Source organism: Sturnira hondurensis, unplaced genomic scaffold, assembly GCF_014824575.4.
Source record: "Sturnira hondurensis isolate 20B ecotype Veracruz unplaced genomic scaffold, ASM1482457v3 Scaffold0014854, whole genome shotgun sequence".
Lineage (NCBI taxonomy): Eukaryota > Metazoa > Chordata > Mammalia > Chiroptera > Phyllostomidae > Sturnira > Sturnira hondurensis.
In genome coordinates this window covers 10006001-10252003 of record NW_028087485.1, presented here as the reverse complement: position 1 = coordinate 10252003, position 246003 = coordinate 10006001, and the positions used below count along the sequence as shown (strand labels likewise).

Sequence of the window (246003 nt, the reverse complement as noted above, 5' to 3'; positions counted from 1 at the left end):
CAAAGAAGTTGGACCCAAGAAGGAACACACCAAGGCACATCATAATTACGTTAGCCAAGACTAAAATGAAGGAGAGAATCCTAGAAGCAGCAAGAGATAAGGGGACAGTCACCTACAAAGGAGTACCCATCAGACTGTCAGCTGATTTCTCAAAAGAGACCTTACAGGCAAGAAGGGGCTGGAAAGAAGTATACCAAGTCATGAAATCCAAAGACCTACAGCCAAGATTGCTCTATCCAGCAAAACTTTCATTTAGAATGGAAGGGCAGATAAAGTGCTTCTCAGATAAGGTCAAGTTCAAGGAGTTCATCATCACCAAGCCCTTATTATATGAAATGCTAAAGGGACTTATATAAGAAAAAGAAGATGAAAAATATTAACAGTGAAAGGACAGCAAACTCACAGTTATCAACAACCACACCTAAAATAAAAGCAAACCTAGAGGACAGCTAGATCAGGAGTGGAACTATAGAAATGAAGAACACATGGAGGGTTAGCAACAGGGGAGTGGGAGGAGGAGAAGGGGGGAGAAGGTACAGAAAATAGCATAGACAGTAGGTAGAAAATAGATAAGGGGCAGGGCAAGAATAGTGGGAAAATATAGAATCTAAAGAACTTGAGACAAAAAGTGGTTATAAACTAAGGGGGGGGAAGAATGGTGGGGGAGGGAGTGTGCGGTGGAGGGGAATGAAGGGGGGGAATAGAACAATTGTAATGGTATAATCAATAAAATATATATAAAAAAGAAAACAAGCAAATAGGGATCTCAGAGGAAATAAAAATAAAATTTCCTCCACCGAGGACTCACATATTACTGGTCTATACAAGGAGAGTTTGAATTTTTACTGGCATAGAACTGCTTCAGAGGAAGTGGGAAAAAAGACCACGGGAACGAAGTCAGCTGGCATAAGGAAGATGGCACTTCATGAGGCGAGTCCTAATCATATAGGAAAGCTCTGGTATCCAGCCCATCCGTGTCTGAATCTTATGGGAGGGCTCAGAACCGGACATTCCGGGTCTGTTCGTTCCCCTGGGGTCCCCTTTGTAGTTACCGCCCTCCTGTCAGAGTCTCCCTTACCTGCGCATTCTTCCTAACTCCCCCATGTGGCTGTGCAGTTTAGGTTTTTGAATGGCAATATTCACATGGGTCAACACTGAAGACTGTAAGCGAAACGCTTCCCTAAACTCACATCCTGAGTTGAGTGCGTCAGTCATAATGACAAGGATAATCGGGCTCCAGACCTTTCTTACACCTCTGTCCAAGGCTGAGCTGGAGGCTGGAACTGGGATGGAACTACAGTCAGAAAGCCCATCCTAAAACATTCTAGCAAATCCCGCAGTTGCAGGGCATCGCAGTCAGGGGATAGGTATCCTAGAGCAGGGCGAACAGTGCATCGTAGCAGCAGCAATTTCTCCCTGGGTATCCCGGAAGGTCAAGGGGGCAGTGAGGAAGGAAGTGGGTGACAGTGCTCTGTGCACGGTACAGGAGACCTCCTGGGGCTGCCCAGTGGGAGGTTCAAGAGGGGCAGGCTCCTTGGGAGAAGGGCAGTGGGGACCTGGGGTGCTGTCCAGTGCCCTGGGAAGGTAGCAGGCGGTGGCAGAGTGGGAGATGGCAAGGGGCCACCCACCATCGGCAGGGTGGTCCCTCACACCCACCTGAGACCCCAGACTCCCTAATCTCGAGGAGCTTGGGCCTGTCTCAGGAGAGGGAGCATTTCTTGTTCCTCTGTCAAAAAGCCACAGTTTTCTATATCTTTATACCCCAAGATATTTGCTATTTCTTTATAGCAAATATCTAGAAAGGGAGGGAAACAGAAAAGCCCAAAACAAAAAGGTACATAACATTGTTATTTTACTTTTGTTACTCTCATTGGAGCTACAAGAATTCTGTGTATGTCAACAAATGGTGGTGTTGCTTCAGGGAGAACAACAGGATTTGAGCCCAGGGAAAGCCTGGGCGTCTCCAGCGCTTGCCCAGTTCCTATTTCCTCAGAAGACCTTGTGCTTTGGTGCCATTACAGTGCCACTGTTGAAGCAATAACTTTGAATATTGCTTCAATAAAGCAATGACTTTGAATACAACTAGGTGATTTGCGGGGTGGGGGGTGGGGAGAAAGCTTCTTCGTAAAATTAGATCTTTATGTTGAGAAATAAAATATGTAGTGAGCTATTCGGTGTTTTATTTGCAGTCGTTAAAATCACACTCTAAAAGACTTTCCGGTCTGGATACAGGTCCTTCCCAGATCCCTGAACCCGTGGACGAGGAAACCTATTCCTTGCAGGTGAGGAAATGGAACGGTCACTTTTCCCTTAGTATCTGGTGAAGGGTTCTGGTAACAGGGAGTCAGGGGGGAGAGAATTAGAGAGAATGTCAGGGGAGGTGTTTGCTAGGAGGTTTTGGCTTTACCTACAGGACTTGCTTTTGGTCAACATCATAACCTACCTAGCATTAGGATCCATTTAGCAATCTTGGGCCTTTTGTAGGACTTTTGGAAGTAAAATATGCTCAGAAGTCAGGTTTTTGTTGTATTTTTTTTCTTTTAGATTTAAAAAATGATCCCTAGAAGCAAATGCTGTCTTTGTCTTCCATTCACCCAGATGGACAGATCGGGAGCCCCCGGAGGCCATGAGAAGCCTGCACAAGCAGGCACACACTAAACGAGACGCAACTTCTTCGGCTGAAAAGCCTCCACACTCAAAGGAGGGTCCCTTTTGCTAAGGAAAAATTACTTACATAGAGTGTTCTGCGACAAAAACGACCCCTACCCTGTATAAACATCATTCAGCAATGCCTTGTATGAATTTGAACTTGGTTTATTTTATATCATCATAAATTGCATTGTAAAATGTCCTTTCTGACATTTTTGCTACGAAGTCCTGAATTTCTAGCTTGCTTCTAAACTGCTGAATGCCACTCTTTCCTGACTATTCTAGGGCTTTCTGAAATGCACAGGAAGTGTCTGTAGGTTTGACAAGCTCTCCCCCACCCTGTTCTCCACACTCTTATTCCAAAAGTGTGCATTCAGCATTTGAGAGCTTTTAATGATCTTCCCTCTTAGCTCCCTTAAACACATACTCATACTCTTGATGAAGTTAAAACAGTTTCATTTTCAATCAGCTGACTTAGAAGGACCTTATCTATCCTTAACCTTTGTCAGATACTCCTAAAAAGCTTGACTTTTTTTCTCCTAACCTCAATAATGCTATTTTGAGAGATGCCTGCCAAGTCTGTGAATCCGTATTTTTCATCTGAACTTATTTTTCAGTATAGCAGTTTATGAATTGGGGGTGGGGAAGCAGTACCAGAAACCAAAAACCTGGAAGCTAGACTTGGGAACATTATTTGAAATAATCGGAATAAAAATTCTTTCATTTCTTAAACATTCTACAAGTACTGTTGTGGACATCTACCATTGTCCTAGGCCCTGATAATATGGCAATGAACAAAAGACAAAATCCTCCCCCTCAGGAAGCTCAAGTTCTAGTGGAAAGAGACAGACAATAAACTAAATTATGGGAAATAAAGCAGAGATGGAGTACAGGGAGTACTTGTTTACAAGCTCGAAGAAGGTGGCCCTTGAGTAGTCAGTCCTGAAGGAGATGAACTAGGGGGCTGTGCTCACATCTGAGGGAAGAGTCGCAGGCACAGGAAACCACAGCAGGCGCCCGGGCTCCCAGGGGAGCATCCTGGAGAGAATGAGAAGCAGGAGGATCTGGCTGGAGCAGCAGATGAGGATGTCGGAGAAGTCAAAGGAGGCAGCAGACCCCTCAGAGCCTTGTCCAGTAACGTAGGTACTGTGGCTTTTACTGTGATGAGATGGGAGTCCAGAGGAGAATGTCAAACAGGGATTGAGAGCATCTGATTTAAAAGACCGCTGGCTTCTGGGTTGAGAAAGGAAGGGGACAGTGTAGAACTAGAGGTGAGACCAGTTAGGAAGCCACTGCGATCATTCCTACCAGAAATTAATCAGAAGAATTTGACTGGGTTCCAAAAAGGGAAGAAAATGGGCTTGCAGAATTTAAAAAAAAAACACTGCCCCCCCAAAAAAACCAGGAAGCAATTATTTTTGGATGTTAAAGTTTCAAGATAAAGATCAATTTGTCAGTTATTCTGCTACCTTATCTCCTTCAGACAGCAGCGGGCTTGGGAATTCTGCCCAGCTAGGACTTCAGGATTTTTTTTTTCTACTTGGCTGAATCTAGTAGGGTTTGGTCAGTGTGGTTAAGAATGAGCCTCATGAAATTCTACAATATGCCACACATGGATAGACTTTGAGAGCATTATGTTAAAAGAAGCCAGACACACAAAAAAGCCAGTACTGCATATTCTACTTATATGCATTATCTGAAATAGTCCAATTCATAAAATCAAAGACTGGATGGTGACCACCAGAAGGTGGGGGAGGGGGAAATGGGAATTAGGATGAATAAGCTTTAGAGATCTGATGTATGACATTGGACCCATAGTCAACAATAATATATTGCACACTTAAAATTGTGAAGATGGTTAATATCATGTTAAGTGTGTTTACCATAGTAAGAAAACTTGAAAAGAGAATGAGGCCGTCATATTGAGTAGAATATGAAGTTACAACGAAAGCACTCTAGATGAGGATTCTTAAGTGTGCATAAGCGTGTGCATGTGAATGCACATACTTGTTTTTTTAATTTTTGCTAAAAACTAATATTAAAGAAAATTTGGAAACTAATATTAAACAATAACAAAATTGTAATACAACTGTTCTGGGAGGGGGCGTGGGGAAAGGCCCTGACTGGTGTCACTCAGTGGGGTCGTTCCACGGACCAAAAGGTCGCCGGCACCATTGCAGGAGGCGGCATGTGCCTGGGTTGAAGGGCCAAGCCGGTTCAGGGCTATCCGGGTTGCGGGTCGTTCGAGAGGCAACCCGATCAATGATTCTCTCACACATCGCGGTTCCTCTCCCTCTCTTTCTCCCTACCTTCCCCTATCTCTAAAAATAAATTAAAAAATAAAATCTTAAAAAAAAAAAGAAAAAAAGAATGAGCCTTCCTGTGTCTGCTTAGAATCTCCCCTCCCCTCCCATTTCCCAAAGTTGCCTGGGAGCCTGTTAGAAATAGACTCTAATAGACTCCTGTTAGACTCCTGGTTCCTACCTTTTCAGTAAGCATGAAATGGGGTCCATGGGATGTACACTTCCAGCAAGAATATGAGTAGATTCTTATAATTTGGAAGATGGGGAAATTGCTTAACTCTAACCCCAAATTCCACACACCCTTCGGGGCTTGGGGAACACCTGGAAAGTGTTGCAGAGTGCCCAGGCAGCCAGCAGGTGGCGGCACCTAACCGCAAGCTGCAAAGCGCGCGTGTCCCTTAGGGAGAAGCAGGATGCTAGGAGAGCGGGTCAGTGCAGTGCTGTGGCCGAGACTACGAAGGGGGGTGCGGTCAGTGTCCCGGCTTCATTTTAGGCTAATGTGCATCTTAAGCCGTGCCCAGTGCGCTTCTCGGGCTTCTGGGACAGGAAGGCTCAGCCCCTCTTTACCCGCACCAAGCACTAGGGAGCTGTAAACGCGGTGCAGCGAGAAACCGGCAGCCTCGCACTTACAAAACGATAGTCCAATCTTGCCAAACAAAGTGTTGGGTTCCACTATCAGGCTCTTCGGGGAACCGTGACCCCGCGGACCGCCCCTTTTCATTGGCCACCAGACGGGGAGCCCCGCCCCTTTCGTACAGCTCTCCTCTGTGACTGGCTCTCGGACTCCCACTGGCCACACCTCCTTCCCTCGCACATACACAAGAGTCACGCGCCTTTCAGTTGGAAACTTGGCATGGAGGAGGATCGTAGCCCTCATATCCCCACCCACTTACCTTACCATTGGCCCGTGGCTCCGTTCACGGCCACGCCCCCATTCCAGCCCCCCGGCTGGGAGGGCGGCCGCCCGCTCTTGACTGGCTGGTACGCCTGCCTCTCGCGGTAGCGGCTGGTCCTTTCCCCTCCCTCTCCCCCCAACCGCGAACCTTCAGGTTCCTTAGCTGGTCCAGGACGCGTCAGTGTCAGTCAGGGAGGCGGACTGCTGAGCACTGGGTGCGGACGCTCCATTGCAATCTCGCTCCGGGGCCGGTGCTTGCACTTGCGCCGCCGGCTGGGAAGGATGAAGCCGCAGCTGGAGCAGCCACCCTATGATTGGCTGTGGCGCTTGTGAACCCAAAGTAAAGATGGCGGGCGGGCAGGCATCTGCCGCACTGCCCACTTGGAAGATGGCGGCGCACCGCAGCCTCAGCGCCCGCGGCCGGGGGGTCCTGCAGGCGGCGGCGAAAAGGCTGCTCCCGCTGCTACTGCTGAGCTGCTGCTGCGGCGCGGGACGCTGCGCCGCGGCGGGCGAGAGTGAGGAGACGGTGATCATCGGGTTGCGGCTGGAGGACACGAACGACGTGTCGTTTATGGAAGGGGGGGCGCTGCGGGTGAGCGAGCGGACTCGGGTCAAGCTGCGGGTGTACGGGCAGAACATCAACAACGAGACGTGGACCCGCATCGCCTTCACTGAGCACGAGCGGCGGCGTCACAGCCCCGGAGAACGCGGGCTGGGGGGCCCCGTGCCACCAGAGCCGGACAGCGGCCCCCAGCTCTGCGGTATGCGCACATCAGATATCATCATCTTGCCCCATATCATTCTCAACCGCCGTACATCGGGCATCATTGAGATTGAGATCAAACCGCTGCGCAAGATGGAGAAGAGCAAGTCCTATTACCTGTGCACATCGCTGTCCACGCCAGCCCTGGGCGCCGGCGGCCCGGGGTCCGGGGGTGGCACTGTCGGGGGCAAGGGTGGCTCCGGGGTGGCCGGGCTCCCGCCGGCCCCATGGGCTGAGACCACCTGGATTTACCACGACGGCGAGGACACCAAAATGATCGTGGGCGAGGAGAAGAAGTTCCTGCTGCCCTTTTGGCTGCAGGTGATCTTTATTTCGCTGCTCTTGTGCCTGTCGGGCATGTTTAGCGGCCTCAACCTGGGGCTCATGGCCCTGGACCCGATGGAGCTGCGCATCGTGCAGAACTGCGGCACCGAGAAGGAGAAGAATTATGCCAAGCGCATCGAGCCCGTGCGCAGGCAGGGCAACTACCTGCTGTGTTCGTTGCTGCTGGGTAACGTGCTGGTCAACACCACGCTCACCATCCTGCTAGACGACATCGCCGGCTCAGGCCTTGTGGCCGTGGTGGTCTCCACCATCGGCATCGTCATCTTCGGGGAGATCGTGCCCCAGGCCATCTGCTCCCGGCACGGCCTGGCGGTAGGGGCCAACACCATCTTCCTCACCAAGTTTTTCATGATGATGACCTTCCCCGCTTCTTACCCAGTCAGCAAGCTGCTGGACTGCGTCCTGGGCCAGGAGATAGGGACAGTCTATAACAGGGAAAAACTGCTGGAGATGCTCCGGGTCACAGACCCGTACAACGACCTCGTTAAGGAGGAGCTGAACATTATCCAAGGGGCGCTGGAGCTCCGCACCAAGACGGTGGAGGACGTGATGACTCCCCTCCGGGACTGCTTCATGATCACCGGCGAAGCCATTCTGGACTTCAACACAATGTCGGAGATCATGGAGAGCGGTTACACTCGCATTCCAGTGTTCGAGGGGGAGCGCTCCAACATCGTGGACCTCCTGTTTGTCAAAGACTTGGCATTCGTGGATCCAGATGACTGTACTCCCTTGAAAACCATCACTAAATTTTATAACCACCCCTTACACTTTGTTTTCAATGACACCAAGTTGGACGCTATGCTGGAAGAATTTAAGAAAGGTGGGAAATTTTGGTATCCTTCATTGGCTTGCTCTTTCTCTCTATCTTCCCTGCTTGACTCCTCAGCCCCCCAAGGCTAGTTGACCGGAATTTCTCCTCTCTTTTAATTGCAAAGTTGAAAGGGTGGCTTGGATTTGGGGATGGGTTGAACGAGAAAGCGCTTGTAGGTTCTTTAAAAGCACAAGACTGCCATCACTTGCTTTTCCCCCCCGTATCAAAAATGCAGGCTTCCTATTTTCTCTGCACGATACTTTCCTAGCCCTTTGGTCTGGAGTGCTCTGCTGCATGCATTGCCCGGGTTGTGAGTGGGTGTATGAAAGGAGGGGGCAGCTAATGCCATGCTATGCCATTTGGTTGACATGTACTAATCGAAGGCATTTGGAAAACATTTAAATAGCTTTGCCAAACCCAATACAATCCCTTTCCTCCTCCTTAAACATTCACTGACGTTTCAGAGACTAGGAGTGCATTTTGAATAGCTTCTGTTCCTGGTTGTCAGGTGACCTATGGAGGAAGACTGAGGTCTTCCAAAGTATGGCCAAAAAAAATTTACTCGCTTGGATGTGACTTGTCTTAGCTAGAAAAGAGGTTTTTGGTTTTTTTTTTTAAACACTCCAGTTCTTTATTAATACATGACTTGAAAAGACTAGAGGTAAATTAACCCTTTATGAGGCTATATCTTGTTTAAAGTTCTTCACTATTTGTTTGTATTTACCCACCAACAAATAAAATTTCCCAAACCAAGTGTGGTTTTGGCAGAACACTTGAACCTTTAACAGTGGGGCGGATCCCTCTATTATGGTTTATTTATTCCTAAAGTTTTCCTGGTGTAAAAGTGTTCTTTTTAACCTTGATCCCCTGGAACATGAAATTGCAGTTCGCCTCCACGTCAGCATTCGCTGTTCCAGGGAATTTTAACAAGGAAGAGAATGGCAGAGTCTGAGGTGCTCACCTTTTTTGCATCGGGGTATATTTTTTGTTTGTTTTACCATGTAATGTACAGCTAAGTAGCAACTCCTACTGTTATTACTGAAATTCTGCCTTAAAAAAAGTTTGCAGTAAATAGCTTGTGTTATTTGTTTATATAAAGTTTAAAGACCTGATAGTCCTCAGGTCTTTTCATTCTTCAGAAGGAATTTTGATCACAGAGATAGTGGTTCAAGACCGTGTGTGAGGGTGACAGAGCACTGGATGCGGTGTCTCAACATACTCACAGTGTGTGGTTGTCCTAATTTCGCCTTCCTGCCTGGAACAAATTCACATTGCAGTCATTTTCAGATAAAGAAGTAGAGTAGAATGTGCTTCTGAGATTGGCGATTTGCATTTAAAAGCAGAAGGTGATTCTTCTGGGTTCTTTTCAAAAAACAATTATTGATTGATTTGAGAGAGAGAGGAAGGGAAAGAGAGAGAGAGAGAGAGAGTGGGAGGGAGAGAGAGAGGGAGACATCATTGGTTGTTCCAATTATTTATGCATTCATTGGCTGATTGTTGTATGTGCCCTAACCAGGCATTGAACTTGCAACCTTGGTATATCCAGGAGACACTCTTGACTAACTGAGCTGCTCCACCAGGGCCTCTTTTGGGTTCTTAAACAGTAAAAAGAAAATGTCCATTATCTCTAGGCGACAGCTTCTTTTGACCTGTCATTATTCTTTCACTGCTAAGTCATTAATTAGACCTTCTAAGCAGTCTGTTCTTTGTTTTTTCAGTAATATCTGTAATACAGAACAATATCTTTAAATGCTTGGAAATGCCTGTGGAATACTTTATTGTCTTTCTGTTGCTAAATTTCCCCATATTGATACGGATGATTTATTCTCTATTTTTTATTGTTCAGAGTTTTTGTACGTCTACTGCTGGATCGATGGCAATGTGTGCGCTCCCTGCAGAAGCCTTTCGTTCACTTTTTCCTTTGAGAATTTTGTCCTGTGCCTCACAACCCATTAATCCTGCGCCTAACTCAAAATTTCAGAATCGGCATTTTTGCATTTTGTTTCTGGTTATCCTTAAATAGTTTTTCTATGACCGATTTATTTTCAGGAGGAACTTTCTCCCCCAAAAATTACCTCTTCAAGTGTTTTTTGGACTGTCTCCCTTAAATAATTGAATTAGGAAATTTTCTCATGAATTTAAAAAAAATAATGCACAGGATTTTGTTTTTGTCTTTGACCAGAGTAATGTACTTGGTTAGGAAGATAGTACAAGTTAAAGGCACATTCGAGCTAGTGGCATATTTGAAAGGGTGGGCAAATGGGGAATTTGAGCCCCGTTCTTAGAAGAATAGAGTGTGGGGTGTTACTTAAACTATGAGAATAACTGGCTTTTCTCCTTCCTCTTCTTGAACTTGTTTTGATGAGTTTGGCCACTTTAACCTTACTAATAACTGTTAGTTTTTTCTTCTGCGTGAGTTAAAATATTTCACCTGATTGTTTTCTCCTTCATTTTCTCACTCAATTATGAAACAATGTGAACAGTCAACTCTTGTTTTTCTCTAGTGAACAGTGGTGTGTGGGCTGGTGTGAAGGCTTTTTATTGCTCTCTTTCCCTCTTTCTCCTAACAGTACCAACTGTTAACCCCTCAAATCCAGATCTCATTGAACATCACCCTTCCTAACTGAGAAGGCCTGCACCGAAGCCTTTCCTGGGTATTGTTGTATTAAGGAGGGGTAAAGTTCCTGTAATGGGTAAAGAAATGAAAAACTGCCTTTATGTAAGTGTATGTGAATGTCTTTTTTTCTGGTGGTGAGAACTTTTGTCTGGCTGCCAGGCAACTCCTGGTTTTACTTGAGGTTGGAAGACAGTAATCATGCTAATTTTACAGTTAGCTCGTTATTATTGTTTACTTAGCTCTGTGCCAGGCACAAAGCTGAATACTTTACATGAAATCACCTTGCTTAATTTCATAAGAGCTGAGTGAAGCATTATCTCCATTTTACAAGTGAGGAAATCAAGGCTTAGGTTAAATGACTTGCTCAAGGTCACATAGTGATTTGTTGATTTGGGATTTTAATTCAGGTCTGTGTGACGCCAACCTTGTGCTCTCGAACACATTGTTACGCTGGCCCCCTGGGCCCTAATTTTACATTTCTATTTTAATTGAGTGTGAGTTTTGGTCAAAACATTGCCTCAGAGCTTGTTGGGCAACAGACCCATAAACATATATTAGCATAGGTATGACTTTCAACTCAGTGCTTCTGGGATGTCGTATATAACAGTTGGTGTCCCCACTGTTGCCATTAAAGCAAATCACTTTTTGGCCTGAGTGATCCTCAACCTAATGAATTATATTTCCAGTGTTTCCATGTCCAAACATCGAGATGCAGTTTGAACACGGTTTATACTAACCTAGTGGTCCTAGTGCGTGCTGCTTTAGTGGCTTACTCTGCACTGTTTTCCCAACAGCTAAAGTGTGTTGTCATGTTTTACCCTTAGTTTCTAAAGTTTGTGTTGCAAGGGTGACTCAAACTGAGTTTTGTGTTTTAATCTGGATTTTTTTTGGAGCCACTTATATGGTAATTGGTCACTGGTGAGCATCCTTCGCAGCTTTGCCCCTTTGCGCTCCATGCAGTCAGGCTTTCTCTTTTTCCTTTGTTACTTATAAATGTAAATAAGAGAATAAAAGTAAATCCTACTGGAAGATTATGAGGACTTTAGAAAAATGGTCTATAGCAAAAATAGTGCAGCGAAAGAAAAGGCTGGAGTAAAGGCTGCTGCCTTTGTGTGCAGAAAGCCTTCTAGAGGCTTTCATTCATCTGATAAGACCTTCCCAACAAAAGATTGGGGACCTCAGCCACCTGTTTGTCTACAAGGTTGAATCTGAAGCAGTAGTAACCAGCCATTGTTCTTTTGTTTTGTGTTGTTTGCTTTTTAGCTTTGTAACAGTTGCATTCCAATGCTAGGGACTTAGCCAGACTGTTTTCTAGCTTTCTTTTAGCTAGGAACAGGTAGAATCACCAGATAATATTGTTGTGGTTTGTTTTTCCTGGCTGAAGGAGCATTTTTATTACTTTTTTGTACAGAAAACTCAGCAGTGTACACTCAGCCCAGCTTGGTGGCCAGTTCCTTAGCCTTGGCCTTTTCCAGCTCAGCAGTGTGAGCCACCAACTTTGGACCCAGGATGTTGCCTCCTCATTGGCAGGGGATCTCATCATATCTGCCATTGTAATCGGTCCAGAGAGCTTCCACCAGCCTAGCCAGAGCCCCTTTGTCTTCCGAGTTAACCTGCGTGAAGGAGACGGTGGTGCAGGTCTCCGTGTGGACTAGACGCCCCAGCCTGGCCTTCCCCTGGGTGATGCAGTAGGGAACCCCGTTTTCCTGTGCGGGCAGGAAGACAACCGGCTCGATGGGATCCACACTGTGCGCAGTCACCCCCAGCTGGGCCTTCTTGTTCTCCACCAGGTGGTGACCCCTTCAACCCCTGCTTGAAAGACAGGTGGCTTCTTGGTGGGGACATGCTCTTTGCCGGCAGCCTTTTTCTCGGCCTAGACCAGCAATCTCTGCTCCTTCTCTTGCTTTGTCTCTGGCCGGTCCATGTGGGCCAGCTGTGCAGCCATTTGGCAGTCCGAGGCCTGGGGGAACCAGGCAGGAGGCACCTTCAGACATTTATAGAGAATAGCCCTTAGCTGCTGTGGCTGAGTATAGCAGGGTCATTTGACAAAGCAGGCGAGGTCCCTTTTGGGCTGGATGTCCTGTCCCATGCCAAAATTCTTGGCCCTTTTCTCAAACAGGGGGTTCACCACCTTCTTGGCCTCCTGCTTCTTCACTACAGCACGGGCTGGCGCTACCTTCTTCCCCTTAGCCTTCTTTCCTTCCGCATCTTGGGCAGCTAGAGGAGAGAGCCAGATGAAGCTGTTCTGTAAGGGAGGTACTCAGTGTATACTTTTCACTTAAAATATTAGGTATATAATTCTCTCTTCCCATAACACAAGTCTTCCCATATTAATATTCTGAGAGTTTAATATTAAAAACTTTTTTCCCACCAAATGAAGTGTTCCTCTTGCCCTACTATCTCGGAGGTTGTTTAAAGGTGTGGATGGTGTTGGAGGATGGGTGTATTTGTTGCTATGATCTTGTCTGTTTATTAATTGTCCAATAACACATGTTAATGATTGTAATGGTGCATATTTTTTAGAACGTGTTTATGAAATAGCCAGATGATATAGAATCAAATCTGAAAGGAGAGGCAGCTTGAGGATCACCTAGTCCAGTGTTTGCTAAATTTACCAGATGATAAGAATTACTTGGATCACTTTCTTTTTCTTACTGTAAGTTGTTTATTGTAAGGTAATTGACAAATACCTTGCTGTCCTTAGTAGTTTAAACAACTGACCAAGACTCTCTTCTGAACAGGACAGCAGTAAACCAAAAACAAAATCAGCTGGTTGAATATTCCTTCTTTTTGTCTTGTCTGAGGATGAAACTTGATTGTTGTCAATCCAAACCTTCAGTGCGGGAGATGTTTCAGTCAACTCTTTGTGAAGACAACTGGGAGGGTGTGGTTCAGAATCAAAGTCGATTTGCTGATTGTGTCAGATGCATTCTGGCGCCCGTTGTCCGTGGCTGTCACCTGCGCACTTTGCTCACTCATAGTGGATTCCTCCACAGAACGGTAGACGGTGCTGGCCAGACTGCGTTCCTGGTGTCTCTGCGGCACGTCAGTGTCACTGTCATCCCAGGTACTCATGCTCTCAGCAGTCGAAATGAATGGCATTGAGGGAAGAGGTGGGCTTTTCTTCTGTTTTAGGAGATGAGAGACCTGAATCAATTAAAGATGATAGATCCTTCGTCAAATTCATATCCAGAATTTAATAATTCCAGGGCAGTGACTGATGCATCTACAGAAGTAGGGGGTTTTCTTCCCACTTCTTTGAATGTCACCGGAAATTGGTCAGAATGAGCCCTATGAAATATACGCCTAATTTTATCACCAGTTCCAACAATCTGAAACTTCTTTCCAGGCTGCTCTGAGGATGGCCACCTCACTTTTTGTCCGTCTGGCAGCCAAGGAACGGGTAGCACCACAAAGCCCTCTATCTGAGGACACATCGATAAGCAGTGCCTCTTGTTGTCTTTGGGCACCTCAACATCAGCCTTTGCACACGCAGCCACAAATCCTGTTCCACACGCTGGAACTGGTTTAGCTTCCTCTCGTTTGGGTGTGTTTTGGTGCTGCTACCATTTTCATAGATGTGGTGATTTTCTGGATCCCTCCGCCCCCCAGTCCTTGCTGGAGGATACGTTTATTGATTGGGGGGGGGTATGGGGAGAGAGAGAAAAAGAGAACGAGAAAGGGAAAGAGAAAGAGAAAGAAAAACATCCATTGGTTGCCTCCAGTACATGCCCCGACTGGATCTGGGATTGAACCCGCGATTTAGGTATGTGCCCTGACTGGGGATTGAACCTGTGACTGTTTGGAGTACTGGATGGTGCCCCCACCAACTGAGCCACACTGGCCAGGGCAATTTTCTGGATGTTTTTGATTGACTTTAGTCAGTTGGTAATATCTTTTCAAGTTGCCATATTTCAAACTTGGATCCATTGCAACTGCACAGCCCAGGCAGAGACCCCAGTGATGCTTGCCCAGGAAAACAGGGTGGGACCGGCCACCTCACTTGGATCACATACTAAGTATAAGGTCCTAGGCCTCCTCAGGGACCTTCTGGGGAAGAGGGCTTGTAATCCAGATTGTTAACAGTTACCCTGAAGTAATTCTGATGATTAGGTGAGCTCAGGAAACAGAGGTCTTAGTCAACCTCTTAAATAAGTAAAGAAACCTCTAGGAAGGAGAGAATGTTAAGTGACTTGCTTAGGGCCATTCGCCCAGCTGTGAGCATCCACAGCACTGGAAGGCGTGTCCCTGATTACTCTAAACCAGAGTCCATTCCACTCCAACAAGCAGGCCTTCTGGCCCTAAGTTGAAGGTGCCTGCCTCACTGAAATGATCTGTGCCATTGAAAATACAAATATTCGGGTTTGCCATCGGTTATCTTGTGGTTTTTGATGTCAGTATTTTTGATGTCCTGGATTTAGGACATCTTCGACAGGCATTTTGTTATGGAGAAACTAAGTCTGAATGTGTGAGCGCGTTTTATTTTGGCTTAACGTTAATTGAGTTTTTTACTCTGCCAAGATCAGACTAGAAGGGTATGTTGGGAAATATTTAGATTTCTTGAAACCTTAGGTAGCTAAATGTCGGATATTTCTTTTGAGTTAATGTGGTTTGGGTATCCTTGAATCGTTTTTTTATTTTTGGTTGTTTCTTCTGTGAGTAATGAAGATTGGATTTGGGACTATGGGGTATAGGATCTTTGGCTCTTGTAATTTATTTTTTGCATGGAAGTCTGAAATTGCCTTTGAAAAATTCATCAAAACACTTGCAGCGTGTATCTCATTCATGCATCTGTGTGCCGTTTTTCCAGGTTTTTTGGTAATGTAACCTAAATTCTTTCAGAGAGTCCTGTCTGACTTGCGGAAGTTATTTGTGTTAATAGGATCGCAGAAGCCGAGCATGGCCTCCTGGGTCCGGAGGCGCCATAGTTGCGTACCAGCTCTGACTCAGTAAGATCTGGACGGGACAGGAAAGTACCTTGTTCTGCTTTTTCTCTTGGTTTTTATGGGGATTACATGCCACCTGCTCCCTTCCATACAGGGCGTCAAAGTTATTTAGATTCTGAAACATTCAAAACTACTATGAGGGACTGGTTAATTTTAATTAGTATTAGCAAATCTAAATACAATTTGAAATATTATTAACCAGGAAAACCCACAAATAGACTGAGCGGACATAATATGTCATGGTTTTATTTGCTGTTGAACTACTTGAACTTTTAAGAACAAACCTCTGGATTCTAGATGTTGAGTTACATGTAAAGTAGCATATTTCTGCAGGGCCCTTTAAATACATATTTTTTTCTAATTAAATATTTTATTGTTATTCTGTTATAGTTGTCCCAGTATTTTCCCCTTTTGCCCACCTCCACCCAGCCCACCCCCCGCCCCTACTCCCATAGTCATTCCCCACTCTGCCATCCATGTCCATGGGTCATTCATACATATTCCTTGCCTAGTCCCTTCTCCTTCCTCCCCTTATCCTCCTCTCCTCTCCCCTCCCCTCCCCTTTGTCAGTCTGTTCCTTGTTTCCATGCCTCTGGTTCTATTTTGCTTGCTAGTTTATTTTGTTCATTAGATTCCTCTTATAGGTGAGATCATATGGTATTTGTCTTTCAAAAATACATATCTTCTATTGGTAGTAAACTTCAATTTCTGTAAGATTTGCTTGGCATATGAGGAATATTTGATAAACTAAATACATGGAAATGGACCACTAGGCCTGAATACAGTTTAATTTAGTATTGTCTTTTCATGTTCTTTTTCTCACAATGGGCAAACAAGAACCCCCAGTCCTACCAACACAGAAAAAGAGAAATAGTAGAAGCATTCTTTTTCAATCATCACATACACCAGCAACTCCAGAATGGCTGTTTAGAGGCATTATAGGGGCGGCAGGCTTTGGAAGGCAAGGCTAAGGGACTAATCACAAGCCCTCTGTAGATGATACGTTTATTAGGCTGGCTTAGGGGTTGGCTGATGGAGATAATGGGAGAGCTAATCGTCCCCCTGTTTGCGTAAGTGCAGTCCTTGGTCACAAATGCTGCGGTAATGATAGTGAGGCCCTCCTTTCTTCCCGCTTTATAGCCCCCTTGCTGTCAGACCCAGGTGGGGGTCTTTTTCTTTTTGAATTCACGTCTTGCGTGGAGGAGACCACCTCCTAATGCAAAGATTAAGCAAAATGTGCCTTTTCTGGGTCTACTTTGGACAAGTAACTTATGCTCTGCAAGCCTCGGTTTTTTTCCATAGTAAAATGGGATATTTTCTAACTTACAGAATATTGTTTGAGTTAATGTGATAATGGATGTAAAAATGCTTCTAATAGTACCTGGTGCCCAGTGCTCAGGTAGCTGTCACTTCTCTCATGATAATTCTGTAGGCTCTTCATTGTCCTTGGTCTTTCTTTCGATCGCTCGTCCAGAGAGACTCGGGCTGCATGTGCTCGTGGCTGTTACAGACTTGAAATCTGGAAGGTGACGAACGAGTGTAGGTTTTTTCTTTTATTGTGATCGAAATCTAGGCTCTGTTACTTCTCTAGCAGCTGCTGTTACTTGACAAGATGGCCATAATCATACAGATTTTTATGGAAAACAGAACAATCAACTATACGTTCTACCCATCTTAGAGTAAGAATGCTGAGTTATAAAAAATTCTTCATTCTTCTTAACTGTAAGTGACTGAAAATGACAACAAAGTTTAAGAGAAATAGAGCAACCTCATGCCCTTGAATGACAACCAAAGTTGAAGACTAAAGGAAGATCTCACATTATCCTGATAAAATCTTTTAACATTGAGCCCTGGCTGGTGTAGCTCAGTGGATTGAGCGCGGGCCTGCGAATCAGAGGATTGCGGTTCGATTCCCAGTCAGGGCACATGCCTGGGTTGCAGGCCAGTTCCCTGCAGGCCAACTCCCAGCAGGGGACGCACGAAAGGCAACCATACATTGATGTTTCTCTCCCTCTCTCCTTCCCTTCCCCTGTAAAGATAAATAAATAAAATCTTTAAAAAAAAAAATCTTTTAACATTGATTACATCAGAAGCATAAAAAATGGTCATGTCTAATAGAGCACATTTTTTGTTGCATATAGCAGTGTAGATTTGCAATACTTTTGGAAGGCAACTAGGAGCTATACAAATGTCTTTTGGTTTACTAATTTTTTCCCCTGAATTTCTTAATTCAGGGATATAATTAAAGGAAGAAAAGAGCTGTGTTGGGTTTTCATGTTGCTTGTATATTGCAGTATTTATACAGTGAGAAATTGGGAAGAAACATCTAACACTTGAAGGAGGGGCATTGAGAGGGAAGAGTTAAGAAAATTACAGATGTCAAGTAACTACAACCATTTAATGGTGATTTTGAAGGCCATGTAGCAATATGGGACAATTATACAGATTATTTTTCTTTTTTTAAAATATATTTTATTGATTATGCCATTACAGTTGTCCCATTTCCCCCCCTTCACATTCCCCTCCACCCTGCACACCCCTTCCCCACCATTCCCCCACTTTAGTTCATGTCCATGTGTCACAAGTTCTTTAGCTTCTACATTTCCCACACTATTCTTGCCCTCCCCCTGTCTATTTTCTACCTACTGTCTATGCTACTTATTCTCTATACTGATTATTTTGCATGAATTAGAGATAGGGAAAAATGTAAAGTGAAAATAGTTGATGTGTTAGGATAGGGCAATCATAGCCAATCTTTGCAAAAATCACTTTGTTAACTTTCTACAATAACATCCCTGGAAAAAATGCAAATCTGCTGAGAACATTATGAGTCTTGATCCTGGGGAAACTAACCTTTACTCATATTTAGGGAACACATATTATTTCATTTCTCCTTAGGAACATTTTATTACGGAAACAACTGTTTTTAAAAAAAAATACTTTATTTATTTATCTTTAGAGGGGAAGGGAAGGAGCGAGGGAGAGAAATATCAGTGTATGATTGCCTCTCATGCGTCCCCTGCTGGGAACTGGCGTGCAACCCAGGCATGTGCCCTGACTGGGAATTGAACCACAATCCTTTGGTTCACAGGCTCGTGCTCAATCCACTGAGCTACACCAGCCAGGGCCCAGAACACTTTTATTGCTCCAAAAAGAAACCCTGTATCACTCTCCATTCCCCAATCTGCATGGTGCCTCGAATACATTGATTTACTTTCTCTCTCTATGGGTTTGCCTATTTAGGGCATTTCATGTAAGTGAAATCATACACACTGTTGCCTTTTTGTGTCTGGGTTCTTTAATGTAATGTGTTTTAGGTTCATTCATGTTGTAGCATGGATTAGTATTTCATTTCTTTGTATGGTCAAATGATACTTCGTTTTATGGTGTACCACATTTTGTTTATTCACTCATTGGTTGACGGACATTTAGGCTGTTTCTACTGTTTGGTCATTATACATAATACTATAAATAATATTGGTGCACATATTTTTGTGTGGAATGTGTTTTCAGTTCTCTTGGGTATATACCAAGGAGTAGAATTGCTGGGTCATATGATAACTCTATTTTTTAACTCTTTGAGAAACTGCCAAATTCTTTTCCAAAGTGGCTGAACCATTTTACATTCCCACCAACAAGATGGTTCCAGTTTCTCCATATCTTCCTCAACTTTTGTTACTATTCTTTTTTTTAAAGATTTATTTATTTATTTTTAGAGAGACAGGAAGGGAGGAAGAGAGGGAGAGAAACATCAGTGTGTGGTTGTCTCTTGCCTGCCGCCCCCTGCAACCAGGGACTAGCCTGCAATCCAGCATGTACCCAAGACTGGGAATCAAACCGGCAACCCCTTGATTCGCAGGCTAGCACTCAATCCACTGAACCACACCAGTCAGAGCTTCTTTTTTCTTTTTAATTATAGCTGCCCTAGTAGGTGTGAAGTTGTATCTCACTGTGGTTTTGATTTACATTTCCCTAATGAGTCACAATGTTAAGCATCTCTTCATGTACTATTGGCTATTTGTATATCTTTTGAGAAAACCCTGTTTAGATCCTTGCCCATTTTTAAAATTGTGCTACTTGTCTTATTATTATTATTGAATTATAAGAGTTCTTTGTGCATTCTGGATACTAGTCCCTTATCAAATACATGAATTGCATTATTTTTTCCTGTTCTATTAGTTGTCTTTTTACTTTCTTGGTAGTAATCTTTGAAGCAGAAAAGTTTTAAATTTTGATGAAGTTTGGTTTATTTCTTTTTTTCCTGTTGTTGCTTTGATTTTATTGCCATATCTAAGAAACTGTTTCCTAACCCAAGGTCACAAAGATTTATGCTTAAGTTTTCTTCTAAGATTTTAATAGTTTTAGCTCTTACATCCAGGCTTTAATCCATTTTGAGCTAATTTTTACATATGGTGTGAGGTAGGGGTCCATCTTCCTTTTTTTGCACGTGGACATCAAATTGTTCGGCGTCATTTGTTGAAAAGACTATATTTTCCTCATTGAATTGTCTTAGCACCTTGTCATAGTCAGTTGACCATAAATGTGAAGGTTTGTTTCTGGACTGTAAATTCTGATCTCCTGATCTACAGGTCTTTCTTATGCCAGTTACTACATTGTTTTGGTTCTTGTAGCTTTGTAGTAAGTTTTGAATTGGAAAGTATGAATTCTCCTCTTTTGTTCCTTTTAGTGCTAGTTTTGGTTGTCAGGGTCCCTTGTATTTACATATGAATTTTTCATGGCTCTTCTTGTCTGTTTCTACAAAAAAAGAGTGTGGGCCTGCCAACCAAAGGGTCACTGGTTCGAATCACAGTCAGGGCATGTGCCTGGCCTGGGGCAAGGTCCCCAGTAGGGAGCACATGAGAGGCAACCATACATTGATGTTTCTCTCCCTTTCCTCCTCGATTCCTATCTCTCTCTAAGGATAAATAAATAAAATCTTTTTTTTAAAAGGCATTTGAAATTTTGATAGAGATTGCATTGAATCTGTAAATCAATGTGGGGAGCATTGCAGTGTTAACAATATAGAATCTTTCATTCATGAATATGGGATGTCTTTCCATTTATTTAGGTCTTCTTTAATTTACTTCAACAGTGATTTTTTTAGTGTTCAGTGTATTTACAGTTTTTTTGTTAAACAAAATACTTAGAAATAAATTTCTTTTGGATGCTATTATAAATGGAATTATTCATTTCATTTTTAGATTGTTCATTGCTAGTATATAAAAATATAATTGATTTTTGTATATTGATCTTATTTCCTACAACCTTGCTAACCACATTTATTAGGTAACAAAAGGCTTTTCAAATAGGAAAGTGTTTTTTAAAAACATGAGGGTTTTTTTTTCACTTTTTTTTGCTCTTTTTATTTTTTTTATTTTTTAAGTATATTTTATTGATTATACCATTACAGTTGTTCTATTCCCCTCCTTCATACTCCCCTCCACCCGCACACTCCCTCCCCCACCATTCTCCCCCCCCTTAGTTTATAACCACGTCCCTCAAGTTCTTTAGATTCTATATTTCCCCCAGTATTCTCACCCTCCCCCCTATCTATTTTCTACCTACCATCTATGCTATTTTCTGTGCCTTCTCCCCCCTTCTCCTCCCACCCCCCTGTTTCTAACCCTCCATGTGTTCTTCATTTCTATGGTTCCACTCCTGATCTAGCTGTCCTCTTGGTTTGCTTTTGTTTTAAGTGTGGTTGTTAATAACTGTGTGTTTGCTGTCCTTTCACTGTTAACATTTTTCATCTTCTTTTTCTTATATAAGTCCCTTTAGCATTTCATATAACAAGGGCTTGGTGATGATGAACTCCTTGAACTTGACCTTATCTGAGAAGCACTTTATCTGTCCTTCCATTCTAAATGAAAGTTTTGCCGGATAAAGCAATTTTGGCTGTAGGTCCTTGGATTTCATGACTTGGAATACTTCTTTCCAGCCCCTTCTTGCCTGTAAGGTCTCTTTTGAGAAATCCGCTGACAGTCTGATGGGTACTCCTTTGTAGGTGACTGTCCCCTTATCCCTTGCTGCTTCTAGGATTCTCTCCTTCATTTTGGTCTTGGCTAATGTAATTATGATGTGCCTTGGTGTGTTCCTTCTTGGGTCCAACTTCTTTGGCACTCTCTGAGCTTCCTGGATTTCCTGGAAGTCTATTTCCTTTGCCAGACTGGGGAAGTTCTCCTTTATTATTTGTTCAAATACGTTTTCCACTCGTGGCTGTTTCTTTCCCCCTTCTGGTACCCCTATAATCCGGATGTTGGAACGTTTAAAGATGTCCTGGAGGTTCCTAAGCCTCTCCTCATTTTTTTGAATTCTCATTTCTTCATTCCTTTCTGGTGGGATGTTTTGTTCTTCCTTCTGGTCCATTCCATTGATTTGAGTCCCAGTTTCCTTTCCATCACTATTGGTTTCCTGTGCATCTCCCTTCATTTCAATTAGTTTAGCCTTCATATGTTCCTCTAATTTGTGACTATGTTCCTCTAATTTGTGACTATAATCTACCAGTTCTGTGAGCATCCTGATAAATAGTGTCTTGAATTGTGCTTCTGAGAGGCTGGCAATTTCTCGGTCGCTTAGAGTTATTGGCTCTGGGACTTTGAGTTCTTCTTGCACCATCTTTCGGGCTGTTCGTGCCTGTTCCGTAGCAGGATCGGAGCCCTAAGGTGTTCACTAGAGCAGGGCAACTCAGTTGCTGGGTTGTGATGTTGTATGTGGGGGTGGGGTCAATGAGGAACTATGGCTTCCCGTCTGCCGCCTGCCGCCATGGCCCCCACTGGTGCCGAAGCCACCACTGTCACCGGGCCCATGCGTTTTGTTCCACTGCACGCGAGTGTGCCACCGCCATCAGCCCTCCACCACTGGGTTCGCCCCCTGGGGCCTGTGCGATCTGTCTCACTGTGCGCGAATGTGCGACTGTGGTCGGTCTGCCCCACACCCCGACTGGTTCCGGGCTACCTTCGCGCCTAGGTCGGGGGATCTGTCCTGCCTGACCCTGCTCCACTGCCGGCTCCGTCCCTCTTACCGTCCCCATTGAACGGTTCATAGTTGTCGGACTTCCGTATAATTCAACTTTCTGGTCTTTGGGTGTGTCTTTGTTCTCCAAACCTTTGTTGTATTCAAACTTGGCTGTGGGAGAAGGCACAGTGTTTCCACCTATGCCTCCATCTTGGCGGAAGTCCAAAACATGAGTTTTTTTGAAGGGTATTTTATATTTGCTTCATTTCTTTTAGTGGTTTTTATTTTTCTTTTAGATGATATAGCTATTTTTGCTCTGGCTGGTGTGGCTCATTTGGTTGGGCATGGGTCTGCAAAGCACAAGGTCCCTGGTTGAGTCCCCACCAGGGCACATGCCTGGGTTCCGAATTTGTCCCCACTGGGGGCATGTACTAGAGGCACCTGATTGATGTTCCTCTCTCACACTGATGTTTCTTTCTCCCTCTCTTTCTCCCTCCCTCTTCTCTCTCTAGAAATAAATAAATAAATAAAATCTTTAGAAAACTGTAGGCATTTTTACTTGCTACTTTCATATGGAGTGAAGCACTCACTATTGGTTATTGACTGTGTCATCCTTGGGGAAGTTTGATGGGAAAGAGTAAATTCTATCTCAGATTAGATATCTGGAAAAAGAAACAGGCTGTGCGACACGTGTCAGAGACCAAAAGTACAGCTGGCTGCCGTTTGGGGATTTAAAAGCTAATGGTCGGTTTCTATCTAATGTTTAGAATGTCTTTGCATCAGATTTAGGACGTGGACTAGGAGATGAGCACAGAAAAGACTGTGTTTGCTTAGTATCTACATGGTTTTGTGGTGCCTTTCTTTTCTAGGTCACTTTACCAAGGGTTTTCTTTGGGTTGTTTTTACAGAGACTGGAAACATACCTTGACTTTTAGTCACTGTGCATTTCATCAGTACACTCCTTGAGGTTTTGGGGCACCAGGTAACCAGAAGAGGTGAAATGAAACATTTGTGTGTGTGCAGGTGTGTGCAGTGCGCTTGCGCAGGGAAGTGTGGAGGGCTGGTAACCTGAGAGGGAGAATGTTTTCCCAAACTAGCAAAGACAAACTGCGGGCATCACCTGATTTTTATGGGATTGTGCAGAACCTCAGTTTTTCCAGTGAACCATCTGCAATAATAAAATGTGCTGACTCAGCCTGCAGCCTCTAGAATAGCATCTAGGGCCCAGGGAGTCCTGAAAACGTGCAAGGGATGGAAATATTTGAGCAGGTTTTAAGAGGTAACGTTAAAAACAGTTAGAACAAGACAACATGCTCACTCATTTCCTTTGAGATGTATCATTTAGTTACTAGTGTGCCTCCTTGATTTAGGGTGTGGCAGGGAATAATTCAGTCTTCATAGAGTGATTGCTGAGCATAGGTATTTTCTTGCTTCAATAGTTATACTTTAGGGGCATGAGATTGGTTAGGGTGGGGGAGTAAGATTCTGCTGGAAGCAAGTCAGTTAGGTAGATACTATGATTATATTGCGTGGGCCATCTGCTTAGGTTTTTTTCTTTAAACTTTTTACTTCCTTGTTCCTGGATATATACATTTACCTGAAAAAACTAGAACATTTTAAAAAATATTTATTTATCTTTAGAGGGGAAGGGAAGGAGAGAGGAAGGAAACATCAATGTATGGTTGCTTCTTGTGCATCCCCTGCAGGGAACTGGCCCCTGCCGGAAACGGGCCTGCAACCCAAGCATGTGCCCTGACTGGGAATCAAACCGTGATCGTCTGGTTCGCAGGCCCGTGCTCAATCCACTGAGCTGCACCAGCCAGGGCTAAGAACTAGAACATTTACCAAAATGTTAACTAATAATGACCACCAGTTGATGGTGAATTTTAGGGGAGGAAGAATGTTTTTCTGTATTGCTTTGAGTTTTTTTTAAACTATGTATTTTGTAATGTTTTTTGGGGGATTGATTAAAATGATACTAAAAGTGTAAATTTTGTAACCACTGATTTAGGTATTTAAGTAAAATTCAGGTATATGTAGGTGAACTTCATCCTTTTTGCTTAGGAAATGTGGAATTATTTTGCCATAATGCATCCATGCTGTTATTTGTGACGTTTTATTCCCATAATCAGAAAGAATCCTTACTGATTGGGGTAAACTATGAATAGCATTTTAAAGCCCATAACGTGTGTGTGTGTGAACATGTGTGTGTACAACAGCTTAATAAAATTAATTTTGTATCTGAAAAAAGGAATTTAGGATTTTGAGTTGCATTTATTTTCTTTTTTTTTTTTAAATATTTTATTTATTTATCTTTAGAGGGGAAGGGAAGGAAAGAGGGAGAGAAATATCAATGTATGGTTGCCTCTGCCGAGGACACACAATGTATCGTGTGTCCCCTGCCGGGAACTGGCCTGCAACCCAGGCATATGCCCTGACTGGGAATCAAACCGAGATCATCTGGTTCGCAGGCCCGGGCTCAATCCACTGAGCTACACCAGCCAGGGCTAGTTGCATTTATTTTCAAAACATGTTATTAGCTGACAAAATCCAGTTTGTGTAGGTTTGTGTCTGGACTGCCTGGAGTGAAGCTGTTTGATACTCACTTGATTGCCCTTACCAAATGAGAGATTGGCGAAGCAGTTGAGTTTCAACTAGGTTTGTGCTTTCACCGTAAAGCTGTAATCCCAGAACACCTCTTATTTGGTTGCAGACATTGACATTCTAGAACTGATGCTTTCTTTTATCTATGGAAACCTTCACTATAAATTTAGGGATGATTATTAAAAGGAGACCAAAGAATGTTCTGGAACCACCCATGCTTGAAGCTTGGTAGTTTCTAGACAGTCTGATATATTTTGCTTGAAAACCACAACAACAAAAAAAGTTTAACTTTGATGAGGATCAGGTATTTGTTTTGATTACATTCCTGTAAAACTATACATCTATTATACATCATTTATCTCAGATAAAAAGATGGGATTTTCTTTTTTCCTGAATGTATGCAGAAATTTTATATTTATTTATAGGATGAGTTAGCTGTCATTTAGGCATCTTTCCTAAAGTCTGTTTTTAAAGGACATAAAGTAACAAAACTGGATTTTGCCTCTACTTCTTTATCTAATTTCCCGAGAAAAGTAAGCACTTTAGGAAGAGAAATTGATGTTTGCTTTAATTACAAACAGTATAACTCTTAAATTGTTCCATGCATATTAATCAAATGAATTTGCTATTTACTCACTTCCTTGGTATTGAAAGCAGCGTACAAATTTCGGGGTGGTTACTCCCCAGTGAAACTCATCACTCAACTCAGAACTTCCAGCTAGCATTTCCACATAAGCCTCTTAAGTATGAATGGGTAGCCAGACATCGCTGGGTGTTTGAAGACAGGCTCTAAGTTTCATAGTGAGACTAAAATAGGAAAAAAGAACCTAATTCATTTAAGCTGGTTTATCGAATATCAGCTACAATAAAATCTGGCAGTTACTGCAATAGTTATTACTTTCTCCATGGCTTCTTTAAGGCTACTGACCAAACCACCTATTAGTAGCAAATGTGTACATTTGCCGCCTGTTCATATGTGGGTTAGTTGGAATCTTTCCTGTACTGCTTCTGCCTACGTGGTTGGTTGAGGTTCCCAACTAGTTTGAATGTTGTAAGTATTAATACTTCCTTAAGGCTTGCTTCGCCTCACTTCCCGTTCAGAGGCTAACTTAGGCATTTCTGGTAGAGTTCTATGTCTCAGAGAATCTCTACTTGTCCTTTCACCATTTACTGCAAGATTTCTTAAGGAATAGGTTGTTACGTACTTCCTTTTTCTTGTTCCTGGCTTCCTCTGGGGTGCTCCAAACCTGGCTTCAAACTTGTCACAACCAGTGACTTCCATTACTGCCTGATCCGAGTCTGGGCTGCCCTCCTTCCCAGCTTCTTTGATTCTTTTGCTGCTTTTGGTCCCAAGGCAAGAACCCTTCTTTGCAGCTTGGCTCTTGCCCCATGGTATAGCACAGTTATGATTTTCTTCTGTTTTCTGACTCCTTCCTTTTTAAGTTTAGGTTTCCCATTTCTTTTTCCCATTTCTCATTGAGCACTCCCCAGCATTTTGTCTTTGTTTCTCCCTTCCATGGTCTTTCTCCATCTTTAGAAAACTACTCATCTTGTATTCTGTAAGCATTCATTGAGCATCATGGTAAACTGTGTGGAATGCAAAGATGAATTAGATATATTTCCTGCTCTCAAGTAACTTGCAGTACATATAAATTAATTTTTTCCATGTTGCATCTTACCGTCAAATTTAATTGACACATTTTGAAAATGCCTCTTACACATTCTTGTTTTCTCTCCATTTCCGCTGCTACTATTCCAGCTACCAGTCCCTTTTATTTGTGCCTTGTTCAGTGCCTACTGTGTTTTAGGTGCTCTGTAAATGTATTTCCAACAAATGAATCCATCTGCCTATCTTCATTATTATAAAACGTCCAAGGTGGATTCTCTTATTTTGTCTGTTTATCATGGTACCTCTGCCGAGTGGATCTTCCTTAAAAATAACTTTCATCTTGCCCTGAACAGCGCGGATCAGGTGGTTGGTTGAGTGTCGATGGCAAAGTGAAAGGTTGCCAGTTCAATTCCAGGTCTGGGCACGTGCCTAGGTTGCGGCTTGGTCCAGTTGGGGTGTGTGTGCGAGGCATCTGATCGATGTTGCTCTCATACATCGATGTTTCTTTCCCTCTCTTTCTCCCTCATTTCCTCTCTCTCTAAAAATAAACAAAGTCTTTTTAAAAAACACCATTAAAAATAACTTTTATGTTAGCAGTTTACCAAAAGCTTTCTGTAATTAAAATGTTATCTGCTATGTACTGAACTGTGTCACTCACCAAATTCATATGTTGAGCTGTAACCCTCAATGTGATGGCCTTTGGGAGACAATTAAGGTCAAATGAGGTCCTGAGGGTGGGGCCCTTATGCTGGGGATTAGTGGCTTTACCAGAAGAAGAAGAGAGAGGTCACCTCTCTCTGCCATGTGATAAAGCAGTGAGAAAGCAGCTATCTTCAAGCCAGGAAGAGGGGGCCCCCACCAGGAACTGAAATGGTTAGCACTTTGATCTTGGACTTCCCAGCATCTAGAACTGTGAGAAATAAATGCCTATTGTTCACACCATACCGTCTATGATATTTTGTTACGGCATTGTAGCAGCCCAAGCCCACTAATACATTGTCTTTTTTCAAACTGTCAAAGTAGCCAGGGTAGAAAATAATGATAAAAGCAATATGAATAACTCCTGGATGTCTGCTGTACAACATTGCACCTCTGGTTAACATCATACACTTAACAGTTTGAGAGGGCACATCTCATGTTATTCTTACCATCATGAAATCCAGTGAAAAAAGAGGAGAAACCGTGATAATGTCCGATTATCGAGGCCCCAGGAGATGTGGGCTCCTCAGACGGCCTCTCCTGCTTTTCCCTGACTCCCCTTGCTTCAGCCCACCGGGTTCCTGGCTGTTTCCTGAACACGGCGGGTACGCTGCACCCATCCCTGCATCAGGGCACTTGGAGTTGCTGCTCCTTCTCTTTGCAGTGTCCTTTGCCCAGATAGTTTAATGACTCTCTCCCTTCCTTCCTGTCTTCACTCGGATTTCACCAGGTTAGTGAGTCTGTCCATGGCTTTCCCAACGAAAATTTCAGCCCTTCCTCTATAACACTCACTTGCTTTCCTTTTTTCATTTTTTTCTTCCTTCGTTGTACACACTACATCTTTTGTTTACTTCAATTTTTGTTTTAAAAAATTTTGGCCTGCCTCTCCCACCGGAACATACGCTCCATGAAGGCGGGGACTTCCGTCTGTCCAGTTCCCGTTTGTATTCCCAGGGCCGCGAGAGGGCCTGCCACAGAGGTGCTCGCTAAACACTGTCGAACAGTTGAAAGCATGGTGTGAGACAAGTACTGCTTCGTAACGGTGGTGGTTGTGTTCGCTGGTGTAACCGTCCCAGGAAGTAACTTGGCGGTGTGCTGAGGTACTTTGTGTTTTTTGCATATCTTTTTACCTATTAGCTCCACTTCCAGAAAGCTGATACCAGGAATTAATGAGAAATGCAGGTAAAACTGTAAGCACAGAGATGATCATCTCAATAGATTAAAAAGATTAACTTGGCCCTGGCTGGCATAGCTCAGTGGATTGAGCGCGGGCCTGCGAACCAGACGATCGCGGTTCGATTCCCAGTCGGCACATGCCTGGGTTGCAGGCCGGTTCCTTGCAGGCTAACTACCAGCAGGGGATGCACAAAAGGCAACCATACATTGATGTTTCTCTCCCTCTCTCCTTCCCCTCTAAAGATAAATAAATAAATAAAATCTTTAAAAAAAAAGATTAACTTGTATTTTTAAAAACTTGTGAAAAATCCATGTAACATAAAATTTGTCATCTTGACCATGTTAAGTGAGCAGCTCAGTAGTGTTAAGTACGTTCACATGGTTCTGCAGAGTGACCTCCAGAACGCCTTTCAGCTCACACAGCTGCAGCTCTGTACCAGTTTAAGCAGCTACCCATTCCGTCCCCCTCCCAGGCTCTGGCAACCACCATGCTACTTCCTCTGAGTTTGACTATACGAGGTACCTCGTGTGAGTGGAAACATACAGCATTTATTTGTCTTTTATTTGGCACACTTCTTTTAACATAATGTCCTCAAGGTTCATCCATGTTATAATGTGTTAGAATTTTCTTCCTTTTTAGGGCTGAATAGTACTCCATTGTATGGGTACAGCATTTCTTTTTCATCCATTCACTCATCGATGAACAGGGATTACTTCCCACGGTTTGACTCCTGTGAATACTGCAGCTGTAAACACAGGTGTACAGGTACTTGTCCAAGGCCCTGCACTCAGTTCTTTGGGGTGGCTGTCCAGAAGTGGAATTGCTGGATCTTGTGGTTGGTTATTCTGTTTCTAATTTTTTGAGGAACTAAATATTTTTTTAAAGAGCAAAAAATTATAAACTAGAAATCCAGTATTGAGGAAGGGTTAAGCAAATCTGGGCTTGTACATATAATACAATCATTTAGAGGAACATTTATAAAGTTTTTAATAACATGTGGAAATGATTATTTTAACTGAAAAGGGCAACATGATCTCAACAGTGTTTTTAAAACTATAAAAAAGTCTGATAGTAAATATCACAAAGTGATAAAGATGGGATGGTTTTTATATTTATCTATACTTTTCTATATTTTCTAAAGTAAGCAGACAGTACTTAATTTAATCAAGGTTAAATTTTGTAAAAAAAATCAAGACTGCTACATTGTAAATTATCTTTCTCCTTTAATAATGAGTTATCAACCATGAGTAAAGATTGTGTGTGTGTGTGTGTGTGTGTGTGTGTGTATGTCCTGGGCCCCCACAAACTTTTATTTAAAGGTTTTGCCATCTCCTTTTAAAAAGCATCATCCTACAAAGTCTCCTTTGCCCATCTCTGTCTATAGTAATCTGCTCCTTTTTCCATTTCATGTGAAAAAAGCAGAGATAGGAAGAGAGAATAGAGAAAATAATTAAAACGTCTTATTTTCTAGATGAGCGTTAAATGTTTTGCCTAAGAGCAGTTGTGTAGTGGGTGACACAGTACTAGAACCTGGGTCTCCTGGTTCTTAATCCAGCACTATTTCCAACTGCCTGTTCCTGACCCTGAACCAATAATACAAAACACAAGGCAAATATGTATTACCTCAAATAAAGTACACATTTCTTGCCAGTAGAAAGAAAGCATATATTAGTTTTTGTTTTGCGTGCATTCCTTTATTCATTTATCCAAGAGGCAAATCGGCCTCTTTTCTGCGCCTGCCCCTCTCGTATCCTTCAAGCTCTAGTCATACTAATACACAGCGCTTTGCTCCCTACCTCTCAGTCTTGCTGTGTGCTTTGGCTTGCTGCACTCTTCCTTCCCTTTTTAATTTGTTGTTAAATTAAATTATTATTATTTGACAAATAAAATTGTATATTTAAGGTATACGTGATGATTTGATATATGTTTATCTTGTGACATGATTACCACAATCAGATTAACATATTCATTACCTCCCATAGTTTCGTTGTGCATGGTGAGGACACTTGTGATCTACCCTCATAGTAGATTTCAGTATATAGTACATTATTGTGAACTACACCAAAGTCAGCATGCTGTACACTAGGTCTTCAGAACTTACTTATAACTGAGAGTTTGTACACGTTGGTTAACATCTTCCCCTTTCTCCCATCCCCAGCCTCTGGTGACCACCGTTTTACATTCTGTTACTATGAGTTCTACTTTTTTTTTTTTTAAGATTTTTATTTATTTATTTATCTTTAGAGGGGAAGGAGAGAGGGAGAGAAACATCAATGTTTGGTTGCCTTTCATGCATCCTCTGCTGGGAATTGGCCTGCAGGGAACTGGCCTGCAACCCAGGCATGTGCCCTGACTGGGAATCAAACCGCGATCCTCTGGTTCACAGGCCTGTGCTCAATCCACTGAGCTACACCAGCCAGAGCTACTTTTTTTTTTTTTTTAAGATACACAAATAAGATCATGCAATCTTTGTCGTCTTCTGGCTGGCTTATTTCACTTACATGGATCTCTGGGTTCATCCACATTGTTGCAAATGGCAAGATTTCCTTATTTTTTTAAGACTGAATAATAATATTCCATGTGTGTGGGCATGTATATATTCTCTTTATCTGTTGATATGTACTTAGTTTGTTTCCATATTTTGGCTATTGTAAATCATGGCACAATAAATATGGAGTGCAGATATCTCTTCAAGATGGTGATTTTATTTCCTTTGGAATAAATGAGATGGCTAGGTCTTATAGTAGTTCTATTTTTAATTTTTGAAGTATTCCCTACCATTTTCCATAGCAGCTGTACCAGTTTACATTCTCGCTAGCAGGGCAGAGGGTTCTCTTTTCTCTACATCCTCACCAATACTTGTCATCTTTTGGCTTAAAAAAAAAACCCTTTTATTTATTTATTTATTTATTTATTTATTTATGTATTTGAAGGCGGGAAGAGAGAGAAAGGTCCATTTGTTGTTCCATTTGTTTATGCATTCCCTGGTTGGTCTTTGTACGGGCCCTGGCTGGGTCCCAGCCCTGCAGCCCTGGACTGTCAGGATGACCCTCTCACCGACTGAGACACTGGCCAGGGCCTTGACTTTTTGATAATAGCCATCCTACCAGACGTGAGGTGATATCTCATTATGGTTTTTAACTTGCATTTCCATGATGATTAATGATACGGAGCATCTTTTCATATACCTGTTTGCCATTTGTATGCCCTTGGGAAAATGTCTATTCAGGTCCTTTGCCCATTTTTAAAATCAAGTTATCTTTTTTTGTTGTTATTGGGTTGTATGAATTATTTACATAGTTTGGATATTAATCCCTTATCAGATGTATGACTTGCAAATATATATTTTTTATTCTGTAGGTTGCCTTTCATTTTGTTGATTGTTGTGTGGAAACTTTTTAGTTTGATGTAGTTCTTCTATTTCTTTTTTCTTTTGCTTTTGTCGCCTGTGCTTTTTGTGTTGATTCCAAAAAATAATTTCCAAAACTGATGCCATGGAGCCTTTTCCCTACTTCCCTTCTCTTGACTGTTGTGCTAGCTGAGCCGCAGGGGCATAGGAGGTCTTTACCTGCCTACCTTCAAGCAGAGTTGGGCGCCCTCTTCTGTTATTATAGTGCCCTGTTCATACATCATACCACTGTGGGGGATAATTTTCCTTTTGGTTGTTTACAGTTATATTCTCCTGTATGGACTGAGAGCTCATTGAGGTCAGGAGTTTTGTTTGGTTCACCTCTGGGCTTGCTACTTAGAATACTCACTCAATCAGCGTTTGCTTTATCACTGAAGCCATTTCAACTCTGTGGTCACTGAGTGCTTTATTGTAAAGAACAAAGATGGCTGCGACTCACTCAGACCTCTACGTCCCTCTCGTTCTGACAGTGTCCATAAATATTTGTATAATGTGCAAGGCGCTGTAGAAAATAGAAAGCTATTTCATAGGTCATGCAGGTCCTTAGCAGCACAGGGGAAAAGCCTGACTGTAGTTATAAAAAAGAAGAGTTAATTGGTGCAATAGGGAACATTATAAAGTGCTTTAGTAGTGAGAGGATGGATTTGCTCTCGGTAGGTGTCGAAGGAGGCCAGAGGCTGGGGCAAGGGTCCGAGCATTTCATTAGTTGGGGGAACAACCTTGGGGAAGGCGTAGATCAGAAGAGTCGACCTCTTGCTTTGACTGTCTTGCAGGGTCTCAGCCTTGTTTGTAGCGTCCATGCAGGTGGTTCTCTGTGCAGACTGATTGCTGTCCCGAGTCTTTTCCATCTTCCCTTTGGGGACTCCTGGGATACCTTTACTGATACGGATTGAAATCTGTATTATCATCGGGAAAGTCTCTTACTGGGAACTTTCTGCCGCAGAAGACTTTTTAAAGCACCTGTGGTAACTGCTGTTTCAAGCAAAGTATTTTTCCGTGAAGGTCAGTCCGCCACTGCCTGTGCAGCCCTCTGGGCCCAAACTCTTCACTCTCAGATGGGGTGGGTTAGCCTACGGGGAAGTACATTAATAATTGAAAACTGATGACGCAGAATTGCCTCAATTCTGAACTTTATTGTTTTTTTTTGTAGCCTGAAAGAGCTACTTAACTGCTTTGACTTACATCCGGGATAGGACTTGAAGAGCATTGAGAAAAGGGTGGGGACTTTAATAGGGTACTTACTTTCCAGCTATTTACCTTTCAAATAGGGAGAAAATTCTGCAACGGATTAACACAAGGTACCAAATTGGAAAAAGCAATATTGCGTTCTGAGAAAGAACTAAATATATGCATTTTAATATATCAATTTTCATTTCTCCCTTTAAAATACATTTCTGCTTATATTTTGAATAACTATTCCCCAAATGCCAGGACTTTTGGAAAGGTAGGAAGTGTGAACCATTAAACAACTGATTGTTTTTTTTATAAATACTGGCTTGCTCTGAACAAGTTTATAGTTACTAACCTCATTGCCATAAATTCTCCAGTCATATGTTTTTGTAATCCCCTCTTTGGCGTACGTTTTAATCGCTTTCTTACTGCTTCATAGGTGCTGTAATCCTTTTACAATTTCCAGGGTTTTAAAATAAACCTGTAAAAGGTTTGGCTTTATATTTAAGAGCCGCGTTTCACAGTGTTCCAAAGCTGTGAATAAGTTCGGGCAGGCAAACCCTTTTGAAGTGGAATGGCTGTGTTTCTGTGCCGTAGAAAAATGTATCAGTCTTTCAGTGTTTCACATGGTGATGGTTTTAGACACTGGCTAGGATTTTTAAAATATTTGGAAGTACTTACAAAGAAGAAATGTAGGCAAACACTAGAGAAACACAGGTAAACATACCTGTCTCGTAATTTCCTGTTACCAGGTTTCAGAAGACCATCTCTTGTGTGAGACACACCACACTTCTTTTTCTGAGTAAGATCGTCACCTATCCTCTTGGAGCTGACAGTTGGGTGACATCTGCGATAGACATGAATCAAATAATCACACAGATAATCTCGCCATCGTGGGATGTGCTCTGGAGCAAATGCACTTAGCACTGGGAGAGGATATTGGCAGGTGGGAGGCGAGGGAAGGAAGAGACCTTTGAGTGACTTCAGATTTGACAGATATGTAGGTGCCAACTAGGGTAAATTTGGGTGTGGAAAAGAGAATATTACAGGGAGTCATGATAACGTGTGCGGTAACATTATATACTCAGGGAACTCAAGAAGGTTAGTGTGGCTGGGACAGAGAGAATTCATGTCTGCTGGCGGGTAGGGCATGGCACCGAGTGCAGCTGGAGAAGTGAGCAGGCACTAAACCAGCCCACCTGTTGCGGGGGCAGTGATGTAGGTTTGAAGTGCTGGGATTGTAAGAGTCAGACATGATTAGAGATGCATTTTGAAAAACACCCCTGTCTTCTGTATGGAAGTCTCCTGGAGAGAGATGAGAAAGGATGAGGAGAGGCTGGCATTTGGGGGCTATGGAAGCAGAAGGCTGGGGAGAGATGGCTGCTGGGCCTACAGGGATGTTGGTTGGGATGGCGAGAGGTGGACGGATCTGACCGTGCTGAACGCGACAGGACTTTACCGAACTCCTTCTCAGGGATTCTCAGAGAGAGCCAAGTTATGGGTATTGAAATTGAGGCCCAAAGAGTCAAAGATCCTGTGATTAGTAAGCAGAAATAGACCTGGGACTTGGAGTTAGGTGTTTGACCTTGATGCTGTGGTCATTTTATGCCACTCCATCTTTTTCGGGGCAGAACCTTCGGTTTGGAGAATTTAGGTATCCTCTGACACCATGCCAACTAAGGTATTCAGCTCCTGTGCACTAAATCTAAATTTAGGCAACAAATGCTTATCTGATGACAAGTGTCGCTTTGTCAGGCTCACTAGATGCCGTTTCAATCGCTGCTACCACGGATGAGGGAACACACTCCATCCCAATTATTTGATTGAGAACAAGCTTGCTGCTACCACGGATGAGGGAACACACTCCATCCCAATTATTTGATTGAGAACAAGCTTGTTGTGTAAAATTTTCTGGAGCGGAGAGACAGCAGGAAGAGGCTGACAACTCTATCATTATATCAAGTTTATTAAGGGAACTTACATACCAGCCTCATCTTGGGCAGTTGGGAGGTGCCACGGATGTCCTCCATGCTGTGTGGCAGTTGCTCAGGGGTTATACAGGACAAGGCAGCATGGGTAGGGGTGCTGAGGCTCACCCACTCCAGATAAGGGGGCAAGGCCTTACATGCTTGCCCAGGGCTGGGCAATGGGCCGTTCCAGGAATCAGCATAAACCAGCACGCTGTGGGGTACAGGGGAGAGGTTGATCATACTGTCTCTGAGGGGATTTTCAGGAAGCAGTCTCTGTACTGGCCAAGATTTGGCTGGAAAACCTGGCAGGGGTCAGGCTGTGGAATAGTCTTTCCTCCATACTCCACCTCTCGGGACCAGCTCTTACAATCTCACGACCTCCCCCACCCCTTCTGCAAGGTGCCCTGAGTGGTCAGCGAGGATCTTCACTGGTAGGGAGGTAGCTCGTTTGGCAGCCAGACAGCCCGCAGCACCAATATAGAACATGCAAGAAGAAACGACGAAAGAGGCAACCCAAGTCTTAGTAACAGTCCCCCNCGCCCCCCCCCCCCCCCCCCCCGTGTGCTCTCCAGGGCCCGAACGAGTATGCTGACGGGTAGCCTAGACTTGGGGTTGGGTCACTTAGGGTGTTTATTTTAGCTTTCATGTGCGCTAACAAGAGGAAATACCAGCAGATTCATCTGGTGTAAACCCCCCGCCCCCACGACATGCAGTTTGGAAGGTGGTATAGTTACCCCTGTAACTGAACAACGGAAGTCTAAGGTCAGAAAGAAGTATTTAGTCAGGACTGGAATTGGGAGTTGCTTTTTTGAGTGTGATTCTCATAGCCTGGTTTTTGGTTGATATAGCCCTGGCTTTGGAAATCTGATCAGGTTGTGCAAACCATACATGTTGGCCCCAGAGGTGGTGCTTTTTGGCCTGAGAAGGTGACTAGGGGAGGATTATGCCAGACTGGGACCCCTACATTCACCCTTCTTCCAATGGAGTGTGCCAGTCCACATAATAGTACATCTCCATGGGCCCCAGCTGCACTGGGATGACTGCACTGGAGACCCAGCGCTTCCTCCCCACCCAGGGCCGTGGAGTAACTGACCCATTCTGGTGCATTGTGCCATTGCCGATTCCAGTAAGTGATCCTCGCCCCAGTGGCAGTAGGGCTCCGCGCCCGCAGTATCGCAGCTCGTTGGTCCATGGCAAGGGCTGGACTGTTGCTGTGTTTTGTGTTCCACACCTTCGCCGCACTGAGTGCCTCAGCCTGAGTTCCTGCTCTGGCATGTGGGGTAATAGGCCCTGCAGGTTGGTAACTTACCGTATTAACGCTCGGAAAAGCACCTTTGTTTACTCAACTGAGGTAGGTTTTCCAGTTAGCCGTTCTATCTGTTGCTTAAGGACATTGTGTGTTATTTTATTTTTATTTATTTGTATATATATTTATCAGTCCAGCTGCTTGTGGGTTTTAGGGGAGGTGGAACTTCCATTTAATATTGAGTTCTTTCCCCCATTTTTGTACAATACATCATGTTCTTTAAAATGTGACCCCCCAAGCTACTATCTATTCTGTGGGGGTACCCATATATAGGGTGGAGAAGAAGTAGGTTGGTATGAGAAATAATACACTCATGAGTAAATAATAAATAACACAAGCTGAAACTGTGTTTTGCATACTCACAACTGCATGCCTACTTTTACCCCATCCTGTAGAGTACTTAATTTGTTTAGTCCCCTTAGGGTGGCAGCTTACTTGGCCCGCCAACTTGGGCAGGCTTAAGTTAAACCAGAGGTGGTGTTGACACACAGCAGAGTGTATTTGGAGCCCTCGCTCAAGAGAAGGGGGTTCGCCTGCGTGGTCAGTTTGCCCATCCCTTGCTGTTGGGGGCTGTCATCAATAGAGGGACTCGAATTTGCTGACTCGAGCCACCGCCCTTAAATTCAGGCCCAGCACCTCCTCGTTGGCTATGTGCTGTCCTGCCTGGGTAGTATGGTGCTCACTTTTTTAATGTAACTTACCTGCAGTGTCTACTGACGGGTCAGTTATTAAAGCACCTATTTTTGCCAAAGCATCTGCTTTGTGATTACCTGCGGGTGTAGATACCATATGGGCAGGGTCGGGGAATACGGTGAGATCTGCTCCAGGGTCTTGTAGGTGAGCCCACATGCCTTTCCGCGTCTCTTGCTGCTGTAAAGGCGTGTTCATAACCATTCGACCTTCCACTGTCCAAGCACAGAGTCAGTCCTTTTAGAATGGCCCAGCTGTCAGTGGCCAAGGGTCATGTGTGTGTAACCATCTGACTGCTCTTAACTCAGCCCCTGGCTACTGTGGTTTGTTCTTGTTTCCATTTAACTAGTATCAGCAGACGGTCGAATGGCACCTGCTGCCCATGCAGACGGATTCTCCCCGCTAGAGCCATCAGTACACCAGGCCCAGCCAGAATTTCCCCTGTTCCTTCTGTGCGGGTGGCGGAGGCTGACACAAGGTAAAGACAGGAGCATTTGGAGGTCCGTATATTCGACAGGGCCTGATAGTTGCTGCATCTGTACAGACATAGGACCTTTTGACAGGGCCCTCCTCTGGTACAAATAGGCATGCCAGTCAGTCGGTGCAGGAGTCTGGTTGGTGGAACGCGTTGTCCATCCGCCCCTTTAGGGGAAGGGAGATTCTCATTGTAACTGGCGGCTCTTTAGTGGGAGGTCCTACCTGCAGAAGCGCTGTATTCACTGCCAGTAATTGCTGTCTTCTCAGAGTGTATCTGGTCTCTGCCACCTTCCATAGTTGGGACCAAAATCCAAGGGTCACTCACTCTTTTTGCTGTTTCTGTGTGATCCCCAGCTCACGCCTTCCAGGGTTACTAAAACATGTAATTCAAATGGCGGCCTGCCCTACCTACCACTTTGTGTGAGAGTCTAAGGATTTAATCCGTTTGACCAGTATTTTTGCTTGGTCAAAGGCAGCCTGTTGTTTGGCCCCTCACGTCCACATATGTCTCTTCTTCACTAGGTAACATAATGGGCAAAAGTATTTTGCTAAATGGGGCATAGAAGTTCACCAATATTCCAGAATTCCTACGAAAGCCTGTACCTCGTTTACATTTCTTAGTATGGGGTAGACTTGTACTATTCACGTATATAAAATTGTTTCTTAACAGTTGTGTTTTTGTGAGTTCATAAATCGGTAATATTTATAGGACAGTGAGGGACCTCATACGGATCAAATTTTAAAGTCTCCTATCACACCCACTAAAAAAGTATTTATTGAGCTGACTGTAATGTGCAAAGGTGCCAGGCTCACGGGGACATCGCAAGGGTGAGGATGTCTTGGCCCTGGCTTTGGTGCAGGATTTTGCAGCCATTTCTCAGCCCAGGAGAGACAGCACCAGTAGTCGTGGGGTAAGCTGGTGCTTTGAGAGAGATGAAAGAAGGCTATGAAGACCCACTTGGAGGGGGGCACTGCAAGGAGAACTCGGCTGCTGAGGAGGACCTTGAGAGACTGGGCAGGCTTTCTGCCGGCAGAGATTTGCCGGGTTGAAAGGCAGTTCCATTTTCAGTTTACTGAGGAAAACTAAATTCCATACTGTTTTCCCTAGTGGTTGTACCAGTCTGCAATCCCACCAACAGTGCCCTAGGGTCCCCTTTTCTCCACATCCTCTCCAACACTTGTTGTTTGTTGCTTTGTTTATGATGGCCGTTCTCAGTGGTGTGAGGCGGTACCTCACTGTGGTTTTAATTTGCATCTCTCTGGTATTACACCAATTTTGTAATTAATATATTTGCCCAGGGACTTTTTTTAAATACTAGAGAGAAACAAAAGAAAATCAAAGTTTCCCAAATGTTTTTCATGAGCTTTTATTCTATAATCAGAAAGAAGTGATATAAACATTAATATAAAATAATGATTTTGAACAAGTGGTCATAAGTGGTTTACTTCAGATGGCCGGGGTTTTTATCAAATGGATCACAACACACTTTACTTAATGGAAAAATTATTTGGTAGCATATAGTAACTAATGTTTACCTTCATCTTGGAGCCATTTAAAAAAAAAAGATACAGGGGCCGGCAGAAGTAATGGCTGCATGAGTGTTGTTGGTGGGGTAATGATATGGGTGTAATAATTTATAGTTTTAATTTGAACATTTTGCCTAAAATGTCATATGGTGTGCTTGGGTGTGGCATTGCTGTGTTACACAATTACATGCTTATGATTTTGTAATAAAAGGGGGGCATTATTTGTGCCAGATCTTGTACATCACGTAGGGAAATCTCCACATTGAGAGGGGCAAGAACAAAGTTCTGGGAGTTTGCACCGCAGTCAAACAGCAGATCAGTTGAAGTGAACTCGAACTCTCTCTGATGAGAACGTTGACACAATTTCATCATTCCTATGAAAATACTTCTACATCGCTTAGTAAGTGGTATGAGCAAGTAAAATGGGAAGAGGACTAACTAAGGAGTTCCAAAAGGGGGCGCCTTTTCAGTATTTAAAAAAACCTCCCTGTCTTTAATATTTCCCCCATTACCGTCACCCCCTTTCCTAGGCCTAGCAGGAAGGCACGGTAACGTGAAGTGATCCCTGCCCCTTGGGCTGACTCTCGTGGTTCAAGTTCAGATAGCCATCTAGTGGAAAGAAGACTCTTTAAGAATGACTTTCCCTTAGACATCCAATATCATGTTTGTTCAGTTGGCTTGTCCAAACAATTTTTCTGTTTCCACCAGCGCAGGATCAACTTAGCATGAAGAGTAAAGCTGTTCTCCATCTGCTTTATCTGCCGTTCTTAATTAGAACCTGATGACAGAAATCAACTTTGATTCAGGCCTGATTGTTCCCGGAGAATTTCATTATTATTGTAGATTTTTTTCTTTTTTATTAACTACATTGATTCTGAGCATCTATCTACATGACAGAATTGTAGGAAAAAGGAGAAGTAATTTTTTTCATTTAAACATTCACCATCTGCTCTGCTAGATGTTGTGGGTATATTAAAGTTGCTTATAGTCTGGTAGGGAAGATAAAGCGTACTCAGAAATAATTTTAATACACATATAATATGGTAAGTGCTCAAAGAGACAGATACAAATATGTGAACATTCAAAGAAGGCAGTTATTATTTCCGGTCATTGAATCATATTTTTTTAGTTCTCTTTTAGCTGAACAAGTGGACCATCGTTTGTGTGCTTTATTTGACTTTATTTAGGATAAGTGAAGGAAAGAGGCAGATATTTGGATCCCAATCCTTTAGGCAAGTGATGAACCTCAGAGTGGCCTAGTGGTTTTTAAAAACTATTCCACAAACAGTTAATGAGCTTGTCCTCAAGGAGTTTGCCTTCTACCAACTGTGATGACATGTAATTTTATGTATAAAATAAAGTAATATTAAAAGCCACTTACTGAAACACTTAATTGGGCTAATTAGATGTTCCTAATGCAGAAATGGAGAGAGTAGTATTGGTGTCAGGTGTCCTGTAATGAATTAGCTGGCAGGGAGACCTAGTTACCTCGACAAACTGCATCACCTAGGAAGATGGTGGGACACAGCAGGAAAACTAAATTTGGCTCTACTCTTTGCTAGCTCCAGGCCTTTTTAAGTTTTACTTTGCCTTTTTGTTCCTTAGCCTTCTCATCTTTAAAATTCCTCAGAGGGATTAAATGAGATATTATACATAATAAGGCACCTCACACATAACTCTCAATAGAGGAGGTTTGTCTCCACCCAGTCTGGCCTTGTTTGAGGACCAGCCATTAAAGGATACAAATTAAAAATGCTCTCAATGTTCTCCCCTGCCCCCTGCCTTTTGCAAATGAACCTCTTAGTCTCAAATTGGGATGGTGTATATTTATTTACTAAAATCACAGATGTTTAATGTAGTTGTCTAATTATTTGCAGGTCTGTGTCAAAAGACCAGTAGCCAATTATCTGACTCTTTCCCAGGGGTGTGGAATCACTTCCTCCAGTTTTAACAATAATACTTGCTGTTTCACTCAAAATTGAACTGATTAACATCTCATGATTTCTTCGTTGAAAATTGCCAGCAGATTTCTTTTAATCCTCCGTAGTGTCTGCTTCACTGTTTAAAAGCTTGTTTATTCTAAAGTTTTGAGTCAGCTTTTTTATTCTTGTCAGTGTTTGGCTTCTAGGTTCTCTAGCTCAGAGATTCATTTGGGGGAGAGTTAAATTCCATGTGATGCAAACTGTAATTTCAAAAAGAAATTGCATTGTCTTACCTTCTCTGAAAATAAGAGCAAAATATTTTTAGAAGTTATGAAATGAAAATCCTGGAGTCTAGAATTTGAGAAGTTGTAGAGTTGCTAGAACGTCTCCAAGCTTCAAGGTCTCTCTGTTGCCTGTGTTCCGTTCTAGCAAGAGTGACTTAGATAAAAGGTAGCCGCTACCACAGCTGAAGTTCTCCATCTTAAGTAGGATTTTGCCAGAAAGGCTTTTAGAGATGATATTATTTCTAGTTTGGGAATTTTGTGCCGGTTGAAATTTGTCATTGTTTAAGGTATATGGAGCGTATTTTCTTGGGACTCATTAAATTCCACTGTCTTTTTAACTTGCAGGTTTCATACTCAGTTGTCAAAAGTTTGCTTGTGCTCAGCGTTGAAATGTGGTTTTTGTGATGTCTGTGTTTGCTCCGTTAAATTGGAGAAACCTGGAATGAATAATCTACAGATGCTTTCTGAAAAATTGCAAGGGACTTCAATAAGGGTTTGTCGAAGGAGGTATGAGTTCTAAGGTTTAGATTTTTGCCACTATTCATGCCAAGGTGGAATAGGCTTCTGTTTAGACAGTGGGACTTTTGTCACTCGACATTATAAATATGCATTGAGTGCCTGGTATGTGTAGGCTGTGTGAAGAATAGATAGATGAATGACACAGTGTTTTCCTCAAGGAATTTGTCACAGAATTAGGAGGTTAGAAGTTAAGGAGACTAAGATAAAAAGTGCTGGGCACAATGTGGTGGGAAGGTGGAAAGGAAGAAGCAATCTTGGGAATGGGGTGGGATGGAGACGTTTCCAGGAGGAGGTCCTTGCTTCAGGAGGCTTCTAGGAGCACCTAGCAAAGGCATTGAGTGGAAGTGCCTGGGGGCATGTAGAGAGCTGTGAGCTGCTTGGTGGTCCACTGGGCTATTTGCAGTCTTCCTCCTCCTTTTAAAACAGCTTATTCTATGGAGCAGAGAGAAAGAAGGAGCTTCTACCCTTTGTGACAGCATGGATGGGACTGGAGAGCATTATGCTAAGTGAAACAAGCCAGGCAGTGAGGGACAAATACCATATGATCTCACCTTTAACTGGAACATAATCAACAAAAGAAAAAAGCAAACAAAATATAACCAGAGACATTTAAATTAAGAATGATCCAACAATAGCCAGAGGGGAGGAAGCAGGGGACGGTGGGGAGAAGGATTTTCAGGAATTACTATAAAGGACACATAGACAACACCAAGGGGGAGGGTGGAAGCAAAAGCAAGGCAGGGAGGTGGGTTTGGCTGGGGTGAGGGGTGAGGGGAGAAAATGCAGACAACTGTGACTGAACAACAACAAAGTAATTTAAAAAAATAAAGCAGCTTCAACTAAAAAAATTGCACAATGACTATTACATTAAAAACAGTTTATTTAGATATAATTTACATACCATAAATCCCACCTGTTGTAAGTGCACAAGTCAATGATTTTTAAGGTAAATGAATGGAGTTGTGCAGCTGCCGCTGTGATCCAATTTTAGAACATTTGTTTTTCCCCCGCAGAGTTGCCTCCAGCCCCATGCAACTACTGATTTGCTTTCTGTCTCCATAGATTTCCCTTTTCTAGAAACTTCATATAAATGGAATCATATAATGATATATAATATGAAATATACATTTGGTCTTTACCTACATCTCTGGCCCTGAGTTTATAAAACTCGTATTTTCTAAGTTATAAGAGTGATAAAGGTGGCTTGATATTTATAACAAACCCTTTCAGCCACTTCTCAAAAGCACTTAAGGATGGGGGCTGGCTCAGGGGGACCAAAGGTATGATTGGAGGGTTGGTATTTTAGTCCCCACCCCCACACTCTGGGGAGGGGACAGGGGTTGGAGATTGAGTTCTGTGCCCAGCTGCCAATGATTGAATCACTTGTGCTCTGGTGATGAAGCTTCTATAAAACCCAAAAGGAGGGTTTCGGAGACCTCCCACATTAGTGAACCAGAATGGGTCTCTGTGCCACTGTGCCGGGCCCCAAACTCTGCAGGGACAGAAGCTCCTTTGTTTGGGACCTCGCATTGTGCGTCTCTTCATTCACATCCTTTGTGATACACTGGTCATCTAGTAAGTAAACTGCTTGCCTGAGTTCTGTGAGCTGCTAAGGAAAATTCATGGAACCCAAGGAGGCGGTGGTGGGAACCTCTGGTCTATGGTCAGTTGGTCAGAAGCACGGGCAACAACCTGGGCTTGCCACTGGGACCTGAAGTGCGGAGGCAGGCGTGTGGGACGGACCCCTCACTTTGTCGAGCTCTCTCTGGGTAGATAGAGTTAGAATTGAATGGAATTGTAGGAACCCCCAGTTCTTGGTGTTTTCTGTGCAAAATGAGTTCCTGCGACTTCCGGCCAAGATGGAGGCGTAGGTAGACACACTGTGCCTCCTTGCACAACCAAAATTAAGGACAACAAAAGTTTAGAAATAAAAGAAACAACCAGAACTGACAGAAAATTGAACTGTACAGAAGTCCAACAACCATTCATCCAGATAGGTAAGAGGGGTGGAATCAGCGGCTGGGGGAGAGGGGTCACAGCAGGAAAAAGCGGTGGCTGGTGGACCTGGGTGTGGGGTGGCAATGAGCAGACCCAGTGAGGCACGCAAGGCAGCTGGCTGAACATGGTCACACATTCGTGCGCAGATAAACCAGGTGAAAGAAAAAAGGCAGTGAGACAGACCGTACAGCCCAGGGCCCAGTGCAGGGAAATAAAACCTAAAAGCACTGATTGAAACCACTTGTGGGGGTTGAGGTGCTGGGAGAGACTCCCAGCCTCATAGTTTGTTGGAGAGACCCACAGGGTCCTAGAAAATACACAAACCCACCCACACGGGAACCAGCACCAGAAGGGACCAATTTGCTTGTGGGAAGCAGTGAAAGGGACTGAAACCCAAGAGAGCAGAGCAAGCACCATTGTTCCCTCTCGGACCCCGCCCCCACATACAGCCCAGGGACTGGGTTGCCTTGCCCTGGTGAACACCTAAGGCTCCGCCCCTCACTAAGTAACAGGTGCTACAAGACTATTAAAAAAAAAAGGCTCAAATGGAAGAACAGATCAAAGCCCCAGAGCCAATACATTTAAGAGACCAAGAGATAGCCAACCGATCAGATGCACAGTTCAAAGCACTGGTGATCAGGATGCTCACAGAATTAATTGATTTCAGTCACAAATTAGTTGAAAAACTGAAGGCTGCACTAAGTGAAATGAAGGAAAATAGTGAACCATTAGTGATGGGAAGAAAACTGGGACTCAAATCAATGGAATGGATCAGAAGGAAGAAAGAAACAACCAAACAGAAAAGAATGAAAAAACAAGAATTCAAAAAAATGAGGAGAGAGGCTTAGGAGCCTCTAGGACATCTTTAAACGTTCCAGCATCCAAATTATAGGGGTACCAGAAGGGGAAGAAGAACAACCATGAGTGGAAAACCGATTTGAACAAATAATAAAGGAGAACTTCTCCAATCTGGCAAAGGAAATAGACTTCCAGGAAGTCCAGGACGCTCAGAGAGTCCCAAAGAAGGTGGACCCAAGGAGAAACACACCAAGGCACATCATAATTACATTAGCCAAGATTAAAATGAAGGAGAGAATCCTAGAAGTAGCAAGAGATAAGGGGACAGTCACCTACAAAGGAGTTCCCATCAGACTGTCAGCAGATTTCTCAAAAGAGACCTTACAGGCAAGAAGGGGCTGGAAAGAAGTATTTCAAGTCATGAAATCCAAAGACCTACAGCCAAGATTGCTTTATCCTGCAAAGCTTTCATTTAGAATGGAAGGGCAGATAAAGTGCTTCTCAGATAAGGTCAAGTTCAAGGAGTTCATCATCACCAAGCCCTTACTATATGACATGTTAAAGGGACTTATCTAAGAAAAAGAAGATAAAAAATATGAACAGTAAAAGGACAGCAAACACAGTTACTAACAACCACACCTAAAACAAGCAAACCAAGCAAACAACTAGAACAGGAGCGGAACCACAGAAATGGAGACCACGTGGAGGGTTACCAACAGGGTAGTGGGAAGAGGAGAGAGGGGGAAAAGGTACAGAGAATAACTAGCATAAATTGTAGGTAGAAAATAGGGAGAGGGCAAGAATAGTATGGGCAATGTAGAAGCTAAAGGACTTGTGACACATGGACATGAACTAAAGGGGGGAATGTGGGGGGAGGGAATGTGCAGGGTGGAGGGGAATGAAGGGGGGTAACGGGACAACTGTAATAGCATAATCAATAAAATATATTTAAAGCAAAACGAATTTTTGCGGCATCACGAGGAAAATAATTTCCTGAGGCCTGTATGGGGAGAGGTGGCTTTGTGGAATGGCCTGTTGATGATGGAAAATGAAGGAAATTCCCCTCCTGATTTCTCAAGTGTTCCATCTCCCTTAGTCTCACCATGGAAGAAGTCTGATCTTGTCTTCAATGGGACCAACACAAAAGCCAGTGTCCAGAGTTTCTGTTCCATATTCAGGTTCAAGCCAGTCCAGCATCCAGCCAGCTCAGCCTGCCTTTCCAGCTGCAGTCCACTGCTGGCTGCTGTACTCAGCCTCTCTCCCGGAGCCTGTGTGGGAGTGCTCATGGCAGCAGGCCACGTGACTATGGAGAGAGGACACATCCATGCACGGGGCCATCATTGGTCACCCAGGGCAAGGCAGAGAGCCCAGTCCTTTTGGAGCCCACGCCATCAGCTCCAGGCTGTGGTAGCTACTAGACCAGCATGGTCACATGCTTCTGGGTGAGGGAGTGGGTGAAGTGGGGGAGGCACTCGAGCTCAGCACTGGGGGGACGAGGGGGAGACGTCTCCGTGTCTAGTCCTCACTCCCCTTGTCAGTATCTACCTGAATGTGGGTGGTAGCATCGTCAGAGAGTTGCTGGCTGTGGGGGAGGGAACCCATGCATCCGAGTTGGATAAGAATATTATATAATATATAGTCTTCTACATTTGGCTTCCTTCACTTGGCGTATTTTTTAGGTTCAGCGTGTTACTGCATGTGCCAGTAGTTCCTTTTACTGAGCAGTGCAGTCTGTCGTATGGATAAACCACAGCATGTATTTATTAACTAGATGATGGGCATTTTATTGTTTCCAGGTTTGGGGCTCTTTTGAATAACACTCCTGAGCTCGTTTGCATAAACGTCTGTGTGTGAATATACATTTTCATTTTTCTTGGATAGATACCTAGGAGGGAAATTGCTATATCATATGGTAAGCATATGTTTAACTTTTAAAAAAACTACAAGGTGTTCTCCTAAGTGGTTGTACCATTTTAAAAACCACAGTGTTTGAGGGTTCTGGTTTTTCCACATTTCCAACCCTTGGTATCACCAGTCTTCCACATCAGAACCACTGTAGTGGGCTGTAGTGATTTCACTGTAGTTCTAATTTGCATTTCTATATTCTGTAATGACGAGGGATCCCTTTTAAAGAATTTTTGTATGTAAAGAATCCATACAGTATTTTACTAGGGACTCCTTGTTTCTTTGCTTATTTTTGCTCTTAGAGATTTGTAAAATGATCCTCGAATGCAAACTGCCTGTGGCCTCCCACCCGCTTTTGTATGCCTGCAGAGTAAAGATTTCGTTTTCATTTTTAAAGGGTTGAAAAGCAATACTATTTTGTGATATGCGAAGATTATATGAAATTCAAATTTTAGTTTCAAATATTGGTTGGAACATACCAGGCTTATCCGGTTACATATTGTCTGCGGCTGCTTTGGTGCTGCCGTGGCAAGAGCCGAACGGTGACGGCAGCGTGTGGCCTGAAAAGCCCAATGTGTTCACTGTTAGCTCTTTACGGAAAATGCCGACTTGTGTCCTAAATCCTCTCACCTGTGGCATGTTGCCCAGCCTCAGAGAAGACTTTACTGCTGGCCTGACTGTTTTGGTTCATCTCCAGTGTGGGTTCTCCAGTTTGTTACTGAAAAACCCAAGTCCACTTGCCGACTGTGGCCCTGGAGAGGAAGAGACTGAGATATTGACAGACTTGTTTGCTAACGGGCTGTTTCCTGGCTGGTGGCTCTAGTTAGAAGGAAGGACTCCCAGAAAACCAAGGGGGAAGGGAATGAAGGTTTTGTAGATGAAGGTCTCATGTTAATTATTTGTATTAAGTTTCAAAAGTGATGATGGACCAACAATATTTTTTAATTGAGAAGAAAGAAATTGACTATTGCAAAAATTAGAACAGTGGAGAAGTGCATGAAGAGTTAAGCCTCTCCTTCATCCCCCACCCTCGCCATACTTTTATTGGTTATCACAGTTAAAAGTTTGGTCTGTTTACTTTCAGAACTATTTTCTGTACAGATATAAACGTACCCAGTTGGGTTTCATGGTTTTTATAAAAGTAAAATTATACATATTGTTCTAAAATTAAAGTGTTTTTTTTAACTTGGCACAGTATGTGGTGCACATTGTTCCATGTGCATATATATGGGTTGACCTTAAATTATTTAGCAGCTGCATAGCATTCATTATTTACTTCACTGTTGATGAATTTTTTAAAAAATTTATTTTATTTTTTTTATTTTTTAATTTTTTAAAAATATATTTTATTGATTATACCATTACAGTTGTTCTATTCCCCCCTTCATTCCCCTCCACCCTGCACACCCCTCCCCCACCATTCTCCCTTTTAGTTTATGACCACGTGTCTCAAGTTCTTTAGGTTCTGTATTTCCCCTACTATTCTTGCTCTCCCCCCTATCTATTTTTTACCTACCGTCTATGCTACTTATTTTCTGTATCTTCTCCCCCCTTCTCCTCCTCCCACTCCCCTGTTTCTAACCCTCCATGCGTTCTTCATTTCTGTGGTTCCGCTCCTGATCTAGCTGTCCTCTTGGTTTGCTTTTGTTTTAGGTGTGGTTGTTAATAATTGTCAGTTTGCTGTCATTTTACTATACATGTTTTTTATCTTTTTCTTAGATAAGTCCCTTTAACATGTCATATAGTAAGGGCTTGGTGATGATGAACTCCTTGAACTTGACCTTATCTGAGAAGCACTTTATCTGCCCTTCCATTCTAAATGAAAGCTTTGCAGGATAGAGCAATCTTGGCTGTAGGCCCTTGCCTTTCATGACTTGGAATACTTCTTTCCAGCCCCTTCTTGCCTGTAAGGTCTCTTTTGAGAAATCTGCTGACAGTCTGCTGGGCATTCCTTTGTAGGTGACTGTCCCCTTATCTCTTGCTGCTTCTAGGATTCTCTCCTTCATTTTAATCTTGGCTAATGTAATTATGATGTACCTTGGTGTGTTCCTTCTTGGGTCCACCTTCTTTGGGACTCTCTGAGCTTCCTGGATTTCCTGGAAGTCTGTTTCCTTTGCCAGACTGGGGAAGTTCTCCTCTATTATTTGTTCAAATAAGTTTTCCACTCATGGTTGTTTCTTTTCCCCTTCTGGTACCCCTATAATTTGGATGTTGGAACATTTAAAAATGTCCTGGAGGTTCCTAAGCCTCTCCTCATTTTTTTGAGTTCTTGTTTCTTCATTCTTTTCTGGTTGGATGTTTCGTTCCTGCTTCTGATCCATTCCATTGATTTGAGTCCCAGTTTCCTTTTCATCACTATTGGTTTCCTGTGCATTTCCCTTCATTTCAATTAGTTTAGCCTTCATATGTTCCTCTAATTTGTGACTATAGTCAACCAGTTCTGTGAGCATCCTGATCACCAGTGTCTTGAATTGTGCATCTGAGAGGTTCGCTATTTCTTTTTAGCTTAGAGTTATCGGCTCTGGGGCTTTGAGTTCTTCTTGAGCCGTAATTTGGACTATTTGTGCCTGTTACATATGAGGAGCAGAGCCCTAGGTGTTCACCAGGGTCAGTTGCTGAGTTGTGACACTGTATGTGGGGGCAGGGTCAAAGGAAAGCAATGGTGGCCGCGTGGTTCATCCCTCTTCGCGCAAATGTGCGACTGTGGTCAGCCCACTGCCTTGCACACTCACTGGGTTTGCCTGCTGGGGCCTGCGTGGTCTGTCTCACTGCTCACTCCTCTGCTGGTATCTGCCAGTGAATGTGTGACTGCCGGTCAGCCTGCTCCGCACCCTCACTGGGTCCATGCTGCTACCCTGGCTGCCTGCGTGCCTGGGTTGGGGGATCTTTCCTGCCCAACCCTGCTCCGCTGCTGGCTCTGCCCCTCTTACTGGTCCGTTTGAATGGTTAATTGTTGTTGGACTTCATTATAGTTCAATTTTCTGTTCTTTGGCTGCATCTTTGTTCACTAAACCAATGTTGTATTCAAACTTGGTTGTGGGAGAAGGCACAGTGTTTCCACCTATGCCTCCATCTTGGTGGAAGTCCGGCAATTTTAAATTTTTCTTACAATATTATTTATGGTGGAATTTTTTTCTTACAGAAGTTTTATATTTTTCTGGTGTCAGATCTTCCAAGCATTTATTTATAGCTTTAGGGTTTGGACTTATGCTTAGAAAGGGTTTCTAAACTTTAATAGTTTTAGCTTAACTCTAGTGATTCCTAATTAGAGATGCATGAAAATAACTTAGGGAAAGTTTTGAGTGCATATGCAGTGGTTTCCACCTAAGATACTCCTACCTACTAGATCAGGTATGGGGTTCAGTTCCATTTTATTTGTTTTGAAGGGAGAGGAGGAAGCTCTCCTCATGCTTCTGTTGTGACACCTGGTTAAAGACACTGGTGTGCAAAGCAGCCTTCTTTTGTTCTTTGGGAGACTGAAGAGAGAGGAGTGTGTTGACTTACATTCATTGACTTCCTATGACGGGTCTGGAGAATGAGTAGGGAGGGATTCCATATACTAGAGAAGGAGAAAAACTGCTATGTTATATCCTGAAAGTAACCAAGTTTTTTGATCTTGAGCTAACTGTTTAAAATAAACAAACCAAAAACTATAGGCTAGATTTCACTGATTGTAAAATGCCTATTTTTTTTCACATTTTAACATCTGTGAATTGGGATCATACCATGTCATAATTTTTTGGCAACATTTTAAAATTTCTTAGTTGTACATAAAGATGTGTTGCATCTAGCCCTGACTGGTGTGGCTCAGTGAACTGAGTGCTGGCCTGCGAACCAGAAGGTTGCTGGTTAGATTCCCAGTCAGGGCACATGCCTAGGTTACAACCCAGGTCCCCAGTAGAGGGCATGTGAGAGGCAGCCACACATTGATGTTCCTCTCCCTTTCTCCTTCCTTTCCCCTCTCTCTAAAAATAAATAAATACAGTCTTAAAAATGTTGCATATTAAAAACATCTTAGATTTAATGAATTATGGATAATTTTCTATGTTTTCACTTTTGTATCTATAGTACATCAGTACAGTTTTTTCTATATTGGTTTTCACGCTTTCGAATTGTCTCTTCTCTAGTGTTTCTCCACTTCTAGTTAATTTTATACACTAATATAAGATTAATTTTCTTAAACTGTGATTCTGATTAAAACACGACTTTATTTAATACATTTTAACAGCAAACACTTGTAACAGAAAGTCTAGACTTTATAGCATGGTATATTAGACCTTTTAAATCAAATACTAGTTTACTTCCCTAACCTTGTTTTACTCTTCTTCACATTCCCCAATTTTTAGTCACTAAGCTAACAGTATCTTTCATATATGCAGTCCGTCTGGAAAAAGTGCAGCTATTGTTAATATAATGAGAATGGTTGTGGGACATCAGTGTAACCTGGCAGTGAAGGAGAGTGGGCTGGAACACACATGTGTGAGCAGTGTACTTCCCTGTACTACTCAGTGGGGGCAGTAGATGCTGTTGGGTGAGCATATGTACTGTGTGGCTGTCATGTTCAGAATGACTGAGCCAGTAGAGTGATGAATCTGCATTCGATTTTGTGGTAGTCTTGAAAATTCCTTTGCAGAAACTATTCGGATTGTTCAGAAGGCCACAGCTATGGGCAACTGGTGATTGGCAGCTTCATCATGTCAACACGCCCACTCATGCTCCATGTCTCCTGTAGAGTTTTCTGGCAAAACATCAAATCACCCAGGTGACTCAGCCCCCCTACAGCCCAGATTTGGCGCCCTGTGACTTGTGAATTTTCCCCAAACTAAAATCACCTTTGAAAGGGAAGAGATTTCAGATTGTTGATGAGATTCAGGAAAATACAATGGGGCAGCTGATGGTGATTGGGAGAACTGTGTGAGGCCCCAGGGTGCCTGCTTTGAAGGGGACTGAGACATCATCGTCCTATGTACCATGTTTCCTGTATCCTCAATAAATGTCTCTATTTTTCATATTACATGGCTAGATACCTTCTGGACAGACCTGTATACCATTTGTTTTCACCCTGTATTTGTTTATTGAATCTTTACCTGGAATTCCTCTCTACCATCTCCTTCTGCCTGCTTAACTCCTGCCTATTCTTTATAGCTCAGCTTTGTCACCCAGGAAATCCGTGCAGTTGCTGCTGATTATTACTGGAGATGAAAGATGACTATTGAAAAGAGAACAGGAACATTTTTTAGGAATTCTTCAATTTTAAGAAAGACATTGAAGGAACCAGGTGATATTGTTTCCTTGCCTTTTCCTATCACTGGTTTTGAGAAGCACTGAATTACAGGTAAAGGTGTTCACAGTGCATTTTTTTCTTTTTTTGGCTCGAGATGGAGAGGTTTAAGGATGTGTGGCTTAGACTGTGTGAACCTATAACTATATAATCTGATCGGGGTTTTACTTTGATGGGGTAGGCAGAGGAAAAAAACATGAAATATAGTAGATCTAAGCTCATAGAAGATTGGGTACATGCCCAAATTGGAATTCAGTCATGTTTTTGTCAAACTAAGATGATGGAGTGGTTATAAGAAGATGAAGTTTAACTATTTTGGTCTGTAAAACCAATGGGTAAGTAAGTGTAGGCCGACGCTGAGGGATACGTGGCTTAGAGCAGCACTTTCAGGCTGCGTGGACGCGGAGTGTAGGTCAGTAGAGAGATGTGCCAACAAACAAGTCCAGTCCCACACGTTATCGAGAAAACGACCACCTAGACTTGGATGAGATGAGAGTTCATTTTATTCTGTGCTGGGGGGATACAACCACAGAACACAGGTTAGTTCTGGGACAGCTCCTGAAACGACGTGTTCTGAGGTGTGGTACATACAGGCTGGTGAAGGAACTTGAAGTCATAGATGAAAGAATGATTAAAAGAATATTTGGTTTTGAGATTGGAGAACTTGCGGGGGGGGAGGCCACAATTAAGTATTTACAAAGGAAGAGGATTTATATCTTGTGGCGCCAAAGAATAGAACCAAGGCCACAGGAAGAAAGCTCAACTGAAGGAATCATTTACAGTGAAAGTTGTCTAGCGATTGAGTGGAAGTGAACTTCCTGTTGTGCGAGGAATGCAGGCGTTGGTTGACCAGTTATTTCACAGCCATGTTGAGGGGATTTAAGGTACCAACAGCCGATCACTTTGTCTCATTATAAATTGAAAAGGCAATAACCATCCAGAGTTTAATTTGGCACTTAAGTTTTAATTATCATGACATAACACATTATCAAGTTCATTATTGCAACAGACAGTAATGCCTTTAGACAGTGTGGCTTGCGTATGGCAACTTCCTTGACAAGAGACTGAGTGGAGTGGGGACAGCGAACCTACTTGAGCAGGTTTACCTGAGTGGATTGTGTGGGCTGGAAATAAATAAATAGGTAGGTAGGTAGGTAGGTAGATAAATAGGTAGATAGCCCTCCACAGAATTACAGCCTCTTCTCATCACTGATGTGATTATAAGAACCTGCAAGTACACATGCCCTGAGAAGGCGGGAGGGGCTTTATGCCAAGGTCTGTATAAACCGACTTAATGAATTCTTTAGTGTGTTAGTATTTGAGCGTGGCTGTGGCAGGGCCTGTGAAGGACTTCTGGAATAGTCTACAAATCATGACACTAAATGCTTTATCTCTAAGGGACTCTTGATTGTGAAATTCTTTGGTATATGGCCTTGTAATAAATGCTAAGCAGTAGTTTAGGGTAATGGAGTAATAGGAGTGTAGCCAAATTAAATTATGAGAGAACTTAGGTGAATTATAATTGGCCTCTCTGGAATTTGGCCAGAGCTTTGGGGAATCATAATTACAATGAAATCGGCCATTCAGAATATGTTCTCACCGCAGGAGAGACAAGTCTCCTGTGGAAAAGCCCTCCGGTGACCGTCTGAGCCACTGCAGCCTGTAGTGGGGTTCTGCTCCCTTCTCTGGAAGGAACCTCAGTGGTTCCTTTCAATTGAGAAGCCTCAACATTCTTAGGAGGAAAGGAGAGAAATTTGGGGGAGGAGGATTAATGAATACATTCCATGACTATAAGGTCATCAAGTAGATTGAAGGGTTTGGAAGCTGAAAGATCCTGAAGCCGTCTGAGTACCAAATAGAGTAAAATGTGCATGCTTGTGCTCATTTTCTTTCATGTTTGCAAAAGTCCTTAGTGGGACAACATGCTTAAAAAGAGAAAAGCACGTGGATTAGTGAAAGGAGAATGTGGTAAGGAGTAACGCAGAACTGCAGCTCTTGGCAAATCCCTCCTGCTCACTGTTTGGACAGCGCAGCTCTCGAGGTCCGGGGCTCTTAGTTGCTCCTTTTGTTTTCTGACCCTGTCCATGATACTTCTGACTGGCTACGCTTGATTACCTTGGCTCTAGTACTTGGCTCTAGAACATCTTTAAACAATGTCTGAGCCAAATTTTACTTTGTTTTGGTTCCTGTCTTTTGACATCTACGTATTATACCTGGAAGAGGACAGAGCCTCCTGGTCCCAGAGCTCTCCCTCACTAATTGGCCTGTAACTCAGCCCTCACTGGTCACTGATAGAGATTGATTCCTGTGAATTTAAGGAGACCTTCTCAGATGTGAATATATGGTTTTTTTTTTTACAAGAAAACAGTCCCAGTGTTAACTGTAAAATCAAGATATTAAGATTGTTACATATTAAATGTAAAACATACTAATACTCAAATTAATGAGACCAACTTAGTGAGATAGGAAATGTCATCCTGCTGAAACTAAACCGCTGTCCCAGTGGGAACATGGCACCAACTCGTGCAGCCCATGTGCCCGCCACTTTTCCCAACTAAACCGCGTGGAAGGAAGTCTTCCTTTGTGCAGTGTGTCTTTCCGGTCGTCGGGACCTTTCCTCCTGGGCACACAGCAGTTAGGCGATATAGGCCAGTACTGACCCCCAAACGAACCCTGGGCTCAGTAATCCATGTGGTCATCCAGGGGATCCAGGGTATGTTTTGTATACATTTCATTTCATTTTTTAAAAGATTTTATTTATTTTTAGAGAGAGGGGGAAGGGAGAGAGAAACATCAATGTGTGGTTGCCTCTCACATGGCCCCCACTGGGGACCTGGCCCACAACCCAGGCATGTGCCCTGACTGGGAATCGAACTGCGATCGTGTGGTTCGCGGGCCCGTGCTCAATCCACTGAGCTATGCCAGCCAGGGCTAAAATTAATATTTTTGAGAGAACTCAAGGACTCTGAGAGTAAGTTCCCAAGCCATCAGAGAACTCCAGTTTGAGAAAAAAACTATTCCCAGTTGAAATACAAACATCACGAGAGAATAACTAGTAAGAACTTGTCAAAGTTAGCTATCAGGTGCTTTCTGCCCTGCAGTCAGATAAGAATAGCGCTTCATAAAAGAGGTTAATATCTTTCTTTAAAAAAATCTTTTTATTAGGGGGGGAATAATATGGTACATATTATTACGGTACAGCCTTCCTGTACCCAAAACCCAACTTGACCCGTTATTGGCCTGCAGAGGTTATGTTTTAAGAGCCGATACAAGTTGTACAATGAGGTTTCCAGCAACATCTCAGAAGAGCCAAGACAAGGAAGTAGTGCAGTGAGAGGAAAGGGGGGCTCCTAGTTTTTCAGCCAGCTGACATTAATTAACCCTTACCACACACCCCACCAATGAGGGTCCAAGCACACAAACATGGTCCCTGTCTCCTGGAAGCTTACAATCTAGCAGGGGTGTCCAAACTTTTGGCGTCTCTGGGCCACACTGGAAGAAGAGTTGTCTTGGGCCACACATGAAATACATTGTGGCACGTAATCACACACACACAAATCTAATAATATTGTAAGTAAATGTACAATTTTGTGCTGGGCTGCATTCACAGCCATCCTGGGCCGCATGTGGCCAGTGGGCCACAAGGTGGACACCCCTGGTAGGAGCTTGGAAAACAACCAGCCAATTACAAAGCAGTGCAATACATGTTATGACAGGCAAAGTCAAGTACCAGGTGGGCACATGACACAGACTTGAAGTGCTTTTCTTGTATTTTAAATATACCAGCTGTGTATTAAAAAACATCCTGTTTTGGAACTATAACTTATTTAGTGACTAACAAAGATTATCTGCAAATGTTCAGAAAAAATTTGTTATTGAATGTCCTTCAGATGTCTCTTTAGATGTCAGTTTCTCAGGCAGGTACCCTTTGCCTTCTTAGGGTAGATCCTCCTCGAAGTCTCTCTATTAACCTCTTATTATTCTTTCCCAGTGTTTATCCCCCCAGTTGTAATTTATTTGATATTGGCCTATTTCATTAGAGCTTAACCTTCATTGCGAAGTCAGGGACCACTACTATTGGACTATTGGAGTGTTAGTTAGCCTGGGGCCTACACAGTGAATGTCAGATAAATGAATATGATTAAATTTCAGGAGTATGAAGTATTTTTAGTGTTCTTTTTATTGATTCTCTGTATGTAAAGTATGTTTCTTCTTCAAGGATTTGGCAGCAAGGAGGGGAAAAATATTACCAGTTTGTAGGACAGAGAAGCTGACTCCCCTGTGGTCTATTTGCCCGCCCAGCTGCATTCCCCTGTGCATTCAAGACTAAAGCTTTGATTAGCAGTTAGTTCTTTGTAGCTTTAGGGCTTTGAGATGTAAGTAATTGATTTTATCAGTGTATTAATTGGGGCTCTGGACCTTGTAAGCAGCTGAAAACGAGTGTTCCTCCCTGTATTTATGAGTGTTTTCCCTTGATTTCTGAATTAGATGTCAGTACCTGCGAGTTGTTTCAGACGGGTGTTTGAGGATCAGTTCCGAGCTCATCAGCTGGCTGAGCGGCAGGCAGTGAAGCTTCGTGATTCCTACAGTGTTCAGCAGCCGTGTCCCACAACAGTGCGGACTTTCGAATGCACGGAAAAGCAACATTAAATTATTCTAAGTTATGAAAGCCTTCTACAAATGAACTCAAGAACTATTAAAAACTATTACTCAAACATGAGTTTATTTAGGTCTAAATAGCTATCCAACCCATGATGTTTAGTTCTATTCAGTCATTTTGTCCTTTTCATAATTTGGAAAGAGATTCTTATTTTTGGGACCCATTGTTTGTTCAGCACAGATACAGACTTTAATCATTAGGGCAGGGGCTGTAATAGAGCTAGAAATTTGCTCCCAGGATTGGAATAGATGTTACTCAGGTATGGGCTAAATATTTCTATTTCTCATTAATGACAAGTGTGTTTTTGATGTCCCAATGATAATAAATATACATACTATGTCAATATAATTGTGGAATTTTAGTTCTTAAAAGGACAATAGCGATTTTTTATAAAATAAAGATTCTATTTATTTTCAGAGAGGGAAAGGGAGGAGGAAGGAGAGGGAGAGAAATATCAATGTGTGGTTGCCTCTTGAGCGCCCCCTACTGGGGAATATGTCCTACAAGCTAGGGCAGAGCAGTAACATCTTAGGTCTAGCTTTTTCATTTTATACAGAACTTGGATTGTACATTTTGTGAGGCTACCATTGGCTAGCAGTAGTTGCTCAGTAACTATTTGTTGAGTGAGCCCTGGCTTAGTGGATTGAGCGCCTGCCTGCAAACCAAAGGGTTGCTGGTTTGATTCCCAGTCATGGCATATGCCAGGGTTGTGGGTCAGCCACACATTGATGTTTCTCTCCCTCTCTTTCTCTCTTCCTTCCCCTCTGTCTATAAATCAATCAATCCTTTAAAAAACTTTGTTGAATGAGTGAATAAATGAATGCATGTTACAGATAAATAGTGAAGGCCAGAGAGATTAAAAACTTTTTTGGTTTAAAGAGTTAGTAGAATAGCCAAGGCTAAATTGGCCAATTTAAGAAAGTTGAAGAATGGGATGGCTTCAGAAAGCATAACATATTAACAGAAGCGGAGGGACACCAATAACAATAATTTCCATGATTGTAGTTCCCAGTAGCTGTTAAGGGAATTCCAATCTTTTAAGCTGTAGCAACGGCTCCAAGTCTCTGTCTCTTTTGTATACAAGGTTTTCTCAGGAAAAAAAATTCGGTGTGATTTTTAAAAAATATCTCTGTAAAAGCTTAGGGAAATACTCTCTCTAGAACAAGATATTTCTTTGACAGTCCAACCCAGAATATAACAAGATTATCACACAGTTATATTTATCATTCTTTTCTGAATTATAATTCATGTTAAGAACAGAAAAAGGCTGTTATTACTGATATTTTCTAACATAAAAGGGAAAATCTTTTCTTTCTGTGTCAATTGGACAAAATCTCCGCTTAGTGTTGGAAACTGTGGTACACATTGAGAATTCCAAATTACTCTGGATTGTTTTGTCGTTTTTTTTTTAAAATTTGAAATAGTTTGATTTTCTTTCTGTCTGAGATGTTTTTCCTTGCCTCACCCTCATGTTTAACTTAATTAGTAATCTTCTGTATCTTAGTATTTTGTCTGATACAGCCAAAATATCATTGAAAACTCTGAGCTTTTTTTTACCCACTAAATTCATCATTATCAGGAAGTCTGTGTTGTCCCTTGCTTCTGAGGGAATGGCCCTAAACAAGCCAAAAGACCAGTCTTGTTTGAGTTCTGTGGTATTCTCTGGGTACACTCGTGTTCTTGGCTGGCCCATCACCCTGCGCTACTTCAGTTTCTTCCTTGGGTTGTTACTGGCTGTTCTTAGTCGTATTCCTTCTAGCAATCCACTCCAACATCATGACCCCGAAGCTCCTAGAGTTTAGGTAAGCATTTTGTGACATACTGTACAATAGAATATGCTTTTGTTTTGTATTTATATTACCAGATTAGGCTGATAGGATGAGTAGCTCTTTTAGTTACAATGTAATTAGTTAAGAATAGCTCATCAAGAAACAGTAGTAAAAGCAGGACTGGGAGCAGGGAGGGATTCCTTAGTTCTCCAAGCAGAACAAACCTGTCCAGCCGCTGGACCAGATTGCCTCCCACACGATGATGGTGGCACACTCAGGCTTTGGCGTCTTATACATCAGCCTGGAGACCTGTATTTTTAAGTGTCTGTGGTGCCATCTCTGTATTGAAACTGCGCCTTATCCCTGGGTATCGTCCGGTGCTGCCCCGATTCACCTGCAGTGTCCAGTGCCTGTGTGGGTTTGTGGGGTGAGAGCTAGTGCTGATGTTTACCCACCGTTTTACCTTTGGAAAGTCATCATGCCTTGCTTCTGAATCTCAAAGACTACAAAGATGGTGCGTTTCATTTAGATTTGAGTGTGGGTGGGGATGGGACATTCTTTGAGATCTCAGAAGTGAAAAACTAGAACCGACATGGAAATCACAGGAAGTCAGTGCCAGCTTAATGTAAATAGAGTTCCCAGCAAGGAGAGCTGTTTGAAATGGTCCATATTGTCCCCAGATGTGTAGAATTACATCAGGGATAATTTAGGGGAAACTAGGTAAGCAATTTTGGGGATTTTGTGTGAGCATTGAAGTATGGACAAGAAGGGTGGATCGGATGATTTATTGGTGAGATTTTTGATTCAGGTGGGTGGAAACTAGCACACAGGAAGAGAAGCCTGGTCATGTTGGTATGTCCGTGAGCAAGATGAGATTGCCCGGGGAGGGTTTACCCAAAAGAGCAGAAGGTCAAATACAGAAGCCATATTTCAAAGTTGGAAGCAGGAAAGGGAATTGCTGGAGGAAAACCTTTGGAGGAAGAACACCAGGATAGTTGGGGTGCCAAGGCCAAGAGGAGAGCGTTTGTTTGAAGGAGCTAGAGAAGGACACAGGGAGCTGCACGCTTCAGTCCCTGAGATGTGGGCACAGTCGCTGGGGCGCAGTGGGGCTCAATGTGTATTCAGACGTAAATGTTTGTTTATGTAAATATACACTTATATATCCTTAATTTATTTTTGTAGTCAAGATCTATACAATATATTAATTTAGTAATATTTGTATATAACTTAAAAGTAAGTACAAATATATTGGGAAGTGTGCTTGACATTTAACTGATAGAATGCACAGTCAAGAATGGTTTGCGTCCTCTGCTCTAAAAAACAGAATATTCTAGGTCTTCCATGATGAGAAATTTCCCAGTTAGGTATTTAGTTGCTGAAAAAAACTATGTTAAACTATAGACAACATAAAATTTAGCATTGTAAGCATCCTTAAGTGCGCAGTTCCGTGGCATTAAATGCATCCACATTGTTGTGCAGCCATGACCACTGTTGCCTCCATGACTCTTCCTCTTGTAAAACCGAAACTACTCGTACCATGCAGCAGCCCCCTCTGCCTCTCCCTCCCACCCCCCAGTCCTGGGAACCACCATTTAACTTTGTCTTTTGATTTTTAACTACTCTCAGTACCTCACAAGTGGAATTACACAGTATTTGTCTTTTGGTGCCTGACTGATTTAACGTAGCATAATGTCCTCAAGAGTCATCTGTATAGCAGCATTTTGCAGAATTTCCTGCCTTTGCATGGTAGAAGAATATGCCATTGTATGTGTGTACCGCAATCCATTTATCAGTCTGTGGACACTAGGGTTGCTTCCATGTCTCCACTATTGTGAACAATGCTGTTATAAAACTGGCTATACAACTCTGAGACCGTGCTTTCAGTTCTTTGGGTATATACCCAGAAGTGGAATTGCTGAATCATATGGTGATTCTGTTTTTCAATTTTGGAGAATTACCACTGTTTTCCACAGTGGCTATACCATTTTTTAAAAAATATATTTTATTGATTATACCATTACAGTTGTTCTATTCCCCCCTTCATTCCCCTCCACCTGCACACTCCCTCTCCCACCATTCTCCCCCCCTTAGTTTATAACCACGTGTCTTAAGTTCTTTAGATTCTATATTTCCCCCACTATTCTCACCCTCCCCCCTATCTATTTTCTACCTACCATCTATGCTATTTTCTGTGCCTTCTCCCCCCTTCTCCCCCTCCCACTCCCCTGTTTCTAACCCTCCATGTGTTCTTCATTTCTATGGTTCCACTCCTGATCTAGCTGTCCTCTTGGTTTGCTTTTGTTTTAGGTGTGGTTGTTAATAACTGTGAGTTTGCTGTCCTTTCACTGTTCATATTTTTCATCTTCTTTTTCTTATATAAGTCCCTTTAGCATTTCATATAATAAGGGCTTGGTGATGATGAACTCCTTGAACTTGACCTTATCTGAGAAGCACTTTATCTGTCCTTCCATTCTAAATGAAAGTTTTGCTGGATAAAGCAATCTTGGCTGTAGGTCTTTGGATTTCATGACTTGGAATACTTCTTTCCAGCCCCTTCTTGCCTGTAAGGTCTCTTTTGAGAAATCCGCTGACAGTCTGATGGGTACTCCTTTGTAGGTGACTGTCCCCTTATCCCTTGCTGCTTCTAGGATTCTCTCCTTCATTTTAGTCTTGGCTAATGTAATTATGATGTGCCTTGGTGTGTTCCTTCTTGGGTCCAACTTCTTTGGGACTCTCTGAGCTTCCTGGATTTCCTGGAAGTCTATTTCCTTTGCCAGACTGGGGAAGTTCTCCTTTATTATTTGTTCAAATAAGTTTTCCACTCGTGGCTGTTTCTTTCCCCCTTCTGGTACCCCTATAATCCGGATGTTGGAACGTTTAAAGATGTCCTGGAGGTTCCTAAGCCTCTCCTCATTTTTTTGAATTCTCATTTCTTCATTCCTTTCTGGTGGGATGTTTTGTTCTTCCTTCTGGTCCATTCCATTGATTTGAGTCCCAGTTTCCTTTCCATCACTATTGGTTTCCTGTGCATCTCCCTTCATTTCAATTAGTTTAGCCTTCATATGTTCCTCTAATTTGTGACTATAATCTACCAGTTCTGTGAGCATCCTGATAAACAGTGTCTTGAACTGTGCTTCTGAAGGCTGGCAATTTCTCGGTTGCTGAGAGTTATTGGCTCTGGGACTTTGAATTCTTCTTGCGCCATCTTTCGGGCTGTTCGTGCCTGTTCCGTAGCAGGATCAGAGCCCTAAAGTGTTCACTAGAGCAGGGCAACTCAGTCGCTGGGTTGTGATGTTGTATGTGGGGGCGGGGTCAACGAGGAACTATGGCTTCCCGTCTGCCGCCTGCCGCCACGGCCCCCACCGGCGCCGCAGCCACCACTGTCACCGGGCCCACGTGTTTCGTTCCACTGCACTCGAGTGTGCCACCGCCATCAGCCCTCCACCACTGGGTTCGCCCCCTGGGGCCTGTGTGGTCCGTCTCACTGTGTGCGAATGTGCGAATATGCGACCGAGGTCAGTCTGCCCCACACCCCGACTGGTTCCGGGCTGCCTTCGCGCCTAGGTCGGGGGATCTGTCCTGCCCGACCCTGCTCTGCTGCTGGCTCCGCCTCTCTTACCGTCCCCGTTGAACGGTTCATAGTTGTCGGACTTCCGTATAATTCAACTTTCTGGTCTTTGGGTGTGTCTTTGTTCTCCAAACCTTTGTTGTATTCAAACTTCGCTGTGGGAGAAGGCACAGTGTTTCCACCTATGCCTCCATCTTGGCGGAAGTCGTGGCTATACCATTTTACATTCTCATCAGCCGTGGCCAGAGTTTCCAATTTCTCCACATACTCGTCAATACTCACTGTTCTGTTTTTGGTGGTCACTATCCTGATGGGTATGAGGTGCTATCTCATTGTAGTTTTGAGTTTCATTTCTCTAATGATTAGTGATATTGGGCATCTTTTCATGGGCTGATTGGCCATCTGTGTATCTTTTGGAGAAATGTCTATGTAACTGCTTTGTCACTTTTAGATCATGTTGTTTGTTTGCATTTTAGAAATCTTTTATATATCCTGGATATTAATCCCTGATTAGATATGATTTGCAAATATTTTCTCCCATTCTGTGGGTCACCTTTTCACTCTGTTGATGGTGTCTTTAGATGCACAAAATCTTTAATTTTCATGAAGTCCTATGTATCTGTTTTTTTCCTTGTTTCTTGTATTTTTATTGTCACTTCTAAGAAATCATTGCCAAATCCAATGTTGTGAAGCCTTTGTCTAAATTTTCTTTTAATAGTTTTATTCTTTTAGGGTTTATTTAGGCTTTTGTTCTATTTTGAATTAATTTTTGTACATGATGTTAGGTGAGGGTTCAGTTTCACTCTTTTATATGTGCATGTCCAGTTTCCCCAGCATCATTTGTTCAAAAGAATGTCCCTTTTCCCATTGAATGCTCTTGGAACTGTTGTCAAAAATCATTTGGCCATACATGCTGGGCTTTAGTTCTGGGCTCCCTACTATATTCCATTGGTCTGTGTGTCTGCCTGTGTGCCATTATCACACTGTTTTGATTACTGTAGCTTTAGAGAGTAAGTTTTGGAATCAGAAAGTGTGAGTCCTCAAGTTTTGTTTTTGTTTTTCAAAATTATTTTGACTAGCTTTGACCAATGTGGCTCAGTTGGTTGGGCGCTGTCCTAAAAAGCAAAAGGTCACCGGTTTTGTTTCCTGGTCAGGGCACATGCTTGGGTTGGTGGCTGGTCCCGGGTTGGGGGCACGTATGAGAGGCAACCAAGTGATGTTTCTCTTACATATTGGTGTTTCTCTCCCTCTCTACCTACCTTCCCCTCTCTTTAAAAATAAGTAAACCTTAAAAAATAGAATGGCTAAAAAATTGCTTTGGCTATTTGGAGTCCTTTGAAGTTCTGTATGAATTTTTTCAATGGACTTTTCTATTTCTGCAAAAGTCATCATTGGGATTGCATTGGCTCTGTAGATTGCTTTGGACAGTATGGACATCTTAATGACATTGTCTTCTAATTCATGAATATGAGATGTGTTTCTGTTTATGTCTTCTTTAATTTCTTTCAGCAGTGTTTTGTAATTTTCATTGCACAAGTCTTTCTCCTGCTGGGTTAATTCTAAGTCTTTTATCCTTTTGATGTAATGGAGAATGGAATTGTTTTTGAAGTTTTTTTTCAGATTATTTATTGTTTGTGTATAGAAATGCAACTGATTTTTGAATGTTGGCTTTGTGTCCTGCTACTTTACTGAATTGTTAGTTCTAAAAGTGTTTCTGTGGCATCTTTGGGGTTTTCTACATATAAAATCATATCACCTGTAAACAGATCATTCTGCTTCTCCCTTTCCAGTCTTATTTCTTTGTCTAGCCTCACCGCTCTGGGTAGAACTTCCAGGACCGCGTTGACTCGAAGTACTGAGAGTAGACACCCTCGCCGTGTTCCTGACTTGGGGGAATCCTTTTGGTCCTGCACCACTGAGTGTGATATTTGCCGTGGGTTTTTCTCATGTGGCTTTTATTATGTGGTGGTATTTTTTCTGTTCCTGGTTTGTTGAGTGCCCTTTTTATGAAAGGGTGTTGAATTTTGTCAAATGCTTTTTCTGTATCGGTTGAGGTTGTTGTGTGGTTTTCTCTCCCCTTCGTTTTGTTGACGTGTGGTGTGTTACATTGTTCGGCTTTATGTGTCGAACCATCCTTACATTTCAGAAATAAATATACTTGGTCATGGTGCATAGTTCTTTTAATATATTGTTGTCTGCTGCCATTTTGTTGAGTATTTTTGCATCAGTGTTCATAAGGAATATTGATCTGCAGTGTTCTTTTCTTGTAATGTCTTTAGCTTTTCTTGTAGTGTCTTGTGCAGTTACCTGCCAAAGGGCTGGTGTGGGGGACTGGTCACCGCACCTGTGCTGAAAGCTGAACTTGACTGAAAGTAATCACACTTCCAAGTCTTGCCTCTGAAGCTGTAGGCCTTCAGCGGACTTCAGAGTTCCAAAATAGTTAAATTGACAGATGCTGCTGGTGCCATTGTTGTCTGGGTGGGAGACAGATTCCAGGTGCTGCCCACTCTTCCTTCTTCCCAGAATCCTCCCCCCATTTAGTTTTATAAATATTCGCTCATCAGATACTGACTGGATGTTTACTTTTTGCCTAACCATAATGGACACGATGAGGGTTATGAAAATGTAGAAGACACCATCTCTGACTGGGGTGAGGGGCACAGTCTCATTGAGGTAGTGTCTCAGTTATCCAGTGCTGCCTAACAAGTCACCCCAACATTTCGTGGCTTAGGACAACCACCATGTTAGTGGTCATAACCGGTAGTTAAGGACGTTACCAAGGGTGACTGTCTCTGCTCCAGGTGTGTTTGTTGGGCTCACTCCTATGTTCGCCGGGTGGCTGGGCAGGACTGGCCGGTCTAAGGTGGCCTCATTTGCATGTCCGAGGCCTTCATGTTGGCTGTCAGCTAGAGTGCCATCATTCTCCCTGTGTCCTCTCTTGTCACATGGTCACTTGTTCTCAGGGCCTTTCTGTCCACGTACGTGGCCTTCCGTTTAGCAGGACAGCTTGGGCTTCTTTACCTGGCACTCGGTTTCTCAGAGAGGAGAAGCTGCCGGGCTGCTGAGCGCCTAGGCCCAGAACTGGCACAGCAGTTGCTTCTGCAGATTTTATTGGTCAAAACGAGTCGAAGGGCCAACTCAGGGTCAGACGGACAGGGAGCAGACTGCCTCATGATGGGAGGGACAGTCATGTGCGTACAGTGGTAGGAGGACTCGCTGATAGCTATCTTTGCAGATAACCTACCGTGGGCAATTAGTGACTTGAATCAAAGCACGTGAATGAACATGAAGTTCAAATGAAGTTGCATAGAAGACGTCCAGTGCACCCTACCTCTATTAGAATGTACGCTCCATGAGGGCAGGGATTTTTTATCTGTTTAGTTCATTGCTTTATTCTGAGGTCCAAGAGCAGTGTCTGGCCTGTGATGGAGGCTCAGTGAATGTCTGTTGAAGGAAGGAGCACCGAGGTGGTGAGCTAGGGGAGCAGTATGGAATAGGTTAATCCGTGAAGGCTTCAGAGACCATTCGAATCTGGATCCCAGGCTTGGGAAGAATGATGAGTATGAATCAGGGTCTCAGAGGCAGCTAGACGTTCGTTTACTAGGCAACGATCACTGAGTGCAGGCCTGTGCCAGATGCTAGAGACTCAAAGTTAAGTAAGAGCCCTTCCCTTGAGGGAGGCAAGCAGCCCCACCATCTCAGTGTGGAACACCTGCTGGCGCACAGGACAGAGATTCCTCTTAGGATGACAGTGGAAGTCTTCAACGTGAGCACACCCAGACGGAACTGAGTAAGGCAACTGTGACTGAAGGGGAGTGGCCGAGCTGACGATACCACTAGGAATGGAGGGTGTGTGTGTGTGTGTGTGTGAGAGAGAGAGAGAAAGAGTGAGTGAGTGAGTGAGGGGGAGGCTGGAGAGCCTTGAAAATAGTAAACTACAGGGTTTATTATCAGATAAATGATAGGGATCTCCTAAGTCCTTAAACATGTGAGTAATGTGATGAAAACTTGATTTGAGTTTATTTGGTGCAAAATTTTTTATGAGAGTAATAAGGAACATTTCAACAGCAGGCAGGACATTCATTATTAGGATTCATAAATTAATTGATAGTGATAATTCATCTTACTATATAATGCTTTAGAAGTTTACAAAGGTCATTGCCATATACATGTGACAAGGTGAAAAGCAAAAAATACAAAATTATTCATATGTAGTAGTATCTTCCTCTTCTCTCATCTTCTGCCTAGGGAAGTGACACTGGCCCTAGTTTGTGGTGAATGAACCAGAGAGGAGGGTGGGGAAAGTAGTGAGATGAACTGTTTATTCTAGGGGAAAAGGCTGATGGGGAGGCTGAGGCCTTTTGGTGGGGGTGGTAGTGGGGGAAGAAATCCATGGCTGTTTCCTTGAGAGGTGGGATTTTGTGGGACGTGCTGTTTAAAGAGCATTTCCAGGTTCTAGTGCCCTGGGTCGTGTTATGTTTCCATACAGGACTCCTGTAAGGAGTGCTGGGTTGTTTCCATTTCTTTTAAAGTTTTTTTTGTGGGACAAGTTGACAGTGCTACTGTATCACTGTGCTGAAACCGGCGTGGAGATTACCCAGTATGTTGTCAACATTAGCTTCTTTGTCACTGCCAACACCTGTATGAAGTGTTCAGGGCCAGAATTGTCATTATTGTTTTCCTTAGATTAGGGGATATTGAGGCCCTTGAGAGAGTAAGAGGTCAGAGCCCCCTGGCTTCTCTAGGAGGCCTCAGTGTGGAGGCCTGAGCTACGGCAGTAGATGACTTGGGAGACCCTTTGTTAGGAACCCATGTGCACGCCAGATTCTTCATTGATTTGGAAAATCAATTAAGGGATAGTGAGGCTTTTAGCCTGAAACTTGTGACTGTTCACAGGCCAGGGGGATGCTAATGGCACACGTCCTATGCAGGTGCTTTCATTCGACCACGAAGGAATCCTCTAGGAATAGAGTTCTTTAAAAAGTCTTATTTATGTATCTTTCTGAGAATTCCATAGAAGTATGGACCTCCCCCCAAGAAGAATGCACACAATTTGCATACAGTTTTAGGGAATGTTTAGGTTATGTTTAGGTTTTGCAGCTGACCTAGAACATCCAGTGAATTCAGCTCGTTATTTGCTAACTTCACCAAGGTTGGTTGAATGAGTTGAAATTCTCTTCCATCATAAAATTCTCATATTTTCAGCAGTTCTTATCTATACCTAAAAAGAGCACTAGGAAAAGCAGTCATTCCATTCATAACTACAGACGAGACTCTTGGATCCAGCATTGAAACCCTGGTGGCGGTTGGAGCAATGAGACCACTGTCCAGGGAGTGAGGCTTGAATGACGTTCATGATCAACTTTTTTCTCTGTAGTCATTCTGGGGGGTCAATGAGAATGAGTCCTTTCAAAGGAGGTGATTTGGACTCCTAAAAATGTATGCAGATCTTGGGTACAGGATTCAGAATGAGATATACCCTGCAGTAGTAACCCTGGTTGTGAAACTACATTGGGGTTTTATGATAAAGACGCTGTTCATTTTGTGTAGTTCAAGTTTTTTTTCTCATTCTCTTGGCTTTTGTACATGCCACCCAAGTCTAATTTTAATTTTGAATATTGAGTTTGATTAGTATCCAGTACTTTGAGCAGCTCCCCCCTCACCGAGTAACATCTGACTCCGTAGATAAGCAAACCGCCGGAGCTGAAGGCCTGGCAAAGGGTCGGGACGAGCGTGGGGACCTTCCATCGGCTTCCCAGACGCCTTGAACAGATCCTGCAGAGAATTACTCACTGTTCAGGGTGTAACTTTTGTCTTTTCTAAGAACTTAGCTGTGGTCTTTTTCTTTTCATGCTTGTTTGTTTGTTTGTTTATTTGTTTATGGCTACTTCAGCCAGTAAGTTTTATTTTATTTATTTAGGCCTGCCTTGTATGTTGGGGAGGAAAAAATATTTGCTTTATGTGGATTCTTAATTGAAGTGAGTCAAGATCAACTGCACTAAGAAATGAAACCCTTAAAGATACTTTGGGTTTTTTTAAATGTCCTCTTTACTCATTTGTTACACTGAAGGGTTCCTGGTTCATTCAAGATAATTCGGGATTGTGTGAGTAGTATCATGTGATTAACAGTTGAACAGCCCCTAACATCTCAGGTCCATTAAAGTTTCAAGTCGACAGGCACGATGCCAGCTGGAGAGGTGAGGACAAAACAATCCCAATTCCTAATCTAGGATGCATGGACCTCACTGGCCCATTATGCCTGTGTTGGGAGTGCATTCTGTAGTGTGATTTTGATACTTTCCCACTCCCTGCCTCCTTTTTAATCCTTACCTGAGTATATGCTTGTTAATTTTAGAGAGGGGGAAGGGAGTGAGAGGAAGAGGCAGAGAAACATTGATGTGAGAGAGAGAGACAGAGAGACAGAGAGAGACAGAGAGACAGAGACATCCATCAGGTGCCTCTTGCACGTGCCCCAAATGGGAACTGAACCCAGAACCCAGACATGCGCCCTGACCAGGAATCGAACCTGTGACCTTTCAGTTTGTGAAATGACCTTCCAACCAACCGAGCCACATCAGCCAGGGCTCCCTTCCTGCTTTTTGATTTGTGGGGTGTGAGGGGAAGAGTGTTTGTCCCTCCTTAATGTATAATGCCTTGAATGGTTATTTAGGGTAAAGAACTTTAAAGATTTGGGGGAAATTTACCTTCTTATTTTTTTATCCAGTCTTCTAACTAAATGGAGAACTTTCATTATTATTGGAGAGTAAGAAATGTCTCCAAAATTGAGACCCAACTTTTGTATTTTACATTGGTTCTAGGTAATTTTTAATTTTGAAAGGGCATGTTGCCTTTTCTTTACTTTGTTCCCCTCATGAAATCTTTCCTACTAAAATCTTTCCTAACTGTGGAGATAGTTAAGGGAAGATGTTGATTAAAATGGATCTGTATTTTCATTATTTTTTTGGGAGATGGCACTTCCTCACTTTCTCTTTAAATTGTGCTGTGTGATTTCAGAATTTGGCCTCTGCTGTCTGTTTCCCTCTACTCTGCTGTTTTTCCACTTTTTTGTATTTGGTTGCTTAACTCTTAGAATTTTAATTATTTATTAAATTCCCTCATGCCTAATAAAGCCATATAAACTTGAAATATTTGAGGGAGTAAAGGGCATGCCAGTCTAAACTAACTTAAAATCTTAAATGCAGAGTATTTTTCAAGGAATGTTATATTTCCATTTGCATATATATATACATTAAAAACTTGACCCACAATTACCTAGAAGGTAATATATTACCTAGTAGGATCCTTAAGGAATTTGTAATTACATGAGCTCTGAGCTCATGCATGTGAATGGGCACTTCTAAGTGCTTGAGGCTACTTTAAAAAGAGTTCTTAGTAGTTTAACTATTGACCCTTAAAGTCTTGGCTGTTACCTCTTATTCAGTGAATAAGAAAAAAATCTTTTTTTTTTTAAAAGACAATTGCATGCTTTCTACAAGAAACTCATTCCATTTTTAAAATATTTTATTTAGTTATTTTTAGACAGAGGGGAAGAGAGGGAGAGAAACATCAGTGTGTGGTTGCCTTTCATGTACCCCCTACTGGGGACCTGGCCCGTAATCCAGGCATGTGCCCTGACTGGGAATCGAACTGGCGACACTTTGGTTCACATGCCCATGCTCAATCCACTAAGCTACATCAACCAGGGCTTATTCAGTAAATCTTTTTTGTTTTTCTTCATAGATAGGGTAAAGGTACACTTAGTTTACCTATATGAACTATTTTATTATTAATAAGTAGAGTGGAACTACTAGGAGTTATTTTTTTTTGAGAGAGAGAATGGACAGCTTTTCACTCCCTGTGTATTGCATTTACACAACTGTTATGTCTGTCACTGACACTCGGTGTATTTGTGTCTGTGGGTCCCAGTCCCTGAGCACACCACATATTTGTGGACATTTGAGTGAATAATCTTTGGGTATAAACTAGTAAGCTTTCTGAGGATGGCAATCAGATACCTTGGCATTCTTCTTGCCCCAGAAGTAAAGATATTCGCCAGACTTGGCTCAAGCAAGTACCCCCCTTAGAGGGGGCAGCCTTGCATGAGGAACAGGCTCCAATTCCCTTCTCTTTGGAATGCTAATGAATGGGAGGGGCGTGTGTGTCTGGGGCGGGGCTGGGTGCCTGTGCCGGGCCCTGTCTATCTACTTGGGTGCAGGCCTGTGATTCCTTGCCTGTTCCTGCCACATCGTTACCACAGTAGTTAAAAGCAAGGGCTTTGGATTTGAACCTCAGCACTATCGTTATTCAGCTATGGCATCTGTCTTGAGCAAATCAAGTTAATCTCTCCAAGCTTCACTTTCCTGATCTAGAAAATGGGGGTCACCATTACAGCCTCACCAGGTATATGTGCTCCAGGGGGGATTTTTGGATACTGGCAAATGAGTGATTCCCGCTAGTATCAAAAGGTAGTTCATCATTTGCCTTGCACAATCTGTCTTTCTGGGAAAGGTCTTTTTAACTGACAGTATATCCTGTGAATCTGTATCTTCTGTCTAGGTTCTTCTAGGCCATGGTCCTCACCTTACTGGTTTTCGTAACTGGCTTATAGGACTCGATGTTCAGGAAGTGTTGACTGAATGAGTGGATGGTGCATAGCCCCTCTTCGAGCCTACCATAGTATTTGGATTTCTGTTAGTAATGTTTACTCTTATGCATTGAGAAACTTGTGCAGTATAAAGTTTGCTGTGAGGATGGTATGTCTTACACATTTGCAATGGACAGAATGGATTATTGATCTGGTTTGGCTGGGTATTTGTTAAAATTTTGTTGAGGAATTTTGCATATGGTTTATAAGGGACACTGGTTTGCAGTCTTCTTACAGCGTTTTTGTCTGGCTTTGGTATCAGTTTAATGCTGGTCTCACAGTATGAGTTGGGAGTGCACCTTTCTTCTTTTCTGTAGTGATTGTATTTAACTACTAAAAAAAGTTTAGTATAACAGAATTCACTAGCGAAATCATCAGAGCCTGGAGATGTTTTTCCCCAGAAGGTTTTTATTTATAGTGAAATTTTGTTAAGTGTTCAGTTATCTACTCATCTCGGATGAGTTTTGATAGTTTGGAGTGTTAAGGGAGTGGTCCGTTTCACGTGTGTAGAATTGTTTGGAGTGTTCTCTTACCCTTTTCATGTCTTCACTATCCTTTAAGGTCCATAGTGAAATCCCCTCTTTTCATTTCTGATATTATAATTTGTGTTAAGGGTGTTTTTGTTGTTGTTAGTCTTGCCAGAGATTTATCAATTTTATTGACCTTTTCAAAGAACCAAATTGGTTTTATTGATTTTTAATCCTGTCGTTTTTCTGTCTTTAGTAGATAGAGCAGTGCTGCTCACACCTGTTTCCATCTCCCCTTCGGTCCCAGATTCTGCCACCCTCCTTTTCATTGTAAAAAGTAGAGGGACTTTATAGTATCAAAGCTGGTCAGATTTCATTCTGCAGTGTGATGGCAGTTAGGACTCCTTTGATTTGAGTGTAAGTTGAATCGAAAAGTGAAAATCATTTACATCATGACAGTATCAGGATCCACTTCACATTGGAGTACTGTGCCTTGGTTACGTTTTTGTTCTTGCACAGCACTTTTTTCTAATTGGTTTTCTTTTCCTTTGAGATGCTTGCCTTTATTATATCCCCACTTACCTTCTGAGTCTCAGTTACGTAATGCACTCTGAGTTCCATTCTCCTTCCACTCCGTGGAGCCTGTTGCTGCTCCAGGCTGGACCCGTAACTCTCTGGGCCTTTTTCGCAGCTATCGTCCTGCCGATTCCCACTGCTGCTTTCCCAGATCAGGCTGTGTTTTGAATGCCGTGCCCTTTCCTCTCTTGACGTCCTGATCTTCATGGAACACAGCCTTTAGAACCAGCCTGTGGAAGGATGTGAAGAAAATATATTCTGAGTCCTTTTATTCAGCCTGTACATGGGATGGTTAGTTGAGTTAGACGTGGAATTCTAGGTTGAAAAGAATCTTCCCTCAGAATTTTTTTTTTAGGATTTTATTTATTTATTTTTAGAGAGGGGAAGGAAAGGAGAAAGAAAGGGAGTGAAACATCAATGTGTGGTTGCCTCTCACGTGCCCCCTACTGGGGGCCTGGCCCCTGTCCTGTGCCCTGACTGGGAATGAACCAGCGACCCTTTGGTTCACAGGCTAGTACTCAATCCACTGAGCCACACCATCCGGGGCTTCCCTCGGAATTTTTGTGGATTGCTTAATTGTCTCCTAGTGTCCAGTCTTAATAAGGAGGAGGCCAGTCCTATTCTAATTTTTTATCTATTGTAGGAGACTGGTTTTATATTCAGTGTTTTGAAAGATTTGCAATGATGTGTCTCTACATAGATCTTTTCAAAGTTGTTATACTGACAGTTGGTAGGCCATTTTACTTTGATGACACAAGTTCTTTCTGAATACTACTTTGACAGTTTACCCCTTTCTCTTACTGGACCTCACAGTTAACTTATGGGGACTCTGTTATGGTTGTTGATGGCTATGTCACAAACGAGCCCAAAAGTTAGTGGTTCAAAAACATTCATTTTATCACACCCACAGATCTTGTGGATTTCAAACAGGGTACAGCAGGGATGGCTTGTTTTGTGCTCCAAAGTGTAGGGCCTCAGCCAAGAAGACTTGAAAGGCTGGTGGTGACTCAAGTAGCTGGGGGCTGGAGTCGCCTGGAGACCTCTTTATGCAGGTGTCTGGGGACTGGTAGGTATCTGAGGTCACCTGAAGGCTGGGCTCAGCTGCGGCTGTGCCTGGAGCCCCTGCCCGAGGATTCAAGGCCTAACTTGAATCCTCCCAGCACAGAGGCTGTGTTCTTGAGTCGGGGAGTCTGGACAGGGGGCCTTTGGAGATGGGGTCTCCATTGTCTAGGCATCCCAAGAGGGCAAGAGGAAACTGCCAGGGTTCTTCTGACCTAGTCTCAGCAATTGCATCCTTTCTGTCCCATTTTTTTTCATGACTAGTGAGTCAGTAGAGTCAGCCCAGACCCTAGGGGAAGAGAAGTAGACCCCATATCACTTCATTACAAAAAGAGATAAACAAAATGGATTTCTAGTCTATGTGGAAAATAATACTTTTTCTTGGTATTGAAACATTTAAATTTTGAATGATACCCCCAGCTGAATCCTTGCTCCTGGGGTGTTTTCCAGTTCGGGAATCTGCTCCTGAAAATGACAAGTGGTGAAGTCTAAACTGAATGATCAAATGGCCCATTGAGGACAAGCGGTGAATGGAGTCGGGGCCACAGGGGACAGAGGGTGAGCGTTTGGTGAGAGGTGGTGAAGGACCTCACGGAGGGCTGCAGTACTGCCCCCTTCGCAGGTCGGGGCCATGTGCCAACAAGCCCTCCTGTCCCGCAGCCCCAGCCTTCGTCTACGGGTCAGTGCCCTGGGTTCTCTGCACCTGTGGTCACCGAGGCAAATCCAGGTTCCTTAATGACAGCGGAGGACGTATGTCTGCTCTTGAAGCCGAATGTTCAAGAACAAGAGGAATAAAAGTCAATTTTGTCATCTGAATGACAAACCTCGCTGAACATTCGGAAATGTGGATTATTAGTTAAATAATTGTCTTCTAAGTAAGGAGAATGGCTATATTCATGATAGTGAATGAACTCTGTGTATCTGACCATATACAGTACACCTGTTGGTATATTCTGTGCCCTCAAGCAGAGGAGGAAATTGAGATTTTGTGTTCAGCTCTGAAGTACCACTCAGGCAGGTATAACATGGGTGCTCTAAAACAGGAGCAGCACACGGGGCGTGAACACCTTGCGTGAACACGACCACCACGTACCTCGGGGTGTTCCTCAGTGTGGTTAACTCCTTGCTCCACGTGGTCATAGCTGCAGCCGAAGGGGTAACAAAGAAAAGTTTTCCTAAAATTTCAGCTTTTGCTTTTCCCCATAGTTAATATTAAAAATAATGTTTTCTATGTTATTGCAATTAATGTTTAAGTTACTAGGATAACCCCAAAAAGTTTGACTCTGTACATTGCTGAATCAATACTGTATCTTTAAATTTTTTTAATTTATTGATTTTAGAAAGAGAGGGAGAGAGAGAGACGGAGAGAGAAAGGAACATTGATTTGTTGTTCCATCCATTAATGCATTCACTGGATTCACTGGTTGCATCTTGTGTGTGCCTTGACTGGGTATCGAACCTGCAATCTTGCTGTATCGTGACAATGATCTAATCAACAGAGCTACCTGTCCAGGGCCTCAATACTGTATCTTAAATATTATATTTTAGCAACTTTAATGAACAAATTATTATGAAAAATCTTATCACAGCTTACAGCATTATGCCTTTGGGAATTTTTTCTTGAATGATTCAGAAACATTTTTTAGGAATATGACCTGCTTATAACCTAGATATGGAATGTATGTGAAAGTTTGTTTCACATTTTGATGAATAAATTAAATACGGGAAAACACATGTGAAGCCTAGCTTTTTAAGTTTAAACATATTAATATTGGGAATTAAAATCATCAATATGGTTATAACGGAATGAATAATATGTAGTTGTTCAAAAAAAAAAGGGGGGATAGCTCTGACTGGTGTGGCTCAGTGGATTGGGGCATTGTTCCACAAACCAAAAGGTTGCCAGTTTGATTCCCAGTCATGGCACAGGCCTGGGTTGTGAACCAGGTCCCCAGTTGGGGGCATGAGGGAGGCAAGCAATTAATGTTTCTCTTACACATCATTCACTGATGTTTCTCTCCCTCTCTCTTCCCTCCTCTCTAAAACAAATAAAACCTTAATAAAGGGGGCTAAGGTAGGCACCAAGATTTGAAAGGAAGAAGTAAAGTTATCTCTATTTGCAGATGACATGATTTTGCATATAGAAAACCCTAAGTAACCCACTAAATCCGAATGTAAATTTCACATGTTAAAGGCCAACTATATTTGAATTAAGTCTGTTAAATATTTGTGTAATATAATTTATATGAGAAGGCAGTTCAGGAGAGAGACTCAAATAATTTAAAGATACCATTGTGTGGTCCTATATGAAGTTTCTCTGCAAGTAGAAACAAAATTAAATCAGTGAAATGTATTTCCTCAAGAGATAAAGCTACGATATTAAGCATGAATGATACACCTACTCTTATTTTCTTGGCAGTCTTATTAGATTTCTAACATGCTTTTATAGATCATTTCCTCCCCCTTTAAATATGACTTTGAGTGTATTATCATAATGTTTAGCAACTAAAAGAAGATGCTAAAAGCAAACAACATTAACTCTAGACTTCATGATGGTTTAGAACAAGTACCTTCTTGAGAATAAAGAAATCATTTGTAAAAGGGCTTGCATTGTAGCTCTGGCTGGTGTGGCTCAGTGGATTGAGTGCTGACCTGTGAACCAAAGGGTCGCCGGTTCGATTCCCAGTCAGGGCACATGCCTGGGTTGTGGGCCAGGTCCCCAGTAGGGAGCACGTGAGAGGCCACCACGCATTGATGTTTCTCTCCCTTTCTAAAAATAAATAAACAAAATCTAAAAAGAAATAAAATTCTGTTTAAAAAATAAAATAAAATGGCTTGCACCAGATACAACACATACCATATTTATAGCCTTATGTCAGCATTCGGGGGTTTTTTTCCCCCTGAGGAGATATCTCTAAGTTAGGAAGAGTTTGTAAAATCTATTTTGATGCCACATTAAATTGTAATCACCTAGGTGGCTCTCATAAAAACATTTTCATGGGCACTTGTATCCTGCTTTGTAAAAGCAGAAACTGTCCCTCATTTATACTGAAGCCACACAGGTGGCTTTCTTACCCATGGTGCAGGTGTGATTTCAAGCAGTGGGGCAGTGCTTAATGAATGCATGCTTATATTCACAGAGTAGTTTTACCTGTATCCAGGGCAAGGAAACCCCTTAGGGCTTTACTTAGTGCTGTAGCAGAGGAAATTAGAATGGCCTGGCTAACCACGTCAATATGCATAATTGACAAGCTACTCAATACTTGCAAAGATAAGTACTTTCCACTCTTTTCTTTGGCTATCAAATGTAACTTCATGTAAATATTAACTATAATGTATTATGTTCAGGCTACTCTTTTGTTACAGAAAATAACCTGTATATTCTGTTATACAGAAAATAACATGTGACCCTCATGTATATATACTAACTGAAGTGAACCAACTCACGGAAATTGAAAAATACTGCCTCACTTCTAGGCAGGATGGCCTTTAACATCAATATGATTATAATGGAATGCATAATATATAGCCCTTTAAAAAAGGGTTAAGATAGTCACCTGGATTGGAAAGGAAGAAGTAAAACTATCTCTGTTTGAAGATGACATGATCTTGTATATAGAAAATCGTAAGTAATCCATTATAAAACTTTAGAATTAATAAATGAGTTCATCGGATGGCAGGGCAGGTACAAAGCAGTCACCTGTGTTTTATACATTTGCATTGAACAATCTGACAGTCAAATTAAGAAAACAGTTTCATTTATAATAGAACCAAAATACGCAGGACTAAATTTAACAAAAGAAGTAAAACTTGTACTTTGCAAATGAAAAATTTTTGGATGTCCAAAATAGGCAAATCTTTAGAGACAGAAAGTAGAGGAGTGCTGCCTGACAGCGGGGGCGAGGGGTTGGGGGAGATCAGAGTGCCTGCTCAGTGGTGTGGGTTTCATTTTGGGGTGATGAGGTTTCAGAAGTAGATAGTGGTGATGGTCGTGCAACTGTGTGAATATGCTAAAGACTATTGAAGTCTGTATCTCAAATGGGTGAAATACATTGTATGTGAATTAGATCTCATAGCTGTTGAAAGGAGGGGATATAAGGTAAAGATGAATATATTGAAGTGAAAAGACGTCTATAGCTTAATACAAAATTTCTGGATAATTTTTCCCCCTCCAACACTAGAGGGCTCAGCTTGAGGCATTGAAATTTTGTTTGCATTTTCGCTACCTTATAGCTGGGTTCAATTTTTCTTTTCAATTGTTTTGAAAACTGGAAAGTACGGTAATTTAAAGAATAAATTTTGTTTTAGTTTGCTTTGTATGTAAAGAAGCCATACATTAGCTTGTAGAATTAAAATGTTTCTGGTTAGTTATAGGAAGAATTTACTTAGTTTTTGAATGGTTTCCTGTGTCCTCCAGAAATCTCTCTGAAACCCTTGGGAGGTTACCACTAGGAATAACCTCCCACTTTTCCTCCACAAAAACTTGTAAGATAATTTTTTAAAACTATTTTATTGATTATGCTATTACAGTTGCCCTGTTTTCCCCCTTTTATTCCTCTCCGCCCTGCACACCCTCTCCCACCCGAATTCCCCACCTTTAGTTCATGTCCATGGGTCATACAGATTCTTTGGCTTCTCCATTTCCTGTGCTATTCTTAACCTCCCCCTGTCTATTTTGTACCTGCCATTTATGTTCTTATTCCCTGTATCTTTTCCCCTATTCTCCTCCTCCCCCTCCTAACTGATAACTCCTTGTAATCTCTATTTCTGTGATTCTGTTCCTGTTCTAGTTGTTTGCTTAGTTTGTTTTTTTTTTCCTTAGGTTCAGTTGTTGATAGTTGTGAGTTTGTTGTCATTTTACTGTTCATAGTTTTATATCTTATTTTTCTTAGATAAGTCCCTTTAACATTTCATATAATAAGGGCTTGGTGATGATGAACTCCTTGAACTTGCCCTTATCTGAGAAGTACTTTATCTGTCCTTCCATTCTAAATGAAAGCTTTGCTGGATAAAGCAATCTTGGCTGTAGGTCCTTGGATTTCATGACTTGAAATACTTCTTTGCAGCCCCTTCTTGCCTGTAAGGTCTCTTTTGAGAAATCTGCTGACAGTCTGATGGGTACTCTTTTATAGGTGACTGTCCCCTTATCTCTTGCTGCTTCTAGGATTCTCTCCTTCATTTTAGTCTTGGCTAATGTAATTATGATGTGCCTTGGTGTGTTCCTTCTTGGAACACAACTTCTTTGGCACGCTCTGAGCTTCTTGGATTTCCTGGAAGTCTATTTCCTTTGCCAGACTGGGGAAGTTCTCCTTTATTATTTGTTCAAATAAGTTTTCCATTTGTGGCTGTTTCTTTCCCCCTTCTGGTACCCCTATAATCCGGATGTTGGAACGTTTAAAGATGTCCTGGAGGTTCCTAAGCCTCTCCTCATTTTTTTGAATTCTCATTTCTTCATTCCTTTCTGGTGGGATGTTTTGTTCTTCCTTCTGGTCCATTCCATTGATTTGAGTCCCAGTTTCCTTTCCATCACTATTGGTTTCCTGTGCATCTCCCTTCATTTCAATTAGTTTAGCCTTCATATGTTCCTCTAATTTGTGACTATGTTCCTCTAATTTGTGACTATAATCTACCAGTTCTGTGAGCATCCTGATAAATAGTGTCTTGAATTGTGCTTCTGAGAGGCTGGCAATTTCTCGGTCGCTTAGAGTTATTGGCTCTGGGACTTTGAGTTCTTCTTGCACCATCTTTTGGGCTGTTCGTGCCTGTTCCATAGCAGGATCAGAGCCCTAAAGTGTTCACTAGAACAGGGCAACTAAGTCGCTGGGTTGTGACGTTGTATGTGGGGGCGGGGTCAAAGAGGGACAATGGTTTCCCATTTGCCGCCTGCCGCCGAGGCCCCGGCGCCGCAGCCACCACCCTCACCAGGCCCACGCGTTTTGTTCCACTGCACGCGAGTGTGCCACCGCTGTCAGCCCTCCACCACTGGGTTTGCCCCCTGGGGCCTATGTGGTCTGTCTCACTGTGCGCGAATGTGCGACCAAGGTCAGTCTGCCCCACACCCCGACTGGTTCCGAGCTGCCTGTGTGCCTAGGTCGGGGCATCTGCCCTGCCTGACCCAGCTCCGCTGCTGGCTCCACCTCTCTTACTGTCCCCGTTGAACGGTTCGTAGCTGTTGGACTTCTGTATAACTCCGTTTTCTGGTCTTTGGGTGTGTCCTAGTTCTTCAAGCCCTTGTTGTGTTCAAACTTGGTTGTGGGAGAAGGCACAGTGTTTCCACCTATGCGTCCATCTTGGCGGAAGTTGAAATACTTCTTTCTAGCCCCTTCTTGCCAGCAAAGTTTCTTTTGAGAAATCAGCTGATACTCATATGGGAACTCCTTTGTAGGTAACTGTCTCCTTTTTTCTTGCTGCTTTTAAGATTCTCTGCTTATCTTTAATCTTGGGTGATGTAATTGTGATGTTCCTTGGTGTGTTCCTTCTTGGGTCGAACTTCTTTGGGGCTCTCTGAGCTTCCTGGACTTCCTGGAAGTCTATTTCCCTTGCCAGATTGGGGAAGTTCTCTCATTATTTGTTCAAATCAATTTTCAATCTCTTATTCTTCCTCTTCTTCTGGCACCCCTGTGATTTGGATGTTGGAATGTTTAAAGCTTCCTGGAGCTTCCTAAGCCTCTTCTCTCTCTCTTTTTTTAAATTCTTGTTTCTTATTCTGTTCTGGTTGAATGTTTCTTTCTTCCTTCTGGTCCATTCCATTGATTTGAGTACTGGTTTCCTTCCCTTCACTGTTGGCTCCCTGTACATTTTCCTTTATTTCACTTAGCATTACCTTCATTTTTTTCATCAAATTTGCAACCAAATTCAACCAATTCTGTGAGCATCCTGATCACCAGTGCTTTGAACTGTGCATCTGATAGGTTGGCTATCTCTTCATTGCTTAGTTGTATTTTTCTGGAGCTTTGATCTGTTCTTTCATTTGGGCCAATTTTTTTTTTTTTGTCTCGGCACTCCTGTTACATAGTAAGGGCAGAGCCTTTGGTGTTCACTGGGGTGAGGCAACCCATGGGGCTGGGTTGTGAGGCTGTATGTGGGGGAGGGGCAACCCTCGGGGCTGGGTTGTGAGGCTGTTTGTGGGGGAGGGTCTGAGAGGGAACAGTGGCGCTTGCTCCCCTCTCTGCTGGATTTCAGTTATTTCCCCCACTACCCTCAAACAAATTGGGCCCTTCTGGTGCTGATTCCTGGGTGGGTGGGCTTCTGTACCTTCTAGGACCCCTGCAGAATTCTCTGCAACGAACTCTCCTGTGAGGCTGGAGTTTCTCCCGCTGCCACCTCAACCCCCACAGGTGTTTTCAGTCAGAGGCTTTAGTTTGAGGCTTTATTTCCTTGCGCCTCATGCTGGGACCCTGGGTTCCGAGGTCTGTCTCGCTCCCCAGTTGTTCCTCCTGGTTTATCCACCCACAAATGTGGGACTACCTGGTCTGCCAGCTGCCACCTTGGTGTGTGTCCTCTCTGCCTGGTTGTTCCTCTCTGCCTCTCCTACTGGTCTGGATGAATGTTTCTTCTTTAACTCCTTGGTTGTCAGACTTCCATACTTCCATAGTTTGATTTTCTGGCAGTTCTGGTTACTTTTCATTTTTAAATTTGTTGTCCTTTTCGTTTTAAGAGGAGGCAAAGTGATCTACATATGCCGCCATCTTGGCCAGAAGGTAATTTTTAAAATTACTGTTCTTAGTGGTGTAAAATGAGAATGAGAAACTCAGAAGAATAAACAAAAGAAAATAAGCATTTATAAATCTAATCTCTCACAGGTAAGTGTTTTTGTTTTTAGGTTTTGGTATATTTCCTTTTAAAATTATATTTATTAAATTATATTTTAAAATAACAGATTTATTGAGATATAATTTATACAGTTAAGCCATTTAACCTCCTGGTTCTTTCCAATGAAGTAAAGTATAATGTATGCACAGAAAATTACATAACATGTAAGTATGCAGCTTGATGGCTTTTTCCATCTATGTGAACTATGCATGTCAAGAAACAGTAACTACGAGGGATTTACGTGCCTATGCCCCTTATAGGTTACAGTTTCTTTCTGTTTCTGTACTTTATGTAAATGAAAACATTCTTTTGTTCTGCTGCTTTCATACCACATTGTATTTGTGAGTTGCAATTGCAGAGTGTTTCTCATTGGTGAGCTCTACTTCATTTTGTAATTACACTACAACTTATTGTGTGCAGCATTTGGGTGGTTTTCTGGTTTTGGCTGCCATTAATAATGTTACTATTAATATTCTTGAGCATATTCTTTGGTGGAGCGGTGTGCACTTCTGATGCGCGTATGTGGTGGGTGAAATTGCTGTGTTGTGGGGCAGTGCTTCTCACACTGTAATGTGCACATCATTCCCCTGGACGGAGGGCTTGTTCAAGTGCAGATTCTACTTCAGCATAGCTGGAATGGACCTGAGAGTCTGACGCCTTTCCGACAGACTCAAGGGGACGTCATTTGTACTGGCTGTGGACCACACTGTGGGTGGCAGGGTCTTAGGGAATAGACTTCTGTTCAGTCTTATGTAATGCCCGACAGTTTTGGAAGTAATTGTGACGTTTCACATTCCTGACAGTGTGTATGAGATTCCTTTATTGTGTATATAAGTCTGTTTTTGGACTTTCATTCTGTTGCGTCGAGGAGTTTTTCTATCTGTGCCAGTACCACATTCTTAGTTACTTTAGTTTCTTGTGAGACTTAGTATCTGCTCACACAAGCCCACAGACTTTGTATTTCTTCTAAGATTTATTTCAGCTGTTCTTGGACCTTTGTATTTTCATCTAAATTTTATAATTAGTATCAGTTTCCACATGCAAATACGGAATTATCTGCTGTAATTTTGACGAAGGTTGCATTACCTCTGTAGATCAATTTGAGGAAGAATTGATATCTTTACAGTAAGTCTTTGAATGTGGTGTATCACCCTCCATAATAAACTGTAGGTGGACTGTAATTTTTTCAGTCACACTTGTAGTTTTCTGTATAGAGGTTTTATTTTGCTAGTTTATTCTTAAGTATGTATGTCATTTGTTAATGGCTTTATTTTTAAGTTTTTTATATAATAATTTTTGGTGCCTGATATATATAAATAAAGTTGATTTTTGTATATTATCGAGCACATTGGTAAGTTCATTGAGTGACTTTTTTTGTTTGTAGATAGTCTTGTGGGGTTTTTTCCGTGCGTGTGAATACAATCAGGTCATGCACAAATAACCACAGTTTTTCTTTCCTTTTCAAACCTTACTCTTGAAATACTCTTATTTCATTTACTTGCCTAAACGCACTGCTTAGAACCTTCATTATAATGTTGAATAAAGATGGTGGTGGGTATCCTTGTCTTTTTCCCATTTCAGGGGGAAGCTTTCACTGTTTCATCTTTCAGTTTGGTGTTTGCTCCAGACTTTGTGTAGAGACCCCTTGTCCGGTTAGAAAAGATTCCTTCTAACTCTCAATTTTCTGAGAGGTTTTTGCTCTCTTTCAAATCATGGCTGGGCTGGATTTTGTTAAGTGCTCTTTCCTTTTAACTGACGTTGATTGTATGTGACATTGCTCCTTTATTTGGTGAATATGATGAATAACATAAATTGATTTTTATTTTCAAAACCAACCTTCTCTTGGAATTTGGGATGTATTATCTCTTTTACATATTTCATTGGATTGGTTAGCTGATACTTAAAAACTTATTATATCTGTGTTGAGGGAGATTTGTATATGATATTCCTTGTTATGTCTTTCTCGGCTTTTATGCTGGCCTCATAAAATGAATTGGGAAGCATTCCACTTTCTCTGTCTCAGAAAAGTGTAGGTAGGATAGTTATTGCTTCTTTTCTAAGTGTTTGGGGGGTTCACTGGTGAAGCCATCTAGGACAAGAGTTGTCTCTGAGGGAAGCTTTTTAGTTGTGGATTTAATATATTTCATAGGTATAGGACTATACTGTTTCTTCATCAGTTTTCATGTTTTACTAGGAGTTTATCTGTTTCATTTATTTTCAAGTGTACTTTTGAAAACATTTTGAAATGTATATGTGAAAATTGTTCAAAGCATGTTCTTAAGTATCTTCTTAATATCTGCAAGATCCGTGGTTATGGCCCCGCTTCTTTTCTAATACCAATAATTTGTTTTTTCTCTTTTTTTCCCCTTGATTTGTCTTGCTAAGGGCTTATCAATTACATTGCCTTGACAACAGACTCAGCTTTGGTTTTATTGAATGTCATTGTCTTGACAAAGATTCAACTTTGGTTTTATTGAATGTTTTTTATTTCATTTTTTAAAAAGGTGTATATTTTATTCTCATGATGGATGGGAGGGAGGAAGGAGTCGGGGAGGGGAGAGAGAAATAGAGAGAGACAGAAACATTGAATAGTGGCCTCCCGCGTGTGCCCTGATTGGGGATCGAACCTGCAACGTAGGCACGTGTCCTGATGGGTGATCCTTTGGTGTACAGGATGATGCTCCAACCAACAGAACTACACTGATTGGGGCTATTTTGTTATTTTTTCCCCTCTAATCTATTTCCTTCTAGTTTGCTTGAGTTTGACTGCTGTTTTGTTTTTTTTAAATCTCATTTCCTGAGGTAGATACTTGAATTACTGACTTTCAGCCTCTTCTAGGGCTGTACATTTTCCCGTAAAGCACAGCTTTAGCTGCATTCTTCATGTTTTTATGTCTTATTTTAAATATTATCTTAAAATAGTTCTTAAGTTTCTTATGATTTCTTCTTTTACTTGTAGTTAATTCATAACTGTATTTGGGATTTTCTACTTATCTGTGATCTAAGAAAATATGATTTTAATCCTTTGAAATTTATTGAAACTTGTCTTAGGGCTTCTTTATTTAAATAGTAACAACAGACTGCATATACAGGGGTGGTCCCATAAGATTATAATGGAGCTGAAAAATTCCTGTCACTTGGTGACATGGTAGATGTCATGAGGTCATAGTGCAACACGTGTTACTCACATGTTACGGTGATACTGGTGTAAACAGACCTACTGTGCTGCCATTCATATAAAAGTTTAGCACATACAGTTATGTGCTGTATCTAATACTCGATAATAAGCAACTGTGTTACTGGTTTATGTATTTATTAGGCTATACTTTTCATCATTAGAGTGGACTCTGCTTATAAAAAGTTTGCTGTAACACAGTATGGCGTGTTGGGCTGGTAGCAGTCACATACATCTTGTGTCCCTTGATTGCATGATTTTCTTTGCTTGATTTAATGTCCTGTGTTTTTACAGTAACATGCTGTATAGGCTTGTAGCCTGGGAGCACTAGGCAATACTGTATAGCCTGGGTATGTGGTGTAGGAGACCGTACCTCCAGTTTGGTGTGAGTTCGCTTGACCACATTTGTACAGTAACAAAATTGCCTACTGATGCCTCTCTCGGAGTGTGTCCCTGTTGTTAGGTGGTTCATGGCGGTACCTGATGTTGATTCTTGAGGATTTAAGCTCTGATAACTCACCGAATCTCGGTGGTAGGGATATGTGAGTGGTGGAGACTTCCTCGTGGCTGGATGTGTGTAACTTAACCTTTTTATTTTTTCCCTCCCTCCTCTGTAAGGGATTGCTCTGCCAGCCATGTTCATAAAGCTGGATAGAATTAAATTTCTCTTCAGTAAAAAAATAATGAAATTATTGCTGTGTTTCTCTGCGATTGCTCCTACAATCCCACTGAGTTGAGTTTTATGTGTTCCAGATCTTTTCAGTTTGACATTTATAATTTCTTGTGCTAGGTAAATAAATGCTGGGTGCTTTTTAAACCTTATTTATTTTAGCTTCAAATTATTGGAAGGCCTCAGTGTCACCCAGGACTAGCTGTATAATGTGGGAGGCCCAGGGCAGAATGAAAATCAGGGGCACCTTGTAAAGAAATTATTATGGATTTCAACATGACAATAAAAGAACATCAAACCGAGTGGGGGGCCCTTCGGAGCGGGGGGACCAGTGTACCTGCCTCACACGCAGGGAGCCAGCTCTGCTGTCACCGCTGCGTAGAGATTAGCCTTTAACTCGGAACATGAAGTCAGAAGTTAAAATAGAAGTAAATTCTTTTTTAAAAAATATATTTTATTGACTATACCATTACACTTGTTCTTTTACCCCCCTCATTCCCCTCCCTCCTGCACACCCCTCCCCCTTCCCCCCTTTAGTTTATGACCACCTGTCTCAAGTTCTTTAGATTCTATATTTCTCCTACTATTATTGCCCTCCCCCCTATCTATTTTTTACCTACCGTTTATGCTACTTATTCTCTGTACCTTCTCCCCCCTTCTCCTCCTCCCACTCCCCTGTTGCTAACCCTCCATGTGTTCTTCATTTCTATGGTTCTGCTCCTGATCTAGCTGTCCTCTTAGTTTGCTTTTGTTTGGGTGTGGTTGTTAGTAACTGTGAGTTTGCTGTCCTTTCACTGTTCATATTTTTTATCTTCTTTTTCTTAGATAAGTCCCTTTAACATTTCCTATAATAAGGGCTTGGTGATGATGAACTCCTTGAATTTGACCTTACCTGAGAAGCACTTTATCTGTCCTTCCATTCTAAATGAAAGCTTTGCTGGATAGAGCAATCTTGGCTGTAGGTCTTTGGATTTCATGACTTGGAATACTTCTTTCCAGCCCCTTCTTGTCTGTAAGGTCTCTTTTGAGAAATCAGCTGACAGTCTGCTGGGCACTCCTTTGTAGGTGACTGTCCCCTCATCTCTTGCTGCTTCTAGAATTCTCTCCTTCATTTTAATCTTGGCTAATGTAATGATGATGTGCCTTGGTGTGTTCCTTCTTGGGTTCAACTTCTTTGGGACTCTCTGAGCTTCCTGGATTTCCTGGAAGTCTATTTCCTTTGCCAGACTGGGGAAGTTCTCCTTTATTATTTGTTCAAATAAGTTTTCCATTTGTGGCTGTTTCTTTCCCCCTTCTGGTACCCCTATAATCCGGATGTTGGAATGTTTAAAGATGTCCTGGAGGTTCCTAAGCCTCTCCTCATTTTTTTGAATTCTTGTAACTTCACTTTTTCCTGTATGGTCATTTCTGCCTTCCTTCTGGTTCACCCCCTTGATTTGAGTCCCAGTTTCTTTTCCATCACTATTGGTTTCCTGTGCCTTTCCCTTCATTTCAATTAGTTTAGCCTTCATATGTTCCTCTAATTTGTGGCTAAAATCAACCAGTTCTGTGAGCATCCTGATCACCAGTGTCTTGAATTGTTCATCTGAGAGGTTCGCTATTTCCTGGTTGGTTAGAGTTATCGGCTCTGGGGCTTTGAGTTCTTCTTGACCCATGTTTTGGACTGTTCGTGCCTGTTAAGTATGAGGAGCAGAGCCCTAGGTGTTCACCAGGCCGGGCTACTCAGTCACTGGGTTGTGACGCTGTATGTGTGGGCAGGGCCAAAGGAAAGCAATGGCGGGACCCCTCTGCTGCCTCCCGCTGCCACTGCAGGCCGCGTGGTCTGTCCCAGTGCATGCCAGTGTGCAACCGCTGGGTTTGCCTGTTGGGGCCTGAGTGGTCCGTCTCACTGCTCACTCCTTTGCTGGTTTATCTGTGCGCAAATGTGTGACCTCAGCCAGCCCGCCGCCCTGAGCCCTCACTGGGTCAGCCCAACATGGAGCTGCCTGGGCGCCTGGGGTCAGGGAATCTTTCCTGCCTGACCCTGCTCTGCTATTGGCTTCACCCCTGTTACCAGTCTGGATGAACCTGGTTCGTTGTTGTCGGACTTCCGTATAGTTCAATTTTCTGTTCTTTGGCTGTGTCTTTGTTCTCCAAATCTTTGTTGTATTCAAACTTGGTTGTGGGAGAAGGCACAGTATTTCCACCTACGCCTCCATCTTGGCGGAAGTCCGGAAGTAAATTCTTAATGGGATTTTTCAAATGTTCTCATTGTACTTCCATTTTGTAGACTCTGAAATGCTTCTTCCCAGGCACATGAAAAATCAGACTTTTCAAATTTCCACAAATAATTATAGTGCAGTTTGTAATATTAGCTAAATGCCTGCCCATTGAAACAACCTGATGTACTCAACCTAGGGAACATTTTGCAAGTTCTTAAAAATATGACCACTTACAAAAATATTTCTTAAGAGAAATTTCATGTTGGTATATGACACTTGAGTAGACTTTTAAAAATTGGAATTAACCAGAGAAGTATGGCTCAGTAATTAGATTTTAGAGACAATATTTAGAGAAAAAATAGCCCGAGGGGAAAATCGACGTGTTCTAAGCTCAGAAGGGTGCATGTTCCTTTAGAGAGCGTGCGTGTGCTCTTAGTAGTTGATTAGTCAGTTTTGAAATTCAGGGAAGTGTGTGATTCATTTAGAAGCTTTCTACAGAGACTGATTGTGGGCATTAGTAATCGTGTTGTACACTACCTTAAGTCAGAAATGTAATTGTGATTTATGTTTTTTTTTAAAAAGTGGAGTTTGGTAGCTTTTCTAAATAAACTGTCAAAAGTACCACTTTATGAATGTGTAAATATACTCAAACATTTTAATTTCCGTGTCTTTTTGTTTTCAGAATGTAGTATACTAGAGAAACTATTCACATGCATACATATATAAATGAATAATACATTTTGCTATGTGATAGTGAGAGCCAGACTTTTCAGTGAAACTCGATTTTGAGAAAAAATGGTCTAAAAAACATGAAAGTTCAGGGATGACTATCTTTCTAATCAATTTTTAAAGCTAGCCTTTAAAAATAATCCATATATTCTCATACTGGTAAGTCCTTTTTGCAAGGTAGTTTGGCCTTGACAAGGTACCTTTTACCAAAAAGTTCCACTTCTAAGGATTTATCTTAAAAAGGCTGGATAAGTTTACGTGGTGTATGACCAGGTCTGTCCGGAAAAAGCCCAGCCATTGTTAATATGAGAACAGTATGTATGACATCAGTGTAACCTGGCAGCCAAGGAGAGTGGCCTGGAATGTTCATGTGTGAACAATGACAACTCACTGGACTAGTCAGTGGGGGGTAGACGCTTTTGAGGGAGCATGTGTGCTGTGTGACCGTCACATTCAAAAGGAGCGAATAAAGCAATGAATGAATCTGCATCAAATTTTACATTAAGCTTGAACATTCCTCTGTGGAAACTATTCGGATGATTCAGAAGGCCACAGCTATGGGCAACTGGTGATTGGCAGCTTCATCACGTCAACACGCCCACTCATGCACCATGTCTCCTGTAGAGTTTTCTGGCGAAACATCAAATCACCCAGGTGACTCAGCCCCCCTACAGCCCAGATTTGGTGCCCTGTGAATTCTGGTTTTTCCCAAAACTTATATCACCTTTGAAATGGAAGAGATTTCAGACTGTTGATGAAATTCAGGAAAATACTATGGGACAGCTGATGGCAATTGGGAGAAATGTGTGAGGTCCTAAGGTGCCTACTTTGAAGGGGACTGAGGCATCACTGTCCTAAATACAATGTTTCTTGTATCTTGTATCTACAGTAAATGTCACTATTTTCATATTGCATGGCTGGATATCTTCTGATAAATGAGTTCTATTACAGAACTCGTTTATAAGAATATTGCAACATTGATTTTAAGAGTGCAGAACTGGGAACAATGTATATCCATTCAGTAGAGGTAAATTATGGTGTATCCATACAATAAACCATTAGATATGATGTTAACTCTATTGTACAAGAGTAGGTTTAGATTATAGAAGATGAGGGAAAGGAGGGGAAGGAAGCTAAATAGAAATGGAGTGCTGATATACTTATCTTAAAAGTGGGAAGTCAGGGACTTCCGCCAAGATGGAGGCATAGGTGGAAACACTGTGCCTTCTCCCACAACCAAATTTGAATACAATATAGGTTTGGAGAACAAAGATGCAGCCAAAGAACAGAAAATTGAACTATACAGAAGTCTGACAACAACGAACCATTCAACCAGACTGGTAAGAGGGGCAGAGCCAGCAGCAGAGTGGGGACAGGCAGGAAGGATCCGCCGACCCCAGGCGCCCAGGCAGCACCGAGTCAGGCTGACCCAGTGAGGGCTCGGGGCGGGGGATCTTTCTTTACCAGAACTTCCGCAGTCTGGCAAAGGAAATAGACTTCCAGGAAATCCAGGAAGCTCAGAGAGTCCCAAAGAAGTTGGACCTGAGAAGGAACACACCAAGGCACATCATAATTACATTAGCCAAGACTAAAATGAAGGAGAGAATTCTAGAAGCAGCAAGAGATGAGGGGACAGTCACCTACAAAGGCGTGCCCATCAGACTGTCAGCAGATTTCTCAAAAGAGACCTTACAGAGAAGAAGGGGCTGGAAAGAAGTATTCCAAGTCATGAAATCCAAAGACCTACAGCCAAGATTGCTCTATCCAGCAAAACTTTCATTTAGAATGGAAGGACAGATAAAGTGCTTCTCAGGTAAGGTCAAATTCAAGGAGTTCATCATCACCAAGCCCTTATTATAGGAAATGTTAAAGGGACTTATCTAAGAAAAAGAAGATAAAAAATATGAACAGTGGAAGGGCAGCAAACTCACAGTTACTAACCACACCTAAAACAAAAGCAAACTAAGAGAACAGCTAGATCAGGAGCAGAACCATAGAAATGAAGAACACATGGAGGGTTAGCAACAGGGGAGTGGGAGGAGGAGAAGGGGGAGAAGGTACAGAGAATAAGTAGCATAGATGGTAGGTAGAAAATAGACAGGGGAGAGGGCAGGAATACTACGGGAAATGCAGAATCTAAAGAACTTAGGACACATGGACATAAACTAATGGGATTGGTGGGGGAGGGGGTGTGCAGGGTGGAGGGGAATGAAGGTGGGGAAATGGGACAACTGTGATGGCATAAACAATAAAATATATTTAAACAAAATAACATTGTCATTCTTTTACTTTTAAGATTTTATTTATTTTCAGACAGAGGGGAAGGGAGATAGGAGAGGAAGAAAAATATCAATGTGTGGTTGCCTCTCTTGTGTTCCACACTGGGCACCTGGCTCACAACCCAGGTGTGACTGGGAATCAAACCAGCGACCTTTTGGTTCACAGGCCGGCACTCAATCCACTGGGTTGAGCCCACACCAGTCAGGGCTCATTTTTTTTTATGGCTACATATTTTATTTTATTTATTGTATGGGTGTATCAGAATTGATTTAACCAGTTTCTTATGAATGGATATTTAAGTTTCTTCTAAACTTTTTACTACTAAACAATGTAACAAAGAATTGTCTTTTTCTTACACCATCTTATATGTGTGTAAGTTTACCTACAGGATATATTCCTAGAAACTAGACTTGCTGAATCAAGGGTATTTGGGTTTTCAAATTTAGTAGATTTGGCCAAAGTACCCTCCAATGGAGTTAAAGTAGTTAACACTTCCACTAACATATGAGAGATTTTATATGCTATAAAATTATATGCTATAATTTACTAGGTATCCTTGATAACATTTAAGAATTTTTTTATGTGCCTACATGAGTGACAAAATTCTTGACAAAAGTAATGAAAGTATATACACTGTTTATCAGAAGCATAAAAGTTAAGATATATTATAAACGATGTTTTAAACATAATGTAGTATATTTGGTGGGTGAAACGCTGGGCATTGTTAAGGAAGAATCTGAAACCCGACAGAGGCACCATCCCAGTTGTGTATGCATTTAGTGTCTTACAGTGCTTCGTGCAAAGTGTTGGTCTGAGCTGTGGTGCGGTGATGCCAGGAGAGCCTGGCTGAGTTGGGAGGGACCATTAACACAGCTGAGGGTGACTGTCGGAGGCTAAAAGAAAAGTAGTCCTGTTTGGAAAAACACATGGCAATGGACCAGGGTAGAATATAAAAACTCAGTTTTATAAAATCATGAAAAATGTGAATGTGCTACACTTAACTTTTTGATGAACATGTGTTAGAATTTTAGAATTTATGTGTATATGGGTATATATTAAGTTGAATTCTGAAAATTCTTTCTGCCAGTAAGCGTTATAGATTGAGTGCCAGTTCATCAATCAAAACTGAGCTAAGAAGAGCACTGTGGAATATATATTACAGAATAACCTGTTGTAATTGGGTTGTGAGAGACAAGACCAATAACTTGACACATCTGTTTAAAAAGTATCTTCAGTTGAGCCCTGGCTGGGTGACTCGGTTGATTGAAGTGTTGTCCCGTGGTTTGATCCCCAGTCAGGGCACAAACCTGGGTTGCTGGTTTGATCTCTGGTTAGGGCTGATGGATGTTTCTCTCTCTCTCTCTCTCTCTCTCCCCCTCCCCCATCCCACCTCTAAAGCCAATAAATATATCCTCGGGTGAGGATTTTTTTTAAAAAATCTTCATTTGAATTGCAAAAAAAAAAGGGATTAAAGGGTTGAATTTCTTTACCTGCAAGCCAAGCAGTTCACTGAAGTTCTGAAAACACTTGAGAATGTTCTAGAAAGGGTTCAGTACTCAGTGATATTTCACTTGGACTCTAGCCAGTTTGGTGTAGTGAGTTGTAGATAAGAGCTTCAGAACCTTTGGAGGGAAGTTACCTTAGCCTTCCCTTTCTTTTTCTTTCCCTGTCTTTCTTCAAACATAAAAAGAGAATTGCTATACAAAATGAGTAGTCTTTTCAGGAAGATATTGTCATTCCTTAGCCGAGAGTGGAAGGAAATCCCTGGTAGATAGCATAGCAAAGTAATCAACAGTATGGACGGATCTGAACTCTAATTTGTATGTTAGACCTTGGTTATTGAATGTCTGGGTTTTCGAATAATTCAGTTCTTGACCAGGTTGCTCATGGAAAAAATGTCTTGGCTGTTGAACAAAAAAGACTTCGGTTCTCAATTCCTGACCCGTCAACCCTTTCATGCCGATGCCTGTGTGATCGATCACACATCTCTCAGGAGACAGGAGATTCGACTTTCAAACAAATTGCTTCTCCAACAGTTTTCCAAATGAATTACTTCAAGAACCAAGGTTCCACTGCACTTAGCCATATAATCTTTGATCTGCAATTTCTTAATTTGTAAGATGAGGACAGTAATTCATAGGTGCCATGTGCCGTTGATGTAAGGGAAAACCTTTGAGTAAGCGACCAGAGTCCTTTCAGGGCGGCTAGAAACCCAGGAATGTCTGTTACCCTGTTTAGGTCTCAGTTTTGTGATATATAAAATGGAATTTAATAATAGTCTCTTCTTGGATAATTAAATAAGACAAATAACACAATGCCTGATGTACACAGGCCCACATAATTGTGAATTATTACTACCTTTGCTGCGGCCGTACGATGTGTGTTGGTGGAATTATAGGCTGTGTGGACTTGAGCTGTGCTCTGCAGGAAGGCAAATCTCCCGGCTTGGTGAGTTGGGTAGAGCATTTCGCTCGGAAAGGTCGTTAGTGGAAGGCAAGCGCGGGGTGCACCCGGTGAAGTGTGACAGTGGGACGCCAAAAAAAACGGGCTTTAAAGTAACAGCCCCCTTTCCCCAGGCAGAAAGCAGAGTCTGACGCAAGCAGTGTTTTCTAAATGGCTCTGAATGGAACAACCTACTGGGAAAATTTTCCATCTAGAGTACTGGTAATCAACCCAAATGAGACCACACTGCTGGAAAATCCAAGAGCAGTGGAAAATAAAAAGGGTGCCCTTGTATCGAACGGGTTAAGACTGTATTATACTTTAATTCAGAAACAAGTTTTGGTAGTTGGAAAAAGTTAAAGTAATTAATTCTGCAGTAAACTGTGGTAGATTGAATTTATTGAGGGGAAATTCAAATTCTGTATTGAATCTGTAATTCTGGACCTAGGGTCTAGATTTTGATCAAGTATTACAATCCAGTCCCAATCGAAATTCCCTTAGTACAGTTTGGACCTCAAGAAACTCAGAGTAAGTAAAAACCATCCCAAGAAACAATGGTTTTTTTTGCCTGTATAAAATTTGGGGGTCTTGTTCTTACCGGCCCTTTTAATCTTTGCTCCTGCCGCTTATCATGTTGATTTCCTTTATGGACTGAAGTTTACAACTTGACCTGATAGCTAGAATTTTGACTAGGCCGTTGTAACTGAGGCAGTATTTACTGAACACCCACTGAGTACCAGGCAGGCTGCCACATGGGAGGGATACAGAGGCAGGTAAGACATTGTTCTTGTCCTCAAACTATGTGTAGTCTTACTGGGTGATACCAGTTGGTGGTAGTGATGACTGTAGCTGATGTGTATAGGTGCTTAACAAAGTGTTTGCTCTGTAACTGTTTAAGTGCCTTGTGTGTATGAACTCAGTCCTCTGAAGTGCTTTGATGCAGGTGCTGTTATTTCATTTATGGGTGAAGACGGCTAATGTATAGAAAACCCAGACCTGGGTGGCAGGTCTGGAATTTAAATGCAAGTTCTCTGGTCCCACGACACCAGACGGACCCTGGGTTACTTATTTTAAGTTTTAAAGAAAGATAGGTTTTAAAAGTCATAATTTTAGTAAGTTAAACCGTGACCAAAGCATATGATAACTCCATGAACATTTAATTATTTGTTAGTTCTTTTATTGATGCTCAAATGTTTTTAAATTCGACAGATGGAATTCCCATATTAATACTATTTATAAACTCAATTAGAGCTCCTTAAACATTTCAAACTGTTCTTACCAGTTTAATGTCTCTGATGTCTTCAAGTAGTTCAGGCTTCTCCTAATAGATAAATCAATTATCTTTAAAATAAGACTAATAAGTTGGATAGTCTCTTAAGAACTTTAAACATCTTTTTTAAAGCATACACTACTTAGCATAATAGATATAGAAATTACCATAAACAACATACAACATATCACTGCTATTTTATTTTGGGCTTAGAAATTCATTTTTTTAAACAAAGGTGGAAAGAATGACTTCAAACCTGCTACAGGGCTGAGGGCTGGAGGTGCAGGGCTGGATCATAGCCTGTTGTCTGGCCTAAGCCACGTCTGGTAGTGTCCCTGCCTGTGCCTCTTCTGTGTGCCGCGCTTACCCAGTTTTTGACCATCGTCTCTTACCTCCTTTAGAGGTGACAGGATTCTGCAGTCCCTTCCCAGGCTGCATTTTTACTGTCTGATTTGCATTGATTAAACTTTAGTAATCACATGAGTTAATCTGGGTTGGTATATCACAGTTTAGATAAGTACTATCACAAAGTCGAATGCGCCATAATTCTATACAAAGACCATCTCTAACACAAGCAGCACTTGGTGTGAATTAAGGGAAAGCTGCTTTTCTAGGCAGATGAATTACAAGAAAGCCCCGGTCCAGACTCAAGGTTCATTAGCCTTGCTGGATTTTTAAAAATATATTTATTGATTATGCCATTACAGTTGTCCCATTTCCCCCCCTTCATTTCCCTCCACCCTGCACACCCCCTCCCGCCCACATTCCCCCCTTTAGTTTATATCCATGTGTCATAAATTCATTTGCTTCTACATTTCCCATACTATTCTTGCCCCCCCCCCCGTCTATTTTCTCCCCACCGTCTATGCTACTTATTCTCTGTACTTTCTCCTCTTCCCACTCCCCTGTTGATAACCCTCCATGTGTTCTTCATTTCTATGGTTCTCTTCCTGTTCTAATTGTTTGCTTTTGTTTTAGGTGTGGTTGTTAATAACTGTGAGTTTGCTGCCCTTTCACTGTTAATATTTTTATCATCTTTTTCTTATATAAGTCCCTTTAGCATTTCATAGAATAAGGGCTTGGTGATGATGAACTCCTTGAATTTGATCTTATCTGAGAAGCACTTTATCTGCTCTTCCATTGTAAATGAAAGCTTTGCTGGGTAGAGCAGTCTTGGATGTAGGTCTTTGGATTTCATGACTTGGAATACTTCTTTCCAGCCCCTTCTTGCCTAGAAGGTCTCTTTTGAGAAATCAGCTGACAGTCTGATGGGAACTCCTTTGTAGGTAACTGTCCCCTTTTCTCTTGCTGCTTCTAGGATTCTTTCCTTCATTTTCATCTTGGCTAATGTAATGATGATGTGCCTTGGTGTGTTCCTTCTTGGGTCCAACTTCTTTGGGACTCTCTGAGCTTCCTGGATTTCCTGGAAGTCTATTTCCTTTGCCAGACTGGGGAAGTTCTTCATTATTTGTTCAAATAAGTTTTCCACTTGTTACTGTTCCTCTTCCCCTTCTGGTACCCCTATAATTCGGATGTTGGAACGTTTAAAGGTGTCCTGGAGGTTCCTATGCCTCTCCTCATTTTTTTGAATTCTTGTTTTTTCATTCTTTTGTTTGGTTGTTTCTTCCTTCTGGTCTGCCCCATTGATTTGAGTCCCAGTTTTCTTTCCATCACTGTTGGATCCCTGTGTATTTTCCTTCATTTCATTTAGCGTAGCCTTCATTTTTTCATCTAATTTGTGACTAAAATCAACCAGTTCTGTGAGCATCCTGATCACCAGTGTTTTGAACTGTGCATCTGGTAGGTTGGCTATCTCTTGGTCTCTCAAATGTATTGGCTCTGGGGTTTTGGTCTGTTCTTCCTTTTTTTTTTTTTTTTTTTTTTTTTTTGGTTTGGTCATACCTGTTACTTAGTGAGGGTCAGAGCCTTAGGTGTTCACCAGGGTGGGTCAACCCAGTCTCTGGGTTATGATGCTGTATGTGGGGGCGGGGTCCAAGAGGGAACAATGGCACTTACTCTGCTCTCATGTGTCAGTCCCTTCCACCACTTCCCACAAGCAAATTGGGCCCTTCTGGTTCTGGTTCCGGTTCCCGGGTAGGTGGGCTTGTGTACATTCTAGGACCCTGTGGGTCTCTCCAGTAAACTCTCCTGTGAGGTTGGGAGTCTCTCCTGGCACCTCAACCCCCAGAAGTGTTTTTGGTGCTTTTAGGCTTTATTTCCCGGCACTGGGGTCCTGGGTTGGTTGTGCGATCTGTGTCACTATCCGTTTTTTTCACCTGGTTTATCTGCGCATGAATGTGTGACCATTATCAGCCAGCCACTTTGTGCGCCTCACTGGGCCTGCCCGTTGCCACTCTACACCTGGGATTTGCCAGCTGCCGCCTGCGCACCTGGGACTGCCAGCCACCGCTTGTTCCTGCCGAAACCCCTCTCCACTGGCTGCCAACTCCGCCCCTCTTACCGGTCTGGATGAATGGTTGTCAGACTTCCGTACAGTTCAGTTTTCTGTCAGTTCTGGTTGTTTTTTGTTTCTAAATTTTTGTTGTCCTTAATTTTGGTTGTGCGAGGAGGCACAGTGTGTCTACCTACGCTTCCATCTTGGCCAGGAGTACCGCCTTGCTGGATTTTAACCTCTACTTGCCCTCTTTACCACAGGTATCATATTGCTCATAAGATCCCCCCCTTTTAAATCCTCACCCAATATGTTTATTGATTTGAGTGGGTTGGGGAGAGAGAGAGAAAGAAATATCAATGTAACAGAGAAACCTTGATCAGTTTCTTCCTGTAAGTGCCCTGACGGGATTGAACCCACAACATAGGTACGAATGGGCCCGGACTGGGAATCCACCCACAGCCTTTTGGTGCATGGGACAACACTCCAACCACTGGAGCCACCTGGTCAGGGCAAGATTTCTCCCCTTTGGGTACCATTAAGACTCATGAATTTTTGCAGAATTAACGGCCAAAATGCTATGTGGCCTCTTAAACCACTCCTTTCTAGATGTTCTAGCAAAACCAAGATATTCTAGCCCTGCCTTGACTCTTTCTTGGACTGCGCTAGAATCAGCTGTTCTCCACGGAGCTGGGAGCTGTGGTGGCAAAGCAGCATTGGATTCTCCCTGACGTGTTAGAGGTTCAGTTCCATATCACACTGTTCTGTTGGATTACTCGTACTGCTCTGGAGTGACACATTTCTGAAAGATCTGTTTTTAATGGGTCCTGGTGTTTCCAGTTCAACTTCATTACACCCTTAAGGTGTAGTATTCTCACTGAAAAGGTTTTCCATCTGTCTGTCAGGTTCTGAGCCTCTAGCTTGCTGTGTTTGTGTTTATATCCTTTATTTATCGATTTCGATGGGTGCTGCATGCCAGCTGTGTGGTCCAGACTTTCCGTGATGTAGTTGGATGTGTGCCTAGCTAGATCCTCACCCCCAGCCAGACTTCGCATGTGCTCCTGTGTTGTCAGAAGGGAAGACAGACCATCAGCCCCGGTTCTAACGCCACCTTCCCCTTGCCTGCAGTCTCTTCCTCTTGGTGTTGTCGTGAAACTCCCACCAGTCTGTGCTTCTTCCTGCCCACTGCCCTCCATCTGTACCTTCCTTTCTTTTATCTTCTCCATCTAAAACTGCATCTCACTGTAACATGGGACTTTTTGTTTTTAGTACTTTTAGCACTTTGTCAAATATTTTATTTTCTATCAAAAAAAGCAGGTGAGGCCCTGCCTGGTGTGGCTCAGTGAAATGAGTGCCAGCCTGTGAACCAAAGGGTCACTGGTTTGATTCCCAGTCAGGGCACTTGCCTGGGTTGCACGCCAGGTCCCTGGTGGGGTTGTGTGTGAGAGGCAGTCACACATTGATGTTTCTCTCCCTCCCTCTAAAAATGAATAAATAAACTCTTTTTTTTAAAAAAGAGTTTATTTATTTATCTTTAGAGAGGGAGAGAAGGAGAGAAACATCAATGTATGGTTGCCTCTTGTGAGGCCCCTGCTGGGAACCGGCCTGCAACCCAGGCATGTGGCCTGACCGGGAATCAACCTCGATCGTGTGGTTCGCAGGCCCGCACTCAATCTGCTGAGCTACACCAGCCAGGACGAATAAAATCTTTTTTTTTTTGTTAAAGCAGGTGAATCAAACATTGGTCTCTCCTTTAGGTTTTCTTTAAACCTGATATAAAGTTGCCTCAGTGGAGAGCTCAACTATTAATATATTTACAATGTTTTATTTCTTAAACTGGATGGTAGGTACATAGATTTTTTTTATTTATTGACTGCTTGATTTGAGAGAGAATGATTTATGCATTCATTAGTTGCTTCTTGTGTGTGCCCTGAGTGGGGATTGAACCTGCAACCTTGGCATATCAGGATGACGCTCTAACCAACCGAGCTACCTGGCCAGGAGGGTTTTGTTTTCTTTCTTTAAAATGCAACTTGCTTCTACAGATTTTTTTCAGGGAATTTATTATGGAAACAATTCTCTTTTTATTCTCATCGGTTTCTATAATACTTAAATTACATTAATTACAGCATCAAGTAGAGATATCATAAATAGATTTGGGAACAAAAGTAACCAATTCTGCCCTGGCCAGTGTGGCTCAGTGGGTTGAAGCATTGTTCTGTAAACCAAGAGGTCATGGGTTTAATTCCTGGTCAGACCACATGCGTGGGTTGTGGGTTTGGTTCTGGTGGGGCGCATGAGAGGCAGCCCATCAATGTTTCTCTTTCACATTGAGTCTCTCCCTCTCTCACACTCCATTCCCTTCTCTCTAAAATCAATCAGCATGCCCTTGGGTGAGGACAGAAACGAAACACCACCATTTTTAGTAAACATTCTGCTTAATCTTAATCTGCGGGAGTTTGCAGAGGACTAGATAAAGCATTCGTGTGCTGGGCCCTCAGTCAGTGTTTCTACTGGGAGAATGGGGTGTGTCAGTGAATCAGCTTGCCATTACATGGAGGTCACTTCAAAGACAGTCTACCATATTGTAATTTTACTTGTCTCATCTTCCCCACCAGACTTCTAGTTCCCTGACAGTAAAGACTAGTCTTATTTGTATGTGTTTTTTGTTGTGGCCCTTAGTGTTTGGTGCAGTACCTGGCATATAGTGAATGCTCAGTAAAAGTATTTGTTGAATGAATCCATGACCAGAGGAGCCCATATTGACCTCAAGTGAATTCTGATCTTATAGTAATCTTCACACTGTCTTTGCAAACGTCAGGGTTTGTATGATCGTTGCATATAATTTATTCTTTCATCGGTTTTTCTTCTTCTCATTCCCACAGTCTTGAGTCTTTCTCTGCTCTGTGTCAACTTCCTTCTATTTATTGTGCACTGCAAGCTACCTGTGTCTATCATCATTCCATTTTCTTGACAAAGATGCAACCCCCCCCCCCACCCAAAAGTAACAGTTTTTGCTGCAATGACACTTTGCACAAAGAGAGATTAGAGTCCCAGGAAAATACAAAGTAGTTCCTTAGTTCTCTATTCTAGAGCTTAACCAATCCCAGGAACTGAAGTCTTCTGTTTCTTCACAGAGGAAATATGACAAAGGCAGTGGCTGTACAAGCTTCCTTCATGGGCCGCCCTCCCCACTGCCTCATCCAGTAGGCGGGAGCAACCACTTCTGGAGGTGAGAGGGGAGGGAGGACGAGCTCCGCAACCCGTTTGGTCCACCTAGCCACAGAATCGTGGTTCCGAGAGAGAATTGTTCGGTTCCAAACTGAACAATTTGTACAGTTCCTTCCGTGCGAAAGGCTTTAAAACAAAGCAAGCCTACGTAGGATTGAATGCTCAGGTTATAAAAATTACGCTCTTTTGATAGAAGCCTGTAACCTGTATTTTAAAAGAAGCTACTTGTAGCTGAATAATCCTACTGATCCCAAGATCCTGTTTCTGTAGCTAATAAAAGGTATTATACATGTACGTTTAGATGATTTTTAGCTTCCAGGACCGTGGCAGAGTTTATTAAAAATGTAATCACTATCATTTATTGATTATTTACTGTACACTGGGCACTGTGTTAAATTCCACATTTTTTTCATTCATTTTTCTCATAGTAAACTCTGTTTACTATATGAAGCTCTGTTTCATAGTAAACTCTGTTTAACACTGTTTTATAGATGACTCAAGTAAGAGGGGCCGAGTGGGGGGACCTGACTTGTTCTCGGTCACACAGTTAGTGCGCAGCAGAACCGGGGGGTCTGAACCCACGTCTGTCTAACCTTAGTCCAAGGCCTTAGGCACGGGCACTGTGCCCAGGGTCCCATCGCACACACTGGAGCTCTAAAATTGCGACTTTCGGTGAGGGATCAGTGACCAAGCATGACCTAGGTCTTCTGAATGTTGTATCAGGAACCAAGGGGATGGTCTGATTAGACAGTTGTACCTTCTTCAAAAAGCTTCAGACACGTCATTTTTACTGCGGGTGGGGACAGAAGGGTGTATTTCTAAGATCTTTACATGATAAGCAAATGAATTTTGAGTTCTTTTGAACATTCATTCATTCAGTAAGCTCAATGCATGTCTTTATGTGACAAGCCATCCTATTTTAATTTCTGAGACTTGGTGTTCAGGGTGAATTCATGTTGTATATTTACGAAGACAATGACAGCTCTTTGAAGATAATCTTAAGTTCAACAGGAAGGAGCACAGGGTTTGAGTTCTACTTTTTTCAAGCTGGCTTCATCTGGGACAAACTTGTGATTTTTCTAGAATTTGGTGCCAGTGGGACTTAAAGTAATAAAATCAGTACAATTAGATTAAATAGGAAATGAGAGTCTTTTATGTACAAGGCTTTAGCTTAGGTAACAATTGGTCACTTTTCTGGGAAGTGGTTGCTAACATTACAGACAGCCGGCAGTTACTGGTTGGCCTCATTCATTGCATTGTGTCCCGGAAGAAAAGCAGGCGCTTGTGGCAAGAACTGCAAAGATAATATTATTTTTCCTAGCTTTTATCCTCCTTCCTATTTTCTTATGATTAATTGGAACTGTTCAGCATTTATGGAGAACATGATATAGCAGACACTGTGCTAGTTTCTGGGGCTGTAGATACAAAAGAGAACTCTCGCCTTTAAGAAACTCACAGTGTGGTAGAGGAAAGGCAACATTATAACACAGGATAATAAATGCTCCATTGGAGCTAGTGAAGGCTGTGTGGGAACAGAGACAGGATAGCCAAACCCTGCAGCCGGCATAGATGAGGTCAGGAAGGCTTCCACGGGAGAGGATGCTTGACTTGCATCTTTGAGGAAGAATAAAAGTAGAGGAGACAAGGGCGGAGGAAAGCGTTCTTAGCAGAGGGAGCCGTGAAATAGTGTATATAGATTGGAGAATGGCTGAATGTGTGGTATGGAATGAGCAGAGATGTGGGACATGGAGCTAGAGAAGGATTTATGGATCATGCCCTGATGGGCGCTGTGGGCTGTGCTGAGCATTTAAACCGTCCTGAGTGTGGCGGAAAGCCATTAAAGAACTTTAAGTAGGGGAGTAGCATGGTCAGATTTGCTTTTTAGAAAAATGACTATGGCATCAGTTTGATGACTTTGAAGAGATTACGTTCGAGTTAGAAAGATAGAAGGTTGTTATGGTTTGGAAAAGAAATAGTGAGAACTTGTAACTAAGGCCAGCTTGCCGTGGGGATGGAGAATATGGGAGAGATTCGACAGATAAGTAGGAGGCAGTCTCAAGTTTGGAACCTAATGCATAGTAACTAATTTGTCATAGCAGGGTGAAACTAGAGGAAAAGGAGGGACCTGAGACGACTATCACAACTTCACGTTTTATATTTATACTGGTGCCATTAGTCAGCAAGAGCAGCAGAAGGGGAGGGACAGGTTTGGTGAAGAAGATGACACATTGAGCTTTGGGTGCCTTGAGATGCTCGTCGGACAGGTGGAGAGGACCACGTAGGCAGTTGGGATATTTTCGGAATATCTGAAGTTTCGGAAAAATGATTGGTCTGGGTATGGTACTAGTATATAGAGTTGAGAGTTTTCAGTCTGTGTGTTAATGTCTGCTTTTGTTTTTGCTACTTGATTAGTATGTAGTAAAAAGCAGATTGGCCATAAAGCTAATTAAGTTTAATCTTAAGTGCTTCCCATGCATGGGCCTTGGCAAGGGCTCTTGCAAATGTGTACATGGTTATGTTTTTGTAAAATTTGCAAAATCCAGATATTTTATACAGGTGGTCAAAATTGTTCTGTTGCCACTTTGAATTACTCACTCTTCTTGTGTCTGTGATGTTGGAGTGGTCCCAGGCGAATCCAGCTGTGGGGCAGTTGAGCTGGGGATACATTTTAGTTTGCAGTCATGTCAGTGTGTAGTTACTGCTGGCCACCCCAGTGTGGGAATGCCGTTGAGAAATGCCCTGTGCGTTGTGCCAACTCCCCTGCAGTGGAGGCACAAAGATGAGCGCTGGCGTTGTGTCGGGAAGGGATATGTCCTAACACATCTGGCACTAGAGTTACGGAAATGGGAGAGGATGAAGTGTGTGCAGCTAGAAACTGGTCAGCAGAAAAATACTACACTTATCTGATTCTATTTTAGCCTGAAGGGCAGCCTGATACCAAGACTGACTCGCAAGAAAGTTTATTTGGAATGGGACCCCAGGGAGAAGGAGTTCAGGTTCAAGGACAAGGGAAGAGAAATAGGAAAGAGGGAAAGAAAATTCCAGGACGTGACAGCACATTGGATACAGCTACAGCTACAGGCAGCAGGTGTTCTAGCCTACCTAGGGCCTTCTCAGGAGCCTAGTGGGATGCCCAGAACCGCCCGCTGGAGCACGGAAGGGGGAACCACCCTCCCATGGGCATGAGTTCCTCCCCATCTCTGGATCGCATGTGCAGAACTCTAGAGTGGGTTGCAGGGGAAGTCGAAGGCAGACCTGAGAAGCACACCGAGCTGTACCGTGAGCAGGCCGTGTGCTTGCACTTGCTCAGGCACGAACCCAGCCCGAGCCTGTGTGGAACTGGTTGCTGTGCTAGTGGGGGGAGTAAACTCAGGCCTGGGGGATTTTGAGGTGGCGCTTAAAAAGATGTCTGATGTTGACAGATTCTATTCTCATTCATTCGCAGTCTAAATAAACATTTTCTCCTGTTAGGGTGATATACAGTAGTGCAGTGTATACAGTTGTAAATCTACGTTCTTTTTCCTTATGGATGAGCGTCACACAAACTAGACTGTCAGAATTGTCTCATAAGACACAAACTTGTGATGGCACTGTAAATCTTGGTCACCATGCTGCTACCTGTTCACTATCTCCGCAGAATTTTTCTATGTATATACAGTTAATATAGATGGGGACATATGTTTACTATTCAGTTCTTTCTTAGTGCATTTGGATAACTTCATGAAAATTTGAAAAACTTCTCAAAAGAATATGTAGATCTTTGATTCTTTTAAAAAGCAGCATAATATTCCATTGTGTGGCTACCCTAGAATTTATTTAACCGGGCTTCTATTGATAGACATTGAGGTAGTGATTTTTTTCCCTCATAAAAATAGAAAAACATCTGTCTTTTATTTTCTACACACTTTAAAAAAATACTGGGGGAAGGATGAAAATGGGCAGGTGAGAAGGAATTGGGAAGGAATTTGTAATAGAGGATGTTTGGCTTTTGAAGTCTTCGGATCACATCTTTTCTCCTCTAATGACAGTGATGTGTTTCTAGGGACAGGAAACAGAAGAATAAAGTGCTAGGACTTTTATCTGGGCACAGTGAGGAAAACCTCAAAATATTTATGCTCCCTTCATTTATTTTTTCACTTTCTTTTTTTAAAGTTTTAATTTAACTTATTTACTTTTAGAGATGGGAAGGGAAAGAGAAAGAGAGGGAGAGAAACTTCAGTGTGTGGTTGCTTCTCCTGTGCCCCTCAGCTGGGGACCTGGCCTGCAACCCAGGCATGTGCCCTGACTGGGAATCGAACCAGTGACCCTTTGGTTCACAGTCCAGTGCTCAAGCCACTGAGCCACACCAGCCCCTTTCATTTTTCTCAAGTTTATTGTTTGCAGGGGACAGGGCAGGGGGAAGCAACGGGGGGAAAACTGGCACAACTGTAATTGAACAACAATAAAATTTTAAAAATACATTGGATAGGAATTTGAACCAGACAGCTTTTAATTTTCCCTCCAACTCCAGGACTCGGTGACTTTGGATAATTTTGATAGTCCTTTTCCTTCATATCACATGATTATTAATTATATAATGATATAGAATTATTAAGTTATATTAACTGTATAATAATATATAATAGCAATTCTGCATCCTCATTCCAACTCAAGGGCACCATCAGGAAGGACTTCGTGGAAAGAGGAGATTTGAGTGAGGAAAGAGGAAAGAGGGTACGGTCTTTCTGTTTTTAACAAAACCAGCCCTCAGTTTCACCTTTAAGCAAGTGAAAAGGACCTGACAACCTCACCCTTCCCCTTTAAATGCTTGCTCCCAAAGCAGGTGCATGGTGTGGTTTGACCCCGTCGTCTAACTTGGGTAATTGTTGTTCACTGTGGGTATCACAAGAGGACCCAGCTTTTTATGTGTGTCTTTGTGTAAATACCAGTCTTGTCTACATATATTGTAGAAATCAGCCAAGAAATTAGTTTCGTTGAAATCAAGAGCTTTGGACTGGAAAACAAAATATTATTAAATAAATGATTATTGGTCCAAAACTAAGATGCGAGGAAGAGAAGAGCGAATTATAGAATCAAACCCTGATATTTAGCCTTAGTAGCCGTCTATTTTTGTATTTAAAATCTCCTGTTATTGGATTTGTTGGGCTGTCCCTGATCTGTCGGACTGTTGCCTCCCTGGTACAGTCAGTTGTCCATCCTCACCAAGGCTACCAGTCCGAGGGAAAGACAGAAATAGACTCACTGGCTCTAAAATAACCCCACGGTTCTATAGACAAACTACCTGTCTCTTGGGAAAGAGGAGAGGTTCCCATCGTCTCAGCCGAAAGCCATCTTTTGTCTTAGCCATGTTTTCCATTGCTGATCATTTACTAGGAAAACATTCCAGCGAGTGTACAGGGAGAGTGACAGACCACCAAAAAAGATGAAGTGGAGATGCCCGGCATGCCTCACTATTTATGAGAAAATATTTCCCCGAAAGATGGGAAAACTCAAGTCTTTAAATACTCCGGGAGAGAGGAATAATGGAAAAAACTCTTCAGCTTCTGTTCTGTTGGTTCACGAGATTTTCTCACAAATCACTGTGATGGGACGAGCCACATAGTGACTGGAATCTCTGTGAAGTGACTCACTTGGGCTTCTGGCTGAGGTGCCCGACGGCAAGGCTGAAGCAGCAGCAGGCGGGGACCGAGCTGGTAGTGGTGTGGGAATGCGCCCCCCCCGCCCCCCCCCGCACTGTTTGTTGGCCTGGAACTCGGACTTTGGTGGGAGGACCTGAGGGCCGTCTTGAGTGGGGTAGGGCCCTAGGGTGCCTTGAAGTAAATAATTTGGCTTCTTGTCTTTTAAGTCCAGCCACAGTTTAGTCTAGGTTAATTTAGTCTAGGTTAATTACCCAAACGATTACTTTACTTGCTATTTCTACAAGGAAGTTCATTGAGCAGGTCTCTCTGGCACAGTCTGCAGATATTAGCTCATCTTTGTGGACATTCATTGTCTTGGGTTTGGGAAGTGAAAATGTAATTGAATCCTAATTTTCTTTTGGTATCTGCTTCCCAAATCCCTTTGTGTTGTGGTTTCTGAGTCTGTCAGTCATGGTTCACAAGCAAAACCAGTGGAAGATAGACACACACAGGCCACTCATTAGGGGATTTACTGTAAGGAACAGGCTTATGTATGCAATTGTAATGTGAGACATGCCAGCCTCAGTAGGGCAGGATGTCAGGAAGGGCTGGTCGTAAACCCGCTGGAGCCCATGGGCGTGCTCTGTAATGATCAGGTGCAGCTTCTCTCCCTCGGGAGCGGAGGGGACTTGACTTGGGGTGGTGGACACATAGTGCGATGTACAGGTGATATGTTATAGAACCGGGCACCTGAAACCTGTGTAATTTTATTAACCAGTGTTACTTCAAGAAAGTCAACAACAAAAAAAGCAAGCCTGCACCCTGTTTCAGAGACCTTCCAGCTGATTTAAGTCAGCCCCTCCCAGGCATCACTTAAAACTAACCTATCAGGGACTATGCACCTGCAAAATCCCTTCACAGCCGCTCCAAGGTTAGTGTTTAATTACTGGGGAATGCTACCCATCCAAGTGAACACATCAAAAAAATCCATCATGGCCCTGGCTGGTGTAGCTCAGTGGATTGAGCACAGGCCTGCGAACCAGAGGATCTCGGTTCGATTCCCAGCCAGGGCACATGCCTGTGTTGCAGGCCGGTTCCCCGCAGGCCAACTCCCAGCAGGGGATGCGCGAAAGGCAACCATACATTGATGTTTCTCTCCCTCTCTCCTTCCCCTCTAAAGACAAATAAATAAATAAAATCTTAAAAAAAAATCCGTCATGTGAGAAGCCAGAGATGCTGCCTGGGGGACAGTCCTGCCACAGAGGTGCCTCTGAGCCTGCACAGTCACGTGGCAGCCTGCTGTGTGCGTCTGCCCCGGGGAGGCCTGGCCTTGTCAGGCTGGACCCCCCTTCTCGAGTTTTCCAACGTGCACGATGTGCAGCTAAAAGCAGTTTTCATTGCCTGAAATGTTTTCCTACTGATTGACATTTAGTGAGCTTTTCAATAGTTACTTAAACTTAAAGGCTAAAGCTCAGAGCCATTGTCAGTAGAAAACTAAGCCCTTTTCCCTCTTCTGGCAGCCCTATAATATGGACGGTGGCACATTTAGAGATGTCCCAGAGTCTCCTTATCCTCTCCTCATTTTTTTTTTGAATTCTGGTTTCTTCATTCTATACAGGTTGATTGCCTATTTCTTCCTATGTTCCAAATCGTTGATTTGAACCCTACCTTCTTCCCTTCGCTGTTGGTTCCTTGTGGATTTTTTAAAATTTCACTTTGCATAGCCTTCATTTCTTCCCTTATGCATTTGCCATATTTAGTGAGCATCCTTATCACCAATGTTTTGAACTCTGTATGTGATAGGTTGGCTATTTCTGTTTTGCTTTGTTCTTTTTCTGGAGTTTTGTTCCGCTCTTTCATTTGGGACATGTTTCTTTGTCTCCTCGGTTTGGCCGCCTCCCTGTGTTTGTTTCTGTGTATTAGCTTTGACTCCCTGTTCCATTGTGAGGGCAAACCTTACGTTGTAAGGGTGGACCCCTTAAAGCTAAAGGGGTCCACCAGGGCAGGGCAACCTGCTCCAGAGCTTTGTGGTGCTGTATGTTGGAGACAGGTCAGAGAGGGAAGAATGCCACCTGCTCGGCTCTCATCCTGTTTCCGGTCACTCCCCCTACTTCCTGTGTGTGATGGGTGCCCTTCTAACTGCTGCCCCGGTGCTGAATCCCAGAGTGAGTGGGTTTGCGTACGTTATAGGATGGTGTAAGTCCTTTAAATGGACTCTCCTGAGAGATCAGCGGTTTCTTCCATCGCCCCATCCCCACTGGTTTTTACAGCCAGAAGTCAAGAAGCTTTATTTTATTGGTGCTGGAACCCTGGGCTTCGGGTCTGGCCTGGGACTGGGATCACTCGCTCTCTAGGTGTCCTCTGGGTTTTTATCTGCTACACGTGAATGTGGGACTGCCCGTTCCTCTGGCCACCACCACACCATGTGGTTGTCAGACTTCCATACGGTTTGATTTTATAGCAGTTCTGGCTGTTTTCAGTTTTGTGGTTAGTTGTGATTGTTCTTATGGTTGTGCAAGGAGTTGAAGCGTGCCTGCCTATGCCTCCATCTTGGCTGGAAGTCAATAAAATAACATTTTAAAGAGATAAGGAAACAATCATAATTCCTTTAAACATTAATTTTTTTCTCTCTCAAATATTTCCATTTTAGGGTTGTAGAATAAGAAACTTAGGTTAAGAATGACAAGGTCGGGGTAGGGAGAATGGAAAGGTGGAAACAAACTCATCTTAAATGTTAAGAACCAGGTATTTATAGCAAATAGCAGAAAGCCTGTGACAGGGAGACAGGTTGCCCCCTCTGGGTGCAGCCCTGGGGGCTCTGTGCCTTGTGCCTGGGACTCTGCAAGTCAGTCACCTTTGGAGAAGGCATCTGCTTTGCTTGTCCTTTGGGGGGGGAAAGTGCTTTTGAGGCTGAGTATCTCAGTGAGTGACTGCCTCCTTAATTTCAGAACAGGCTAAGGAACAGCAGGCCCATTCCCTGAAAACTATTATAATCTATTAAATGAATAGATAAATTCAGGGTTCTGTCCAGGAAATGGTCCTGTTAAGAAATGGTATCTTAAGAGTAGAGGTATCAGAAAACCCCCTACTCCTACAAAAAAACTAATGTTTTAGGAAACCATGGTCTCATATTCCAGCCCAGGAAACCTCCTGGTGGATATGACCTGACTGGGAGTGAGGTCCTGGGCGGCTGAGCTGACTCCCACGGGCCTGGAGGGCAGGCGCTGTCCTGTTAGGGAGATTTGGGGCTGCCACTTACTGGTTGGCCATTGGAATTTTTGGGAATAGTAAACCTTTTGGTAAAAAGGGGCTTTTGTCTCCCAGAATAGCAACTGTTATCATCACTTAAAACCAGTAATTTCTATATACAGCAAGTGCTTCTATATATATGCTCCTGTATTGTTTATATAGGACTATTTTAAGATCTGTGTTACATTTTTCTGGTCTATTTTATGGTGGGAAAATTCAATTGGAAAAAATGCACTTAGCTCTGATGGAGATGGTAAGGTAAAAAATAAATACTTAAAAAAACCCATGAAGTTTGTTGTTTTCCTTTTAGCTTCAAACAGGACAGAAATAGTAAGGTGATAGCTCCCTGCATCCCACTGCACTGCTTCTCCTTAAGCAGATGTCACCAGCATACTCATGTCGGTACTGGTCTGTCGCTGCAGGGACCAGAAGACCTGCAGGCATGGCTGTATGAGAACTCACCCATGTACTCATTACAACAACCTCTGAGAAAATGGCTGGATGTGTCTGTGTAATGTGGCTTATAATTCAGGGTTTATTTTTCTGTTGGTCTTGCAGCTGTTGAATTGAGAGGAAAATGGGTAGGGAAAGGACCTATCCCGCTATCGAGAGGAATGTGGCGTAGAGACCTAGGCACTCCCAGAGCTCGGATGTGGCAGTGGCTGGCTGGCCCAGTGGGTTGGGGTAGGGCAGTGAGTGAAGGGACTGGGCCACTGTGATTCCTGACCTTACCCCCTAGGAGGGGGGCTTCTTCTACCTGTTCTGCAGCGATGAGTAAAAACCATGGAGATCATGGAGAAAATCAAATCATTTGATTGGCTGGACAGTGAAAACATGAGAGGTATATAGAGACCGAAGGATGGAAGGATGGTCTCTTTGGGCACTGGATTCCAATGGCCTTTAAGAAATTTTTTCTTCAATTCAGTTGTTGATAGGAAATGAACACTTCTGAGTGATTTGAGTATGTTGTGCTTTAGTAAGTTTTACTTTTGTGTATCTCGGAGTAGGAAAGAGACCGAGTGTTAGGTGCTAGACTTGGTGGGGGCTGGGGGTCAGCACGGAGTTCGTGAACTATCAGGGAGGCCATCAGCCTACGGTCCATTGAGGCACAAGTGTGTAGGCGCAAGTGTGTGGGTGGTAAGTTGCTGGGTGAGGAGTCCTAAGGAACAAATGATTGCTCTTCATTTCAGAGGTTTGAAGGCTACTGTCATGCCTCATCCTGTCCAAGTTTCTGTTCTGGCTAAACGTCTGTCCTTTTTATTTCTTCCTTATGTGACATCATTTACTTACGTATCTTAGACGGTTCTATCTCCTCATTTTGCCTCTTATAAAATACAGACCTGAACATAATACTCCAGATATGGCTAGGTATAGTAGGAGAATTGCTTCCCTTGTTCTGAGGCAGTATTGCCACTCAGTGAGCATGAGACATGTTGCTGGATCACCTGTATCCTTCAGGGCCCTGCTCTCCACGAATGGGCGGGGCTGGGGAGAGGCCACAGGAAGGCCTGTCTTTGCCTTTGGGACCTGCAGCTGCTTAACCTCCTCAGCCACTTCTCTTACTGCTCACTGTTCCCTGCTCCTGGCTCCCTCCCCCACCTCCTCTCATTCACCTTCTAGTCCGTTGTTCTGTAGTCCTTCTGGGTGGTGGTTTCCCCGCGTGTACTTTTCTGTGTGTGTGTATGCGGATTCATTCAGTCTTCATTAAAAAGGGAAGAAAAAACAGTGTGGAGAGAAATGAGGGAGAGAAGCAACAGTTCTGGGAGTCTGAAGCACGGCTGACTGGAAATCTAATGGTATCATTTTCAGGAGTGGGAACTCAAAGGGGGAGGCGTCATTTTGGAGAGGACTGGCCAAACTGTCCTAAGGACACAGGCCTTTTCTCTCTGGGTAAAGCTACCTGCCGGAAGCAGGCCGGTTTGCGTCTCCCCGTGAGAAGCAGGAAGGGCTGTCATAGAAATCACTGTGGACAGGAACTTGGGCGTGGCACTTCAGTGGTAATAAATTCATCTTGGACCTTTCTTATCTTGAGCATGTTTTTCCATCAAAATAATCCACCGTGACCTTTTGGCTACATTTGACACTTTAGATGTCTTCTTGAAACTGTTTGGGTTTTGGTTTGTTTGTGTGGTCACCTCTCCCCCCGCCCGCCCCCCACCCCCGCCCCCGGCCCCCAAGCTTGGCTTCCCAAGCACCCTTTTCCTGTATTCTCATTTTCTCGTTACCCCCACCGGCCATCTGTTCTCCATCTCCCTTTTGGTTGTGTCTCATCTTCATGATCTGTGGGGCATTGGCATGGCGCAGGCCCGGCACGGGGACCCCCTCTGTATGCACACCCGCTCCTGAGGCCATCTCCCTGGTTTCTGGCAGTTTTCATCTGTAGCCCACATTTCTCTCACTCTCTGGGATTCTGGATTTAGGTGTGTAACTGCCTACTTGACATTCCCACTAGGATGTCTGGCATCACACACGGAACTTGTCTAAAACTGAGTTGATTTTTTCCCCTCCTGAATAGGGACCTTCCACCGTCTGCCTTGGTAGATGGTAACTCTGTCCTTCCTGTTGCGCTTAGTGTCTGCCTTGACTCTCCTCTTTCTCTTCCGCCCCACGTTCGCTCCGTCTGCAACACCTGTCGGCTCTGACTGTACATCCGGAATCTGAGGACTTCCCATCACCTGCCCTCTTACCTCCAGTTCTAGCCACTGTCGCCTGTCACGAGGGTGACTGGAATAACAGCGGGATGTCCCCGTTCGCTGCTTCTCCAGCCCTTCCCCACTGCCATCCTCCTCTCACCAGCTGCCAGGCCTTTTCTCTCCACGGCAGCCGGAGCGGTCCTTTTCAGACCTGACACAGATCCGCCACTCTTCTGCTCAGAGCCTCCCTCCAGTGGCTTCCCACCTCGCAGTGAAAGCTAACGTCTTTGTAATGGTCCCATGATCTGCACACCGTCCTTGTTCCCCCACCCCCACCCCCTCTGTTCCAGCCACACTAGCCACCTTGCTTTGCCTGACTTTTCCCAGCCCCTGATCTGCTTCATTTGGCTCCTCAGTGCCCTTCAACTTGGCCCAAATGTCATTTTATTATTCATTGTAATTGTGCCTCTGCTTTTTTGTTCTCTGCAGCACATTTTCACAGTCTGACACGCTTTCTTATTGTCTGTTTCCCTATTATATGTGTCTCCCACTAACACGTTCCTTGTGAGCCGATGCTCTGTTATGTTCCCTGGGATGTGAGCCTTTTGCAGAGTAGGTGTCTGGTGAGTGTCTGAGTGAATGAGTGAATTTGTGTGTCTAGAGTTCACTGAATGTCCAGTTGATACAGAAGTTTTATGAGGTTTATTGGAGTCAAAATTTGAGGACATGCCCAGAAGCAAAATCTCAATGGACTGAAAAAGTGCTGCAGAGAATGGGCACTTCAGCAGTTTATTTTATGCATTGGAATCAAGGGAGGAAGTAAGGAGGGTTACTTGAAATCCATGGGGTAGATTAAGGAGGCGGGAGAGAGCTAAGTGGGGAAGTCTCTAGAATTGATCAAATGCGGAAGAGAGCAACACTTCTTTTACACTGGTGGAGACAGGATAGGTAATGATGAACACAGAGACAGTATGTGGGGAACCAAGTAACAATGAGGGGTTCGGTGGTCTCGGGCACTGATGCCTGCGGTTTTGCCTTTGTGGGGTCTAGACGAGAAAGTGACTGACATTTCAAAGGTCTATTATCCTAGATGCATAAGAACAATGGACAGGGCTCCCTTCCGGTAAAGAAGACCTCCTTCGCTCTTGAAGTTATAGGTGGGAGGCAGGACTCTCCGCCGCGCCCTGCCCAGTTAGGACTTTAGGATCAGACCATCCTGTGTGGTTACATTTGGTCACTGAGCTCTCCAGGCTTGTCATGTCCTCCCAGTCCCCCACCTCTTCATAGCTTGTCAGGTTTGGTGTATGGCCCCCTTTTCTTTTTAAAATTGTTTTCTTTTTATTTATTTTTAGGTGGTGGGGGGAAGGGCAGGAAGAAAGAGGAAGGGAAACATCCATGTGTGAGAGAGAAATGCATCAGTTCCCTCTCATATGGCCCCAGCTGGGATCCGGCCCACAACCCCGGCATGTGCTTTGACTGGGAATCGAACCAGCAACCTTTTGGTTCATAGGCTGGTGCTTGAGCCACTGAACCATACCAGCATGGTCCCTTTTTCATTCACATTACATAACATTGTATTTTACGGATTATAAATTATGTTCATATACCCTGTCTCACTTGATGGATTTGTTTACTTTTTGTAAGTCAGTCTAAATCTAATTCTGTTTAAAGTGCCTGACTTCCTTCACTCATTTCCTTGGGAGATCTTAAGTATGTCCATCAAAATATGTCCTCCACATGAACAACATTGTGGCAATTGCTCAGGGGTGGGAGGGTATAAGGGAATTAAATGGTAATGGAAAAAATACATAGTAAAGATTAAATTTTAAAAAACATTTATGTGGAGCCTAAATTTCTGACATACAGAGTGTTTTCTTCTTTTATTACTGCTTCCTCAGAACTCCCTCTTACAAACTTAATTGATTCTTGCTTGTTGAATTATTGTAACTTGTAATAGGTAAACCGGGAATCCTTTAAAAACAGAGGCATACCAAGTGCTTCCTTCACCCCGCCCTTGGTTAGTGAGGGGCCCCTGCCTGGGCAGCTTCAGGGGAACCATTGAGCCTTGTGCTCTGTGCGGACAGCGCCCTCTGGAGTAAAGGCGACCGTGAAATGTTTTGCTTGAGTTTTTCATGATTGAGTCTTCTGTTTTCTTTCTGCTTTTTGAGTGGCATTTTTAAGACCCCCTGGACTCTGCCCCGTGCTCACATTATTAGGTCTTTCTGACTACTGCATGCCACGTTCGGTTAGCACAGCTGTGTCAAGTTGTTGCTAATTCCATTCTACTTCATCTTCCAAGAGGCTTTCTTCCTTGGCCCCTTCAGTTCGGCCACTTCAGTTTGCCCGCTTGCTGTTCCATTTCACTTCATTGACATCAAACTTGCATGATACAAATGAGTCCATATTTTCCACAGTTACGAGTGCCCTTTGACAGCCTGGTCACTGTCCAGTAGATTAATCCATCGACATATAAATAGTATCTGTCATTCAGAATTTGAGCCTCACCTTGTGGTAAGGTTAAAAGATGCAAATGTGGCGGCCTGCTACCACTCTGGTAGCAGAGAAGAGCTGCAAATAAACTTTGATTTAGGAGCGGTGGCAGCAACCAGAGGCAGAAATTTGATCCCAGGTTTACTGTTTAGAGATAATTTGAGTTATTCAGTTCACCTCACGGTGAAGACGTGTCCTTCTGATTCCATCTGTGTAAGTGCCGTGCCTTGGGCACAGAGCAGATGTAGAGAAACAATCACCCCAGGTTATCACTTCATGTAACTTGATGTGATTCTAAATTTGAGTGGAGATATATCCCTACAGCCCCGTGCTCTGAAAACAGGCTTGCTTTGATTCTCGGAGGGATCCCCTTCTCCTCGCTTCCTAACAGTTCAAAGTGACTGGGATTCTGCGAGAACTCTTGCAGCTAACCAGAAGGGGCTCTCCACAAGCCCTGCCCGTGGCAGCCTCGCCTGCTTCGTTTGCCCTATGCACAATTTATCGGGTTTGTTAATTTACGTATGTTTAAAGGTTTGTGTTACAGAGTGTCTGTAATTGCATGTACTGATGGCTATATTTTCAGTCTTCTCTTTAGAAGTTAAGAATCCACCAGTTAATAAACTTTTTTTAGTTTTTGGCTTGGTCACTTGTTAGTTTCCCCAAAATTGCTTTTCTGCTTTCAATCCTGACTTAATCCCTCCAGTGCTCAGGTTAAGAAGGATGCTATTTGAGGTTTTACATTTTTTGTATTGACAACTTGTTTGCATTTTCCTCTTGATCGCTCCATTGATGATGCTGATAGCGGAACTTCCTGCAGTGAGTGATTCAGTGGGGGGTCGTTGCATTGTATTGCCAGTCTCCAAAAGCGTGATTAGTGTGAAGAGGGTTGTCATTTTTTTTTGTATTGTTTACCAGAAAGGGGGTTCAGAAAACAGGACTTCTCACCAGGAATTCGAAATCTGCAAGAATGGGCTCTGGGACAGATGCAGCATCAGAGGTGGGGGTGTGAAAAGAAGCCCCACAGAAAATTTAATTTTTAGTCGAAGAAGTCTGCTGCACAAGAACAATTTCCCCTAGAGTAAGGCCCTTTGCAGTCGGATCTGTTGGTGCTATTGAGCTGGTATTTCAAGTATGTCCATCTGCATTTAAACGAATTGCTCCGAGACAATCTGATTATGCGGTAGTTACTTTGGTGAGAATAGCGCCTCAGTGGAATGGAAACTTCATTTGAGTCTAATATTAGACCTTGCTTTGGAAAATTCCTTTTAAATGATCACAAGCTGGGAATAGCAAAAGAATTTAACTTTCGACAGACAGCATTGACCAAGAATTTTTAACTGCTTATGTTTGGGTTCTTGGGAAAGCAGATGTGAGAAACTGACCAGACTGAATCGACGAGACGAGGATTGACTTGACCGGATGAGATGGTGTTTATATCTGTGGCTGATAAGTTTTGCTCGTAGTCTCGTTTGCTGAAAATATTTTCATTCTTTGAGCATGAGTGTGCTAAGGATGAAAATTGTTAGGGTGCCTAATTGTCTAGCAATCTAACCTTCTAGGCTTCCAGACACTGTTGCTTGGAAAGGGGTCTGAGCCAAAGCAGGAAAGGGCCAACAGCCCCGTGGAACCAGAGACGGTTTCTGAGCGAGACGGTTTCAGAGACGGTCAGACCTGGCCTCCAGGGAGTGTTTCCTGTTGTCTGGTATCCGAGTGGATTGGATCAACTCGAAGTTTTAAGTAAACGTTATTTAAAGGACTGCCTCTCCCACCCTAACCCCCCAAAAAACCCAGCCTATGATAAAAAAAAACCCCAATATACATGTTAACTGATCTTGAAATTTCTATACTCTGTCTACTCGGCTTACTTTAAGGATATACTTCAGGTGCCTCACATACCTTCTACTGGGAACACCCAGTATTGGTGTGAGAGATGAGTTTAATATTTTAAAAGATCTTTCTGAAGTTGAAGTGCACCTTTTAATCACAGTGTGTGTTTAATGTAGTGTTTTTCTTTTCGTTGCCTAAGCTGGTAGTAAATTGATGTTGCCTTATCATTGAAAAATATTAATCAATTAATGGGAATTACCATTTATTGATCACCCCGTGGATCCCGGGCACTGTCTTCGTTCTGGATACCAACATTATATCTCTGAAATTCACAATAAGCCCAGGGGCATTACTTATTATGAGCCTGGTTTTGGAGGCAAGGAGACTGAGGCCAGAAAAGTTACATAGTTTGCTTGTGAACACACAGCCAATGATGGTTAATTACTGGCTGTTTCGGGGTTTAAATCCAAGACTGTTCCACTTAGATCACATGTTCTTCCCTGGGGATTATACTGTTTGGTATGTATAGTGTTTGAAATTAAACCTGAGAAATTCACATTATTGTCTCTTCTTTTTTTTAGAGAGAGAGAGACATCAGTTTGTTGTTCCACTTATTTATGCACTCATTGGTTGTTTCTTGTATGTGCCTTGACCAGGGACTGAACCCATGACCTTGGCGTATCAGGACAATGCTCTAACCAACTGAGCTACTCAGCCAGAGCCTATTAATTCATTTTGTATTTATTTATTTATTATTTTTTAATCCTCAAGGATATATATATATTGATTTTAAAGATAGGGAGGGAGACATTGAAGTGAGAGAGAAACATTGCTCAGCTGCTCCTCATACGTGCCCTGACCGAAGACCAAACCTACAACCCAGGCATGTGTCCTGACTAGGAATTGAACCCACAGCCTTCTGGTTTGCTGGATGATACCCAACCAACCGAGAGCCATCCCAGCCAGGACATCATTTTGACAGGACAATAATAAATCCATCTTATGTTAACCTAAATAACATTTAACTCAAAAATCACTTATTCAAAACAAAAATATTAAGAAATATTATTTTACCTTTTTTGCAAATGCCTTTATTATCTAGCTAATTAGAAGGCAACTGGATTCTTTTCTGCATTTAATCTGTGCAGTAGACTGTTTTAGTTGAAATGTATAGAGAAAATCTGGCCTCAGACAGATGTGTGTTTGGAAAAGGGGGGTTATTTTAATAGTCTTTCTGGGTAATTGTAGATATTCTCTTTTGATATTACACCAAAACTCCATAAGTGATAGTTTCTTAAAGGTTTGTTGCTTGTTTTTTCTTTTTTGGTCTTCTATTTTCTTTAAAGTTTTGTTGCAATGTAGCATCTGAAACTGCACCGGTGGATTTGGGGTGCAGTTACATTAAAATCCTTCGGTTTGAATTCTTCCTTTCAAAGAATTCTGAGTAAGATGTTTAGATCCTAACCCACTCCAGTAAGTAGAGTTGAATTCCTACTGCCACCCACCCTGAGGGGCGGCTGGGCCTGTTGACTTGCTTCCCAGAATACAGTCAGGGGAAAGGGAGAGCGAGCGAGCCGCTTCACGGTGGAGAAACCGAGGACAGCCCCTAAACACCCAGGTGGCAAAGGTGGCGGCCAGCGCGGCTGCTGCTCTCCGTTAACGGGACAGGCTCCTTTCCTTCGCTGCTAGGAAAATGCCTGCCACGTGAGTCTAGATGCCGTGGCTTGCCTGGCAGTTACTCTATCCAGTAAACTGCTGCTCAGTGAAGAAAGCGGCCAGAGACAACGGCACACTGCCTTTGCTCCCCACGCAGCCGAAGTGTCTGGTGGCCTCCCCGTGACGTCACGTAGAATATTCACAGACGGGCGCTTGGGGGTCAAGATGCAATGAAATGAAAAACTTCACTGCCTCATGGAGGGCATTCTTAAGGGAAACGGACCCCCGCCCCCTTTCACTAGGTGCGGAGGAGGCGGCGGCTCCAGGGACGCCAGTGCGCCCACCTCCCTGGCCTGAGGTGCGCCCAGGCCGCTGTGCACCCTCGGCCCAAACACCGGCAGTATGGCTTCACAGACCCTCTACGAAGGGTCCTGTGTGTCCTCAGCGGTCCCCAGAACCTCCCTCCTGAAGGAAAGTGGCAGTTGCTGAAAGGTGACACGGGAAGAGGTCCCGTTACTGAAGACCAGTTCCATTGGGAACGGAGGGTGCCGTGGGGGCACCACGACGTGTGGAGAAGGCGATCGCCGCCGTCTTGACTGGTCCTGCCCTGGGCGGCCCAGGAAGCGTTCCCATCCGTGCTGTCTCCTGGCCAGTTTACATGCTGAAGCGCAGACTTCGATGATCTGCTGTCTGTGTTTGCTGCTGCTGTTTTCTCCGTGATCATCCCTGAGACTGTGTTGGGGAAATTCAGAAACTTACCTCTTGACCTTTGTTTTCTTTTCTTTAAAGGTAAATCTCACCTGGCTATTGTGCAGCGAGTAAACAATGAGGGAGAGGGGGACCCATTTTATGAAGTTCTGGGAATTGTCACCTTAGAAGATGTGATTGAAGAAATCATCAAATCTGAGATTCTAGATGAAACAGATTTATACAGTGAGTAGCATTGCCTGAGTGTCGATTCCCCAAACCTTGGCTTTTGTGGCATGTTGGCTGTGAATTGTCTGACGTCTCTCCAGGTGCCATCCACCTGTCTCTAACCATGTGCTCCGTGTGTAGGCTGAGTAGAACCCATCAGTGCTGTCCTGTCCCTTCACCGGGGGGTGGGGCGGGGCAGCTCCTATGATGTCAGCTGGCAACATGTGTGAGTGTGTTGTGAAAAGCCAGCCTCTCCTAACCATTGATCTGGGCACCACTTGCCCTAACCAGAAAACTCCATTTTGCACAATTAGGTAAATTATTTTCAGATAAACTTCTGTTTCTACTTAAGGTCACACTTGAAGTACTTAAAAAGAGACAGGGATTTGTTCAATTGATGATATCAACTGTTTAAATTTTCTTGCTCCAGTGGGTCAGGGTAGAGGTGAGGTTTGCACGTGTAGTTTTGCTGAGGCACTGGTGGTGAGGTGGGCTGTAGGAGGCAGGACAGGGTGGGATGCACAATGAAAATGGGTTTTTCTGCCCTGGCTGGTGTGGCTCAGTGGATTGAGCACCAGCCTGTGGACCCAAAGGCCAGTGGTTCAATCCCGGTTGGGGCACATGCCTGGGCTGCAGGTCTGGTCCTCAGTTGGGGGTGTGCGAGAGGCACGTTGGTGTTCCTCTCCCCCTCTCTCTCTCCTCCCTTCTCTCTGAAAAGAAATAAATAAAATCTTTATAAAGGTGTTTTTCCCTTTTCTGCTTCTCTGCCTTCTCTGGGGGTGGGGTGAGGGGTGGCGTGGATCAGCGGGGGGGGGGGGAATGGGGGATACCCACACCTGTTTGCCGACGAGTAGGCTGGATTCTGGATCGAAGTGTTGAACCTGAGCCCTGTCCTGCTTAAGTCTACAACTGGATCGTGGGCTGTGGAGCTTACATCTTCCTTAGCCTCACTCTTAGCGAAGTAAGTTTCTTTCAGGATTCCAGAATGCCAAAGATGGCCAAGGCTTGAGATGTCTGGGGTCTCAAAGATGGGATAGAGGAAGAACATTTGGGCTGTTTGTTCTGTTAGGCTTTTGAAACATGATTTGGAGGTGAGAAATGGATTCTTCAAATGGCCTGGGCTCTCAGGACAAACCCCGCCTTGCTCAAAGCAGAGTGATTTTACTCGGTTCCACAGGAATGTCCCTTATTTTATTTTTTAAAGATTTTATTTATTTATTTTTTAGAGAGAGGGGAAGGGAGAAAGAAAGGAACATCAATGTGTGGTTGCCTCTCACATGTCCCCTCTGGGAACCTGACCCGCAATCCAGGCATGTGCCCTGACTGGGAATCTAACCAGCAACCCTTTGGTTCACAGGCCTGCACCCATATCCACTGAGCCACACCAGCCAGAGTGAATATCCCTTATTTTAAAACCAAGAGAGTCTTCTATGCACCCATAAAAGAATAAATTTTATATTAGCCAATGACCTGCTTCTGAAATGTATCTTATTTTTCCTCATATCTGTGTAGTGTTTTAAAAGGCACCAGTTTCTGTGTGGTTTATCCTTTTGACACTTGGAGAATAGTTCGAGGTCTCAAAGTAGAAAATATTGTGTGTGTCTGCATTCTTTTCATTGTTCCTCACAGTGACTCTTTGATACCGTGTGTGTGTGTATGCTTAACGTGTTTTCCCAGGGGTGGTATTCATCATAAGAAAGATAATTTGGACATTAATGAGGTCTTATGTTTGTACTTCAGTTAACTTCTTTCAAACCTTGGTCAGACTGATTTCATACAGAAATGTTGCCTAATGTAACTTATTGATATGAAATGCTGAGCTTGTGGTTTCATGTATATTCATTAACAAAAGATGATATTTAATTTTAGAGAGTGGGGAAGAGAGGGAAAAAGAGGGAGAGAAACGTTGATTGGTTGCCTCTCACATACCCACAGACAGGACCTGGCCCACAACGCAGGCATGTGCCCTGACCTGGAATGGAACCAGTGATCTTTTGGTTTGTGGAAGGTGCCCATCCCACTGAGCCACACCAGTGAGGCTGGTTTCATGTGTATTCTCGATTTAGATAGGTGTTCAGGGGTGATGACTTTTGTCATTAGAAAATTATTTAAAAATTGTGTGTGGATGTATACTGACCTATTCTCAGAAGAATTTGAGATAGAAGAAATTATAAATTGTAACCATCTTCTTCCAGGGAAAGCCCAGTGAACAACCTCTTTCACCATGGGCACAAAATGAGAGGGCAGACTTTTCATTCTTGGAAAAAAGAGCAAGCATGTAGGGCCTTGCCTTTAACCTAGTTTTTTTTCCCTCAATCATTTCTGGTCCAGAAAAATACTTGAAAAAAGGTTTTGCATTAGACTTTCTAGATCAGGGGTTGGCAAACTATAGCCCGTAAGTGCCTGCTACCTGTTTTTGTATGGCTCACAAGCTTAGAATTTTTAAATTGTTGGGGAAAAAATCAAAAGAATTGTTTTGTGACATGTGAAAATGTCATGAAATTCAAATTTCATATCTGTGATAAAGTTTTATTGGAACACAACCATCTCATTCATTCACATATGGCTGCTTTTGCTGAACGACAAGAGTTGAGAAGTTGCAGCAGAGACTGCATGGTCTTCAGGGCCTGAAATGTTCACCACCTAGTCCTTTCCAGGGGATGTTTACTGACCTTGTTCCGGATCACTTTCTTCGTATTTGCTTGACCTTGAGGATCTCGTGGTCTGGGGTGGAAATGTAGCAAACAGATGTTACTATTAAAACACTCTTCTATGAAGGTGTTTTTGTTTGTTTCTTCAGAGATTTTGCTTGTGTATTTTTTTTTTTTTTGAGCACAGGCTAGGAGCCTCTTGAAGGCAGGCACACTCCCCTGGTGTCCACTGTAGCCCAGCGGCTCTTCTTTACTGTGGTGCGGTGACCTTGTGTAGCAGGAGACTGTGCGCCCCAGGCCACATCCTCTGTTGCTGTGAGGTGCTATAGGTTCTATGGGGGGGGCTTTTGCCCAAGGCTGCCCCATGTGGACTTGTAAGGGCTCTAGAGATCTTCATGAAGTATGTTTATAGTTGCTCCTGATCAGATTGCCTGTTACTTTGGATTGTGTTATGACTGTGCAGCTCTGATGAGGGTCCTCTCTTCCTTCGTTCCAGGCGGGGTTTGCGGGCAGAGTGTCCATAGTCTGGCGAGTCTAGCCTGTCCAGGGTACTTGGTTATTTTCACTCAGAAAGCGCCCTGACCTAATGGGATGCACTTTCTCCCTTTTTCTTATTCTTTCCTCAGCGGATAACAGAACGAAAAAGAAAGTGGCACATCGTGAAAGAAAGCAAGATTTTTCTGCCTTTAAGCAGACAGACAGCGAGATGAAGGTTAAAATATCACCACAGCTTCTCCTGGCCATGCACCGTTTCCTAGCAACAGGCAAGTGCAGCTTATCGGCGTTTGAAATCTCTACCAACCCTGGCTTGTGTTTCTCGCCCACCACTGACTGGGTTGGGCTGGGGTGGAAACTGGGAAATGGGGTGAAAGTAATGCCACTTTTGTGTTTTGTTTTTTTGTTTTGTTTTGTTTTTTTTTTCTTTTTAAATTCTCTCCTCTCCTATGTTCAGTGTCGGCATGAACTCTCTGAGACATTTACCAGGGGTGGACCAGTAACTTAAAATTGGTCTGAAAGGTAAGGATGAATGTTAGTGCCACACTGCATGTGAACGGCAGGCCAGGTCATCTGCTTCCAGCTAAGGCCCTGGGAGAGCAGCTGGCGGAGTAGGCTGACAGTGTGAAGCAGACACCACCTCACTGTGTATTGGACAGTTGAGTAAATTCTCTCTTCAGTTTGCCTTGGAAGAGCAGGTGGATATCAGTGGTAACACGGTGCTATGATTTGCAAAGAAGAAAAATAGATTTTCAAAATTAAATTTTTTATGGTTTTAGTGAAATCATAAATTCTAAGAACTTGGACATGGATGTCTTGCTGGCCTCTTCAGATCAGATTGTTCACTTGGGCCCGTTCCAGGAGGCAGGTGTGCACATGATAAAAACGCCAACCCAGCCTGCACTGGCTGCTCCAGGGAGGTCAAAGTTGAATGGACTTAAGAGACTGACTAGCCCTTCTCACGTCCCCAGTGGCCGTCTAGGTGAAGGGTCAGCTCTGAAGGCCAGGAAGGGTGAGAAAATCTGAAAGCACCCAGTGACCTGTCGAAGACGTCTGCGTCCGAGATGGGCAGCCAGAGCCTCTCAGCTGCGTGCAGCACACTCAGCCTGCTTTGCAAAGAAGGCTGCCAGCAGCCACGTGAGAGGTGTTACACGTGCTTTAAGATCATGTTTGCAGATCGTGGACATGCTCACAACATAATAGTTACGACATGGGAAAACGCTCGGAACTGAATGTAAAGTGAGGAAGAACAGGCTGTAAAACTGTGTGTACGGAAGACTATGGTTGTGTTTTGCATGTGTACACTCATATACCAGGTGCACAAGCCCAGGCAGACACTGGGAAGAAACGTTCACCACCAATTGCTCAGAATGGTTACACATGGTTGGTTTATAGGTAATTTTTTATTGTCCTCTTTAACTTTTTCTGTATTTTTCAAAATTTCTGCAATGTACTGTCTTACTTTGTTATTACAGAAAAGGACAGAAACTAGTACAGAATTTATAATTTCCATATATAATTTAAAATCTTTAACACACTTGTTTTTTCTTTCTCTGATTCTGAAAAATGTTCATCATTTAAGAACTGCGATTTAAAACTAAATGTTATCCTACTCTGCCTCTGAGACACCATGCAGCCCAGTTTCTGGTTTTTATTTTGAATAAAACTGATGTCTTTGTAAATATAGATCAACATAACTTTTTTTTTTAATGAGCAAGTTGGAGTGCATGCTGATGTGTGCACGTGCCTTGCTTTGACTCCGACTCTCTCCGTGGTCCTGTTCCTGGGCCATCCTGGGCATTTGAGTGGGAGAAGGAGACGTGGGCCCCAGGGGCCAGCGGCCCCGCGCCTGGCACTAACCCCACCGAGAGCTGCCTGACCTCCGCTGCTCCCTCTGGCTGTGGCCGGACAGTCGAGGCTGTTGTGGCTGTGGAAGGGCTTCCTGGCGGTCAGGGGGTGTGCTTCTGGTTGGGCTTCGTGTGTGTCAGTCGGAAAACGAGGGTGTCTTTGTGAGGACGGAAACCAGGGACAGGTTGAAGAGGAAGAATTTTAAAGAAACAAATACGAAAATTCAGCATTTTCTGATTTCTCCCAGGTAATCTGCCCCCAGCGGATCACCAGATGGAAGGCTCGTTAATTCATACTGTAGCACTTTGATTCCAAGTACTCTTATTTAAACACTTTAATCACTAACATAACTTTTTCTACCCATTTGAAGTGTAATGTCAGGTTGTGTTTGTATCTGTAGAAGTAGAAGCGTTTAGCCCATCGCAGATGTCAGAGAAGATCCTTCTAAGGCTGCTAAAGCACCCCAATGTCATCCAGGAGCTGAAGTTTGACGAGAAGAACAAGAAAGCCCCGGAGCACTACCTCTACCAGCGCAACAAGCCTGTAGACTACTTCGCCCTCATTTTGCAGGTCAGAGGAGTTATTCAGCAGGGTGGTCTTACCACGCACCCGTCCTGCGCGTCCTGAGCAGCTGCGGTGTGGGTGGGTCGGGGCGTGCGTGCTCGACTCCCGGGGTGGCCGTCTCAGTGGGAGGATTTCATCTCCCCGTTTTCGCATCTGTACAGTAATTCCAGGGTAAAGCAGTGCCGTTAGTTACTTTACTTTCCAATACTGAAGGGCACTCAGTGATTGCTGGGGCCCCGAGTCAGGTGAAGAGTGGTAAATTCAATGGTACTTTTTAAAGACTTTGGGGGAGTTACCTGTGTATGTCTAAATCTTGTCTGGGCATTTGAGATTTAATTCTCTTGAGTCCCTTGGAAATCAAAAGTCCTTTATTTCCCCACCCCCCAATTAGGATTTGGTCTTCTAGCTTCCTGGGGATATCTTACTCTAGCTCTTCCCTTAACACCACCAAAATAATCCCTTTGTTTTTGTTTTCATTCCTGGGTACTAACCAGGCTGTTTTACAGAGGAGTGAATGTCATAAGCAGAGCTTCTCATGGCAATGATGACTTCAGTCCTTCTCACTCTAACACAGCCCCCTGGTGTGGTGGGAAGGCCCACCCAGTGCGGACCTGCCTCGGGCCTTGGTGCTCCGGTCTGCAGCAGGCCCTATGATAGCACCACAGTGTGACTGCTACAGCACCTTCCTGGGCATGGAGGCCGAGATGGACAGTACAGTGGATAAAGTGCTACTCTTCCCCACTTCTCGTACCTCTTCACTGAAGACTGACTTTATAGGGAATCTTGAGTTTATTTCGATACAAGAATATGAGCCCCATAAGCATTCTCCTGTTTCTTGGTTACTTCCAAGACACTAATTGGGGATGTCATTATAGGGGTGTGATTAGTGCAGTACTTGGTGTGCCCTCACCTTTGCATGAATCCAGCAGGGTCCCGGTTATCTAGATGAATTAAGAAGGTTCTTTTTGTTCGAAAGCACCTCTTGTCAGATACCTGGGTGTCAGGAGCTCTGGGGGGGTGCTAGATTGGGTTTGCACTCGTGCCCTGTTTGGGCGGTGGTGTGGCCTCTGGATGTCGGAGTGAGGAACCCAAGAAGAGTCCGGGCTTAATTGGCCACTTCCGGACAGGCTGTCTGGGAGCTCCTGTTGTCTTACCTGGGTGTTCTAACTCAATTCCTGCTTCTTCCAACCTTAGTTTCATTCCAGCCTGAGTTGCGCTTTTTTACAAAATCCTCATTCATGGATATATTTATTGATTTTAGAGAGAAGGGGAGAGGGGTGGGGGGAAACATCAATTGCTTGCCTCCCATATATGCTCCAGTTGGGGATCGAACCCACAGCCTGTTGGTGTACGAAATGACCCTCCGACCAGCCAAGCCACTTTGCCAAGGCTGTGGTTTTCTTTTATGGGAGACGGGCTAGATTGAAACTCTGTGGGGGCTGTGGAGAATTTGTTTATTGCAGTGAGGGAATACAGTATTTATGTTTCTCGTAAAAGCTGGATGTGAGTATTCCTTGAAGCTAGAGAAACTTTGAATTACATTTAAAAATGGTTATTCAGGCCCTGGCCGGGTGGCTCAGTTGGTTAAAGCATCGTCCCAATACGTCAGGGTTGTGAGGTCTGTCTCCAGCCAGGGCACATGTAAGGATCAACCAGTGAAGGCAACGTTGGTGGCACAATCAATCCACGTCTGTCTCCATCTGCTCCCCTCCCCCTCCCTCCACACCCCGCATCTCCCTTTCTCTGTCTCTAAGATCAGTCTAAAAATGGTTATTCAGGACCAGTTTGGAGGATTGACATAGTGAATTGCAGTAGTAACATTAGAAACTGTGAGGCTTTCAATGGTCAATTTTTATGGAGTTAGAATTTATGAAGTAGTGATTCAGTAATGCTCTGTTCATATGTAAGAAAGCTATTTTCTGGCTGATGGATCTGAAAAATAGATTTTAAGGAAGAGGACCTCATAAGTGCTGTCCATTCACATGTAAATCCTCTAATAGAAATATATTTTGGACAAGGCATCTATGTGCATGTCCCTGTGCTGGTCGTAAGAGCCATGTCGCGAGTGTGCTTATGCAGACATGACTCGTTTCCTGAGCTGTTGAACCGACCGTGTCGTGGGGGTTTTGTGCACAGTGTCCATGCTGGACTGAAAGGACCCGTGGAGGCGTTCAGATGGTAGTTGGGGAGCAAAATGTCCAAATAAGCAAATAAAAAATACTATGACTCTTGCATAGCACAGGACCAGATTAGGACTCTGGTGAGTATGAAGGATGGTAGGGAACGCAAGCAGTAGGTGCCTCTCTGATGGTGTCGCCGGCGATGGGAGCCGTTTTTCCTGTGGAGTTGCTTGTCCTCCCTGACGTCACCCCTCAGATTTGCCGTGCACTCTCTGTCCTGAGACCTCTGACGTGGACTTGAGGGGACTGTTCCCTGGGAGCGAAGTCTGCTCTTCATGGGGGTGGCAGGGAGCGTCTTAGAACTCACACGGCCCTTCACAATACTGAGCACTGTTTTGCTTGCCACTGGAGAGGAATTTCAGCCTTCAGAACTGGAGCTCCGGTGCGATTTTAAGTTTTGCACGGCCTGTGTCCTGGTGAATAATGGATGCTTAGTCTTGAGTCAAGAACAAATAATACCTGTTTTAAAGAGAAAGACTACTTGGATACCCAGTGTTGACCCATTTTTTCTTTTTTTTATCCTTACCTGAGGACATGCTGATTAATTTTAGAGAGAGGGGAGGGGTGGGGGCACAGATTTGAGAGAGAAAAACATTGATGTGAGAGAGAAGCATTGGTTGGTTACATCTTGTACGTGCCTGACTAGGAACTGAACCCACAGCCTAGGTATGTGCCCTGACTGGTAATTGAACCCGTGGCCTTTTGGTTTATAGGGATGATGTTCCACTTAACTGAGCCACACTGGCTGAGCTGTGGACCCAATTTTAAAATTGTACTTAAATATAAAACTTTGCACAAACTCCTTTTGCTTAGAACTCTTACATACAACTATAGACCAAAAACAAATTTGCAGTTAATATTATATACTAAATGTGTAGATGGCATTTGGCTGGCAGGAAGCCCCAGAGGTCCCAGTGCTGCGGCAGGGAGCCCCGGTGCAGGCTCGTCTGTGTCCGGCACAGCCGGGTGTCTGTGTGCCCAGTGACGGCTGAACCCTCCAGCCCTCTGCGCGGTTGGAGCTATTTCAAATGTTTGTGCAGTATGTGGTGCTGGTGTTTGGCCTCCCCTGGGTATGACTGAATTATTGTGCATTTTGTTTTCCTCTGTTCCCTTCAGCTCAGTGCTCTCGCACTTTAGGGGGTGGAGGAGTCACTTGGGGCTCTTGGTGAATGCACCCCGCAACTCCGCACTGTTCCGGGCAGAGGTGGAGGTGCTGCGGTTCTCTCCAGCTTGCAGCTGAGGGAGGAGCGAGGCTTCCCTGGCCACTGTGATTCCAGTAGCAGCTTTTGGGGTGGCAGCGTGAACGGGAACACCCAGGCAAATGCCCCAATGTCTGCTGGGTGGCACACATGGTTAGAATGGTCAACCTGATGGTCCAAAACATGTGTAAATTAATTCTGACCATCAAGTTTTTAAAACATTTAAACATGTATGAAGTGAACTTGCAGAGTCCCGGGGCTACGCCTGCAAACCCTGGATGGAAAAGGTTGCTGGGAGCTGTTTGAGTGCCTGTCCCCAAAGCCCTGGACAGACAGACCTCTTCTGGTCATGCTTCCCCCTCTGATGGGACAGCTGGCCAGCGCTGACGGCCGTGCCCTGGTGCCTGTGCCCCTGGTGTTTTGTTCCCTCCTTGCAGGTGTCAGGCCACGCTAGTGCTTCATGGCGGTGATTTAAAGCAGAACAGAAGACTCAAGGATGAGCCAGGAGACCAAGGAGACGCTCAGGGGATGGTATCTGATGATGCCTTTGGTCTCCACGAGCCCATGGCAGCATCTGCTGGTCCCCCGATATGGTTTGTGCTGACCAGGATGGCACCGGCTTCCACCCTGAGGCCAGGTGCACCAGAGACCGGAGTACCCTGTGCATGCTTAGAAACTTTGAGAAGAGTTACCCACCTAGTGCCTTCCGCAAAGACAGGCAGGATTCTGTGATGGCAACGTCCCTCGGGAAACCAGCTTTGCCTGGGACAGTGAGGCCTTCTTCCTCGTCTGTCAGTTTGACAGTATGACGCCGTAGCTCCCCCAGCAGTCCGTCTGTTCTGTCCTTTTTGGTGATTTGCTAGTGTAAGCTTGTGGATAGTTGAAAAGTAAAATGGACATGTAGTGCCTTCCTAATACGGAAAACGTTATCATTTGAGAAGATACCTGATTGATTTTGAGCAGGCAAGCCATTTCCTCGTGGGGCAGCCCCACTCTGTGTCCTGGTAGATTTATTTGAAGGCAGTCACTGTGGGAGCCATTGACACCCGTGTGAGTAAAAGATGTGTTTGCTGGGTGTTTCTAGAACTTGCCTGCCAGAAAAGCTTCACTCCTGGAGAGGAGGGCACAGGGCTGGACAATGTGGGAACTGGAGAGTCATAGAGTCTTGGGGGTGAAAGAAGAACCTCAGAAATCCTCTAAATTGTTGCAGTTTTATAAGCCAAGAAAGTCTAGTGCAGCGCTTCCTAAATGCTGACGCTTGACAAACTTTTCACGAGAAAAATGAAGACAGCCGTGCTGAGTTCTTCATGCAGCTGTGTGTATGCAGTTTAAAAACCTGTCAGTTATCCTGAAATTGTGTATTTGGGGGTTAAAATGTCTGATCTTTTATGAAGCGATGGTAACAGCAGATGGCTCTGTTTCTTAAAATACGTTTTATGAACTAAAAACTCGGCAGCCCTTCCTCCATCCCCAGTGCCGAGGCTGGAGGTGCGTTTTCCTAGTTCTCGGAACACACAGGTCCGGCCTGCCGACCTGCTGCCTCCGTCCCACAGCCTGACGGCTCCAGACCAGCAATCTTCACTGGTCTGTCTGCACAAGACCTCTACAACACGCAGTATCTGGTGTTTCGTCGGGGGCACTGACCTCTTTTCCCTTCAATTGCCAAGTAACAGACTCATAACAGCCAACACAATAGTTGATGGGAATGAATCGAAGTTATACCTTTTTTTTGTGAGATTGTCAAAAAAATATATATCTATTTTCTTGGTGTGCTGCAGATTTTAGTAATTAGGTTATGTGTGCCATGAGGTGAAAAAGGTTGAAAATCGCTGTTCCAGGCCCCAGAAGGAAGGTGGTGGGTGCCCCTCTGCTTGGGCGCCTGCAGAGGAGAGACCGGTCCAGAGCGCGGGGTCTTGGCGCGGCACCCTCCCCTCGTGCGGTGCGTGGGTGCATGGCGGCCGGCAGGCTGACGAAGGCCCAGAGCTGGGCCGGCCGCCCAGTGGAACCCCGGGAGCCGTGCTGAAGGCAGCCCCCAGCCGGACGTGCTCAGCCCGGACGCCTGGGAGCAGCAGCAGCCAGACACCAGTTTCGCTTTTTGTTGATGGTGTTTGTTTTTTAAATCCCCGGTGTTTCTGGCGTGCAACAGGGGGCCCTGTGCTTCTGTTTCCCCGCAGAGGTTCTGAGCGCAGGAGCCCTGAGTGCCCTGGGAACTGCTGTCCCCAAGAGGGAGACCAGGTGGTGCCGCGTAAGCTCTTCCGGGGAGTTACTGCTGCCCTGCTGGGGCAGACACTGACGCCCATTCACAGGGACGGGGAGCCCAGAAGGCCCTGGGACTCGTACAACACGTGATCCAGGTCCCCCCACCCCGCCCAAGCTCCTACGTTGGAAATGGTCATGAGGCTCGGTTGTGTTGGGGCCTTCCTCCTGGCTTCCTGCGTAGAAGTTCAGGTTATGAGATGGTCCTGCGTCTCGCCCTCCCCCCCCCCCCCCCCCCCCCCCCCCCCCAACGCCAGCCTTTGGCTCCGGCCCCTCAGCCGCCACCTCTTCTCCCTGCACGCTTCCTTCCATCGCTGCCTTCGCGTGGCCCCGCCTTCCGGGGCCACCCCTCACCTGGTGCTGCATCTGTCATTGTGACCTGCTGCCTGTGCTTTCTGCGGCCTGTTCCGCTTTCCCCTGCACCCTGACTTCTTCAGGGCACCTCCCTGGGTGCAGTGACTCCCCTCCGGGACTCTGACTCCCCGCCCCCTGCATGAGGTCCTCCCTCTCCTCGTCTCTGTGGTGGCACAGCTGTCTGGCTCTCCTTTCGTCTGTTTTATCCTTGGGTCCCCTAGTGGTTTCTGTTTCTCCTCCTGCCCTTGGTCACGGGCTGTGTGCAGCCCAGTCCTGTCTTCTTTCCACTGAGTGTCTTCTCTTATCGTCTCAGATCTCCACCTCCAGGTCCAACCTTTCTCCCCACCTTCATTCTTCATTGCAGCGTTTTCGGTGGACTCTGCCGAAGACCATGTTTTTAAGGGGAATCTGCCCTCTCCTCCTGGCCCCACCACAGTGCCACCCCTTTCCAGCTTTGCTGTCTCTATGCAAGGTGTCCCTTGTCCCCTTTACTCAGAGCAAACTTCTGTTGTGGTTATCGAGTCCCCTTCTCTCCCTTCCCCTTATTTATTTATTATTCAGAAAGGAAGGGAGGGAGAAAGAGAGGGAGAGAAACATCAATGTGTGGTTGCCTCTCACGTGGCCCCCACTGGGGGACTCGGCCTGCAACCTAGGCATGTGCCCTGACCAGGAATTGAACCGGCGACCCTTTGGTTTGCAGCCTGCACTCAATCCACTGAGCTACACCAGCCAGGGCTCCCTTCCCCTTTGGCGGTTTCTCCAAATTGTGTTGATTCCTTATCCGTACTGATCTTTTTCCAATCCTGTGGTTACCACTCCAGTGTAAGGCTAGACTTGATCTTCCTGCAACCGTATTCCTCTGTGCAAGAACCTGACCTATTAGCCTGCCATTTAAGGAGCTTCCAAGTCTGACCTGCTCTCCAAACTGCTTTCCTGCCCTGGCCCCTGCGCAGACCCAGCCGGCTCGGCGGTCTGTACTGTCACCCACCTCTGCCCTTCCTCCACACCGCCTTCTCTTGGCTCAGTCAAATCCTCTTCCTCCTTAGATGTTGCCTTCCTGTATAAAATTGTCTTTATATAAGAGGAAGTAATTTTTTTCTCTGAATTCTTTTTAAAACAATTTTTAAAGAAGATTTTATTTATTTTTTAGAGAGAGGAAGGGAGGGAGAAAGAGAGGGAGAGAAACATTAGTGTGTGGTGGCCTCTCGTGTGCCCCCTGCTGGGGACCTGGCCCACAACCCAGGCATGTGCCCTGACTGGGAATCAAACCAGTGACCCTTTGGTTCGCAGGCTGGCGCTCAGCCACTGAGCCACACCAGCCAGGGCCTTTTCTCTGAATTCTTTATATTCTTACTGTTTTTTTTCTCATGTGGAACTTCACCAGTTTGTGTCATTGATCTTCATGTGCTCGCGCCTCCCTCCTGGACCGAAAGCTCTTACGGGTGTTCAGCACCTATTTGCAGGTTTTTACTTAGGGGTGAAGTTGTCACTTCCTTTCTTGTAGCAAAAGAATTTAATTGGGGATTGGGAAAACTGATGTACCCACTGAGTGAAGGAAAACCTGAAAGAGAGACAACGGATGGTTTTCTGAAGTGATCTGAGGGAGTCGACCACAGTTTGGGGTTCGGGCGTGGTCAGAATGACAGAGTTTGCCTTGGTGGCGCAGCGTGGCATCTTGGTTCGGAGCCTGTCCTTCGGCAGCTCAGTCTTTCTGAGCCCCACCCCTGCGGGGGTCGCTGCATCCGCCTCATAGAGCCGTGGGCACCAGATGGGTTAATCAAAGCACTGGGACTTGTTCACACAGTTCCTTGACGTCAGTAAAGGTAGCTTAAGTTTTTTTTTTAAGAATTTATTTATTTTTAGAGAGAGGGGAAAGGAAGGATGAAGGGAGAGAAACACTGATGTGAGAGAGAAACATCAATCAGTTGCCTCTTAAACACACCCTGGCTGGGGACCAAACCTGCATCTCAGGCATCATGTGCCCTGTCTGGGAATCGAACTGGTGACCTTCCACTTTGCAGAATAATGCCCATCTACCTGAGCCACACCAGCCACGGCTGGCAGCTTAATTTTTGTTTGCCCATCATGAAGGATGCACTGTGAAGATGCCCTGCCACTGAGAGGCAATGAGAGCTGTTCTGACCCCTGGCTTAGGAATCTAGACATGCAGCTCACTTACTAGGGCATTGCAGTAGCCCAGAAAAATACACCGAACGTTTCCTGTGAAGGATTGTGGTGGACCCTAAAGCTGTAGGGATGAGTAAGGAAGGCCTAGTCAGTGCGTCCCAGGGGAACCGATAAGAGTGAAGGAGAAGTTGTGGACAAGCTGTTACGGGAAGGGGTGGAAAGGGAAAACCTTACGAGAGGTTTTGTCCTGGTGGAAGGAGACTTTCTTAAGGTGCTTTTCCAAGACAGTGCGGAGAAAATACTGCAGCAGTGTGGCAGTGCCTCTGGGGGGTCTGGATGGCAGGGATCGATCAGCCCGAGGGGGCTCTGCTCCGGCGGTCAGGGGACCCGGCTAGTGAGGAGAGAGCCCCGTCCGGGAGCCAGTTTAGTCCTGTCTGTCTGTGGCATCTTCTCAGTCTGTCCCACTGACGGAGCAGGACATCATCTCTGTATCCCTGGGGTGGCTCCTGAAGGAGCCACACACATGATGCGGGGGATGGCAAGTGGCCTAGAGAGATTCAGCACCACGCTGTGACTGTCTTCTCCGCGTCCCCGGACAGTCTGGTTTTCTTGTTTTAGAATATCTGCAGGGGTAGCTTTTGTTTTAAAAGATTTTATTTATTTATTTATTTTTAGAGAGAGGGGAAGGATAGTGAGAAAGAAACATCAATGTGCAAGAAATACATCAGTGGGTTGCCTCCTTTCATGCCCCCTACTGGGGACCTGGCCCACAACCCAGGCATGTGCCCCGAATGGAAATCGAACCTGTGACCCTTCAGTTCTCAGGCCGGCACTCAATGCACTGAGCCACACCAGCCAGGGCTAAATCTAGTTTTCATATTTATAGTGAATGCGCCCTCTCCTCTAACTGGGAAAGGTGGTCAGAGGCCTGCCTCCTTGGGCTTGTTGGGAAAGGAATTCAGAGAAAACCTGAGGCAGGACAGAATCTTGCCTAGGGTTTGCAAACAGATGCCTGTGTCTGGACTGAAAATGCCCCCTTTTCTTCTCACAGGGGAAAGTGGAAGTAGAAGCTGGGAAAGAAGGTATGAAGTTTGAAGCCAGCGCTTTTTCGTACTATGGTGTGATGGCCCTCATAGCCTCACCAGGTGAGTTTTCTTCAGCCTGGGAGGGCCCGGCCTCTGCTAGGAAGTAGTGCCTTTCTGTAGTCACCATTCACCCCTGCCAGCTAACCCTGTGCTTATTTACTTCCTGAACTTCTTATCGAAGTCACTCATTATACAAAAAAAATGCACAAAGCACAAGTGTATGTACGTCTGTGACTTTTTACAGATTGAGCACACCCGTGGAAACCAGCCCCAGATCAGAGACAGAACCTCGTGACCCCACCGGGCCCTCTGCCACCACCACACTGCCTGCTAGCCACTGTCCCTTGGAATTAACCACTGTCTCCACTTCTGACCATAGACTAGTGTTGCCTGTTCGTGAACTTCATATAAATGGAACTATACAGATGTATTTTACTGGGTCTGGCTTCTTTCAGCCAGTCACGTTCCTCTGGTATCGCCAGGGTGCTTACACGCCACTTCTCATTGCCGTACAGTGTTCCACTGCGTGAGCGAGTGAGGATGCATTTGCTCTGGTTGTTGCTGGTGGGCGTTGGGGTAGTTTCCTGTGTGGGGCTGCTGTGGAGCGTGTGGCTGTGGACACTCCTGTCCCTCGGTGGACGTGTGTGCAGCTCCCTCCGGTCTGTGTTTAGGAGTGGGATTGCGAGGTCATGGGGTGTGACGGCACCTGCAGCTTCAGCAGCTTCTGCCCAGCCTGGTGGCTGTAGCAGTTCACACTCTGTACTGAGGGGCTCCCTGGGCTCAGCACCCACCACTTGCTATTGTTGAGTCATTAAAATGTGAACTATCCTGGAGGTCTTTAAATTTGCATTTTCCTGAGGATGAATGGGGTAGTTAACATGTATTTATTGCCTCTTTCCAGCTCTTCTTGTCTAGAGAGCTGGCCAGCTGAGCCAGCCAGCTAGGGGCAGCTGTGTCATGGGTGTTCTCTCAGTGCTCTGAGTGCCGGCAGGCGGTGTCTGTCCTGGTAGGAACATGGACACAGACACCTACCCGGCTCCCCTCTGGGATGGGACCTGAATGGGCCCCTCTTGGCATTGCTTGCTCTGCGGTTTGTGTGTGTGGGTTTGTGTGTGTGCACCTGCGCTTGGTGCTTTGGGAGGGCTAGACCAGGGCAGGCTGGTAAACAGGTGCTGTAGTGCCACCTTGTGGCCAAAATGTCAAATGACATGCTGTGCTAGGAAACATCCTAAAGAACAGTCACTTCTGAAAATCAGTATCAAAAGGGGAGGGCACCTCCAGACAAGGCTGTTTTTATGATGTCCGTCCTCTCCTACCATGCTACACGATGTCTCAGCCACCAAGCTGTTACAGTTAGAAAGCCAGGGAAACGTCAGGAAGTCTCTCGCACTTCCAAACCTCCCCTGCCCCAGGTGCATCTTCGCACTACCCCTGGGCCAGGTTTCCGAGTCACATGGGCCAGGGTCCCCACTGTCAGCTGCTGACTGACAGCCAGTGTGAACATAATCCTATCCAGCCCCACTTAACTAGTCGGTGTCTGCTGCCAACTTGAAGGTGACCTTCCATTTTCACTGCTTGTGAGGAGGCACGGAGATTCTTAACCAGGCGCGGAAGGCCTGAGTCATGGCCCCGCCTGAGTCATGGCCCCGCCTGAGTTCCAGCGTCTACAGTTTCCTGACTTTGAGAAAGGCCCTTGTCTTCCTCGTTGTTAAAAGGATACACTAAGATCGCCCTGTGCGACTGTTAAAAGAATGTACACGAGTGTGACCTCTACAGCTCAAGAGGAAATGTTGATGTAGCAGGTGTAGAGACTGTGACTGTTTTGGGGAACCAACCTCAAATGGCCCCAGGAGAGCAGAACCAGATTTATAAAGTGGTTTTGGAAAAAAAGCTGGAAGAGTGAATTGTGCGTTTTTGTTGATTACCGCTCTGAAGCCCATACCGGCCTAGTTCACAGTGAACTGTGGATGCAGGTCGGGGCAGGTCCATTCAGAAGGGAACTGGGCTCAGGCCTCCCTTGCAGAAAACGGGGGCGGGGGGTGTGCAGGAGCCTGTCCACCTAGTTTGGAAATGACAGAAAGTAAAGAAATTTTGTTAGTAGCATCTTATTGTGAAGCCCAGTATTTTACTTGACTTTACAATTCAGATTTGGGATTTTATATGTTCATTAAGAGATGCCATTAGTACAGTAATCTCAAGATAATATTTCTATTAATTTTGATTGCCTAGAAAAATCCTACAGTAATCTATAATCAAGATTTGCTCAATTATACGTCAGCTATACCTCAATTAAAAAAAAACCCTCGGCCTGGTCAGGTAGCTAAGTTGGTTGTGGCATCGTCCCAATGCCCCAAGGTTGCAGGTTCCCTTCCCAATCAGGGCACAGACAAGAATCAACTAATTAATGCATAAGTAAGTGGAACAACAACTCTTTCTCTAATGATGATGATGATGATGATAATTAAACCTGCCCAGAAAATAGGACTCTGCCCAGTAGAGCGACTTTGGCTGGACTTTTCAGTCGGCCGGACTGAGCTCCCGTCTGACGTCTGAGGCAGTGGTGAGGAGGGTGCCTTCATTCTGGCTGTTTCCAGGAAATCTGTGTATGATGTTCTTTATTGACTTGCCTATAACACTTTGAAATTTCAAAGTATTCCTAAGCAATTCAAAGCATCAGGTCAAAGCTGCATCCTAATTAAGGATGTCAATGAATTACTTGCCACAGATAGAGATGTTGTAGGCAGGGCTGTGAGTGAGTGCCGGACGCCGATGCTGTTGGGCCCGATGGGTACTTGAGCTTCTCTTCTGCAAGGCTAGTTGTGATTTAAGTCCTTAAGAAGAGCCTGTGTCAAGCTATAACCCAATTGGGCATTAACGGCTTAGGAGATTTCTGGGTTGGTAAAGAAGCACGTGACTGGGATTCCAGCCCCGCCACGTCCCTCCTCCTGGAAAGCAGCGTGCCCTGTCGTTTTTTCACATAATGTCACCTGGGCTTCGAAATCTCTGGAACTGATGGCTCACGTTGGTGGTACTGGTGTCTGCTCCTGCCCCCTGCTCGCTCCTTCTCGCCTTTCAATACGGCCTTACCCTGTTTTTCTCCGTTTTTCTCCGTTTTTCAGCCCCTTTGTCCCTGTCTCGTACCTTTGTTGTCAGCCGAGCAGAGTTGTTAGCAGCAGGTTCCTCAGGTAATTCTGCATGTTTCCTTTTCATAATTCTTCTGATTGCCTCCCCGGACCCCCACAAAAGCCTTCTTCAGTTTTCCTGTGAGCTCTAGAACTCCACGTTTCTGTGCCTTAACAGTGAGCTGGCCAGGAAAGTATAAGCCCCCGGCAGGTGCAGAGGGGCTGAGGGTGTGGGCAGGAAATCTTGGAACACGAACAGGGATGAACCATGGGAAGGGAGAGTGATGCCGACCTTGGGTTTCCAGGGCAGCGAAAGGTGGCTGCTTTTGGTTCTTTCTCTGCCCTCAGCACAGTCGTGGTATGTGGAGGCTGAGGCCCTGAGGACCTCAGACCCCAAGGATGCTTCCACAGAGCATGCACAGCTGAAGGCTGGAAGGACTGGGAACTTTGGGGGGAACCTGCAGTGTTGCTGTCTGTCTGGTCTTCCCAGCATCCATGCGCACGGAGTACATGCATTTCTGCCTCCATCAGGCAGGTGGCCCCGCTTCTCCGGTCTCCCTGTCTTTGTTTTGAAATCAGCACCATGCATATTCCTAACCAGCTGCTGGTTACTGCCCCGCAGGAGAGTCCATTGTGCCTGGCTGGTATGTTCAGCTCCTAAAAACAAAGGCAAAGATTTAATCTTTCTTTAATTAGAGTTGCTGGTTTTCCTATTTGATAGTACAACTTTTCTATCTGTATTTTGTTCCATGTAGCTTAAATTTTAAAAATGTGAGTGATGACATTTGTGTTTCATAAGCCAGTTTCAGCCAAATTCCCAAATGCTGCTACTTGGTACGGGAAGCAGTACTTGTCTTAGAAACTAGTGTTCTCTCAGGTCTTTTCTCTGAAAAGTTGGGGTGTTTGGGGGTAAGATACCATTCCTAAAGCTATTTGAATCAAACCAATTGGCAGACTATACATACACAAACATATATGTGTGCATATATACGTATGCACATAAGTATACATACATATATTTATGCATATGTTCTTATTGTTTTCTCCCCATTTTATTTGCTGGCATCTGCCACCTGTTTAAAATGTCACAGAAGCTGAAGTTGAGTGGCTTTTGGATGAAGCTCATGGAAATGTCATTTGTTTTTTATGTTTCCTGAAAAACTTAAGAGATTTCTTGGCTCTGCCCACTCTGTCTGATGCAGTAACAGAAAAATACGTGTGGAGGTCCAGGCCTTTGCGGATGCTGGCATTACCACAATGCTGTACCTAACAAGTGGGGGTTGAATTAAACCGGTGATTTTCAGCTATTCCCAAAGGCGCCTTGTAGTTCCAAGGGAAGAGGCTGGGAATGTTTCTTGGCTGTGTCTTTTTAGCTCACTAGCAAACAGGATCCCTAGGTAGGATGAATTAAAAAACACCAAGACAAAAAGCAGGAAGAAAACAATTCTGAGAAGGCATAAAGAGGAATTAAAACTGGAAGTTGTTTGGATAATTGTCTGAAATTTCGACACATAAATTTGGCGACGAAACGCGTCCTGAACTGGAGGGAGTCCACTTAAAGCCCTCACTCTCCTTCAGGCGGACACACACATCCCGTCGCGTGTTGATGAGCGGCGAGTCACGCTGCGCGCCCGTCCAGCTGCAGAAAAGCTCCTAGAGACAGGGTGGGCGTCTGCAGAGCAGCTGCGAGGCTGGGCACCGGGTTCCTGGCAAAGGAGAGGGCCCGTCTCACACAGCCGGAGGCGGTGGGTTGCGAGGAGCGGACTGTGGGTCTGGATACATTGGGAGACCAGGGAAAGGGCCTGGAACCCTCCTCAGGAGAGAACACCAGGAGGCCCAAGCAGGGCATCAGGCCTCAGACACCCATCTGTCTGCCTGTGAACGCACGGGGTCTGACCAACAAGCAGAGTGCCCTCTGAATGTTTTGTTGTTGTAACCTTTACGCTGTAACACAGGAGCGAACACCATTTCGAAGGTGTCTGTGGAAATGGCAATGTGATTGGGGGCTAAGACTCGGCGATACAGGGGCATCTCTCATTTCAAAGCACTGCTGGGTTGTCAGCGGGGTGAAGTCACACCAGGTGTGGAAAGGCTTCCTCGTGCGGCCAGGCGTGTGGGGGAGAGGTCTGGCGGGAAGCGCACAGGGAGAAGTTGTTCACCACGCTTGTTTATCGGCACTTAGTTGGGGTCGAGTGCTGTGCCGAGCCCTGTACTTGTCTCATTGGGGACCTTCGTCAGACCACAGGAGGTGGGTGCTGCCGGTACCTGCCTTTTACGGGAAAGGAGTCGCGGCTTTGCAGAGGTGGGACTCCCGATCGAAGCTCCGTTCTGCCGAACGGGAAAACATGGTGGATTATTGATGTGCCCTGTTCACTTAGAAGTGGAAGCACCAAGAGGAACTGCTACTTTGGGTTTAACTTTGACAGTAGGAAAATGGTTGATGACATGAAACTCGGGAAAGCTGTGACGTGGGAGTTTGGGCAGGAAGTGAAGGCTTCACTTGACGTTCCTCAAGTACTTACCATGTTTTGTTCTGGGTGTCCTGTTTTATGAGGGACATTTATGAATGAAATCTCAGGCGGTAGTCAGGACCGGGTGAAGGGTGGTGGTAAATAAAGCGCGGGAGGTGAAGAACTGTTGAAGTATTTCACTTGGAGAAGAACAGGCTTAAGGAGAACATACTATCTTCGAACTTTTGAGGGCCATTTCAAATGAAAGTTAGCTCCCAGAGTGGAGGTCATTTGAAGTTGGGGAGGCAGTTTTTCATGGGCATGGTATAGAAATTTCCATAAGTTGAAGGGTGGGACCAGCCGAGGGCCAGCTCCCCTCTGGGAGCCTCTGTCAGGGACACGTTGCCGGGAGAACTGGTCCATTCCTGGGGTGCGATTCAGTACCTGTCCCATGTGGGCACCTGGTTAATAGTGTGGCACAGATTTGATTGGAAAACCACAGCTGGCACAGGCCGTAGCAGGGGGAGGGGCTTCCTTATTTTGAAGGAGGTTTACATTAGACGCTGCGGTGAACTGGCCTGTAGGAGCACATCACAGGGACTCACCTGGATTTCTGCTCAAGGGGTTGGTGTCTCCTAAGGTGGCGGCATCCCCAGGCTGCCTGATGGGGGGTACTGGAGTCAGAGAGGAAGGTCTTTAGCTTGGTGGGGAGGTTGGTTGGGCGTGGGCAGGTAGAGCTATTCTGATCCTTTTAAAACAGGTACTGCTTTATGGACACCCTCAAGGGTCTTCGCTTTGGATTCTGGCAAATTAATGAAGTGCCACCTTCCCACAGCGCACGTTTTGTAGCAAGTACTTCTGTGCTTGGGTCGTGCTTCCCCTGGTTTGTGGTTTCACATCGTCTGGTGATGCTCCTGATGTAGGTGTGAGGCCCCGGGGTCTGGGCCCGCTCGGTCCCGGGGGCTGAGCAGCTGATCGGAGAGGAGTGCGTGGCCTTGGGGAAGCCAGGGCGTTCTCTGCGGGGGCTTGTGTGGCGGGCCGTGTGGCTGAGGTGTCTGGCATAAGTTGATTGAACTTAATTAGTAATTACTACTTTCTTATTATTTGGAAAATAAAAGCTGCCTTTTTGGGATATATCTACCTCCCTTAGAAGGTGGTTGGGTTTTTAAATTTTTTCCCCCTCCGCCTCCAGGTGAAAACAAGTCGCCGCCGCGCCCATGTGGCTTGAATCACTCGGACTCTCTCAGTCGGAGTGACCGGATGGACGCAATCACGCCGACACTGGGGAGCAGCAATAACCAGCTCAACTCTTCATTCCTTCAAGTCTACATCCCGGACTACTCAGTGCGTGCCCTTTCGGATCTCCAGTTTGTTAAGGTAAGAGCAGTGGGAGCTGCTGCAGGACCTGGCAGTTCCAGGTCAACCTACAGCCAGCCGGCTGCCTCCCAGGCCCCTCCACTGAGCTTCCCCTTGGCATTTTGTGGGTGCCCTGCCTCTAGCCACTGCACCCAAGACACAGGTGGGGAAACGCATTTGTCTCCTTGGCTCTACCAAATGAGCTGCCAAATCAGAGATGGCTCTTTCAGGGAATGAGAGCTGGAGATCATAAGAAAAGGAATCAGCCTTTTCCAACCAGTCTTCAGGAGCTGGGGCCTCCAGTGACTCCGGTTGGCCCTGCAAGGGCGGGAAGGCCAGCCAGGGTGGGATGGGAAGAGCCCTCCACTTGCCTTCTACTCTGGAGACAAGGTGCCTTTCTCAGTCTGAAGCAAAGACGTCTTCTGGAGAATGAGCCAGCTTTAGCTGATGGAAGCCTACCTCCTTTCTAGTCTCTGAAATTTGGAGACAAAATTCGGACATGGCTTATATCAGTAAAAACTGACTTGTTTACCAGAGTCAACTTGAACTTTAAAAGGTGGCTCGGTTCGTTCTCTCCTGGAGAAACTACTAGGGGCCGTGGGGGGGACTTAACGTGGAATGACGCGCCCCCCAGAGTGGGGAGCCCCGAACTAAGCGTTCTCTCGGTTTGTGTTCCGTACATGTCCCGGCCCAGATCTCCAGACAGCAATACCAAAATGCCTTGATGGCATCCCGGATGGACAAAACTCCTCAGTCGTCCGACAGCGAGAACACTAAAATCGAATTGACTCTTACGGAGCTGCACGACGGGTTGCCAGACGAGACGGCCAACCTGCTCAATGAACAGAACTGCGTGACGCACGCCAAGGCCAACCACAGCCTCCACAGCGAGGGCGCCATCTAGGGCGCCCGCCGCCCGCCCGCCCCTTGCCCCGCGCCCCTGTCGGACAGCGCACCCCATTAGCGTGAGCTTGTGTGCCATGCTGCGTCCCGCGACTCCTGAGACCAAAGACTTTGTCCCCTTCCTGGAAGCAGCAGAGGAGGTCGTGAGGGCAGGGATGGGCCCTGGAGCTGGAATCGACAGCGAGGGTGTGGCCTTCGCCCTTTTGGAGATGAACTACTTCCGCCCAAATAGAATCATGTTTATTTTTTCAGCTGTACCTTTTTATTATTCACTCTCCTCCTTCCTTGATTTGCATGAAGTTGAAAATTGTTGGGATTTATTTTTTTCAAAAAAAAAAAAGATCACATTTTTAAAAGTGTCTTTTGCAGAGTTTTAAGTTGTCCTGCCGGAACTCTGCAGTGACCCCATGATGTGACCCTTGACCCTGCTAGGATGGACTTGCCCCTCCAGTTGCCTTCCGTGGGCCCTCCCAGCGAGCAGCCCCCTCCTCTGCGGCCCGGTGACTGTCGCTGTCGAACCTGAAGGGTGAATGAAGAGGACCTCGGCGATGCCGACCGACCGGCCGGGTCTGTGAGCCTGCAGATGGCGCCTCTACAGGGATCTGCCGTCGCCATTCTGAGCTCAGTGTTGTTTTAAGTCAATGTTTAACTGTGTCCCTTCCCCTCAGAAAGGTTTAATTTGTTTGGAATGTGATTGTGCTCCCACTCTTAAGGAATTTTTATCACCAAAATGAATGTTAATTAATTTTAAACCCATGGTTTATCATTGGCAAGCGGCAAGGTGGCTTCCGCCGACACTCCTGCAGCCGGATCTCGGCGCACGGGACCCTCCGCGCTGCGCCAGCAGCTAGCAGAGCGCCGCCGCCCACCTCCCCGCCCGCCCGCTCCGTTAACCCAAGATGCTGCTACAGAGGTGCCAAAGGGAAATCCTCCCGGGCTCTGGAGTGAACGCGAGGGTGTGGGGTGCAAGCTCCTCCCCTTCCCGCGGGCTGGGCGTCGCTGTCAGCCGGGGAGCCAGCCTTCCTGCTGTGCCCCATGCTCCACGCTGAGAAGGTTTCCCTAAACCCGTGCTCGAAGGGGGGCACTTTGGGAGCCGCCAGCCCCTGCCCCTCTTCCAGGGAGTCAGCTGTCCCTCCTCCTGTGTCCCTGGGCCTGTGGGGCCCAGTGTGGCTGTGTCCTCTGCCCAAGGACCTCTGTGCCTCCCGCCTCCAATGCGCCCACGCTGCCCCAAGAGGCCGCCTGTGCAGCCAGGGTCAGTGCAGCCCCGGACAGGGATTCAGAAACCAAATGCGTGTTGTGGCCATTTCTTGTGTGTCTCCGCCTTATTTCAATACCCAATGCATCACGTGTAGAGAAATTTTTGTTTGAATTCTCAACCATCTCATCTGTGTTTTAAGTGTTAGCCCAAGGGACACGTGCATTTCATGGGCAAGATCTGTACACTGAAGGGAATTCATACCGACCACAGTGTCTGTGCAGTGATGTCAGTCTGCGCTGCCGCCCGTCCCTTCCAAGAGGAGAGCGTGTCTCCAAGGGTGCTGCTGAGCGGAGGGCAGCCCCGGGGCTAAGCGGCCGTTTTCTCCTCCCTCCTCTAGGTAGGAGTGTGCAGCCCGGGATGGCTCTGCCGGGCAGGAGCTGTGCTTGGGGAGTAACCGGTGACCTGCTGGCTTGCCTTCTGGCAGGTAGTTGGGTGGCGGCTCCAGTGTTGAATGCACACTTGGTGAGGATTTCGTCTGGCTTGTCGGTCCTGCAGCATCCGGCCTCCCCTCACGGGAGAGGGTCACAGAGGTGCCCCTAAGGGGATTGAGTGTCCTGCTGCTGGCACCCAAGCTGCCCCATGGTATAGAGCCCCCGGCATGCAGCTTGACGTTAGTGGGACCCTGCACCATGGTGGGGGTTCGTTTATACACAGATCCTTCTGAATTTAAATCTCAGTTTCTTAACTGATCTGGCTGAGTGCACCCCAGTATGGCAGGAACTGGGGCTATCCATAGGGTGTGCAGAAACTAGCGTTCCCTGAAGTGGAGTCTGGGCCTTGCAGAGGGAGGGCACCTCTCCCTTGGCCTGGTTGGCACCTGCCTTCCCTTAGGTCTGGCTGAGCGTGGCCTGTCAGGCCCAGGCTCCTCTGGCCTTCAAGGTCTGGGCCATCAGCCTCTCCTGGTCCATTTGCTGCTCCACAAAGCCCGTTTCGGCACCTTGTCCTAGGGGAGCCTCTGGAATCAGTTACTGTGCCCGGTTGCTTTCAGAACATCACCACTCCTCCCCAGAATCCTACAGCTCAGTGGGAGTCCAGGCAGAGGAGAAAGGATTGATTCCAACCTCCGCCTCCCTATAAATGAGCTGGCAGGGGTGGCTTCGCAGAGGGGGTCCCAGAGGATGAAAGTCTAGCCTCACAAGTTTGTATTTTTCTACAAACCACTCTTTACCTTTGACCATCCACATTTTTATAACAGGGAATACAAAGCAATCCCTGTCCAGACCCAGAGGAATGAGGGCTACCCTGGGGCTGTGGTTACATCTGCTGTGGGGCACGCTCAAGGCTCATAAATAACAGTGTCTGAGCGACAGGATTTCTTTTCCAGGCCCCCACCTTCTCTCTGGAAACCAACTTCAGGCTGTTGAAGGAGAAATGCTGGCTCACAGCTTCTCTGGGCAACAGGAGAATGGTTTTGGCTCAGAAGGTCTATGCGATTCCTGTCTATGAATGGGAGTCAGAGAAAGACCATCAGATAGTCCGGGTCTCAGTGCGCCGTGGCCAGTCCTTAGCATCGCCATCGACGGTCCTCTCCTTGGGCCGCTGGCTTTAGAAGCAGCAAGGGGAGGGGCTGCATAGCAGATGCAGGTCCTGGGGTCAGTCCCAGGGCCTCTCTCCCCATGAACTCTGTGGCTGCTGTGGAACCTCTCCTTTTCCCAAACAGCCACCCTGGTGTCCCAAAGGTCCCACCGGAACTGGGTTCCTAGTGTCTGAGTGTTCCCAGCACTGTCTGCTTCTTTTTCTAAACAGGAGTGGCTTTTCCCTACTGTTTTAGAGGTTGTCTCCCTGTGTTTGTTTTATAGTCACCAGGCAAGTCCAAAATCATGTATTTAAACTCTTAGGAAAACAGATCCTTAAGATTTGTTTCTGGATATTGGGTGCTAATATACTAGCTTAAGCCTTGGCCTTGATTCTTACAGAGTTTGAACTTGGAACAGTACCCTGTCCAACTCTGTGCTCCCCTCCCTCCTCGTCTCACTTCCCGAAGGCAGTGCGGTGCCCGTGCCAACGTAGCTGGCTTCCCCTAGTGGGAGGTCGCAGGGTGCGGAGAATCTTGCCATTTTCTACTGTTATTTCAAGGAACTTGTGTACGACTGCTGAGTGCGGGACTCCACACTATTAATACGAAACATTTACTGTGAATACATTCACCTGTGCTGTCCCCGAGACCATACAACTAAAGGACTAGCTTTCCCAAGTCTAGGAGAATAGTGGTAGATACAAGTAGAACTGCTTTTTCCCCCAGAAAATGAAGCAACGGTGACTTGGACTAAGTCAGGACCTGCCCTTAATTCCCTCAGGCCAAGCAGTGGACCTAAGTAGGCCGGGACTGACGAGCCTGTGTCCTGGTCGGACAGGAACAACGAAACCCAGCCCTGTCATCTTCTGAAAACTGGCGGCCAGGGACCTGTGGCCCTCTTGGCCTTTCCTGGGCCAGGAGACCAAGGTTCCTCCACTGCTCCCCAGGGGTGACCCGGGCAGAGGAAACCTGGGCTGGCACAGGAAAGCGCTCACCTTGCTCCCTGGGATCTCAGGAGGCCCCGGGGGCTGGTTGGGTGCACAGCATGTGACCCAAGCTCACTGGTGGCAGGGGCAGAGGGAACAACCCCTTGGCTCCTCTGCAGGGCCTGAGCTCCAAGGCTGCGCAGGCGCGAGACTCCCTGCTGTGCTCCCCTGCAGAGGACACAGGCTCTTGCCTTGGGCGAGGTTTCATTCCATTCTGTGTTTCGGGCTAGTGTGCTTCAGCCCAGCAAGGGCATCTGGGCAAGTTGTGGGCTAGCCCAGAATTAGGAGGGACTTGGAGTTCAATATGAAGGTGGCTTGGGGATTCAGAAACTTTTCCAATACAAATTTATCAGTGAGTTGACCTACTCAGTGAATTTTTATACCTCAGGGCTGTTTGCAAATCTCAATCTCTCCATACTTCTTTTGTATTCAAGAGGGCTGACAGGAGAGAGGATAGTTCAGAGAATTCCAAGCTGAGGTTCACTTGTCTCCATTTGAGGGTGAGGGGTACGCCCAGGACCCCTTGCTGATGTCAACACCCCCTGAAGCCTTCATCCTCCAGGACTTACAGGCTCTCCTTCTGCAGTGAATGCTCTCTTGCTGCTTTTCCTTCTGGTCAGCCCTGAGGACAGGAGATAGAGGTGGCAGTTCATAGCAACTGCAGAGCTGGGAACAGCTTTCCTCCCACCAGCTTGGCCTGGGGACCTTTGATCCTTAGACCTTTATGGCTGGCCCAGCGCAAGTAAGCTTCCTCCCCATGGTGCCACTGACATCGTCTCACTAGAACCATCTTTAGTATCTTGTGATGGGAAACGCCAGGCTTGAAGCAACGTGGGAATGAAGGGTCTAGTGACGAGAGAGTAAAGTTCTAGGACTTTATACACCAAGGTTCCTATACAGAGCCAACACGTCCTGTAAGACTTGAGTACGTTTCCGAGTTTTAATCCCCAGGGGTGTATTGAACATGAACGAATTGGAAGAATGACAGGGAGCTTCCTCAGTCGGCAGGGTTATCTTCCGCCATTTGCCCACCCACATCCGACAGACGTGGGTTCACGCAGAACGTGATCCTTCTGGGGCCAGGCCCCTCTTCAGACTCAGCCCGGACAGAACTAGAAAATGGACCTGGGGGGCTCGGGGGCCCGTTGTGTCGTGGCCTGGGCCCCTTGGATACGAACAGCTGGTCTCAGGCTCCCAGAGCAGAAAGGAGTGGGGAAGAGAGTGAGGCCTGGGGACCCCCCTGCCCAGAGAGGCCCCGTCTAGCTTCTGACTCACGGCTCCCGTGTCTGCGCTCTGCTGAGGTCCAGTGCTTCGGTCCATTGATCTTTGTTTCTGGAGTCCTCTAAATCTACAAGTGTATATGTTTTATTTTATATTATTATTTATTAATGTACATATGCCTCCACTGTTAGTATGTCCTCTGTGACTAAGATGGATCTGTCCTGGAGCCCCTTGTCCATGGTGCCTAGGGTTCTGTTGTCCCCTAAAGTCGGTGAGAAGGCACCAACTTCCTGTTTTTGTCTTGGACAGGTTGCTGCTCTTACGTTGGTCCTCATGTCCCCAGTCCCTTTTACTGGGACCACCTCTATTCCTGATGACCAGTGTTTGGGATGAGGATGGAGGCGGTCTCTCAGCTGTGGCAGGGCCTCTCACGTACCTCCGTGAAGTACTTCAGAAATGGCTTCCCGGGACTGGCTCTGTCCCGTCTGTGTGGCGCAGCATGGCCGTGAGACCAGAGCCTCTGTCCCCACTCCCACCCCACCACACCAGGCCGGTGGGCCAGCCCTGCAACAGTTCTGGACCCCCATTCCCGCCCTTCGATTGCGGAATCCAACTCTGGACCATGGAAGCTGCCTGCCCATCCTGGGCTTCTAACATGCCTTTTCTTGGGTTTGAGGCCCAGTGCCAACATTGCCTTGGCCCTCAGTGAGACCCTGCTTTGTGTCCGATTTCCATCCTCCTTAGCCTTTACTCACTGTATCATAGTGTACATTCGATGCTTTCCAGCAGCGGAGTCTTCTGAACACAGTATTCCGAGCTGTGTACATAAACCTAAAGCACAAGTGACATGTATAGGTTCACGAGCTGATTGTCATAATGAATGCATTTTATAATTCAAATGATGTTGTAGATTTACAATCGCTCCTATTTATTTTGTACCAATTTATTTGTAAATCTTGTGATTGTTTTAAAAGGTTTTTGTTCATTTCTATTCTATTTAGATAAATGATTTCCTGTCCACCCTCCTAGCGAACGTGTGTTCCCTCTCTCCTGCTCACCTCTGCAACACCGGCCTGGGCCGCTGCCCAGCTGCCTGGCTCTGCGGGTGGGAAAGTTGGAGACTGGTTGTCAGCACGGTCACACGGCAGAACATTCCCTTCACGCGGACACCACAAAGTCATGTGTTCAAGAGAAGTGGGTGCCGAGAACTGTGCCTCCAACTTACAGCCTGATACAGCCAATTCCAAGGGGTGGCCCTTTGCAAGGACGGTAACCTGTCCCCCATCAGTTTATTTTAGGGACAGACACTGAGGGTATCTAAGTTTGCCCCTGAAATTTGCTGCTCAGTCACTAATAACACAGTTCAGCTGGGCAAATATCTAAGCTGTTCTTTTCTAGGCAAGGCCAAAGGCCTCATGCAAGCCTCTCGGTCGGTCGGTTGGTTCTTGAAAATGGAAACGGCTCAGTGTGGGGGGCCTTCTGTGCTGCACGGAGCCTAGGGAGGGGCAGGGACGCAGCAGGCACAGAGGGCTCGCCCCGAGTTAAGAACGAAGAACGCCGGGCATCAGCACAGTGGGACATCAGCACAGTGAGTCACCTTCTGGTGCCCTTCAGGACTCGGCGGGCGGGCGCCCACATTCCTTGCCATTCCAGCGTTCCTTGCCATTCCAGCGTGTGGTCCACATCCGCCCCCATCACCACTTCCTGTCGAGGCTTCTGCTGCACCTTCCCCTCCCCACTCACTCCCCAGATCCTGAGGATCTTTTGGTCCAGGCCAACAGCCCTTCTGCCATCCACTCCTAGCCCACATCTTTCCAGGGTCCCTTTTTTTTTTCCACTCTGAGTCTCTATTTTCAGTGAACTGCTGATGAGATTGGCTTGGGACACTGCCTGATTTAACCACCATCCCGCCTCCCCCACCATCATCTCCAGGTTTTTCCAAGTAGAAGGTAAACCTGTATTTCAGAGAAATGTCACCTTCCTGGGAGCCTGTCTGCTTCCCTGGGATGCAGAGCAGAAAGCAAGCAGGGCCCAGGGAAGGAACATCTCCAGCACATCCACACCCAGTTGGCTGCTTAGTTTTCCAGCTTTACTCACTGTCTAGGGGCATCCTGAGTTCAAATCAGGACATTCTCAAGGAAAATGGGTGAGTTTTCCTGTGAGATGCGGTTTGCCTAAGTTCTCTGTCTGCGCCCATGCAGCACCCACGCGTTGGTTCATCACTAGGCTGTATCCTGAGAACAGCCCTGGGGTTTCTAGCTTGTGCAACAAACTGCGCTCCCCAGGGGTCAGCGTGGCACTTCTGAGGACAGGCAGTGCCCAGAGGTTCTTGTAGAGAAAGTGAGGGGTACAAACTGAATGACCTTTTCATAGCTTGATTTCTGAAAGCTTGTCTGGTATTTTCTAAAGGTAACTCATCTTAACAGAGGTGATTCCTTATTGAGGCCAATTGAATTAGATAGCTAAGTAACCTTTTGCTTTCTTTATGTAACTTTTATTGCTTCCTCTCTAAGATCCTCACATCTGTGCTTTTATTTTCAGTAAGTCTCAGAATGAAGGACTGCTTGTGGGGCCCTCTGTGCAGCCTTCTGGGGCGTGCTCCCTCTCCTGGTGGGTGGCTGTACGTACGGGCGGGGCACCCACAGGGAGACTCAGTTGCCAGAACTCTTCGTCTGTCAAAGTGCTTTCCCGCGCCGGTGCTAGCGCTCAGTGGGTCACACAGTGGGTCAACCTCAGACAGGACTTTTTAGCTTCTCTGCCACAGTTCGGCTGCATCATGGATTTGAGGGCAGGGGCCCTAGAATGAACTTACTTGCTCTGATGAGAACCCTCTCTCCAAGGCTGGACACTGAACAGCATGTCTGGGTTTTTTGGTTGGGAGGGTTTGCTCGGCAAGTCCTCTTTCCCAGTGTCTCAGGAACTTGCGTCACTTGAAAGGACCATCCTTATCCTTCATGGGGAGAACGTGCACTTGGCTGCCTGGGCTCCGCCGTGCGTGGTGAGGTTTATCTTGGCCCAGACTTGTCGGGTCTCATCTATAGCCCTGGCTAGACACGCCTTTGGGGAGAGAAGAGCTCAAGGGAGAGCAGGCGTTTGGGAGCATATTTGCACTTAATTTAGATCATGAAGCAATCCATCTAATCCACCTTTTCTCTAATAACAAAACGGAGCAAAGCTATCTTCCTTTGTGGTGAGAAACACAAAGGACCAGATCAAACCTGCTCACTTTGTTTAAATTGGAGAAAACAGATGCTGACCTAGACTCGCAGGACCAGGGGTGGCAAGCTTGAGATGGACTGCCCTGTGTTTAACTGGGAGAGCTTTGTGTTAAAGTTCTTCAGAGGGGCCTAAACTACTGTGTATATTCTATCCTTGAAATTACATGCCTTTGTTGCAACAAATCAGATAGTTACGGCCTTGGAAGGGAGACATTGTGCCTGAGGACAGGGAAGAAGGGCTGAGACCGCCAGGTTGAATAGAAAGGTCGTCTGGTCTGTTTGGTAAACAAGTGCACTCTTCCGACTTGCTTCCTCCCTGCCTGCGCCCTCGGCAGCAAGGACAGTGTGAAGTGTGGCTCCCGAGTTGCCCAGCTCTGCCCCCTGGCTGCTGGGCGTGCGCGCGCGTGTCCTGCTTGCTGTGGGTAGAGCATTCTTTTTCCTCTATTTCAAGACTGCTCCCCAGTACAGATTTCATTCTTAGGGTCTCCTTAAGTTATGCATCATTGGAAACTGTCCCATTGAGGAAAAACTTGAAGAGCTCTGTGCTCTAGTCACCAAGAAAGAATGTCATGTAAAACCTAAGTGCTGACGCATAAACTCCTACACCCAGTGAGGCGAGGGGCCCTCAGCCGTAGGGCACCGGCTAGGCCACAGTTCGTGTTTTCCCACCATCGAAGACTGAATAGTTTCCATGATGTGGAATGTGGGCAAGGCCCCTGCCCTTAACGCAAACCTCGATATGCAGTTGTCTGTCTCTGGCTATTTGTGGTGAATAAGCAGGGTATTTTTAAATGCTCTTAGCAGCCTTGGAAAAAAATCAAGGGTTTAAACTTGTTTGCAAAGTATTTCTTAAGCAAATAAATCTGATTTAGAAATATCTAAGCATGGACAAAGTACTTTTAAATCTGACACATCACCGCCTGCGGCTTTGGAGTGGCTGCTTAAAAACATCACCAGCATGACCAAAAGGTTTGTTGCTATAAGTTACGTTATTCTAGTTCTAAGAACCACTTCTAAAAGTGCCTAGAAAGGGTAGCTTGAAGGACTTGCTTACTTTGGGTCTCAGCAGAACTACGCATATGGTAAGAGGAAATCCAAGGTCAAAACTGACTTTTCTGAAATATACCATTGAAGCTGGAACTGGCCATCTCTGGAGATGAATGTACAGGGTGAGTCTTCTTGCAGAGGGAACCCAGCGGGGGCCCCGTGGTGCCTCTGACCAGCTGCTGGGTGGGGCGGTACCCAAAAGTGGCACCTGGCACTTTACAAAGCCTCAACTGAACACTAAGTGTTTCCCAAATACCCAGGAAAGCAATTCTGAAGAGTCGGGAGACCTGTCTGCTCGCAGTCTGAATTGCCTCAGGTTTTGTTGTTGTTTTTCTAAGGGAGAGGGAATTTCACATTTTAAGTCCAGCTTTAACTACTGGCCACAGAGGCACGCACCCTGGTGCAGCTGCCGCGGGTGACCGCCTGCCCCCCAGCCGTGCTCCCACAGCACTGATGGAGAAGCAACACTCTGGGGCTCAGACACTCCTGGAATCTGAGCTCCTTAAAATACTCCGGGGGCCCTGGAGAGGGCTGTGACGGGCAGTGAAGGCTTGCTCATGCCGGTCGTGTTTTCCACTCCTCAGTCTTCAGCCCCACTGCCAGGGAGACACCTGACTCAACAGAGGCTATTCCCTAGACCTTACTCGGACAACAGTAAATGTGTGGCAGGTTAGAGCAAAGTGTTCACGCGGGCCCTGCTGTAAAAGGGAAGGTGTGTTATGTTTTTTACTGTAAGTTAGCTCTGTAGTTATAACAACTCATTTAGAAATTCGCTGGCTTTGACACAATTTAAGAGCACGGCAAACTGGGCAACATCTCTGCCTGGAGAGTAATAACAACTGGGGTGGCCATAAACCCATTTACTAAAATTTAAAGCAAGACAGTGTTTGATTGCTGATGTGACCTGGTGTAGAGCTACAGATATTAAAAGTGGTGAGGTAATAGGGCCTTGGCTAAATTACTGTTTCCTACCTATACAATGAATTTTTAAAAAGAGGGGGGAAAATCTTACCTTATAGTCCTGTATCAAAAAACTTCCCACGAAAAAAAACCAAGGCCTCTTTAAGTGCTATAGATTAAACCACTAACCAGTCTGGCCAGACTGTCTGTCTTTTGAGAAGGCCATGTCAAACTGATAAGTCACTGAGTTAAACCTGAACCCAACCGTAATTACAGCCATGCCACAACAGAGGGGTCCAAGCCAGTGTTAGAAGTACTGTGTTTATTGAATTCTAGAGCAGCTAAGCTACCCACCCAAGTGGAGCAACGACAATGAGAACAGAAGAGTGCGTGGAGGCAAAGCAAGAGTCCACACCGCAGTGGGAGCGGGCCGGCCGCACGCTGCAGCGGGAGGGAGGCAGACCCCCGCAGTGCGCTCTGCCGCAGCGTGGCCCTCCCCACTTCCACCGCCTGACCCCAAAATGCAGCCTTCGGCTCCAGAGGACAGTGAGGGCTGGGGTGGGGCCACACGGGACAGCCCGCACTAATGGGTCTCACTCATTATGCTGTAACACAAGAAGTTTCCTTTGTCCTCTTTCAGCTAAATTCTCTCCATAGATTTACGCCAAATGAGAAAAATGTGTTTGTTTTTTTTTGTTGGCTGAGGGGAGGGGGACATTTTTGGTATCAGTTATAGAAATGTAGAAACAGATGAAGACTTTTGCCTCAAAATGAAATTGTGCAGTCCAGATCAGCTACACAGCAAGCAAAGCCACCGACGCACCGCAGCCTCGCCAGTCACTGAGGACACTTAGAAGCTCGTAAAAAAACCTGGCAGAAGACACGTCTGATCATGGAAACTGTGTCTCTCCAGTGACGCCCAGCGCTACGTGACGCACTGAAAAGACGGGTTTGGGGGGAAGAGCACAGTTTGTAAAACAGCACTTGGGGGTCCCCTCTCCACCCTCCTCCCTCCACTCCAGACCCCTCGGCACCCAGTGGTGAACAGGGTCACAAGCCCCGACAGAGCTGCCTGCATGCAGTTCAGCCGGCGTTACCCTTGCTTTTCCCAGCACAGACTCCATGACAATAGTGAACCATCCGTGAGGAGTGCAGACACACGAAACTAAAACAAGTACCTCCCTATGGTTAGAACATCTTAAGGTCTTCAGAAACTTTTCAGACGCACCTTTAATGCAGTGCCCCCTCCCGCTAGAACCCAGACAGGGACATGGTCTGCTCCTGTGAGTCCTGTCAAGAACTGTTCAATGGGTGCTCAGGGTTTTGGTGTTCCTCCTTATTCTTCCTCCTCCTCCTCATCATCGTCTTCATCATGGCAGTGTGTGATTTCCTGGGGGGCCAGTGGAAACAGGTTGGGGGGTTTAATCTCACTAATCGACCGTGTCAACTGGTGCCGCTTGTAGTCAGTATCTTTAAAATCCACCGAAGTGCGGTTCCGGGTGGCGAGGGGGGACTCCACCTCGTTGATGTCCACGTGCGTGTGCTCCACCGTGGACTCGTGCGGCATCTAGAACGAAGCCAGGGGTCAGAGAGCAGGTGGAGCGAAACGGCTATTTCCCAGGTCCTCACCCCTCTCCCTCATCCCCGTACTCCAAAGACGCTTTAACACTGTCACAGAACTCCAGTCAGTCCGCTGCATCGCTAAGAACATTATAAAGCTGCACGGTCTTCCTTCTGATTAATGACACAGTTTTCCACTCCCAAGGTTGTTCCGCACTGTGTGCAGAGAGCACGCCCAGCCCCGCAGGCTTCAGCAGTCTGGGTGCCGCCCGGTTTTACCACACAGGCGTCCAGCGTGAAGCAACCCACCAGCAAATGCGTCCCCACCTGGAGCCCAGAGGTGATGGGATGCTCACGATGGGATGTACAGCGGGCGGCCGCACTGTCCCACACCTTGTATTTACAGTCTCCGCCAGCAGGTAACGTTAAAGCGTTGACTGGATTCCAATCTACTTTTAAAGTAAAGCCATTGTGAGCTTTCCACTGTGAAGCTCTAGCGTTTGGTTGAAGAAGTCTAACGCTCAGCTGCTCGCCTGCTGTGTAAAGAACCCTGTCCGAATTGGCCCCACAACTAGTGAACACACTGGGGCTCCTCCTCAGCGGATCCCAGCGTCCCACCTTTGGCGACTTTGTACTTGTCTGTCTTCTCCAGCGTAACTGACACTGCTCCTTCCTAGCCCACCTCCCTGAAAGGACAGCTCAAGAGAGAGCTGTGTGCACTGTTTCCCACGCTTCCTTAGAAATCAGGTGAAACTCATCAGAACTTATAGGACAGAGCCTTCCCCTTCAGTTTCTTTCTTTGTGCCTAAACTTTTTGGAAACAGTCAAGGTCGATTGGGTAAATATCAACAGGAAGCTTTACTGTTTGACTTGTTTCACTGGTTGGAAACAAGTCCCACTTCACTGCTGGGTGATCATTACGCGAATACAACTCACGTACTGAACTGCACCAATTCTTGAGGCTTCGGTTCTTTTAAAAGATCTTTGGTCTCGTGTTTCCACTTTCCAGCAAAATTTTAAAATGCTACTTGACTGTAGTCTCTCAAGTTCCAGGAAAGCAGTGGCAACTGCACTCACAGAGCTGGGAATCCTCCCGACTTCCCTGTCGCCATAGTTACCTTTCTCTCCCTCTTTAGGGGGCCACGCACAGAGACCAGACGCCAAGGCAGTCTGGGTACTGAAGCATCTTCCTGGAACTCCCTAAAAGCTGCCTATCCTCTTTTTCCTCAACCCTCAAAACTGTGCCCGAGCCGTTTACTATAGCCTGAAGCTGGGTAAGAGAGATGCCTATTTCCTAGCAAAAATAGTCCTAGAACATAAGAATATGAAATGCCACATTTCTCTCATTTAGTACTAACAAGAGAGGAAAGTCTTTAGCATTTAAACAGTCTGCATTAGTAGATTTTAGAGTAAAATTATACCCTGTAACACAGTCTATCTTGATGATACTTTCTCAAAGACTCCTTTTTATACAACCCACCCCTTGGGCTTTGCCCAGACCCCCCTGTGCCATCCCACAAATCCGGCTGCAGATCTCAGCCTTAAGAGTATCTTAACTACAAACAGCAGCTTAAAGCGGTATCAACTCACCAAGACGTGGGCAGCTCTGAAGAGGTAGCTGAATGGGTAGTACAGCAGATTGATGAAGGATGCTGCGTAGAGATCAGCGTAGCGCATCACCTGACTGGCGAAGAGGGTCTGCCGGGAGCCACTGCGAAAGAGGCTCCCCATCATCCCATAGCACATGTCCATGTCATGAGTCACTTTCTAAAAACAAAGAACAAGAGTGAGTATCAGCTCATTAAAAAAAGATACTAGTTACCGAGTATTGGCTATGTGCCAGTCCCTGTACAAAATCAGAAATATGAAAATCACTTCAATTTTATTTTGCAAGTTTTCTCCCAAATCCCACTGGGATACCTTAATGCGTCTCTGGATGGAGCTGATGTCCGGGCGCTCATTGCTGCTGCTGTCCAGGTGCCTGGGGACAGAAAACCCAGTGCAAATCTCTAGAAGGACAGCGCTTATGCCCAGGTAACTCCCAAAAAGGCAGACGGGTTTTAGGGGATAAAAGTCCAAAATTAGGAAAAAACTTACTTGTAGAGTTCAGCCAAGAAAATATCCAGGCTCTGAAGTTCTTCAAAAAGTGCTAGTTAAGGTGTGGAAGAAAGAGGAAAATATTTTAAATCAAATAAAAAGCACCCAGTTTTAAACTGCTAAAATTGAATGAAAAGGCTGCAGATGGCCAAAGAATAAAGCCACAGGTGGATGCGTAAAAGAACTCCCTTCTCCCCCTCAGGAAGACCCGCGGCTCCCCTGCCTGCGACCCGGCGGAGGACGACCCCAGACGTCCTCTGTCACTGCCCTATCCCCACAGAAACGTCACTGCCCACAGCCCTGCTCCAGCTGGACGCTAAGTCTTCCATGCTGACAAAATGCCAGTTCACCTGGTGTCTCAGGTGTGTCAGCAAAGCGAATACTAACACAGAGCGAGGCGACCGCCCAGAGTCACGAGCATAGGAAACAGAGCCAAATCACCTGGCTACCTAACACTTCATGGGTGGAAAGCGGAAAACGCGGATGAAAGGCCAGCAAGAAAACCCCGCCGACAGGTAGAAGCAGTACCGACAGCCAGCATCAGCTGCATGCTTCCCTGCACTCGGGCTCTTCAAGAGAATTAAGCCTCAGTGTAATTTCTATACATAACACACTCTTCATCTGCCATCCTGGGGATAACAAGGGGTCACCGAATCGTTTTCTCTGTGCTGTGGGTCAGAGGAGCAGCCATGGCTGAGAGAGGCTATTACTCCTATCTTCTTTATACACACGTCTCCTCGGCTTTATGAGGTAGGTATTATTATCTTCATGTTCACATTTGAGGAAACTGAGGCAAAGGGTGATTCAGTGGCTCGCGGGAAGGCAGCAGGCGCCACCTTTCACCACACGGGGTGGGGCTGGCTAGCACTGACCCGCATGTCAGACATCCTCACATAACTAAACCCACAGCTCATGTTTTGGTGTCCACAGTGTAACTCGGTTCAGAGAAGAGTCTGGCCCCATTTGCTGCTTCTCACAAGCTCAAATGAAAAACACCGGGAGGTGGTTAACACGGACAGCCAGCAGTGCCCCGGACTTACAGACCTGAGCTGGCAGCGTGGCTGCACAGACGGGACCGTGGAGGGGCTCACAGGTTGGCTGCCACAGTCACGGAACATTTCTATCTAAAGAAAAATTCTGTAGGGGTAACCTTTTCTACTTAAAGGGGATCAAGAAGAAACTGAGCAAGATAACCTCTCGTATTGCCTCAAATTCTGGACGTCTGTGGACTACCTGGCTATCTGGGAAGAAGGCCGGCAGACCTCAGGGCCCATCCTCTGGCCCCCCGATCCCTACACACGAAGTGATACGCAGGGAAGAGGACCGACTCCCAGCCGGTCACGCGCAGGGACTAGCTGTGTCAAAGGTCTACAGTGAGTAACGCTCCTTACAGCTCTTATCAGTCCAGACGTGAAGCTCCTGCGCAAGTTCGGGAATCACCAAGAAAGTTCGCCACCCTTGTCGTTTCTTTGATTTTAAAATGTCCCCAAAAATGTGATCTCCAATATACAAAATATCCTTGCCCTTAGCTCCCAACAGGTCACATATTGTATCAGATGAACCTGAAACGACAGAACAAAGAATGAGAAAACAAAAATGGCCCCAAATCAGCATTCCCAGTACCACAGCCAGCAAATGCTGTGCTGCTTAATCTTATTCTTACAATTACGTGAGGAACACTCTAGAAAAGGGGCTCACCTTTCTTAAAGACAAAGACGCACAACTGTCTTTTTATCATTCTTTTTATTGCCTCTAAGACAAAACTTTCAGTTCCCATGTGGTGACCAGAGCTCTTGGTCACCAAATCCAAGAGCAACGATGCTGCATGTCGCAGCGTCAGTGACAGCTACAACCCACAGAAGTGTCGCCGCTGTTTCTCATCATGAATGTGCCATTCAGTTGGCTGTGTTCACCCATTTCTCACACCAACACAGTATGTATCTGGGTCTGCAGGGGCTCCTTGAGGACCCCTCGAGGACCATCCCAGATGATTCCAGGACACTGAAAAAGCCTCGACTAGGTCAAAGAAAGGTGAGGGCACAACAGACCCTTTCAGGGAAAATCAAAGATTCGCTAGGACAGACTAACAACTTCTCGAGCCCATTCTGCTGGACTCCGGTGGCACTGGGAGACGACCGAAGTATTCGCCTCCAGCAGGTGACGCCTTCAGAACACTAAAGGGGAGACGTGCCTCCGTGCTTCTGTGGTGAGGCCTGGGTGAAGACACTTAGGGAACTCTGCACTCACCTCCTGAGTACACGATGCCATGCTGTAAGGGGCCTGTGTAGGTGCCGATCTTCAGCTTGCTGGTTTTCTGTGAGAGGAGAATATGCACTTTGTAGCTCTGTATCATTCGGTCACAATCTCTACCCAAAATGCTACTTGGCTAGGCAACCAAATGAAAGGCACTCTTAAATTATATACATTTTTGAATTATTTGCCTATCTCAACACACAAAATTTTTGGAATAATTTCAAAAGAGAAACACAGCTAAGTAGTTAAAAATGCCTGTTTCCTTAGGGAGAGTATATACAGGGGAAGGGCGAAGGTGAAGGACGGTGCACTAGCAGACAGACCATCCTCCCAACTTACAGTGTCCACCTGACGCAGTACTGTGCCCTCTCCAAAAAAGAGCGGTTTGCGTGCATCCACCAAGATCAGGTCAAAGTAAGACTGCCACGGTCGATGGGAGCTCCCAGGCTGATGGGGGAGAAACAGCAAAAGCTGAAACATCACTCCTAACCTTAAGGCACTAATATTTAATCTCACTCAGGTGTAAGAAATGTAGAAACACTAAGTATAATCAGAGGATCCCACTATTTTATTAAAAACATCTTGTATCTAATAATCTCTACTACACTTTAAATCATTTCATCTACTTATTGCACAGAGACTTAATGCATGAAAGAAAGTATGCACACACTCTGAAATGGACTACAAGACTGAGCTCGGGGGGGCTAAAGAGAGACCCCGATCAATACCCAAGAGACAAATTAAGAGAGAGGCAGATCAGCATCAGAACCGAAGTACACAGACTGACACGGAGCTACGAGGAGATTTTGCTGGTTAAGCCCTCGGACTGATGGTCTGGGTGCACAGTGGCCTTTGGCTCAGACTGCACGCTAACCACAGCACTAACGTAAAAGCTGTGCCCATTCACCTTACTTCCATCCTGAAACTGAACCACGGCACTGACCTTTTAAGGTCAAGTTGAAGAGCAATGAATGCTGTGTTTTTTGGATGATCTCAAAATAGGGATTTACTGATACTTATTCAAAGAAAGCCTAGGATTAAAATCCCACAAGTATGTGATTATACTTCAATGAATATTCCTTAAACCTAAAAGCAGCCGTACTGCACACACAAAGACTTCTCTGCGAAATACCAAGGTTAACTGTTCCCTTAGTGTAGAACTCATCAATAACTAATAGCAGAATCTGGAAGTTGTCATAGCAGAATCTGGAAGTTGTCAGGAATATACACAGTTTCTCTGTTTCCTTTAATCAGTTATCTTCCTCAACCTGAAAATTCCAAGCCTAACAACTCTGCATAGAAGTTCTTGGGCATAAACTTGTTCTGACCCCACCCTACCAAATGCCACATGGACACCTCTTTCATTTCTGCTACTAAGTTTTCAGATTGTGAGCAACTTTCGAGTATAACAGCACTGCTGTTTATTTCTCATGTTAATGAAGATCCCTGAATGGGTCCTGACCAATTCCTTAATGTCCACATTCCAGGCTGATTAAATGCACTCATTATTACTAAAGCAATGATCTAGTAATTTATATAGAGTACCTTAGGGCCATGTGGGAAATCAAACAGGTAAGTCATAATTTTCTGGAAAAAAAAAAACAACATAAGGTCCAAATACTACTTCTACAAAAGATATAAAACACTACTAAAAAAGAACCACACACAAGCTTTTCATAAAACAAGTCTTTTTCAATATCAGATTCATCACATTCTCATTTCCTCTAAGGTTTATGAGATCACGGCCAGGAGAGCCAAAAATGAACGCTCCGTCATAACAAAGAAGCACACAAAAGCTTCTGACATTCTCAGAAGGACACACTTTCTTCCAGGAGATGGTTTTGTAGAGATTCACCCACACACCCTACCCAATTCTCCCACTGCACTGGAACACATGTTTGGAGGCAAAAGTCTTTCAAGGTAAGAGCACAGAGAGAACTACTGCCTCACAAGGAAGTAACATACTTTGGCCTTTTTACTCCTCTTCGTAGACCAACCGAGCCATTGAACCACTGACTTTGTAAAACTGCTTGTTCCACATCACCAGGTTTCAAAGTCAAGATTTTACATAAAGAGGATTGGGAAGCACTAAGCTTCTTGCTAGTACTATGAATTTGTAACTGTCTTAGCAAAAGTAAGATGAGGCTAAGGAGTTTAATCAGCTTTCCTGCATACTTTAATCATGGCAAAAAACACCTACATTAAGCGGTAGTAATTCTGAGGGCTAGGAATCAAAACGGCTTTGCACCATCTATTGCTGTCTGGCTCCCGACAGCAAGGACGGAGACCACGTGCAACAAAAGGGGTGACTTAAGTTTTATAAGTGATTTATCAAAGAGACACAGAAGCCATTTTGATCAGCACAAATGTTTTAAATAACCCCCAAGTTAAAATGTTCAAGTAGTTAAATATTTAGAAAAACTTGACAATCACTCTAACGTAGCCTTTATGCTATATATTTTTGCTCTTTCCACTGCTTTCAAATGAAATGGTAAAAACTACCCTTAATACACTATGATCTTCCTTGTTATTTTCACAGTTCTTTAGGCCAAAATAATTCTTCTGTATAAATAAACAAATATGAATATTAAGCTCTTACATCTGTATATTTATAGTCACTGTTGGTGGCAAGAAATACTTTCCCGACTTCCTTCATCCGGCTCAGAAGCAAAGGCAGTTTTCCCTAAAATGTAATAAAATGACAAATAAAACACAAATACATATTCATTTACTATGGAACAGTCATATACTGGATTTTTGTCCACTAAAATAAGAACGGGAATGTCCTGTTAGGGTTGGTTGGATGGTTACAAGATTTTTGCATTTAGGAGACCATAGTATCACTGTGCATAAATTAAGTATTAACATGTAATATACATGGTGTATATTAATATATAAATTTTATATACAAAATGATACATATAAATGAGTATATGCTTATTAAAAGCATACCTCTACTTCCTCGTGTCTACCTCAGGAAAGAGTTTGACTTACCATGTAATCTTATTATGTGAATTAGATGTGTTAGAGACCAGGAGAAGCTGATTTTAAACATCACCAGGAAAATCCTCTGCATGCAGAGTATCAAGATACAGCTCCGCTGTACGCACTTTCATTAGAAAAAACAACTTGCAGAACTGAAACGACCTGTGCAGGTTCCAATCTAGAAATGCTGGGATGCATAAGGAAACCCTGACCCTCATGTAACCGGAGAGAAAACCAGAGTTTTCCCTCTCTCACAGTCAACAGGCCCCTTACTCCAACTCCCTGGGACGCCCCCGAACCCCCGGTGCTCTTTTCAAAACAACAAGGACTGGGGCGAGAGTGGAAACAGGAGGCACAAAGACTGAAAATAGTAAATAATCTCTATCAAAGTACTTCGGGGAAATATTGCATTATGCTACTTTTCCTCTGTAAGAAAAGGGAGGAGTGTGTGTGTATTTCCATTTTACTTTGAAATAATTTCAGACTTAAAAGAAAAGTTGTGAAAACAGTAGAGGGTTCCCTCACTACTAATGTCCTACGTAACCACAGCGCAGGCACCAAACTAAGGAGTAGCAGACACAATACTATTAACTAAAGTACACATCTTTCTGAATTTTATGAAGTTTTCCACTAGTGCCTTTTTAGGTATTTAAAGTTCCCTTATTATTTCCTGTTGACAGGTTAAAGACAATATAAATAAGTTGCATACACATCCATTTTTTTAGACAATCCAACACAGTGGTTATGATTTGGGCTACTACTTACTAACTGTATAGATTTGGTCAAATCGTTCAACCCTGTATTCCTCGGTTTATTCATCTATGAAGCAGAGGTAACAATACCTAATTTAGGGTAAAAAAGATGAAACAGGATAGTGCCTGTAATCACTCAGCACACCAGTGTGTACAGTAACCGCTCCAGCCGCTATTCCAGTTAAAGCGATGAGGACGAATGAACACTGGGTCTTCCTGCCCCCCTTTAACCCCTATGCTCTGGCTAAAACTCTTGGTAATTATACTTGGCATATATTATGCCAAAACAAAGGAATACCTTTCCCTGTGCATTTTGTTATAAATAGGCTGGTTATTGTATTTGTTTCCCTAACAGGTAAAATAAGCTATCATGTAGATTTACCCTTATTACTTACATCTTTGACAACATACTTCTCAAGATTTTCAACTGTCTTTTCCTTAAGGGAGCCCTAGGAGAAGAAAAAGGAAAAAAGAAAAGAACAAAACCAGTTTTTAACAGTTTGTAAGACAAACTGTGTCTACTATCAACCCAGGTACATCGAGTGTTTACCAGAATGGAAAAGCAGATACACTGAAGGCCAGAACAAAGCGGCATGTGTGATTTGCAGCAACTCTGCCTCCATAATGCATTTAAACACAAAACTATTTTTATTTTAAACTAGAAATCAAAAGGCATCTCATATTTTATTAGTATAATTTGTAGTAAATGCAAATATAATATCTGATAATGTTATCAGTCAGGTAGGAGGTATTTGCCTGGTTCGCAGGCTCGTGCTCAATCCACTGAGCTACACCAGCCAGGGCGGAGGTATTTGAAAGAAACAACATGGACCACAACTGTCTCCACAGGATACAGCAAATATAACATTGATACTGAAATCTCTTCTAAGTGTGTTTGGAATACATACAAACTGAAACACGAGCTCGAAACCAAGCACCACTGTTGAGGGAAGATCAGCTTCACCTCTGAAAGCAGGACCATCAAAAGTAACAACAAGAACCCTACAGAGTGCTGTCACTGGGGGACAAGTCCCTGGGTTTGTTTTTGTTTTTTAAAAAGAAGAAAAATTCTGCTCTATCTGCATTTGGGAAGTTACTGCCAGACTAGATAGAACACAGGCCAATGAGAAAGCGGGTACAGCAGCAGCTCCTGGGTACCTTGTAATGAACCCAGTCAACAGCGTCCCTTACGTCCTGGAACATACTCCGGTAAGACATGAAGAGGTCCCCATCTTTAAATCCTGTTTCACAGCTACAGAAAGATGAAAAGAACATGACAGGGAATCCGAAGGAGGGTAAATAAAATATCACACATTGCCCAAGGACCCAAAGTTTCCACCGTCACATGGATAAAGGCGCTGGCTAGTTAGGAAAATAATTACTCTCTAATGAAAATTCATTTTGATCACCAGAGATGACTACAGTGTTGAATGGAATACAGTGACTGTGAACAAATGCAAAGTGATAGAATATATTGAATGGAAGGAAGCTAAAAGGCCAGGTGCAAAAACATCACGTTCCTTTATTCATCACTTTTAAGAAACAGGTTCCCATCACAGAAACATTTAAGTTAAAACTGACAATTTAAGTTCTCTCCACCCTGACTTTTCTGATGTTGTCTCTGAATACAAAGGTATTGCCTATTTTCTGTTTAGCTTAGTGACTTAGTGCCCTACTAAATCCAGCACCTTGAAGTGGGCCCTGAAGAGGACAGGGAGCCAGCAAAATCTGGCGCACACGGCTGAACTTTCAGCAGTGATTATACAATTCCCTAAAAAGGAGAAGATAACTTGTTTGAAATTTAAGCGAAATTTTACGTCAGGGAAGATAAACGGTATTTATCCCTCAAGCAAATCTTGCTGGGTGGGCCTGGAAATGAAACGAAATTCCTGTCCCTGAATGGCTCTTGGGCAGCTGCTGTGAAATGAGTAGGGGGGTTTTAGTGTAACTCTGTCTGGACAGATAACCAGCACACAAACCTCCCACTCAGTTGTCACAATTAGCACCTCTGCAGGCCGTCTTCACTCCCAGGAGAAGCCAATCAGAAGTGGTCCCTTCCAAACGGCAGCAAACTGGCAAGGAGAGGGGCCGAGGGGAGATGAGAGCCTGCATGGAGCTGCTGGTGCCGTCCCATCTCTCTCGGGCTGGCAATGAGGCATCTCTCACTAGCACTAAATTCGCTTCAGAAAAGCAGAAAAGACCTACAATGGCCAGTTCTCTAAAACCCTGCACATTAATTTTTTTAAAAATCAATTGGAAAAAAATTACAGTATATACATACCTGGTATATCTGGGACAATTAGTAAAAAAGTCTACTAGGCAGGCCAACAGGTAGGTCTCTGAAAAATGAAGAATAGATATTCATAAGCTATAAGTGAGATAATTCAAACTTACTTTATCTATCTTCCTTGAGCAAAGACAAATAATCTTGGGAGGAGGAGAAAACATCAGCATATAAAAGCACAGAATGAGTCTACCTGGTAGGTTGAATAGTGTATTCAGAATGTAAAATCTTTCAGTGTCATCTCGTTGGATAAATTTATTTGGATACTGCTCTCTAGTTTCTGGTCTGAAAGAAAAAAAAAGTAGTTAATACTCAGAAAACTAACATTATACTAACTGTGAGAAATATTCATCACTCAAAAATTCACTCAAATATTCTGACGGCTATATGCAAGGCAGATTTCCAAATATTACACATGAGGATAAACAAGCTCTGGTTCCTGCCTTAAACAGTTTTCAGTCTGGTAAGGGACAACCACAGCAAGGCAAAAAACCGTAACTCCGTAACTACACCAGAAAGTTGCAAAGAGCTATGAGAAAACTGAGGAAAGGGGAGACCATTTCAACTTGGGGCTGAGAAAGAATAATGTGGGAGTGAGGAGAGCAAAATCCAGGGAGGATTCCTGAAAGTGGTGGCCTGTGAGCTGGTCCTTAAAGGCTAGGCAGACCAATTCAGACAATCTCCCAATTTGCGTAGAGAAAGGGGAGCAGAGAAAAATAAAACCAAAGATAAACTGAGGCCGATCATGCCACTGCTCTCATACTTTGCTCAAGGGCAAGCGAGCATCACTGACAACGTTTAAGCAGAGGAATAAAACCAGCAGAGCCGAATTGTAAAATTATTAAATCAGCTGCAGTTTTAGAATAAAATGGAAAAATAGATGTGATATACTGTAAAAATAGCTACAAATTCTTCCTATCTCTTTGTAATATGATTTGTGGTTCTTCTGATTATGACACTGCGTCCTTGAATATAGGTTTGGACAGTAATAAGCAAGAGACTTCGAAAACATGTGCACCGGGGCTTGCCTACCCTTCTGCTCTTGGGCCTCCGAGACCACTGTGTGACCCAGAGCGAGCTGGCCTGCCGGAGGGGAAAGGCTGCATGCAGAAACGAGGCGCCCTAGCCGATGAAAGGCCGTTCCAGATCAGCTGAGGAACTCCAGAACTGTCCAGCTGACTCTCAGGATTCTGAGCTAAATGAAATGATCATTGTTTACACTGCTAAGTTCTGAAGTGATTTATTATGCAGCAAAAGCTAACTGACACAGAGATAAAAGGCTACAAAATCAGGTAGGTGCTGATGGCTGCAGTCTAGATGAAAGCAGGAGGGCCTGTTCTAGAGCAGGGGCAAAGGAAATTAAAGGGAAGAATGCACTCGAGAGAGACTGTCAAAGCAAAATGAACAAGACCAGGCGTCCGACTGGATGTGGCAGATGAGGAACATAAATAATGATGTTGAATAAAAAATGAAGAGTGATAACGATGTTTACATTAAGGTGTCTCTCAGTGGGCGGTGGTTCCATTAACAGAAATATGAAACTGGATCAGTTTCATAGATGCAGATGTAAGAGGAGTTTTATTTTAGATACATAAAGTTCAAGTAAAAGATTTTTAACAGGCATTTAGAAACACAGGTCAAGATCTTAAAACAGCAATCCCTACTTGAGAGATGACATCTGTGAGCAGGCAGTACGTGAGGTCATGAAGATGGACCAGAGGAGAGCACTTAAGTGCACAAAGCAAGAGAAGACCGAGAACACAACCATGGAGGACATTTAGGGTTTAAAAGAAAAAAAGCCAGCGGGACAGAAGTTGTTAGGGATACACGAGAGAATCTTGGAGAGTGAATCAGAACACCGTGAGAAGAGGAAAGGAACGGTATTAATAAAAATATTACAGAGAAACTGAAAGGGAGAAAAACTAAACTATAAAAATGCACAATTCTCATGGTGAATTTATGGAGATAATTAATCTAAATAAAGAATATCACATTTAAAGAGTAAACCTGGGTCAATTCCTGGTTGAGTTTGTTAACTACAAATGGCAGAAATTCTAGTTAGGAATATAAAATCGTATTGTTTCCTGTCTGTGTCACTTTATGTGAAATAAAGTTCCAATAAAGAATAACTTTGGGCCCTGGCCGGTGTAGCTCAGTGGATTGAGCACGGGCCTGAGAACCACACGATCGCGGTTCGATTCCCAGTCAGGGAACATGCCTGGGTTGCAGGCCAGTTCCCAGCAGGGGACTCACGAGAGGCAACTGTACATTGATATTTCTCTCCTTCTCTCCTTCCCTTCTAAAAGTAAATAAATTAATTAAAAAAAATAACTTTGGAGAAGACCTCATCTTCTAGCCTTCCAAGATTTTCTACAATGAAAATTAAGGTCAAAGGGAACAGCAGTGATATGCTTTCTTCAGTCGGGTTTAGTAGGATGACAACTGTCCCTTTGGATATACTTTCCTATTCCCGCCACCATTAAAGAGTAATTTTTTACACAGGGGATAGATAACAGTTACTAGGCAATTAGAACCCAAACTGACTTATAAATATAAGTTAACAATTGTGTTTTGTTTAAATTAAGTGTCAAATCATGCTAATATACCTTTTAAATAAAAATTAATCTGGGGGGAGGTAATGGATCCTGAAAGAAGGAATGCTAGGCTTCTGCTAACTTTCCACAACCCATGGAATAGAGATTTGATCTGAATATTATCCTATGCCAAAACTTTAGAAGCCTCTGCTATTGTTCAAAAGAGAGGCCTCAACTCACTGGCCAGGCACGTGAGGTGCTACCAGCTGGAGCCCTACCGCCCCCTCCAGCCTTCCCCGCCACATATGGCAGCGACTCCCCTCGCTCATCTTCCATATTCAGCTCTTCTTCTCCACGGACTTTGCCTTTGATTCTGAAAGACTGTACACAGTGCCAAGGGCCAGTGGAAAGATTTGAATGATTCTGCGTTTACTCCTAAGTGACTTATTTCTGAAACACTACTAAATGTTATTTCCAAAGGAACTACTTGGAAACATTACTGGCTTAGTTGGGGGAAGGAAGAAGGCCTGTGGGTCTGAGTTTAGTAAATCGAACAGTAGTGCTAATTCACAGAACTGCTTCTCTTCCCTTTTCTACTCTGACTACCCCTCCCCCCATTACACAGAAATCCCTTTTCAGACATTAATAAATAGAATGTTGGTTCATCTTCACAGAGAGTCTGAATTACAGTGACAATATCCATATGTAAAATATCTTAGGTTGCTAGTGCTACCTATAACCACTTTATGTTCTAAATCCCGCAACCGGATAATTCATGGATTCTGAACAAACCCCACATGAGAGGCACAGTAAAGAGCAGAGATAACAGTGAAAGAAAGGCCTGTCCAGATGGATCAAGATGGGTATGTACTTCACACTTTCCTCACTATGTGTACTTGGAAATCTTTGAGCCGATGTAATACCAGCTGAAGAGTCTTGCATAGATGCTTCTGTTCTAAGTAGGGCTTTAATGTGGCCTCAGATTTAAAGAAAACCCTAGTACAGTTTCAATTAATTTGTGCCTCTTATCGCAAATGTATTCAGCAAAAAGACATTGTTTACCTAAATTCAACGTGGACTGTGCAGTCTTGACTCCTTTGCCATTGAGAATAATTCACAGCAAAGTTACAGGAGAGACTGACACATAACCTGCTCTGGTTTTAAGAGTCGCTCTGCCTCTAACACACGTCAGTGATAAATTAGGAAGTGCAATAGTAGAGAAGGTGCATAACTACAAAGCCACAATTACAGAAGTTGTCAAATTGCAGTATTGTGATTTCTAAAGAGAAAATTGGGATGGTTCACCAAAAACACTAGACACTAAATTTTATCTGCTGTTACTAGGGTGGAAAGTCCAAATTAGAAAGATAGTGGAAATATTCTAATTATGAAAATAAAGCTTACTGTTTTAAATATGATCTCCCTGTATTCATTTTTAACCCCATGTTTTTAAAAAATTTAACACCATAATCAAATACTGAAGCTACTCATTAGAATGTTAAAAAATTGTTATTGGCTGTTAAAAATCTTACACTGTTGAAGTTTCAAATTTTTAAAAGCACTTTTATGTACATACCTATTCAAAGCAGCTACCTGAGAAGTGCATTAAAAAGAAGAACATAAAAATCTTAGACTCTCAAATAAGGCAAAGCACCTACAGTTTTGGGGGGGGGCAAGTTTCAAGATTAGCCTTGTTGGATGCTGTACCATTAGAAAGCACTTATGTTTTTTAAAGATTTTATTTACTTATTTTTAGAGAGAGAGGAAGGGGAGGGGAAAGAGGGGGAGAGAAACACTGATGTGAGAGAGAAACACTGAACAGCTGCCTCTTGGACCCTGACCAGGGAGCAAACCACAACCCAGGCATATACCCGACCAGGAATCGAACCAGTGACCTTTCATTCTGAAGGACAACACCCAACCAACTGTGCCACACAGGTCAGGGCAGAAAGCACTTATTTTAAACAAAATATAACTGCTAACTGTATTTGTAACTCAAATGCCTAATACATAATTATTAGTATCCTCATGTTAAAAGTCGTTCTTTAATAATTAAAAAATAAGGCCCTGGCTCGTGGGCTCAGTGAATTGAGTGCCAGCCTACAAACCATAGTGTTGCTGGTTCGATTCCCAGTCAGGACACATGCCTGGGTTGTGGGCCAGGTCCCCGGTGGGGGCACATGAGAGGCAACCACACATTGATGTTTCTCTCCCTCTTTTTCCCTCCCTTCATCTGTCTCTAAAGATAAGTAAATAAAATCTTTTAAAAAATAAAAATAGGAAAGTATATTAAATCCAGAAAGACACTGTCATCTTCATACTGACTTAAAAAAAAAATAGAAAGAGGCTGAAAGGTTCCTTTGTACTCACCCCCTTATGAAGTTAAATCCATGTGCACAGACCAAGAGGTTTCCATAGGCATCTACTTTCAAAAGATTTCCATATAATGTATCAAAGACAAGTCCCCTATGTGAAAATGAAAACATTATGAATAGTGCAAAGTAATGCAGCAATAATCTTACATTCCTCAATCACCATGAACCAAACTCATCTTATTCAAGCTTTATGGCAAAAACATAACCTGAGACTAACTAAAGTAAGTTAATGAAATCTTAAAAACTAATCCTAGAGCAACTAAAAAATACTTATTCTAGATAAAGAATCATAACTGTTTTCTGTAAGGAATCCACTTAATCAAACAAAGTGTAATCTGTAATTCCTCTTAATACAGCTGGTTCCATCCTAAAACAGTCTTTTAATTTCCTTGGACAACTGAGCTGGCTTTTGTTTCTCTCTATTAGATGCTGCATATGGGACCTGTATGGTCGTGACATCTCAAATAAATGGCATCTTCCTTCATCTTAAGTCATTCCCATCAAACCCATTAACGCAAACTGTCAGGAGGCTCCTGACTACCAACACCAGTGTGTTAGCTAAACATGCTACACTGCTCTCCAACTGAACTCCTTTTCTTTTCTGTAAATGGATCTTCTTCAGTAACAACAAACTAAGTTTAATTCAAGAACACAAAAGATGCAGTATACATACAAAGTCCTTGGTAATTTTAGACTCAACCAACTAACTAAATAAATAAATACACACATACATAAATAAGAAAGAAAGAAACCCACAAAGAACTTTTTTAAGGCAGGGGAGGAGGGGGGTTCCAGGATGCATTTGGAATGATTAATTTCGTAATAAAGTGTCCTTAATCCAAAAAAAAACCCCTTGGAAAATTACCTGGTAGGGAATGTGGAGTCATAGGCGAAGCTGAGCAGCTCCTGAGGATAGCCAATAGAGACTAACCTCTCCACAGTGAGCTCAAAGCCCAGGGACTCGTACTCCGGGGACTTGTACACTGTGCAAAGGAGAGGCTCTCATTAAAACAACGGCCAATTCAGACAGAAGGCAGATAAGTGAATTTCTACTCTTTCCTAATTCCTCCTCCTTCCTAAACCTGCCATTTTCTTCTTTTTGCCCCAAATCCATGTTTTGTACTGCCCCAAGTTATCAGAGCACTCAACTGTTAGTCTGCAGAAACATCATATTATAATAGAAACAGCAGATATTTCGGAATAGTTCCTTCATTCTTGAGAAACCTAATCCAAACATTTTTTTCCTTCTTGTCTATTCTTTCATGCCCACAATCTAAAGGGAGGGACCAAAACTAATAATATGCACAATTATGATGTGAACTATGAAAATGTAAGTAAAATATAAAACTAGATAGAGAGGTCTTTATATGTTGAAGGCTTCAGTAGTGTGTGTAACTGGTGTATGAATCCTTCAAAATGACCTTTTTAAAAACCCGGTCTACTTTTGGAATTCCTATTTGGCCTGGTAGCTTCTTTATATTCCTTCTTCAATCGGCATGATTCTATTTGCCAGGATTAGCTTGTTTTCTTATCAGCCCTACCAATATTATAGTCATCGAATTGCATTACGTAAGTAATTACTGAGAAGTCCACCATAAAAGACATGTCTAAGATAATTAGGAAAATTGGGATGTGAATTAAAGTTTGACTTTAAAGAATTATGACTCATTCTATTAGTCGTGATTATGGAAGGGTCAGGATGTGCAAGTGTATGTACAAAATACAATCTCTTTATCTGCCAAAGCAGCACACTGTTTTTACAGTTGAAAAAAAAATGGATTTTGGAATATGGGGGTTTCTCTATATTGTACACGTCTGAAATTTTCTATAATGAAAAAGACTTTTTAGAATCATCACTGCAGTTCGGCATGAAGAAAATGTTGCTCCTTTAATGAGGTTTCTTCCAAACAAGATTTTTAGGCAAGCATCTTCCCACTAGTCTCTAGAAGTGGGTAAGCCATATAGGGCGGGCAGTGGGGGAGGGGGAGAGAAGACCTGCTATTTTACTAACTGCCAAATTAGGCCACAAACAAACCTATTCTATTCCTATAGTCTCATAATAACACAACTATTGTCACTACATTATTACAGTTCTCCGATCTATGATTAACATACAGCCTGTGGCTCAAACTAATTTCATTGCAGTCAGTCTACCCATCCAAGTCAATGCTAATGTTTTTTAATGAGTGCAACTCGACCTTCCCTTTCCGAAAGCAATCCTTGAGAATATTTCTGACAGCACATAAAAGAAACCGTAAAAACGGCTGCCTCCACAAAGGGGAGATGAATGGCTGAGTGACAAGGGACAGAAGAAGGAAGACCTATGTACCTTCTTTCGTACTTTTTAAAACTCGTAACATATTAAGGCATTTAAAATGTATTTTACATTTAATCTATTTTTTAATCAAATTGAAATTTTAAAAAAGCAAGGGGAACATTCAAAGTCCTTTAATAAAACTTGTCATATTTAAAAAGCCTAAAATTTTGGAGTCCTTCAGGAGATGATGAGTCTCATCAGAACAATGCCCCAAAAAGCTGTCATTTCTTTTGTTGTCTCAGGGGCATCAGTAATACAATGCCAATGCTAACCCCAGCTAACATTTTCAAAACTGGCTATATTTTTCCCTCCCCTCAATTCCCCCGCGAAAAATACTTTTTGAAGTTTCGAGTGTGGAATTCTTATATCCAGATGTTATATACACTGTGGTAAAGGAAGTATTAAATATTCATATACATTAAAAGGGTAAGAGCAGATATATTATCATAAAAGCAGGAAAGCATGGTATCCACTGATGTCGATTTGAATTCGTTTGAGAATATAAATAAATCTCACACCCCACCCAGTGCTTCCACCCCAATTGAAAGTAACATTTTAACAAAATTTCCATAAAATAAAAATTGCTTCTCAATCTACAAAGCCCCATTTATTTCAAACAAGTTAATGAAACAAAATTCCAGTATAGCTAACCAATTTGGATACTCCACTGGCTTTTACATGATTTGGACCACATAAAGTGCTTTCAATGATTAATTTTCCTGAGGATAATTTGCTGAGTATGCTTTAAGAAGGGGAGACAAAAAACAACCCTTAATCACCCCTATGCAGGCTCACCCCTAAAATGAGCCATTTCCCTACAGAATCAGGTAACTGTAGAGCATCTGATAGAGTAATAGTGATTAAAACCTGTGTTTGTGAGACAGTTTGGGTTGAAACCCAAATCAATTTATTCAGAATTTTTAGTGGGAAAAAGTATGGGTGGGCGGGGGAGGGAGCTCAAACCCCCATTTTGCTAGGACAAAGTCTAGAATGGCGGGAAAACCCTGCACACTTGCCACATTGTGTTTACTCCAGGGCAGAACTGAGGTGAATTTCTAAAAATTCCACCTATATAAATAAATACTTTAAATTCCTTTCTCTCAATGAGTTCAGGGTACTTTCCAAAAATGGGATATATTTTCCCTATTTGCTGACCTGAAGTTATACAGCAAGTGAAACCATCAGCTGAGGCCAAAATTTGGGTCCTCCTAAGTCTCATCCAAAGCTCTCTGTGGTAGGGTACACTACACAGCTGCTGTAAAAATGTGAATTTCCAGATTACATAGGCCATCAAAACTGAAGCTTGGGTGCTGAAACACACTAGTATCCCTCCAATTTCTTTTACTAGTCCACATAAACTGCTGTATCACAGATGGTACTGGATTTAGCAAACAGTCCAAGTTCCACTCTGACAACGCTAGTTCACTAAGCTCTATATTAATCAGTAAGAACTATGAGCTACTGACATTTTCTCATAAGCTTCCCAGATAATCATTTCAGTAACACGAACTCCCAGGCCAATAAATCATCTGCCAGGGAACTCACAAAGCGCAGCCCGGGCTGGAGGGGCAGCACTGCAGCTGCACCGGCCTGAGTTCAGATGGCCTGAGTTCAGATGTTTCGTTCTAAATGTCTCCTGGGGAATAATCACAGCTTGTTCTGACCTGGTGGCAGAAATGCCTCTCGAAGCCTACAAAGTACCACCATGCCTCGAAAAATAAGTAAGTAAATAAATAAATAAACTCCTTTTAAAAACGAGGCCAGCCTCGATATGGAGGGGAACCACACGTACTGCCTCCGACATAGAGCCCTCTGTCTCTCCGCAGCTGCAAAGGCTCTCGTTTCAATTTCTCTCGCAAAACTGGCCAGCAAACGCAGCTTCACGCTCAGTTCAACTGACTTCCCAAAACAGAACCAGTAGCTTCAGAGTACGCATACGCTCACAACAAGTACTGCTTATTTCTTCCTCGACAAAGTCCTCAGGCCTATCCTAATTTACCCAATATCCAAAGACAAAGGAAAAAGTTATTTCAAGAGCCAGAGTCCAAAAAGGAGGGCTGCTTCAGCCACTTGGGCAGCACATGGTGTTCTCAAGTTACGTAACTAGCCTATAAAAGAGAACAACCAAAGCTTTGAAAGCTAAAGCTACTTGAGAGCACTTAAAGATATTCTTTACTCCACCATCATCTGCAAGGAAAAAAACAGGTCTTCAAAAGACAGCCACTGCATGTTGTGGGGATGACAGCTGTGAGCTCTGTTTGAGTAGATGCGGTCCGTAGAGACAGGTTTTAGGTTGGGGGGACGGTGCCTTTGAACCGAGCCAGAAACTTTCTGCGGGGAGTCTGGAATTCTCATGCACTTTTTACCTTTGCCACCGAGACACACTGCGGTAGTAGTTTACAGATTTTAGGGGGAAAAAAAGGCAAACCTCCACAGAGGTTCCAGCCTAGCAGGGTGCTGCCGCCAAAATGAGAACTCACATGAGGCAGACGCAGACGCAGAGTGTGTCACTCCAGTCTCGAAGGAGTTACACTGGCTCTCCTGTTAAAAAAACAAAGTAGAGCAACAAAACAAAACAAAACAAAACAAAAACAGGTTTTAAAACCGTTGTGATGGGCTGGAACGGAGAGACACCATTTGGAATCTGGTATTCATAGGAGTTACTGCCCCCTCCTATTTAGAAGCCCAAGACCATCACTAAAATTCCTAACTGGCCATAACAAAACATGGGTATTGAAAATAAGCCTAAGTATTGTACATTATTTACTTTTCTGGAACCCTAGGTCTGGAATACCAGCCAAGTCTGATTCTGAAATGTTAAGTCAAAGGAAAAAACAGAAAAATTAATTATTTTGTCTTAGTTTATTTTCTTTAGCAGATTTCAGGTTAATATGGTAGAAACTTAATATAGCTGGTAAAGTATTTAAAATTGAAACAGACTAAATAAAGATTACAAGAATAAACTAGAGCAGTCTCATCTGGCTTTTAAGCACCAATTTAAACTAAGTCTATCTATACCTAACTACCTACTTTTCCACCTTTCCAACACCCAAATGTGTCCTCATGGTATACACCAAGAACCAACCTCGTGCTGCTAAAAACCTAGCCAGGTGTCTAAATGTGGAATAGAAGGTAAATTTTTTAATTTTTATTGTTAGTGAATGTCTGCCCTCAGTAAATAAAGTCATATTATTCTATTTTCATAATGTAAAAGGAACTACCCAGTCTAGTAAAATAACTGACTCAAAGATACATGAAGAACTGTTAGAGACACTGTCACTTTTAAGACATGCACCATTTTAGCTTTAAAGGGAGTCATTCTCCCTAGACACATTTATGCTGAACATGTAGTCAGACTCCTTCAACTCCTGGATTTTTTGTGTAAGGGAGATACTACTAAATAAAAAAGGAGGAATTACTAAATATAATGTCTAAAGGTCCTAAAAACATTACAACTAGGAGAAACCATCATCAACCACTAAGAAAACAAAATCCAACCCAACCACCCAAGAACAGTTATTTGCTTTTATGCTATAAATGTAGTCAACATCAACACTCTCTAGTTATTTAAGCTATACAATGTTGGTTCTCTTGAGACTATAACTAGAAAATCTTCATTAAAGAAATTTTAAATAAAACCTCTCCAATTCTCATGTAGATAGGTATTAGAGGGCTTTTTCTACTTTTCAAAATTATTTGAAGAGCCTAACACAGTAACAGACATAATAACCCGAGATCACAAATGATCTAAAAAAGGACGCTGAGCCCTGGCCGGGTGGTTCAGCTGATTGAAACTTCAGCCCACACACTAAAGAGATTGCGGGTTCAATCCCTGGGGCATGTGCAGAAGGCAACTGATCAATGTTTCTCCCCAACATTGATGTTTCTCTCTCTGCAATCAATAAACACATCCTTAGGTGAGGATAAAACAAAAAGATGTAGAAAATTTCCAAAACCACCTCAATTTTAATTTATATAGAGTAAAAAAGCTAGATACCATATATTATCTTTAGTAGCATAAAATAAAAATAACTCCCAAATGGCTAGATATGTAAGTAAACAAGTAGAGTTTGAAAGTCCATCAATGACAATTTACTGCAAAGCAAAATTAAATGGTAATTAAAATTTATTTGTTTAAAAATTACTAATAGTATTAGAAGGATGTATATTTAAAAATAAAATGGAAAAAGACTGCCTAACTCAAATTATTCTCAAGAACCTGCACACTTACAAGGAACTTGTATATAGAGTATATTTTCTATTTAAAACAGGAAAACTCAAAGTCAGTGAAATAACTTTAAAAACACTCTTTAATCAACGGAGCTCACTGTAATAAAAAACTGATATAGCTAATAAGTACTATTTTTCTCTCAAAATAACAGGTCATCACACTCAAATGTTATAACTGTACTAAAGTTAGCAAAATATAACAAATATTTGGATGCCTACTGTGTACCAGGTACATTGGTCCTCCATATCCAGGGATTTTGTACCTGCAGATTCAACAGACCCCAGAGAGAAAATATTTGGGGTGGGGGGGAATTCCAGGAAGTTCCAAAAAGCAAAATTTGGATTTGCCACGAAGAGAGCACTACACTGAATCCACAAGAATGGAGTGATGTGTAGGCATACCTTTGCTGTAGCCTACGTGCAAATATCAGTTATATGCAAACACTGGGCCATTTTATATAGGGGACTTGAGCATCCCTGGATTTTGGTATCCAAGGGGAAGGCTCCTGGAACCAATCCCCTGCAGATACCAAGAGATAACTGTACTTGGCTGAGAACAAAAAACAAAGTAACTCATGGTCCTTGACCTGAAGAAGATCATAGTGCACTAGAGAGACACATGATTAGATATTTATAATAAACTTTAGAAGATCAATAACATAATGTGATTAAGGACATAGAGATAGAAAAAAAAGTAAATTACCCCAGCTTAGGAAGTTTTTTGAAACAATGTATGGTTTATTCAGGCTTATACCAACATTTTAATAACTAGTATCTGAAGGTACTATAAAGCTTACCAAACTTTCTGAGACTCAGATTCAGGCACTATGTTCCTTCCAAACACCTATATCGGGGTCAGAGAGAAGTAGCTATCCAGTTGTAGCTGACTTCCTTGTGGGAATGTGAGCCATATGTTGCCAATTGTGTGATGACAGCCTAGACTTTCACTTGTAATCTCCCAATTTTTAACTACTGACTCAATTTTAAAAATTAACAAATCTTATTTGAGCCAAACTATGGTCTATGGTCTAAATTAGGTTCATGGGCCACTGGTGTGAAACCTCTAGTATAGACTTTAGATATTTCCAAGTAAGTTCTCCCAGATAATTGGAATGTTTTGACTGTCCTCTTCAATGAGTCTTAAAGAAGTAAATAAAATTTAGGAACATAACAAATTGGAAATCCAGGTGAAAATAAATCCATCCTTCAATAACCACTAATGTTATTCTAGTCATCTCCAGGGAAAACTGAGGCAGTGGATAACAGACAGAAAATAAAGAAACCTTTATGTAGTCACTTAATTTGGTCCCCTACCACAATGCCCTAGTAGCTGTAATTATCAGAATTTGATTCCTTGCCATGACTGTCAAACCAAACAAATATTCCCAAGTACTGAACAAATCAGTTACCTCATGACCTGCCAGGAAACAATTATTAGAGTTCTGTGACCCAGCAGGTTTTATACATAAGGTTTAACTTAAATCTTCGCTATACAGCTTGATTTCATTATCATTTGTCCTTTTCTCGGTGGCCATTATCCCCTTGATAAAGCAAACATCCAGAGAACACATAAGCACAAAAAAGATAATCACAGGTAGCTAAGCTATATTACATTAGGACTATTTTGAAAACAAGTTTATCTGTGTTGAAAACAGCCCATGATATTTTAAAAATTACTCATTTTAGTAATTTTACTGAGAAAACAAATGGCAGTGTGTGTTACATGCCAATGAATCTGCTCCAACTCCTGGTGACTCTACGAGCCAGCGATGTCCACAGTGCCCTGAGGTCCACGAGTGAGGTCAACAGCTCTGCTCGGCTCTGTAGACTCACTCCTACAACTTCTTTTATGGAGTCAATCCATCTCCTGCTTGGTCTTCACCTTTCCCGCTGCCTTCTATTTTTCCAGCATTACTGTCTTTTCCAAAGAGCTCTGCCTTCTCCTGTTGCACCCAAAGTAGGGCAGTTTCGGTTTTGTCGTTTTTGCCGCCAGTGATCCACTTGTTCGTCTTTCTGGCAGTCCAGGGCACCCATACAGCTCTTCTCCAATGGCATATTTCAAACGAATCAATCTTCTCCTCACACCAACTGTCACACCCATGACTTATACAGGAATACCTCAGAGATACTGTGGATCTGATTTGGTTTCAGATCACTGCAATAAAGTGAATTGTAATCTTTTTGCTGTGAAAGGTCTTGCCTTTAATTTGTAAAAAAACTCGACTGATCTATGGAGCATAATACAACAAAGCACAATAAAATGACGTATGTCTGTGACTGGGAATAGGAGGGTATAGGTGACCCTAGCTGTGGTCTGTAATGACATCTCTGCTCCTGCTCTTTCCTTATCTGCCCTTCTGAGCCTCAGTTTTCTCTTGATTTCTTGGCTACAGTATCCATTGGAATTGATGACTAAACCAAAGTAAGCAAAATCTTGAACAATTTAAATGTCTTCATTTTCCATGTTAAAGTTGTATATGTCTTCTGTAAACATGATTTTTACATGACAGTCACAAGAAGTATCTGACTTGGATGCCTTTATGACTGGCAATGAAAAGCAGAGGCCACAGACACTGGTAGTTATTTCTTTCACTCACCATGAAATGGAGGAGATAGAATTGGGTTTTATTATATAATCTTTTAAATTTCCTGATGCTCAGGAACAAACTACATATTATTACAATTTAGAGAGATAAATTTAAAATCAGTGAAAACTGTAACTGTGACACAGAAATGACACAAAAGGAATCAAAACTTGGTAACTAAGTAGACTTATGTATATTAAATAGGGCTGCCTAAAAGTTATATATGAAATATATATCCAAAAATAATAGTCTTGAGGGTATTTATCTCAACTAATACAAAGAACTTTTATCCACAATATAATGCATTCATTTATCACTCATTTTTAAATTCTTTCCTAGCATAGACCACCTCAAAAGGATGCTTGGCTGCAGAAACAGTACCTCACTTTCCTGAGGGAAGTAGTGTAAGAAATACTTGAGTTAAGAAGAACCAATAAGCACAGCCAAAATAAAGACTACCTCAAATGGAAATGAAAAGACTAAGGGACCTTTAAATTTAAATGTGTTTAAAAATTACTTTGTTGGCATTTTGTCAGCTTTTCCCACCTGATTTTTAATTTAACTTTATTAATATTTTTTTCAATCATACATGAAAGCAGAAAGAGTATTAATTGAGCTTCTTCAAATCCATCACTCAAGCTTTAAAAATTATCCCTATTTTGGATTCTTGTTTCATCTAGCCTCCCTAATTTATTCTCCCCCAACTTAGTAACTTTTATCACATTAAGACATTTCTAAACTCTCATCTTTCAGATAATATTTAAATAGCACAAGCGTACATAAGTACCACATATACGCACATAAAGAATTATACGTATCAAGTAGTTCAGGCGAACCTCTGCTGCCTTCCTTATCATTTAGAAGCCAATGCAATACTAGTCTTTTATCAGCCAGAAGTTATAATAAAAGCCTTCCAAATTAAGGATTCCTCAGAAATATTTTAAATATACTAAGGCTGTCAATTTTATAGTCTTGATGAGAAAATCAGTTCTACCAAAGGCACTGATCTTTTGGAAAGATAGTACTTGTAGGAAATCAAAATTACACATTCCGCGTTATGATGGGCCAAAGAAAATAAAACAGTACAAACATGTGAGAAATGTTTAATTAGGGACACCACAAAAAATAGCTCTGTTTTTAAAAAATAACTAGTGCAGTTAAAGAAACAGATGAAAAAGAATTTTTTACCTAAGGATCACTAGCTTTACTCCAAAATAAATTCTCTTTCTAGAAGACACACTACCTCAAAATCACAAGAAACAAAAAAATTATGAAATGAAAAAAATAAAACCACTATACAAGTTGTGACATAAAATAATGCCTTTTATTTTCCACTCCTCTCCCCAAATAATCCATTTTAAAAATGAACATAATTGGGCTTATCCAAATGAGCTTTCTCCCATTCAAAATAAACACTTCCTGAGGCAATATATACTTATTCCAATAATGCAATTATTACTCAAAACATGTTTGAAATTCTTTCCACATTACTTTCAGAGTAAATGTGTAAATCATATACCTGATAAAGATTAATATGCAGAATACTAAAAGAGTTCCTATAACACAACAACAAACCCAATTAAAAAATGAACAAAGAGCCCTGGCCGGTGTGGCTCAGTTGGTTGAGCATTGTCCCATAACCGAAACGTCGTGGGTTCAATCCCTGGTCAGGGCACATACCTAGATTACAGATTCAATCCCTGGTCCTAGTGCATGCAGTTCCCCAGTCTGCATGCAGATGGGGATGGCAACCAATGGATGCTTCTCTCGCATCAATGCTTCTCTTCTTCCCTTCCTCTCTTTTTAAGCAATGAAAAAATGTCCTCAGGTGAGAATTTAAAAAAAAAGAACAAGTGACTTACACAGACCTTTCTCCAGATTATATATGCAAACAGCTAATAAGCACATGAAAGATGCTCAACATCAATCTGTTAAACATTAGGGAAATGTGAATCAAAAGCACAATGATATACCAACCCATGCTCATTAAGATGCCTACTATCAAAACAACAAAAAACGGAAAATAAGCACTGTTGAGGATGTGGAGAAATAGCAACCCTTATATACTGCTAGTGGGAGTATAAAATGGTGAAGTCACTTTGGAAAGCAGTTTGACAATTCCTCAAAAGGCTAAACAACACTACCATGTGATCCAGCAACTGCATCCCTGGGTATATACCCAGAAGAGTTGAAAGCTAGGACTTAGGCACTTGGGTACCAATGTTCACAGCAGCGTTATTCACAACAATCAAAAGAAGGAAGCAGCCCAAGCGTCCAGTGATGGATGATAGAGAAACAAAATGTAGTATATACATACAATAAAATATTATTCAGCCTTAAAAAGGAATGAAATTTTGATACCTGTTATGACATGGACAAAACTTGAAAACATTATGCTAAGAGATTTAAGCCAGACACAAAAAGACAACTATTATATGATTCCACTTAATGAAATATGTAAAATAATGAAATTCAGAGACAGAAAGTAAATTAGAGGTTACTAGGAGCTGAGGGGGGCAGGAATGGGAAGTTATTGCTTGATGGGTACAGAGTTTCTGTTTGGATACTGAAAAGTTCTGTAACAGACAATTACGAGGGTTGCATAAGACTATGGATGTACTTCACGCCACTCAATCATACACTTAAAAGAGTTCAAATAATAAATTTTATGTGTCTGTTTTATCACAATTTTTAAAAGGAAAAGGGGTGCTCTGCCCTGTTTGAGGTGTCTTCAATGACAGCACATCAGTACTGTATAATATTCCTTACTTTAGACTGCTCTTCCTCACCCCTTCACATGACTCTAATGCCACTAAGTCTGATGAGGATATGTGATAGCTGACAGAAACATAATCTGAGTGCCCTGGACTCTGGTCCAAGAAAAGTAGACCATGTGAAAATGTTCACTTAAATGTCAAGTGAGTGTATCAATTCCTATAACAATAAAACAAGACCAGAGTAATGTATAATAGTTTCAAGACCTCCAGTGGATGCCTGAAACCACAGGCAATACTCAACCATATATACACTATGTTTTTTCCCCTATACGTACCCATGGTAAAGTTTAACACATAAAAGAGGCACTTCAAGAGATTAATAGCAACTAATAATAAAACAGAACTATTGTATAATAATATACTGTGATAAAAGTTATGTAAATATGAGCTTGCTCTAAATATCTTATTGTACTGCACTCATTCTTATTATGACGACGTGAGATAAAACGCCAAACCTAGTCCTGAATTTGTGTAACCATCACTTAGTTGCAGTAAATGGCTTGGTGTCACTTGTTTAAGGGATTCCTTGATGAAGTTTTTAATGCTTTCTGGCACAACACGTTACTATCGATCAGAATATATGTTTTCTGTTCATGTCTTCCATCCACGAACTGAACACCTTCTCCATTTTAACTGACCACATATCACACACTGAGGCCATAACTTCTGCAATCTGGGGTGCAACGGCATAACCAACACAAGTATTTTCCTTCTTCACGATTATAGATAGAGACAGAAGATTCGTTCTTATCGCAGGTCTTAGTAACCTCCGCATATGATTTTTTCTTACTAAGTCAAGAACGTTTACCTTTTCACTTAAATGAAGAACCTGCAAAGTGCTTCTCTTCGGTATATCCAAATTGCACTTTGCGGCCATTGTTAAGGAAGGTAAGAGTTCCTTGCACACAGGCATTGCGATACCGCAACAGTTTGATACCTGAGATAGCTGCTAAGGGACTACCAGGCAAGCAGCATGTACAATGTGGGTAAGAAGACAAAGGGATAGATGATTCACATCCCAGGCAGGACAGCACGAAATTTCATCATGCTACTCAGGATGGCATGCAATTTAAAACTTACAAATTGTTTATTCCTGGAATGTTCCAATTAACTGTTTGGGGCCATGGTTGACTACTGGTAACAGAAACTGTGGAAAGCAAAACTGTGGGTATCGGGGAAATGCTGCATCCTTAATGAGAGGACAGGATGAGAGATCAAAGGTTCTGAGATGGTTCTGCTAGCAGCTGGGCTGATTCACCAACGCCAAGAACTAGTTTCTCTTAACTTCTCCTCTGGTATTCTTAATAGCTTTATTCTATGTTCTCTCCCCACTTGAGGCTTGTTAATGCAAAGTGTTTAGGTTTGAAACAACTGGATTTCATTCCCAGTGGCTAATGATGTGGCCTAGAAAAGGAGAGGAGGGCAGAAAAATTCAAAAGGGAGAAGTCTAAAATGTATTTTCAGCCCCTCCCAAGATTTTAAAAATAGAATTTATTAGGATGACTATGGTGTGCAAAACCATACAGTTTCCAAGTGTCTAACTCAGTAAAACATCATTTGCACACTACATCACGTGTTCACCACCCCAAGCAAAGTGTCTTCTTTCCATCATCCCCTTGATTTGCCCACCTCCACCTAACTCCCACCACCCTGCCCCTCTGGCTATTATCACTCTGCTTTCTGTGTCTATGTGCTGTGTATGTTTTTTGGCTAATCCCTTCATCTTCTTTCATCCAGTCCTTCCTGCACCCTACCCCTGAGAGCTTTCATCCCATTCTGTGTATCCATATTAATGTTTCTATTTTATTCACCAGTTTATTTTGCTTATTAGATTCCACATATAAGTGAGATCATACAGTATTTGTCTTTCTCTTATTGACTTACTTCATTTAGCATAATAATCTACAGGTTCATCCATTATGTCACAAGAGGTTAAGATTTCCTTTTTTTTTTTTACATCCACGTGCTAGTATTCCATAGTGTTAATGTACCACAGCTGCTTTTTAAATTTTTATCTACTCGTCTACTGACAGGCACTCAGCCTGTTTCCATATCTTGGTTATTGTAAACAATGCTGCAATTAACATTGGGATGCATATATTCTTTCAGAATATATGTATTAGTGTTTCAGGATTCTTAGGATATATTCCCAGAGGTGGGACTGCTGGGTCAAAAGGTAGTTACATTTCTTATTTTTTTGGTGAAACTCCATACTGTTATACTGCTTCCCACAATGGTTGCACTAGTCTGCATTCCCACCAACATAACAAGCATCCCATTTTCTTCACATCCTCACCAGCACTTGCTGTTTGTTGATTGATTGATGACAGCCATTTCAGTAGGTGTGAGGCGATAGCTCAGTGTGGTTTGCTTTTTTCTTAAATATTTTATTTATTCATTTTTAGAGAGAGGGGAAAAGAAGAAGATAAATATCACTGTATGGTTGCCTTGGCTGCCTCTCCTGCGCCCCATACTGGGGACCTGGCCCGCAACCCAGGCATGTGCTTTGACTGGGAATCGAACTGGGGTCCTTTGGTTTGCTGCCCACACTCGATCCACTGAGTTATGCCAGCCAGGGCTCATTGTGGTTTTAATTTGCATCTCTCTGATGATGAGAGACCGTTTTTTTTTTCATGTCAATTGCCCATTTGTATGTCCTTCATAGAGAAATATCTATTCAAGTCGTTTGACCATTTTTTCATTGAAATGTTTATCTTTCTGGTGTTAAGCTCTTCATTTATTTGGGAATTAAGCCCCTATGAGATGTATCATTAGCAAATATGTTCTCCCATACAGTGGGGGTTCCCTTTATTTTGATGTAGTCCCATTTTTTTTGACTTGCCCTAAGAGATATTATCAGCAAAAATATTTCTGTAAGAGGTGTCTAAGATTTTACTGCCTACATTTTCTTCTACGATTTTTGTGGTTTTGCAATTTATGCTTAAGTCTCTTATCCACTTTGAGTTTATTCTTATGTATGGTATAAACTGGTGGTCCGGTTTCATTTTTTTTGCATGTACCAGTCCAATTTTCCCAAACCATTTACTGAAGAACTGTCTTTATTGTATGCTCTCATTTCCTTTGTAAAATAATTGACCATAAAGGCACGGGTTTATTTCTGGGATCTCTGTTCTGTTCCATTGATCTATGTACCTGTTCTCATGCCAGTACCAGACTGTTTTGATTACAGTGGCCTTATAGTATAGGTTGATATCAGGTATGTGATACCACCAACTTTGTTCTTCTTTCTCAACATTGCTGAGGCTATTCAAGGTCTTTTTGGTTCCACAGAACCTTTGGAATATTTGTTCTAGATCTGTGAAAAATACCACTGGTATTTTAACAGGAATTTCACTGGATCTATAGATTGCTTTGAGTAATACAGACATTTAAATTATGTTAATTATTCCAATCCATGAACATGGTATATGCTTCCACTTACTCGTATCTTCCTCAATATCTTTCTTCAATGTCCTATAATTTTCTGAGTACAGGTCTTTTACCTCCTTGGTTAAATTTATTCCTGGGCACCTTATTTTTGTCACTGTTCTTGCAATAGAAAGTAGAATTGTTTTCTTAATTTCTATTTCTGATAGTTCATTATTGGTGTATAAAAATGCCACCAAGTTCTGAATATTAACTTTGTAGCCTGCTACTTTGCCAAATTCACTTACTAGATCCAGTAGGTCTTGAGTGGAGTTCTTTAGGGTTTTCTATGTGCTTATCATGTCATCCGTGAATAATGACAGTTCTACTTCTTCCCTTTCAATTTGGGTGCCTTTTATTTCCTCTTCTTGTCTGATTGCTGTGGCTAGTATATTGAATAACAATGATGACAGTGGACATCCCTGTCTTGTTCCTGATCTTAAGGAAAATGCTTTTAGTTTTTGCCCATTGAGTAATGTTAGCTGGGGGTTTATCAGAGGTGGCCTTTATGATATTGATGTATGATTCCTCTATTCTCACTTCACTAAGAGTTTTTATCATAAATGGGTGCTGGATTTTATTAAATACTTTTTCTGCATCCACTGATATGACTATGGAATTTTATTTTTCATTTTGTTTATGTGATATATCATGTTTATTAATTTGCAAATACTGTACCAACCTTGCATCCCTGGAATAAATCCCACTTGATCATGGTGTATGAACTTTTCAATGTATTGCTAAATCCAGTTTGCTAATAGTTTGTTAAGGATTTTAGCATCTATACTCACCAGGAATATTGGCCTAATTTTCTTTCTTAGTGTCTATATCTGATTTTGGAATTAAGATAATGGTGGTCTCATAAAGAGCTTGGAAATCTTCCCTACTTTTGAAATTTTTTGGAATAGTTTGACAAGAACAGGTGTTGGTTCTTCTTTGAATGTTTGGTAAAATTCACTTGTGAAGCCATCTGGTCTAGGGCTTTTGTTTACTGGGAGTTTTTGGTTTTTTCTTTATTACAGCTTCAATTTCATTAGTTGTATTGGCCTATTAAGGTTTTCTGATTCTTCCAGATTCAGTTTTGGCAGATTGTATATTTCTAGGCATTTATACATTTAGCCCAGGTTGTCCAATTTGTTGGCAAGTATTTTTTTTACAATCCTTTGTGTTTCTGTTATGTCAATTGTCACTTCGCTTTTTTCATTTCTGATTTTATTTATTTGGGTCTTTTCTCTCTCTCTCTCTTTTTTTTTTGATAAGTCTGTTTAAAGGTTCATCAATCTTGTTTATCTTTTCAAAGAACCAGCTCTTTGTTCCATATGTCTTCGGTATTTTTTTTCAACTTTCTATGCCCTTTATTTCCATTCTGATCTGTACTATTTCCTTCCTTAAACTTACCCTGGGCTTTGTTTGTTCTTTTTCTAGTTCTCTTAAGTATAAGGTTAGATTATTTATTTGAGATGTTTCTTGCTTCTTGAGACAGGCCTGTAATGTCATATACTTCCCTCTCGATACTGCTTTCACTGTGTCCCAAAGACCTGGGGTTAAGTATTCATTTTCATTTGTTTCCAAGTAATTTTTAATTTCTTCCTAATCTCACTGCTAACCCATTTGTTGTTTAATAGCATGTTATTTTAGCCTACATGTATTTGAATGTTTTTTTAGTTTGTTGTAGATGATTTGAAGTGTCAACACCATTGTGGTCAGAGAAGATGCCAGATGTGATTTCAATCTTCCTGAACTTGTTAAGACTTATTTTGTGTCCTAGCATGTGGTCTATCTTTGAGAATATTCTATGTGTATGTTCTGCTTATCAATTAAATCCATCTGACTGAGTGTATCATTTAAGGTTGCTGTCGCTTTGTTTTTTATCTGGAACGCCTACCCATTGATGACAATGGAGTGTTAAAATCCCCTACTATGACTGTATTGCTGCCAATTTCTTCCTTAATGTCCAGCAGGATTTTCTTCATATATTTAGGTTCTCTTATGTAGGGTGCATAAATGTTTACAAGGATATGTCCTCTTGTTGGATGGATCCATTTAGAATTACGTAGTGACCTTCTTTGTCTCATTATAGCCTTTGTTCTGAAGTCTATTTTGTCAGATATAAGTATTGTTACCCCAGATTTTTTTGTGTTTCCACTTGCATGGGTTATTGTTTTCCATCCCTTCACTTTTAGTTAGTGTCTATTTTTGTTCTGAAGTGGGTCTCTTGTAGACAGCATATACATATATATGGGTGATGTTTTCTTATCCATTCACCTATTCTATGTCTTTTGATTGGAGCACTTAATCCATCTATATTTAAAGTTATTGTTGATGGGTATTTATTGTCATTTCATTCTTTACATCACGTTCTTCTCCCTAAAGTACACCCTTTAACATTTCTTGCAATACTGGTTTGGTGGTAATGAATTAATTCCCTTAGCCTCCAGCCACAAATCCCCACCCCCCTTTTTTTTCCAGTCTGGGAAGCTCTTTATTTCACCTTCCATTTTAAATGACAGCCTTGCTGGATAGAATAGTCTTCGCTGCAGGCCCTGGCTTTTCATCACTGTGAATATCTCACGCCAATCCCTTCTGGACCAAAACTGTCATCCCTTCTGTCACAAGTCAGACACTCAATGAGGGCAAAGTGGCCCATACTTCAGAACCAAAGCACTAAGTCTCTGTCAGTCTCCAATTCTAGTTTCCCCTGTTTCTGTTGAAAAATCATCTGACAGCGTATGGGAACTACCTTGTAGGGAACTGTCTTTCTCATTGCCTTTATGCTTCTTTCTTTGTCTTTAATCTTTGCTATTTTAATTATGATGTGTCTTGGTGAGGGACTCTCCATGCTTCCTTAATCTGTGTGACTGTTTCCTTCACCGGATTAGAGAAGTTTTCAGCCAGTATTTCTTCAACAGTTTCTCTACCCCTTGCTCACTCTCTTCTTCTGGTACCCCTATGATGTTGATGTTGTTGCACCTAATGTTGCTCCGGAGGACTTTAGATTTTCCTCATTTTGTAAAATTCTCTTTACTTTTTGATATTGTTTGGGTGCTTACTGTTATCTTGTCCTCTAAGTTGCTGGCTGGATCCTCTGCTTCACCTAACCTGCTACTGATTCCTTCTAGTATATTTTTCATTTAAGATATTATATTCTTCATTTCTGACTAGTTCTTTTTTATGGTTTCTGTGTCATTTTTAATGCCTACTATCTCTTTAAGTTCTCAATGAGATTGTCCATTTTTCCTCTAAGGTCCTTCAGCATCCTTATAACCACTGTTTTAAACACTGCATCTGGTATTTTGGTTGATTCAATTTCATTTAATTCTCTTTCTGGGGATTTCTCTTGTGTTTTTATTCTCTTGTTTCCCCATTTTGTCTCTGTGTATTAGGCAGATCTGCTATGACTCCCAAACTTGTTATGATGGCCTTATGATGAAGGTGTCTTGTTGGACTCAGTGTACAATCTTCCATATCACCTGTGTTCCATGTTCCAGGAATGTTTCTTCTGGGTTATGTGCACCTCCCTGTTGTAGCTGAGTCTTGAATGCTGTTGGCTGTTTCATGGGTGGGGTTACCCTTCAGACTGGCTGATGTAAGGGTAAACCTTGATCACCAACTATGAAGTGCTGTGCAGGTGTTGTCCTGAGGCAGAATTGTTCCCAGCAGGATCTGGTACCTGCCACAATCCCACTTTGGGTGTGCTGCTTGTGTGGCTAGCTGGGTCAAGCTTTGGTATTATCTGAAGTCCACTACTAATTGTGCTGGTTTAGAGTCCACTTGGGCAGGATTCAGGTACAGGTCAATGTCAGATTATGTGTGTAACCAGCCTTGGGCTACCTGTGTGTAGCTACTATGCTGCTGATGGTTTGTGGCTGCATCTACTTGGCTTGGGGGTGTGTGGGAGGGTCCAATCTGTGTATAAGGGTTGACTTCCACCAGCTTAGAGCTGGGGGCATATCTGTAAAAGGAACAGGGCTCCCTGAAGCCTGCCTCCACCTGTACCCTGAGGTTGCCTGGTTTTCCTCCAGAGGCTTCCAGAAAAAGACGAGAGTAGGCCCAGGCTGGGCACAAACCACAGCCCCTTTCACAGGTTGTGAGTTCACTAGGGTGTGGCAACCACAGTCAAAGAGAACAAGGCTAGTGGGTCCCCTACATGGGGATCACAAGTCAGACACTCAATGAGGGCAAAGTGGCCCATACTTCAGAACCAAAGCACTAGTCTCTGTCAGTCTCCAATTCTAGTTTCCCCTGAAGAGGCTCGCTGCAGGTTCAGATTGGGTGCAGCCAACTGTTCCCTCTGTCCCAGGCTCACAGGGACAGATCAAGAGTCTCCCATTGGGGGTAATGCCAGCCCAGCCCCAATATTAGACAATAGCCTCTAAGGGAATCACCCTCTGAATGCCCCCCAACCCCAAGCCACTCTCCCACCCCCCTGTGGAACTGAGCCCAGTGGGGTAGGGTAGGGTATCCGGGACTCAGCAGAGCTGACCCATAAAGTCTCCCTTTGGGGGTAGTGCTCACAAGCCTGTAGGATGGGAGCGGGCACTTCTTCCCCTTGCCAAAGTAGCGTGGGATGAGTTCACTTGGGAGATAGAAGTGGCCTTCCCCCCACCTCAATGTAACCATATACCTCAGCCCCTGCTTGTCTAGTTCCTAGACAAAGTCTGCCCTAGAGACACCGTCAAAAGTCCCATCTCTACAAGGCACACCAGTCACCTGCTTGACTGCTCAGTAGGACAGAGCTGGCTAAGTGATTGAACAGGTATGGGAAGGGGTGCCAGCTGTGTGCTGGAGGTGGGCGAGACTGGCCCTTTCCAAAGCCACACAGTCGGTCACTCTCTAGGTCTCCACCAAGAGCCTTCCCAGAAAAGAGGGCCCCAACAGTCAGTGCTGGCTGTAGCCAGCAAACCCCTCTGCAGGACCCGAGTATAACAGAGTGGGCTCACCAGGTGTCAGAGACTGGGCAGTGCACTTTCCAACTGAAGTGAACCAACTGAAGGCTGGTGATGCAAAAAACGGAGTGCTGGTCCCTGAAAAGACGGTGTCTGGGTCTCCCAGGCAGACTGAATCCCCACTGATTTTCACCACCAAATGCTCACCAGATGTTATGCGGGCTCCTCCTCCCATCTCTGTTGTGCTGGGGTTGGGGACCCTGCTTGAGCGGGGGGGGGGGGGGGGGGGGAGGNGGCGGGGGGGGGGGGGGGGGGGGGGGGGGGGGGGGGCAAGGTTTGCAGCCACTACACTCCTCTGGTTACTGCCATGCCTGGGTACCCACCTTTCTTACCAGTCTCTCTGTGCCTTCTCCTGTAAGCACTTGGTCACACTGTTTCAGTTCAGCCAGGCTTCAGTTGACTACTCGGGCTGGCTGCTCTATAATGTAGCTCTAAATCCGGTGTGGGGCTGGGATATTAGTGTGGCTTCCACCTACTCTGCAGCCCCTTTAGAATTTCCTGAGATTTTTCAAACTGAAAACCTCCCCCTACAACTTTAGGATTCTAACAACACTTGCAATAGGGCAGTTATACAGGATTCATGATGCTTCATTCCCTTCAGATTATTTCTAAAAATTAAACAAAAGAAAAATTGTGTAAAACTATTCACATTTGAGGATTATATTCAAATTCAAGAGAAAGGTGCATTTTACCCTGGGGAAAAGTTCCATTTTGGAAAAAACAAAGGATTTTTTTAAAAAATGATCTTTTTTCTTTTATTGATTGCTCATCTAGAGGTCACCTGATAATCTCAATTCCTGATAAATGGGAGGAGAATGAGAAATTGAAACCGACCTATGTTTAAATTCTAACTATGGGTCTTAAGCCCACTGCTAGCTATGTATAAGTCATTTTACTTCCTGACTTGGTGGCCTCATTTGTAACATGGAACAAGTAATCCCTACTCCATACTTTAATAGACTGCTGTGAGGATTAAAAGGTACACTGCACATAGAGTATTGAAACATTTTCTAACACGTAATAGTATATGCTTAATGAATGTCTGTTCTCTTCCTCCAGAAATGGTAACAGAAATAAGGAATTTATTGCTTATCCACATGGCTCAGAACCTAAAGGTGCCAGAGATGGCGAAGACTGGAATGCACTTCTCCTTAGATCTTTGGGCCCACGAGGAAAAAAACAACAACACAATTAAGACATCTTGATTGAAAAAGAAAAATCAAGATGACTTCCTAAAGGAGCCAAGTTAGAAGTAATAATGCATTTTCATAATCCCAAACCAGTAAACCAACAGGAACTCTGTAAGTTATTAAGTAAATATTGACAAACAGCCCCCAACCCTAAACTGTGGCCCCACTTTGCTTGGGGTAAAAACTTCTGAAAATTTTAAAATCCGACATACATAATTTCCATGTTAACTCCATAGAACTTGCATTACTGCACGTTTAAGTCTTTCGTGGAACCGCGAAGGTTCCAACTATTTCTTTACACTGGAAAGAGTTCTTAACTGTTTCAAAAAAACAACTCCCCATGCCCTTATTAGAAGCATATCAGTAATACCTTTATCATAAACGAAAAAAATTTTCATTTAAGTAAGGACCTTTTCTTAGAAATCTATTCCTTCAGCTTGATCCTGCTGAGAAATAACCCTTCACTGGAAACACTGCTTAATTTCTATGGAAACATAATCTTATGCCAAATACCGTCTCATTAATAAACTAGTCAGATAAGAACTTTAACTTTTTATTGATTCATGATCATTTGCAGTACTTAACAATTCAAAAACAAGTGACTATTCATTCCACTGCCATCTATCTAGCTAGCATTCCGGGTTTTTCCACAATAAACAGGAGTATAAATGAATTTAATATTGCTATTACTCTCCTTATTCCTTAGATTTTTCCTCACAGTTCAAGTTCAATATATTAATCCTTGGTAGCACCAGTCAGAGCAAGACAACTACTTTCACTGCATTATCATTTTATGTACATTATTTCATTTAAACATTATACCAATACTTTATGACCCCTCCCCTTCAGATTAAATTAAGAAACTAGCACTGAGACGCTAGCAGGCCAACAGCGGGCATACCCTTGTACTGGGAGGCAACAGCCCCAGCAATCCTCATTGTTACCATCTACCTGCACACCTCTGTTTCCTTATGAAAATAGCTTACGTCTCCAAAATTACATTCCACCCCCACACTTCCATGAAAGTCATATAATTTTACATTTGAAAACAAGAAAACTTTCAGAAACCCTATGTAGATGTTTTCTCAGAACAAAGTGAGGCAGTTTACAGTAATGATAAGTAAGTCCTAAGCCAATAACCACCCTCTCTTAATAAATATACGATCCAAAACATGACTGCCATCTGACATGTGATGTCCTAACCACATACTTCAGATGCATCAATACCAGGCTCACCGTCAATGTCACTACATTGTAACTCTGAAAACTAGTTATCTATCTATTCTGTATATGGTAACTCTGTGTCACTCAAAATTCTGTTTGCCAGAATAGCCAATTCATTTCAGATAAAATTAACAATTATTAGTTATTCCTTCCCCTATTAAAAGAAATCATGTACTTGTTGAACGTCTTCTCTGTTTTAGGAATAATGATACAAAGAAGGTAGCTATTTATTATAACAGCTACTACTTATAAAGCATGTAATATGTACTGAGCTAATACTGAAAAAAATTAAGAAATAGTAATTTCTTCTTTGAATTCCCAAATTCTAAAGTCAAAATATACAGGGGGCAAAAATTAAAGGGGTGCATTGTGCCATATTTCATTCTGCTCAGAAAACTGACATTTTCTTTTTTTTAATCTTCACCCATGGATATATTAATTGATTTTAGAGACAAAGGAGGGGAGGGAGACGGATAAACATCAAAGTGAGAGAGAAACATCACCGATAGTTTGCTTCCCATATGCACCCCAACCAGGGATTGAACCACAGTGTAGGGATGTGCCCTGACTAGGAATCAAACCCACAATCTTTTGGTGTGCGGGACAATGATGCTTCAACCAACCTAGCCATCCAGCCAGGACAAAAGTTGGTATTTTCCACAAACACTTGAAGCAAGAAAGACAGTAGTTTAACAACATAAAAAACTATGTTAATGGTGCTAACAGAACACAGAAGCAAAACAATCATAAACTTAAAAACTGTAATAAAACAAAAATGATCACTGCCTAGGTCCTAATAAAAAATACAAGCCAAATGAAAGATAATGGGGCCTGGAGTATTTGGATACTACTTTAATATATTCATTTTGTAAGTAATTACTTTTTTGTAGTCAGTAATTACAAAAACAGGTTGTAACTCCATATGTATAATTACTTTAAAGTCACGTTTACATTTTATCTCCCTAATTCTCATACATTTGCCAAAACAGAAGTTTCTCTGGTAGGAAGAATTAATAAAATTGATAAATTTCTAGCTAGACTAGTGAAGAGAAATTTTTTAAAGACCCAAATTACCGTATCAGGAATGAGGAAAAAAAAACATTCCTACAGATCTTACAATAAAAGATTATTATGATCTATTTTATGCCAATAAACTTAAAATCTATGACTTTAGATGAAATGAATATAAATGATCAAAACAAATACACGAAGAAGAACCTCTGGCTAGCCCTAGACCTCTGTTTAAATGTTAAATGTGTACATTGAACACCTTCCCACAAAACTAGCTCATAACTTAGGTGGCTTCACTAGTTAATTCTATCAAATATGTAATTCACCCTTTTAACAGACTTAAAAAACAAGATCAATAGAGGGAGAAAAGCATTTGATGAAATTAAGCACATATTCATGCTAAAAATAAACTCCTAAAAAACTGAGATTAAAAGGGAACTACCTCAACCCGATAAAAAAACATCCACAAAAACCCTACAACAGCATTCTTAATAGTGGGAAGACTGAACATTCTCTAAGATCAAGAACATAGCAAAGAGGTCATTCTCAACACCTCTATTCAACATGGTACTAAGATTTAAAATGCCAGTGCAATAAGTCAAAAAATGTTTTAATGAAATAAGATAAAAAATATACAGATTGCGAAGGAAAAAGTAAATAATTTGCAGATGACCAGAATAAAGAACTATAACTCAACAATAAAAAGACAAACAACCCAGTTTAAAAATGGATATTTGAAAAGGCACTTCATGAAAGAAATATAAATGGCTAATAAGCATATGAGATCATAAACACCACTAGTTGTCAAGGAAATATGAACTAAAAATCACAATGAGATAACACTGTACATTCACTAGAATGGGTAAGTTCAAAGTTCTAATAACATCAAGTGTTAGTGAAGAGTGGAGCAACTATAATCTTCATGCTTTCTGGTTAAGAATTTAAAATAGTGTAACTACTTTGAAAAATCATTTGTCAGGCCCTGGCTGGTGTGGCTCAGTGGATTGAGCACAGGCTGTGAACTAAAAAGTCACCGGTTCAATTCCCATTCAGGGCACATGCCTGGGTTGCAGGCTGGGTCCCCAGTGAGGGCCATTTGAAAAGCAACCACATGTTGATGTTTCTCTACTTTCCCCTTTCTCTAAAAATAAATAAATAAAATCTTTAAAAAAAAGAAAAATAAAAATCATGTGTCTTCCTATAAGGTAAACATATAATTTAGCAATTTCTTTTAAAACAAATAAATTTTATTTTTAATGTGTGAGAGAATATCAGTTGCCTCTCAAATCCCCCAAATGGGGACCTGGCCCACAACCCCGGCCTGTGCCCTGACTGGGAACGGAACTGGTGAACTAGCAACCTTTCAGTGCACAGGCTGGCGCTCAACCCACTGAGCAACACTGTAATCTAGCAATTTCACTCCTGGGTGTTTACCCAGAAGAAATAAAAATAAACATCCACAAAAAGACCCGTACACCAATGCTCATAAGAGCTTAATTCGCAATGGCCTCAAACCAGAAACGATCCAAATGTTCATCAACAGATAAACAGATTGTGGTATACTCAAACAATTTGGCTTCCCCACCAAAAAAATAAAAAAGAAAGTTTAAAGAGGAAGAGGGTAATTTCGTAATACTGACAGGCTAATATTACTAGTAATAAAACCTATCAAGAGTATGCACCCAGGTATTGCTCTTTAAGAAGGGTACGTGATTTTTGTGGTATTCTTCTCAAACGTGAATAACACTTCAATCTATTTCTTAATTTTTACAACTGTGCTATGATCAAGTAAGATACTACCATTAAGAGAAAGGCAAACTCTATTATTTTTACAGCTCTTCTGTAGGCCTAAAAGTTATTTCAAAATAAAAAGTTTTAAAATGTTAGGGGTTAAAAAACAAACAAACAAAAAAGCCCTACTTACTGACAGACACAAGAATGAATCACTGAAACATTACGCTGATCAAAGAAGCCAGGCACAAGAGAACACAGTACATGATTCCATTTACATGAACGTCTGGAAAAAGCAAAATTAATTTATGGTAACAGAAACCTGTGGGCAAAAGGGATAGGAGAGAGAACTGACTTCAAAGATGCAATGAGGGCACTTTTTTGAGTGATGGAAACACACCTTGATTGTGGTGGTGATAACAAGAGGTAACATATTTTGTCAAACTCATTAATTATATACTCAGAATGCATGTGTTTCACTGTATATAAAAACAGTGTCTCAGAGAATACTTCAGAAAACAGACCCTTTCCAAGAATTTACCCTGTGAGTCTATTGCATTTACTCCAGGGATATTTATCTCAAATACTCAAACGTGTTAAAAAACAAACAAACAAACAAACAAACAACAAAAATCCCACTTCTTTTAGTCTTGCCTGTGCACTTTATAGCACGTTTTTCTGATGGCACATCCTCGGCAGCACTTCAAGGATACAGTTTGTTCGTTTCATAAGTAACCAAGTTATTCACACAAATTTAATGAATAACATTCTGGAAAGCGGGTGGAAGTCAATAAACTTGCTTTCTGTGTGCTGTATGAAGTGGAGGCACCGCCACAAGAAGAGCGACAATGTTTTTCACCCAACATGGAATTGTTGGAGTAATATATAGTCTCTCTCTCAAGATAACTATTTCAAAGTGCTTTGTCCTAGTTTCTTTAAGGGGATGAGCCTATTGATATGAAATTATACCTTGCTATAAATTGTCATTATTCAAATGATAATTTAAACTTATTATGTACATGCATGCTTAGGTTTGAATCTTATTTCAACTATATTGTAGCTAAGTGTCCTTGAAGAAAGTCCTTAACATCTTAAGTGTTATCTGTAAAATGGAGACAATGACACTATCTTCCTCAAAGAATTTTTATAAACATTAAATATGCAACGTAAATGAAACAGTCCATGTATTAAGTGAGATAATCTGTGTAAAACACTTAGAACAGAGTGTGGCTTATAATAAGCACTTGATAATGTTAATAATCACTACTATATAAGTAAAGCATATTACAGTCTAGACTAAAAGTAATCATTAAAATATGAAGTGGGGTACAAAAAGCCAAAAAAGCAAATGAGCTATTTTTCAAGTTTAGAGATTAAGATTTAGTGACTTTTTTCACTAAATAAGAAACTTCATTCTTTTTCATTATTCTGTGGGAATATATATAGTTATCTCAATGCTCGGTAACAAAATGTGTTGGGCACAGGTTTTAAATACTTATTGAACTATTTCAATAAGAATATCTTAATAACCAAGGGGGGAAAGTTTGTCATTTTGTGACCCCATTAACCTTTTGGTTACAGGATGATGCTCCAACCAACTGAACTATACCGGCCAGGGCTCAGTGTTTATTTTTGATACATAACTTGTTTGGTAAATATTATGGCCATATCTGTGACAGCTGACTACAAACTACAACTATCCATTTGTGTACATTAATATTATTTATATTTGTACCCTAAATTGAACAAATTGAGATTCAGACAGAAGTCAGTTTTCTAACACTATTACATAAGAGTTACCAGAAGTAAACTTATACAATGTAAAGGGTTTTGTGTTTAAAAGCAGCATGTTTTAGGGAAAGTTTGTGAAAGCTCCTGTTCTGAGTGCTACAGCTGTATACATGTGCATGCATGTACACACGTGTGTACAGGCGCTCAACTCAGTCCCTCATCTGCATTTCTTCTTAAGTACGATTGTCATTAACATTTGTATCAGACTGCAAGTATTTTAACAAAAACTTTGTAAGTTCTGAAAACATGCAACTATTGACTAACGCACTGAGTACTTCAAACATATCTCAGGGCCAGAAAGGAACAAGCAGCACAGTGCTGGTGTTTAAGGTCTATCTGACACTGAACAAAGCTAACAGCTCTAGTTTGTCAAAAGTCTTCACATAGTATATGTGCAATCATTTCAGTGAAAAGTGAACACATTTTCCATCTGTCTTAAAGGTAATATTCAAATTAGCTGGTGAAGGTCTACTTTGTGGCAGAGTGAGAGATACAAAATTCCACCCTTGAAGAACAGCTTAGTAAAATAAAAGCCCAAAGTGCCCAAATATACCATTTCACCGTATCATTTCTTACCAGGTTCTCTAAACCAAGTCAGCACTTCTTCTACCCACACGCACAGACTGACTGTCGGAGGTACCTGGTAATTTCATTACTCTCAAATCTCAACAGAAGCAGCTTCGTAGCAGATACTATGGCAGCTAAACATATTATTCAATCAAAAAGTGTTCACTGAATTGCCTACTATGGACCCGCTATAATGTATCCAGAGCATCTCAAGCAATGAAAAAGTGCTACTCACCAGCAAGCGTATAATCCATGTCAAAACCAAAACACTTTATTTTCTCCATGGCTAAACTTCGGTTCACAAACACCCTAAAGAAAGGAGTAAAAAATATCTCAATTAACACTGAAACCAAAAAATTATTAAGTTTAATAGAATTATTTGACTATTTTCTATAGCTTCTCATTAAAATACCAATATGAAAAGTCATAATAAAATTATTTAAATCATTTGTATACCTTCAGTAAAATCAGATATTATTTGAAAACATGGATTTTCTTGTGTTTTGGTATTAAAAACATCATGAAGTCAAAACTTCGAGAATTAGCTCTCTTTTTCAAAATATAACTCCATAAAATAAGTTCATTTCTGAGATTTTATGATTCATTTACTCATCCATATGTAATTTATTTAATAAACAAAGCTTCATATAAGCTTACCAGGTACCAGATACTAAAGACAAAAATATAGACTCATTCAACAAACATTAATACTTATTGAGCCCTGGCTGGTATGGCTAAGCAGACTGAGCTGGCACCTGTGACCCAAGAGGTTGCCAATTCGATTCCTGGTCAGGACACATGCCTGGGTTGGGGGCCAGGTCCCCAGCTGGGAGGATGCGAGAAGCAACCACAACCAATCAATATTTCTCTAACACAATGATGCTTCTCTCCCTCTTTCTCTTTCCTTTCCCCCCTCTCAAAAAATACATAAAATACCTTAACAAAAATGCATGCTGAGTGCCAGCTCAGTTCCTGTTAGGAACTATGCTACAGCAGTGAGAACCTGCCCTCGTGGGACTTCTGTTTTAACTTAGAATCTCTACCCCTGAGAAATTCAGCCTAGCAGGAGAGGCACTTATAAGCAAATAACTTACAGTAATTCAGTAAATGCTATACAATATCATGGAGAGGAGAGCGCACCAGTTCTTTAGAGACCAGAAGCGGTGTCTTAGCTCCACCTTGAACAATGAGAAGTTTTCCAGTAGGACGAAGCAACAAAGGCAATCCAGGCAGAATAACCAAGCAAGGACAAGATTTAGACTGAACTACGCATTCATTGTGGCTGAAACTGAGTGGTTTTCTTTGGTTTTGTTTTTCTGTTAGTTTTTGCAAAATAAGGTTGTCTAGAGGAACAAGGGTGGAGGAAAAGGGCAATAAAAGCTATGAAGAGGACATTTGACCAAGATGAAGGCACGGGTAAACACGCTTCACCTTCACACATCACTACAGAAAAAATTAGGAGACTACAAAATAAACTTCACCCAGATTCGTCAGAAAATCAAGCTGTACGGAAGTCTGACAACCAGGGATTTAAAGAAGCCACATTCATCTAGATGGGGGGGGGGGGGGGGGGAGATCCTGAGAGGTGGTGAACGGGTGGTCCCACATTCAGACCTGGTGGATAAAAATTGGGAAGGATACCTCGGAAGCAAGCGATCCCGATCCCAGCCCCAGCCCCAGCCCAGACCACCCAGCCCAGGGTTCCAGCACCAGGAAGATCAGTTCCCTTAACTTCTGGCAGCAAAAACCAATGGGGGTTGGGGTAATGGAAGAAACTGCAGGATTCTCAGCAGACTTCTCTTAAAGGACCCACAAAGGACTTAGGACTCAGGCAGACTCTCACTCCAGGAACTAAGCACCAGGGCAATAGCTGGAAGGGCACAAGCAGCATTTGGGGAAAAGGGAGGCAAGTGGAATGATGGGCAAAAGGGCAAGACCAGGGAGACAGCTTCCTCTTGGTCAATCTCCAGAGGCCAGGCAGAGGCACTGTCTCCTCTCTGAGCCCTCCCCACACAGAGCCACAAAGCAGTGAAGCAAGTTACCCCGCCCTTGCGACTACCTAAGACTCCACCCCCCACAATTTACAGGTGCTTTTTCTACAATAAGCCACGCTACAAAGACAGGGAGTCAGAAAGCTCTTCCTGATACACAGGAACAAACACAGGGAGGCTGCCAAATTGAGACAAAGAAATATGGACCAAATGGAAGAACAGAGTAAAACTCCAGAAAACGAACTAAATGAAATGGAGATAAGCAGTCTATCAAATGCAGAGTTCAAAACACTGGTTATCAGGATACTCGAATCACTGGGTATTTCAACAGCATAAAAAAGACCCAGGCAGAAATAAAGGTGGTATTATGTGAAATAAGAAACAATCCACAGGAAACCAACAGTGGAAGGGATGAAGCAGAGATTCAAATCTACAATTTGGAACATAAGGAAGAAAAAGTATTCAATCAGAAAAGCAAGAAGAAAAAAGAACCCTAAAAACATGAGAATAGATTAAGGAGCCTCTGGGACATTTCCAAATGTACCAACATCAAAATCACAGGGATGCCAGAAGGAGAAGAGGACAGCAAGAAACTGAAAACTTGCTTGAAAAAAATAATGAAGAAAACGTCCCTAGTTTGGTGAAGGAAAGAGACATGTAAGTCCACTTAGCACAGAGAGTCCCAAACCAGTTGGACCCAAAGAGGACCACAAAAACACACGTTATAATTAAAATGCCAAAGGGTAAGATAAAAAAAATCCCTTAAAAGCAGCAAGAGAAAAGCAGGGAGTTTCCTTCAAAGGAGTTCCCATAGCACTGTCAGCTGATTTCTCAAAAGATACTTTACAGACTAGAAGGGATTGGCAAGAAGTATTCAAATCATGAATGGCAAAGACCTACAACCTAGATTACTCCATCCAGAAAAGCAATTGAAGGGCAGATAAAGTGCTTCCCAGACAAGGTAAAACTAAAGGAGCTCATCATCGCCAAGCCATTATTACATGAAATATTAAAGGGACTTATCTAAGAAAAAGAAGAACAAAACTATGAACATTAAAATGGCAACAAACTCACAAGTATCAGTAACTGAAACTAATAAATAAACTAAGCAAACATGCAGAACAGGAACAGAAACACAGATATGGGGATCATCTGGAGGGTTATCGGCTGGGAGGGAGAAGGGGGAGAATGGGGTTTGAAAAGGTACAGGGATTCAGAAGTACAAATTGGTAGGTACAAAATAGACAGGGGGATGTTAAAAACATTATAGGAAATAAAGTAGCCAAAGAACTTACAAGCATACTCCATGAATATGAAGTAAGGGAGGGGAATGGGGGTACCGGGCAGAGGGGGGAGAATTGGAACAACTGTAATAGCATAATCAATTCTATATATAAATAAAATATATAAGCTATGAAGGTAAAAAGGTTAACAGGGGTCAAAATCATGAAGATTTTGCATGCTATGGGAGCATGGATGTTATCCTGCAGGCAAAAACAAATTATCAGAATCTGAAGAAATGAAACAATCTAATTCAGATTTCAGAAGGGTCACTATGAAGACAGGGAAAACTACAAATATAATAGCACTGTAGATCATCATCATGATGGTGTTTGGGGTAAGTTTCAATAGCTTCTGAAAATAAGCTTTGTGGCCAAAATTACTGAATGTATGCTCTCATTATGAAACCTTTCCTTTGCCTTTATTTCGTAAGTAACTGTGAGAAATTAAATGCACCTAGGAAACTAGTTAAAATAAAGATGCCTGGCTTGGGCTCGCCCTCTCACGCCTAGGTCAACAGTCCCCAAAGAAGATCCGACAGCACCAGGGGTGCGGGAGATTCTACTGGGGTGCAAAAAGAGAATATTAGATCTCCTACTTATACTTAGTGTATCATTTAAAAATGTCTAATTTGTGTATGTTTTCTACTATAAATAAGGACAGTAGTATGAATTATAAATAAGTATGCACAGGAATGAATATTACATATTTCAACTAAGGAAATACTCTAGAGTTTGGAAATCCCTGACCTAGTTATTGACTTTCTTTCTAATGCTCCACCAACATGTGTTATTGTTTTAAATTTTAATAGAAAACATTTCCTCTCACTTAAAAATGTATATGCCAATTTTAAATGTAGACAAATACTCAAACATTAACTTAAAAACACCTGAATGAAGAACTTAAAATCAGTTGGCCCTTGAATTCAGAACTTTTCTGAAAAATATAAAAATCATTACTTACCTCACAGTGTACTATGCATACTAGATTAACTCTATAAAACTCTTAATTCCTGAGAGGTGTTATAGAAAATATTTATACTTTCCCTAAAAAAAACCTAGTCTTCTGGAAAGTCAATATTTACTTTGCCTCAGATTAATAGTGAAGGAAAGGGGAAAAAGAAACACAGTGATTTTCAACCTTTTTCATCTCATAGTATGCATAAAATAACTACTAAAATACTATGGCACATCAAGGAACAATTTTTTTGCCAATCTGACAAAAATAGGTATAATTTTGATTCATTAACACCAGACGGCTATTGCTGTGTTGGCTGTTGCCATTTTTTTTTATCTGACAGTCTCAGGGAAAAGAGTCAGTGCCCCGACTCAACAGTCAGGTGTTGCATGATTCAAAAATTCCTCTGGCCAGGAGCTGAAAATCGCTGGAGACAGCTGAAAGATACAGGAACCAGAGAATAAGGGACACCCATCCCTTTTAAACATACCACTACCCCAAATATATGTCTGCTTTATTATCATTTTTCCCAGTTACATCAATCTTTTGAAGTCACAAAGGGGTAAAAGAAACAAAATAATGTTTCTAACTCTGGAAACTATGTTACCACTGACGCTCAGCTTTTCAAACACACTTTCAATTCAGGCTAGGGGGCCAACTGGATCAAATCCTTGCTCAGAGCCCAGACAGCTGACATGCCTCAAATATTCTGTGGGAATTTAGGCAAGAATGACCGGGAAGATTTTTATTCCTTGTGATGCAATCCAGGAGAGATAATGTAGGACCACGCAATAAAATAAACAGCTTTGATTATGATAGAGGAATGCCACGAGCTGGTTTCTGGAACGGCGAAATCAGGGAAGAAAAGAGATTGGGTTAACATCGACCAGTGCTGAAAGTACAAAGAAACTATCCACATATCAGTAACAAAAATTTATTGCTTTTACAAAAATAATCACTGCTAAGTAGCTATGAAATCATACTCTTTCCTCCATGACTAGTCACTTTATTCAATCAACACATTTGTTAAACGCCTACAACAAGGCAGGTACCATTTTGTGACAGATATTCTAGAAGCTGCCCGTCAGGGAGCAGTCAGAGCTAGGGAAGACTTTCTCAATGCCTAAAATTAGAAAATAAGACATTTCTCTATGAAGATCTTTTCCCAAATATCCTTTATCTTTTCATTTTCATTCAAAGTAAGTACCCTCATCCACAGAAGCAATTCCTGAACTTAAAACAGAAACAATCCTTCCTATGTCCCCTTCTAACTCATTTCTATTACAAAAATAAAAGAAAAAACCTCACATATAAGTCTCACCTCTCCTGTTCTTTCCCTAGTTTATGCTACAAAATGTGGGAGTAAGGAGCTATAGGAAATTCAATCTAATTCATGTGCAAATATCTGAAATGCCTAAGAAAAGCTATAATGACAAAATGAAACAGCTAAATGATAGATAACTGCAATAATACAGTTTATGCTAAAATTTACAAATATAATAAACATCCAAATGCTGAAAGTATGCACTGACTTCAGCGGAGAAACAGCCCTGAGCCAGAAATACCACGCATGTCTCCAGGATACAGTCTTCAATCTTCAAGGGAAGCTAATCTTGTTGTAACAAAAGAAAGTGCTAGGAACTAAAGACTGGATCACTGTTCCACCACACATTTAAAACAAAAAGATACCTGCCTTGGGGAATCCAAAAATTTCTATTGGTTCCAGGACCTTGACTGATCTTTGCTAATGCCCATTTCCTTATGTCACTTTTCTAAATTATTAACCAGTGAAACATACTCCACCCTCTATCTTTAACAGCTTGAATATATTTGTGACTTAACTTCCCAAAGGTTGCTTTAAATAAAGTACAACGTCTCTACCCTAAGAAGCATGACTGAACTAAAGCATCCAATCTTAAAATGCAATTATCAGCCAGAAATTCCTCCATACACATTAAGTCATTTGCAAGATTCAGCTTTGCGCACAAACAAGAAAAACAATCTTTAGGAGACAGACGCAAGAACACTATAAAACCAGGCACAGACTTCAACACAAAGACAAATGTAATAGCTTTTGTTACCATATCCTACTGTAGCAAGACATGAAATCTGAAGAAATTCTATATGAATAAACATAAATATTAATCATAAAAATGAGGCTACTAATATATTGTGCATTAAGAGGGATTTAATATTCTCACACTTAAGAACATGAACATGCAATTTACTAAATTTGAAATTTTGTAAACAGCCAACTCAATGGTTTTGAGATTTAACTGACAATTCAAAGCAGTATTACCTCATCTGTCACTGGTTGCCGTTTTGAAAAGTGTAAAGCTATCTGAGTCAACTAGTTCCTGAAGTCACATAACAAAATTCTTCTTCAAGTCCCTGGTAAAATTTCTTTTTATAGTTTTAACCTAACTTCAAAGACTGTTTTTAGTCCGAACCAGACCCTCAATAGCATGTATCTTCTGGGACAGTGTAGGAGAAAACACCTCTGTGTCTAATTTAACTTGTCATTGGATATCACTGTCGCTCCTCACAAATCCATTTGGAATAGAGTTTCTTTGGCACTGGTGAACTGTATCCCTAACTCCTCCAACTGCCTAGGAGTCACAATTTCCTGGCCCAGCGCCCAGCAGCAGTCACTGCAACAACAAATGAGACTAAGGATACAAGTATAAAATCTTCTCAGGCATGTTTTGGTTATGGGTTTGTGTAATTATATACTCAAAGTCTGTTACAATCAAAGAAAAGAAAAAGTTACAGGTGCTTTTTTGAGAGTGCAAAATGTGCCTCTCTGTGTGTATGTGTGTTGACTTTGATAAAATACAAGTGTTATAATGTAAATTTTTGTTGAAAACTTAACTTAGCATTTTCTCCCCAAACTAGTTCCTATTTCTGTGCTATTGGCACTCTAATTTTCCCACTTAAACCTGAAATCTGATGAATATCTTTTTATTCTTTCCTCACCCTTAAATCCACATCATCTCATGTGCATTCATTTAAATTTCCAAATGTTTCTGAAATCCACATCTTCCATTCTGTTCACACTGCTAACAACCTGTCCAAGTCCTCATTAACTAACTACTTAGCAATCATCTCCCCATTGTTCTCAATGCCAAACTAACTGCTTTGAAGTCGTGCCACTCCAAGTGTGGTTCACAGACCAATGGGGGCCTGTGAACAGCTGTTACTAATCCATGACTCGATATATACAGAAACTGCAAGCATTCAAAAACTTTTTAACAACCTGACAGAAAAGTTTTGTTTGTTAAATGTATAATAAAAGAAGTAGATGTACATTTTGTCTCTTCATTTTCTAGTTGTTTCATTTGTATTACATTTTATGAGTACTTATCTGAAGCACACTGGAATTTTTTAAAAACTGGCTTTCACCATCATTAGTTTGAGCATGGTCCTGAAGCCCAATCCCACTCACGCTTTCATACATAATAACCTCTAGACAACTCTCACTACCTACTCGACTCATAAATCACAAGTTTCTGTATCTTCGAGGACTCCAAAGCCTTTCACCATCTCTCCAAAACAAGTTTTATCTCACGTTCTCCATATCACACATTTTTTGCTCTAATATTCAAGGTGAACTACATGTATTTCCTAAAGGTACACCGAAGCTTTGCTTCTGCTATTCCTTACACCTGAAATGTCTTTGTTAGTTCTATTTTATTTTTTAAGGAATCTTGAGTGATTCCTTCAAGAAACTATTCTGGCTGTGCCACAGAACTATGACATGGTACTGACTCTGGGTTTCAGATTACTTTTCCATCTGATTAAACAGATTTCATCAACAATTAAATTCTATTAAATAGTGAACTATGTAAGAGGTCTGAATATGCAAAATCCTTTATTTTGGCAATTACTATATTTTGTCATATACATAAAATATGTAGGCAGTTCTCATATTCTTTACTACATTACAAACTTTGAGACCAGGTACTGCGCAACATTGACTTTAATGCTTTCCACTCATTAGAACAAAGTATCAGTGATGATAAAGATATTTTAAAAAGAAAGAATTAAAGTTATTATTAAAGTATACAAAATAATAAAAAATACAGATCAGCCTGAAGCAGCAACTTTCAACAAGTGTGCCTCAAGAATTTTCCAAACATGCAACACCTATTTAGTCAGGGGCCCTGACCTTCTTTCCCTTAGATTGTCCAATTAAAAAACAACAACATCCACCCTGGCTGGTGTAGCTCAGTGGATTGAGCGCGAGCCTGCGAACCACACAATCGCGGTTCGATTCCCAGTCAGGGCACATGCCTGGGTTGCAGGCCAGTTCCCGGTTCCCGGTTCCCCGCAGCGGACGCATGAGAGGCAACCATACATTGATATTTCTCTTCCTCTCTCCTTCCCTTCCCCTCTAAAGATAAATAAATAAAATCTTTTAAAAAAATGGACAATATCCAATACGATAGCCATCTGGTGTGAATGAACCAAAATTTTTTAAGATATATTTTTTGATGTGCTGCGGTTTTAGAAATTATTTTATGCAGATCATGAGATGAAAAAGGTTGAAAATCACTGGCCCAAAAAATAAATTAGAGGTTTTCCCAAAAGAAAACAGAAAAACGATGAGAAACAAAAACCAGAAAACTAATTAAGGAAAAAAGTGAAGTACAGGGCAGATACAAACCTACGTGCCTGCCAGAGGCTGTGAAGAGGAGGAAATGGGGAGTTGGGGGGGGGGGGGTAATGAAAATGTTCTAAATATATTAAAACCACTAAAATGTATACTTTAAAAAGAAAGGTGAATTGAGTGGCATGCAAAGTATATCTCAATTAAGCTATTACTTCAAAAACTTAAGGGCAAGATAGTCTGCCTCTGTGTCCCCACCCTCCAGTAAAAAGTATGCTTAGATCTAAAGATACAGATAAGAACTTTCTAACTCATGAAATGGATTCCTAAAAAGTGAAAGTTGGAATACCATGGATATATAGACGCAGCAAGAAATTTTGATTAGATTATAAAAGCAAGTATTTTAGTTGCATTAATTTTTGTTTTCATAAATTCCAGCCAGTAACTGCCTGCTAATTTGATTTAATATTTTCTGAGAAACATCCTCAGGAAGAATATATTAGGTTTATCAGCCTGTGCTTTTTAAAAAAATTATATTTTATTGATTATGCTATTACAGTTGTCCTAACTCTTCCCCTTTCGGCCCCTTCCACCAAGCACAACCCACACCCTCAGGCCATCCCCATACCATTTTTCATGTCCATGGGGTCATTCCTATAAATTCTTTTGACTTCTCCATTTCCTATACTGTACTTTACATCCCTGTGGCTATTCTTTAACGACCTATTTGTACTTCTTTATCACATCACCTTTTTACCCATCACCTTTCAACCACATCTCCCTTCCATCTAGCAACCGTCAAAACCCTCTCCTTACCCATCATTCCATCTCTATGTTCTCGTTTGCTTTTTAGATTCAACTGTTGATATGTGTGTACTGCCATTTTATTTATTGTTCATAGTTTTGATCTTCTTTTTCTTAAATAAGTCCCTTCAACATTTTATATAATAATGGTTTGATGATGAAGAACTCCTTTAGTTTTTCCTTGTCTGGGAAGTTCTTTATCTACCCTGAAATCTTAAATGATAGCTTTGCTGGGTACAGTAATCTTAGCTGTAGGTCCCAGCATTTCATGACTTTGAATATTTCTTGCCAGTCCTAGCCTGGAAGGTTTCTTTTGAGAAACCAGCTGACAGTGTTATGGGTACTCCCCTATAAGTAACTAACTTCTTTTCTCTTGATGCTTTTAAGATTCTTTCTTTATCTTTAACCTTTGGCATTTTAATTATGATCTGTCTTGGAGCGGGCCTCTTTGCATCCATCTTGTTTGAGATTCTCTGTGCTTCCTGGACTTGCATGTCTATTTCCTTCACCAAATTAGGGAAGTTTTCTTTCCTTGCTTTTTCAAATAGATTTCCAATTTCTTGCTCTTTCTCTTCTCCTTCTGGCATCCCTATGATGTGAATGTTGAAATGCCTGAAGTTGTCCCAGAGGTTGCTTTTACTAGCCTCATATTCTTTTTGGATTTTTTTCTTCTTGTTGTTCTGCGTGGTAGTGTTTTGTTTCTTTATGTTCCAAATCATTCCTCTGATTCTCCGCTTCATCCTCTATACTGTTGTTTCCCTGTAAACTGTTCTTTATCTCAATGAGTGTATCCTTCATTTCTGACTGGATCTGTTTTATGCTGTTTGAGGTTCTCACTAAGCTCCATGAGCACCCTTATAACCAGTGTTTTGAACTCTGCTTCTGATCAATTACCTACCTCCATTTTGTTTAGTTCTTTTTCTGGAGTTTTGGACTGTCCTTTCATTTGTGCCACATTTCTTTGCCTCCTCATTCAGCAGCCTCCCTGTGTTTGTTTCTACGTATTAGGTTGAGCTGCCTTGACTCCATGTCTTGGTAGCGTGGCTTAATGTAGCAAATGTCCTATAGGATCCAGTGACACAGAGTCCCCTGTCATCCAAGCTGGGTACTCAAGATATGCCATTTGTGAGTATACCCTCCCCTTGTAGTTGAGACTTGGTTGCTGCTGGCAGATCAATGGGAGGGATTACCCAGGTTAGTCAGCTGCAAGAATTGGCTGTGACCACTGACCACCAACTTCCACCCTCTGTGGAGGATCAGCTGTGCAGGGTCAGGATGGTGGTGCTCCAAAGGTGGTCTATGGCTATCTACGGGGTGCACTGGCCCTACAGTTTCTCAGATGTTGCAGGTCAAGTTCAGCCTCCACCTGTGTTTTGCCCAGGGCCACCCTGCCTGAGCTGCAAAGCAATCAGAAATGGCTGCCACTTGTGCTGGGCTTGGAGATTCCCAGGTGAAGCCAAGCTGTGAATATAGGCTGGCTGCTGTTAATACCAGGCTTGGGGCTCACTTAAGGCAGCTGTTGTTTGTTTGAGAGGATTTAGAAAGTTATGAAGCATGAGCCAAGACCAGCCATCCATATAGAAAAGCAGCTTGGGAGGGGCCATAAACTGGGGATGGCAGAGTCTTTGGGGATCTCCAAGGATGGTCAAAGAGTATTAGGTTGATGGAGTCTCAGATATGGCACCAGTTTGTTGGCTCTGTGGCTCTGTGGGGGGAGGGTTTAGAAAAGGGGCAATGGCCTCTGCTCCCCTTGATGCCAGACACTTCGGCTTCTCCTTCTATACCACTGGTGCCTTTCAAGCTGCTACCCTAGTGCTGGCACTCAGAGAAAGTAAGTCTGAGTAGGTGAGTCTGTGTGTGGGTTAAGAGGATCTGCTTGGGGCCCCAGCATTTTCTTCCACTGGCTCAATCCTTGCTGGTTTTGCAGCCAGAAGTTGTGGGGACTTATCTTCCTGGCATGGAACCCTGGGTCAGAGGGCCTAGTATGGGACTGGGACTCCTCACTCCTGAGATATCCCTCCTGAATTTTTATTCACCACCCATGGGTGAGGGACCAACCTGTTCTGCATCTGCACCCGTCCTACCAGTCTGGATGGCTGTGGTTTCTCTAATTCCACAGTTGTCAGACTTCCATTCAACTCAATTATTGATGGTTCTGAGTGGTGGCTGTTCTATATTTTAGTTGTAATTCTGATGTGGATGTGCAAAGAGGTGAGCCACGTCTGCCCACACTGTCATCTTGACCAGAAATCCTGTGCAGGCTTTTTATAAATGGAATCAAACAGCATGGTAATTGATGTATGTGCCTCTTTTTTTAGCAGAGTATTTCTCAGATTCATTCATATACCACAATTAGCTGTTTATTCCTGAGTAGTATTCCATTGTATGGGTATACTACAATTTGCTTATTTATTCAGTTCATGGGTATTTTGGATTGTTCCCAGAATTCACTATTATAAATAATGCTGCAATGAACAGTCACACACAAATCTGTGTAGACACATGCTTTCATTTCGCTTAATACTTAAAAATGGAATTACTAGGCCATATGTTAAGTTTGACTTTAAAAACTGTTTTCTATTTTGCATTCTCATCAGCAATGCATGAGAGTTCTGGTTGCTCCACATGGTCCGTGTCTTTCATTTTAGGCATTCTAGTTCATCATTTTCAACTGGTGTGCCACAGGAATTTTTAAAACATGCAATCCCTGACTATTTAGCCAGGGGCACTGACTTCTCCTTTCCCTTAGACTGTCCAATTTCGAAATGACAGCCAACATAATAGCCATCCAGTGTGAATCAAAATTATACCTTTTTTGGGGTCAGATTGGCAAAAAATAGGGTTTTTGGTGTGCTACAAAATTTTAGTAATTATGTGTGTCATGAGATGAAAAGGGTCAAAAACTGCTCTAGTTAGTTAATTTAGTCACTTCTAGGTGCAGTGGTATCTTACTGAGGTTTTAATATATATTTCCTTAGTGATTAATGATGTACAGCATCATTTCAAGTGCCTATCAGCCATATCTTTTTGTGTGTATCTATTCAAATATTTTGCCCATTTTCAACTGGGTTGTTTGCTTTACTGTTGTATTGTAAAAATTCTTCATATATTTTTAATATAAGTCTTTTACCAGATATATGTATTGAGAATATTTTCTCCCAGTGTTTTATTAATGGTGTCCTTCAGGAACCAGTTTGTTCTTTTTTAATTTTTGATCAAGCCCAATTTATCAATTTTGTCTCTCATGTTTTTATGTGTTTTATCTAAGAGGTCTTTAACTCATTCAAAGTCACAAAGATTTTTGCCTACACATTCCTTTTAACTTATACTTAGATCTATGATACATTTTGCATTATTTTTATATGGTTTGAGGTAAAGGTTGAGCTTTGTACTTTTCCTGTATGAAATTATTTTGGCCTCCTTGCTGAAAATGAATTGACTATATGTGTGTGTGGATCTACAAACTCCCATTAGGTTTCACGATCTATGTGAGCCTATCCTTATACTAATACCACAGTCTGGATTACCATACACTTAAATAAGGCTCAAGTGTAATTTCTAGTGACTTAACTCTTTTAACAATCTTTTCCTATTACTACTAGGGAAATATTTCATAGACATCAAATGACAGACTACACTATGTGTCAAAATATCATATATGCAGAATTTGTAAATATAACAATTATTTTCATTTCAAGGCACAAAATTTATCCATTTACTTCTAAAGATAACAAAGGACAATAAAAGCTAATTGATTCCATTTATGTGATCCATGCATTTCAAATGCACTTGGTTCATTACCTATTCAGACAGTAAAGGAATTGCCCTAGGGACCCCAAAAAGAAACGTAAAAGAATATCTCAGTCTTGACAGCGTCCTTTGGTGTGTATATACCCAACTAACCCATTCTAACATATGCTTTACCACAGGGGGATATTAGCACTACTTACTTCCCAAGATTTCTGACTGTACCTAGAAACACAGTTCTTCTTAAATCTAACAACCAGCTTTATAAACAACCATGTGTAGAAGACTAACAAATATAGCAGCATCCGTGATCATCTTTATCATGAGAATTGTTGAACAACTGCAGATCTGTACCATAGTTTAGTTTTTTTTACCCAATAATTAGGTTTAAAAATAGCAGTAAAGTATGCCCTTTTTTTGCCCATAATCAATGCACAATTAGATTAAAATAAATTTTAAACACGGTACTCTGAAATTACTTCAAAATTTCTAATAGAACAAAAAATGAGGACATTTTAAGAGCTTCCACAAAATCAAAATTTTACTGTATTTTTAGAGATAGTTTTGATATCTTATTTTATCATAGGAAATGCCTCTCTGAAGTCCAGTTATGCTTGAAGGCTAAAAATGAGATAATATCAACAGTATGCAGACATTAACTTACATGTCACCTATTATAGTGGTCACAAAAAGAAAATCAACAATAATTCGGATTCTGAAGCATGAGAAATAGTTAAACAGTAAAAACAAAAAAACAAAAAACAAAACAAAAAAACCCACAGAACTATTTTACATTGTAAAGAGAAATAGGGGGTTCAAAAAATTTTTTTGCCTACAATGCCCAGAAGGAAACAAAATCACAGGTTGTTCACTCAATCTTTCACACTATTTCCCACTCCCCATTTTCTAAAGGTACTATTTATTTTAAAATGCCTTTGAATTTTTAAACTTCACTCACTTCTTTGTAAAATTCTTTGGTAAGACACCCCTGACTACTTCCAATCTTCATAAATACTTTCTACCAAAAAAACAAAAGAAGTTTACCGCAGAGTAAAAAGGATGTTTAAAACTCACCAAATTCGTATTAAGATTATCCACCCTCGAGGCTGTTTTTTCAAAACAGCAATAGTAAAGTAACTTCACAGTACATTACACGTGAAATACTAACAATGTAAGCTTTCAGCTAACTTTCTGTCAATCTCTCCCTCTCCCTCCACTCTGACTGGTAGCACTGCTTATTAATCTTCGTATTCACTCAGAGGACCAGAACACCTCTTTGCTGAGAAAAATAAGGGAGAAAGAATAAACTCACTTACCCTTCCTGAGACATTCTCAAAGATCTACTTCCTCTGGATGAGAATACAGGATAACAAGCAAGCTTCACTGACTGATCCCTGGAGAACTGTAGCTCATTTGTTAGAGCACAGAGAACTCGGGCCCTGTGAGGCCCAACAAATTTGGGCACAATGCCGAACCCTGACCAGGCAATATCTCAGTGACCAATATCCTCAGCTTATTAAATACTTGAAAACCTAAGAATAACAGGAAAAGAAGAGCAGGAAAAACAACTAAAGGTCTGACTGTTTAAGACTGGCCAGTTTAGGAAGGAGAAAATCCAAATGGCAAGTTCCGGTAAAAAGACAGGACTCATTACTGGCAAACACACAGAAAAAGCAAATTTACCCCCTAACGAGGCCTGCCAACAGTGCGCAAACAATGTGAGTTTCACAGAATGGAGCGCCCTAGTTGGTCCAAATCCTTTTCAGTTTACGCTGGGGGGAAAAACAACAGGATATATAATGTTTTAATTATCAGTTTAGTTATTTCCTCCTTCCAACAATATGAACAACTGAACTACAAGAGAAGAAAGTATGTGCCGATCATATTACAGGAGAAATCTAAAGTATTTCCACACTGAAGTCTTTTTCTCTGATGATTTAGCTGCTTTTAAGGAAAACATCTGTTACTCAATCGCCTGAAAATTTCTGCTCATGTAAAAAGAAACTTACAGATCTTTTGGCATATGGGGGATAAATCCAGTACATTCTAAAGGTTAATTTGAAACCCCAGAGCAAATTGAGGTTTGAAAGAAAAACATCTGCCACATTCCTGCCTCCAGACCAATACAATGCACAGGGATTATGCAACAGGGAAAGGAATAAACAAGTGTGCTAAAGTCTAAGAACACTGAGATGACAAATAAATTCTCCTAGTGGTGGTTTGAATTAAAAATAAAATGTACATACCTTCAAGAAGTGCTATTTGAATTAAACCTTGAAATTAAAAAAAAATCTGTATCTATTTTTAAAAAGATTTTATTTACTTTTAACAGAAAACTGTACTTGAGCAATAATTAAATAAAAAATTATTACAAAAAATATTTTATTTTTAGAAAGAGGAAGGAAGAAAGAGAGGGACAGAAACATTGATGTGAGAGAGAAACATTGACTAGTGACCTCTTGTATACACCCCAACGGAGGACCAAACTCATAACCCATGCATCTCCCAATTCTGACTGGGAATCGAACTAGCCACCTTACAGGACAATACTCCACTAACTGAGCCATTATGGTCAGGGCAAAACTTTTATCTCTTTAAATATTACCTAAATATTTTACCATAAAGGTTTCTATTAGTTATTAAAATGTTTAGCCACCAAGTAACTAAAACTATTAAAAACTATAAACTCAACCTGGCCAGGTGGTCCACTTGGCTAGAGCATCATCCTGTACACAAAAGGTTGCAAGTTCCATTCGAGCTCAGGGCACATACCTAGGATGCGGCTTCAATCCCCCATGAGGGTGCATCCGGGAGGCAACCCATCGATGTCTGTCTGTCTGTCTCTCCCCCCGCTTCCCCCCTTCCTCTCTCTCTAAAATCAATAAACATATCCTCAGATGAGGGTTAAAAAAAGAAAACCAAAGAACACAAACTAAAATTATTTTCAGTTTATTTAGAAAAGCAGTATGGTGTAATGGAAAGAGAATGGGCACTGAACAACTATAGTTAAATCTGAGCTTCCCTACTTTTTGGCTTTGGAAGCTTGAATAAAGTACTTAATATACTAAATGATTGTTGTCTGTCATACGTAAGCACTCAAAGAACTACTGTAACTTAAGAGGGTAGGGGTACAAGAAAGTAATTGGATTGTCAAGCATTACCTTATCAATATAGCTCTTGGAAAAATACTTTGGAAAAATCCAGTTCTCAAATTGTCCATAAATACGAAGGCCTTTCACTAACAATCCTCAAACCAAATTCTATAAATACAAGAATATGAAATAAATACTAAAAAACGATCTAATCCTTAAGATTGACAATTTCCTCTGGCTTCTCTTGATTTTCATCTTGGGCATCACTGCTAAATGTGGTGGAAATATATACATGTAATTACTATTTTAAGACTTTACTACTTGCAGACTTTCAGCCAAGATGTAGGCATAGGTAGACACACTGTGCCTCTTCATACAACCAAAGAAGGACAACAACAAATTTAAAAACAAAACAATCAGAACTGACAGAAAATCAAACTGTATGGAAGTCCAACAACCAAGGATTTAAAGGAGAAACATTCATTCAGACTGGTAGGAGGGGCAGAGCCGGGCAGCCGGGCAGAGAGCACTTGTGGCAGGGCAGTGGCTGGTAGACCTGGTGATCCCACATTTGCAGGCAAAAAACCCAGGAGCAACAACTGGGGATCGAGACAGACCGTGTAACCCAGAGCTCTAGTGCAGGCAAGTAAAGCCTCAAAGCCTCTGATCAAAAACTGTTGTGGGGGTTGAGGTGGCAGCACAAGAAACTCCCAGCCTCACAGGGGAGTTCTTTGGAGAGACCCACAGGGTCCTAGAACGTACACAAGCCCGCCCACCCACCTGGGAATCAGCACTAGAAGGGCCCAATTTGATTGTGGGTAGCAGGGGAAGTAACTGAAAGCCAGCTGGAGCTCAGCAAGTGGCATTGTTCCCTCTCGGACCCCTCCCCCACATACAGCATCACACGCCACGTGGGTTGCCCCAGCCTGGTGAAAACCTAAGGTTCCGCCCCTTACTATGTAGCAGGTGCGCCCAGACCACCTCCTACACTCAAAAAAGGCCAAAATGAAAATACAGTTCAAAGCTCCAGAAAAAATACAACTAAGTGATGAAGAGATAGCCAAACTATCAGATGCACAGTTCAAAACACTGGTTATCAAGATGCTCCAGGAACTCACTGGGTACTTCAACAGCATAAAAAAAGACCCAGGTAGCAATGAAGGTTGCATTAAGTGAAATAAAGAAAAATCTACAGGGAACCAAGAGTGACAGAAAGAAAACCAGGGCTCAAATCAATGGTTTAGAGCAGAAGGAAGAAAGAAACATTCAACCAGAACAGAATGAAAAAACAAGAATTCAGCCCTGGCTGGTGTAGCTCAATGCATTGAGCGCAGGCCTGAGAACCAGACAATCGCGGTTCGATTACCAGTCAGGGAACATGCCTGGGTTGCAGGCCAGTTCCCAGCAAGGGACTCATGAGAGGCAACCATACATTGATATTTCTCTCCCTTTCTCCTTCCCTTCCCCTCTAAAAGATAAATAAATAAAATCTTTAAAAAAATAAAAAATTAAAAAATAAAAAGAATTCAAAAAAACTGGAGAGGCTTAGGAAGCTCCAGGACATCTTTTCTTTTTTTTTTTTAAGATTTTTTCTTTAATTTATTTTTAGAGACGGGAAGGGAGAGAGAAAGAGAGGGAAAGAAACATCAATGTGTGGTTGCCTCTCATATGACCCCCATTGGGGACCTGGCCCACAACCCAGGCACGTGTCCCGACTGGGAATGGAACCGGCAACCCTTTGGTTTGCAGGCCAGCGCTCAATCCACTGAGCCACACCAGCCACTCCAGGACATCGTTCAACAGTCCAACAGCTGAATCATAGGGGTGCCAGAAGGAGAAGAGAAAGCAAAAACTGAAAACTTATCTTAAAAAAATGGAGAACTTTTCCAATCTGGCAAAGGAAATAGACTTCCAGGAAGCTCAAAGAGTCCCAAAGAAGTTGGACCCAAGGAGCAACACACCAAGGCACATCATAATTACATTAGCCAAGATTAAAGATAAGGAGAGAATCTTAAAAACAGAAAGAGAAAAAGAGTTACCTACAGAGGAGTTCCCATTAGACTATCAGCTGATTTCTCAAAAGAAACCTACCTGCATGAAGGGGTTCGAAAGAAGTATTCAGAGTCATGAAAGGCAAGGACCTACATCCAAGATTGTTCTATCCAGCAAAGCTTTCATTTAGAATGGAAGGGCAGATAAAGTGCTTCTCAGATAAGGTCAAGTTAAAGGAGTTCATTATCACCGAGCCCTTATTATATGAAATGTTAAAGAGACTTACCTAAGAAAAAAAGATTAAAAATATGAACAGTAAAATGACAAACTCACAACTATTAACAACTGAACCTAGAAAAAAAAAACCCAACTAAACAAACAACTAGAAGAACAGAATCACAGAAATGGAGATCACATGGAAGGTTACGGTGAGGGGAGGGGAGGGGAGGTACAGAGAATAAGTAGCATAAATGGTAGATAGAAAATAGACAAGAGGAGGGTAAGAATGGCATGGAAAATGTAGAAGACAAAGAACTTACATATACGACACATGGACATGAACTAAAAGGGAAGAATGTGGGTGGGAGAGGGTCGCAGGGTGGAGGGGAATAAAGGGAGGAAAATGGGACAACTGTAATAGCATAATCAATAAAATATACTTAAAAAAGACTTTACTACTTGTAAAACAGAAAGGAAAGCAAAAATTCTCACCTGAACAGAGGATACACACATATATTGATAAGAAGTTCCTGTGCTCCCTGGCTGGTGTACCTCAGTGGACTGAGTGCCAGCCTGGGAACCAAAGGGTTGCCTGTTCAATTCCCAGTCAGGGCACATGCAGGCCGGGTCCCCAGTGGAGGGTGCATAAGAGGCAACCACACATTGATGTTTCTCTCCCTGTCTTTCTCTCTCCCTTCCCCTCTCTAAAAATAAATAAATAAAATCTTTTTAAAATTTTTTAAAAAGAACCTCCTGTGCAAAAGATATTATGTTGTCTGAAAATGAATAGCTCTTTCAAACTCTGTTCATATGTTCAAGAAATATTTTCTAAATCTTGCCCTGGCTGGTGTGGCTCAGTGGATTGAGTGCCAACCTGTGAACCAAAGGATTGCTGGTTAAATTCCCAATCAGGGCACGTCCTTGTTGTGGGCCACATCTCCAATAGGGAGCATGCAAGAGGAAACCACACGCTGATGTTTCTCTCCCTCTCTTTCTCCCTCCTTTCCCCTCTCTCTAAAAATAAATAAAATCTTTAAAAAATATATTTACTAAATCTTGCCTTGACTGGTGTTGTTCAGTGGGCTGGGCGTCATCATCCTGCAAAATGAAAGGTCACTGGTCTGATTCCAGGTCAGAGCACATAACTGGGTTGCAGGCCAGGTACCCAGCTGGGGGCATGTCAGAGGCAATGAGTTGATGTTTCTCTCTTACATCAATGCTTCTCTCTCTCTCTCTTTCTCCCTCCCTCCCCTTCCATCTAAAAATAAATAATTAATTTTTTAAAATTTACTAAATCTCTACTTGTACCTGGTACCAGTAACACAAAGACAGACATAGCAGTCCTTGATTTTAAGGAGTTCAAAGTCTAATCAAAGAAGCCCATTCACAAACAGTGTAAACACAGCATGTAATTAATTATGGTATTAGAGGTATGCACAATAGAGAGGTACATCTACATTTCCTTGGCTCAGCCTTACTGAAAGACAGGATGCCAAGTTGTTTTTTCTTCTTAAACTGATACTATGCTAGCACTTTATATACCTATCACCTCATTTCATCCTTAAATAACTCTATGAGGTAGAAATTATTCCAAGTTCATAGATGATAAAAGTTTACAGAAGTTAAATACTGTGATTCTAAAGAAATTAAGTGGAATAATCCAAAATGCTAACCCTAGGGCCCATTCTCTTAACCTCAGTAAAAGGATTCATAGGTGCTAACCAGGACAAGAAGGGATGAGAACATTTCAAGAGAAGAGGAACTATGAACAAAAAGCCAAGTGACAGCCCTGGCCAGCTGGTTGAAGCAACACCAAAAGGTTGCGGGTTCGGTTCCCAATCAGGGCACATACCTAGGTTGCAGATTCAATTCCCAGTCCAGGCACATACGGGATGCAACTGATCAATGTTTCTCTCTCACACTGATGTTTCTCTCTCTCTCTCTGTCTCTGTCTATCTGTCTGTCTGTCTGTCTCTCTCCTTCTCTCCCTTCTTCTCTTTCTAAAATCAAAACATATCCTTGATGAGCCCTGGCTGGTGTAGCTCAGTGGATTGAGCACAGGCCTGTGAACCAGAGGATCGAGGTTCGATTCCCAGTCAGGGCACTGCCTCGGTTGCAGGCTGGTTCCCTGCAGACCATCTCCCAGCAGGGGATGCACAAAAAAGGCAACTATACATCGATATATCTCTCCCTCTCTCCTTCCCCTCTAAAAATACATAAATAAATAAAATCTTTAAAAACATATCCTTGAGTGAGGATTTTAAAAAAAGCCAAGTCACACAGACATTACAATGCATGAGAATAAAACTAGAGAAGGTTCAGCATTGATGGAATACAGAATCTGAGGAAGCTGCTCAAGATGAAAGCGGGAAGGAAAGAATCAGTCTCACAGGGCTTGCATGCTGTGTTAAGGGCCTTAGAATTCATCCTATAGCATGCTGGATGTAATGGCACTGAAGGTTTGAAGCAGGGCGATAACCTGATTTTAAAAATGGATCTGAGCCCTGGCTGGTGTGGCTCAGAGGACTGAGCACCGGCTTCTGAACCAGAGGCTCATAGGTTTGATTCTCAGTCAAGGCACATGCCTGGGTTACCCCAAAGCGGGTATGTGAAAGGCAGCCACACACCCATATTTCTCTCTGTCTCATTCTCCTTTCCTTACCCTCTCTCTAAAACTGAATAAATAAAATTTTGTTAAAAAATGGATTTGAAAAGGACACGATGGCAGGGAGGGAGACCTAATGGGGTTACTATGTTAACTCAGGAGCAAGATAACCAGAGCCTGGAGTAGTAGAAATGAAAATGAAAAAAAAAAAGATTAAAATGTAGAAATGATTAGGAGGTTCATATTAAAGTGTATACATGCTTGTACGTTTAAATGTACAGGAAAGAGACTAAGAATGATGATATCAAAACTGATAATGCCCTGGCTGGTGTAGCTCGGTGGATTGAGCGCGGGCCTGCGAACCACACGATCGAGGCTTGATTCCCAGTCAGGGCACATGCCTGGGTTGCAGGCCAGTTCCCAGCAGGGGACTCACGAGAGGCAACCATACATTGATATCTCTCTCCTTCTCTCCTTCCTTTCCTCTCTAAAAGATAAATAAATAAAATCTTAAAAAAAAAACCTGATAGTGTTTTACCCTACGAGAAAGAGGAGTGGGGGGGTCAAAAGGAAAATGAAGAACTCTCACATTTAACTTTATATGCTTCCTTATTCCTGAATGTTACACGATAAAGATTTACTCACGTTATTACCTAATAATGCTAAACACTTTTTAAAAAATTAAAATTTGGGACTGATGACTGTATTACTCTCCACTTCTTGGGGCTATGGTAGTCATATTCAGAACTGGTTTAACTTCCTAATGAAGTTAAACCATTTCTTTAACAATAAAGAAATAAACCAGAACTTTAATAATAAAGTTCTCTTTTTAAAAGCTTTGAAAAGGAGGTGGCTGAAAACAGAGCCAGAAATGTATTTCATGTCTTTGATTCTTAAACCAAAGCTCAGTAATTAATATTTAGATCTGCCTACCACGCACGCCTGAGCCAACAGACCAGACATGCCCCGAGACGCCGTCTGCCACTCTTATCTCGGACTCTGACACCAAACTCACTGGAAACCTAGCACTGCTGCCTGTCAGACGTCAATCCAAAGGACCCACACCTAGAGAGATAAAAATTACAGATGTTGTAGATGAAGTCATCTATTACTTCAAGGCCAATGTCTCCTTCAGTACAAAGTTAAGAATGAAGCTGACAGGATCTTCTTGATCTATATAACTACATTTCTGAGTGTCTAAAGAAGCTCCAAAAGTACAACTCCAAAAACCAAAGTGAGGAAGAAGCGCACACACTCGGTATTACTAACTGTACCATTCCTGGAGAGCCTGATATTCCACTTAACACAATTTATGCCAAACCTGCAAACAAACAGGAAGATGAAGTAATGAGGGTCTATTTACAACAGCTAAGGCAAGAGACTGGACTGAGACTATGAGACAGTTTTTGACCCTCACTCAGAACAATAAATTCAGCAAGTGGTGGACTTGCTTGGTAAAGAGACATTTCATGGACAAGAGTTTTTCAGGACCTGGACAGTAAAAGGGGCTGGGCAGACACTGTTTCCATAGCTGAGGGCAGCCTTGCACAGATGCACATAGTTATTTGCCTTTATTTCATAAAATTTTATACAAAAGCAAGAAGAATCAATTCTTTACTTGAAAAACTGTCAAGAATTTGGATGCAAACGAGAAGAATGAGCTGTCATAGGTATGATCTGAAATTGTCTGCAGTACTAAGCTGGTGCTTAATAACAATAAAGAAATTTCTAACATTTCAAAAAATCACATATCTGGGGCATTTAAGATCTTGCTTCCCAGCATGTTATCAACGTGGCTCCAATAAACCCTCAAAATTTTTAAGAAATATTAAATGCTTAGTGTATGACTGAAAACTATTAAAAGTGACAACATATTTGAAAAAAACCTTTCAAATGGAATTCTGAAACTAAAAAATTATAAAACACCAAAATTAAAAATGTGATGTATAGATTCAGGTCAGAACCAACTAAAAAGGAAATTAGTGAACTGGTAGTAAGTTAGGAAAAACCCTCCAGAATGTAAACAGAGAGAAAGAAGATGAAAAATACAAAAGAAAGAATAAGAGATGACACAGTACTAAGCTGAACATATGCTTATTATAGTTCAGAAGGAAAGAATAGACCAGGAAAAAGATATGAAAGAGAATGACTGAGAATTTACAAAACCAATTAAAAATGAGCACAGAATTAAAAACCTCCAATGAATACAAAGCAAGATAAAGACAAATCCAAAGTTTATCGTCTTATCATCTTTGGGAGGAACATGAGTGAGAGTCGCATATCTCGTATATGTTTGCATGGTTTTGACTTTTGAAAGCAAATTATTCATGTATATATAATAATGGTGCCAAAACAGCATTATTATAATATATAATACTGTTACCAAAATAATGCTTTGAAGCAAATTACTAATACATATATAATAATAATGCTATGTAACATTATTATGCATAATGTTATATATTATGTTAAATAACAACAAATACAATTAAGGCAGTAAGAATAGAAAGAAAAAACACTTTACTGAAAGCAAATGAATGTAATTACACTGCATGTAATGTATGAATACCCTAACCACAGCGTATAGAAAAATAACAAGAATTAACTAAACCAAGCACCTAAAAACAATAGCATTTGTTTACTTTATACCCCTTTAGTCATTGGCAGGGTAGGGTAGAGTCTGAGTATTACAAACAGATCATGAAATCATTTCAGGTTTGTCACGGTATGGGTGAATAAAGAAGCTTCATGGGATAAACTGGAATTGGAAGTAAGGTTAAAAACATAGCTGAACCTTGAAAACATTATGCTAAGTGAGAGAAGCCAGATACAAAAGCACACACTGTATGATTCCATTTATATGAAATGTCCAGAACAGACAATTCCGTAAAGGCAGAAAATGAATCAGTGGTTGCCAGGGGTTGGGGAGAGAAGAGAATGGAGAGTGACTACTAATGGGTTTGGGGTTTCTTTTGAGGGTGATGAAAATGTTCTGGAATTAGATATACAACTCTGTCAATATACAAAACACCACTAAATGGCTTATTGCAATAAAAATGTTTTTTTTAAAAAGTCCTCGCTGGGTGGCTCAGTTGGCTGGAGCATCCACCTGTACACCAGAAAGGTTGTGGGTTCAATGCCTGGTCCAGGCCCATACAGAAGGCAACCAACCAAGGTTTCTTTCTCTCCACCCTCTCTAAAATCAATAAACATATCCTCAGGTGAGGATTTCAAAGATAAATAAAATTAAAAATAAAAGAACATATATAGACAAATCAATTTTTTAAAAAGACAACCCAATTGGCAAATTACAGAAGAAAATAATCTAAATGGAAGACTTCCAGTCAAGATGGCAGCATAGATAAACATGGCTTGCCTCCTTGCACCACCACATCAAAATTACAACTAAACTATTAAACAACCTTCATTCAGAACCATCAGAAGTTGAGCTGAATGGAAGACCTACAGCTATGGAGTTAAAGAAGAAACCACATTGAGACTGGTAGGAGCAGACACTGAATGGGCTGATTCTACACCCATGTGTAGCAGAAAAAAACTGGGAGGGGCAGCTCAGGAGTGAGAGGTTCCAACCCCACACCAGGCCCCCCATCCCAGGGTTCCAGTGCAAGGAGGATAAGTCTCCATAACTTCTGGCTTTAACAAGTAGTGGAGACAGAACACTGTGGAAGACAGAAACTTCTGGAATCCCAGGCAGTTCCTCTTATAGATCCAGCAAACAGACCTACTTGGACTCATTCCCTCTGAGCTCCAGTGCCAAAGCAGCAGATTAAAAGGAATCAGAGACATATGAGGAGGAACCAAATAGTCCAGCATCAGGGCAAGTAGGGGACAGCTTTCTTCCAGACAGAAGTACTGGCAGGAGCCATTGTTCCTTTTCTGAGCCCTACCCACACAGGGCCAGCAGGCAGGTGCCATATCTGAGACTCCATCAACCTGGCTCACACTGTTTTCTCTACCCTTGTGATTTCCTGAGGCCCTGCCCCACCCAACTTTCAGGCCCACCCATGCTTCAGATTTTCCTAAAGTCTCTCAAACAAGTGGCACCTGGTTTCAGTGAGCCCTGTACCTCTTGCTAAGTTGCCCAAGGCCCAGTATTAGTAGCAGAAGGCCTTAGATCACAGCCTAGCCCCTCCTGGGCACCTCCAGGCCCAGCACAAGTAGTAGTCATCTGCAGATTGCTTTGTAGCTAATGCCGTGTGAGCCTAGACAGAACACAGGTAGTGGCTGACCTTGGACATGCCAACAGCAATCAAGGCTCAACTGCAGGAGGAGGGTGTGCAAAGCCCACCACACAGTGGAAGCAACTTGAGTACCCAGTCTGGGTAATAGGGAATGTTATGCCGTGCACCCTATGAGACACCCAATACACTGAGCCATTCTATCAAGACTCAGTAGCTCTACCTAATACATAGAAACAAACACAGAGAGGCTGCTGAACGAGGAGGCAAAGAAACACAGCACAAACAGTCCAAAACTCCAGAAAAAAAACTACACAAAATGGAGGTAGGTAATTTATCAGAAGCAGAGTTCAAAACACTGGTTATAATGATGCTCACGGAACTTAGTGAGGATCTCAAACAGCATAAAACAGATTCAGTCAGAAACAAAGGATACACTAATTGAGATAAAGAACAATGTACAGGGAAACAACAGTAGAGTGGACGAAGTGGAGAATCAGAGGAACGATTTGGGACATAAAGAAACAAAACACTACCACACAGAACAACAACAACAAAAGAATCCAAAAAGAATATGAGGTTAGTAAAAGCAACCTCTGGGACAACTTCAGGCATTTCAACATTCACATCATAGGGATGCCAGAGGGAGAAGAGAAAGAGCAAGAAATTGGAAATCTATTTGAAAAAGTAAGAAAAGAAAATTTCCCTAATTTGGTGAAGGAAATAGACATGCAAGTCCAAGAAGCACAGAGAATCCCAAACAAGATGGATGCAAAGAGGCCCGCTCCAAGACAGATCATAATTAAAATGCCAAAGGTTAAAGATAAACAGAGAATCTTAAAAGCATCAAGAGAAAAGAAGTTAGTTACTTATAGGGGAGTACCCATAACACTGTCAGCTGGTTTCTCAAAAGAAACCTTGCAGGTTAGAAGGAATTTGCAAAAAAATACTCAAAGAGATAAAAAGCAAAGACCTACAACCAAGATTACTCTACCCAGCAAAGCTATCATTTAGAATCAGAGGACAGATAAAGAGCTTCTCAGACAAGAAAGAGCTGAAGAAATTCATCATCACTAAACCAGTAACAAATGAAATGTTAAAGAGTCTTCTTTAAGAAGGAGATCAAAAATATGAATAATAAAATGGCAGTACATATACATCTATCATCAACGAATCTAAAAAACAAAATAAACAAGCAGGACAGAAACAGAATCATAGATACAAAGAATTTTTTGGTGGTTGCCAAATTGTGGGGGGGTATCAAAGGGATGTCCCTTAACAGTGAAGGGATTAAGAAGTACAAATTGTTAGTTACAAAACAGTCATGGGAATTTAAAGTACAGCACAGGGAATAGAGTAAGCCAAAGAACATACATGCAGATCCCATGGACATGGACATGGACATCAGTGTGGGGATGGCCTGAGTGCAGGGGGAGGGACTGGGTAGAATGGGACAAAGGGAGAAAATTTAGGGACAACTGTAATAGCATAAAGAAAATACAATTTAAAAAATAAATGGCTAGTTCATACATAAAGAGGTGTTGGACCTAGTTATTCATCAGAAAAATACAAATTAAAACCAGAATTAAAAGTTGTTATATCCACCAGAATAACCTTTAAACATGTAATTCAGAAGACAGTCACAACAAAGTATTGGTGGCACTGCTGTCACGCACTGCAGGTGGGACCGGAAACCAGAGCAACCACTCGGAAAACCATTTCACAGTATCTACAATACCAAAGCTAAACGTACGCTTACTCTATGGCCCAGCAGTTTTACTTTCAGGTAGAAACCAAGAAAAATGAGCACATATATCCACCAAAAGACATGTTCACAATGTTTATGGCACCATTATTCTTATTTTAAAGTAAAACTAAATTTGGGGCGTTTACATGATTATGGATTTTAACACATTTACCAATTCATTTAATTGCTACCACAATCAGGAATCAAAACAGTTTTATCACCCCAAAAAACTCTATCCTATTCTCCTTTTGTAGTCACATTTCCCCTCCTCTGAGAACTCCTAGGACCCACTGATTTGTTCTCCATTACCATAATTCTGTCTTTGTGAATGCCATATAAATAGAATCATACAGCAAGTAACTTTTTGAGACTGGCTTCTCTAACTCAGCATTATGTCTTTGGAAGACATCCAGGTTGTTCTGTGTATCAACAGTTGCCTGGGTTATATTTCATTGTATAGAGGTACTGTATCTTGTTTATGTATTCACTACTGAAGGATATTTGGGTTGTTTCTAATTTGAGGCAATTTTACATAGAAATACCATAAACATTATTCATGTACCGTTTTTTTGCACAACCATAAATTTTCATTTCTCTAGGATAAATATCCAGGAGTAAGATTTCTGAGTCATATGGTAAATGTCTGTAACATTTTAAGAAACTAGCAAACTGTTTTGCAGAGTGGCTACACTATTTGGCCTCTTAACCAGAAATGTATGAGTTCCAGTTGCTCCACATCCTTGGCAACACTTGGTATTGTCAGTTTTTTTCTTACTATAGCCAAGGTAATAGGAAGTCATTGTGGTTTTAATTTGTCTTTCCTATTGGCTAATGATGCTGAACACGTGCTTTTATGCTACACATATATCCTCGGTGGTGACAAGTCAGTCTTTTACCCGTTTCTTCATTGCATTGTTTTCATATTGTTAAGTTTTAAAAGTTCTTTACAAATTCTAGATACAAGTCCTTTATCAGATATGGGATTTACAAATATTTTCTCAGTCTGTAATAACTTTATACTTAATAGCTAAAAACTATAAAAAGCCCAAAGGTTCATCAACAGAGGAGCAATAAATAAATTGTGATATACTGAAAGAATGGAATCCCATACAGTACTTAAAAAGCACAAATCACTGATACACACCAAAACATGGATGAGGAGATCTGTGTCTCAGGTACTACAAGGAATAAAGGAAGCCATACACAAGAGTCCCTGATGGTGAGATATGCTCTCCAAACGTGAAGAGGTTTCCTCAGCCTGTTTACTTGGGATTTCATTACATCAAAGTCTGTTACCTTTCATTTTCTCTCTTCCTTGCTGCCGCCGCCACCACCACCACCAACAACAACACCACCACCACCACCACCACCATCATCACCAACACCACCAACACCACCACCACCACCAACAACAACAACAACAACACCAAAACCACCACCACCACCACCATCATCATCACCACCACCACCACCACCACCACCACCACCATCATCATCATCACCACCACCACCACCACCACCACCATCATCATCATCACCACCACCACCATCATCATCATCACCACCACCACCACCACCACCACCACCACCATCATCATCACCACCACCACCACCACCACCACCACCACCACCACCACCACTCCTCCTTTTCACTTTATTTCTAGGTACAGCTTTTGGGAGCACAGAGGGAATGGTGATGGAGAAACAAACTGAGAACATTTCTGAATCCAGTATCTTCTTTTGAAAGTTCGGAGAACGCGTGTTCTATAAAGTAGCATCACTGCATCCCTAATCCCTGGCAACTACAACTCTGTTCTCAATCTTCTTCATTTTGTCATTTCAAGAATGTTATAACATGAAATTGTACAATATATAACGTTTTGAGACTGGCTTTATTAACCCAGTATAATTTTCTTGAGGTATATCTAAGCTGTGTGTATCAATAGTTCATTCCTTTTTACTACTAAATAGTATTCCAGAGATGAAATGTTTTGGATGAAATAAACAGCCTTAAAAATCTGACTAATCCTTGAATCCTCATCTGTCACTCCCTAGAACAGTGATTTTCAACAGTGTGCTGCAAGAATTTTTAAAACATGCAATGCCTGACCACTTTTCCCTTAGATTGTCAAAAGAATGACAACCACCAACACAACAGCCATCTGGTGTGACTAAATAAAAATTATACTTATTTTTTGGTCAGATTGGTAAAAAATATACTTTTTGGTGAGCTACAGAATTTTAGTAATTAGTTTGTGTGTGCCATTAGATGAGAAAGGTTGAAAGTCACTGCCCTAGAAATATGAAACACTAATCAAAGCATCAGAATGCTACACTAACCAAAAATGTTTAAGAGTTCTAATACTCTACCTCGTTCTCATTCTGACTAGAGACGTGCCGTCCATATACCATTTAAGAAACACGGCTCCTGCCCTGACTAGCAGCGACTCAGTGGGTTGGGCATCGTCCCACAAACTAAAATGCTGGTGGTGTGATGCCCAGTCAGAGGACATGCCTGGTTTGCAGGCCAAGTCCCCAGCTGGGGGTATCTGTGCAAGAGGCAACCGATGGATGTTTCTCTCCCATCCTTCTCCTCTCTGGAAAAATAAATAAAATCTAAGAGGAAGAGGAAGAGAAGAGAAGAGAAGAGAGAAGAAGAAAAGAAAAAAGAAAAGTAAAGAAAAAAAGAGAAGAAAAGATAAAATGGCTCCTTGGTACTCCTGAGAACCCATATTTCTTCCTGTGTGAGTCTGAATTTATAAAATGTCTATTGAAATTTTAACTACTTGTCCATTTGAACATCTGTATCCACACTAAAAAGACAAGTTAATTAAGCTTGACAAATGATACAACTAAAAAGCTGAATGACATTCATGTGATAGCTATAAGCAGGTATCACATTAATGTGATACCTGTTAAGAGAAAAATACAATTTATCAAACTGGCAGTCCCTGTCCGCATAAAACCTAATGTCTACTTTTAACTTGAGGTTTAAAAAAATCATCAGCATTTCTAATTCTCCTAGTGCATCAAGCTGTAGGTTTGAATAAAAATAATTTTTATTCAAATGCCTTTCTATTCCTTTAAAAAAATCATCAGCATTTCTAATTCTCCTAGTGCATCAAGCTGTAGGTTTGAATAAAAATAATTTTTATTCAAATGCCTTTCTATTCCTTAAGCATATACAATAAATTTCTTTTTATCAGAGAAGAAACTACTGTTCAACAGGTTTAAGTAAAGATGGTATGGCTTTGGAGACCTAAATTTCAGTTTAAAATGATTTCAGATAAGTATACAAAGAACTTTAAATATAAAGTGACTGCAATTTCTTTTAAAATAAGGCAAAAGACTAGTAAACCCAAAATTCAAAAGCCTAATTACTATCAAATTTCAGTTCGACATGATTTAAAACCCCTACTTCTAAATTCATAAACTGCTTTCACAAAGAAAGAGCCAACTCACTTGTAAAAATTCTTCTACACTCTAATCACTGAAACTTTAAAAGGTAAAACCAAATACCTGACTTTAGCATCATGGGCACAGTCAACATGGAAAGCAGATGAGAAACGAAACTGTTCCATTCTTGGATCTGGTAGATACAGATTCTGATCTGTACTGATCACTATCAGAATCCAGGTGTTAAACAGGGAACAGTCTAAGAGGTCTAAGCTCCTCGACTCAAGCCACTGTAACACCTGAGCAGCTCAGCCTATCTCTTGACCATACAGCAAAACATACTTCAATGAAGGGCTTGGCCTGATGATTAACCAGCCAGGAAGACTCAACAACCATAATAAGGAAATGGAAGAACACTCATACATTTTGAAGGCTGCTTTCTTAATGACACATGACCAACGTTTCTATATTGAAATTTAGGAGACTAACATTAAGCAAGAAAAAAGCTAGAAGTTAGATGTTTATTTACTTAACTAAAAATATTTACCTTCTTCTGAAAGTGAATTTTCTAAGGCATCACATACAATGTACAGTTTATCATAAATGTCCACAATAGTCTATGTAAATGAGCCAATGATAAATTACCATCTCCAATAAGTGCCTTTAATAAAAAGTCCTGGAAACAGAATATTCTATAAACTGACTCAACTAGGAAGCTAAAGTAAATGTCTTCTAAATGGTTTCTATTTAAAAGTTTGAATTAATGAAAGCAAATACCTGTAAGGGTTCAAAACCCATCTTTATATTAAAAGGAAATTCTGAAATATGCTACAATGAATGAAACTTGAGAACAGTATGGTCAGTGAAATAAGCTAGTCACAAAAAGACAAATACTGTATGACTCCACAAATCACAAAGACAAAGTATAATGGTGGTTGACTGCCAGGGCCTGGAGGGCAAAGGGAATGGGGAGTTATTGTTTAATAAGCATAAAGATCCAATTTTACAAGATGAAAAAAGTTACAGGGATGCACAATGTGAATGTACTTAATATCATGAATCACTTAAAAATGGTGAAGATGGTAAAGTTTATGTTGTGTATACTTTACTACAATAAAAAAAGTTTTCAGTGATCTAAAAATTCAAACCCATAAAGGTGCTTTTTCTACTTACATTATTTCAGATTTTACTACTGTATGAAGAATGTTGAGTACTGAGCCTGTCTAAAATCTTCCAGGAAATATCATCCCCAATGAGTCAGAAGTACATTCAGGCTATGACATCAAATACAATTAGGACACTTGATGTTTACCACGTGATCTCTCTTCATTGCGTAATTCTAGCCCTTGTTTCCACTGATGTTACATCATAACCAAATGCATACTTCATAGCAAAAAGACAAAGCAAATAATTAAACAGCAAGTATAAAACACCTCCATCCATATAAATCTCTTCCAAATGCATATGTTTCATTCATATGGATACACGTAAACACTCTGTCTCACACTTTAATTCCCATGCATATCTAGCAGCATGTCTCACACACTGCACAGAATCATTAGTACCACTGACTGATTTTGAGTCTTCACTTTGATGGGAACCTGAAATGTTTTTACCTTTTCAGGGTTTAAGGAATAACAGCAGCCTAAACATCTGGAAATGCTACATAGCCAGCAGATGTTTCTATTTGATAGATTAATTTGTTATGAAATACCCTGTTTCCTTCGAATAAACACACACTAGAGAACTGTCATGAGGGCTGAAATCATGACCTGCTGAGTCTGTAACTACTAGGAGTTAGTTGAGTAAACGCTTGCAGATCAGTTGACTGAAGACTCTAACATTGCCCTGGCCAGTTGGTTAGAGCAGGGGTGTCGAAGTCACTTTCCCTGAGGGGCCACATCAGCCTTGAGGCTGCTTTTGAAGGGCTGAATGTTAAACTTTAGGACTGTATAAATGTAACTATTCCTTGACTGGGGCAAGGGGCTTGGCACTGCCACCACCTAGAAACAAGGTGCTGAATAAAAGAAGGTGGAGGGCCGGATTTGGCCCCTGGGCCTTGTGTTTGCCACCTGTGGGTTAGAGCACCACCCTGATATGCCAAGGTTGCAGGTTCACTCCCCAGTCAGGGCACATACAAGAATTAATGAATGAGTGCATAACTAAGTGGAACAAATCTCTCTGTCTTCCTGTCTCCTTTCCTCTCTCTAAAATCAATAAATAGAAATTTTAAAAAACTCTAACATGCAGTTGTGGATCATAAGCTCCCAAGTAAGCAATTAGTAAGTTCAAAGCAAGATACATTTATTGAGCATAGAGTTTTTAAAGTTGGAAGAAACGTTTGAGATTTTCTTATTCAATCCCATCTGTTTACAGATGAAGAACCACCCAGAGAGGCAAAATGGCCTTCCCAGGATCACAAATCACAAACCTGAACCCAGCTCTTCCGACTGACTCCAACTGTTGACTTCTTTTACACTGCCTAGAACTAATTTCAGAGACAGAGTTATAATCTTGTATTTTGTCACCTTCACAAATGTTCCTACATCCAATGTATCATAAATACACACTGTATTTGACCTTACACATTTACATTTTTATAGCAGATAAAATCAGTTGTGTGCATTTCCTAAATCTTGATTATTAAAATTATGTACAGAAACTCAATATAAATTAAATCTTTTGGTTCCCTGCAGCATACCACTAGTATAAACATGGCTTATTTTTCTTTCTTTGGTAGATCTGCACTGATAAGTGATCAAAACAGAAAACTGGGAGCCATAAAACAAGGTAAATGAGCACACTGACAATACTGGGCTGGACTGGAGCTTCTACCTTGTCAAGACAGAGATTTGTTGTCAGCCCACATGTTTAATTTAGGTCACATTCTTCAGCTCCAGGAGTATGTGAAATACAAATATTTGTTGGAAGAAGCTGATGAAAAAAGGTGACTTCCACTGCATGAAGCTGTTGTTCAACCCACTCAGCAAATACTTAAAATTGTTTTGAATGGTGCGAAAACACAAAACCCCTTTAACCACACCAAATCAAGAATGTAGAAGTTATGAGCACTCCCAATGAACATAAAAAGAAAAAAGAAAAAAGCAGAAAAGATTACTTGAAATTTTGGGGAAAAAAACAGTACACATGTTTTAAAATCAAGACTGCAAAAATTAGCACATTTTGGGAAGTTCAGAATTCACCATTTGCATCCTCACAAGAATGTGACACAGGATGACAGGAAGGTTACCCAGATAAGTGATAAAAGTTTTATATACCACAAATTAGCTGATTTGAATATAAAGCTTTTTACTTTTGAAAGCTGGTTTTTATTTTTCATCTTGAACTATCTCTTGACATAAGTTTTCAAAGATTATTATGAAGTACAAGTAGTACTTACAATACTTGTCCTTATATTACATTAATTTTTATAATGTAAACTTTAATGTTTTGGTAAATAAAAAAATTTAAAAGCTACATAGTGAGTGACCTACCTACCATCAGGCGAATGTCACCACCAGTCTATTTTAAAAGCCAACTATTCATATAATAATTAACTTTCAAATCATTCAATATCAAATAACTATTCTCTTCAAAATATTAGTTCTTCTGAAATACTAACATGTCACCTAATTCTGACCTAGCTTTGTACACACAGAAGAATTGAATCAGAATTATTTTTTGGTCAGAATTACTTTAAGTTACCTGTATAAACTAATACTTTAGACATCTTTCCAACAAGGTTTTAAAAGTGGTATTTCCTCTTTCCCCCCAGAGGTGTCCAACCTGCAAACATTATGAGATTTTTTTTGTGACTACGTGTTGCAATGCATTTACTGTGTGGCCCAAGATAGCTCTTCTTCCAATGTGGCCCAGAGACACCAGAAGGCTGGACACCCTGCATCTAGCCTCCAAACAGGTAAGTAATCACGAATTTTCTGCTGCAGACTGCCTGGAGTTCTCACACAGCATTTTTCACTACCAATACACCAAGCATTTTCTACTTATTCCTGGTTTCCTTAAAATAGGAAGCAAAGATAGTTCTAGCAGGGCCCAGATCTTTCTACCCTTTAAGTTCACAGAAAGTATAAACTTATAACTTCTATCTAAAAACAAACAATTCCTAAATGCAGTACCTACTTCCAAGTATCTAAGTACTTAAGATTTAGGGAGAGGCAGCAATTTAATTGAATCTACTAAAAGTGGCAAATAAATCAAGAATATTTTTTAAACATTTAAAGGAAAAATAATTTGAGGAAAATTTTAAAGTGTTAATATAAGAAAACATCACTAATACTCAAGAGTTACCCACATTCAATTTAACACACAGTACCTAGCAGACATAATTTTAAGAATCAATTTAAAAATTATAATGTTTATGGTCTATATCAACTAAGAATTTCATTCTTATTAAGGTGCAATTTTCTAGCAGCTGAAGACTTTCTTCTATTAAAGACTTTTACTAATAAGCAGCAGTGAGCAACTCACAAAGAAAGGCAGCAGCAGTATGGTGTGCTAATAGTTAAAAGCCTACCAGGAGCGTCTAACCTTTTGGCATCTCTGCGCCACACTGAAGAAGAAGAGTTGTCTTGGCCACACATTAAACACACAAACACTAACAAAAACTGATGAGCGAAAAAGGGTTTTAAGTAGATTTACAATTTTGCATTGGGCCACATTCATAGCCATCCTGGGCTGCATTCGGCCCATGGGTTGGACACCCCTGGTAGACTTTGAACTAGGTTTGAACCATAAACTTGTTATATAAACTAAATTACCTAATTTCTCTGCACATTAATTTCATCATCTGTAAAATGACAATAGTAAGCCCTGGCTGGTGTGGCTCAGTGGATTGATCACCAGCCTGTGAAGCAAAGGGTTGCTGGTTTGAGTCCCAGTCAGGGCACCTGCCTGGGTTGCAGGCCAGGTCCTCAGTAGGGGGCACCTAACAGGCAACCACACACTGATGTTTCTTTCCCTCTCTTTCTCCTTCCCTTCCACCCTTCTCTAAGAATAAATAAAGAAAATCTTGAAAAAAAAAAGCCTAACCAATATTTCTCTAAAAAATACAACAATAATATGTGCTCATTTTATACAGTTGTTTCAAACACAAAATACTTACCGATGATAGGCTTCTCGCCGATACTTTTTCAAGGCCTGTTTATCCATGTTAGCAGGCAGATCTGCTGCATTCTGTAACCGATCGCTCCATGAGGTTGTCATTTTAACTGTATGCTGAATCCTAGAAAAGTATTACAATAGTAAGCTTAATGCTGGCACCTATATGCTAATAACCGATATTTTTTAATTAGAAAAACCATAACTGGCAAATGCCTAATATATTATCTATTTAAATATACCGAATATGGTAAATATACTAAAAATATATACTGACACATCTAAACTATGTAAATTTAGAAAATTGTTTTATATTGTGATTTCTATATAGAAAGATTGTATGTATGTTATCACTTCAAAATAATAAAGCATAACTAACTTTAATCCTAAATTCTAGAAAAGGGACTGAGACCACAGGTTTATGGAAATACGTAATTTTCAGTTTACATGTTTCAAAATGTGTAAACAATTTTAAAGTCCTGATCAACATACCAAGCTCAATCGACGTTAAGTAATGAATTGTGCTGATTTCTAATGTTATCATACTTTTATATTTTTATATAAAAATTATTTTTCAGCTGGTATAAAAGACCAGAAGAAATAAACTAAAACATTTCGTCTCATTAGTGAACATCTGAAACAAGGTGAACAGCTAAGTGTCTACCTTAAATACTTTATCACTAGGCACTGTTCTAGGTTTTGTTTCTATTTTTAAGATTTTCATCTGTAAATAGTTTTAAATAAGAAATAAAAAATATCTGCCCTGGCTGGTGTAGCTCAGTGGATTGAGTATGGGCCTGTGAAGCAAGGGGTCACTGGTTCAATTCCCGGTCAGGGCACATGCCTGGGTTGCAGGCCAGATCCCCAGTAGGGGACACATGAGAGGGAACCACACACTGATGTTTCTCTCCCACTCGTTCTCCTTCCCATCCCCTCTCTCTAAAAATAAATAATTTTAAAAAAGAAAAAGAAAGAAAGAAAAAATATCCTTGCCCTGGCTGGTGTGGCTCAGTGGACTGAGAGCCAACCTGAGAACCGAAAGGTCACAGGTTTGATTCCCAGTCAGGGCACATGCCTGGGTTACACGCTAGGTCCCTAGTTGGGGATGTACAAGAGACAACCAATCAATGAAAGACAACCAACTGACGTATGTCTCGCACACTGATGTTTCTCTTGCTCTCTTTCTCCCTCCCTTTCTCTAAAAATAAGTAAATAAAATATTTTTAGAAGAATGGAAAATATCCTTTTAAAGATAAAATTATAACAGTTTATTGAAGTACAAATGTTTGTTAAAACAAACAGATTTACTAGGGCCTGGGGTGTGTTTGTGTGCTGGCAGAATGTGGCACCATCACTACAACTGGAATCCACATTCATAAGCTATTACATTTTGCAAATCATTTTATGTCTTGTTTATTTTTCTTTTCCACTATATCTTTGTTTTTGAGTGCCAACATTAAAAATGATCAGAATTAGCTCTGGCTGGTGTAGCTCAGTGGATTGAGCTCGAGCCTGCAAACCACACGATCACGGTTCGATTCCCAGTCAGGGCACATGCCTGGGTCGGCCAGTTCCCAGCAGGGGGACTCACGAGAGGCAACCATACATTGTTATTTCTCTACTTCCCTTCCTCTCTAAAGATAAATAAAATCTTTTTATTTATTTATTTATTTACCTTTAGAGGGGAAGGGGAGAGGGAGAGAAACATCAATGTATGGTTGCCTGTTGTGCGTCCCCTGCTGGGAGTTGGCCTGCAAGGAACCAGCCTGCAACCCAGGCATGTGCCCTGACTGGGAATCAAACCACGATCCTGTGGTTCACAGGATTGTGCTCAATCCACTGAGAAACACCAGCCAGGGCAAATAAAATCTTTTTAAAAAAAGATCAGAATTATCTCCTCTTTTAAGCATAAAAATAATTTAATACAGCTAAATAGAACATATAAAATTGACTGTTTATTATTAGACATTAACTACTACTAAAACACACCTAAAACTATTCAGGGATATTTTTTCATTTCTAGAAAAATATTATTATGCTTCATAACTTCTTTTGTATTTATCTGCATTTTCCGATTTAATTCATTGTCTTTGATAATAAAACATATATTTTTGTTTTTGCTACAACAAACAAACAAACAAACAAACACACTTATAGATACCAAGTTGCCAGACAGAAGGAAGGTTGAGGGTCTGAAATAAAACCGGGAAGGGATTAAGCAGTAAAATTGGCAGCTATGAAATAGGCATGAGGATGTAAAGTACAATATAGGGATTATAATCAATAATATTGTAATAAGTACATACGTTGCCAGGTGGATACAAGGCTTATCCAGGGGGATTGTTTTGTTAAGATATATAAATATCTAGCTATTATGCAATATACCTGAAACTAATAGAATACTGAATGTTACCTGTAACTGACAAAAGTTAAAATATCAATGTATGTGAAAACACCTGCAACCTAATTTATTTCTAATTTTTAAAATGCTAACCATTTATGACACTAAGTCAATTTTTAAATAAACCACCTTTGCAGCTTTTTAAATAATTTATTGAGGCAAAATTCTCATAAGAAAATTAATTATTTCAAAGTAAGTCAATTGCATTTAGTACATTATGTTAGGCAACCATTACCTCAGGTATCCATTACCTCTATCGAGTTCCAAAATATTTCCATCACTACAAACTAAAACCCCTTGCCCATTAAGAAGTTTATTCTAATTTCTCCTAACCCTCAGGCCCTGGCAACCACCATTCTGGATTCTGCCTCTATGGATTTATCTATTCTGGAAATTTCACATAAATAGAACCATACAATATGTAACCTTTTGTTATCAACCTTCTTTCACTTTGCATAATATTTTCAAGTTCCATTCATGTTGTACTATGTCTCAGACACTTCATTCTTTTTAAAAAATTTTATTTATTTTTATTTTATTTTTAATTCTTGTTCAAGTACAGTTTTTCTGTCGTATATTCCCAGCCCTGCCCCCCCACCACTGCTCCCCAGTTTATTTTTATTTTTATTTTTAAATATTTTATTTATTTATCTTTAGAGGGGAAGGGAAGGAGAGAGGAAGGAAACATCAATGTATGGTTGCTTCTCGTGCATCCCCTGCAGAGAACTGGCCCCTGCCGGCAACTGGCCTGCAACCCAAGCATGTGCCCTGACTGGGAATCGAACCACAATAGACTGGTTCGCAGGCCCACGCTCAATCCACTGAGCTACACCAGCCAGGGCTATTTTTATTTTTATAGAGAGGGGAAAGGGAGAGAGGGAGAGAAACATCATTGTGTGGTTGTGTCTTGCACACCCCCTACTGGGGATCTGGCCCACAACCCAGGCAGGTGCCCTGATTGGGAATTGAACCAGCAACCCTCTGGTTCACAGGCCTACTATCAATCCACTGATCTACACCAGCCAGGGGTACTTCATTCTTTTTTTATGGCTAAATAGTAAATACTCTTCTGTATTTATATACCATAATTTGTTTATCCATTCTTCTGTTGATGGACATTTGGACGATTTCCACCTTTGTGGCTATTATAAATAGCTTTACTATGAGCATGTATTTAACAATGTATTTGCTTGAATGTCAGTTTTCAGTTCTACTGGATATGCTCATATAGTTGGTCTGTAATATTTTTTAAGTAATCAAGATTTCCAAACAGTGTTTATAGAATAAAAGCACTGGTATTTACAAAAAAGCTCAGATAAAATCTTACTCAAGTATAAAATTAACTTGAGAAGATATCTGCTAGATTATTATAATTTAATCTAAATATACTGAAGGTGTTTTTATTTTTAAAAAATTATGTAGCAAATCCAGACTATTCTGTCAACCAAAAAAGGAGAATTTTTTAAAGTAGAGTGTTACAACTGAACTTAAATGATTTTTTTTCATTTTTGGTAGGGGTGGGAGAGTGGACCAGGACTATTATTACCTTACATAAGTTTAAATAAGACTCAGAAGTGAAATTTGTATTCTATGATAAATTATGAGATCCCAGAATAGTCATGCCATTAAAGAAAGATTCTAACCTAATTTCTACAGCCATTATAGTAAATGAAATAAAGCACAGAAAATAAAATTTGTTTATTTAGTGTTAAGACCTTAGGCACATTCAAATTTTCAAAAATCTCAAACAGTATCACAGAGGTCTACCTCTCACTTTTTGTATTTAAAAATTAGCAGATCTACCCTGGCTGGTGTGGCTCAGTGGACTGAGCATTGGCCTGTGAACTGAGAAGTTGCTGATTCAACTCCTGGTCAGGGTACATGCCTGGGCTGTGGGCTGGTCCCCAGTTGGTTGATGTTTCTCTCATAGATCGATGTCTTTCTCCCTCTCTTCTTCCCCTCTCTTTCTCCCTCCCTCCTCTCTAAGAATAAATAAAGTCTTTAAAAATAAATAAAATCAGGAGATCTGTAAACCCTCTTATCCTATCTGCATATTGATTAGCACATGTGGTGAAAAAACCACCTGAGTCCTGAAAGAGAACCAGGCCAAAGATTTAAAGGGAACAATCTCTGAAGCTCACACAGGCTGGAGACAGCTCCAGTCCCTACCACCCAGGAACTATTGACACAGTATTAAATAAAGTGGTTGGAATGGTTCTCAAACTACAGTAAGGCAAAACTATCCAGACTCACACTGTTCCGGTCCTGCCTACCAAAGGTTGAAAGACCTGAAAGATTCAAGCTGCTTCCAAGTAACTTACCATGACAAAAAACAGCTCGAGAAGATTCACATAAACATAAAAATACCCAGCATCCAAGAAGATAAAATTTATAAAATCAGCAGCATTCAAAGAAACAAAAAATATAATCCACAATGAGGAGAAACAAACCCGTAAGTGACACAAGTGACAGAATTAATACTCAAAGTTGTTATTATAATTGAATAATATATATAATTCAAACAATACAAAGGCTGAAAATGTTAAGTACAAACATGAAAAATAAAAAGACTCAAATCAAATATCTAGAAATGACAAGCACAATATCTGAAAAGAGAAATACTCTAGATAGGATCAAGGGCAGATTAGACACCGAAGATTAGTGAACTTGAAAGCAGAGCAATAGAAACTATCCAAACTAAAATAGAAAAAAGACTAAAAGAAATTAACAAAGCATCAGTGAGCTATGCAAGGGTATCAAGCAGCTCAATATATATGTAATTGGAGGCCACAAAGGAAGAGAAGACAAAAAAAATTAAAGAAATAGTGGGTAAAAAATAACTAAGTTTAATGAAGACTATAAATCCACAGATCCAAGAAAACAGCGAACTCCAAACACAAGAAACAAGAAAATCACACCAGGGCACACTGTAGAGTAGGCAGAGATGGAATATGGCTCCAGCAGTAAAGGTGCTGGGGAAATGCTGGACTCTGTTTACCCTCTGTGACTGTTTAACTCTCTGTAGCCTCAGGCTTGGTTGACTACCCAGAAAGCAGGAATGCCGCCCAAATGTCATACCCTCCAGGAAGGAGGTTAATGAATGTACAGAGTGTGATAACTGCTTGGTGTTATCTGTTAACTTAGAAATGCACTGTTGTGCGTGGTGGCCTATGACTACCCACCATATGGTTTTAGTCCTAAGAGGGGAGTGGATTTCTTCCCAGCCAGCCACCAATGGGAACAAGCAGCTTCTCTGCTGTGTATGTACTGTAGTTTGCTGTGTATAATGTGTATGTTTTTGCCCAAATTTCTGAGGGTAAAATAAGGATGTGCATTATACATGGGTAGCACCTCAAAACCTTGTATCTGCTCGTGTGTCCTGTAATTATCTGTTACATAAAATTTCTTGTACCATATGTTCAAAAACAGATACTAAAGTTCCTTTATAATACTAAAAACAAGTATCCGAATATAAATAAAAAATTGAATTAAAAAAAGTAAAACAAAAGATTCTTTCCCTGAAAGTTTGGGCCAAAAATGTGGGTGCACATTATACACAGTAAAATACCTTAAGCTGCTCTTATGAATTTGAATAAGGCTGTGTCAGTTCTTTGTAATCGACCCTGAATTTAGACTTTTTGGGCTTTCTGCCAACACACATCAAAATCAAACTCCTTAAAAAACAGTGATAAATAAAAAACATTAAAAAGCAGCTAGACACACAATAGAGTATACAGATGTCATATTAAAAAGTTATACACCTGAAATTTGCCTAATATTATTAATCAATGTTACCCAAGTAAATTTTGTTTTAAAAAAATTATAGGTGCCCCAGCTGGTGTGGCTCAGTGAATTGAACGCTGGCCTGCAAACCAAAAGGTCGCTGATTTGATTCCCAGTCTGGGCACATGCCTGGGTTGTGGGCCAGGTCCTTGGTCAGGGGCGTGTGAGAGGCAACCACATGTTGGTGTTTCTTTCCCTCTCTTCCCCTCTAAAAATAAATAAATAAAACCTTTAAAATAGTCAGGGACTTCCAGTCAAGATGGCATAGAAGGTAAACGCTATGCCTGCCTCCTCCCACAACCACATCAAAATGACAACAAAATTAGAGACCCAACACTGTTGAGAACTACCAGCCTCGCTGAGCAGAACTCCTATAACTAAGCATCTAAAGAAGAAGCCACCTCAAAACTGGTAGGGTGGCTTGAGATGCAAATGGACTGGTCCCACAACCATGTGCAGGGGATGAACCGGAAGGAGTACCTTACTTTGCAGGTTCCAGCCCCATACAGGGAGAGGAGTTCCCACAACAGCTGTCCGTCAAAATCAGCGGGGACTCAGTCCCAGTTAGATGGAGGGCTGCTGCAGACACAGGTGTCATCTTCAAAGGCAAGAGCACAGGTTCACAAACACTCGTGCTAAGCTCCAAGTAGGAACAGCAGCTCAAAAAATGCCAGAGACATACGGAGAGGAACTAAATTGTCTGCTTTCAGGGCACAGACTGGAGGGACAAGTCTCTCCCAGAATAAAGTGCCAGCAAGTGCCATTGTTCCTTTGTTGAGCCCTCCCGCACAAAGCCTGAAGGCCCAAGTGGGCACCAAATCTGAGTCTCCATTAACCTGGTTAGTAGGGCTCTCTCCCCACCCTGGTGATTCGGAGTACCAACCAAGCCCATCCAATTCACACGCCCAGCCTGAACCTCTGAGAAGCTAATCCGCAAAAGCAACCAGCCTGGGCCTGCACTGCAGACTAGAATCTGTCCAACGTCCACAAACCGCAGACAAGCAGCAGTTGGTCTCTGTGTGCCACGTGTTTCTTGGCCAAGCAGCCCCAAGCCCTGCACTAGTGGCAGCCAGCCTCAGTTCAGAGCATAACCACTCCAAGGGTCCTCCAAGCCACAGGCATCTACCAACCATAGCTCACTTTGCAACTACAACCAGGTGCCCCTGGGCTGGACACAGGCAGTGGCTGATCCTAACCTGTACCACAGCCCCTCCCAAGAGGCCCCAGAACCACAACACCTGGTGGCTGACTTCAGGCCACACAGAGACCCATCAAATTAGCACAGTAAATACACCCAAAGAATGGACTTGGTAGGCACCAGAGCACTACTAAATCAAATCCCACTCCATGAGGTCAGCCCCCACACAGTAGCTTCTCTGCTGCTGTCAAGGTCAGATGTTAACAGCTAGTCAGCCCAAGGGTCAATCCCACTCACTGATTGCTGAACAGCAATCAAGACTCAACTACAATAGGAGGGTAAACACAACCCACACAGACACCTCTGGAGCACCCAAGTTAGATCAACAGGAAGACTGTACCACTGAGCCCCACGGGACACCTACTACATAAGGTCACTCTGCCAAGACTGGGAGACACAGCAAGTTACCCAATACACAGAAACAAACAGAGGGAGGCAGCCAAAATTAGACAAAGAAATATGTCCCAAATAAAAGAGCAAGACAAATCTCCAGAAAAACAACTAAACATAATAGAGACAAGCAATCTACCAGATGCAGAGTTCGAAAACAGGTCATAAGGTGGCTCAATGAAATTATGGGAAGAACAGATTATCTCAGTAAGATACATAAAAAAGGAGATCAAAAAACAAAAAGAACTATTCAGAAATGAATACAATAACAGAAATATAGAATACTAGATAAACTCAAGCAGATTAGCAAAGAACAACACTCAATCGTAACAGCAAAAAGAAAAAAAGAATTAAAAAATGAGGATAGTTTAAGGGACCTTTGTGACAACATGAAGCATAACAAGAGGTACCAGAAGAGAGATAGCAAGGAATTAAATACCTATTTGAAAAAACAAAGGCTGAAAACTTCCATAACCTAGCAAAGGACACACAAGTTCAGAAAATGCAGTCCCAAATGAGAAGAACCCAAACAGGCCACACCAAGACACATCATTTAAATGCCAAAGGTTAAAGACAAAAGAAAGAATCTTAAAAGCAGCAAGAAAAAAAGCATTTACCTACAAGGAAGCTCCCATAAGACTGTTGCTAATTTCTCAACAGAAACATCACAGGCCTGAAAAGACTGGCACAAAAGTGATGAAAAGCAGGGACTTGCAATCAAGATTACTCTCTACACAGAAGGCTATCATTTAGAGACAGAGAGCTTCCCAGACAAGAAAAAGCTGAAGCAATTGATCATCACCAAACCAGTTTTACCAAAAATGTTAAGGAAACTTCCTTAAGAAAAAGAAAAAAAAATCAATACTATGAGAGAAACATCAATTGGTTGCCTCTCGCACACCCCCAACTGGGGACCTGGGCTGCAACCCAGGGATGTGCCCTGACTGGGAATCGAACCTGTGACCCTTTCGGTTCACAGGCCAGCTGCTCAGGTCACTGAGCCACACCAACCAGGGCAAATTCAATACTATGAATAAGAAAATATAGTAAAGAAAAAAATTCTCACAGATACAGGCAAACACATGAAAAAACAAAAGATATACAACTAGTTTAGAACCAAAACTAGTACAAAAGTTAAAAGCCAAAAGTAGGAAAATCATGTGTAATTACAACATAAATTAAGGGATACACACACACACACACACACACACACAAGAATGAAAAAATAATGGCAAAAATTGCCCTGGCCAGTATGGTTCAGTTGGTTGGAGTATCTCCTGTAAACTGGAAGGTCACAAGTTCAATTCCCAGTCAGAGTACATGCCTAGGTTATGGGTTCAGCCCCCAGTTGGGGTGCATATGAGAGACAACTGATTGATGTTTCTCTCTCACATTGATGTTTCACTCCTCTCTCTCCCCTTCCTTTCCCCTCTCTCTAAAATCAATAAGCATATCCAGTGGTAAGTAAAATAAAATAAAATAATAATAATAATGACAAAAACATAAAAGTGGAAGGAATGGGTAAAAATGGCAGTGATTTTAAAATGTGTTCCAGCCCTGACTGGTGTGGGGCATCACTCTGTAAGCTGCAATTATCTTCCCACGACTCTTCATGACAGTTCTCCTATGATCTTACCTAATACATCTCAGCATTACTACGACAGACTTTCGAACTCTATCCAGAGACCATCTACCTAACGCTTAGCTATACTGCAGAGTGACAATAAAATTAAAGATAATGATTCTTCATCGCCAGGAAAAAAATAGTTCTGATAAGGTGAACAATTATTCCATTTGTCACCTGTTCACAGTGTCAAGTTTAAAGGGTAGTTTTTTCAATAAGGCACAGCAGCAATTAACAAAATATAGCTCTAACATTTTAATTCCTTTCAAACAATAATGGTATAGTTAGGTAATTCTACTACAATATAAAGCATCCAGCATGAATAATACAAAAGTAACAACTGAAGTGAACTCTTAAGCATTTCAAATATTATAGTCTGGGGACTTCCAGCCAAGATGGAGGCATAGGTGGAAACACTGTGCCTCCTCGCACAACTAAGTTTAAAGACAATGAAGTTTTAGTAAGAAAGACACAGCCAAAACACAAAAAATTGAACTGTATGGAAGTCCGACAACAAAGAACCATTTATCCAGACCAGTAAGAGGAGCGGAGTCAGCGGCAGAGCAGTCAGGCTGGAAAGATCGTTCTGTCAGACCAACCCAGGAGTGGAGGCGGCGGCGGTTGGCGGATCCCAGGCGTGGGGTGGCAACGGGAAGACCCAGTGAGGGCGCAGGGTGGCAGGCTGACTGTGGTCACGCATTCACGTGCAGATAGACCAAGCGAAGGAGCGAACAGTGAGACAGATGCTCAGGCTAGGACCCAGGGATGGGAATTAGAGCCTGAAAGTGCCAACCAGAAAGACTTTCTCGGGGTTGAGGGGCCGGGAGAGGCTCCCAGGCTCATAGAGAGTTCACTGGAGAGACCCACAGGGTCCTGGAGAGTACATGGGCCCACACACCCGGGAACCAGCACCAGAGGGACCCAATGTGCTTGTGGGAAGCCCCAGAGGGGACAGAAATCTGAGAGTGAAGCAAAGTGCCATTTTTTCCCCTCTCTGACCCCGCCCCCACATACAGCGTCACAACCCAGAGACTGGGTTGCCCCGCCCTAATGAACACCTAGGGCTCCGACCCTCATACACAACAGGTGTGAACACACCAAACATTATGACTCAAGAACAGCTTAAAGCCCCAGAGCCTATAATTCTAAGTGACCAAGAGATAGCCAACCTCTCAGATGCACAGTTCAAAACACTGGTCATCAGGATGCTCACAGAACTGGTTGATTTTAGTCACATTATTAGAGGAACAACTGAAGGCTAAACTAATTGAAATGAAGGGAAATGCACAGGAAACCAATAATGATGGAAAGGAAACTGGGACTCAAATCAATCAAGTGGACCAGAAGGAAGAAAAAAAATGACCAAACAGAAAAGAAGAAAGAAACAAGAATTCAAAACAAATGAGGAGAGGCTTAGGAACCTCCAGGACATCTTTAAACGTTCCAGCATCCAAATTATAGGGGTACCAGAAGGGGAGGAGGAACAGCCACAAATGGAAAACTTATTTGAACAAAAAATAAAGGAGAACTTCCCCAATCTGGCAAAGGAAATAGACTTCCAGGAAATCCAGGAAGCTCAAAGAGTCCCAAAAAGGTTGGACCCAAGAAGGAACACACCAAGGCACATCATAATTACATTAGCCAAGATTAAAGTGAAGGAGAGAATCCTAGAAGCAGCAAGAGATAAGGGGACAGTCACCTACAAAGGAGTACCCATCAGACTGTCAGCAGATTTCTCAAAAGAGACCTTACAGGCAAGAAGGGGCTGGAAAGAAGTATTCCAAGTCAAGAAATCCAAAGACGTACAGCCAAGATTGCTCTACCCAGCAAAGTTTTCATTTAGAATGGAAGGACAGATAAAGTGCTTCTCAGATAACGTCAAATTCAAGGAGTTCATCATCGCCAAGCCCTTATTATATGAAATGTTAAAGGGACTAATCTAAGAAAAAGAAGATGAAAAATATGAGCAGTGAAAGGACAGCAAACTCACAGTTATTAACAACCACACCTAAACCAAAAGCAAACTAAGAGGACAGCTAGATAGGGAGTGGAACCATAGAAATGGAGATCACATGGAGGGTTAGCAACAGGGGAGTGGGAGGAGGAGAAGGGGGGAGAAGGTACAGAGAATAAGTAGCATAGACGGTAGGTAGAAAATAGGGGGAGGGCAAGAATATTATGGGAAATACAGAATCTAAAGAACTTGTGACACATGGACATGAACAAAAGGGGGCAGAATGGTGGGGGAGAGGTGTGCAGGGTGGAGGGGAGTGAAGGGGGAATAGGACAACTGTAATGGCATGATCAATAAAATATATTTTTTAAATTAAATTTAAAAAATAAATAAAATATTGTAGTCTCACACTTTAAAAATAATTCATGGGCAAAAGATACACAATTCCCTTCACCAGTGACATCACCCTCCTCTTCAAAGAAAGGGAAACCAGCTGCCCCAGCAGCCACAGGCAACTGTGGCACAGGAAACAGGAAGAAAGGAGTAACTGAAACTGTGGGGCAACTCTGGTTAGCAACTTGCAGCCTGGTTAGCAAAGCCATTCATTATAAATGTCTGTTTCTGGTCATGTCAATAATTCACTTGTGGCAAAGGTATATTTGGCAAAGTGTTTAATACACATGGCAGTTTGAATCAAATATTAATTTTTTTCTTATTTTTTAGTGATCCAAGTATGTTGAATTAGTATTGTGAAATATCCCCTGCTCTATAGCTCCGACAGAATATATTATGGCATAATCATGACACTGTGGTTTAGACAAACTTTCTTCAGTAACATCCTGTTGGGAAAACTTCTGAGTATGTTCATCCAACATAGTATGTATATTATTAAACAAACACACAGAAATTTTTAAAGAATGAGCTAAAAATAGAAAACTCATGTTTTCTTTGCCCTGGAAGACCACTGATCTGATTTTCTCAATCCTTTTGGTGACGGGGAGGTCCTACCAAACATTCCTTTTTCAAGTCAGTAAGTGTGTCTGTGTAGATAATAATGATAACAGTAAGTAAATATGAACACTCAGTGTTTTCCTAAACTTCATCAGAATTTATTTTGTGTTTCAATTATAAAGCCTGGTACTTTTAAGTTTTATAATCAGCCACTCTCATTCTAAGAACACTGAACACTGCTCTGAAACTTAAATGGAAAGGAGAATGCTGAATGGTTTCTTCAAACTTCTCACTAACCTGACATTTATTTTAGTCCTCATAAATGCAACTTTATTGCATATTACACATATTAAAATAGCTTACTTTATGGAAGAAGAACAGGGAAGGCTCCGTCCTCCATCTGCATGCCTGGTATCATGCTAAGTAGGCACACTTCACACACAGCCCTTCGTAACCCTAGTCCTTGACACATGAGCAAGCAAATAGTTTTAAATAGTTCATGACAAAGAGGTTTTGTTCATTTTTCATTTTGCTATTCTCATTCAGAGTTTTTTTTTAATTTTTTAAATTTAATTGTTCAAGTACAGTTTTCTGTCTTTTACTCCCATGCCAGCCCACTCATTCAGAGTTCTTTACACCATTTGCTCCAACTTGTACTATACCTTCCCATCAAAGGCCAACTTCAGTTCGCACACCAAGTGATGCAGACAGCTAACAAACTCAAACAGAATGGCACTTAACCTACCCACACGTACCACTTGCTATTCTCTTACCCTGCTTTATTTTTCTTTTTTGCACGTTGACACTTCAGACATAAACATATTCGACGATGTGTGCACTATCAATCCCTTTCTCTAAAATGTAAACTCCACGAGGGTGAGACTGACTGCCTTTGCCTCTGTACCCCCAGTTCCCTGAATGGGACTGATACACACCGGCAGAAATAAACAAACTCTCAAACCTTTAGACTTGAGCTCTTTGCCTTTCAGACGCTCATTCTGAAAATGCAAGAATATTCTACAAGTTCCTTTTAATGAAGTTCTAAATGAAGTCTTTATGGAATCTTACTCTTGGTTCAGAAATGCGTAAGATTCTTGGTTTGATTAATGTACTATGTTGCTAATGTTACAACATCAGGCCTTAGAACAAAAATTTATTGATCACTGATGGAAAATAAAACTGAGATCTTGTCAAAGGAGAAATGCAGTACCTGTTTCCATGACAATTTGTCTTTCTTCTTCAAGCAACAACATATTCCAATCTCTAATGTGAAACTGTAACTAAGAAATATAAATTTTTTCTATGTTCCTGAAGTTTCAAAATTATACAAAAAAGACCTGAACTTGGGTTCTCCTGAACATTCTACTGCTCTTACTCCTAGAATTCCATGCCTCTGCCACACCACACAGAATGCTACTCATTCTTTATCGGCATACTACGGTTGCTCCTAACTGAATGTTTTGAGTAATACCAGGCCTTCGATGCATGGTTACTGACACAAAGGAGTAAGTGAGCACGTAAAGAAAACATTTTAAAAGGTTCTGCTTGAGGGTATGTAGCATGCCTGCCATCTATTTCTTCAAAACACAGATATAAATAACTGAGGTCTGTCAAAAGCATAAAGGAAACAGTGCCAGTTTTTACATTCAGCCAATACATACTTTGTGCCTTTAGTAATGATTCTGGAACACTCTTTTTAAAAGTATGTAAAGCCCTGGCCAGGTGGCTCAGTTGGTTGCAGCACTGTCCTGTATAGCAAAAAAGGTTGTGAGTTTGATTCCGCTGATCCAGGCACATACCTAGGTTGTGAGGCGTGTACGAGAGGCAACTGACTGATGTCTGTCTCTGTGTTCCCCCATCCTTTCTCCCCTCTCCCCCAACCCCTTTCTCTCCCCCACCTCTCTCTCTATCCCCCTCTCTCCCCCTCTCCAAAATCAATAAACATATCCTTGGGTAAGAAAAATTTTTTAAAAGCAGGTAAAAAAATTCTGCTTTATTTTTTAAATTCATTTTCTTATCAAATAAGCTCCTACTCACCATTCAACTTTGTTTTAGCTGTTATTGTTCCTCTTACAAAATAAAGAGAGAAAAATCAAAAAGGCAGAAATTATCACCACAGTATTTCCACCTTTTTGTATATAAATTCACAGTTATGGCTTAGTCCATTTATTTGGTGAAAATACAGAGGTATGCATGTGTTCAATGCCTCAATAATACTAAAATAATAATAGCTAACATTTATTATTGAATGGTCACTTTTTTCATGTGTTATTCTAGGCACCATACATATTTTACCTATTTGACTTCTCGCAGCAACAGTATGAATTAGGTACTATTACCTTCATTATACAAAGCAGAACACAGCATAGGGAAGTTAAGTAATTTGACCAGGGTCATAGAATTATACTTCCGGTGAAGTGTGCAGATTCTGGAGCCACAATGAGAGGGTTCAAACCTGGCTCCAACATTAGTGAGCTCTATGACTGAACAAATTATACAATCAGCTTTTAGCTGATTGTATACTTTTAGCTACTTTACTTAACAGTTCTAAAACATAAACTAGATATACACATGTCCAACTGGATTCTAACATGACTAGTTAAAAAAAAAGTTTGCCAAAAAGGAGCTGGAAAGAAGTATTCCAAGTCATGAAAGGCAAAGACCTACATCCAAGATTGCTTTAACCAGCAAAGCTTTCATTTAGAATGGAAGGGCAGATAAAGTGCTTCTCAGATAAGGTCAAGTTAAAGGAGTTTATCACGACCAAGCCCTTATTATATGACACATTAAAGGGACTTATCTAAGAAAAAGAAGATAAAAAATATGAACAGTGAAAGGACAGCAAACTCCACAGTTATTAACAACCACACCTAAAACAAAAGCAAACAACTAGAACAGGAACAGAATCACAGAAATGGAGATCATGTGGAAGGTTAGCAACAGGGGAGTGGGAGGAGGAGAAGGGGGGAGAAGGAACAGAGAATAAGTAGCATAGATGGTAGGTAGAAAATAGACAGGGGGAGGGCAAGAATAATATGGGCAATGTAGAAGCTAAAGAACTTATGACACATGGACATGAACTAAAGGGTAGGAATGTGGGTGGGAGGGAGTGTGCAAAGTGGAGGGGAATGAAGGGGAGGGGAATGGGACAACTGTAATAGCAATAATCAATAAAATATATTTTTTTAAGTTTGCCAAATGTTTTCCATGGATAACTAGTAAAATCATGTAATATTCATCTTTATAGGCAAATTAGGAAAAACCCCCTGTAATTTGTAGTGTAATAAAACATTTAGACTGTAATCGATTAAGCTTAAATTTTTACTTTCTACACTGTTCTGGCCCAAATTTAGAACCTAACATACGCTGTCCTGTCCTCGTGAATTTATGGAGAGAATTTTATGACAAAAAATATGACAGAAAAAGAACGTGTAAAACAAATCTTAAATGAATACCATATTAAATGCAGGCTAAGCAACAATAACACCATTTGTAAACCTACAATTTTGCTTTACAATATGTAAAGCAAAACCATTTAACTTTTAGAAGAGAACAGAGACCAACAGCCTTAAGGCATCAAGGTAGGGAAGACTTTCTAGGATAAAAGAGA

General features: G+C 42.4%; 2 protein-coding genes, 1 long non-coding RNA gene and 2 pseudogenes across 6 annotated transcripts; 3 read left to right on the top strand and 2 right to left on the bottom strand.

The window, feature by feature from the left end:
• Positions 1 to 5860: 5860 nt before the first annotated feature.
• On the top strand, positions 5861 to 145136 carry CNNM2 (cyclin and CBS domain divalent metal cation transport mediator 2). Of its 3 annotated transcripts, XM_037064024.1 has the most exons (8): positions 5867 to 7778; positions 116839 to 116982; positions 120242 to 120379; positions 122359 to 122528; positions 131690 to 131783; positions 134843 to 134908; positions 138488 to 138672; positions 139346 to 145136. In XM_037064024.1, the coding sequence occupies exons 1-8, from the start codon at positions 6158 to 6160 to the stop codon at positions 139553 to 139555; spliced, it is 2628 nt and encodes an 875-aa protein (XP_036919919.1). In that variant the 5' UTR covers positions 5867 to 6157; the 3' UTR covers positions 139556 to 145136. The 3 variants fall into 3 exon arrangements, 2 of the variants coding, with proteins under 2 accessions (XP_036919919.1, XP_036919921.1); XM_037064026.1 differs by lacking the exon at positions 134843 to 134908 and having other exon boundaries at positions 5869 to 7778; XR_005069106.1 differs by lacking the exons at positions 120242 to 120379; positions 122359 to 122528; positions 131690 to 131783; ... (1 more) ...; positions 138488 to 138672; positions 139346 to 145136 and adding an exon at positions 98483 to 98577 and having other exon boundaries at positions 5861 to 7778; positions 116839 to 116925.
• Positions 12425 to 13971, bottom strand: LOC118999376 (ATP synthase subunit gamma, mitochondrial-like; annotated as a pseudogene).
• Positions 145137 to 150007: 4871 nt separating the features above from the next.
• NT5C2 (5'-nucleotidase, cytosolic II) lies at positions 150008 to 230216 on the bottom strand. 2 transcript variants are annotated; one of them, XM_037064027.1, is made up of 18 exons: positions 230097 to 230216; positions 213520 to 213600; positions 194571 to 194644; positions 167406 to 167523; positions 166536 to 166631; positions 161825 to 161916; positions 161629 to 161686; positions 160506 to 160599; positions 159743 to 159796; positions 158210 to 158293; positions 157156 to 157197; positions 155950 to 156057; positions 155605 to 155671; positions 154749 to 154919; positions 153358 to 153409; positions 153181 to 153241; positions 152851 to 153027; positions 150008 to 151267 (listed from the first exon to the last, which is right to left on the bottom strand). In XM_037064027.1, exons 1-18 carry the CDS (start codon positions 230195 to 230197, stop codon positions 151037 to 151039), a joined length of 1761 nt encoding a protein of 586 aa, XP_036919922.1. In that variant the 5' UTR covers positions 230198 to 230216; the 3' UTR covers positions 150008 to 151036. The 2 variants fall into 2 exon arrangements, with proteins under 2 accessions (XP_036919922.1, XP_036919923.1); XM_037064028.1 differs by lacking the exon at positions 213520 to 213600.
• Positions 158287 to 162635, top strand: LOC118999459 (uncharacterized). Its single transcript, XR_005069107.1, has 2 exons — positions 158287 to 160095; positions 160156 to 162635. It is a non-coding gene; the product is annotated as an uncharacterized LOC118999459 (long non-coding RNA).
• On the top strand, positions 215463 to 217208 carry LOC118999375 (actin-related protein 2/3 complex subunit 3-like; annotated as a pseudogene).
• Positions 230217 to 246003: the final 15787 nt, after the last annotated feature.

What these genes read in the sequence shown, in the direction of transcription:
- NT5C2 (XM_037064027.1), bottom strand. Translation starts at nt 230,197, where the DNA reads ATGACAACCTCATGGAGCGATCGGTTACAGAATGCAGCAGATCTGCCT. An exon ending in CGTCTGGACTGATAAGAGCT is followed by an intron (nt 153,410 to 154,748) that starts GTAAGGAGCGTT and finishes CACCTTAACTAG; the next exon opens with CACTTTTTGAAGAACTTCAG. An exon ending in TCAGAGCTGCCCACGTCTTG is followed by an intron (nt 151,268 to 152,850) that starts GTGAGTTGATAC and finishes GCTTCGTTCTAG; the next exon opens with ATGCCGCACGAGTCCACGGT.
- CNNM2 (XM_037064024.1), top strand. Translation starts at nt 6,158, where the DNA reads ATGATTGGCTGTGGCGCTTGTGAACCCAAAGTAAAGATGGCGGGCGGG. An exon ending in GCTGGAAGAATTTAAGAAAG is followed by an intron (nt 7,779 to 116,838) that starts GTGGGAAATTTT and finishes TTTTCTTTAAAG; the next exon opens with GTAAATCTCACCTGGCTATT. An exon ending in GCACCGTTTCCTAGCAACAG is followed by an intron (nt 120,380 to 122,358) that starts GCAAGTGCAGCT and finishes TTGTATCTGTAG; the next exon opens with AAGTAGAAGCGTTTAGCCCA.